We start from the raw sequence: 288,358 nt of genomic DNA, 5'->3' as shown, positions 1-288,358 counted from the left end.
TCCTAATTCCTTTCACTGTATCATTTGATTAAACTTCAACTCTTTTTGTGGCTGTATGTCGCTCTTGCTCTTTCTTGCCTCTCCCCAACCTTTTATTTTTTTAACTCTGACATGAAGAAGGTCAATTATTTATTTGCTCTTATATTAAAAACATAAACCTCATGACTCACAGGGCATGAACAAATGTCAACCAGTGTGGCTTCCATGGCAGATTCCCAAAGCAATATGTGCACTTACTTTTACAAATATATAAGCAGTCCAGGAGGAGAGGGGGGAGAAATCACACCTGAGCATGGTAACAACCCGTGTCCTAAGACACACCTCAGCTCCTTTAATGTAGAAGTCAGAAGTCATATAGTGTAACATATTTGCTTTCAATCAGTACTGCCTCTGGCCAAAGTGAGGATGTAAGCAGACTCTGGTATGAGTCTAATATTATATTTTGACCTTTGAGGGTCACAACTTTAAATTTTAACTCACATTTGACTTTTTGAATTCATGATTTCAAATTTGATCTCACAATTTGAGCTTTTCATCTCCGACCTTTGACTTGTAAGCCCATATTTTGACCATTTTGACATACAAGTTGAAATTCTAACTCATATTTTGACCTTTAAAACATGATTGGGATTTTCTATTTGATATATTTGCCTTTAAAAGATATTTGACATCTTATTTTGTGTTTTTTTGTTTTGATTTTTTTTTTACTTTTTGAACTAATAAATGCTATGTTTCTTCCCAGATTCTGACCCTTCAAACTTATCATTCTGACTTTTTTAATCATCAGTGCTACGTTTTCCCCCATTATTTATTACTGATCAAAATGAAGTTAACAGTCTATGACTAAATGTTGACTCTGTTAGACCTATATTCAGAATTCAGCCCTGCTGTGCTGTGTTTGACGCCCCTGCCCTACATGCTGTGTGTGGTCTTTGTATAGGGAGGAATGACCCACCATCAATACTCAGGATGTCTCATTGTTTTAGTCTGGTTCATACTTGCACATTTTGCTTTTATATCACTCTACTCATTTTCAGAGTGTAATCTTAATCTTTTTCTATAATGTTGTAGAAACATAGACTAACTCATGGGGGTAGTCTCAGTGATGTCAACCATTGGTTTCTGAAGTCAACTTTTAAAGTCTGTCAGTGGCAGCAGCCATGGAAATACTATCTGCAGCTTTCTTTTGTTCAACCTGGCAACAGTGATAATAACTGGCATGTTTTTAGGACATGTGTAACAATATTAAAGATAGGCTTCAAGTTGAGGGAGCATTCTTCTCCTGGTGTTCACGTTCACTTTACTATAAATAGTTTAAATCCAAATTTTTTGAATAAAATAGTAAATGGAGTTTACTGTTTGTTAGAATAAGGAATATTATGATAAGTGCAGTAGTAAGCTTCATCTTTTTGGTTAAAGCTTCTCTCTTTTGTTTAAACATGCACTCTGATGCATCTATGATTTAAACGCATCATTCCTTTTGACTTCCTGCCTGATCAAACTTGATAAAAAAGAAAAAATCTTGAAGCTCCTGTTGCCAAAGAGTTCCTGATACTTTCTCAGGTGTGGTTTAGCTGAGTTTATCACTGGAGAGAAATGACAGATTGACACTGAAACTTTTTTTTCTTTGCAGTTCTGTGGTTTTAGGAAGACTAATGCTGCTGCCACAAAGCAGCTGGGCTTACTATGAGAAAATACTGGACATGAAATTTGACACTGTACAGCACAAAGACATGCAAGTTTGTTCAGTATGACTCCCTGCATCTCTTTCTGTCTTTTGTTGTTCCTTTATTTGGTCAGGTTTGTTTCACTGATAGGTTCACTTATATTAGATTGATTAAAATCAATGTTTTTTGTAGATGTACATCACCCCTGCTTTTTCCTACCTCTTCCCAACCTTATTTTAACTCTTTGACATGAAATTTGTCAAACAATTATTTAATTGGTCGACTATTATAAAAAAAAACTCATGACACACAGGGCAGGAATCAAACAAAAGACCAAAGGAGCCACCTGCAGCAGATTAAAGCTGGTTCCTTTTGGGTATTTTCTAATCCTGGTTTAGGTGTGGCTGAGTCTGGAGGTCTTTCTGTCAGCGAGCCCTGACAGGATGAATTTCTCAACAAAAATCACACACTGAATCTGCTGGGAAATAATGTATTATTTTAAAATCTGAATAGCATTATGCTCCTACATCAATATGAACAGACATTTCTACATGCCATGTTTAAAGAGGGGGCAGAAAATTGACATCTTTTAGAATTATGTGTGGTTTAAAAAGGCACATGGTTAGGTAATGGTTACACAAAGTCTAATATGTCTTCTCTGTGTGACCGAGAAGGCTTTCTTTTACAACACCGGTTCCCAAAAAGTTGGGAAAATAAAAAACAGTATTGTCAGGAAGACAGTGGGACACAGCTGCAGGCCTAGATGTCACGAAGCTTAGCACAAGTTCAAGCAGGAAAAGCTCATTTGAAAATTGTGTTTGCAGCTCAAATTATATCAGGACTTTCAGAATTAATAAATCCCAGGCCAAAGACTTTAAAAAGAAGTGACCGAACTATGGTTTTGTATCACATTACCAGTATCAGTTCTGTTACGTTTTTCTAACAACTTAGATAGGTATCTCAAAAATGTATGTTTTTATGTGTTTAACACTTAAATGGTGATGAGGCAATTTTGTGGCTTTTGTTTTTGATTATTTTGATTATTTTGACCGTATTAATGCTAAAAACGTAGATTCTGGAGGGTAGCTTTTTTTAGTGGCATGTTGAACTTTTCATACCAGATCATTTAGCAGGTCAATAACAATTCCATCCCCAAGCCTCACAGTAAAAAATGCACTTTATAATCTTGTTTTAAAAGATCAATGCAAAAGAAGTATTAATGTATAGTATTTTTTTATGCTGTTTATGTATGCTGACGTTTTTGGACACAAACACCCTGAGTGTAATGATTTCCTCTACACCAACTGACTCTGAGAGTTAAAATTCTTTACAGATTTGTTCACTGTTCAGTGAAAGGATATTCAATAGCCCTCTTATACCACAGGGTGGCGTTAGAGCACCACTCATGAAAGAATCCCTCTCCTTTAACTTGTGTTGACATCTATGGTTGACATGTAATTCCATGTTTCTGACAATGTAAGAATCATGTTCAACAAAGAAATTGGCCCTCCCCAGTTGTGATTTATCGATGTGTGTTGAATCAGTGGCATTGGAGCTAGAGTCCTGGCTGAGAGTTTCCTCATTTTGGAGCTAAAGTGTGTTAAATTATTACTCGGTTTTGATCTTGGAATTCTTTATTTGTGCTACTTTTAAACCCTCTTTCCACATAAGCCAATTTGTGTCAATTTTAACCATTTTTGTTATATTTTGGCCTATTTTTGTCACTATCCATATAAGTTCTTATTCATTAAGGACATGATGGGGGGGGGGGGGGCTCAATCAAGTCCAGTTGCCCTCTTGACGAAGATTTGGCTTTTTGCCACGGTTTATTCATCTTATGCTGTTTTTCACTCATTTATGTCGCTGTTGGTCCCCTTTTCACTTCTTTGAACCCATTTTTGCACCCTTTGTTGCCACTTTTTGCCTGCTGTCTCCACTATCAACCCAGCTTGGCCGCTTTCTTGCCTGTTTTCGCCCATATTTGCCACTTCTTTTTGTCATTTAACCCTTTTTAAAATTATTATTATTTTTTATCTTTTGCCATTTTCCACGATAATATCAGTATTTTCCATTAAAGCTGTCCCAGTCCTCTTTATTTTCTGGCATCCTGAGGCTTGAGGACATCAAAGCTAGCTGCGACGTCCGACGTTACTTTCCAAATGGCTTAGTGCAATGTTCCCATCAGCATAACATCTAACATTAAAAGGTAATTCTGTTTTAAGAGTTTACATTCTGAAATCGGCTATATTGTACTGCAGCACAGATAAAATAAAAGACTACTGGCATATTATTCAGGTTAAAATTTAAATATGGTTATCACAGATAAACGTTACAGTGGGCCATGTTTTATTATGAGCTATGATTGACAGTTCAGTTCTGCTTACTCAGCTTCCTGTAGAGGGAGGGCGGGACGTCTGCGCCTTTTCGGTACAACAACAGAAAGCTCAGAGCGTCATTGTTCAACTGGAGAAAAATTGTCTGCTCGAAATTTTCTCCTCTGCTTTACAAGCAAAACAAGGTCTTTGGGTAAGCAGCTGCTCGTTTAGCCTTAACTCTGCTCAGTGTCTTTGATTATTTTGGCTGCATCCGCAGATAAACTTTCTGTTTCGATCTCTAAATGCTAATAGCACGTGGCTACTTTTTCATCACAGGTGGACAGCTACATGTGAATGTCGATGTAAATATGCTATATTTCTTCATTTTGCTTTATATAATTACAGCATGGTGGGTATCAGTGTAAAATTAGCAGCAATGTGTGGACTTCCTTAGAAGTGTGGATCGGTTGACAGGCGTGATAACTTCCCCTATTGACTGGTAAACAAGTCCTCTGTTTTCTTCATTTTGACCCCCACAGGTGTTAGCTATCCAGATGTTTGCCACAGCTGCCAGAAACTTTGTAGAGGAGGTGGATCATGGAGGTGTACTGATCCCGGTGTCTGGCCTGAATGACACTATTAATCTTCTGACAGTGGTGGTGAAGCGTAAACGTTTCTGGAAGTGGCAGAGGCCCAAGTATCTACCCACGGATTTTAACCTTAATGATCTACTTACAGGAGACACACCTATAACGCCAGGTAAACACCAGACCTTTCTGTGATAGTGTGCATTTATTCTTTTTCTCTTTATAGTTAACTGGTAAAACATGTCACTTTCCACAGTTTCCATCGAGACAGACTTCATAAAATACAATGGGACTTTTGGTGACAACATTCAGGGATCTGTCGATGCAAATATTCTTGATTATTCCAGTTTTAAATTGGAAAGCAAAGACACCTCCAAACTCCAATCATCATTTGGAAACTTGAAGAAAGAGGAAGTGGATGTTCAGAAACTGCTGCGAGACACCAAAGGCAGGTTAGTTTCATCCCCCATTGAAAAAGAATTAAAAACAGTACACATCACCTGACATGAAGGTATGCAAACAGCTGGTGTGATCTTTGTCCAATCATAAAGATCAAGACAGGACACAAAGCTTGGTTGAATATTAACACTCGTTAAACTACAGCTTGTATAGGTTAGGATTAGTTTGAGGGATGTTTTTATAATGCATAATAGTTGTACATGTCATTCATGAAAATATGTTTTCAAGTACATTTTTTTCTGTCTATGTTAAAACTGATTTCCCAGGCTCTTAGACATGTCCCATGATCTGGTTCATCAGACGATGGTGAAGCCCAGGCAGGTGTTTGGGATTGTAAAGGAGAGGATTTTGACCACCCAGCCGAGCTCCGTCATAGAGGAGGTGCAGCAGGGGGGACAGTGTGGAGGAGGACTGAGCTTCTGTGGACCAAAGAGCTCGAAGGCAGCTATGAAAATCTCTTTCTCTGTTATGAAAGCAAATAACAATTCAAGAGTGATGCATTATGACGTGATTTAAGTTTATACAAAAGGTAGTTCTGAACAACTCAATCCTTTTGGTGCCGAGTTTACCACTATATGGAGTTTTTCCCATTTGTATGACTCCTCTTCAGATGTTCTGTGATTGACTGATATAACAGCAAACAGTCCATGTGTAAGATCAAGCTGCTAACTCCGAATCCCCAAGACTAACAAAGAATCTTTAAAAGAAATCAGTTTCATTGTTTCAAGACTAATGGAAATACTGATAACTTCATGTTTCATAAAGTCACTCATTCTAAAGTTTAGACTCACATAAATTAGCAAGAGTACAGGAAAAATATAAATTCATTTCTTGGCAACAGCCCGGTAACAGTCAGGATGAGGAACTGATTGTGCTGATAGAGCAAAAAAAAGGTATGTTAAGAAAAACACTGATCACTCGTTACTTTTTTGCTTATAGAACTGTTCTACAAACAGAGTATTACACCTGAGGTCATGCTTCTGTGCAGGATATCAGCATGGCTGTGATTGTCTTTATCAAATCACAGTTGTGCTGAAGAAACAGCATGACCTCAAAAGGAACCCTGCATATCAGTGTCAGGCATGTTTGCCTTACTGGACTGACATTAGTAGTGTATACATGTATATTGTACAAAGAAATACCCTAGATGTATTCATTCTGAGAACATTTTGAAAAACAAGTTGTAGAAACATCTCAGAAAAGATTGGGAGAAATGGGAGGAACCTGAGATAAATTTCAAGTGTTTTTGCAAATGGGATATTCCAGTTTTTTACAATTTTTTTAAACAATCAGCAAACATTTCTAAAATTCTGCTTTCACTCTGTCATTATGGGGTACATTAATGAGAATAAAAATATTCTTTTTTGCAACTGTAGCATCAGGCTGCAACATAAAAAAAATGAAAAAGTGAAGGGGGTCTGAATACTTCCTTAATGTACTATAAGGGCCACTAGTGTTGTGCTTCCAACATATTTTTTTTCTTTTTTTTTTATTTCTTTCTGCTTTTCAGCATTTTTTTCCATATTGTTATCTTCAAAAGAGTTGTGCTCAGGTTAAATTAAAAAAAATGATTTATGGATGACACTTCAGGGGAAAAGGTGCAGGAAAAAAAACAATGGAATTAAAGCATCATTACCCTCAGTACATTTGTGCAACAATGGAGCCTACATATGATTTTTTTTGTCCTTAAAAATGTATACATTTCTTTTTCTGACATATATAAAAGACACTAATGTCGATCCAAAAAGGTCACCCTGCCATAATATGCAGGGTTGTGTAATTTTAACTCAGTTCAGAGTTAGTTCAGGTAAAGGGAGCTTCCTCAGGTAAGGGGAGGTGAAATTCATGCCCTTACACTGCATTGAACATTTAACCTTTTTTAACTTTTTGAACCAGTTTTTGTATTTTTCAGATTAGATTTACCAGCCACAATGCCTTAAAAAAATCTTAGGTTTATTTATAGAGCTCCACTCATGGTTCACAGAGTCAAAAACATAAAAAGTAATAAAGTAAAATAGAAAATCTTAAAATGTCCTAATATTTGGCTTTACTGATTAGTTATCAGTCCAGTGCTTAGACGACAGAGTTCTACCTTCCCAACAGATACAGGTTCTCTTCACTGGTTTTGCCTTAAAACCAGTGACAGTCCACCTCAGAATGTCTTTCTAAAGGATTTAGGCCAACAGTTCATGCTGCTGCTGTTAGTCAAAGCCCTAAACTGGCCTGAAAACCCCCAACAGAGGTGCTCTGGTGGTGAAACCCTCCACAGTCTTTGAACCTTAACCTGTATCTACTGAGACACTTCAGACACACAATTTATCCTGATTTGAATTAAATTCAGTTTAACATAGTTTCAGTCCAGAGAATGAAGCTGATGCGCCGCATGTACAATAGATTAAATCTAATTTTCAATTGTCCCTCGTTGGGAAAACACTGTAAAAAGATAGTCAACATTCAGTAGCAGAAACAGCACAGTGCTCCACAGTTTAAAGAAGGAATAATACCACATTATAACAATATGTGACTTCAGTGTACACAATTACTTGTGTTGTCTTTTTTAAGAACTATCCAATAATTTCTGCTCTTTTTTTGCTTTTGTTTTTTTTTTTCTACAATTTTGCAGGTTTCCCTGAAGGAGAATGGGAGCTTGAACAAAGACAGTAACATTACAATGGAGATACCCGTCCATACTACCCTCGCCTACGCCCTTATAGAACTAGAAATCAAACATGACGGACGCTTTGGTGAGAAATAATTGTCTAACTCTATCAATATGGATAGTCTATTCTACATATTTCTATATGAATATAATTATTTATGAATATATTCTTCAAGATTATGTTGTCAGATTTAATATCTGAGTATTAGAAGTGTAATATATGTGGTTTATTTGTAGAGCTGTGTCTAATGTCAGACACCAATGGAGGTTTTGAAGTAGACGGCCTGGCTGGAGAAACATTGTTGCTTGTTTCAGAGGCTTCTTTGTGCACCTCTGAAAATAACCACCTAAGAGAAGGTAAATTACTGTTTTTACTCTGCTTTTTTCCTTTCTGCAGCCTAAAAACATTTGACTATAGATGGCTGTTTCAGCTACTGATATGTTTAGAAATGCATGTTGTCTTCAAAGTCTTCCAAAGACATAAGGGCCGGTGCTTAGAGGGGTGGGAAAACAATCAGCAGAAGTGGCCTATCTACAGGGTTTTTTTCTCTTTGTTATTTGTCCATTTTATGCTTCTGCTTTTGTTTGTTTCCTTCTTTTTTTATGAGGCAACTCGACGATCTTTCTAACGTTCACTCATTTTCATCGACCTGCTGTCAGGATGAATGTTACATTTTATTTGTCCTATTTTCTGTTGGCAGAGCTGGAGCAACTGAGAGATCATTTCAATCTTCTTTCCTCTCTTCCTGCCCCCACAAGGTCCTCTCTGCTCCAACACTTAACAAAGGTGATGGAGGACAAAGAGGCAGTCAGTTCACTTCAGCATGTGGTAAGATGGACAGGAAGGGGTTGTGTAAACTCAAAGAAACTCTCATAGAGCAGTATGTCCTTCTCATTAGCTGCTAAACCTTGGTGTCTTCCTCTCCCGCAGTTGGAATGGATGCGCCTTAATGAGAAACCTTCACTGGATGAAGTCAGGGCCACAGACCCTTATAAGCAGAACATCAAAGCTATCGTGGACCTTTTGGAGCAGGCAAAATCAGCTCAGGAAAACAAGCCCACATCTGTCCTCAGCGCTCTTCACCTCATTACCAGTGCCATAGATGGTGAGAAAGTTTATTTTCTTTGAAGAGTGGCAAAAGTCCTCTGTAGGGAAAAAAAAAAACTTTGTTTAAGGTCAGGATTTGCCTTCACAGTGTCCTGAAAACCTCATTCCTTGTATCTGGGTCTTTGTCTTTCAGAGATGTCACATGAATGTCATGCTATCTTGGGAGTGTGCTGCAATCTCACAGGGTTACAGACTTTGGAGCGACTGGTTAGTAAAAAACGATTTTAGAAAGACGTCTTCAACCCAGACCATGTGTTTTATCTATCATTTTTACTTATCATCACCTCCTTTCATGCCATCTGTTTCAGGTTCACTGTGTATCAGGGAATGGAGAGTTACCTGTTGGCAGTGCAGGTGTAGCTGCATCAACAGAAGACATCTTTGAAAAGATTAAACATCTGTTTGCCTCTTCAGAAGTGTCCCTGAAGAGAGACGGGGACGAATTGAAGACAGAAATACACACCCAGGCAGGAAACCATCCTCTCGTTCTGTGTATCGCTGTCAAAGGTCTTGCATCATTGGCCAAAGAAGGTTAAACGAAATATTCTATCGCTGGGATGGAAAAGTGTTTTTAAGTGTTTTCTATTTTTTTACATAATGGAAGGTTCTCTAAAATCCTGATTTGTACTGCTGCTTAGTCTCTGGTCAATCAACAAGCAAACATGGACCAATGACATTCATCAAAAGTTTTGACAATCATTTAAGGCTGTGGTCACGACCCCCAATGATGGCACTTTTGCTGGGGCAACCTTTGTGAATACCATTAAGTCTTAAGATGACACACTGCCTGCCTACAAGAGCCTCCTAGCAGGATCCTGACTGCCCTATAAGACAAATGATGTTGTATAATAGGAGGGGGTTCTGAACCATGAGCTCGGGACCCTAAGGATGAGAACTCACTTAGTTACAAAGGTATGAATTTTGGACTGTTTGCTTAGTAAAACAGGCATCTTGAAGAAATCAACCCATGTTTTTCTATAAGTAATTTAATGTCCCTTTTATATAGAAACTAATAGGGATGTGCTGATTCATCAGTTTGACTTCAGAAAAACAGACTCATTTACAAAGCAATCACTAAATACGTTCAACATGCATGTGTAAAAAAACACTAACAGCTCTGATTTCCCCAACAAGTGCATGTCTCTAAACAAGTCATTATAAATGTGAATGTAAAGGTTTTGATTAAGATTTAGGTTTATAAACCTGTACACTGTACACTGATTATATTAATCCACACCCAAGAGCCAATCAAATGTGGACATGTTACGTGTAACTAACTGGGGATAAATATGCCAACAACTGATGTCGGCTTCTTGAGCACAGTCTTCAATCTGAAGATTTTTTGGTGGGCTTCACTGCCTTTATTTGAAAGATAGACAGTAGATAGAGCTGGAGATAATGACGAGAGAGTGAGGGATGACATGCAATACAGAGCCACAGGCTTGAACCTGGGCCGCCCACGTACATGGGGCAACACCTAACCACGAAGCCAGAGGTTCTCAACTGGTCTGTCTTCAGAACCCACCAGTCTGTCTTACAACAGATCGCGACCCAGGTTTCCAAAAAACTTCTAACAACACATGTTTAATTAATTGAATATGTTGCTGTTTTGGGCTAACCTGACACACCAGATGGATTTCTTTCACACATCCATCTGGTTAACCTTCCATAGACAGTGTTTGGGAAAGGGAAGAGCCTTTGAAAAAGAACTTGGAGGGTGATTGGATGTATGTTCTGTCATGTATTTACGGGCCAATCAGAGCGACAAAAAAACGTGACGTAGCCACTACTGCTACAAGGGGTAAACTCAATATAGAACTGCATAACACAGACAATGGTAACTGTAGACATGTCAATACACGACTTTTGTCATTTTTGAAAAGAAAACAGCTCAATGCTGTTCTTTGTTCTTTTAACGATGAAATGTCAAGTTCTGTTAAAACTAGCGCTTTAACAGCATCCACGCTAATGTCTTCCATCATAATTACATCGGCCTCTTCTCGCTGCTTGCATACCTCACGACTCTCTGTCACGCCCAAAAGTACTGCCCCTCAACGCTGATTGGTCCTGTCACTTTATAACCAGGCCTAAACGGTTCAGACGGTAGCTCTGCAAGATGGATTTGGCAGCAAGAAACACGGAAACGGGCAAATCCATCTGCTTTGCAAGGTTAGTCTGGAGCATGATTGGACCAAAACACCTGATATAAAAAAGAAAAGGGACAAAACTGACAAGTTTTATACCCTCTCCCTCATTATGTGTCATTTTTTGCCAGTTCTCAAGAGAACTTTTTAATATATTTCATTATCATGGGAAAAGTAGCTGTTCATTGCAAGACGAGGAGATAAATTAGTTGGAATATTGACCAAACATTTAAATTTCCCCAATTTCATAGTAAAACAGGGTAAAATAAAAGGTATAAATGCATGTCCAATAAGGACTTCAGAACTTTTGCCACTTTTTTATTCAGGCACCTAGTTGCGACCCACTGAAAACAGCTCCGCATCCCACTTTTGGGTCCCGACCCACCAGTTGAGAACCACTGCAGTAGGCCATCTGTGCCCCCTAATCTTCGTTTAAAACACTGTTGGGCTGCAACAACAGACAAGCTGTCAAATGTTAATTAAGATTAATTTTTGCTTGTGTAACATTCAAGTAATTTCTGTTTAGTTTGTTTTTAACCTTCAATACTCAAATGAACACTTTGGGTCCCAGACAGAAAAAGATATTTAATGACAGTCTTAGAGTTTGAGATGAATTTCATATTTTCCCCATCATCTTGCCTTTATGCCTCAAGCAGCTTCTTGATAACTGAAGAAAATATCTTGTGAACAGAGAATTTCAGCATGAATGCTTTGTTTTCAGAGACATTGACACTACTCAGAAAGTGTTTGTTTTCTTTTCTGAAATTCTTCTCTGTAAATGTACATTGTGGACCAGCAAACTCTTCCCTGGTATCATTAATATCTATGAAGACACTGATAAATTTTTAAAATCATGAAGCAAGTGGCATAGTAGAATGTATAATAGTGTCACTAGTTAACCTAACAACACTCAAATAATGCAATCAAGTATTTTATGGTCACTTAAAACACAACTTGATTTTTATTTAAATATTAGTTTTTGTAAATGAAGTATCCTGGCCCACCTACAGTCCCTTCGGGGCCCGCATTTTTCTGAAGCACTGTACTAGATAAATGCAGAACTGAATAGTTTTTGGCTTAAGTGTTAAAATTGGACCAAATTTGACCTACATCAGACTTGATAACTTTGGCACAAAAAGATGCCAGAGAAGATACAAAGGCATCTTTGTTTTTAATACATGTGATTTTTTTAAATGTAATTTTCTTGTAATTGTCAAAGTCTTGAACCTGAACAAGGCCTTCTACATTAAAAAAAAAACACACCCTATAATTTAGTGTAGGGACCAAAGTTTAAAGCCAACTCTCAAGCCAGTAATTATCAAACATTTTCTGTAAAACCAAATATTCTGTTGTTACTTGTGTTTTGACACAAAACCAAAAGTGCCTGCAAAGAAACTGACCTTTGCAGCTTTTAAGTATTCAAACCACAAACCTCATTTTGGAAAAACTTGACTTTAACTGTTCATGCTGTAAATATGTGTCTTTAGGTTTTGGTGTGCCTTTAATCCTGGGGGTTTCTTCCTGGTTTTGTATTTTAGGAATCTGGGAAACAAAGTTGGTTACGTTTAACTCTGTACCTTTTGTCTGTATCTGTTATGTTTTGTTTTCTCCATGGTTTTAAAAAGTAAAAATTTTCCCTATGGTTGACTTTCTCACCAGTCTGCAATCACATACGACACATCCGTGATTAAAACAAATCAAGTCCATAGGAGATCATTAGAAAACACCAGTTATTTATTTGACATTTGAAAATACATCTTTTAAAATATATCTTTATTAAGTCAACTCTTTAAAACAGTTAAGTCTTAGTTTTATCACATCAAAAAGGGATGGTTCACTGAGATGCAGTACCCTGTTTTAGAGTCCTGTGGAAAGTTTTTTTATTTTCCCAAACACAAACGCAGCACCACAGCGGGTTGAACAGTCAGAAACACTCACAGGATTCTAATGTCTGACAAATAACATTATAAATGTCATTTAATGTGCTTAAGTGAGACGGAGATAATGGGTTAACTCTAAACTATGACTTTTTCTTCTGTACAACAGTTAGCTGTAACTGGCCATTTCCCATTAATGAGGTTGAACTGCAACGATGCCGGGGCGTTAATAAAGCCATGAGGAGAAAGAAGTCAATATTATGACACTATTCTATATGAATGAGTTTATAGATTGAAATGAAAGCTTGTATGTTAATGACAAAATGAGATGAATTACTGGAGGCATATGCACTGTAAACTGTGACTCTGAGGTATTGTTCTTTTCAATGAGCAAGCCCTCCACATATTTGCAGAATAAATACACTTTACCTATCTTACAGACAGATTGAAACACGGGACATGACAAAAATTGCATTTTAAAATAAACTGACATAAGGGCCAGTATTTTCATCCAATCCACATGAGAGAACGTACTCTTTAAAAAACTCTTGCCAATAAATAAGTACACTTCCTGTGTGTTTTGTGTTGCATAGTGTGCTTTTAAAAATCTGACAATTCAGATCAAGGTGACTTAGCTTTGACGGAGCTTTGTGCAAGACTCAAAATCACACAGGGCTGATGTCCGACACTTTTCCGTGTGTGAAGTACAGTGTTGAATCCTCCCTTCAGGCGTCCTGCAGGAGCAACGGGACAGCGGTGTCGGTCCGGTGAAACATCAGTAGACCCAGCTAACTGGGACCCACTGTGGCTCTATGAATAATCGCTCCACCGCCTCCTGCAGCGTGTCAAAGGCCTTGTCCAGATTGTCATTGACAATAGTGAGGTCAAAATAGTGGCTGTACGCCCGGCGGATCCTGGCACTCTCATCCACGGTCTTCTTCAAATCATTCTCCTGTTACAGAAAGAGATGCAGCCCAGTGAGTCTGGCACACATTAAAAGATTTTCATCATGTTATAAATGAACCCTACACATGATGACAAAACATGACAGGTTTTCCGAAAGTGTAAAAAGTAATAATAGTTACCTTTTTCAGCTAATATCTGCCAATACCAATATGCCAATAATATCATGCCTCCCCACTTTAAAATTTAAGGATGAACAAAAACACACTTTAAAATTAAGGGAAACAGGATGAACAAAGACTTGACAAAGGACTGTTGGTCCTTTCAAAAACTTAATTTAATTTTCCATATGGCTGAATTTTTACAGCCAATATAGGCTGATATATCAGTTACAAATATTGGCAGAAATTCACATCTATGCTAGTATTGGCATTGTGTTTAGTAGATCATTTCTTTGTTGTAACAATGCAATAAATCGTATATTGTTGTACTGTTTATTACCTTTTTAAATGGTGCCAAATTTGTAAGGAACATGCATTTGTGGGATGATCAGCAGAGCTGAGTATGTGGGTTGCACCCATGAAAAATGCGCTAACTCTTCCCTGCCAATGCCAAACAGCTTCTGGTACCCCCTGTGAGCATGGGCCCCGCTACAGTCGTCTGTAGGTGTGTGCGTCAGGAATCAGCATGCCACGTTTGACTGATCTGGATAGTGTCTGTGTGATGGAGTGAGCCCTAGTAGCATATCCAAACTGAGGCCTTGTCCACACAGAGATGAAAATGATATATTTCTGTTTCATTTTGAAAAAGTTTTCTGTAAATACGGGATTGTTTCAGAAAATGTCCACATAAGCACGGAATCACTGAAAACGCTGTAGAACAGGTACATCTCAAAAAATCAGAATATCATGGAAAAGTTAAATGTTAATGAGCTGACCGACTCTGCCCCTGACTACACCCCTCTCAGGAAATGGATGTGGCTCTCCTGATCCTCCTCTCAGCTGAAGATCAGAAAGAAGGGTGGAACTTTGTTCCAAGTGGGGAGGGCAAACCAAACCTGGAAGTGTCACTAACTCCCCATATAACATCATGAGGAGAAAATCTAGCTGCAAATGCGCAAAATCTAAATAGCACAATAAAAAACTGGTAATGGAAACACCTGAATTTCGAAAAACCTCTCAAATATCGCTCAAAATTTTTTAAGCTCTCATGAGGTGTTTTTTCCAATGTTTTGATATAATATGTCGCAAAAAGTGCAATGGAAACACTTTCTCCACATTTACACATCACAGGACGTAACATAGTGTCACATGACCAGTTAACTCCAAGACAACATGGTACGTGTGGACAGAAGAGGAGACCAAGAATTTTCTTTACATCATACTTACTACCTTTATACTTGGCCTTTGCCATAGATACGGACTTTGCCTCTGAACTAGCATACGTTGCTAACATGCAACAGGTTTTGAGCATCCATCTGTTTGTCAGAAGGCTCAATGACCACCTCAGCTCCATCTCTTTATCTGTCAAAGGGTGATCTACAGATAGTTTGAAACCATGTTTTCAACTGCTATGGATTGGCTTGAAAAGCTACCTTCAGTAACCAAATGCTGATTCTTAGACTTTGTCAAACATTTTTTTACAGTCTAAAGTAATGACCTATGAAAGGTCCAGCATAATTAACAAGGAGGCATTACTTGTCTTCCACTTACTGTGAGTAGTTTGGTAGTTAGTCCAGCATCAACCACAGCTTTGTGCATAGCTCTAAGTGTGTCCAGCTCTGGAGCAGCAATAAACACCACAAATGGCATAAACTCAGCAGTCTTCAACACTTTGAGGGCCTAGGCAGAGGAAAAAAATGTCACAATTAAACCTCACACTAAAAAACACCTTTTCACACTCAAAGCACATGCCTTTGACTAACCTGAGGATTGACATCCAGGATGCAGGTCCGGCCCGCCTCCACCACTTCATGGATGGAGTCAATCTTGGTGCCATAAAGGTTCCCGTCATACTCGCCATGCTCCAGGTAACGGCTCTCCTTGATGTCTTTCTCCATCACCTCCCGCGTCACAAAGCAGTAGTTCTGCCCGTCTCTCTCCTCTTCTCTCGGAGGACGTGAAGTGACTGAAGGCATAAGGGTAGGACAGGGGTGTCAGCTACCAGTTGGACGCAATGTAAATACCTATGCTTCCTCACATAGAAAAACTCACAGGGTACAGTGGTTCCATATCGGAAAGGGTTCACAACGATGAGTCTGTTCTTCAGGCTCCGCCTCCCAACTCCCTGAGCTCCAATCAGAATCAGTGTTTTCCTCTGGAAAGGAGGCATCTTAGCAACCTCCTCGTAGATCTGCAGCTCATAACGGTCAAATTCTGTTTACAGCAACACACATATTGGATGAGTATTCAAGAGAAACAGTTAATTTCTTGCATAAAAACTGATTTAAACCAAGACTAATAAACACCTGCATTCTTTGATGTAAGGTACATCATCTTCTTCTTTTTTTTCTTTGCAGTTCTTGTTCCACAGAGCATACCTGAGATGAAAAACAGGAAATTACCACAAAGTGGTGCTAGGTAAAAAGAGTTTCCTGACTAAACAAGAGCTGCCAGGAGCATGTTTGAGATTGACTGGATGTGTAACACAGACCTGAACCAGAATTATCCAAGTCTTTTCTGACAAAAGCTTTCCTCTTCTCCTCCAGGAACTGGCTAGGAATGAGACCAGTGGCTCCACCAACAACTTTGCATGCCTATGTGGAAATCAGAGTAATTCAGAGATGCTGAAAAAAAATACATAAAAATACACCATTTACTAGCAAGTACTCATGAAAATTTTTAGACAATCTAAGGACAGCTTTCCTATGAAATTTTCCTTAAAAGACAGGGGGGGTTCCAGGGGAATTGTTTATAAGATGTCAAAGGACATGGAAAAAGCAGACAAGTCTTACTATGACTGCTATTTTGCCCTTAAATCAATGCTATGTTTACTTTAACATATGAGGTATGGCTATTAGATAATGAGACTTCACTTATGAGGAGAAAACCAAATGGTTCACAGTCAAACCGAGTGTTACAGGTTTGGTATTCTCACAGGACTGCTGTACGGATTTCAATAAGTGACATCTTAATTTCACTGCTAGCTACTGACTGAAGTGCGCGTGTTTTTGCAAGGGTGTAGGAAAATGATTAGCTTAAAAGTTGAGCAAAGCTTCAACTTGAAATTTTTGGTGAAATTGAACAAAACAGCAGCTGAAATTTTTCATACATTAACTGAGGTGTATGGGGAACACTGGATGTCACGTGTGTTTGAATGGCACAAAAGATTTAGTGAAGGCAGAGGACATCCAAGACGATTAACGTTCTGGGCGTCCATACTCATCAAAAACTTCAGTCAATGCATTAGAAAACACTATCGTCACCATGGATGAAGAAAGCAGGACAAAGCAAGTCTAAATTCAAGGCCATGCTGATTCTTTTCCTAACATCAAGGGTATCATTTTGGAGGAGTGGGTTCCAGAAGGGTCAACGGTGAATCAACACAATCACAAACAGATTTTAGAAAAACTGCAAAAAGCAGTCAGAAGACAGAGACCACAGTTGTGGAAAAATTATTTCATTCCTCATCAAGACAACGCGCCAGCTCACACTGTGCTCTCGGTGAAGCAGTTTCTGACCCTGCAAAAAATTCACACTGCTTGATCATCCTCTCTATTCACCTGAGCTAGCAACATGTAACTTTTTCCTTTTTCCTAAGATCAAATCTGTGCTCAGAAGCACATGTTTAGAGTCTGTGTCAGAAGTGAAGAAATGAAAGACCGAAGTTCTGAGAGAGCTGTCCGAAAAAGACCTACTGCACTGCTTTGATTAGTGGAAGACCTGAATGCAGCGTGGTGTAGATGCAGAAGGGGAGTATACTGAAGGAAAAATACATTGAAAAATATTTGTGATAACTAAAATTGTAATACAGCATTAGTCTGAGAGTGCAAATAGAAAGAACTGTGTTTGCTAGCAGAGAAGCATATGAAGCTGTTTCCTTAGATGAATAAAGCGTAAACCAGTTATCCACTGGCAACTTGATATAGAGGTCATCGACTTTCCCAACTTGAATTATTATCCGCAGAGTTTGTACATCAGCTCCCCCAGGTTTCGTGCTTAAATCTGAGTGAGAAAAATGTTTGTGGTCACACATGCAGCTTACTATAAAAACTCTGGGACATATGGTGGTCCGCTTGTGGCTTCTTTCCTGCATGTCTCCCTCTCACTTTCTCATCCCCAGTTCTATCCACTGTCCTGCTCTATCAATAAAGGCATCAAAGCCTGATATCTTTAAAAAGGAGACAATTCTAGGACATTTTCAGGAGTTTTTTTTTTTTTTTTTTTGCATGAGTGGCAAAATTATAAATGATTAAACAAGTCCTTGGTATCGGTCATAAACATCCTCCTCTTCACTCTTTTGCCACCCTCTGGCTAAAGCAGCTGTTGCAATTACTAACATGGCCTTCTCACCTGCCACCAGTTTGGGTCCTCCTTGTTGACTACATGAAGTATTTCTCCCTTGGAAAAGGCAAGGCCGGCGTCTTTACAGGGGATCAAGTTGTCTGTGGCTGGATTATAGTTGAAGTGTGGCTTTAGATAAATCTACAGGAAAGAATGACAACAAGATTTCAGTAAAATTATACAGAGCAACAAACTAATGTGTCTGTGAGCTCTTTCAACATATCATTTTTTCTACACGTGTCGTATGAGAATAGGCAAAAAAAACTTTAAATTTTCAAGTTACCTGGCTCTACATTGTGTGCTTCTTTCTGCATTTTTGGACATTTCTTTCAGTTTCAGTTTTTTTTTTTTTTTTTTTTAATACAGTCTAGGAAAACTAGCCTCTACTAGGAAAACCACATATGTAATGACATGATCATAAAGTTATTCTTGGTCCAAGAATGAGATTTATTTCACTAGCTTGAAGCGTGATTCAGTTAAAACGTCCTTACATGTTAGCCAACATGCACAAAAACCAAACAGTAGAATGAGATCAGTGGATCCACCCCAGCACAAAGGTCAGAATCTGACATAACCCTACAAACTGCTCCTCCTCAGTGTCAGCTGCTGTGTGTGCCTGTTACTGTAAGAAGGCGGGTGTGTGTATGTGTGTGGGGGGGTCTGGTGAATCTAGTGGTGGATGTCCCAGATAGTGTGTGAAGTGTATTTATAGAGCTTCCTTGAGCTCAATTTTCAGAAGGCTGGCATTCTGAGATCATACAGGTCAGGCAGCTCTTGTCCAATCCCTGACAAGTACAGTAGGACTCCAAACAGCATGTGCACTGTGCAAGTAACACATTAATGCATCCCGTTTATTTCACTGAAAACAGAACGATAGATTTTTTAGTGGGTAAAAACCTTCTCTTTTCCTTACCCGTGGAGGTGCCGGCGTGTCTCTGTAGCTTGGCAGGACCTTGAGTGTGACACTCCCGCTGCAGTCCCTCAGCAGCTCCTGGAGTTCACCGGGGTTGCTACCAACCTCACGACCGTTCACCTCGCGGATTATGTCCCCCGTGTGCAGCATGCCCTGCCTGTCAATTGAGCTGCCGTGCAGGATCCGTGCAATCACCATCTCTCCCTGCTCCACACGGAACGTCACCCCCTGAAAGAGGGTAAGAGTCGTTTGGGATCATGCATCTACACTTCATAAATCAAACAGGAGCTCTATTTCATGAGGTTGTGGTGCAAGAAGCAACTCATGTCAAGTTGCAAAGCAACAGAGTCATCGCTCTTCAAACAGATGGTCAGTCAAAGAAGGCATGTGTAAAACAATTATCAGCCTATCACAAGTTACGTTTCCTCTGAGGTGCTGTGGTTCATGTAAATACTTGGATAGCTCACCAGTGGTTCGCCTGCCTTCTTCTGAATGCCTATCATCCGCACAGCATCAGCAGGCATGAGGGAACTCTTCAACAAGGCATCACTGTTCACTGAGGTGTTGGGCATTTCATAGCACTTTGCAGCCACTTTGTCGTGAGCCTCTATCAAAGACTGAAGCAGAAAAATGAGGGGGAAAACAGATTAACACAGAGGTAAATAAGGCAAAAGCTGGTCATCAATTATATGTTAAGACATGTTAAAAGCACAATTCCAGGATGTTTTCAAACTACAATCTAATCATCATCTGTCTAACAGTGACTGCTGCTTCAATGGCATGCATTTAATCTATCACTGTGAAAGAGTAAAGACATAATTCCTCTTACTACTCACATTCCTTTATAAGAAGACAACTTAACATCTGCACTGATAGATGATTGATATAGAGAAGAAACATTAGTGCTGTTCTTACCCACAACAAAGACTTAGCATTGGTCAGAGACTACAGCAATTGTGGGTATTAACTGAAACACAAGTTGACACAGTACTCTCTCCCTAACTTTACCCGCATAACTCAGCCTGCTATTGGCCAAAGAAAATACACCCCTTCCCCCTCCAATGCTGAGGCCTGCAAGTGGTTCAGGAATATACAGGGTGACATGGTAGCAGAGCTGCCTGACCTCCTGAGCTCAGGAGAATATCAGGCATGGTTGTAATAAAAGGCTTTGACATCCATTCAACAAAGCTTGACAGCTTATTCTACACATGTCTAGTCTCTCCACCTAGATTAAATCCAAAAAAGGCTCACAGACAGATGAAGTGGTTTGAGATACCTTAAAGTGAGGCTCCTGAAGGATTCTGGCGAGCTCTGTAGAGGCAGCATCCTTTTGTGGCAGGTTATTGAGGGAATCCAGGATCTCTGTAACCAGCTGAACGTTATCATCCCGCACAGCCTGCAACTTCACTTCTTCTAGGCGCTCATGGGCCTACACAGAAACACAAAATAAGAAATGTCACTTTATGAAAAGCTAAAAAAGAAACAACTCTTCTGCATAATGAAGATATTCAGAGTTCTAGCCAGAAATAGGGACCTTGTATTCAGATTATTAACTATTGGCTGATCCTACCGGTCTTACCACAGTCTTGTTAGGCCTGGATGTTGACTGATTGCCAGAGGCTCTGGCTGGACTCAGTGCATTTTTGGGTATCATTGGCAAGAACGCATGTCTAATGCTGACATGCTCAAGAGAGTTGGGATGGAATGGGTCAGCTGCCTGATACAGGAACGGCAGCTGCGCCTTTACAGGCACCTAGGCTTTTACAGGCACCTGGTGTGCTTTCCCAGGTCTGATCCAGCTGCATACTGGGTGCCCAGGACCTGGTAGGCTGGTCCAGACACCAGGGGTGACTGCTTAGTTGTGGTGGACCAGGGATATGTGGAGAGATGGGGCCTGGGCCTGTACAATGGCATCAGGAGGCCAGAGCAGTACAGGACCAAGGTTGACACGGTGAAGTTTATTCCATAATCAAAAGCAGGTGAGCTGTGTGTTTACAGGCTTATTGTTGATGAGGTACCATATCACAACCATTATCCTAGAATGAATGAGTACAGGAAAATATCAGCAGCAAGACGCTTCAAAAATGTTGAAACTATGGCATATAAAGCTTAGATTTTAACATGTGACTTCAGTCTGTGCATTTATAGGAGGGAAGCATTAGTGGTTGTCTCTCTCACACGAGCAGATGGTGATCATCTTTGAGTTAAAAAACTAACAGTGGTCATCAAATATACTTGGTTAACACTGACTACATCCTGCTTTCAGGGTTGGACTTTAGCTTCAAACACACCTCTAGCAGATACAACAGTTGCAGTTGAGAATTACTCTCATATGATCCTGAGTCAAACCATCCCAGCACACATCTGCCTGTAAACATTTGACTGCAGCTCTGACACAGGGCAGAGAAGGAGGTTCCACTCAGCTTTGCTCATAAAGTCAGTAGGAGCAAGTAGAAAAAATGAGTTTAATTTATGCTGTTTACTGTAAAAAAAATCACTCTGTAAGGTTGGGCTACTTATTTCCCTGTCCAAATGGCAGGCGAGTTGAGCAAATTTACCTGACATTGCTCAAAAATACCTGCATTTGGCTGGTGCGAAATTCCCACCCTGGTGTGTAGTATGACTCTCCAGCTGCTCAACATTCTGGAGTATACTAGCCCTGCTTAGCTGGTTTCTGGTCTTAGAAAACAAAAGAAAACAGTGGCTCACATTGCTTAAGTGTGGCATCCACATATGGTCTTGAAAAAAATCACAAGTGACTCATTTTGATTTTCACAATTTTCAGAGATGAGCATTTACCTATAAGTTGTGCAGCGTCTATGAAACAACTCAGAAGAAGTAAATTAATCAGCATTTTATTCACATAAATGTAATAGAGTTAAAGCTCATGCCAATAACACAGTAGCAGATTAAAAATAATTCATACATTAAAAACAAATAGCTGAAATATAACATTGACATAAGTATTCAGACTCTTTGCAAAAAACATGTTCCTCCCATTTCTCTCAGTCTTTACTGAGATGTTTCCACAACTTGATTAGAGTCCAGCTGTGGTTATTTATTTATTTATTTATTTATTTTTTGAATGGACATGATTTGGAAAGGCTCACACCTCTTTATAGAAGGCCTCACAGCTGACAATGCATATCAGAGCAAAAAAAAAAACAAAAAACAAGCCAAGAGGTCAAAGGTTACTGTCTGTGGGGAGCATGAAAAGGATACCATGTTATATCAAAATAATTTTGGTCTTTCAAATTTATTTATACAGAGACTGTTTATTTTTGGAAGCTTGGTTGAGAAATGGTCGAGCCACTTGAGGAGTTTACCATCCTGCTGTAGGTTAAGCCTTATCACATGAGGAAGACAGATCATACAGTTAATCCTCATTCTTAACTCTACATAGAGGTGCTGCTCTAGGGCTTTACACACTGCATACAGAATTAAAGAATTTTCATTTTATTGAGGCTTTTATGTAAAAAAATGAATAAATAAATGCACAATAACTCTTTGATACACTTGAACCAAATGGAACAAACAGTTTGATTTACAGAATACGTTGAATCAGTTCTTCCTAAAGCAGTCTTATGAATCAGGGGCAAGTAATACCTAGAAAGCAGCGCTCTACTTGTTGGAAATGAGGTCAAGAGTCGGCCTTTGACAGGTTTTCTAGAGCCATCTTTTCATAGATATAAAGAATGACTGTTATGACCTGAATCTGCATGGTTTCTCTTCTATATAAGTCATTTATACATTATATTGCTACCCTCTTTAAGCTATGTGAGGATTGATTAAACTCATGTAAATATGAAAGTTTCCTGACTACACAAGCTTGAACCAATATACTCTATTTTAAAAGAAAGGATACTTTACAGCCCTAAATATATCCTATCACCATGCACAGTCTGATGTTTCTCTCTGTCTTTTAACAACAACTGTGCCTCAAATTCGTCTAGAGTCAAGATATTAAACCTCCATGTCCAAACAATTGCAAAATTACTGAGATCAGAACATGCACGAGAGAAATCTGCCTTTATTTCCTCTCCACCATACAAAAACAAATGCACGTCTGTCCTCTTCCTAACATGTCGAAATCTGTGATGACCCTCCTAGGTAAAAAGGAAGATTTTTGCCACCTTCTTCTACATGTGGTGGCATGTGACACTTGTAACACCCAACGCTGATCAAATGGCATCAGTCCAGGTGCCATTTGATCAGCATTGGATAACCATGACCTGGATGACTGAGAACCTACACAGACATTGACACTTGTTACACCTTCAATTCCATAGGCTTACTTGCTCCTCCCTACTGCTACGGCCAAAGGTTGATGGCCAGCTAATGAGCTTACAACTCTGTCTGTGTCTCTGTGTGAGTGTGTTTGTGTGTGTGCGTACAACAGAATGCAGGAGTGTTAAAATTGTGTGTTACCTTTGCAAGGGAGCGGACGATGGGGCTCTCCATGATGCCTCTGAGGAAAATCAGGTCTATATCTTTGGCTCCCGTGCCTGATGGCAGGTCCTTCAGGTTGTCGAGTACCTGCTGCATGGCTGAGGAGTACAAAATACGCTGTCAAAGACTGAGCCAGGAGATCTTCGATATCTCTTTACCTCTAATGACCTCCTGAATCACTGCTCTGTGATTGTGGGCAGAAATGTTGGTGAAAAATAAAACTAATAATGAAAAAAACAAATACTAGCCAAAGAAAAAAAGGTGAAACAACAAGAGCTTGCAAGGCATGACAACAAGATGACAGACAGTCAATCAATGGGCCAATTCAAAGAAAAAAAAAAACATGTATTCCTATTGCAGTTGCTACAAACGAAGAGACTCAAGGAAAAAGATTAAACTAACAAATCTGTATTGTAGCGAGTGAAAGTTAACAGCAAAAAGCTGGAGCATTAATACTCGAAAAGACAAGTTAGGTTAATTAGCCAGCTCAAAACAACAGAATTAAAATTATATAGTACTTTTCTGTACTTTTCTGTATATTCAGACTATTGGCCTATTTTCCTGCAGCAGACAAAGCTGAGATCAAACAGGGTGATTTACAGAAATGATGCTGCCATGGTGAAAGGGGAAAGACAGGCAGCAGAAAACACACCCACGCAAATTTCTCCAGACAGTGAGGCCGTTCAAATGGTAATGAAACAGCAAATATCAGATTACTTCAGACCCAGCAAAAGCCTCTGACACAAAGAAACTCAATTTTAAACAGCTTACCTGTACCAGACTTTGCATTGGCCACCGTCATATTTGAAATTCCTCAGCTTTCAGCGCAGTGAATTTCTCCTAACACGGTCAAAAGCCACCCAACTGCCAGCTTTCAGAAACCAGAGCAACTGGAGGGCTGGAGAAGGTAGGGAACCCACAGAAGTCAGCTTACAAATGCTCCGATCTTCATATTGTATAAGCAGAATTTGTCAGACTAATCAAGATGTTATATAGTTTCAACAAACACAGACACATAATGAAGGCATAGGACAGAAAACATTTGTCTGTCTTGAGGTTTTAGGAGCATTAGCACAGAGGGCTCTTATGAAATGAGGGAATGACAAAGAGGGCCATTGAGAGACAAAGGATGAGTCTCCCATCTTTCTGGCTAACGGTTGTGCCAGCCACATACAGGGAGGCCCTTGGGGACTCAGGGCAAGCACGATCTCCACACAGAGGGGGCAAAGACACTTCTACAAATGCCTTCCTGGATGGAATAACGCACATTTTTGATTACAGGTGGCTCTTCTAACACGTGATAATAAATAATAAAGATGAAAACATCAGACTTCATCGACACTATGTCCAAAGAGACAGCAACATTGCTGACAATCATTTAGAGGAAAAATAACAAGGAAGACAACAACTCACCTAAAACTGTGTTCAAATCATCAGTGCAGCACTCCAACATGGAGCCCCACGTTTTCTACAGAACACTCATCTGGTACTGCTACACTAAACAGAAAACAAAAAAAATTAAAACGGATCATTTTTTGGCAGGTTGTCACACTACCAAAACTTGAATTCTACAATGACACCAATAAAAGTCAAACATAAAGATACCTGTTTTGATACAGCCAATATTGTCTGATTTCTTGTTTGTTATTAGGGCTGAACAATTTGGGAAAATAATCTAATTGCAATTTGTTATGTGATTACTTCTGAACTTCCTTATATTATGTTTTTTTACCAACAAACACAAGCAATAGATTATTCTTTATTATAACCAACACAATATAAGATAACACTAGAGCAAAAGAATTTTGAAAAATATCTAATTGTGATGATTTTGACTCATTGCAAATTGGATAAGAACTGTTGTATTGCAGGAGTTATAATTTTTATGTCATTCTCATATTTAATAAGCAAAGAGTATAAAAAGTCAGATTTTTGTAGACTATTCTAAAAAAAATTGCCTGTGGATGATTGCATGATATATAATGCATAGCATCTCTGCTGCAAAAAAGTTGTAAACTGGTATTTTGACACAAATTTCAGGTTAAAGAAACCACCTTCACATTGCACCTTCTGTGGCTTGAAAATTGCAGCAGGCCATATTGTGATTTAATCTTATTTCCGAATAATTGTCCGGCCCTATTTATTATCAAAAATTGCAGACATGGGCTATTCCTGCACATAGTCTTAAATACGGTGGCTTGGAAATGCAATACAAATTACAAAGTCTGAAACATTTTTACAAAGCTTTAAACAAATTTATATCAACCAAAATAAATTGACATTTAACAAAAAAATAAAAAATGTGATATATAATAATAAAGCCAAAAACACTTTGATCAAAAAACATCTTTACATTTCATAAAACAAATTTTAAATAGAAGAAAAAAAATGAAATTTTACAATAAGTAGTACTAAACAAATATACAAAACTTAAATCATGTTTAAATGAGCTGCGAGAAATGTATAAGTTGTTCAACACTTTCACACCTTCTGAAAGAAATTTACAAACCATATTTTAGGGAATAGGAATGTACCAAATGCCAGAAGTGACCCAAGTTTCAAGTTTGGCAAAAGTGTTTCAGACTTTGTATAATTGTATTGCATTTACAGGCCACCATACTTAAATGAGCAGAAATGCGCACAAAATTTCAGTTCTGAAACATTGCAAATATTGTTTTGTGAAATTTGGTTGGTCTTGGTTGGTTTGTTGGTATAATAGAAGAGTGGATCCAGGTATTTTTTTCCTTTAAAAGGCTGTTTTACATGAATGACTTTCTTTAAGCTATATGTTCTCTTTTATACATTCTTTCCTCTTATGTGCACCTGTTTTATGCAGTAGATATAGTTTTTCTTCAAGTTTTAGTTCTTTTGGATAAAATTAATCATAAAAATCACAGAATTGGTATCATTTCTAGAATTTGTTATTAAAAAATTAGTTCAGTTAGCTCATCTGTAACTCAACCTGCCTTTTTACTGAGACATTTCCTGTCCATTCAGTGTTACTGGAGTGCTATTTTAATACCGCCCCAGTCTATCATATGACCACATTTAAAAATACTCACTACTACCATTAAGTCAGATATAACTCAGCTATGATACACTGAGACTGTGGCGTATTTGTCTTGTAAGGATTTAAAAAATAAAAAGTTCCAGGACATTATCACTTGATTTTCCATGAATGTTTTCTGTTGTCATCAAGAATAGCTCTAACTCTCGGCAAATTTCCAAAACTGAGCTTTAATTAATATATAAATATAGCTTAATAATATCAAACACTTAAAATTTTGATTATTCCATCAGCTACATAATGTATCATCATGTATATTTCAGCATAGTTTACACCTGTGCACTGTTGCTTTTTTTTAATTTGTAGGTTTGTATACTTTACTCTTATATTGAATTTCTGAATGCATTTACAAATTTAATGTAGTCAACTAGAGTCAGATTCCTTGCATGCATACTCATTATAGACTGTAGGTATACACCCACCGGCCACTTCATTAGGTACACCTGTTCAATTACTTGTTAACACAAATAGGTAATCAGCCAATCACATGGCAGCAACTCAACGCATTTAGGCATGTAGATGTAGATGTGATCTAGGCAACCTGCTGAAGTTCAAACTGAGCATCAGAATAGGGAAGAAAATGGATTCAAGTGACTCTGAATATGGCATAGTTGTTGGTGCCAGACAGGCTGGTCTGAGTATTTCAGAAACTGCTGATCTACAGGGATTTTCACACACAACCATCTCTTGGGTTTACAGAGAATGGTCTGAAAAAGGGAAAATATCCAGTGAGAGACAGATGTGTGGAAAAAAAATGCCTTGATGTCAGAGGAGAATCGGCAGACTGGTTCGTGATGATAGAGAGGCAACATTAATCCAAATAACCACTTGTTACAACCAAGGTATGCACAATACCATCACTGAGTGTACAACACGTTGAACCTTTAAGTAGATGGGCTACAGCAGCAGAGGACCACACCAGGTGCCACTCCTGTAAATGAGGAACAGGAAACTAAGGCTACAATATAAACATGCTCACCAAAGCTGGACAATAGAAAATTTGAAAAATGTTGCCTGGTCTGATGAGTCTGGATTTCAGCTGCGACATTTAAGTGGTAGGGTCAGAATTTGGCATAAACAACATGAAAGCATAGATCCAGCCTGCCTTGTATCAATGGTTCAGGCTGGTAATGGTGGTGTAATGTTGTGGGAGGTATTTTTTGGCACACTTTAGTACCAAGACAGCATTGTTTAAATGCCACAGCTTACCTGAGTTTCGTTGCTGATATGACCACAGTGTACAAATCTTCTGATGACTACTTCCAGAAGCATAATGCACCATGTTACAAATCTTACATCATCTCAAACTGGTTTCTTGAACATGACAATGAGTTCACTGGAGTTCACTGGAGTTCACTGGACTCCAATGGCCTCCACAGTCACCATATTTCAATCCAATAGATCACCTTTGGGATGTGGTGGAACATGACATTCCCATGATGGATGTGCAGCCGACAAATCTGTAGCAACTGCGAGACGCTTTTATGTCAATATGGACCAAAACCTCTGAGGGGTGCTCCCTACACTTTGTTGAAACTAAGCCTCAAAGAATAAAGGCAGTTCTGAAAGCAAAACAGGGTCCAACCTGGCACAGGTGCACCTAATAAAGTGGCTGATAAGTGTATGTGTCATTTAGATGTGCTGTCTAAGTTAGACAATAAATAAAACCATTTTTAAAGTGATACCACTGGGGAACAGAGAATTAGCAGTGTAATGCGGTGGAGGTATTTTTAAGCTATGGTGTGCAAATGTTTAAAAAAAATAAATAAATAAAAATTAAGAAAAAATAAAGAAGAGTGTTTTAATTTTATAATACTGGCATTTCAGAAAGATTATTTCTCTATTTTCTTCGTGACACGCACCTGTTTACACTTCTGTTTAATTATTTGCTAGTCTTGAATAACGTGGCTCGGTTCAGTGAGAGGCATAGACTCTGGAGACAGTCACACCGCCTTCATTCCTCCTTCATCAAACACACGAGCAGCAGCCAGGTATGGAGGGATTGCTCGGTCCTCGTGGTGGCAGATAAGTTGCCAACGGCTGGGTCTTTTATAAACGTTTGTGAAACCACAATGAGCATATAATAAATGTTTTCGCTTCAGCTGTTTGAACTGACTGTCGGAGTACACGCGCACAGGGCACGTGTGGCTAGAATTGATCACTAGCCGTTGGCGTGTTATTAGCTTCAGTAAACCTTCATTAGAGCCTTAATGCACCACGATGCGACTTGTTTCAGAAATGTAAACCTGCAGATACATGTAGTTGGGTTGTCAATGATGTTTATTTCACAAGTGCTCATTCGGTGTCAAGTTGGTGTTAGGCAGTTCTACTTCGTGGTACATAGGCACGCAAGTTAGCAAAGCTAATTATTGCTAGTGTGCGCTACACTGACATCGTAACGGTATCAGCTAGCCAGGACATTACCACTGATAAATCCAAACAAGTAAGGCAAATCAGGACAACACGCCCAGCTTAATGCTGCTCTTATATGTAGAGGAAGGGGTGATGTAAAATTAGCTGCGAGACAAGTAATTAGCAACTAGCTAATGGTAAAATAATGCGGCTCAGACTAGCAAGTTGCAGCTAGCTACTGGGACAGCGGTAGCCGAGAAACCAGAGGGTCCCATGATGGGATCGCTGGTGAAGTATATGTTTGAAAAAATGAATGATTCTTTACCTGATTTTTTAAACGACACTCCGTCACGCTTTCGTTGTCGTCCTCATTTCAAAAATCCGCCTATTCGCTTAATACTTGGGCAATACTAACTTCTGAGAGCATTTTCAATGTGCTTCCCTGCGCCCCTTCCCCTCAGCTCCCCGTTCAGACGGTGCTATGCTAATGACACCCAGTGCCCTTTAAGTTACATCTGTCCCAGTGAAGTCCTGAACAACCCATCCACATGCTGCTATTCAAATTTACCCTATACATTTAGTATAAATTATTTAGCCTGACATAGTTTTCTTATTAAACCCAATGACCTCTAAACACTTAAAATACCCTCCTCTTTATTTTACATGTCAGCTGTTCCCATCTAGAGTAATATTCAGAATAAATCTGCCTGTAAAGACTTTAACTTAATCTGTTTGAGTTTTTAAGTGTGCCATGTGGATTGACAAAACACTACTACTTGTCAGAGTAGTACAGAGCACCAGTGAAATTATTTTCTTTCTTTTCCAAAACACAAACTGCATAAATAGCTTTATTGTAACACAATGGCTACCTAATAACCTATTTGATCTTAAAGCTTTGAGGTCACACTTACCCCCTGATGAAAAATATACCGGTAATCTTGCGGTTTCAAACACCACCAAGCAATACTCCATCCCCGCATCTGGCCACAAAAATCTAAATATCACCTATTAGCTGCTGAGGCTTCTTCATCGAAAAGCAGATTGAACACATGCATGGTTAAATAGAGCAAGTAGCTTGGACAAAGTATCAAAAGAGCATTTACCAAATTCTCAGCGTTGCGTGATTCGCTTTTGATGTTTCCAGGTCAGTTGATAGGATTAGACTGGTAATCTTTGCAGGCAGGCTGCAGGTATTTCTCAGTTGAATTTTTGTAAAAAAAAATTAACAACTATAACACGAAAGCAAAGCCAAATTACAGCCAATTTCCATTTTACCCTTCGCCATGTGAAAAAATAATTTCAGACATGATTTTTTTAGAGATGTATTTGTCCCACTTTAAATTCTAAATGCTGCTTGTTCACCACCAGAGAGCACTATCACTCCATTAGTGGATCCCACGGTTAAACAGGCTGCATTTACTTAACAACAAGTAAGGAAGTGATTGATAGAACTTGTGAAAAATATAGCAAGAGAATGGCTCATTAGAATTGTGCTTGTACTGAAATTGTCCCTGTCTTTGCAAAGTCAAAATGGAAAATGTAATCAAGTGGACTTAATTTATTACTTGATTATTTCCAGATTTTGCTCAACTTCATTGAACTCTAAAGCTACACCCAGCAATATATCTGCAAGCTCACCTGTCTTTCATGTAAAAATTGGCAAATTTTGTAATAGAAATATGCAAGAAAAATAATGTTCAAACAGTTAACATCAGACGTGAAAGAGGGTAAATACCCCTGGAAATGAAGATAGATGACTGACAGATTTTTTCAGCTTCACACAGGCCACGCAGCTTAAAACTATTTATTTCTTTGCATAGCAGCATAAAACCTGAAAAGGGACAATCAAAGTGTTGTATATTTTATTATACTACCTTTTAAATAAAAATAAAATGGAAAAAAAGTACATCACAGTCTAAAGAATTTGCATTACAGACATTTTATTCCATGCAGCACGAGTAAATGTCATGTAATTTACAGACATGTAAAAATCACTGTAGATATGACAGCTCCAGATGCATCACCACAATGGCAGTTCATCAAACCTATAATATAAGAAACTGACATGTTACATCAATTGTACAACCGTATCATCATCACAATAATATCTGTACTTGATTCAAAGAGGCTTGTAGTGGTTTAGACACATCTCTTAACATGCAGGCTAATCAAATACCAGCACAAGCTACAATCTTTCCAAGCACTACATCTGTGCTAACGCACAATAACATTCCCAGATGATCACCGCTGGTCATATAAAGCTTCTGTAGACAATAAGAGATCATTTTATTGTTGTTAAAGGGGGAATTAACTAGATTGTTGACAAGTTTATGGGTTCTTCATGAAGTATGCATAAACATAACACAGAATCATAAAATGGATTTTAAGAAAAGGGGGAAAAACATTTTTGTCCAAATGTTTTACCTGACATAGTTTGATCCTGGAATACTTTCTGTGCTTTCCCTCATCAACACATCTGAAAACACAGTATCTGGGGTGTCTCTTTTCCCATACCTTAACACATAAAAAAAAGTCAAACAACCATGTCAGTACATACTCCTGTTTTTTCTGGACTTACAGTAATTTACAAAAACACAAGAACTCACCTCTGTCTTGTGATGAGGTTGATGTAGTGTCTTAGTGCAGAATAATATTTGGCGAGCTCCTCAGGTGGTGCTCCTTCCCGGGGACCAGCAGGCTTGACTGGGTATGCGTTTATGCCAGAGTGAATACAAGCCAGCAGGCAGAGAGCCACAATACTCAGCGACATCACAGAGTTTGAGGGAAACCTGGATCATAGGGAATATTATAAGTCAAAATGCATCATAAAAAACCATAATCCAACAAAGACAAAATCAGGAATTGAATCTCCATGTTGGGGAACTCCATCATAAAAGCTGCCAGATCCAACAAAATTTACTTTTTTTTTTTTTTTTTATAATTTGCCTTATAGTATCAAGATGAGAAATAAAAGAGCTTACATTATCACAAAATACCGCCGTGGTTGGTTTACTCTCTGCTGAAGGCGACTCGGTGCCCAACATTGGCTGTGTTTTTATACAGCAAGTGTCAGATGGGGAGGGAGGGTGGTTTCATTCACTTTAAGGGCACTCCTGAGAAATATCCCCTGCCTCATTAGTTCAGTAATCCCTGAATGTGTCAGCACTGAAACAAATGGACGTACTCCATTACATTATCATGAAAAGATCAAAATATGATAAATGTTAAGGCTTCAGATTAAATCAGTTGTTCTTAATTTAATTCAATTTTGCATTTATTAGAGTTGTGTGTATTTTAATCAGTTAAATGAAGTGTAACACCAATTTATCCCTGAAGGTGAATGTGATTTAATTATTCCTAAATCTGATTACCCAACTAGTTTTTACAACATGAACAGCCCCTTTGCAGTTAGACTGAGTCTATTTACACAAAAAATCCACCAAGGTGCATCTCGCTGATTCACATCCAAGTGCAATATTTGAATTTTTTTTTTGTATACTTTAGTTACAATGGTAATATATACAGTTGAAACCAGAAGTTTACATACACTATATAAAAAGGCACATGAACTTTTTTTTCTCACTGTCTGACATTAAATCAGATTAAACTTTTCCTGTTTTTGGTCAATTAGGATTACCAAAATTATTTCTATTTGCTAAATGCCAGAATAATGAGAAAAGGATTTTTTTTAAGACAATTTTTATTATTTTCTTTAAAGTCAGAAGTTTACATACACTAAGATTACTATGCCTTTAAACAATTTGGGAAAGCCCAGATGATGATGTCATGTCTTTGGAAGCCTCTGATAGGTTTATTGACAACATTTGAGTTAATTAGAGACACACCTGTGGATGTATTTTAAGGCACACCTGAAACACACTGCTTCTTTGTGTAACATCATGGGAAAATCAAAAGAAATCAGCCAAGATATCAGGAAGAGAATTGTGGACTTACACAAGTCTGGTTCATCCTTGGGTGCAATTTCCAGATGCCTGAAGGTGCCACATTCATCTGTTCAAACAATTATACGCAAGAATAAACACCATGGGAATGTCCAGCCATCATACCGCTCAGGAAGGAGACGGGTTCTGTGTCCCAGAGATGAATGTGCTTTGGTCTGAAAGGTGCATCACAACCCAAGAACAAAAGCAAAAGACCTTGTGAAGATGCTGGCTGAAGCTGGAAAGAGTGTGTCATTATCAACAGTCAAATGAGTCCTGTACCGACATGGGCTGAAAGGCCACTCTCCCAGGAAGAAGCCATTACTCCAAAAGAAACATAAAAAAGCCAGACTACAGTTTGCAAATGCACACAGGGACAAAGACCTTAATTTTTGGAGACATGTTCTGTGGTCTGACGAAACTAAAATTGAACTTTTTGGCCATAATGACCGTCATTACATTTGGAGAAAAAAGAGGGAAGCTTGCAAGCCTGAGAACACCATCCCAGTTGTGAAACATGGGGGTGGCAGCATCATGTTGTGGGGTTGTGTTGCTGCAGGAGGGACTGGTGCACTTCACAAAATAGATGGCATCATGAGGAAAGAACATCATGTGGAAATACTGAAGCAACATCTCAGGACATCAGCCAGGAAGTTAAAGCTTGGGCGTAAATGGGTTTTCCAAATGGACAATGACCCTAAGCATACTGCCAAACTGGTTACAAAGTGGCTTAAGGATAACAAAGTCAATGTTTTGGAGTGGCCATCACAAAGCCCTGATCTCAATCCCACTGAAAATTTATGGGCAGAGCTGAAAAGGCATGTGTGAGCAAGGCGGCCTACAAACTTGGCTCAGTTACACCAGTTCTGCCAGGAGGAATGGGCCAAAATTCCTGCAAACTATTGTGAGAAGCTTGTAGAAGCATATCCAAAATGTGTGACCCGTCATATAGTTTAAAAGCAATGCTACCCAATACTAATGAAATGTATGTAAACTTCTGACTCTCAGGAAAATAATAAAAATTGTCTAAAAAATGATCTCTCTCATTACTCTGGCATTTAGCAAGTAGAAATAATTTTGGTAATCCTAATTGACCAAAAACAGGAAAAGTTTAATCTGATTTAATGTTAGACAGTGAGAAAAAAAGTTTGTGCCTTTTTATATAGTGTATGTAAACTTCTGGTTTCAACTGTATTATTCCATGGTGTCTACAGGGTCTTACAAGTATAACAAGTTGATTGATCAGTTTTGTGAAAATCAAAGCTTTTTAAAAGTATTTTAAATTTTAAAGTCATGTACAATACTGTTAGGTCTTAAATTTGGTAGCTTTAAAAAAAAATCATATTCATCAAAAAAATGCTGTTATTAGTTTTATGCTTGTGATTTATAGTTTAAAATCAGACAGTTTCTTCTTTTGGACTTTTGCTAGATTTGACATTTATCAGTGCACTTATAGCTTGTCAGCAACAACAGCAAAATGATCATGGACACCGTAATGCTTTAAAATCATCAATAATATCATAGATATCTTAAAATGGGGACTACTGTGTCTTGTCATTTTTCTTAAAACCTATGCTACTTAGATTTAACCGAAGTGCTACACTTGTGAAAAGTAGTGTGGCTACTTCAGGTTGTTCAGCTACAATCAGATCTTTCACTGTCAGCTGCCTTCTGGTAACTGAGGTCTTTCTCTCATATTCTAATCTCAAAATGCTTCAAGAAAGCTTGGTTTGCATATTGTAGTAATAAACACATTTTTCTTTTTGTGTTGTCACACTTTTTATTCATTTTGCCAGTGTAATGAGTTAGAAATTAAAGATGCAATCGGGTCCTAAAATATGTGAAGGGGGTCTTGAAAATTGTGTTAAATTTGATATCAGATAACTTAATATACCCTTCATCATGGTAAATGGACTTGAGCTTCTGTACCATTTTACTTATCTTACTACTCAAAGTGCTATACAGTGCAGGAACCATTCATTCATTACTTTATCTTTCATACCATTCCTACAATTTCTTCATTTGGACTCTTTATTCAGACACTATGTTTGGCAGACATCAATCACTGCACATCACCACAAACACACCATCCCCAATGTGAAGCACAGTGGTGGCAACATCATGCTGTGGGGATGCTTTTTTGGCAGCCGGCCCCAGAAGGCTCATAAAGGTAGAGGGTAAAATGAATAAAGCAAAAGATCAGAAAATCCTGGAGTACAATCTTATTCAGTCTGCAAGTGAACAACGCCTTAGGAGAAGATTTATGATTTATCACGACAATGATCCAAAGTGTACAGAGAAAGCTACACAGAAATGGTTTAAAAACAACAAGATGAATGTTCTGGAGTGGCAGAGACAAAGCCCAGACCTAAATGCAATAGAGAATTTGTGGCTGGACTTGAAAAGGGCTGTTCATGACCAATCCCTGTGCAACCTGACAGAGCTTGAGCAGTTTTGCAAAGAAGAATGGAGTAAAATTTCAGTGTCCAGGTGTGCAAGCCTGACTGAGACCTATCCCAGACTCGGTGCTACTAAATGCTGATTTGAAGGGGATGAATATTTTTGCAATCACTTATTTTATTCGTCATCACTTTGTAGAAATCTGTTTTTACTTTGACATTAATTTTGTCATTTTTTTAATGACAAAAGTCTTATTATATTGACCATGACTGTTTTATAAAATCAATTATAAGGTAAAAAAAAATCCAAGGGGATGAATACTTTTTATAGGCACTAAATCACAGGCCACTTATGCTTAATGGATTGGCCACTTTAAAAATGTTTGGTATAAATTGAGACAATTGAGACGAGATCTTCTGCAGACATCACTGCACCACTGTCCGACACCTACCAGCAGTTTCAGGCATTAATTAAAACCATATAGAAACAATCAGTCTTGTTCCTGATTGTCATTTTTGCTTTTATTGGCCTTAAAATGACATCCTTACTCATTCTAGTCTATTCCATAAAGAGCTTAAACTCTTTAAATGAGCTTTGAATTGTTAGAGCCTTATAAAATAAATTAATGTTCCTGTTTTTCTTATGCGGATGCACTAATTCCAAACATAATCTGTGCAACTCGAACATATTTTAACTTAATGTGAAAACAGCAGACTGTCATCAGACATTACAAGTTACACATCATCAGTTTTATTGAGATGTACCGTGCTGGAAGTCACTCCAAAGTGGAAACTCTAAATTCATGAAAGGTTTTTCTCTGCTTGCCATCAAAAGACAAATTATAAATTTCATTTTGCTGTAGACCTTGTTTTCAAATGATGATACAAGGAGCCTGTTCTGCACCATTTTATTACAATGCCTGTAACATTAATATGAAAGAAATGTTTGTTAAGATCAGTGACTGTTAGCATGAGGGGAAAGTCTTCAAAAATCTTAAGTGCACTGATGAGTTACGGGAGTTTAAATGTTTATTTTGCTTTCTTTCAGACTAAGCTCCTCATGTATCACATCAACACAACATCACTCTTCATTTAAACATCTCTGACCTGTACATGTCTTAATGCGGTGTTGATTTGGGCCAAACCATTTAACAAAGCTACAAATTACTCCAAAGCATATGAGACAGCACAGTAAATTGCTCAAACCTATACATTTTCAATTCTAGTTGACAGAGAGCACAAAAAGCTTTCAGCCTCCAAAAGGTAACTGACTTTAATGGCATCAATTTCTGTGAAGAGCACTCTGCTCTTGACAGTAGATTAGGGCTGTTGTTTCCTTTGACAGTCTCATAAGAACTCCACTTTACAGCAACAGCTTTCACAGGGAAAAGCACACACAATCAAAGAACTATCACACTAGATAGCAAAAAGGCAAAAAGGCAGTCAGCAAAAATGTTTACATACTACAATTATTTCAACAGACAGCGCTATTTAAAATTTCTTCTCCAAGCTACAGTGGTGATAGTCAATACAAATCTTTTCTAATCTTATTTAAAAGGATGCCTGAACATGTAACTGAGTACTCTGCCATACAGGATGTCATTTCTTGATATCCACGCTTTTCATGGGCAGTGGTTGATAACACATGCCTGATTTGAACACTCGGTTGAAAAGGCGTGCACAGTGCCTTGCTGACAAATGAAAGCCAGGTGGATAAAGCACAGAGTCCTTACAGTGCCATCTCTGATAATGTTGATGGACTCTCTAGTGATACTTGTCACCAACACCCTCCTCTGAGACAGCAACACGAACTGCAGCCAAGTGTCGACCCACCTGCAGGACCTTCGCTGATATCAAAAACCCAAAGACTCACTACTCGATAACACACTAAAAGGCTCATTGCATTGAAGCTCTTTCATAAGGCGTTTTTTTTACTTTATAACGTCGTAGAGAATATTAAAGCCATCACTGTTAAAGGCCACACCACAGTTGGTGAAATGGCTGAGTGCATAATGAGAACATTAGCCCCAGTCGTGACTTTGGAGTCAAACACAAAATTGGTTTATTTTGTCAGTTTTGAGTCTCTTTGTTATTCCTCTATAAAGACACAGTTTGAGACAGAGGGTTAAAAGATTAGAAAAGATTAAACCATTTTGTGCAGTGTCAGTCTTGTAAATAACTATTATTCAAACAAAAATGGTGCGGTTTGGTTATTTAACATACCTGAAGTGACTGTGACAACTTTACATTTGAGTTGGTTTAGGTGCCCTCTGTGGACAAAGTGCTGTATCTAATCTCTGTAAAGTTTTCTTGTACATGTGTAAGCATTTTTATTTTTCTAAAGAAAAATCTCGACTTGTTTTATTTTAACATTTACATATTACTTATAGTGATGGGCCGTTTGTGAACGAGCCGGTTCAAAGAGCTGACTCTTTTATGTGAATGATAAGATCCGGATCCTGTTAGAGAGCCGTTTTATATTTTTATAATTATTTAAGTGTATTTATGATGTATTTTCCAAAATTAGAGATGCACCATTAAAAACCAGGGCTAATGCCAAACTAGTGATTTTCCGAGGCATAAAAATTCCCATCCAATTAAATGCAAAATATAATCCTGTTTAGTCAACTAGTCTAAAGTAAAAAAAAAAAAAAAAATTGTAAAAAAACGTTCACACTTTAACTGTAACAACTTTAAACTTTAGCATTGCAAAGTTGGTTTGCAGAATTTGACTAACATTTGTCTTTGATCCTCTTTGCAGGTTAACATCCACATTCCTGTTCTGGATAGCCTCACTCAGTTCCAGTTGGAAGTGTCACACAGGAAACCAACAATCACTGCCAAAAAACAACCTAAAAAGTAAATCCAACCTTTTGTGGCAGCAATATGATAGTAACAGCCCAACTACCATCATGATGGTTACTGGAAATGGTCATTCTTTCAATTTATCTGTCATCTACTTTGACTGAGTTTTGTCACGTATAATCATGTGACCTCTATGGCAGTTCTTTTCACTGGTTCTTATCTTTCATTTAGCTTCAACATTTGACATTTTCTTGCTCTTCTTTAATGCAGTTGAACAAAAATGATCTTAAGGTGACAGAATCCATTACAACCCTTGAAAGCCATGAACATGTGCCGTTGTAATGAGTGCTAAGTTCACCGTCATTATTATTATGCTATGGCTTTTTCACACGAGCTCATAGCTCGTGTACATACATACAAAAAAATCTTGTCCCAGAAAAGGCATCCTCAAGTCTCGAGCCCTGATTTAGCGGCATCAATATTCATTTCAATCTACCATGACCAGTTTAAAGCTCCTCACTGAAGCTTTCAGTTCTGTATATTATTGAATGAATAACTATTTTAAGTCAGTGTAGATGTGTGTTAGTAGTAAGCTGAAGCTGTTTAAATTGAAACTTAGCTTAGTGTTTGTCATCTTCATTTTTTTATTAAGTATAAACAACAAAATTGGGAGGGAGAAATGAGGTACTCTCGGGCATCATGCAGGCATCACATGCTTCATTACTTTTTTCATTTAGATAATGTTTTATCCAGCTGGACATCGACAGTTTGATGAAGGCAAATGGTCACTTGCTTAGAAGTTGTGAGGCTATAAAATGTGTTCATGTGTTTGTGTACTATTGTTGTAATTGAACCTCTGTCAGTGCATTTGGCTCTCATACTTGAAAAATACAGGTTTTTATTCTTTAAATGATTAAGTATTTTAAATTCAACACCATGACAAAGTTTTGTAGAGGCAACAGCTCTGATAAAGGATAAATCTGAATTTTTCAGCATTTAAGTCATGTTGTTATCAAAATGTACAGTACGTCAGTACGTTTCAGAGCAGTTCACATGGTGTCCTGAATGCTGTTTATCTGCCTAATACTACAGTTTGTTGAAGCTCTTTGAGCAGCACAACTATTGAACCCCCACACATTTTACCAATTCACTAAGCAGTTTTCCAGCACACCTAAGTGCTGAGTGAATCCATCTCCTGCCTTCTATTCTGACCTACAACTTGCCCTACAACTTTAATTTCTTTGAGCACACTAACAGGAGTCGTCTGTTTAGATGACCGAGCATGGTCATCAGAAAGTTCATGGTCTTCACAAACTCATTGCTCAATGAATTGCAGCATTAGGTGGAAGGGGAGAAAATTCTGCTGTACAATAACCTTGAAATTCTCATACTTTCTCAAGTAAGTCCTTTTTAAGAGCCTTAACCTTGTGAACCCTGAGGTCCCCTGACTGGGGGACTTTGAGAGGCACTGGCAAACACAGTGTGAAATAATGCACTAATCATGAAAGAATACAGTGATGTTGCACATCAGATTAAACAGCAGAACCTGGGCTACAAGACTATATAAACCTTTTATACATGCCCCAAACAACTCAAATAACTAAATGAATTATGACATATCAAACTCTGCACTCATATGTTGTACTGTGGTCTGATAAAGGTTTAGAGCTGCAGCCGCATCATTTTTAAAGGGATATTCATCCTGAAATTTTTTTTTTCTTTGGGCGAACCTAAATATTTTAAATTTTTGCTGTGTGCCATCTTCATTTACTCTTCACCAGTATCACATATACTCATTAACACATCTCAACAAATCTCCCAAGTGTTCCTTTTACTGACACCAAAATTATTCAAATAGACCTTGTGGTTGCAGAGATATACCCATTTTATTATGGGTATGCAATTTTTGAGCAGAAACCTAAAAAATAGAAAAATAGGCTCAGGGTTCAAAGAGTTAAGGTTCTGCCTCCAAAGTATCCTTCATAATTTATCATACAAAGGATGTCTTAAAATTCACAAAAGGACAAAAAATCAAATCAAAAAATCATAAATGCCTGTTTTATGACCATACAGACTGAAATGTGCTATATCAGTGTGAATGCAAACTTCTACCCTGGGGTTTGAGCTGTCATTGGTAAGTGCTTTGCTAAAATGATAAATGGCTCCAGTTAATAGTTAAGCTTTAAAATAATAAATTAATAATGCTGTGTATTTATAACTCATACATGGCTGAGTAAAAACACACTTAACATATAACTTGATCTCTGCAGATGAATAAAATATCTATGACTGTATAAAAACGATTTATTCCAAACAATCAAAATTTGATAAATCAGCAGACTCAAAAATATTAAACATAATTTAGAAACAAAAAAAGTCTTTCTGCCCAGATATTGATCATCTTAAATATTTCCACTTAATCAGATAGCAAAGAAAGCTACCAGAGCTACAAAGCTGTATGTAGTTCTGGGGTGGTCTGTCCTGTGTTTTCACTTTGTGATTTCAGCATCATAAATAAAGTCTTCTGGAAGCTTCTCCTCTGGGATGCTCTTCAGCTGCTCATCATAGTTGCGGAGAGTCCAGAGTTTTTCCAGCTCGAACACTTCTCTGCTTTCTGGTAGCATGAAGTGACAAACCATGCTTCCTGAAACAGAGGCAGCAGGAAAGTGAGTAGAAACAGTAAGTCAGCTAACTATGAGTTTGCATCGACTGTTTTAACTGAAAAATAGACAATAGGAATTTTAACTTTTACACACCAAAGTCAATACACATCCAGTCTTCTGCATCCTTTCCCTCAATCTTGACATTTGGATTTCCGTCTTTCTTCAGAAACTTGTACTGTAGACAAATCATGCTTTGTATAAGTTCAACACTTGTTGAACATGCTGTTATCAAACAATAAGAGAAACAATGCAAATTACCACTTTGATAGCATAAAGTGCCATCGCTCTGAGATGTCTCTGTGATACACCGCTGACAACAATAAAGTACTCTGCATATTTGATGTGCTCTGGTACTTTAATAACACAGATGTCCACTGCATTTTCCTGACGAAGTAAAGACACCAGCACATCAAGAGAAAAGGATTCATGAGATCCTGGAGAGAGACAAAGGGAAAAACATTTTTGCTCAACAAGATTTCAGACATAAATGTATCTCAGTCATTACCTCCTTTATTGATACTGGTATATAAATGTAGTTCAGACCTAGAACTTCAGTCCTTACACTTTAAAGTTTAAGGAAAGAGGACAAACAAAGGTAGACTTCAGCTGATGTAGGTCTTTTGGTCCTACCTGAAACTCCACAAACTTATTTGTAGATACAGCTGACGTTTTAAGTCAACATATCGGTCACAGACACCGGCAGAAATTTTCATATCTGCTGATACTCAAACTTTTTAAGCTATTATCTGTCAATACTGATATGCCAGTAATATCACGCATTCCTAATTTACAGTTCACCTATGACTATAAGAATGGCTCACCCACTTAAAAGTTTTAAATAATTGCTCAAGGTTCTTCCTTTTGTGTTGGCAATGGGATTGACATCTGTAGTTCTTTTTTAATGCAAAGATATATTTAATGATATTTTAATTGAGCTATTGTTTTTATTGTTGTTTTTACTCTTATTTTAAAGGATAATGGGTTTTTAAAAGAGCATTTTGGCATTTGCAAGTCAATTAGTCAAACAAAGATACTTCAAAACTCTTGTGATAATCAATTACATGTTGAGACTTCATTATTTATTTTTTAGGGTCTTAACATTTGATGTCTCCATCTACACTAATGTGAGAAACTACTGCTTGTCTTTCTTGCATTACAGTTATCTTGGTACTTTGGGTGTTTGACCACAGATTGGTTATTTAAAGGTTACAATGGATATATTTAGAGCTGTCAAGATCAATTGCTTGATTTGCAATTAACTATGATCTACAATTACTGATTTTTTTTTTTTTAACATGCTTTTTCATTTCTTTCACCACACTCTTAAATCACATCAGTGTCCCCCTTAGGGCTGGGCAATTAATCAAAAATTAAATTAAATTGCAATATGGCCTGCTGCAATTTTCAAATCACAGAACATGCAATATTTTTTCACCTGAAATTTGTGTCAATATTCCTGTTTAAAACTTTTTTGTTGCAGCAGAGATGTTAAACATTTCATAATATGCAATCATCCACATTCAATGACAGACGATGACATACAAATTAAATTATAACTCCCCTTAGTACATGAATTTCTATCCAATTTACAAAATGAGTCAAAATAATCAGAATTAGATATTTTTTCAAAATTGTTTAGCCCTAGTTTTTATCTAATACTGTGTTGGTTTTAATATAAAATGATTTATTGCTTGTGTTTGTTGGTAAAAAAAACAACAACAACAACACCACAATATAAGGAACTTAAGAAATAATCACATTGCAACACTGGGGGGGGTTGCATTTACATTGTTTTTCCAAATTATTCAGCCCCAGTCCCCCTGCAGCCACAGTGATGAGACCCTAAATGTCTTATTTCACTTTTAAAAAGCTCACAGCTTAGTTAAAAATCATCTGAACCTGGTGTTAATGAACATTTACCTTTTTACCGTTTATTCCTTTCCTTTAAAATCCATAACAAATACCCTTAAACGTGGTTATATTCATGTTTTAATCTACCTACAGAAGCAGGCCACTAACTCTTAGAAAGACGGCAAACATGCTAAAAAAGTGGAATTATAAAATGCGATCAAAAGAGTGCAATTAATTACAAATAACTGCAATAGTCATTGGATTAATTACTAACATAATTTTTAATCTTTGACAGACCTTATATTTCTACTCTATGCATACTTTTGCTCTGATTTTTTTTTCAGGATAAGAAAACTTTTAGAACCATCAAAGTTCAAATAAGCTGATCTATAATTCAAAAACATAGATTATTTGCTGTAATTTAGAGGGAGATTTTATCAATCATCACGCGTGAGATTGTATAAAAAGTTGTCAAAGCTTATTGAAAATAATTCAAGAAAATAAAACTATCAGTTCGGATTGACTAAATAACTGAAGACTTTGTGCAGTTAACTGAAATCTTACAGGACAAAAACATTAGAAATAAAATGCATACAGGTCCATTTAAGTACCCGCAAAATAATAAGAGGTATTAATCGATTAATCGTATCCGTTCGCGCATGTGCTACTTACTTTGGTCCTGGTCTCCGTCGTCACTCTCCACCTTCGCTGACTCCTCTTGTGTCAGACTGATTCCTTTAACTGAATTAGTTTGATTCTCTGAATATAATCTTTTGGTGAAGGCATGACGCCCATGCTGACATGAGGATAAATATGGTGCTAAACTTCGAGCCGTATATAAACTGTTATAACGAGCTTTAGGGACCGAAACGAAGCTTCTAGAAAGGACGATGCGCTCCACCATGAAGGGAGTTTTAAATGCGGATAGTAGCAGTTTCTTTGAGTGATGAAAAATACTCATGATTTTAACCTGGAACCACTATCAGTGGTACCCACGAGTAGCCTACATTTGCCTAGACCTATAATCAGGAAGTAACATTCGTCCTTGACCTATGATTGGTTGGTACAGCTTCTTCATTGGTTTCAGGGCTAAAATGAACCAAGAGCGCCACTTATGGACTACAAACGATATGGACCTCAGATCCCAAGCTGCCAACCTTAAAATACGCAGAATTTACAAGATTAGAGTTTGCTTTGTAGATAAGACTTTGCCACAGCCTTGTGATACTGCTTTATCTTAACTTCATAGTCAGTGTTTTTACATATTGGCTGATAATATACTTCAAAATATTCAACGCTCTTGAGTCATCTGGAAATACTTGCTCATCCTGTTCAAAATTTTTTACAGTCTTTCTCATAACAGATAATGGTTGTGACCATTGCTTTAAGGCTGTTTGAAGACTTCTGTGCAACTATGTTAAAATGGTACATTCATATAATGATTCAAAACTGATAGCAAATGAAAAAGCAAGAGACGTAACATAAAATTAACTCTTTAAAATTTATTTCTGTAGGAAAAAAATGTTATGAAAAGCCTACAAACATATATTTTACAAAATCAGTACCCTTGTCAGAAACACACCTCTATGTATAAAATTGTAAACTTTATAAAACTGGAATAAAATTATACTTGAGGTATCATATCATTGTTCAATACATTATCACTGATCACAAATTCAAGTCTGTAAGTAGACACATCGATGATAGATCAGAGCAGTGTACATTTCTGTTCCCTTATGATCCCTGTTCATTTTAGCCCTTTATTCAGCAACACTCTCACTGTCCATTGTTACATTCAGTCTCAAGCCCACAGGAATATGGTCTGTGAGGCCAGCCAACTGCGTAATAAAGGTCACCTCTTCAATTTCCTGTAAGGAAACAGAGAAAATGTGAGTTTATTGAATGTTTTATGCTGCTGTAATGGGAATTACAAGTATGTGAAGACTGTGAAGGATCATGTCACTACTTTGACCAAGTGCACATATTTCATACATAATTTGTGCTTTACTAAATTAACTGTCACTTAAAACAGTTGAAGAAGGAAGAAGCTGGAAGTTAAGCCACAAAAGAGTACATACCGTTCTACAGTGCTTTGAGATGGAGTTTTCACGGTACAGAATGTAGTCGATCCGGCGTCCGATCCATGGCTGGTCAGCCTCAGGGTAAACCAATGGACAGCCTGCTGCAGGAACAGGAGGGCAGATATACTGCTTTCTCAGCTCCTCTCTCTCTAGAGCTCTACATAGAGAAGACAGTAGATGTCTGCATCAGCATCAGTGAATAAATAAGACTAATAACGATAGGTTATATAAGCTACACACTTAAGACTGGAACCGAGGATACCTCTGTAGTCTTTCTGGAGTGTTTACTTCATCTTCATAGAGTGTTGGCTGCTCCAGCAGAGTGCCTACAGAAGTAAAAGCATGATAGATACAGAGAACTGTCCATATTTGTCTTGTACATACAAAGGACGGACTAAGGTAGAATAGTTAAAAGAAGTACCTATGACCCAGGGTTTCTCTTTTCCAGGCCCTGCCCTGCATGGGTCTCTGTATTCCTCAAACAAACAGTGATTCTGTTCCAGGGTATCATCTAGACAAACAGAAAAAAGGAAATATATCTATTAAAACGGCCTGTTGGGCAAGTTAATTTTATTAAAGGTGAATATATTATAATATGTTTTATATAATACACAAAAAATAAATTTATCAAAAACACACCAGGCGAGCAGTTGTCAAAGTTGAAATCTCCACACAGCACATCAAAAGCAACTTCCTCATCAGGCAGTCTGTTTGCTGCTTGAAAATCCCCAATCCATTTCATAACCATGTTTAACTGCTCACAGCGAACTTCTCCTTCACCTGATTTAAGGAAATAAAAAACAGCTGTTGCAGACCTTGAAGCATATTCTGAGTTAGTTTGAGAAGACTGAGATATTCTAACTTGCCTTCTGGTGCATGAAGATGTGTGCAGTTAAAATAGCCAACCACTCTCTTCTGTTTCTGATTTTTCCCAATTAGCACCTGAGAATTTGAAAAAAAATCAATAAATATATAACAATGTACTAAAACAAAATATCTTCCTTAATTGACAGCAGCTCAATACAAAATGTTAAGCGCGTCACCTTAGTACACAGGACGCCCTTGGCAGCCAGTGCGTCTTCCCCGAGGCTGTTGGGAAACCAGTTGTACTCGGCCTCAAGCACAGGGAATCGGCTTGCTACAAACAGGCCGCTATTGAAGAACTTGAAGTGGGAACAGCTGCATGGTGGCTGGCAGGCGTAAACACCTACATCATACAGTATGTGCCCAAAAACAGGTTTTAATGCTTTCATGAGCTTCTGTGCTGCCCGCTTATCAAACACTTCCTCTAGGCACAGAATGTCCATGTTGGCAGGAAACAATGATGACACCTCCCAAGGTGCATTTCCCTGCTGGCGGAGACCCTGAGAAAGCAGAGCTCGAGGGGCACTGCGGTGACCTGCTCGGCCCTGCTGGTTTGAGTTCTGATTGGAATTACAAAGGGGGGAAGGCGGCTCTGTGGAGGGCTCCTCTGTATCATCACAGGGTTCACAAACCACATGACTGTTGGTCTTCGGGGTTGAAAAGTGTCCCTCCGTTGAGTCTCCATGGTTACCTGCAGGGGGCTGTGACTGTCTATCCACAGCTCCATATGTGGATGGGTTAACAATGGGGAATATGCTGTTGGAGGGGCTGAGGGTCCCACAACTGCTGGGGGAGTCAACAAAGATGCGAATATGAGGTCTGCACACTCCCTGCACAATGTGCTGACCAATGGCTGTTGCTCTTTGCTGGGTATGCCCCAAATTGTTGAAGCGAGCAAGACTGTCAGGCAGGAGACACAAGTTGGCGGTGGCAAATCCAAATGATGCTTTTCCAACCAATTCAAAGCCTTTGTGTATCTCTCTCTCTGGTGTGGAGGGTATCTCTTTATGGTAGCAAAAGGGCCTACGGAAGGCCTGCAGTGGTGCCCAGAGTAGAAAGCCTAGGAAGGCAAAGGGCGCTGAAACAAGGAAAAGAATGAAGAAAAGAAGGAATCCAAAGACGACCTTGAGAGGGTGGAGGTAGCATTCTTCCTCCACCCGCTGGGCTTGCTCGAGGGTGGTGGACTTGCACAAGGCAATGAGGCGATCGAGAAACCAGAAACATGGCTGGATGAAAGCCCATCCCACTGCGTGAAGGCATTCAACAAATGCATTAGGAAATGGAGACTCCTGCAGGGCCATTCCTCTGCCCCTTTTCTATGCAACAATCAGGAAGAAACACATCAAGACCTGGTGGTCAAGCCTCCACCCTGTCCAAAGACCTTACTTCATTGGCTCCAATGGACACTAAGAAACAAAAACAAAAGGTCATGAAATCACCAGTGTCGCAGCCTACACAAACATTTTATACTGCAGGTTCTCATGACTTACTGGCTTTTAGTCTCACATTGTTTTCATGCCCATACAAGCCCGGGTAGAAAAACATGAAGCAAACTGCAACTGAACTGATAGTGCAGTCAAATAAAGAGGGAAGATCAGGCTTACTGCAAGATTATGCAATCCAGCATGTTGACTTTTAAGGAGGCAAGGAGAAAACATGATGTAAACAGCCTATAATCCCGCTGTCAACATGTGCACAGTGTTCCTTACCACAGTAAGTATGGGACTGGGGTAAACAATCAGTCTCAACACTTTTGTGTCTTCTTGTATTCATAAGTAAAGCAATTTAACATCTTAAAGTTGCAGAAGTTAAAACCTCCAATATTTTTCCAAACTTGTACTGAATAATTTTACTTCAAATAACTAAAATTACTATAAAATACTTCTAAAATATATATAAAACTTTGAAATCATTACAGAACTGTAATAAGTACACATATTATACCATTAAATTGCAAATTTGCCCTTTAAAGTCAGTCAGTTGCACGCAGGTTATTGAAATAAATCTGGACAAAAGGAGACGCCATTCAAAACACACAACCAGGAAGTCGAAGACGTCGAGAGCCCCATTCATAATAGACCACTAAGCTATGAAATACACGTTGGTGTAGTTGATGAATAATAATGCAAGTTTTCTGCGCCGTCGTGTCTATTCAGGCGACAGTCATACATGTAAGTGAGATGGATGTCAGTACTGACGTTATCACCGCCGCCAGGTATGCTGAGCTAACAGTTAAACTTCATAAACGATTTAGAAAAACTTTAAAACCCAGAACTGATTTACAGGATATTTGAGTTTAGGAAACAGGACCTCACTATATCACTATGCCACGTGGCTACTACAGCATTACGCTTAATAAATGCTTAATACACATTTTTGTTTTGCAACAGGGAGCTGTCACCTGTCCTGTTGCATTGCTAGCTTAAACATGTAGCTAACGTGGCAGTCCAAAGTCTTACCTTAGCACGGGAAACCGGGACAGTCCTTCTGGTGAGTCCATGCCGCTAGCATCCTGCCCGGGTATTCATCATAGTAGTACATAATTGTTGTCCGTCACATGTTAATATACAATGCATGAAACGAGCAGAGGATTCATTGAAAGGGCTCCATTGAACATTAGACCACCCAGCTCTGAGCAGCTCATGCCATTACTAAGCAACGCCCTCTGTGACGTCATCACAGTGTCGGGCTCGTCCGGGTCCGGGCACATTATCTTACCTGAGTCGACCTGTTTGGCCAGTAGGTCACATGACAATCAAGGAAAAAGATGTCTGGCAGTAAGCCGTGTAAGTACTTGCGTTATGACTGTTATAACAAATTCAGTTTATAACTTCTATACATCCTAATGGTTGGAGACAAAAACACGTATAAGTTTTTTGTTTTTGTTATGACTCTTAAACCAGGTAAATTAATTACATAAACACCTTTATAAGCTTTAGTATGTCAACATTTTCCCCTTCACTTCTGCTGCTTCCCCAGAGTAAGGATCATGATGAAACTGGCAACCAAAGAAGAGGAGCAGTTTATCATCACCACTAGCCCACAGACAGCTACAACACTGGGCATTTTGAATTAACTATTCCATACTCCCAGGCATTAATAGGGATTCTTTATTTATACTGTGGTATCTACCACAAAATAAGAGGCCTCCAATCCATGTTGGCAATCTCGTGGAGGCAGCTGAGCAAAATCAGAAGGCCCTTGTGAAGTGTCTCAGGTGCTGTGGTCAATATCACCCTCTTCAGAAACTCTGGGTTATAGTAGTTCATCGATTGAATGTTTTGCTCATTCGGCTTATGACTGAGGATCCCACAAGAGTTCACAAGTTCTGAGAAAGCAGGATGAATTTCTGGTTTGAATCCGAGCTGGCTCAACTTCCCCACGAGGTCCTCATACCTCTGACTGAGATGAAGCTGATAGCCCTCACCTACCTTCCCTGTTAGGTGGGTGCTGACCTGCAAGAGTTCTTTCCTTGTGAGTCAGGAAAATTGATGATTCTTGTCAGTATCATTTATATAAATTAACTTATGAACAGGAAAAATTCATTTTTTTAATCCTTGACTGATCACAACAGTTGATTTTCTCCTTTACCTCTGTGATCATATGGCCTTGGAAAATATACGAGAGAATCCAGTTGGAAAGCTATTTCTCCCAACAGCTTGTTAGCGTCTTTGATTTTGAAAAACTGAAGAAATCAGCCATGCAGATTCTGTTGTATAAATATCATCTGATTATTAATTACCTTTGGCTGCAACATATCTTCCTGGCAGTTCTGAAACTCTGACATCTCACTTCTGTCTGTGTAGATCGAGCTCTGGAGAAAAGATGATGGGTTAATGAGGTTCAGGGCTGATGTTTGACTTTTGTGGACTGCAAGTCTTTTCTGGAGTTTCTCTTATCACAGGTGCTTTGCCACATGCAGGATTGCCTTCTGCCTGAAGCTGAGTTGAAACATCAAAGTATATTTGTTATTAGTAGTGAAAAGTAACTAAGACACTTAAAAAAACAGAAACACACATATTGATATAAAACTTCACTTTTCACATTTAAATCTCTGAAGACTCAGAGTCATAGGAATAAGTATTGACTACTTCTATATTTTTAAAAAGATAAAATAATACTTGATTGATTTATTGAAGGTAAGTTAAATAAAAGCTATCTACACTTACTGCCCCATCATCAAAGTGAAAACAGAATTTTAGATTTTTTTGCAAATCTATTAAAAAAGAAAAACTGAAAAATCACATTGACATAAGTGTTCAGAACCTTTGCATGAGCACTTAAAAATAGGCTCAGGCTCCTCCCATCACTCTGGATTGTTGCTGAAATGTTTCTACACCTTGATTGGAATACATTTGTGGTAGAATAAATTGATCAAACATGATATGGAAAGGCACACACCTCTCTCTATAGAAGGCCTCACAGCTGATCATGCATATCAGAGCAAAAACCAAGCCATGATGTCAAAGTAACTGCCTGCAGAGCTCAGACAGGATTGTTGCAAAGCACAGATTCAGGGAAGGATACAAAAAAAAACTGCTGCACTGAAGTTTTCTAAGAGCACAGTGACCTCCCTTATTCTCACATACAGTAGTCAACATCTGAAGTGGATCATAACAGTTCATCAAAGTTGTCCTTAGACAAAAATGGGTACTGCTCAAAATTAATGTATAACATGTAAGTCTGCGAATAATCAATGTTTTCATCAATGGAATTTCATGCGTCATCACTTTTAATGGTTCCCAGACATGATTGTTTGTCGCAAGGTGTGAAGTTGCTTGTCACACATTCACAAAGACAAGAGTGCAACTAAAAATTGTTGGTTGTTCAGAACTTCTGTGATTTATCTGAAGTCACAATGGGCTGGAAATGCCTCTTAAACATTATCGGCTGCAGTGCAGCAATATAGTGCCTTTGAGGTACCTCAAGGAGCCAAGACAGTGGTCATAATGGTGATGAAGTGGTTTTGGATAATCTGTTGAGGTGCGGCTTGGCATTCCTCCAGCAATGCTGTTTGCAACTCCACATTGGTTCTTGGAGGGACCTGGCGTTCTTGGAATCTTGACTGTAGCTGCTCCAAAATGTGTTCAGTGGGGTTGACTGTGCTGGCCACTCCATCCTTCAGATGCCCTCTTCCTCCAAGAATACAGTCACCAGCCTTGCTCGATACCTTGTCATCCATAAGCACGAAATCTTGCGACATTGCACCAGCATGTGGTTGCATAACTGGTCTCAGGATTTCATCCCTATACCTTTGGCCTGTCAGGCTGCCATTTTCGATGATGACAAGCTCTGTCCTTCCACCCATGGAGATGCCTTCCTAGACCATGACCACTGATCCGCCAAAACTGTCATGCTGCACAACATTTTGTGGCAAATTTCTCTTCCCAGGGCAATGTCTCCTACGCCTGTCCTGGATGTTCACCAGAAACTGGAATCAACTGTGAAGAGCACTGTACCCTACTCATTCAGTGTCCACCTGTGGTATACTGTGGTCCACTGCAGATATGCCAGTTTGTGTGCTCTGGAAAGAGGCACCCTCACAGCTGGTCTTCTGTCTCCCAAGCCAACTTCATGAAGTCATCTCCTAATAGTCTCAGTGGACACTCGCATCCCTGTTGCCTCCTGAAGGTCATTTGTAGGCTGACTGCAGGCATGAAACGATTTCTGCGGGCATGCAAGGTCAAGTATTGGTCTTTATTCAGGGTTGTGACCCGTTGTCTGCCTCCACCATGCCTTCTACTCACTATACCAGACCTTCCAAACCTGTTCCAGGCTCTGGAAATGACACTTTGAGAGGTCCCACTGCGTCAGCAACTTCATTCTGATTCATGCCTCTTTGCAGCATTCAAATGGCCCTGTTGAGGTCAACATCCTGCATTCTCGCTACACGTGGCATTTTTAATGCTTTCTGACTTCAAGTAAAGGTTTAAGAGAATTAGTGACCAGTTCTCAGTGAAGGTCACCACTGTTTGACTCTGTGACAGGTCAATGGGTACCTATTGACAAACAATTGTCTGGAGATCATCAAAAGCCAAAATATTACAAGAAAGAAACTCTGCCGGGGTGCCGCCTCCATTAAAATGAGCAATGTTGAGCATCTTGTGCAGCTATACTTTAGTATCGCTTTCACAAATAAGGAATACTTCATCTTTTGGCACATCAGCATCAAATTATTATCAGAATCAGGACAATACTCCGTCATAGATTCGCAGCAGACTGTCTTTCTTGTAATAGTTTATTCTCATAATATTACAACTTTTTCGTAATATTACGACTTTATTCTCGTAATATAAAAAAAAAAAAAGAAAAATTTTTCTCTTCGTGTGGCCCTAATACTCTGTCATACTTTTTTAAAGTCACATATTTGCATCTATATAAACAGAGTTATACTCAATTTTTGTGGCCCTTTTTTAAGAGCCTGAGCTAGCACCTGGCTGCCATCTAGTGGTGCAGAGAAATCCGTGCAGTACCTGGTATTTCCTCAGAATCGTCATGGTTGACGCTTTGCATCCTGGCTCTCTCTTGCTTCAGCGGATTATTTTCCTGCTCCAGTTGTTTGTATTTTAACAGCACGGAAGCAAAGGTTTGCTCCAGGTCCATGATGAGGCTCCCAGTTTAACAGCTGAGCAACAAAAAGCAGCCACAAAATCTCATTTCAAATCACAACAACAGATTCGTTTTTCAAAGATCAAAACAAAAAACAAAAAAAACACAGGGATCCAGTTTAGAAAAGAAACATTTATAGGTAATCAGAAAGACTATTTTTCAACTTGAAAATTGCAGTTTGACAAAAAATCCCCAAAAGTTTCACTTAAAATCTTTGTCTAAAGCTTTCAAACACATCTTGCTGTCTTCACCAGCTGATGTTGTTTACTCTGTTGTCATGAAGATTGGCTTGTTTACATGCAAGGGCAGCAGCTGTTTCAGTTTCATTTGATGTCCTTTTTAGCTCTGCTCATTACTAATAGCTTACAGGTGAAGTTTTGTCAATTTTGAAGTTGTAAATAGTTCTTTTGAAAAAAGAATCCTCACTCATGGCCTACTTCCTGTTTTCTTTTGTAGTTTAGGCCCATAAAAGGTGCTAAAATGCAACAGACCAAAACACAACTGCTGTTGAGCTCAGTATACTGAGATTAACCCGGACATAGCACATACTTTTCTAAACCAAAACATTTGTACAATAGTCATACACCTCATAAAACTTCAATAACAAGCCCCCCCAAACTCCAAACACAGCATAGAACATCTATTTATATTATTATAGAAAAGAAAATTTACAAAGAGAAGAAAAAAAAAATCATCAAACTATGTGATCAGTGTACACTACAGAACAGGATAGAAATCAGGAATATGGAAACTACTTCTAAGCATGAACTTAAACATTTTTGCCTTCAAATGTTGCATCTTGTTCCTCCTGTTTAACTTCCCCTAGCTCTTCCAATGATGGCGAGAATGTAGAGGAAGATGTTGATGATGTCTGTGTACAGGTTAAGAGCAGCAAAGACGTATTCCTCTGGACTCAGAGCCAGTTCCTTGTTGCCAAGCAGCAGCTGGGTGTCCACTGCCAAGAACTGTAAAGCAGAGGAATGCACAATGGATCTTACATTAGTCTGCTCCAAAAAAATGCTCAGATACAAACCTCTTGTTCTCTAAATAAACAAACAGTTTGATTTTATTTGTCTGAGTCTGGAGATTCTGTCTGGATCAGTTGAGAGAGAGGGGAAACATGAAAATGGAGAGGAGAAGCATTGAAGGTCTCCCAGGTTAAGCATCAAAGGAATGACCATTTTCCCTACTCTGACGCTGGTTGGCTGTCAGGGTCCAAGCACACCAGATGGACTCTTAACTCATTCAACATGTGCACTCCACAAAACCCGCCTGAGCACTACAGATTATTAAACAGGTGGTTTGTTCCTGTCATTGTTGGACATTTCAGAAGTTGTGCATACATGAAGCTCTTGCTAAACTAATTACAACCCAAGATATGTGGCCTGCTTATGTAACCTGAATAGAGGCTCCAAAGCATCTGCCCTCATCTGACATCAACATTCCATGACTGATCGAGAAGGAGTTTGTTTTTCCTATGGCTTCTTCTCTGAATGGCAAATACGCAACAACTCTAGATCAATCAACACCTGAAAAGGGAGGCGCTGCTTAGAGAGGACTGAGTTTTCTCTCTGTTCCCATCAGAGTAAGTCAAAGGAGAGAAACTTATTTCTCACGTGTGTTTTTAGTTTAAATTTCACTCAAAGTTTGTAAATGTTTGTGATGCTTACGGGCTGAAAGTGTTTAAGTCTGAGCAGTCTGGTAGATTTGGTTTATAAAAGAAATTAACAAAACGACACAATCAACACTTAACCACAGCTGAAGTCTCACCGCCACATTTCCCTGGATGTCTAAAAAGGAAATTGAAACAAAGAAGTAGTCTGATCTCACAAGGCCAAATTGTCAGTTATTAACCCACAAGTGGCATTTCCCTCAATGTGATTTAGCAAGTTTCTTTTTTCTTGTGTCTGAAATCACACACTCATTCCTGGTTTACCATTACGTGAGCTGTCTATAGTGGACTATGCCTATTAAATAATGAGACTGCGCTTATGAGGCTAAAACGACGTGGTTCACAGACACACTGACTGTTATAAAAATGTTATCTAAGTTTCCAATAAGTGACGTCTTTAGTTCACTGCCAGTTACTGATTGAAGTGCACAGGTTTTTGCTAAGGCGCCAGGAAATGATTAGCTTAGAAGTTGAGCAACGCATTAACTTGTAGGGCTGGGTATTGCCACTGATTTCCTGAATCAATTCGATTTTGATTCACAAGGTCCTGATTCGATTCAATACCGATTCGATTTGATTCAATTCAATATCGATCCATTGAGGGATATTTCAGCTACAGTACCTGTTTTGCTTGTATATGCAAGGGGGTCTTAGAGAACTGATGGCAGAAATTATACTTTCAGTTGAATTATTAATAAGAAACCTTCTCACTAGGCCCAGTATTTAAAATATTAAAGTTCACACTAAAAACTGACCCCAAACTTGTTTCCTGAAAATATTTTTCATTGACCAACACATTTGATCAATCAACATAATAAAGTGCAACATAGACTTAACAGTCAGTAATAAAAGATCGATCTGAATTGGAAAATCGATTTTTTGAACCCAGCCCTGTTATTTTGACATTTTTGGTAAAATTGAACAAAAAAGCAGCTGAATCCTTTCCTACATTAACTGAAGTTTATCGGGAACACTGAAAAATAGATTCAAAACAGGTTTTAGAAAAACTGCGAGAAAAAGTCCAAAGGACAAAATCCACAGTTGTGGAAAAAATGATTTAATTCTTCATCAAGACAACGCACCAGCTTCAACTGTGCACTCCGTAAAGCTGGCCCAAAAACAAATCAAAGTGCCTGATGCTAGTTTGTATTTATAGTTTTTCCTGCTGGGTTGCAAGTTTAGTTTAGTTTTTATTTTGCAAAAATGCTTCATTTTAGTTTAGTTTTTATTGGTTTTAGTGTTATCTTTATTTATTTATTTTTTAAATATTGGATACCTGTCAGGGGCAACATCCAAAAGGGCTTATCACTTTTTATTTCATTATTTCAAGTTTGATGCTTGTATACAACCTCAAACCAAAAATTACCATTGTGTGAAGTCTCCTCCAGTCAAATCAGGGGATTTTACTCTCTCCAGGCTTGGGCATACATGCCAGTCCCTATGCTGCTGTCAAAAGACTAAAACTAAGAAGATTTTGCCATTCATTTTATTTTAGTTAGTTTCCTAAGCACAGAATTTAGTTTCAGTTGGTTTGGGGTTTTTTAAGCTTATTTTTTATTTAGTTTCAGTTAACTAAAATGATTTTTACATTTTAGTTTGTCATTTTTGTTAGTTTTAGTTAACTATAATAACCTTGGTATTGGATGGTAGGGGTGTAACGGTATTTGTATTCGTCCCGTACCATCACAGTACGGTCGTCACGGTTCGGTGCACACAGTAATACGAAGAATACGACTGAGTATTAAAAAAATGTAAAGTTCTCACTTCAATCCAGGTGACCACAATGAGCCTAAAAGCTGCCAGCAACCGTCATTACAGAAGAAGGAGCAGTTACAAAAACAAACGAAGAAGAGTGATGGTGCATGTGGAGTTAGAAGAGCCACCGGCTTCATTTAAATCACCAACATAGCAATGGTGCTCTGGCTCTGTGAATCATATTAACTTTACCTTCAGCCTCGGAGGAGTGAGAGAGGGACTCTAAAGCTGCGTCATCAGTAAAGTTATCCTCCGATTTCACACGACTTTAACCTCTTTATCCTCCAAGATGGGCTGTGAAAAGTTTTTCCAAACTTTGTAGTAGGTCCCATTGGTTAAAAACGTAGTCCAGCGCTGAAGTCCGTGTTGAAATTGGCAAAAAAAAGATGCTAATTTCCATACTTAACAAGCTAACTTGCGGTTGTGTGATGATGCGTTCAAGTTAGCTGGGAAATGTAAGCGTTTAAGGAATGGGTATAAATATGTCAATATATCAATGAAAATAACCTAGTTATTCAAAAATGTATTTATTTATTAATATTTTTAATCACTGATGAACTTTTGGAGGGAGGTCGCAGCGTTATTTATAATTTAAATGTAATTTATTCAGCCTATTTATTTTAATACAATTTAATTAAAGAATTAAAATTAAATCTTATTTATCCGCTTCAATCACTGCACTGAAAACATGCCGAACCGTGACTTCAAGACCGAGGTACATACCAAACCGAAATTTTTCTGTACCGTTACACCCCTACCTGATGTCCCTCCCTATTCATCTGATCTAGCACGTTGTGACCAATTTCTTTTTCCCCAAGATCAAATCTGTGCCCAGAGGGGCACGTTTTGAGTCTGCCTCAGAAGTTAAAGAAGAAAAGTGAAACGGTGTGTGCAAGAAGAGAACAACAGAGGTTCTGTGATGACTTTCCTACTGTGCTGCTTTGATCAGCATTGAAATTGTAAATATTAGCGCATTTCTTTCAAGAAATCAAGATAATAATGAGTACTACGAAAATGTGAACAATGATGGGTGGAACACTTTGGTTTTTACTGTTGCTATTACTGTTACGAAAATAACAGAAAATGTGCTACATCAAATAAACTTTTATTTCTTGCTTAGTTGTTTCTGTACTTATGTACCTCTTTTTGTTGTACATGATTCAGGCTTGTTCAGAGAGGTCAAACTTTGAAGATTCAATCTGAAAATGTAACTATTCCTGCTGCATTTAATATCCTTTCAACTTCCAGTCATCTCTCCCTCTTCACACTATCAATCACATGAGGTGATTCTGTATACATTTAAAGAGGAAAAACAGTGACACAGTGCATCATCCCAGTGTAGGTAAATCATTTCAAATTTGCAATGACCATCATAAAAACAAATGACTGTCTACTTACGCAGGTGAAGAGTAAAGCTCCCAGCCCACCATACACAATGTCCAAGATTCTGTTGCGGATGAAGATGCAGAGGATGCCGAAGAGGAGCAGGACGATTAAACAGACGAAAAGCACGCCATGACAGGAAGTGAAGTCGTACTTTGTCTGTGGAAGGAGGGAGAGTATCACAAAGGTTGCTGTCATATCATGAGTGTGATGGACGTACAGTGATGTGAAAAAGCATTTGCCCCCTTCCTGATTTCTCATTTTTGGCTGATTTGTCACACATAAATGTTTCAGATCTAACAAATTTAACTGGCTGTACCACCGCTAGCAGCAACATCTACAACCAAGAGTTTGCGGTAACTGGCAGCAAGTCTGTCACATCGGTGTGGAATTGTTTTAATTCTGCCACATTCAAGGGTTTCAAGGATAAACGGACAGTTTAAGGTCATGCCACAGTTTCTCAACCGGATTAAAGTCCAGACTTTGACTAGGCCATTCCAAAACCTTCATTGTTTAAGCCATTCAGTGGTGGACTTGCCAACATGTTAGTAATTGTTGTCCTGCTGCATAACCCATGAGATTGAGGTCATGAACTGAGGGCTGCACATTTGCTTTAAGGATTTTCAGGTACAGAGAGCAGAATTCATGGGTCCATCAATTACAGCAGGCCCTCCAGGTCCTGAATCAGCAAAGCAGCCCCATAATCTTAAGACATAACAGGACATACACATACCAAAACGTTCAACTGTTGCCTCCTCGGTCTACAGAATATTTTCCTAAAAGTCTCAGGGATAATCAAAATGTTTTTCGTCAACTGTGAGACAAGCTTTTGTGTTCTTTTTTGTCAGCATTGTCTGGCCTTGGAATTCTCCCATGGATGCCATTTCTGTCCAGTCTCTTTCTTATTGTTGAATCATGGACACTGACCTTAACTGAGTCAACCGAGGTCTAACTTCGGTTGTGTTTCTTGGCTCTTTTGTGGACTCCTGGATGAGTTGTCCATGCTCCCTTGGAGTCATTTTGGTAGGCCAGCCACTCCGGGGAAGGTTTAGCACTATTTCAAGTTTTCTCCATTTGTGGATAATGGCTTCCACTGTGGTTCACTGGAGTCCCAAAGCCTTAGAAATGGTTTAGTAACCCTTTCCAGACTGAAAGATCTCAATGACTTTGTTTCTAATCTGTTCTTGAATTTCTTTAGATTGTGGCATGATGTGTCGCTTTCAAGATCGTCCAGTCTACCTCTCTCTGTCAGTCTGGTTCTATCCAAGAAATTTTTTTTATTCAACGGATCTGGCAGTAATCAAGTCTGGCTCGTAAAATTGAACTCAGCTTTCCAAAAAGATGTTGTTAATCACAGTTAATTCCCAATTTAACAAGAGTGGGGGTTACTTTTCTCACAGGGCCAGGTGGGTTTGGCTGGATTTTTTTTCCCTTGAAAATAAAATAATCATTTTAAAACTGCATTTTGTACTTACTCAGGTTTTCTTTGTCCAATTCTACAACTAGCTTGATGATCTGAAACACTTACATGTGGAAAAAACGCAAGAAAAAAAACAAAAACAAAAACAAAAAACAAAGCAGGAAGGAGGCAAATATTTTCCCCAGAACTGTACACAAAAGGGCAGGAAGGTGACAGACACAAACCTGCAGAGAGAAGATCACCACTGTGAAGCACACAATTGCTGTGATGCCCACGGCCATGATAACACTGTCTGTCTGATGGAAGCTGGCGATCATTCCCACCATGTAGGACATGCTCAGAGTCAGGACAGACTGGAAACATAAAACACAAATACTTATAACAGAGAATCATCATGACATGGGTAAAAATGACACCTTTTTATGTAGGTAGATTGATAAGTATGGCTAAATCTGGATTTAATCTTAAAGAACAAAGGAGAGCTTGTATTATACACCATTTTTCAACACATTTATAGAAAAGGAAGGGTAATATGAAAAAGGAAAACAACCAAAATTCATAACTGATAAGACCAACACAATGTCGTACAGTCCAGATCAGATAAACACATAACTTCCTCTGCTGTAACTCCTCCCTATTCTGTTACCTGTTATAAGGGAAAAAAGTCAGAGCATGCTTACGAGTGCGATCAGGTTCCAAGGATGTCTTCGGCGAACACTTCCACAGCAGCTGATAACGCAAACTGAAACAAAGAATATCCCGTAGGACAGCAGATAAGTCCAGGTGTTCACCCGAACAAAGACCTTGACTTCTTCCACAAAGGTGAAGACGGCCACAAAGGCAAATGTCACCAAGAGCTGAGCGGTCAACACTAAGAACACCTGCAGAGAAGAAGAGAGGGCTGTAAGGCAGCATTTTTGATAGGATTTTTTTTACATTACTTGACTATGACTTTTTTAAAATAAATAAAATCATTTTTTTATTGAAAACTACACCTACAGGACTTCTTACATCTGCTTGTTAGTAGGAGGGCTGAAAATCACAGGTTAAACCATGACAGAATACACAATTCATGGCCCATGATAATAATAACACAACAGTGAATCTGCAGTAACTGATAGTTATATATTTAATCCATAACTGATTTACAGAATACGTGATTTAATTCTATCAGGAGCTAAAAAGACTTTTAAAAAATCTGATGAATGATCCTCAGTTCTATAGAACCAATGATTTTATTTTACTGCTCTGAACTAGAATAAGACATTCTTGGCGTGCGTGTTTGTAATGGATTGTTCGCTTTAATTGTGCTATGTGTGACATTGCCCAGATCTTTGTTTTGTTACTTTTGTCTTTAAATCTACCAGTAATACAATCTTTTTCCAAGTTATCAACATGAGATTAATAGTGATTAATAAATAACAAATAATCAGATAAATATTTTTTAATTGACTGACAGCGCTAATTATAATAAGCTCTAAACCACTGGTTCCCAACCTAAGGCCCAGGACTCCAAAGATCTCAAGGGGGCGGAATGAGGCTCTGTCTATTCTTTTTTCTTTCTTTCCAATTTAGATTTTATCATTTCCTTTAAAAACAGAAACACTGTAAAACTTTTTTTACAAGAGTCACTCATTTGATCCAAGTAAAACAAAAGAAGTTGATACACCTATACTTAGACACACTGGTAAGTTAATCATTTCTGTATTATATACAGTCATGGATGAAGGTTGAGTAAACTTTTATACATTCTAACTGCCTTCAGGTGTGATTTCTAGATTGCCAGCACCTGTTACTTGCCACAGGTGAGTTTAAATGAGCATCACATGCTTGAAATAGAATGATTTACCCACAGTTTGAAAATGGTGCCGATAATTTTGTCTGGCCCAATTTTTTGAATTCTGGGGAAAACTATGTAAATTTTGGCTTTTTTCTTCTTCTTTTTTGTGTTGTATCAATGCACATAAAGGAAATGAACATGTGCATACCAAAAACTTTTTTAATTGCAACAATTTCTGGGAGAAATGGTGTATTTTCTGGAAAAATTTCAAGGGGTGCCAATACATTCGTCCATGACTGTACCTTGCATTGAGCCCATCGTCCTGCAAATTTACAAAATAAGGTAATAAAAGATTATGAAAACAACATAAGGACAAAAAAGAGAATAAAGTATCCAGGAAGCCGTACATAATAATAATGATATGATAACGAAAACATATATTAACTGTCTATTCTTAAGTAGTCAAATTAGATTTGATATATTTTCTTACGGTTTCAAGAATAAATGAGTTACAATTTATGTTGATTTTTGACATCGATGTATTAACTTTTTGTGTGGGTCTGGAAGAGCTCAGATTTTCTTAGATACAAGTGGAGAGGTCATAGGAAAGAAAAGGTTGGGAACCACTGCTGTGAACAACTTAGGATTTTCTCACTTGTTTACACAGATTCAAAGGCCGGCATAACACTTATTAGAAATTATATTATCAAGGTCTATTGTGCTCTCTCCACACAGGGCAGCAGACTGGGATAGATCAACCAACTTATGAAATATGATCAAATTAGTTACTTTTCATTTAATTTCTTTATTATTACAATCATTTCTGCATCACTAAATGTTCTGTCTGGGCAATTATTCAGAATTTAGATCTTATCACAAACGCATATGTCCTACTGCAAATTCAAACCACAGAAGGTGCAATATTTCTTTAACCTGAAATGTGTTTGAAAACACCAGTTTAAAACGTGTTTTTTTAAGGCAGAGATGCTATAATGGGCACATCAGCCAAAACACTTACGTGTCAATTTCTTTCGATAATTATTTGCAAAAACTCCTTTCCTTGTTTTTGTTAGTGTTTGTCTTATTACAAAAAGAGAAAGACATAAAATCATCATTCCCTTCAATACAATTCAAATCAAATTTGCAATGAGTCAAAATAATCACAATAAGATTTTTTTTTTTTTTCAAAATTGTTCAGCCCTAGTGTAGTCTACTTATATAGTGTTTTTTATTGTATAAAATGATATATTGCCTTTTTAATGAGAAATACATAACATGAGGAACTTAGAAAATAGCTGCATTTTAAATAAATGCAATCAAAATATTGGGTTAAAAACATCATAATTAGATTATTTTCCCAAATCATTCAGCCCTAATCTAGCATAAAAGTGCACTTTTATAGTGCTTCTGAAAATAACTGAAGGCCCATCCAATACTGACAGATGAGAGGTTAAAGTAAATAAAAGCCTGGGCTATTAATTGAAGAGTTGAAGGATGTGATATTTTCATTTGTGATGTGCTCTATTTGACCATTTTATTTTTTAATCTAATATTTTGGATTATATAGCCTGTATCACATGGTTTTAATTGCAAAGCGCCTCATACACCTCTGCAAACATCCAGCCATACATGCTTGCTCTGTCTTCAAACAAAATGCCCCCTTACTTTTCGAATAAAGGCTCTTCTAATGCTCTTGTTATCTAGTCCAAAATCAAAGTCTTGGTTCTCATGAAACGGTGGTGGTTCCTCCTCGTGATGGTAAATGTCATCTGAGTGGCACAAACCAGAAACACAATGATTATTTTTCATCACACTTGTCACTGGACATTATATGCCACAATTCCACAAATACATACCACTGAAGTTTCCAACCCCACCCTGGCCTGGTGGAGAATAAGGTGAAGAGGGTTTTGGTCCATACCCTGGGTCGCTTTGGGGGTTCATCCCGAAAGCTCCAGGAGGAATGTGTCCAAAGGCAGTAGGTGGAGGATAAGGCAGGCCACCGGGACCAGGGAGACCACCAGGGACAGCAGGGCCTCCGTACATGTTTGAGCCTGGCATGTTCATGTTGTCAAAGCCGATGGGAAAGGCAGGCTGTCCGGGGAGCGATGGTGCAGAGGGTGTCCCCTGAACGGGAGTGTACTCATTCTTGTCGGTTACCATCTCTTCCTCTGATCAGCAGCAGCTAGACTGTGGGATAACACGAATGTAAAGGCGTAAACTCGTAGGTTAGACAAAGTCGTCGATAAATGAGAGGTTAATAAGCTAAAAAGATTAAACAGCACTGTTTAAGGGGATGACAGCTGACAGATGTCTAGAGACAGTAAAAAATGACAAACGCTGCAACGTCCATAGCAACGTCACGCATTCCACCACAAAATGACTTCTGCTATCACATGCTTGATAAAAGACTGGCAGCAGAATTACAACATAACTTGCCTAATCCCATGTATTGTTTAATTTTGGACGCTACACTCTGAGCATTGCAGGCTCGGTCTCTTGGTTTGAGGCCAGAGATCGACATTTGACTGCGTCCGAGTTGTCACGTAACCGAGCTTTAGCATTAGCTGAACGCTACAATTCAGGCCACAAATTTCAGTTTCAGACAAGAAACGGTTTTTTTAGCCCACACAATCTACATTCGACGTCTAATCTGTGGTCAACGAACTGAGATTACAGTTAAAGCAATGAGGAACGAGATATCAGAGATGAGACAGTACCACGCAACACAGCCATGTTTTTACACCAAACAATAACGTTGGAATGGAAAACGGAAATGCTGGAAAGATCAAAAGAAATATGTCAGAAAGTCTTTTCTAACTACTTACATTGCCCTCGGTCGACGTCTCAACCACTGCAGCTGGGCTGGACCCTCGATAAAGAAAATATTTGTGGTGTTTTTTTTTTTTTATAACAGGTCTTGGTTCTGTCCCACTTTGACCATTTTTTTTGCTCTCACTCTGACTTCCAGTAAACTGCGTTAACTCCAGCGTCACCGCCCCGAGGTTGCGTGAGGATGCATTCACGGGCTCCTCGTTAAAGATAGGACAAATACCTTACTACTTTCCAAAGTTACCACTTGCGTGATTACATTTAAAATAAATATTGTGTGAAAAATGGGCACATCAAAAACTAAATACTAGAATTATGAGCTGAATATATCACCTTTATTCGGAGGAATTATTTTATTTTTAATAAAGCATTTTAATTGTGAACAATAGTCGTAGTAGGAATTACTCCGATATTATTGAACGTCCCATGAAAATTACCGTTATTCGATCGACTTTGCGGGAAGGTTTATGTGAAATGTGTCACAACTAAAAATGAACTTGAAATAATTGAAATTTATTACGAAAAATAGCCACAAAATGTTGGCAAAGCCAGAGCATTAGCTTATAAACGCATGTCAAGGAGAAGTTAACCTGTTAAGCCAGCAGGTGTCAGAAGAAAGCTTTGGAAGGCCACTAGGAAGGGTCCCGAGACAACCCAAGTTTCATTGGACCACACTAAAGGTACCCATATGCCCATCTTTCATGCCCCAGAGGTCACAACACATGCTTTTTCACAGCTGCACAGACACAAACGTCGTTAAAGCTTATCAACAGGTGTACAAAGACAGGAATTGACTGTGGGGGCTGACGCACTGGTCATTCACATACAGGGGAGCCAAAAATACTCGTCTATTAAATTGAATTTCCTTGCCATTTAAATTGGGAGGGCTTTAGATTAATATTGTACAAATGTGCAACATTGTATGAGTCTCACAGACAGCTACTCTCAATGGAAAGACTAATTTGACTTAGAATTACAGCAAGCTGCATATGTTTCGAACACATCTGTCAAATTGTCATAAAGAAAAAGCAACTGTTGGACTTTAAAGCAGTGTTTGAAAGGGACAGGCTGCACAGATGCTGCTTGAAAACATTTGCTAAACTACATGCTGCTCTGCTGTAAGATAACGGAAGTAAAATGCATTAAATGACTAAATGCATTGAATAACATTTAGGCAGAATTTAAATTTGTACATACTTCATTCTTCCATCTGTTTATGTTTTGTGTTCTGTATTCACAAAAGTGACAATCATGTAAATTAATTTCAAGCAAGTTCAAAAGCTTAGAGAAACACATTATCACCCAGTGAAGAAGCAGATGTTAAATTTCCTTTTATTTCACATATTAAATGTTTGCATTATTTTAAGTCATGCATCAGAAAGTGCAAGGTGAAACAGGTGACACCCTTGCATTAGGAAACATTTAATGTCTAACGACACCAAATGTACAAAACTTTAAAAACTGTCCATTATCAAATAGGTCAAGTATAAAAAGCCACATTAAGAATTAAATCTAGACAAAAAAAAACATTTAATCTACAGAAAACAGAGACTCAGTGGACTTATTGCTTCCTTTCCACTCCTAGTTTGTTCTTCAAACACAGTGTTTGCTTTGTTGTGAGTAAATATCCTTCATTAGCTCTTGATCAGAATGCAGCAGCACATGTGGACATGTCCTATAGAAATTTTATACTAAAATTAACACTAAATAAAGGGTATAAGGCTCCATGATAAATACATAAATAGCATAATTTAAAAGGCACATTATGAAACATTTTGTCAAATGAAAATGAGATTCACATTCAACAATGATTCTCCCCTTTTGCTGAGCTTGCTTGAGGTACAGTTTAAAGGGGAAGAAAGGGAGTGCTTTGCTTCAGTGTTTTGTCATACATACAAATAAAAAATATAACCAGGGTGTCCAATCTTTCTCACTCCAAATAGTTATAAAAATAGGGAAGGATCTGAACAAAACACTGACATCTTTATATCAACATCTGCATAGCTGTTCGAAAACTATGAAATACTGAGACCCGCGTGATGGTTGAGCATGCTTGTGTTTGTTTTTGAAAGGTAAGGAAGAAACTGGATTATAAGACATAAATATACTGGGGAATTTTGTTCAAATTCCACCACAACATATATACAGCATTCAGTAATGGTTGACGTGAGGATAAGTAATCCTCCCTAAATTAACATTAAATATTCTACTGCTGAATAAATATTAAATATTGATAAATATTCAATAGTGCCAAAATACTGATCTCACTTGAATAAAGTTAACAGTAATTCCTTATTTATCTCCACATGTTTTGGGGATTTTCTTCAGGCTCTTTGGTAGAAGGACTGCTAAGTTAAAACCTGTGAGTGACAATCATTCAGCCTCTTCAGTCTCCCTGCCTCATGTTGCCCTTTTATGGTAGAGGTGTGACCTCCTGGGTTTTCCTCCTTAAGGTAGTTTTCATGGTTTACTGCATGCGGTCTGTCTGCAGCTGCTGAGGCTGATACTGGCTGAAGGCTGCTGCAGCAGCAGCTGCTCCTGGAGTAGCAGCAGTGGCTAATGGCTGCTGAACAGTGTATCCATACCCTGCCGTGGTCATGTAGCTTGTCGGTGCTGGTGAAGCAGCATACGGATACTGCTCATATGCAGCAGCAGCTGCAGCAGCGGTGGCCGCAGCAGCTGCAGAGTACTGAGCGTACGCTGCTCCTGTATAGTCAAGGTACGGAGAAGTGGCAGCAGCAGCTGTTGCTGCAGTAGCAGCTGAAGGTTGCACATGAGGGATCACCACACTGGGTTGGACAAAGGCCTGTGGGTACACGTAGTGGGCAGGGACTCTGTAGGACACAAGAACAAACAGGGTCAGAGCGGAGAAGCAGGTCGTCACTTTTCCAACGCTGAAAATGAATGACAGGCGCCACAAATACATCAATCCAGTCCTCAGAACACAGCAAATCCATTCATTAACAACTGAAAACCCTACCTAGAAATGAAAAGTTTAGGAAGCAGCAAAACCACAAAGAAACACAAGCGCAGCTTTTCAATTCAAAAAGCACCTGAATCTGAAACACAGTGAGGCATTAAAAGAAGATACAGCCCAGCTCTGCACCCAAAGGTTTCACTGAAAATGGTGTTTGACAAAATGCGAGCTTATCGCACAACACCACAACATATCAAGAAAGAGGTGGACATTCTGTCCACATCTGGTCACAACATCACACATATAAGCATGCCCACACATGTTAATAGGTCCTTAAACACACAAAAATAGAGTACAAAGGCTGTTGGGTCCTTAAAACGGAGCAGCTTAAGATAGTAGTACACAAGGCAATGCAGTGAATTAACCTCACAGTATTCTAATAAATGATGGATTTGTTTGTGAGACCCGGAGTTGGATTAGTTTAAAAAAAAAAAAAGTAAGACAAGATTTAAGAGTGAGAACACTCCACTGAGAAAGAAAAGCTCTGTTTACAGACCAGATTGGATAAATAAAACCCCGGGTATCTGGGTAAGTTTGGCCTTACTTTAAACTTGTGTAGTCACCCTTGGTAAATATACTGAGGAGCAGGTGTGAAACTGTTATATCTGTCCATAGACAAGCGCCCCCTCCCCTCTGACAGACATACACCCCCACACAAACATACACACGCCACTTTGACTGACAGGGGAGGCTGGAAGCATGCTATTTTTGCTCCCCTTGTCATCTCCAAAGGACAAGCTGATCTCCTTCAGTAACACATGGCAGGGCACTCGTCAGCTGTAATGGCGGCGCACGCCACTCCAATGTCTCAGTGACTTTCCTGCATTTACTTCTTTATTGTCAGACAAGAGGTGTCTTGTCTTTTCAAAAAGTTGTGCCCTTGTTACAGAAGATTACTAGAGCCACTGCTGTCGGGAAAAGCAACTCTAGTTACATCATGAACACAGAAAAAGCTACAGGTCTTGTTTTAAACATGATAACACTAAAACATGAATAATTTAACACTTGAAAGAGTAGAAGCCAACCTGCTGGTCAACTTCCTTTGTGCTAGGACATTCATTGTCTTTTTTCCAATCAACAGCTCCAGTGCTAGAAGGGCACAGCTGACTTAAGCCTCCTCTATTGAAAGAGATGGGATGAACATTTTGTGGTCGAGGGCTAAATAAAGGTGCTTTGTAAATCACCAGGACACATGGGTAATCCCAGCACATATCCAGAGGGTTTCATGGGCACATGGCTCGCTCCACCTGTTGTCCACAGCCGAGCAGCCTCGTCCGTGCCATACATTATTAACAGCGCTGCTGAGTGACTCCTATTTTCCATCTGAATTTGAGAGGCCGTGGAGATCACTGTAGCCGCCAGCTGCTGCCCGAGAGAGCGGCTAAGATCTCTGTCTCCAAACTGAAGCACAGGTTACTTTTTTTTTTAAAATTCCAAGCTACATAAAGTGTAATGCACTTCACAAAACTTTACTTTTTTTTAATATCCACACTAAGACCATCAAATAATTTAAAAACTTCCATACTTTGAAAGAACAGGATCTTAGATGAAAAAAAATCTGTTGTTCTGATGAGTTTTTATCTCAATCATAGTGTCTAAATTGCACAATTATGTTGACACTGTTTCTGTACTGAAATATTGTAGCTGCATCTAGGACTTCACTGCGTAAAGTCTCATATAAAGGTGGCCGGGATCATGACAACCCTATTCCACATATGGCAATTTAATGAATTATCTTTGGTTTTAAAAAGAGATTTAACTTTGTATTTTCTATTTTTATCCTTCCTTCCAATATTTATATATAGCCTATATTTTTCAATAGCCACTGTAGTGATTTTAAGAATTCAATACAGGGGAAATTTGGGCTTTTCAGAGAAATATATGCTCTGAATTGTGAACCTGTAAATGTAAGCCAAAAGTGAAAGCAATGGGTTAATAAAAAAACACAGCATCATGGGTAAGGAAACTGAAAAAGAACTCCAGCATGCAAGCCAATGTTTGTTTTGTTGCAGGGGATAGATTTTGAAATCAACAAACTGAGAAATCATCAGCCCCCTTTTGACAACAAAACATGATCAACGATGTTAACCAGAAACTGGAGTGAATAGAAAAATGAACCACAGGCTAAAGCACAAATCAATCATTAAAGGTGTAAAAGAATCAACACCCCATTACAGAGTTACAGCTCCCTATGAAAAAAAAAACTCACAAAAAACCTCCTCCAACCCCCCACCTCCCCCACTGCAAGTGGAAATAAGCACACAGTTAAGCTGAACACCACATCATACTGAAAAACAAGGCACACACGTCTATGTACTATCGAAAACTGAAAAAATAAAAACCAAAAACAAAAATACTTCCATGCATCTAGTCACCATTTCAGTTCGTTTGTGTATGTCAGAGTTTACAGGTAACACTTTAGCGCTCTGCCCAATGCAGACTCAGCTATTCCTCAAATCATCATGTCCCTTCATCAGCTATTTTAACCGTTATCGAGCCTGTCAGATCAGAGAGAGATAGACAACATCAAGTCAAGTCCTGCAGAGGCTTCTGTTCACTTCCTTCACAGTCAATGCCAAACAGAGAGGCACACATCAGCACTCATGTCCTCATTCAGGTTTAAACAGGTGGAAGAATAATTGTCAATTTTACAAAATAAAACATAGAGAACATAAGGGCAAACAAAGACAGTGGCTTTTATTTCATATTACACAAAAAGTTTTTTTTTTTTAAGAGAAATGATTTAATTAAGCATGACATACCCATAAGGTCGTTGGATGAACGCTGGATGGATCTGAGGTACGCCAAATGCAAATCCTGAAACAAAAACACAAAGTCACAAAGACTGATAAAGGCTGTAGCGTATCAAGAAGCTTTGTTATTCTGAAACTCAACATTTGGTCACTTTCAAGATAACCAAATTTTGTTAATGCTATATCAGCTTTAAAACTCAAGACATCAAGGTGAATATATGAACTCTCAATGCAGAATTAAAGCTTCTGTGAGGAGCTTTTATCTGGCCATAAAACACAGCAGTATTAATAATGATCGCTTTTTATGACCTACTAAAGAAAATGAGAACATAATCAACAAAGGTGATTATTTCTGTACTGTTTTAATTGCCTAAAACTGTTGCTTACTGGGGGTAGGTGTCAGAGTGATGAACACAAGCCAGCAGAAACAGCCTATTTTTACTATTTCCACTATAATATTCTTTTAAAGATTTATTTTGAGGCTTTTTTGCCCTTTTGGAGAGATAAGAGCTGGAAACAGGGATAAGAGAGTAGGGAATGACATGTTCTTGATGAAAGATGTATTTTTCAGTTTAAATCAAGTGAGAATTTAATGTTTAAAAAAGTTTCTACACATAGTCTTACAGTGGAAATTTGACCTTTAATAAAAAAAATCTGTATTGTTTCCTGTAAGTCAGTACTACTTTGGGTTGCCTTGTTTTATAATATGTTTTAGGATTAAATCCATTGTCCAGCTCCTCACCTGGTTGGATGACCCTGGGTTTGGCCCCCAGGTAGGCCAGATTTACGTTGGCTTTTCTGCCATCTATTATAGGGTTGGGGTCCTTGCATGCTCTGTCAGCAGAGGCCCGGTCTGCCATGGTCACCTGAAATAAAAAAACAGCACATTTAGCTAACCTAATGGACATTTCCCTCCTTACAGCTGGTTCAAAGTACCCAAGTGGGACCCACGAATGTAGGTCATATCTTTTTCAGCACATATAGGAGAGGTTTGATAACACTTTAGGTTATTCAAAGGTTCAGGGTCGTGTTTGAGCGATTTCTGTAGCAGTTGCAGCTGACCTACTCAGAGCAGGCTGTCAAACAGAGTAGGAAACAGCCCCCTGTCAGCCCTGACAGTGCACGTGCTCCAGCAACTTTGAAAATGGCAACTGAAACTTATCTCGAGTTACTTACAAATCCATAACCTCTGGATTTCCCCGTCTGCCGATCAGTAATGACAACAGCCTCCTCGATGTCTCCAAACACCTCGAAGTATTTCCTCAGACTGGAGTCGGTCGTGTGATAAGGGAGACCTCCCACAAAGATCTTGGTGAACGTGGTGTCTTTCTGCGCCGAGTGCATCATTTGAGGAGATGAGTTCAAAGTTATTTCCCTGAAAGTTGTAAAGTCGGATGAAGTGGAAACGTGTTCAGATCGGTTGCAAGAGAGAGTGTGCGAGCAGACAGAGTAGCAGCCCCCTGTGATGTGACTGAAGGAGGGGTGGGAGGAGGAGGAGGAGGAGGACACCTGTTGGTTTGCTGCGGGAGATTTCCCAGTTGCCAGTGAGTGACACTGATACTTAACTCCACCCATATCCACTCCAGACCCCCACTCAGTGCTCAGGCTACCTACTGTCGCAGAGCTACTGAGACAACGGCATGGGCACAAATCAAAAGTACAAATAAAAGCCTCTTAACCTCCTAAGCAGAGAAAATACCACTCACACATGGTAGAGTCTAAGTTACATTTTCAGGACTGCAGGTGTGAATGGGGCTTAAGACAAGGCAAAGGGCTGGGTAAGGGGAAAATACCAGGGTGCTAGCAAGAAAAATACAGTGTATGGAATGCAACTGTTTGTGTTCACACATGCAACTCACATTCAAGAAACATTTAGGAGTTTGTGCCAGTGTGAATGAGGGTTAAGGCATACTATAGACTATCAGGGGAAATTCAGTGTAAAGTCTGGGGGGAAAATGCAGCTGCTTGCATTCACACATGCAGCTATCCAAGAAAATTCAGGAAATCTTCAGGAGTTTTGTGTAACTATAAACAGAAACTTCAGTGAACATGAACAGCTGAAGTGACCACAAGGGCTACAGCAGGATTGGGCCTATTCACAGCTGCACTCTGGATAGTTGTTACACATTGCTTCAATTGTTGTGAGTGTCCTTTGTGTCAATAAAAACGGCTGAATATTCAATTTTCATTAATCAGTATTTGACGGTTTTCTGAGCCTAGACATTGCTGTAAAATAAGTGGTCCAACAGTTCTAACACAATATATTTATTTCATAATAATGCACAAGTTTTGAATGTATAAAAAATTCTATTTAAAAGGAACCCCTCACATGTTCACTTTATTAAATTTAGATGCACAAAGAAACGTTTGATTCCTACACTTTAAGAAAATCTCAATACATAGATTAAAATGTAGGCTGGTATTTTTGTCCAATGCACTCTGGGAAGAGATGTCAGGTAGTCGCATTGTCCTTCCTTTGCAGTGAAATCCTTAAAGCCTTTTAAAATGTAACCTGAGTGCATCCACTGTACCAGTTACTGAAATGTAGATTGAGTTGGTGCAGTTCAAAAGATGCTGGAAGAACCATTTGACCTTACTACCCAGAGTGCATTACACAACAATGCCAGCCCACAAGTGATTCTACTTTTTTAATTTCTCCAAAATGTAAAAATCACAACTTACATACAGTGCTTAACTAATTTATTAGACCACCTGCCATATTTGTCTCAAAGACCATCCAGCATCATGAAGTGCTTTAATGTGGACTCTTTCATGTTCAGTGCACTCTCCACGTTTTACCATTTTGAACAGGAATGAGGGATTTCAAACTGAATTCACCCAAATTTGAGCCGGCTCACTGGGCTACAGTTTTTTTGTAAATCAGTAACTTTGAAAATTCATGGGTAACAATAATAATTATATTTTAGCATTAAAAATATCATTTGGGTTAAAGAGCTTCTACAAGTGTAAGTGTATTAACCATTGCAGAAACATAAAATTACCAATGCTGTTAATTTAGGGCAGCTGTGGCATAAACCTTACTTTGGTTAGGGTTAGGGTGGTCTAATACATTTGTTAAGCACTGTATAAAAGAAGATAAATGCATCATTATGCATATTTCCCTTTAAAGCTCCAGTGAGGAACTTTTGCTTGCGTAAATTCTGGCACCCCCCTGTGGACAAAGTGGTGCACGTAGCTATTTTCTGTGGCTCATGTTCTCCCCCTGCTTCAAATCACTCAAATATATCACTCAGTGTAAATATTTGCTGTGGTTAATATAAAAAATGCTGAAAGCTACCCCCCGTAGCAGTTAAATTCGTTAAAAATGCACAATTGTAACAGTAAGTCCTGTCAGTATTGGCCATCTTTGCAATAGGTCACACTGCTAATCCAGGCCGAACCAATTCATTCTCAGAATCAAAGCCATTTTTTATTTTTGGTTATGTTTTCTATATTTTTGTTTACAATTTAGTTTTGAACTTCATTTTTTTAAATATAAAAAAAAATTATTTGATATATATTTCTGGATGTGTATCTTGTGTGTTGTGTTTTTGATTTTACCTAAGTTATGCTGAATTGTTTTTTACTTCTTTACTTGAGCCAAATATAGACCTGAGTAAGTATCTTTTATCCTAACAGCATGGAAGGGCCATACAGTTTACATTTATCCAACACTAACACTAAAAATAGCAACTTAATATGAGTAGCAGAGGCACTGACCCAGTGCATTGTATGATTTGCTGACGGATGCCTGCATCATTTGCAGAGCAGAGAATGCTGACATCTTTGTGTCATCTTTATGCCATCAGAAATGTTTCATTGGACCATTAATATCAGTTATCAGAGACACAGGAATGTTAAACCACAGTGAGAAACCAGAAAACTAGAAGGTAACATCACTGTTGACGTCAATGTCAAGAGATGTAGCAAAGAATAAAGATCCAGTGATGTTGTGCATACAATGTATGGCTAGCGCAAGACTATATATAAATCTGAATCCATCATAATGTAATTTAACCTGACACGCTAGATAGATTTGTTTTATACATCTATCTGGGAAAGCTTTAAAAGGTCCTGTCACTTTCTAACCGGGCCCAAAAACAGTTCAGATGGGAGCTTTGTAAGATGGATTCGCCGGTGAGAAACAAGGAAACGGGTGTATCCATCTGCTTTGCAAGGTTAAATGTAATTTACATGAGGCTTATTTTGATTTAAATATACAAATTAGTGTGAGAGTAACATATGATCCAATTTTAGCATCAGGAAGTGCACTGTGCCGCTCTTCCTTGTTTCTTCAGTAATTGATATAACTCCTGTTTTAGCTGGTTATGAAGCCAAATGAAAGTAAGCGAACATATGGAGTCATTACTGTAGCAAAACTTGAGAGTGCTTTTTTTTACATTTTGAGGGTACAACTCATTAGTTTTGGGCTCAGATGCCTTTGTGCTCAAAACTGCCTCTTGTGCATAGATTTTTCTATTTGTGCTCCTTATTTATAAATTGCTCAAATTTTGTGTGCTTGAGCTCAAATCATTCTTCTGTCATTCAGGTTGTTCCTGCTTGTTTGTGCCATGCTCCAGTTTTTGTCTCTGTGTATGGACTCAAAACTGTCCTAGCACACTCAAACATTCTGTGCATGATTGGAACTTTTTCTGTGTGCCTGAAACAGATTTCTGCTCTTGGATTTTTTCATGAACCAACCAAAGATACAGGTAAAGGGTCAACCAACCATGTTTGTTCTTCCTGTTGTTGCTGTGCTGCCCTCCAGGAGACATTTGCTGTGACCTTATTATGAGAGTCCTAACATTCTATCACAGACCAACACATCATCTCAGTCAACTTTCAAGCCTTTTAACTCCAACTCAGTTCCTCCTATAGACTTAAAAACTAGACAAAAATCGTATCTACATATACTAGGTTCACTTTGTACCATCTTTTATAGATTTATAATGATTCCTTTGGAATTACTGTTTTTATCATTCTGAAGAGCCCAGTGACTTCAAACGTGGCACTGTGATAGGAAACCTTTTTTTGCAATAAGATATTTCACAGTCAACTGTAAGTGCTATTATTAGAAAGAGGAAGAATTTAGGAATAACAGCAACTCAGCAAAGAATCAGAAGACCACATAAATTCACAGAGCAGGGTCAATGACTGCTAAGGTGCATTCATGTGTAAAAGCCATCACTGGAATGTGGAGCAGTGCAAATGTGTTCTGTGGAGTGACAAATCTTGATTCTCCATATGGCAGCCAGATGGGCTAGTCTTGGATTGGCGGATTCCAGGAGAATGTTACCTGCCTGGCGTCACTGTGCTAACTGTGAAGTTTGGTGGAGGAGGATTAACGGTATGAGGCTGTTTTTTAGAGTTTGGGCTAGGCCCCTTATCTCCAGATGCTTCAGCATACCAAGACATTTTGGACAATGCTATGCTTCCAACTTTGTTGCAAGAGTTTGGGGAAGGCCATTTTTCTATTCCAATGTGACTGTGCCCCAGTGCGCAAAGTAAAAGTCAAGTCATGGTTTGATGAGCTTGGTGTAGAAGAACTTGACTGGCCCGTACAGAGCCCTGACATCGACCCCATCAAGGGTCTGGAACGCAGACTGCAAGCCAGACCTTCTTGTCCAACATCAGTGCCTGACCTCATAAATGCTCTACAGAATGAATGGGCACAAATTCCCACAAAAACACTCAGCTTGAACAAGCCAAATAAAGAGCCAACACACCACATTGATTGTAAATGTTCTATTCTAGAACATTTTGTACCAATTAAAACAGTTTGAGATACATTATAAATACAATTCTGTACATTATTATAGTGTAAATACTATATTCAAATACATTTCTATTTACAGCTCCTTATGAGGGAGAGCAGCTTTGTTCTCTTCTTTAAAGTAAGGTCTTGGGTTTGTTTTATTTACTTGACAGCTTGGATATGTAACTATTCATAGTCAGTTCCACAGTTCACCACATCAACTAAAACACAAGTTTAACTCTCTTTCAACCACTAAACTACTTGTGCCTCATCTCCTGTAACCTGATACTGTCCATCACCCATTCATCCAATCCTCCATGTGAAAAAATGCATTATTGAGTACCTCGAAACGTGGTGTTACATATCACTCTGTTTACATCAACTATAGATGGAAAGACAGGTAAAAGATGGTCTATTGGATGGCATTTTGAATGCCTATGGGTGTCATGATATGCACACAGGCTTAGGTCCATAGTTTAAAACTCGGCGAACTAATACTGAAGTTCAATGAGTGCGTATGTGCCTCTCTTTATGAAAACAAGGCATTAAGGCATCAGTGTATCCAGGCCTTGGACTTGTTCCTCAGGTTAAAGTGATCATTAATGGTTTTTCAGTCACTTGAGATGGAAAATATTTCATCAGTCCAATGTGGAAAACGGTCGATGAACCCTCAAAAAAACCTTTCCAGTGCAAGCGTTCAAACAGCAACAGTCTCATGCTGGATGGGGATTATTTCCTCCACAGTGTTACAGTACTTCAACAGGATAATAAAACATCATAACTGCAGTCAAACACTGAGAGAGCAGCTCAAATTTGCCCTCAGTTTCGGGTATGTGGCATTACTCCTAAAGATATGGCACTAAGCTTTACTTTTACACAGATGTATATATAATATTTATCTCCACATATGTACGTTAGAAAAATAACATACTTATAACAGCAGATATGGAACCGTAGTTCTTTGGTTACCCCTGACATATCATATTGATGTAGATATCAATGTTTAATAATAACAGTAGTACATTCTTTTCTTCATATCCCAGATTTCTCCACTATGAGCCTCAGGGGAGGATGCATTGTCTTACAAAAATAATACATATAATGCTCAGAAACTTATGTAAGAAAATGTGGGTAATATTTCCATATGAGCTCCCAGTTAAAAGTTCTCTATCAAAAATATTATGATGTAGAAAACCAGATATGTGCATAGTGAATCTTTAGTGGACTGTAAATCAGATATACCTTCATTAAACGCACGGGTCAGATATGCTTTATGGAAAGCAGAGACAGATAGGATACATCAACATAGAGACTTGTCTGGGTAAAGGAGACGTTAAAGTCAGCCTGCAGTTTTAGGCACTAGATGTGAGGACCAACCCTCACTCTCCTGGTCCCTGTCCTTCTTAAGAAAGCTGGTCCATCTTTGGGTCCTATCTGATCAGAGTCTGGGGTTCTGTGTCCATGTTGGGCGGCCCTCTGGTGAGGCGAGACGGCTTCACGAACACACCATGGCCTGGGGGACAGCGGAAGTACACTCTACCCTGGACAGTCCCATTGTGCTTACCTAAAAAAAAAAAAAAACAAAAAACATAATGCTGTGTCAGAATGAGCATTTGCTATATGAGGGACTAAAGCATGCAACATACCCTCTTCATCAAACATTCAAGTTTAGAGCTAGTAGACTGAGGCCAAGGCTGGAATCACCAAACATGGATTGCAACGATACCAGATTTTAAGACTTTGATGAAATTCTAATGAAATAAAATAAAATAAATACCAGGGCAACCAAACAGATAGTGCAAATCTCCACTTTGGAAACCCTCATTGGTCCTGAATATCCCATATGTACAGTATTTTTTGGGTTTGGTTTGTGTGATGTGATTAAGTGCAAATTTCCTTGTAAAGAACCAAAGAGCAGTATGTTGACTTAACACGACAAATTCATTGACGAATGGAGCTTTCTTTCTAGAATCAATCATTACTTTTGTGTAAAATAAGTGTAAAATAATCATGTAGCCAATTGCTAATAGCAATGCCACCATTTTATTTTTCACCAGCACTTCTTCTGGTGTAACACTCCAACAATGGGAACATTTTCTCTTTCTCTCAGTTTGACCATAAAAACAGATCAGCTTGTCCATCAGTTCCCACCTTCTGCACATTAATAAATCTCTTCTCCAAATTTGCCATAAGTTGTGCTAAATGCCAGCGTTAAACTGATGTGACACAGCAGATAGACAGCTGATACATGGGTTCATGCCCATTAACATTTGCTGATGGCAAATGAGAGAACCTTTGTGAAAATGTGAACGTTTTGTGTTATATGATATTAATAGATTGGTCAAAAAGCACTCCAACAGCATTCTGACTGTTCGAATGATCATTTTTTAGGTCTTTTGAATAGTTATTAAGAGTCCAATATGGAGAATTTTCTGTTCTGTTTGTGTGTCTCAATGATATTTTTGTGCTGCCTACTTGTGATGGACCATGGTTATTCTCTGCATTTTGTTGCCAAAACTCCCCACATAATCCCAAAAAATGGTTTTGTGATGTGAGCAATCCCTGAATCCTGCAAGCCAGGAAGGCCACAGCTTTTCTTCCACATTATTTGAAATTCATCCATGACACGAAAACTGTAGTTTACTGTTCAGAAAGTACACATTATGGCATGTAGCTTTTGTTGAGTACAACCCTCAATTAAACAGACAGGTAAGCAGCGATGTAAGGCTGAGGTAAGCAGCATGTCTTTACTTGTCATCTCTTATTGTTTTGAGTCTTCTGGTGGGGGAATTTTCATACCATGTGTTCAAGTGTTAGCACAGTCCCCGCCTATAAACACATAACTGCTGTGCTACTATTCAGCATAACAACACGTTCTCTTCTTACATGGCTGAATGTCCTTATATTAAACCAATAACTGCCATCAGGGGGTAAATAGAGCTCCACAACCATTTTATAATCCAGGGCTCTTAAATTGAGTTTGAGAGGCCATGAATGTATTAACATCTATATTTAGCATTAAATAAGCCAGAGAGTATTTACATCCTATTTTTGTCCACTTAGAAACATTTCATAAACATTGGTAGACAAATAAAGTGATGGGGACATTATTTCATGTTCATCCTAATACAGTGCTGTGAAAACATATGTTGCTCTCTTCCTGATACTGCCAGACCTGTTGACTCAAGAAATCTCTTAAATAGAACCCGTCTGACAAAAGGACGTAGACTAAAATATCTCAAAAAGCAACATATCCTGAAATCTAAAGAAATTCAAGAACAGATGACAAAATTATGGACATCTTTCGGTCTAAAAAAGGGTTACAAAGCCATTTCTAAGACTATGGGACTCCAGCCAACCACAGTGAGAGCCATTATCCACATATGGAGAAAACTGACAGTGGTGAACCTTCCCAGGAGTGAACAGTCTACCAAAAATGACTCCAAGAGCTCATCGACGATTCATCTAATAGGTCACAAAAGAACCCAGAACAACATCTAAGACCTGCAGACCTCACTTGACTCAGTTAAGGTCAGTGTTCATGACTCAACAATAAGAAAGAGACTGGGTGAAAATGGCATCTACTGGGGAATCCCAAGGCCAATAACCACTGCTGACCAAGAACTCAAAAGCCTGTCTGGCATATGATGAAATACATCTTGATGATCCTCAAGACTTTTGGGAAAATATTCATAGACTGGTGAGACAAAGCTGAGATTTTTGGAAGGTGTGTGTCACGTTACATCTGGTGTGTAAGTAACGCAACATCTCATAAAGAGAACTTCATACTAACAGTAAAACATGGTGGTAGTAGTGGTATGGTCTGGGGCTGCTTTTTTTCTTCAGGACCTGAACCATTTGTCATAATTGTTTCGTAATTGATAGAACCGAGGATTCTGCTCTCTAACAGCAAATCCTGAAGGAGAATGTGCGGCCATGAATTTGTGACCTTAAGTTCAAGTGCACTTGGGTTAAGCAGCAGGACAATGAGCTAAAACACACCAGCAACTCCACCTCTAAATGGCTTAAAAAAGAAGGTTTAGGAGTGACCTGTTAAAAATCTGGACTTATATCTGTTGAGATGCTGTGGCATGACTTTAAACAGGTTGTTCATGCTTGAAAAACCCTCCTGTGTGGCTGAATTGAAACAATTCTCCAAAGAGGAGTGAGCCAAAATTCCTCCACAGTGATGTGACAGACAAATGCTTGTGTGCAGATGTTACATTTCTACATAGGTCCAGGCAGGTTTGGACCATTTTTCCCTTTATAAAGAAAATCATAATTTAAAACAGTATTTTGGATTTACTCTGGTTTTCTTTGTCTAATATCAAAGTTTGTTTGATGATCTAAAACATTTAAGTATGACAAATACAAATTAAGAAATCAGGAAGAGGGCAAAAATGCCTTTTCAAGCACTGAAAGTATGGTATGTCAGCCTACATTTGCACCTTTACATACACCTGTCTTTCAAACTTTTCTTGCACAAAGATATTTGCAAACTAAACTCACCCACTGCCATGTCAAGCTTCACACCAATCCAGATCCCCTTGGCAAACTCCACCCCTCCAACGTAATGGACTGTCCCTCTCCTCTTCCCTACCCACACCTGCTCCCCAGGTGCCATCCAGTCAGGAAGCTGAGCCACAGGGGTGCTCTCATCTCCGCTGGAATCACCTGAGGGCTCCGCACTGCTGGGGTTTGGGCTGGGACAGGGACTCCCATGGGGCAGATCTCCTTGGGCCGGCTCCTGAATGGGAGGTTCTCCTCCTGCCCGTGGAGGAGTTGGAGCAGAGGGCGGGGCTGTAGGTGAAATTGTGAGTGGGGCTGATGGAGCTGGGACTTTATCGGGCACAAGCACTGGGGTAGAGTTTGTAATATTTGGACATTTTAATAAAGTAGTGTTTTCAGGAGTAGATGCATGTTTAATACCAGAGATATCAGAGGAGATCTCAGTGTTTGTATCATAAGTTTCTACACTAACTGGCTCCTTTAGTTGGTTTCTAGAAAACTCCAAACCTTCCTGCTCCCATCCTTCTGTGAAATGTGCTAAATCTCCCTCTCCAATACTGTCATCAGCACCTTTAAAGTCTGTGAACTCTTGGCTGGCACTGAGAACACAGTTGTGAGGGAATGTTTGCAGCTTGTCTGTGCAGTTAGAGATACTGATAGGTGAGTAGGCAGGCTGGTTGAGCAGATCCTGAAGCCCACCTGCTGAGAGAGGTGGTTGTTGAGTGTCAGACCCTGCTGTAACACTTTTGGTTTGGGTGGAGCCTCGTCCAGCAGGACAGCCGAGGGGGTCCTGAGTGTCTCTAGAGGTGCAACTGAGATGGTCGGAGCTCTCACTGGCACTGAACGGCATGTCGGACAGCGTGGCGTTGGAGGCACTGTGTGAAAAGTAGCCACTGGTGCAGCTGCTGGCTGTGGGACTTCGAGGCACTTCCCTCTCCCCACTCCCACCTCCACAGCGGCTTCCCTTGCAGTCGGGGCGGGAGGACAGAAAGCCCTCCTGGCTCTCTAGAGTGGCGTTGTAGATCTCAAAGTTTGCAAAGTCCTCTGGGATATAGGGCTGAAAGCTGCCATGGTCCTGAGCGGCCCGATGCATATTCAGGGTCATGTCAACGTCTGGCTCCTCGTCATCAGAGTCCTGCTGATTAAATGACAGCAGCAGGACAAAAGAAACATCCCACATCACATAAAGTCACATCAAACTTGTATGAAGCTTCAGTCTACATATTTTTTTAAAAAGAGAATGAAGTAAATGAAAAAAAACAACATAAAATGTGATGATGGATAATATAGTGTATGAATGATTGTTGAGCCATCAAATTAACAGTGCAATGTTACCAGCAACAAGGTAGAGTGAGAGCGTTTGAGAGGCCATAGCTCTTTAATCCTCAGTATTGTATAGTTAACTATTTTTAATGATAATGTAAAAGTTACCTGACACTCTGGCAATGTTGACATTGAGGACTAGTTCACAATATAAGGAAACTGCAGCAAAGAAATGAAAAAAAAAACCCATTGTAACGTGTCTGCTATTTTTAACTTCTAGGTTTGAGGTACAATATTTCGAATCTTTGTATTAAAATGTCTGCATGAACTAAAAATGACCTCATACCGTACTTATTTTCTGGTTAATTATTTGCCTTACCTCAAATATTTCCAACACTTTTTAAAGCCAGAGAAATTCTTCATTGTTAAAGTTGTAACAGTCCCACCTTGAACGACACAGTGTGTTTGTCATCGCTGTGATGTTACATGAAACACTGCTATGTAAAAGAGCATGAGCTGCTACTGGAAGCTGCTGTTCTGTTACTGTATCTTAATGGTGTTTTGTGCTGCCACGATTATTCTCTGTCATTAGCTGCACATTTTATCCACCAAGCTCATAGCAATGTGCTAAGCATTTTAATATCACTGGCAGCATTAACCAGGGAGGCCATTTTTACCTCCCTTATTACGTTTTTTTCTTCCTTGAAACAAAAATGGTGGTTTACTCTTTAGAATATGGGCACATCTTTTTAAACAGAATCCTTCATACAAATAAAGCAAAAGAGGTGGGCAGAGCTGAGAAGTGTAACTTTACTTTTCATCTTTTGTTATTGTTTGATTGAGACCCCCCCCCATATTGTGTTTTACAATAAGTTAAGTTGATTTCTATTAGAGGAAGAAAATTCTTACATATTTGAAACAACAGAAGGCTGATTTAGCATTTATTCAGGAAACGCATCTCAGTGATGAGGAAGCTGTTAAACTTGAGAGAGAATGGATGGGTCAGGAATATCACAGCACATATTCTTCAAGAAAAAGAGGAGTTAGTACTCTAATAAGAAAAAATGTGGATTGCCAGGTTCATAAATGTGTACCATGTACAGAAGGTAGGTGGGTGATTTTTTGATGTTACACTGAAAGGACAAAAAAAGACCATTGCAAACATATATGCCCCTAATTTTGTGGAGCCAGACTTTTTTCCTGAAGTTTATAATGTAATTAATATCCCTTCTTGGGTCAAAATTGAGCAGCAGTTGGTACATCCCTTTTCTATTGAGACATTCCTGTCACAGACAGACAGGCGGCTCCAATTAAAGATCCAGTGCTAGTCTTTGCTAGAGAATCCTGGCAAAGAGCACACCAAATAACAAAATATGATCCATCATTAACAGCTAGATCCTCCTTATGGTATAATAAAAAGCTCTTACTAGATAAAAGAGTATTGTTTGGCATTAATGGATCAGAGCTGGCATTCACATTATTAGAGGTGTGATGGATGAGGCAGGATTCAGTTCATTTGAGGAAATTAAAAACAAATATAAGCTGGGCAACTCTGAATTTTGGAAATAAAAACGATATGCTCCAAGGGAACACAGGCATTCAGAAGATTTCACTTAAGATAGAACAGAAAACTAAGGGAGCATCTACATTTCATGAATATATTAGAAGCACACCAGTGCCAAAACTGGATGGACTGAAGTGGTGTTGGGAGAGGGACCTGGATCAGGAGATCTCAGATGATAACTGGAAACAAATATTTGCATCAAGGTTTTGCCGTTTACGTGATGCAAAGTCACAACTAATTTTTTATAAGATTTTAAACAGATCTTATTGGTCTCCCTCTAAATTAGCATGGCTTAAACTTAGGAACAGTGAGCCATGCTGGAGATGTGAAAAAGAGGTGGGAACCCCGGTACATATGCTATATCACTGTGACAGAACAGAAATAATGTGGGTTAAAATCATTTCTTTCCTGAATTAATTGATGGATATTCATTTGATTAAAAATCCCACTTTATGTTTTTTGGGAATACTATCAGATACTGTTGAAATGTCAAAACGTAAAAAATTGTGGCGCCATCTAGCTCTGTTGTCAGGCTGTAGAGTTATCTTGCACCAGTGGAAATCATCCAATATGTCTTCTTTTAAAGAATAGGTAGAGTTGTTGAGCACAATGGCAAGCTATGAGCGGGTAATTCATAGAGTGGCTGGAAAGGAAGACCTCTTTCTTGATGTGTGGGGCCCTTTTCTAACTCATTTGACAGGTACTAAGGACTGATGCTGTTAAATCTATTTAACATCAAGAATATATTGTATTGTCTGCTTGGATTTCCCAGGGTGTATGTTTTGTTCCTGTTCATGTTTACGTTTCTTTTCCATTCTGGCGTAAGTTGAGCATTATTGCTAGAAGATGGAATTTCTTTTGTGTTGGTAAAAAAAAAAAAAAAAAAAGACATAACTCAGCAAGATGTGAAGTAATGTATATTTCATGACATGTTGTAATGAGATAATTGATGTCTTGCTGTAAATGTGTTTACAAAAACACCTCTGTGACCCACTGATCTTCCCATGGCCTTTTGCTTGTGCCACAGGATGAGATGTGATGCTGATATAGTGATGATTTACTGTCTGGATTTTGTACATTGTGCTGTATCTTGAAGTTGACCGTATACTTTGCACATATTCCCAGCTGCATGGATCGATCTGCTCTAGGCAGATTGATGCAGTTTGGTGGCAGCAGGTGCTGAAAGTGTGCTCCTGTGAAGCAGAGTGGAATGGCACTTCTGGATCGCGCCAGAGCTGAACCGCAGCATGGGCAGTGTAACTACTCTGATTTTCTGAGGTTTGCTCCGCAATGTGCTTCGTGAGTGGATCACAGCATAGCCGGTGTACATGTTACTTAAATGCAGTGTGTGTGAATTCCACCGCAAAGAGGCTCTCGATCAAAACAATACCAAAGATGACGAGTAGAGAGACCTGCCGCTCAGCTCTGCCCACCTCCTTTGCTCAATTTTAATTTAGAATTCTTTTTAATAAGAATAATTAACATTGCTATAGTTTTAACAAATATTTTTAACATAATTTCTAAAAGAATCTAAAGTCCCTGGAAGCCCAAGTTCAGTAAAAAAACATTTCATGTAACTATTGTTTGTACAATATATCATAATATATAATATTAATATATCTTAAGTCAATTTTTCTGTTCTGTTAATTCAAGATATAATAAGATCTAAATAAATATAGCATTAGATGATAATATTAAATGTACTGAATTTTATAAAACTATAATTTTTCTCATTTCTTTTTCATGATAGATCTATGTGAATGTGGGTTATCAGGTTTATAGAGCAATAAGAGATTAATTCTGTTGTTTGTGCTGCATAGAATGCAAATCTACAATCAATAAAGTGGCAGGACATTGTGCCATTTGAGTGTGTGTTTTCTTTTTAGATATTATTTTGGCCTTTTGTGAGGAAGAGAGACAAAAAATGTGAGGGTGAAACTGGAGTAGAACTGTGCCAAGAGACCAAGGTTTGGAGTTTAACCTATGACTTCTTTAGACTGTAGCCTCTGTAGATTTGCCACCTGATTTACCAAATGAGTGAATTCTGACCTCTTGCTTGGTTGAGCAGGATACCTGTTCATAAAAGCTACAGTCCTCATCGCACTGGTGGCAGGTTAAACTCCCAGTCCTAAGGCTCTTTGGTGCATGTCATCCCCCACTCATCAGTATATCATGGATTGCATTTGTGTTAAAGCTCTCACATTGACCCTCACAGAGGTGTGTGCTGGAGTGTGTAACACTTACAGCAGTGTGTGGCAGTGTGTGGCTGAGCTGTCTGCTGGTGGGAGTGGAGGTGGAGGTGAGGGTGGAGGTGGAAGGCTTGCAGTGGCCCTCGCTGCCTGCCCTGGGCCGGTGCCAGGAGCAGGGAGGGGGGAGCAGTGCAGGGCTGTCCACACATGAGCGCATGCTCTGCGAATGGGTCAGAACAACAGCACACACTTCACACACACACAACATGCTTGGAGCTGGGCAGGCCAGTTACACAGTTAGTGCCATGCAGTTTAATATATTACAATACTGTGCTTGAAGTAGTTTAAAAGCCAGTAAATGTGCTTTTCATTGCACAATTCTTTGTTTTTGCTGGACCTTGATGTAACTTTAAAACTGATAGAATTGTTAATATGAGAGGGGGAAATCTCAGATTACAGATACCATTGGTGTTGTAGTGAATAATAGACCTTCTATATTCTAAATCTGCAGTGATGGGGTGCAGATAGCCTAGTCTTTAGTTGTATGGAATTTGGTCCTCCAACCTGTACTCTCTTCTGGCATGTCATTTCCTACCCTCTCCCCCTGAATTCCTACTTTGTTGTACTCCCCAAATAAAGGAAACAAATATAAATCTTACATTTGCAATGATGCTGCATGGTTTGAAACTATGCAAAAGCACTTAAAGGGCTGCTTTTTAAACTAATAACTTCATTAAAGCTCCTGTAAAGGACTTTAAGTGGTTTTGTAGGGTTAGGGTTAGGGTAAAAAAAAACAAAGAAGCCTGTCTTTGACTTACAGCCTCTTTATACAGGGTTCCTAGATTGACTTTTTAAGACCTTTGTTAAGACCTACAATGGGAAAAAGAAAAATTAAACCATATTTGTGTGGCAAATGATCAAACAGAGCTGAATTATCTGGTTTAATTGGCTGTAAATAAAATGTCAAGTGATATAGAATACAGAGAAATCATCAACACCCAAATTGATGATTTTTGGCACATTAAATTCCGCTATTCTACCAATAAACAGCATAGTGGTGTTACATATGCAACAAGAATATACTCAAAAATGTTTAAAATTAAATAACTAGAGGTAGAAAAGAAAGACTGGATGAAGACATTGTTAGTCAATGTGCCTTCAAACATTTAAGGCCACTCACTAGTAAAAAATAAGACATTTTTAGATTTTCAATTGCCTTACATTTATTAAGTCTAATTTAAGAGTTTCTGAGGATCTGCAGGTACCCTGTTTATGATAAATAATATCAGTTTGAGAGCCCGTATTTGCTGCCACAGGGTAGGTGTCAGAACAGGATAATTAGCAGCATGCTCATCAAAGTCCTTATTTAATTTATTTCAAAGGTTCCCAGTGAGTGCTGCATGCGACTTTTTAAGGATTATTGAGGTATTTGTTGGGAAACAGAACCTACAGGTGAAGCTCTGCAATGAGATAAAAGCTACTTCTTTGCCCACAAGGGGGTGCCAAAATTGGCACAAACAGAAAACTCCTCTATTGTTCAGTGAAGACTGATTCTACTGGAGGTAACGTCTGTAAAATTGCTATCTGATATATGATGCAGGCAGCACTGAAAGTATTTTTAACAGAATAAGAGGGCATCCTTCAGCTAAAATTATGTCATGAAAGTTTATCAAAATGACTCTTAGCAGTGTTCTTTATCATATATGCTGATGCATGCATCCTCTATACATGCATGCATCCTCTCAATGCCTTAAATCTGGGGTCATCAACTACGTTAATACAAGGGCCGGTTTTTGACTTGACAGGCTAAATCTTTTAAATAAATTAAAATAAATATTTCGGTCCAATTAATGTATTAATGTATTAGTATTTGTATTTTTCAAAATATCTTAGCTACATATTTCTAGGACTGCCATGTTGTCTATCATTATGTTTGATGCTGATATGCTGCATCCTGATTAGTAAAAAAACAAATGGAGGTCTTTTGTTTTGATTCTCAGGTAGAAACATCATACTCTTCAAGAGCCTGGAGTGAAAAGTTGACACAGAAATCAGCAGATCTAATCAGGGCTGGACTGACAACTATGTGTTTATCATGCTTCATATTTGCTTATATTTGCTGAAAGGTGGATTTCTGTAAAAAAACAGATCAAACATGAAGTCACTTCTGAAGCTACTGTTGCAATCTTGATCATTTTGAGGGTTGATTTTATAGCTGTAGAAATTTCAAGATAAAGGATACCCTTAAAATCACAATGCATTTTATTCCTTCTCACATTTCTTAGTTTAATCATCTTTTGGGGGCCAAATGGGACGCTCTGGGGGGCCTGATATGGCCCTCTAGCCGCCAGTTACTGATCACTGCTCTTAACTCTTTAGATACTTTGTACCATGGGGCACTGACGTTCATTACCAATCTTAGGTCCTTAACTCATCATTGCATTCTGTAAGATCGAGTAGTGTGGCCCTCATTATCAAAGCATTGGCTAAATCATTTGTCCTTATTTATAAGGCTATATATAATCTTCTTCCCTCATACCTGTCTGATTTTATTCAGGTGAAAAGTGCTGGAAGCTACTGTCTTTGCTCCCTGACTCAGTCACAAGATTCACTTTTGCTATCTGGACCCAAAGTGTGTCTTGAAATGGGTAAAATTAGTTTGAGGTATGCTGCTCCTGCAGCCTGGAATCTGCTACAGGAACCTCTATGTCCTGGGGAGCCAATCTCTTTAAATATTTTAAATAGCAGATTGATGGCACTGGAGGAAGAGGCTTCAGGCTGTAGATGTTTTGATCAATGACTTTGTGGCTCAGGATTGGTTGATCTGTATTTGTAACTGCTCTGATTTATGTCTGTAACTCTGTTAATTGTGCTGCTGCCCATCTTTGCCAGAAAATTCTTATAAATTAGTTTGTTGATCTCACTGAGGTTTTGCTGTTTAAATAAATTTAAATACATAACATAAAAAACATAATATTGGCACATAAGGGTCAAAAGTTGTTAACCAGAAAAGAGATACCTTTTGTTGGTATGGCCAAATTATTTTATTCAAATAGCTGTTCTTTGTGTACGACCACAGATATAACCTGTGAACTTCCCCCCTCTCTCTTTCACTCTAAATTTCTGCTTAGTGCACCATTTTTTAATAAGATAGGACTGATTTCTAAAGTGCACTTCCTTGAATCCACTTCAAACACAGTTAAAGACAAAAATGCAAGGTTAGTTTCAATGGTTTTAACAGCCACAAATAATCACAAAAATCCAATGATCACAAATTACAACATGAGACTTTGCAGCAATGCTCCGTCTCATTTTGTTTTAGTTTTCTGCAGAGGAAGTCATGCTTCTGTGAATCATGCTCTTTCACTGACATAAACACAATAGATGGGAACATCAGGGGTTTTTGTTTCTGTGTGGCCAAACAGACTTATTTCATTTAAGTCTGGACATCTTGGGACAAGCATGTTTCTAATAATATGTGTGTTCACCATGTTGTTGCAATCTAACAGGAAAGTGACATGATAAAATGTGAAATGTATTTTTGATGGGTGACATGTACAAAAATGTAAAAAAATTCCTCCTTTGAGAATGAGGGGAGTCACTCTTTCCTGCTTACCTCTTGTCCGAGCAGCGGCCGAGCCTCCAGAGCTTTCTTTGCTTTGTTCTCTTCTTTGACGGGCAGCAGAGCTTTGAGGAACTTGGGGGGCTGAGGGGAGAGGACTTTGAAGGGACTGGAGTTGAAAAATGTCGGGCTCTCTGGAACTGAACCTGTGTAAGAACATAAAAGTAACCCAGTTAAAAAACAAATCCTTTCTCAAACAAACAAACAAAAAAAAAAACAGAGAAAGATTTGACTCCAGCTGGGTTTACCTTGGTTATCCCTGCTTTTGACAGGCGTGTTGCAAAGTGAGCCCTCTGAAGGATTGCAGATGGTGCTGTCCCCATGTTCATAGTGGTCCTTAACATTATTGCGCAGGTTAGACAGGAAATTAAAAAAGATTCAAGTGGCATTGCATCTAAAAGTCTCTTTATGCTTTAACTTTAACAAGGTTAAGTAAAAATCCTTTGGGATATCCCTTATAAAGGCTGCCTACCTTACACTCTTCATCATCACAACCTGTCAGATCTGTTTTGCTACATGAAGACTGGAAAGAGAAAACAACAGACAATCAGAGTCACGTATTGTTATATTATCATTGTATGGTTCAGTGGACAGTGCAGATGAGTGACTTTTTCATTACATGCTGTACATTTGGTGTGCTGATACTCCTTTTGAGGTGTCTCCCCTTGGCAGTGAGTGCTTCCTTCACTGTCACAGCCTTCAGGGAAAAATGATGAGATATTTATCATCAATAATTCACACATCCATTAAAACATCATGTTCACATTGTTTGTCTTAGAACATACCTGTCGTAGCTTCTCCAGACTGAGGATGTTCTCCACCTCCAGAACTCCGCGTGTGTATTTCTCAATGTACGTTTCTCCATCCTGAGTCTCCTCACTGTCCCCGCGAGCAGCCATTAGGGCCAAGGTTTCCCTTTCCTCTGGTTCCTCTGAGGCCTGGAGAGAAAAGAGATCAAAACAGAAAAAGCTGGTGAGGTTAAGGAATTTCTTGCAGAAAACATTTTAAATTGCAAAATCAGAGAAATTGACTTTACCTTTGGTATGTTGGAAACAATGTCATAGGTCACACCACAGGCATAAAGTGAGTTTTTTAGAGACATTCTCCTCTTTAGACTCTGAGTGAAGCTCTGTAGTACACAAATCAAAACAATGTTAGACTTTCAACACAAAACCTGTCTGAGTAATTCCCCATATCGGCCCAATATAACAGGGTTTTTCTGGAAAAACATCAGAAAATACTGGGGCTTTCTTATAATCGGACTTTAGACTTTTAATATCAACCGATGTTCACAGAGCTGCTTATCTGTACAGCGAGTGGACCGCCCATGACTGAGGCCAGCTGTCATTCACAGCTGCAGTGCCAAAGGGAGGCTCTACGATCATCCGTAACAAAGAGGCTGAAAATTAGTTCAAATTAATCAGCAACTGAGGTGGAGTGAAGATGCTGATTTTAAGATAATAGTTGGCAATGCATCGTTTCATCTATATCTGATTCTATCTCAGATAGTTATCTTGTTCCCGCTCCCTAGCGTCCTCTGCAGACACAGGTAATTAGAGAGAACGCAAGATCCACTGTTAAGTTTTTCCTTGACCCCTACAACAAAAACATAGTATTTCTCCCATCTGAATTTGTATTGTGAGATAGAGGCATGTAGATGACTGTAACTGGGAGGTATTAGCTGGAAAACTCCACTGGACCAAAGCATGGAGACTTAGCTGGTTTAGGTTCAAAGCTGATATCAACAGAAGAGAAAACTAGTATTCTAAACCTGTTTATATAAGAAGAAGACCGGGCATTTTCAAACTGAAGACCCCAAAAAGGATCAAGTTTTGCAGACTTTTTTCTATAACGCATTGATAATAATTGCCTGGAAAAAGCCATTACTACTAGGGGTCAACTGATTATTGGCCCTATATGATTACTGATGCCTATATGTGGCATTTTGCCAATTAGCTGTATCAGCATTTTATTTTATCAAAAATCAATTATTAAACAAAAGATGCACTATTTTAGTACCACTGCAAAGTGTGTCTTCTCTTCTGGCTTTATTTTCACTCTCAAAAGTCTCAACAAATGTCCTGTAAACAACAAAATCTGATTGGCTGGATAATACATGAATGCTAGCCAATCAACACTAAATCTTGGGTACCACTGACAGGGTGCATACAGCATCACTTCCTGTTCTCCTGCTTCTACTGTGTTACTTTGTGCTCATGCTGATGGAGCTGGGGCTAAATTTTCCTAAATTTTTCAATTTGACTTTTAATATCGGCCCTCAGTCTCAGGAACGACTAATAATTGGTATTCGTCTTGAAAATCGAATATCAGTCAACCCACAATTACTAGGGCAAATAGAGTGGACTATTGAGAACAACAACAGTAAATTTGAAATTATACAAACCAGTCCATGGATCTTTGAGGATGTAAAGCTGTTGTTGGACTAAAATGTGGTTGGATTTAGATTGTGGGTGTTCTTTCTGATACAGCAGGAAGGTTTTTTATGATAAAGTATAGGAAAGCTTCAACTTCACACTTTTATTATTGTTTGTAGCTTGATAAATGCATTAATTGTGTCTTATGTGGTTTACTTATGAACAGCCAACCTGCCAGTGGGCCCTTGGATTTTTATTAAATGCATAAAATCTGGTGCAACACAACGGTGAGTGAATCCTTTTGCGTTGGTACAGATAGGAAAAGAGAGAAGAGCGGGATGCTCTGAATATTTCAAAAAGACGGACCATAAGCAGGATACAATTTGATAGTTACATATATATGATATTGGAATGACTATTCTGAATTAGTATATGCTTAACGTCTTACTGACATTGGTTAATAGGGGATCTGCTGTAGCTCCCAGGCAGGACGAACCCCCTTAGGGTCCGATAGGTAGGAGTATGCATAGAAATTAATCAAAAGAAGTTGGATGAAAGGGTTTAGAAGGTGAAAAATTTAAGAAGAGGAGATGATCAGGTATAAATATATAGAAAAGTTTTAATTCTGCTCCTAAAGCTCTGCAATAAGCATCTCTTAGATGTGTATTTGGCTATGGAAACTCCATCAGAGGGTCATCTCTTAGTCGTCTTATATTTGGGCTGATGCAATAATCAGATATCTCTTGTATTAACCTGTTTGTTGTAGATGTTGACAGCAATTCTCTTGCGGAGCACCAGCTCCATGGAGGCTGGGTGGCTGAGCTGCACTGTGGCTTTAATTATCAGGTAAATACGTTCATTAGGAGACGTGATACGGTTGAGGTGCACAGAATCATGGATGGATGAGTCCCAGGAGCACACAGCAGACACCTGATGAATAAGAGGAGAGATTTTTTCATTTAGATTTTATCTACAGACAGAGCACACACATGGATTATGGTCATGTAAGTGGGTCGCACTTTTGGTTTTTGCAAGAGTTGGCCAGGAAGCAAAAAAATGAATGTCATGACACGTCAGCACAATTAGGAGCCATAAAGAGGGCAGTGGTTACTGTGTGGTTACTGCATTAAAAGAAGATCAAATAGAAATGAAGATGACTCTTCTTTCCAATACTTTCTTCAAGGCATGACACTATATAATTACAAGACTGTGTGATGGTTAAATTGCACACATAATTGCAGGAAAATAAGTTGCTCTGGTGGGCAGTTATCTGAGAAAAAAGAACTTACAAATAAAATCTGTCAAATGAAACAAAGAGCATTAGAGAAACAGCATAAGAACATGACATGTGGGCTTCTTAAAAAAAAAAAAAGTCTAATTTACATTAGAAAATAACAGTTTAGTTTTTATGGAAGTCACAGAGTTCCCTTTATGGTCATAGGAGGGCAGTAATGTCAAGCCCACAGCTCACCTCTTCATCACTGTGTCTGATGATGGGCAGATAGAAGAACTGGCTCCCATGCTCTTTGGGTAGGATAGAGTTAACGCCTGCGGCATGTGGGCCGGTCAGCTGCTCATTTACTGTCAGATTATCAGCTGGTGGCATAAAAAACAGTTTAGTGCTCATGCAACGTAAAAAAGAAGCAGTGAAACCTCAGTTGTACAAAAGATCATCATCCTCACCGTTTAAATCTAAGAAGAGAACGGGGATATGAGCTTCCATTCCTGCTGGAGGGGTCCTGAATGGAGTTCAATATGAGGTTAATAGTGGAGAAAGCCAAACGTAGTATATAAACCGAGTCTGACGTGTGCATAGGAGGAAGTTTGTTTTTTTACCAGTCTGCAGGAGCTCCAGGGATGCCGCTGCCTGGTGTAGGAACCAACACTGCGTTTCTCTCCTCTGTCAGGCCGACCCACTGCTCCACCAGCCGAGCTTCACGCTCAACATCCTCCTCTGACTTCTCTGCATACAAAAGAGCAAGGAGACTTCAGCACATACAGAAGTCTGGTAATACTATGTAGATACAACAAATCTGAACATGTTTTTTTTTATTTTATCATTTATTGTTTGTAATTATCATTATTACTTTCTTCTTTTTATCTGTCTATTTAATCTTTGATTTTCAATTTACATACTCATTTATTCAATCATTGTATGAATCTATTTATTTTGATGGACTATATTTTACAATAGTTTTGAATGTATACCCTGTTATTTGCCTACTGAAGGGTGAGGATGGGGGATGGGCCACTCATGACCTTCATTTTATCAGCATGTTGTTTTGTATATGTTAAAAAATAACAATAAATAAAGTAAAAAAAAAATCACAGATGGCTGAGGACAAGTCGAAGTAATCTGAACCCTTTTTAATGTTCTCTTATTTTCTTTTTAATCCATAAAAAGTTCCCTTTCCTGCTGTTAAGTTCATGTTAACACCTCCGATCTACTAATATAAGTAGGTCAGTATCTAAACAGGAAGTAAATTACCCCTAGTCTAAGACAGTAGAAAAACAAAGAATTATATAAAAACAATTTAAAATGCAAAGTAGTGGAATTCCAAAATGCAATAAAAGGGTGTGATTAATTGCGATTAACCACAGAAATTCCTAGATTAATTGCAATTAAAAATTTCAATCTTTTGATAGCCTAAACAATCTGCCATTAAAATTGCCCAGCATGTTGCAGCTGTAGAACAGGCTCACAGACCCACCATGTTTGTTGATAATTTTCTTAATTTGCTCATCAAGGTACTCCCGACGTTTGATGAGGGCCTCTGACCAACGCTCTCTGACACAGTTGAGATCCTCTTCCTGTAACCAGAAGAAAAACAAAATAACAGAAAAGAAATCTGCTGCAAGTTAAAGTTAGGTGTTTATGGGACGAATGAGGGTGCACAAGACTGAAGTAGTAAAATAGTGACTCCTTAACACCTCAGCTTTTCATAAATGAGCTAAGCTAAATTAGAACTAATCCTGTGACTCCCAATCCTGAGGTGTTAAAAATGAAAGCCCTCAAGCTGTGCTTTGGCTCAAAGAGAACAAAAAATGGTTTAATATTCTTGAAACTTTCTTGACCACTTTCCAGATTTCACCCACATGCACTCACCAACACACATCTACGGTTTGCATGAACACACAAACATGTTCTCACATGCAGCAACAGCCACCCAGTGTCCTACCTTGATGCACAGCAGACCACTTATTTTGGGGGAAACCCACCAAGCAGATTCCTTTTTGCAAAATATCCAAAATAACCACCAAAGCCAAACACATTAGGCTTTTGATTTCAGCACACTCCCATCATGCAAAGTAAATCATGCAGCCATGCAATGCCAATGTGATTACGTGAGGCTTTATCATTCCTGCAGCTCTTCAGTAGTGACAAGCATAGTAGCATTAGTGTGTGCAACCTGAGGGGGAAAGCAAAAAAGAGCAGGACTCGAACCCTGGCAGCCAGGATGGGAGCTCATCCACGGGTGTGACAGTGTTTTTTTCTCAAAAAGATGCAAAAACCAGAGGGTGTTTTTGATCAATACAGCTTCATAAATCATCCAAATGTGCAGCAGCTGTTCATTAATACACTAGTTTAGTTGGTAAAGACTGGCCCTTTGCCTCCAGCGACAGGCCAAGTCGCAAACATACAACTAGCTTTTTCCTTCATGCTGCAGAATGAACTAGAGGGTGAGAGCAGCAGCAGGAGGAGACTGAGAGGGTACCTGATAACTATCCACATCTTCTTCCACCTCTCTCTGGCAGGAGAGAACACACGCAGTCAAACAAGGGGAACAAGGATCCTAGCTTTACAGCACTTCAATTTTATCTGCTTTTGAGAATACATTCCTTTAAAAACCATAACAAATCCAAGAAGTTGCTCTTTTAATGAGAACAAATGGGGAAAAGGTTTCCGTGACTACTTCTAGTTTATCAAAACGTCGCCTCCTTTCTGAATTAGGTCAAATCAGAGCATGAACAAACAAACACAGCGCTAATGAGTTTGTACATTCCTTAGTCTTCTTTAGACTCACTGCCAGCTCTCCAGATGAACCAGTAATGGCACGAAACCAGGGATGGACTAAACATACTTCAGCTGAATCAGCATAATAATGTTGGGCATGAAACAAGCATACTGTTCTCTAATAACTGCTCAGTTTTGATGTAAAATCAGCTCCTAATCCTACTTCTGTCAACACAACAGCATAAGTTATGTGTAAATGTGTGAAAAAAGAGTGTTTGACAAACCTGGTAGCTGTCGAGAGGTCTCTGTAGTTTGGTGGAGCGAGCGGACACACAGCCGATAGAGACAGACAGCAATGCCTCCACCAGCAGAGGCAGCGTTCCTGAGTTTTGGACCGGCTTCACACACACCTGCAGCCTCCTGGAGTGACCCTGCAAGGACAAATCCCCACAATTCAGCTCTCAAATTACCACACACACAAAGCTGCTAATAGTTACATAATCGCTTTTGATCCTCTTAAATGTGAGTTTGATGTAGGGCAGTCAGTCTGACCTGGAGGGAAACAATTCAGTTTTTCTCTGACCTGTCGGAGCTGGAAGACTCCTCCTGTGCTGATGTCTTTTCCAGGATGCAGCTCCACAGACGAGTACTCCCCTTGCTCGTTCAGCTCCTGGATGGACGTCCAAAGCTCAATCCTGCGAGACACCTCATTCCACCTTAAACACACAGCAGCCGTGATAAGTGAGGCATAAAACGTCAGTGTCTGTGAGTGTAAATGTCAGACATTTGAGTGGCAAATATACCGGTCTCGTAAAGTCTGGGTCTTAGCCTCCAGAGCATCCAGCTCCCAGAGTGAGCGACCGTTCCCCGCACAGCGGTGGCCCCACACCTCTATAGCCAAAGCTCCATCTGATATAAACTCCAAAAACTCATCTGTCACATGCACAACGTAGTCCTGAATGAAAGAAAAGAGGTTGGGTTTGAACCAAACTGAGTAATTCTCACAGTAGTGATAGGAATTTACATATTTTCAGGTAAATAATTTAAAACCAGACATTTTTTGTACATTGAAATGAGGTTTAAAAGGTAAAGTAAAGGTAATAAAAGGGACTTTTTTCTCAACATTCATATAGTTCCATAATATCCCCTTTTTACCTCCTGGTATATGCACGTTTCATGCCCTAAGAAGAAAATGTGTTGCAACATTAATTTACATTGGCTTAATGGGACCTGGTGCCTATTTAAGTAGAGTGTTGAGTGTAGTGACTATAAGTATTCACCCTCTTTGATGTTTTACTTTTTATTGATTTTTAAAATCAGTCATGGTCGTTATAATTTGGCTTTTTGTCAAAAAAAAGTGCAGTGAATGTGTCTCAAATGATTGCAGTATAAAGACACCTGTGTCTGGAAGGTCTAGCCACTGGTTAATCAGTATTCATGGCTACCATTACACCATGAAGACAAAAGAATACTCCAAGCAACTCCGAGAAGAGGTTATAATATTGACCATGATTGATTTACAAAATCAATAAAAGAGTAGAACATCCAAGGGGTTGAATACATTCATAGTCAATTAATGTTTAATCCAAATACATTTACTAAGATAACTTGTACAGTGCTAAAGAGGTCCTAGCCTCATGTTTCACCCTGTTTGTAATCAAATATCAGCCTTGAAATCAGTACATGTTCATAGGAATTACTTATTTCCCTTTATGCGTACCTTGCAGTGATCAAATTGGACAGTAAACTGAGCATCTGGGCTTCGAGGGGAGGGTCTGTCTGGGCTGACCATAGGAGGGGCCACAGTGGGCTCGCTTTGCTCCCAGAAGGTGTACTGACAGAACACAAAGTTCGACAAGTTGAGGGGCAAACCTGTAGCCTCCCTGATCCGGACCTGAAGCAAAGAAACGGAATAAAGTTGAGTCATTTGGTGCTAAAATACTTCAGTTTTTCATAGAGCAAAATCAGAGTGAACATTGAAATCAAAACAATGGCAACAATCTAGGGGACACCATCAAAGTATCTTTGTTGAAATCCATTGATAAGTAGCTTTTACCCTGCAGGTTAGCCTCTTGGTCATGTGGACAATCTCTCCATTGGTGTCCATCACTTCATAGCAGCTGCTCTCACTGGAGTTCTCAGATGAGTCGTCTCCTCCACACAGTCGCTCTGGTACGGCTCCACTCACTCGTGTCAACTCAATGTGCAACCTGCCTGCTACCTAAAAGAGCAAGGCAAGATCATCTCTGACAATCATTACAACTCAATCTGTGATTGTCTGCTGCATCTAAACTAGCATTTACCTCACATATCTGACAGTGAACTATTTTTCAAACCTATCCTATTATGTATTTTAAGTCATGCATTATAGATTTCATTAACTGAGTTCTGTGCATCATCTTTCATATTGATCTGATGTCTTAAGAATAGAGAAAGCTGCAGCATAAATAATTTATCTGCACATTTATCTGTTTATGCAAGAGCAGCCTTACCTCTCCCTGTTGGCTGATGATGGGGACAGCATATTGCAGTTTGACATCATGGAAAAGGCACTCCAAAAAAATGTTGGCTACTCCTATGAGATTGTGGTTCTCTTGTGCCTCATAGAACGGGTCACAGTGATGACTGTTTGTCTTATTATTCTGGGAAAAATAAAACACAGGAAAACATGAACAACCCATTTTATTATCAGACATTTTACAATTTTTTTTTACTCTCTTTCTCAGCATGTTTCTTACCAGCTCCTCGGCGCCTTCCCTCCAGTCCCTGTAGTGGTCTCTCATATCCACCAGCTTGTTTTCTAGCTTCTCAATGGTCCAAACTTGAGTACCCTTCCCTTTTCTTCTCACCTGAATGGCTGGCTCGCTCACTATTGCTCCACGCTGTATCGAAGAAAGGTTTAACAGATTCAGTTCACTCTGATATGTCAGTAGATTTCTCACCTTTAAAATAAAGCCTCAAAGCTAAAACAAACAATAATGAAGTCTGTTTAACATTAGCATGTATTACATTCTCTAGTATGGTGGTGGTATGTGTCTGTGAGGAGGTATGACCTTGCGGTTGGCGCTAAGGTTGGCTGCAGGGATCTGAAGGGTGACCTGATAGTCGGTCTGTTTGTTCATCTCCTCGGCCAAAAAGTTGGCTTCTCGCACCAAAGTGTTGGCTTTCACAACCTGCTCCCTGAGCCGAGACAGGCTCTGACGGAAGAGCTCATCCCTGGCACACACACAAAAACACAAACACACCAGAGCACAGAGAGACAACAGAACACAGAGATCATTCATGACCATGAGGATGAAGACATACCAAGTTGTAAGGGAGCAAGCAGCAGCACACAGGAACAGCTATTGTATACAAGTTATTCACTACTGACTTGAAAAATATCACATCCAAGATTCAACAAACGATTCACTGATACCTGCATTATCAATCCAAATACTTGCACCAACCACAGCTGTCAGAGTTTACAAAAAGTGATAAAATCCTTAAGAACCATGAGAAGATACTTAACCAAAGGATCACTGTTAACGCTACCTAACACCACAGCAAACACACGTAAAGCTCTAGAGACAATTTTAATCTGGCTCTGAAACATACTTGTAGTAATATTAATATCTCTCTATGACCTTCAATATGAAAGAAGACAATAACTGACAAGTTTGACTTCATTATTGTTGTTAATTATGTCTAAATTGCTGCTGGGAGAAGATGTCGGACAGAGTCAAAACAGCATCTCTCAAAACAGCCTTTTATCTAACTTTTTTCCCACAGCAACGACTTTCAATAAGTGTACAGACTGAGTGTAGGGGTGCAGATATTTGACTATTTTAAAAAAACGGTGGAATTTTTTGGTGCATACATATGTGCAGAAGTGCTGCAAAATAATCTTAATTGCAATTATGCTGTGCAATTACATAATCACATAAAAGGCTGCACTGATTTTTGTGTTAGGTAGTTCATTAGAAAGGTTTACCAAAATGCCTTGCTTTTAAGTATGCAACCGGGCCACTGTTGCACTTTGGTGCTTCTTCATATTTGATGTTTTGAGTTGAGAAATACAAACATCAAAACTATCATTACTCTGCAATTTTCTTTATAAGTAAGCCAGATGGCTCATGGTACAATCTATGTATTATACCCAATCATAATATTATTCAGCATAATCGCACATTAATGACAATTCATGAAGCACTGATGTGCAGCACAAAATCAGTGAAGAGATTAAAGTTCACACTTTGTCCACAGGGGGCACCAAATTCAACACAAACGCTGAGGAATCCAGAGTTTCTCACAGAAGATTTAAGTATCAGAAAAGCGTCGTACCCCCCTGCACACAGCACGACAAACTATGCATGATCCGACTAAAAGTCGGCCCATCTTCAAAGTGAGTTGTGCAACTCAAAATTTTTGGCTGAATCGGATGAAAATCGCACAGTGTATGCTCGGCTTAAAGGTCAGCCTAGTAACAGACAAAGAGGCAGGTCTTCAGCCTGCTGATAATAAACTACTGCTGGCTTACTAATTATGCGTAACTTGCATCCTACAACAAACCAAAAAGACAGCCTATTAATCCCCTATGCACTATGTGCCTATAAAGACATGAACTATGAAAAAAAAGATGAAATTGTTCTTTAAACCAGGGGTGATATGTTTGTCTACTGTAATTACAGATGCACAATATTATCAGTATGATATTGGCATTGGCAGATAGTAGTTTAAAAAGTTAATTTAATATATCAGCAGACATGAAAAACTCTGCAGATATTTACGGTTGACCCGGCAGATTATTGATTAATCAATTAATTCATAGGTGTGCTACTTTGGCTCCACTGCAGGGTGTGTCTTCCCCTCTGGCTTTGTTTTCACTCTGAGTAGTCTCACCTAATGTCCTGTTCACAACACTAAATAACTGGCCTAATGTCACACTACCAGCTAATCAACAGTAAGACTTTGGCAGAATTGACACAGGGAGTTTACGGCATCACTTCCTGTTTCCTGCTGCTACTGTGCTGCTCTGTGCTGTTTCTCATATTGAGAGAGCTTCTGCTAAACTGTTTAACTTCTTTCATTTGTTAACATGCAGAGTTATTTTTGCCACATTAAGTACAATTTCTTTGTCATAACAAATGCATATCGGTTCCAAATATCGTTTACCTGTCACATGCAATCCTGATAATCATATCAATATCTGCCCTGAAAACCCAACATCAGTTGACCCTTGATACATATCCGCAGGAAGGAGGATGCATTTGAAAGATAATTACTATTGATCAGTCAGTTACAAAAATGCGAAGATTCTAGGAGATGGAAAGGGATTTACATCATTTACAAAGTTTTGCAAAAACTTCATCACATCATCTCTCTCTGATGGACATGTGGTAATGGACACAAGCTGAGTCAACATTTATTGCAGCAATCATATCACTATCTGTACCTACAGGGTTAATGTAACTGATATTTCCCATCACTTTGGTAAAAGTAGGACACATAAATCTAAAAATCATACAGGTGATATACAAAGTCAGGCCCTTGCAGTGTACACTTGGTGCTTTGGCGTGTTTTTGTTTGTATGCGTTGCCACCAACCTCTCCTCTGTCCATAGCCTCAGTTTGCTGTGTGGTGTGTGTGTCGGGAATGTGAGGCGCTCGCTGCTGCTTCGGTGGTGTTGCGGCATCTTCTCAGGAGATAGCTGTTGCCGTAGAGACTCCAGCTCCCGTTCATACATCATCCTCTGCTCCTCAAGAGCCGTCCGCTTTTCCTCCAGGTATTGCTTCTCCAGCACCTGGACCACATTCTGCATGGGGTCTGATCCCACAAGAAACAAGGGGAGGGTATACCAACAGAACCATCACATGAAGAGGGATTTTCAGAAAGTGAAGAAGGAGAGTAAAAAATACATCTTAAAATAAATTCATTTTAAAATAAATTAAAATGTTTTTTGATAAAGTGGCTTTTCAATCTTGATTGTAAATACTTTTTCCTTAGTATTGTTGTAATTTTTTCAGTAATTTCACCCCCAAAAAAGTTGAGCGTATATCATTAGTTCAGGCAAGCCACTGAGTCAAGCACTGCCTTAAATGAAATCAGCTGATCTCGTGCAAGCCCTCATCAGCTGAGGACCAGATGATTGCTCTAAGAACACTATTGGCTAATCACTCTCATGCTGTCATAATTAAACTGCTCTTGCCTGGCTATGCTCTGCTGCTCTCTGTGACAGCTGCTCTTGCAACCCTCCTCCACCCCAGCTTCTCCTTCACTCTAGTTCTGACTTAATCGATGTCATTCAGCTTTCAGTGATGCCTGCTTAACTCTGGTTAGTGCGAACTAATAACTGCAAATAAGGAAATATTTATGGCTGCAAATCAAGAGGTCCTGACCGAAATAAGCCATTTGGAATTAAGGAAAATAATGCCATAATAATATAACTTCATGTTGTCAGATTTGAGGGTTCACAGCCATTTTCCGTTGGCACCATAGTGAGTTATCTTGTTAACTGAATATCTGAAAATTTCAGACAATCCCAAACTAATCTGTCTACTACCCATAGAAAAATTGTAATCTGTTGTTATTTACCTCACTGATTGTATCTTGCCAGTGCTTTTAGTCCTGTTAGCATGCTACAAACATGTGAATTTGATTTGACACTGAAAAATTTGGCAGGTGATTGTCACAGATGACACTACAATGGTGCTTTTTGGCATTTACAAAATAAGAAAGTTTAAGTTATTTGATCGGAATAAACCTGAGTTAAGTACATACAGTATACAGTTATAACCTTAAAGATAAAAGAATAAAGATTAAATCGGGCAGATTATTTTAATCTAACCATTGTTTCCCAAAGTCTTCATGATGACCTCCATCTGGGCAAACTCATAGCTGTAGTCCTGCTCAGAGGAGGCCTCGCTGGCCGTCTCCACATCTGCATCGATGAAGCTCTCTCTGGGAGATGCTCTCTCCAGCTCCTTTAAACGGTCCCGCCGCTTTCGTTTAGGCAGATTAATCCTATGAGAAAACAATTTCCATACAGTAAATCTTAGTTTTATTACTCCCTTTAAACATCAGATCTTATCAAAACAAGTCTGATACCTGAAGAAGTGGTTGTTGCCCCATAAGATTCGATCTCCATGCCACAGGTGGGACAAGGAATCAATCATTGTTCCATTCACACAGGTCCTGTGGAAAACAGAGTGATTAACTTCTAAAAAAGAAGAAGATGTCTGATGGTGTTTTCATTCAATTTTTAAACATGTAAAACCAATTAAAATATGAGGATATATCTTCAGTGGGTGGGAGACAGGGCTCTGATATCAAAGCGTGGTGCTAAGATCATGGATTCCTGCACAGTGAGGTCATGTGAAACCCTGAGGTCCAGTCATCCATTAAGGAGACAGCACCGAGATACACAGAGTTAGATAGAGGTAAATTTATAGAAGCTCACCTGGCATTCCCGATGGGCATTAGAGTGATGTCACCGTCCGGGCAGATCTCCAGGACACAATGCTCTGGCTGGATACCAATCCCAAACAACTGGATGTCCTGAGACGTGTCAGCACCCACACGCGTGTGCTCCTACACACAGGTGGGGGACAGATCAAGGAAACTATTATCACAGATCCGACTGACTTTATGTTTGAAAGCCTTAAGTTAATAACTGTTTAGTAGGCCAAGAAAATTGCTGCAAAAATCTACAACTGAATGAAAAAATAAGTGTCTCTCTCACTGCAGAGTGGGCGTTGTTAAACAAACATCCCAGCTTCTAGATGATGTCCGACCCTGCAGAGAGCTAACCCACTTCACTCATTCCACACTGATACGCCAGGCTGGACTGCAGATCCAGACAAAGGCTTGTTGTTCTGAAGGCTGCACTCTCACATGCCTCTGCTCTTACAGATCCAGATATTTTGTGGGAAGTTTCAGTTCAATGATTATCAAATCCCTGACCTGCTCTTCCTGGACTCCTCTCTGCTCTGGACTCATCAAAATCATACAGTATGTGCGATTTGTTTGAGGGCTTCAGTAGATCATTCACATCACGGCTGTTGTGTATGGGGGGTCAACGTCATGAGTCTATAACATCCTCCAAGAACATGAATGTAATATTAATCTCTAATTAGAGAGAGTAGAGAAATAGAGAAAATAGCGACCCATTTTCCATGGATATCATCTTAAAACTTTAGCTGCACACTTGCTTGGGTTGTCTATCCACAGTGATTCTATTTTAATCTTTGTCTAATCTCACACAATGTTTTGATTTTGTGATTTAACTGCATGCATGCACTGATTATCCGTCCAGCATTGTTTTGTATCATGTACCTGCATGTGCATGTCCTACTTTAGCTTTTTATCCTGATCATTTACTTTTTTCCCTTTTTTTACATGTTGTGTTTCATTGTTTTCTTAATGGCTAATTTAACACCTGGCAAAGGGACAAGGGTTAAAAACGCTGTGCTTTAGACATTAGGGATCCATTTGCATCATCCCTGAAAAGATCTGAAACATTTCCATTTTATTTAGAATTATTTGCACATAAATGAAATGTAAGGATGATATAACACATACAAATCTTAATGACTTTTAATGATTCAATTAAATAAAAATATCTTTTCCAATATCTAATTCCAATGAATTATATAGATGTTTGAAATCTGGCATTTTAACATGTTTGATATTTGTCCTTTTTTTTGTTCTGTGTTATGTCTTTTGATAACCAGTCTATCTGCCATGTCAGGGTAAGTTTTGATGCTGTTGATGTTATAAATGCATTGTCTTTGTCCTTTAAAGAACTTTAAATTTCTGCATTTATGAGCTATTCTCTATTCATCAAGCTGCCAAGCTTTATATTTCCATGCCTGGACTAAGATAATTAAACATAACCATGCAGTGTATACGATTTTGAGATTTATCTCTGTTTTTTAAAACAGGAAACGAGAGTCTCATTAGTGAACAGACATATTTAAATGAATTGGACATGTATATTTACACTGCAAAGGTATCTGGTGATGTTTTTTGTAATGTTTTTATAATGTGCTCACCCAGGACCGTGCCACCCAATATAAAAGAATGAATCTTAATGTATTGATAGAAAAACTAAAAAGGTAGAAGACTGATTATGTTAGTATCTACACTTAGAAATCAGGCAGTATTGCATAATCACTGTTCAAGCCAAAGAAAAATAGTCAATTTTCCACACTGTACCTTATTACCTCTGCCAAGGAGGTTATGTGATTGGCAGGGTTTTTTAGTTTGTTAGTTAGTTTGTTTGTTAGCAACATAACTCAAAAATTATGGACGGATTTTGATGAAATGTTAAGGAAGTGTCAGGAATAAGAAAGAACTGATTAGAATTTGGGACTGATTCGGATCACTGTCTGGATCCAGGAATGTTTTAAAGGATTCTTTACTATTGGGAGATAGGGCTAATGGTGGAGGTCTGCGCTCTCCGAGTGCTTTTCTAGTTAGAATTATATTTTAGTTAGAAAAGATTTTCTTCTTTACATTTATTTTTAGTGCACACTCATATTTTACCAGTATCTTTCATGTGGTAAATTTCCATGTGTTCACCATTTGGCATACACTATGGAGATAAGGCATCCAACCAAGTCATTTTTTCTGCTCCTTGCCTAGCTTGCAGTTATTTTATTTTTGTTAAGACTTGTGATAAAAAGAAAAGTTTGAGTTTAAAAATGTTTAATTTTTTTAGTTGCTTCTCTATGTGTAAAAAAACATTGGGTTTGTTTCATTGTACACCTGCCCTATTTCCAATCCAATCCAATCCAACTTTATTTGTATAAATAGTAAATTTTAGTGATAAAAACTGGATTTAACCACAGCATTTATCTGCTTGTCAAGCTTAAATTCCTCATTCCTCAAGTATGACTTGCAATGCAAAAATCTAACCAAGACTATTGGTCTTATTTCTAGTCATGTTTCCAATTACACTTCATTTAAGCCACATTCACCTGGCCTCAATTGCTCTGATTAATCTTATGGTTTTACTTAAAACCATCTGCCAGTAGGGAAAGCCTTGAAATAATGTGTTTTCACTAACTTAGTAACTTCATCTCAAGTTGCAGCCTCAATTATGTTGTCAAACTGATTTACCTTCAGATAGTAGACCAGCAGCTCATTAAGGGCAGGATCAGCATTCAGATTGACCAGGAAACACTTGTCTTCTTTCACTTTGATCCCTGATGTTTCCAGTGAGATGCCCATACTCTCCAGCTGCCTCTGACGTTCCTAAAGACACAGAAAACAACCCCGCTACTGTACCTAAAAAAACAGAAAGTTTGAACTGAGGACTTGGAGTCTGTTTATGACAAATGTGCGTACAGTGGCTATTTCCTCTGTCTTCCTCAGTTTCTCCTCCCAGGTGACAGTCATCTCCTGAATGAGTTTCTCAGATTCATGCAGTTTCTCCTTCAGCTCAGGAGCCTTCATGGACTGATGGGAAGAAAAGACAAAACCAATCTGTTCAGTCTGCATCCTCATGTGATGGATGACAAATCAGGCATAAATTCATTCGTTACTTCGACACAATCCCGTCCTCTCACCTCAGCCTGAGAGAGCTGAACTTTGAGTTTCTCCACCTCCTCCCTGAGCTCTCTGATGATGCGAGCGTTGGGGTCTTCATTCACCACAGCGTGGTTGACAATTCTCTTGGCTCTGTCCGCGTAACGCAGCGTGGACAAAGTCTCCTCATAGTTATCGGCTGCTGGACTCACTGTGGCTATCATGGCTGTTTTGCTGTTGCCACCAAGGTTATCCTGAAGACGACAAAAAATTAAAGCTGATCAATATTTCATTTCATTTCTTTCTGTATTCAGACCCTCCTAGAAAAAATTTCACATTATTAAAGAAACTAGAAAATACAGCTGTTAAAGATATGAGTCATTTGTGGGTCAAACCTTTAGCAGCCAGGTGAGGACTGAGTCTCTGTATGGGACAAATTTGGCCTTTCCTTTTCCAGCAGATTGATCAGCCAGAGCAGAAATCACACAGCCTAATGTGGTGAGAGACCTACAACCAAACAAAATGTCATTACCCCTTCAGAGGTAAAATACTTGTGGAAACCCGTGTGGACAAAGTTGTACCTCTAATCTCTTTGCTAATTGTCTCCTGAACATGCTTGAATCATATTTCCTGACAAGATCTCATCCAACTGTCTACAAAAATCAAACATATCAATAACTGTTACTATTTTCTGTGGAAAATGTTTCAAAAGGTGGTTTTTCGAAGGTTTTGTTATTCTTTTTATCTAATGCACACCCCACAGTTGCATAGACAGAGTGTTAGGGGCAACAAAACCCCAGAGTTTCAGCTGAGGTACATCCACCCTAGAAGTTAAAAAAAGATGCCTTTAGAACATCATGGAAAGGCCTGGAAAGGAGAGGGGATTAAGACAAGCCCTTTTCTTCTTCCTACCTCCTTGTCTGTCACAACATCAGTCAGTCTGTGCTGCTTTTTAAATTCAATTATTAGCCATAATGTTAGAATCATTCAAGTCAGACATACCACAAGCTACCTCAGTCTAAAGGGTCATGTAGAAGACATACGTTTGTTATCAATTCTGTTTTAAGAAAAAATGTGCTTTCTTCCAATCTTGGTCAAAAGCACCACATTACACATGATCCTACAGTGTTACAGTGACACCTTTGCTTTTAAAATGTCTGTCTTTTGTCCTGTTCTGTTGCTACTGGAAAATGTAACAGTGGTTCTTCAGCAACAGACGGTTTAAATAGTATAACAAAGACATAGGTATGATTATGCTGAAAAGTGGTCCCCAACATTTCATTTCAGTCCCCCATACTTGGATCATAGAGACAACCAGGGGTTTGACAATATGTGTACTGCAGTAACATCACATGAATTTTAGAAAGTTATGGGACTATAAAGATAAAAGAAAAACTTGTTCTCCTATCTCTTAGGGACTGATGAGTTAAAAAATAATCATTCTGAGACAAGAATAGTCTTCAACATGTTCACATATTAAAACAAGTTTCTATGCTTCTTTTCACTGACTCTATTTGAGCCGTTTTTCAAAGCACTTCCTGTCTGCAGGTACACAGAGGACACATCTCAGGCTCTCTTTCTCTCCTGTCATCCATTATGAGCTATTCAGGTAATTTCCTGCGTGATCTGAGAGTAAAGCCATGCACAGTTTGGCAAAACATGACGGGAAGACAGAACAGCCCACCACTGGTTGTCACAGCCCATGTGACAAAACAATATGATGGATAGCATTAGCCACTAGCAAAATGAATAAAAAATAATAATAAAAAAGGCGTTCAGTGTCTGAGTCACTGGTGTGGATTTAATCTTTTAAGACTCCAGAAAGTCACCCAAATTTCAGGCTCAATAGAAAAGCACTCCATAAGAACCACAGAGGCGTGGATAGTGTTATTGAAAGGCACAATGGCAGGCTGCAAGGGGGGGAAAAGGAAGTGGCTATAATTTATTGTTCAAAAGTTATTTGTAATAACCCATATCTCTACTTGTAGCTTATGTCAGTCTAAGAGGGTTAATTGTTAAATCAATAAAACCCCAAGAAAATGGCTCTACACATGTTTTTCTTACCCAAATACCATACTTAACTGTTTATTAAGTGTCTTATGATTTTACTTGTTATGTGCAGATCTATTTTTGACAACCTCAAAGCAGACCACCTCAGCCCCACTTGGATCTTTGGTGCCCTGTGGTGGTCCCTGACCCCAGGTTGGGAACTACTGATGTAGAAGGCACAGGGGAGTGTATTATTACCCTTGTTTTTAAGAAAGACATGGTTAATTTGAAATTTCAGTCAATAGCACCGCATTACCCACAATCCTACACTGTCACAGCGACAGCTCTGATTTGTGGAGCTGAGATTTTCCGCTATCAGCTGTGACAAGTGAAGTTTATGGTTGTGGAAAAAAGTGGTCTGAGGGATTGGTTACTCTTTAGAAACAACTAGTAATGGTAAAAATGTAGTTCCCTCTGTCAGGATTGATGCCAGTCTGTTTCAAAAGCACTTAAAAACTCCCCTTTATTTTAGAAAAATAATAATACCCACTTGTTAATATTGCTGCCTTCTTTAAGCCTCTCTCCAGCAGCTCCAGTTTTGGAAACTCGCTCACTTCCTGCCAGATCAACCAGACTCATCTTGCTCACTTTCTCCCCTGAATTCTGGTAAATGATATGAAATGAATGCACAGTAAGCCATGTTTATGGGAAAAACACATGACGTCACAGATTTCTTTGTCAGAGGAAATACCAACCCCAGACTGTAGATCATAAAGTGTTTGAGTGACAATGATACTGAATACGGCATGTGATCGACTGCTTTCCTCGTTCATGTTGGTGGCTGCAACTGTGCGAGATTTGTTACCCTCTGACATCAGCACCTCAATGTCCTTAAAAACAGAAAGTGAGGATGTTAAGATAGTAAGAAGCATTGACGAGGTTGAAAAAAACAGAACAAAATTTACATTACTTGTTTGTATGTTGTTATGGTGAGAGTTGTGTTGAACTGTATTCACTTCTGGCTGTGTGCCAGGAGAATTAGCTCCGCATAAAAGGCAGTGCGCTAAAGTTGTGGACACTCTTCTGGACTAATATCAGGCAGGGAAGAGCACAGAGGAACAGGGTGGAGATGTTTAAACTTAATTAAGGAAAGTCCTGCCAAAGCTTGGCACATGAACTACACAAAACCTCATGATTGCTTTCCCACATCAGGAACATGCGTCACTGGAGTTTCTACATGTAAATCAGGAGCTTAAAAACTGTGGATAAGATAAAAAGGCATTGCTGTTGCATGGTTTCAATTGTATGCATGCAAAATTGGAAATATCTGGTGTTTGGCCAGTGATAGTGGGTAGTCAGATTCACTTTTGGTCAGTGTGTGAATAGAATACCTCAAAGCTGGTCACAGCAAGCTGAGAAAGACCGTCCACATATGGACCCAGCACTTTGTGTTCCCGAACTTTCAGGGACTGTCGGCTCCTGCAGAAGGACAAAAAACAACAAACTGAGTAAAAGAAAGAAGATGTGTCATCTAAAAATAAGGGACATAGGTTCAAAAATAAAATAGAATGAAATATCAGAGTTTTTAAATTGAACATACATTTTATTTTCCATGAAGTCCTTTCTTATGATACTCTGCAGCACTAATGGCTGATCATCATTGTTTCTTTCTTTGGAGAAGCTAAAAGCATCTTCTCAGATTTTGAGTGCTCAAGCAGAATGACTGATAAATGGATCTGTAATGGCTTTCAGAAGTTCATGGTTTTTCGTTTTCTTCGAAAGATGAAATGTATTTCTGGGTAAACAGAAACAGCCTTTGGATTTTGAGAACAGAATAACTTCTACTGCATAAATGCATCTGGCAATACATCAAGTTCTCCTTAGTATACTTTTATGACACTTCTTGTGGAAATGAACAGCATGTCTACAGTGCTGAAAGATTAAGTCTCCATGAACATTCAGACAACAGCAGTAAAATGTTTACAGGAGTTTGAAGCCAAGTTGTCACTTGGAAAAAAGTCACTCCCATGAAAACTTGTGGAATTTCTCAGAGGACCATGCTAGAGCTTTTTATTTAGTCATTTTAACAAATACTTTTACAAAGTGTCACTCTATGTCATGTGACTCTGACTTCTACAGCCTTCAGTTAATATTTCATACAGAGAATAAACCTGAGAATGTTCAAAATGCTTTGCACTTTATTTGAATCTATTTCACACAAAATAAAAAAAATACTGTTAATTGCAGCTCCTTCTTTTAACATGAAGTTCCATTTAACTGTGACCTTTTCAGTGTTTCCTGCTAGACAACTGTTGATCACATTAAACTGCGGCTGGCAGGAAAATTGCAGGATTCCAAACAAATTTCCAAACAAGAAGGGAAAAGAGGTATATGTAGTTTCTAACCCCACATGCTTCAGGAATTTTACTAAATTTAAAAAAAGTATCTGATTTATAATTACATAAAAAATAGCTGCACACTGTTTACTTTCAGGAAGCTCAAAAATTGTAGGAAATCCTTAAGAGTTTTGTAAATGTGCTTGTTCACCGCGTTCCAAATTATTATGCATACTGGAATTTAGTGTCATAAACATTCAGTTTTTGCTTTTCAATTAAACTCATGGATGGTATTGTGTCTCAGGGCTCTTTGGATCACTGAAATCAATCTCACACACCTGTGATAATTAGTTTGCCAGGTGAGCCCAATTAAAGGAAAACTACTTAAGAAGGATGTTCTACATTATTAAGCAGGCCAATGGTTTCAAGCAATATGGGAAAGAGAAAGGTTTCTTTCTGCTGCTGAAAAGCGTTAAATGGTGCGATGCCTTGGACAAGGTATGAAAATATTAGATATTTCATGAAAACTTAAGCGTGATAATCGTACTGTGAAGAAATTTGTGGCTGATTCAGAGCACAGACGGATTCGTGCAGATAAAGGCAAAATGAGGAAGGTTTCTGACAGACAAATTCATTGGATTTAGACAGCAGCTGCTAAAATGCCATTACAAAGCAAGAAAACAGGTATTTGAAGCTGCTGGTGCCTCTGGAGTCCCACCAACCTCAAGGTGTAGGATCCTCCAGAGGCTTGCAGTCATGTATAAACCTACTATTCCGCCACCCCTAACCAATGCTCACAAGCAGAAACCGTTGCAGTGGGCCCAGAAATACATGAAGACTCATTTTCAAACATTCTTTTTTACTGATGAGTGCTGTGCAACCCTGGATGGTCCAGATGGATGGAGTAGTGGATGGTTGGTGGATGGCCACCATGTCCTAACAAGGCTGCGAAGTCAGCAAGGGGGTGGCGGAGTCATGTTTTGCACCGGAATCATGGGGAGAAAGCTGGTAGGCCCCTTAGGGTCCCTGAAAGTGTGAAAATGACCTCAGCAAAGCATATAGAGTTTCTGACTGACCACTTTCTTCCATGGTACAAAAAGAAGAACCATGCCTTCCATAGCAAAATTGTCTTCATGCATGAGAATGCATCATCTCATGTTGCAAAGAATCCCTCTGTGTCATTGGCTGCTATGAGCATAAACGGAGAGAAACTCATGTTGCTGCCCCATTCTCCCCTGGCCTCAACCCTACTGAGAACCTCTGGAGCATCCTAAAGCAAAAGATCTATGAGGGTGGGAGGCAGTTCACATCAAAATTGCAGCTCTGGGAGGCTATTCTGTAATCTTGCAAAGAAATTCAAACAGAAACTCTACAAAAACTCACAAGTTCAATGGATGCAAGAATTGTGAAGGTGATATCAAAGAAGGGGTCTTTATGTTAACATGGAACTTGGCCTGTTCAGATGTTTTTGATTGAAATGGCTTTTGATTTCAGTAAATATGACCTCCTAATTCTGCAATTTCAACAACTGACCAGTTTTTTACAGCCAATAAAATGTTTTGAAACTCTATTGTGCATAATAATTTGAAACAGTGCATTTTGAGTTTTTTTATTTTTGAAAAATAGTTATCACTGGGAGGTTTGTTCAATGAAATTTGAATTATGCTCCAACGGTTGATGACTTGAAAATTATACTGACAACCATTTGCATTGACTATTTAGGAAAATCAGAGAAAAATATAATTTACATCATAATTTGGAACGCGGTGTGTATGTAGCTTGTATAGTCATTAAATTCCTCTCCATGGCTGGTGACAGTGTAAGATTGGCAGATGCAACCTCCCCTACTTCCACTCAAGCAATCAACCAAGCACATCAGCAAAAAGAAGATGCATCCATGAGAAAGACCAGCTCAAACAGTGACAGAGAATCTATTTACACTAGACTCTATATAGCGTGCTAATAACAAAGCCAACCCTAAAAAGAGGCCAGAAGAGCCAGGAGAGTGTCAGGCTTGTTTTAGAAGCAACAGGAAGTTGAAATAAAAATGAGTCTGGCTGAATCTTCAGACATCTGCAGCACACAGAGATCTTCTCTGTACTCCCTCTGTGGGGCTGCTCTGATCGCTCTCCTGCTAACAGATGTCCCTCAAACACACACTCTTTCACAGCTGACTCTCCCCTGCAGTCTGTCTGCCAACCCACATCAGACCACAGAGGCGAGGAATGCAGCCGTTTCCGAGCATGACGCTGGACACTCTTCTGCAGGAAATGACCAGGTTTGTTGTCTTACTCTCTGTCGCTGACGTCCTACAGAGCTAAAAACGGAAAGGTAAACTGACAACGCAGACTTCACGCTCACCCTTTGGGATCCAGCAGGTCACGGACTTTCTCATTGTAGATCTCCATGTAGGACACCTCCACCTTAAACGTGTGGGCCTCGTTCTCCTCCCTGTGGACCCTCTCAAACAACGAGCAGCAGAGTCGAGGGATCAAACCCGGCTGCTCCCCGTTTCCCATCATGGAAAAGGACTTGCCTGAACCTGGAGGAGAGTTGCAGACCACAATTTTATATCACAATCTGATTAAGTTTACAACTAATTTCATTCGTTCTTTATTCTTAAACTCAAGAAAAAATTCTACCACACATGATACTAAAACATTCTTTAGACTATGAATTTATAATAGAGACAGTAAAGTGTGTCAAGCACTGGAGTCATCGACAAAGTTCCCCAATGGGACAATACATCATATCACATCGTAATGTATCTTATCGTATAATATCACAAAAATGTATTAGACCTACAGCAGAGTAAGTAGTTCTGTATGTTTTTGATTTCCTAGATAATATTAATATTATTATTAATCAAATAATATCTAACTTTCTTTCAATAGTCAAATTTATCACTATTAGTGAATATTTGCTGGTGAAAATGCGAATACTTCTCTTTACACGTACGCCGCTGCAGCAGTTACAGGCATTCTTAATGATTTAATATTGAAATGATTAGTCTTGACACCAAGGTTCTTGTTTGCTTTTGGGGGTCATTAAGGGGCATTACTGTTCTGTCAGCCCTTTTACAAACATACTTACTTTGTCTTGTTCGTGTACGAATGAGCAGATGGTAATGTCTGTACAGTGCCTATAAAAAGTATTTATCCCCTGGATGTTTTACCCTTTTTATGATTTTGTAAATCAATTATGGTCAATTCAATAAAAAAAACTCTTTAGTGTCAAAGTGAAAGCAAATTTATTTAAAGTAATGCCAATTATATAAAAAATTGTAATGTAAAATAAGAGACTGCATAAATACAGTATTCACCCCCTTAAAAGTGACTGACCTAATTCAACAGGGGTCAGTCAAATAGTGCTAGTAGTCTCACAATTAGTGAAATGGAGATCACCTGAGTGCACTGAATGCATCTCAAGTGACTGTAGTATAAAGACACCTGTGTCTGGAAGGTCCAGTCACTGGTTACTCAGTATTCTTAGCTACCATTACACCATGAAGACAAAAGAACATTTGAAGTAAGTCATAGAAAAGGTCACTAAAAAGTATAAGTCAGGGGATGGACACAAAAGATATCCAAGGCACTGAACATCCCCCAGAGTTTAGTTAAATCCATCATTAATAAATGGAACGAATACGGCCCATGTGTAAATCTGCCAAGATCAGGCCGTCCTCAAAAACAGAGTGACCTTAAAGGAGGGGACTAGTGAGAAAGGGCACCATGATACCTGTGACTACTCTGAAGAAGTTCAAGCTTCAGCAGCTGAGATGGGAAGATATTAAATCTTTCACAAAAAAGCAAAAAAAGAAGCACCCTCCAAGCACAAAAACTATTTTACAGGTGCAGACAAAAGACTTACTAGAGTTAGAGAAGTGTCAGCACTCAAAATGTCCTTTATTGTAGTTTTATTCAAGACAGCAAGGCACGACGGACGCGTTTCAATTTAGTCTTTCTCAGCGTTGTCCACTATAAAGGACATTTTGAGTGCTGACACTTCTCTAACTCAAGATATTAAATCTTGACTAGAGTTCACCAAAAGTCATGCGGGAGACTCCACAGTCAAGTGGAAGAAAGTTTTTTGCTCTGAATAGACCAAAATGGTGCTTTTTTGGCTAACAGACCAGATGCTTTCTACAGCATTTACATCTTTTTGTTCACGTTCAGTCAGATTTTTTGTTCTGGACTTTTTAATGCCTTTACTAGGGAGACAGGACAGTGGGTAGAGTAGGAAATCAGGGAGTGAGAGGGGAAAGATGGGAATGACATGCAGGAAAGAAACCACAGGATGGATTTGAAACTCAGCGGTCCATTGTGGGACTAAATCCTCGAAACATGAGGCTTGACCTAACCATATATGTTCCTGAAAAATAAGAAGAATTAGAAATCAAGCAAAAAATTGTAGTTTTGTTTGTCTTAATCTTCTGCTTAAAATAAAATGTTTTGTTGTTGACTTCATTATGTTGAAAATAATAATAGTAAAGTTTATTTATATTTTTAAAATATTTGATTTGTGTCCTGCACAGTTTTAATTCTCCCACCATGGTGCTAAATTATGTTTTTTTAAGTACATTTGATACAGCTGAAAGTTTGCCTTGGACTTTAGGAGGAGTAGCTGTGTTCTTGGGTATAGCTAAAGGGATCCCATCAAATAAATAAACAGTCGCATATGAGCCCCCCTTACTCACATTATGTCATATATGCCACTTTAAGCATTCAGGAAACTTTTGTTTTAAAATTTATTGAGAGACACTAAAATGTTTTGCTGTCTTTACTTTCCCATAGGTGTGTCTCTTTACCAAGTGTTCCCCTCTTGGACAGGAAGTGGTATAAATGAGCTAACCTGATTCAGAATGAGGAAGGAAACACGTTAAGTGATTCACCAGAGTGATCGGAAAAGCGCGTCTTCCTGTTCTTTAAACTTTCTAAGGACACATCTTGAGACAACTTCATCTGCAAATACACTATAACACATTATTCAAACACATATCTGTAACCACCTGAAGCAAAGAGAAAAAACAAAATAAATGAAGATATATATATTATTTGCATTTTTATTACCTGTTTGTCCATAGGCAAATATGCAGGCATTATATCCCTGGAATGCATTTTCAAGTATTCCCTCTCCAAGGCACTTGAACACCACCTCTTGACCTTTCAGACAAAAGAATTGGTTACCATGGAGATTATGGTAAACAGAGGAAACATTCAGTTATGTAAGAGCTCGTGTAAGAGTCTGGTTTGCATCCAAAACTAACAAAATAAAATGAGTACAGAAAAATATCTCAACAAGTGCGGCCACAGCGGAAAAATATTTGTGAAAGGTGAAGGATTCTTTTCTGGTTGGCTGGAAAATGCTAGAGCATGAAGAGAAATGTCTTGTTTTGCTCACTGTCGTGCTCCTGCTGAATGGGACAGCTGTTTAATGAGCTAAATAAAGACTTGGCCCGGGCCCTTGAGGCAGCCCTTCAGTGCATAGACCGCCTTGTCTGTTCAGCACAAAGCAGCAAGAGAACTACATTTCCATCAAAATATGAGGCCAATATGATGAGAGAGATATCTACAATGGCTATGTTAATGTGCCAATAATAACATTTCTTTACACTGTAAAGAGAAACTGTGTGTGCAGCTTTGTTTTGTTTTATCACTCATAAAAAAGAATAGATAAAGAGGATGAATGGATGCAGAAGAAACTGAATTTATACTTGAACTGGTAGATTATCATATATGAACAATATGACAGGAAAAGCAACTGCCAGTGTGTCTAGTGTTTTGAATTAAAAGGACATGATGATTTTGTTGCTTTGAGACTAGCTAAATTTTGTCTTTTTCACATGTTCACTTAAAATGCAAATCACCCTGTGCAACCACACTGTTTGCTTTGCTTTGCATGTTGCAAATTAAGCTTTCCATGGAGCAGGGAGTTTCCCTGTTTCACAGAGCTCAGCACGTCTTTAAACGGGACATGACTTGAGTTCTTTGGTGGTGATACAAGGATCAGTTTCAGCATTAAGCATGACTCACCAGCATATTTGGGAACATTGGACTCATCCATGGACCAGAAACAGTGGTCAAAAGCAAACACCTGCAGAAGAGACAGCACAGCGAGTGTAAATACACACACCTGTCCAAGCATGCACACCACAACACAACCTCCTCTTTCTCACTGTAACCTTTCCCTTTTCTTTTTTTGGCTTATTGTGCTGTACTGTTGCATGCCACCCTGCAGTAAATCAGCAGGACTGCGCCTGTGTGCGAGAGGAAAATGAAGCCTAACCGAGTATTGTTTGAAATTAATGCTTGTTAAAACCGTGCCATGACTGTCTGCACAAATCCGCTGTTATCTGCAGCGTGTTTTGTCATAGCAGCTGGACTTAAATGAATTCATAAATCAGGGTCAGCGCTTCCCAGAAGGAATTCCAGCACCCAGTGACCCTAGTCTCCAAGGAAACGGGGCCATAGCTGTTTTTCCCCCTGGTGGTGATGCGGACTGGCTCTAAGCCCTCGGTGCTGGGTCTCGCAACACAGACTCCAGCAGCAGAGACCCCGTTATTGTCCCCAAGGCACCTGCATGAGCTCTGGGTGGATTACACACAGAAAAGATGCTCTCTTTGGGAGAAGCAGTACTCAGTACACTCATTAACCTAAAACACAGACAGCAGCTCACTTTACTGGATTTACACAGGCTCAATCCCATCTGTCTTCTTTCCCCAGAGATATTCTTATACCATTTTTCTTACCCAATTCAGATACCCTAACTTTTGACATTTTTTAGAAATTATTCATCTTGGACATCAGTTTTATAATATAAAATTAAGTGTTGAGATTCCTGACACTTTTATAGCTCTGACTAGCATATCATTCTCTGCTAGCAACACACTATCATGATCTTTTATTGTTGGATAATAATTAACCTGAAACCTATTGGTTTTGGAGAGTCATTGTTTTTTAGTTCAATCACTGACTGACACTCAGTTCCTATGGATAGTATTTGAGTCCTGTATCACCTAGGGATGAGCATAGTAACACTACACCCTCCCAGCTGGCTTTGGCACCAGAAGCTAGTTAAACTGATCATTTGTATTTTCAAATGTAGGCCTCCAGTGTTAGTCACATTTTCTGCCTAAGCTATAGTGAATCTTCCTTTAGTTAGCAGGGTTAGTTAGCTCAGGTTATTAGCTCTGTTCTACTTACTGAATGTAAACCCCACACTGAGATGAACTGAGATGTTTATTTAATTGCCATAATATTTCACATAAAAATTTTTGTATCACATTTGATGCATTAGACATTTCTGGCAATGGATAATCCACTGGAGGGCATTTTTATTATTTATCAGATTGTATAGAAAAGGTTTTTAAGGAAATTATTGCTCATGTTGATTAGACAGAGGTCTCACAAAATCATGTATCAAATATGATGAAATCGGCTTTAAAGGGTTTATCAATTTGAAATATTCAGGTTCATACAAAACACAATTTCATTTTGTTGTATTTTAGGAACACTTTTATACTTCTTCCACAGATGGGCTGTTATTTATGTCAGTTTTCATTGCACGATACTGGATTTTTGCTGATATCAGATATACCAATTTTTACCAAATACTTTTAGCTGATATCAATGTAAAACCAATAGCTAAGTGTGGTACAGGCCTAAAACTTCAGTCTTTAAAATACCTAAAGGCCCCTTAAAGCCTGAGGATGAATAAATAAGCACATTTCAGTTCTTGATGAAGAAAGAGAAAGACTCCAGCTGAAGTAGATCTGTTGGTCCAGTCTCTCAGCTAACTTATTTGTTCATGCATCCAATTTTTACAGCTGATTTAAGCATTTTTAGCCAGAATATGGGTTGTAAATATCAGCAGAAATGTTCATATCTGCCGATGCCAATATTTCACTTTTCTTCGTATTTACATGTAAATCTAAACACAAAGACACTGAAATAAATCACTTGCATTTTAAAGTATTTCACTCAATAGTCCATAATCATAGCAGGTAAGTTATATGGGCAGAAAGAAGCTGTAGAACAATGTTATCACAACTAGATATGAAGCTTTATTTGAACGAGACACTGCCCCTACAATTCTGCACATACAGGAGGGATGAAGTGGGGGATGTCTCTCTCTCTCTCTCTCAAGTGCACATGGTGACTGTATACAGATTTTTATAAACGGATAAAATGGTCTGCAAATACACTTGGGTGAATTTAAATATACTGTGGCAACTACCCAATTAGAGTAATTTTGTGGGCAACACTGCATGTTGCAGCTGGCTATTGACACAAGTGCCTTTGTGGCATGTAGCCCGTTTGGATTTGACAAAGAACTGACCTTTTTTTGTTTCTTTACATAATAAAATATGGAGATATGATTTGGGGGTTTTAGTGCACGTCACCCAGACTTATTTTGCATAGTAATATCATTCTTTCCTGGTTAAATACAGGCTCATAGTTTTATCCTAGCTCAGCCACTTTTGCCCTTAGAGTGTATTCTGAGATGTGGAAACAATTGCTGCTGCTGCAGCGTCATCCTGCAGCACAAGCACACCACTGCAGCATGTCACTACTCACTGCACTGCTGCAGCATTTTCCCATCTACAAATACCCCAAATAATTGAAGTCTCTTCTAATCATAATAAGGGCTATTGGCCAGGGGAAAGCACTGCTTGCACAGTCAGCATGGGAAGCTCTGAGATCACTGAATGCTTTGAAAGCAGGACCTCCTCTTGTGACTTCACACAAGTGAGTGGATGCCATTCAAAGGAACAAAAGTGCCATCATTCTCAATTAGGGCAACTCTGGTAAGTAGGACTCCAATCTCCTCTGGTCTGTCTCTGCTCAGCCTGAGGGTGTGACTGCACACTAAATTGTTCCTGATTGGACAATTACTATTAATCAGCAGGACAAATAATGATGAAGCACAGTCGTTTCTGTCATTTCTAGGATGAAAATTGGTCAAACGTAACCTGTGTATAACCTTTAGAGCCCAGGGAAACTAATTAGAGTGCCACTTTTACTTAGCAGACAGCCACGTGCTCGTCTAGTGGATGGTATCACAGGGTAACTCAGGTTCACGGGTCCCAGAGAACACGCTCGCTAGCGCTGTCCGGTTCTGTCAGCTGCTGAGTGAACCCAGCACAAAGCCCGTCCCTGATGTGTGTGTGTGTGTGTGTGAAACATCTCTGAGCTAGTCACCAGCGTGTTGTCAAGGGGGGAAGTGGGGGTGCACTCCAACAATGCAGCTTTGAATGCACACACACACAGCCCCAGTGTCCGCGCTCATCCCTCTCTCATTGTGGAGCCTTTGTGGGTGTTCACGAGATCTTAGAGCGCTGACACATTCACACGGACATCTATCCGGCTCCTGCTGACCAACCAAACTACTGAATCACCCTCAATCATGTCCCTGGAAACTACGACACAACAGTACATCAACTTGTCCAGGATGCTTCTCTAGGGAACAGTGTTTCTGTGCTGCCTCTAATCTATCTGTTACAGCAGGAGACTCAAAGAAAAGTCACTACAGTCAGTGAATTACTCTGAAAATAACTGTTTCTGCTAACACTGTGTCAACTCAGATGGATTAATCAGATGAAAATTACATACCTTGGATTGTTTCCTAGACGGTGGGAGGTAAATCCATCACAAACAGCAGAACCCAAAGGAAAAAAAGGAGACAGAAAATTTGGTTAGCATGGTTTGATTTAAAATCAGAGCATGTTCACAGTAGATGTAGCTGCAGCTCTCACAGTAGGAAACTTCTCATTGTTTTGACACAAGCAGCTTTTATTCACTACAATGTGTGCCAACAAAACCAACACAACTTGATATTTATGAAGCTTTTGTATCCTTTTTGAATTTCTGCATTTTCTGAATTCCTGTCGTGACTTTTTCATTCACCTCTTCACTCATTTATTCACTCATTCATTCACTTCCACACAGTGGCGTTTCCTGGTGGTAGGTGCTGCTGTGACGGGCTTCATAATTGGGCCAGTGGAGCGTGAGGAAGGGAAGAGATTTAGGATTCAATGTCCCACTGACTCTGTTGAGTAAATAGCTCTTATGCCTGTGGACTTAACAGAGAGGCCAGGTTGGGGAAGCTGCAGTCAGCACTAGCAGCTGCCGGAACTCGAAACAAAAGAGTAAAATATATGGAACAAAGTTATGTAGGATTTTCTCTCTTAACTGGAGAGGGAATCCCCACAGCAGCACTTGAAGATTAATATAAGACCTAAAGTATCAAGAAAGCATGATGATTGGATATGCAGAGTTACTCGATTACACTAACGGGGATAGTGTGCTTCTTGGCTTTATATCATTTATGTATAGATAAGTAAAAAAAACTGAGCTAAAGAGACAAACACACTTTACAGAACAAGGTTTTAAACATGTAAATGTTGCCTTTATATTAAAACATGTACTTTTAGGAATGATGTCTTCATTTGGAGAGGACAGGACAGTGGATAGCATGGGAAATCAGGGAGAGAAATTGGGGAATGACACACAGGAAAGGAGCCACAGATTGGGTTCAAATCAGTGCTGCCCATTTGGAAGACTGGCTTCTGTGCATGTAGTAGAACCTAACTGCTAGGCACCCCCTAATTGAGACCATTTGAGTTTGGACCCTAATGGGGAATCCTTGAATTTAGAAGCCAGTCTCAAGTTGACCCCCAAAGAAACTGATAATCATTTAGCGTGACTTCAGGCAGGGCATGGAATCGAGCGCCGCCACGTAACCTGAGATCAGCTGATTTAGCCCTCATCAGCCATGTTTAGCTGATTTGCTTCCCAGCACAATGTCGGCCAACCCCCCTCAGGCTATGTTATTTAAACTGCAATAGCCTGGCTCTCTTTGCTGCTGCCTCTGCAAGCCACTTTTTGCAACCCTCCTCCACCCCAGCTCCTCCATTATTCTTCCCTGATTTAATCAATGTTATTCTGTTGTCATTTGGGGCTTTTCCATTGCAAGGGGCGACTTGGTTCGACTTGGTTTGACTTGGCACGGCAGCCCAGTATTTTTTTTGTACTTTTGGCTACGTGTTTGCAATGTATTTGATTTTGCAGACTGAATTCCCAAAAGACAAAAAAAATCCTCTCTCCTTGACGGCCAGCAGCACCTTATAACACAGGACAGAAAGGCCATTTTTAACATGTGTTCCAATATGCTGCAGAGTAATAAACACACCAAGTGACTATAAATCTGCCTGAGCCCGATATCCGACAGTCAGCAGATCTGTCCTGCATTCATCTCCTGGCACAGTCACAGAGGTGGACATCACCTTCACTTGGTAACTAATACAGAGCAGAAAGCTTTAGGAGCACTGAAACACTGCACCAAAGCATCTCACACAGACTGAGCTGAGTCACCAGCAACATGCCTGAAGATCTTTATGTCAACTCTGATAAAAAATACTCTTGATGAATTTCCCTTTTTATGAAAAGTATTAAAAATTAGAATAGCAAGACAGGAAATCTGACTGAATTTCCTTTAACCCATTAACTGAGCTGGAGCTGATTATAATTAGGGACAGAGAGAGAGAGTGAGAGAGTGAGTGGGCAGAGGAGTAAAAAAAGGAAGAGGGCCTTGTTTGGATTCATACCGAATCTGTATCTGGGCCACTGTCAGCCACTGTGACTCAGTTTTAATCAGAGCAGACAAAGACTGTAGCAGGGCCCCATCCTCTCATAGGGCTGAGCTGAAGCAGAAGGAGCTAAATAGAGACATTTATATGAAGCAGACAGTAAGAGTTGAGGACTTCTGGCCACATTCTCATGCATGTAAACATCTGACCCTTTACATGCTGCAAAGTTGAAATGCCAAAGATGAAAGGAACACGTGGGAGAGTTACGATAACAAACAGAGATGTAGTGGCTTCAGCCTTGTGAAGCATGAGAAGTGGACAAAGACAGAGAACAGATGTAGCCTTACAGAGAACAAAAGGACAACAGACACAAGACCGGAAAGAGAGAGACGGACATGTTAAATATGGAGACAATAGACATACAGTGATGCAATGCATGCAGTCTGGACTCTTTACCAGGAGAAACAAGGCTTTTGCTTATTGTTTCATCAACTGTATACAGTATGTCACCAAATCTGGTATGCTTGGTATGAAGAACAAGACAATGGAGGGAACAGTTCAAACTAGCTATATTTAGCATTGTAGAAAGCTCCTATTTTCTAACAGTCACATAAAAAGTTCACGATTTTATATAAACTGTTAATGTCCCTCCTTGTGCCGCCACCTCTATCACAATGTTAAGACAATCCCCCTCCAACACCAAGCACATAAATGCTCCAGTTCTCCCACTCTGCTTTAGACATAATCTCTTTAATCCCTCCAGAAATCTACATCCTTCTCTGCAAATATGTAGGAACCATGTAAGCTCTACCTCCTTTACTGTGATTTCAACATACTAGGGTTACAGCTGATTTAAAGATGTGATGTTATTATTGACATTTGTGATAACTAGTTATTCAAAAAAGAGTATTTTACAATGTAAAGGGTATCGTTTATTCTTGCTTTAAACTTGCTTATTCAAGTGAAAAAAGAAACTTTCATCAGAGTAACATGTAATACACCACACAATGTATTATTTTGGCCCACAATAATAAAATTATCATGATACAGTGATTCTAAGATAACAGATAGAGTATAAGACATTCATATTATAAAACCTCAGGATATCCGATTGACTGAAGAGTATAAAATAAAACTCTCCTGCTGCCTTCTGCTTCTTCTTTTATCACACTGTCCTTGATGGGGGTAATTCCCCATCAAGACCAGTGATGTCATGGGCTCATATATTTGCCCTGTTCAAATAAAACAAGCCAGGAAAGAGGAGAAAAACTTTCTAACGGTGTAAATGAAAAATTCTGTCACATGAAGTTCTCTGTGTTTTCTCATGTTTACAGTAGGAATGTCACGATTACAGATTTTCTTGGTGTGATTATTGTCAGAGAAATAATTGCAATTTTACGATTATCCCGATTATTTTTGCATTAATTAATTTCACACTACCATGAACAAGTAAAATCACATCAACACTCCTTATAGGTCTTGTATTTTAATTTATTTCCATCCTAGGATGCTCTCATAACAAAATAATATATCAACAATGTAAAGTAACCAATAATTACAAGAAAAATGATAATAATCCCATTTGGATGGACCACTCGAGTGGTCTTAGCTGAGAAGTGTTTGAGTTAAAAAGCTATAATTCAGTCAGTCACATCTGTTTCATATCCCTCAAATATAAACACATTCTTCATATTCACAACTGTATTTATTAAATGTTCTCTTCAAAACTAAATTTTCTCATTTTTATGTGGCATTTGAACACATCTAACATATATAACATATATAATACAATTGTCTAATTTACTGAGGTTACCTTAATGCATCATATTTTCCGTCTTCAGCTCCTAAAGTTCGCTAATTAACTTCAATTCTGCCGATTCCACCGCAGATTTCTACACTGGATTAATATTGTTAACAAACAGGACTAGCTCAAAGTTTTGGAGCATTTATCAGCATTTATCTGAGCAGCTAAAGAAGAAAACTGTCCTGGAGCAGCTGAAGAGAGGGATTTGAGCCCTTAACTGCCAGTACTCACTCACAGGCAGCGTCTTTTTTCCTCAAGCCGACAGTTTAAGGTACATTCTTGTTTGATGTGATGCATGACACTTCTAGTTTATGTTCCCCTTGAAACTGATGTATGATTTGACACCAGTCTTATCTTAAAATGAGGTTACTCCACAGAGCCTGTGAGACTCGATAGTATCAATAAGCTAAAACGTTATTGATTTCGGGTATTTCAAAAACACAGAACCAGGTTCTTATGGACCTGGGTTTTGATCCCCATCCCTAACATTGACATGACTTAACCCAGTTACTATTTACCTTTACTTTGGCATACAACGCCAAATGGTTATCCCACAGGTGCTGAAGTATTGCCTGATTTCACGGCAACTTTTTTGTGGCATGTTTTACATTTAGGATGGCCGTCTTCCACAGTGACACTCTGGTCATGTTTTTTGTATCCAAAACAGCTCTTCCTGGGTGGGACTGTGAAACACCTCTGCCTGCAACTGCATGAAGCAACAGGAGGCGGTGACACGCGGATGTTGTGTAACTTTGTTTTAGTTGCTGCGCTGTTGCATCAATATGGTTCCCAGCATAATCTTTTCTGGAAACTGACGGTATTTAGGAAACGTCAGGATTAACTAATCGTAAAGTTTAATACCGCAATTACTTGTGAAAATAGGTAATTGTGCCATCCCTAGTTTACAGCAACATTATTCCAACATAACTAGTGTGTTTAGACACAAGAAGTTTGGATTTCATTTTACTGGGACTTTAAGGGATGCACCAATGTTTGACATCCACATCAGCCCATATCTGCCTGTTTGCAAAAATTGACCATGTTGCACATAATGTGGCATGCACACTGGTACCAGTTGCCAGATTTTATCTGATGTGCCAAATAATTTGTGGTTGGCATGTGGTACACCAAACTGCTGACTAAAATAAGAGGGTTTTTTGGAGGCCAGAAGTCACCAATGGGACAAAAGCGAATATATTTTTGTGGTCAAACACAAGAGAAATGTTGGCACAGTTGCAGTCCAACACCAAAAGAAGTAATGAAAAAACATAGATATTGGCTAAACTGTCATTAATGTTAGTATTAGGGCAAAATGATATATTGTATTTCTATTACAATTGCAATGTATGCATGCGCATTAGTCACATTTATGGCCATACTATAGTCAGGTGACCTAGTGTACATTAATCAACCAGTTCTGTGTTTTTGGATTTAAGCCAAATTAGCACATTTTCTCGTTTTCTTTATAAACATGCTTTAAAGTCTGCTTGAAATCCTAATCAGAAGCTAGGGAAGTGAGATCAGTGCAGTGGAGTCTGTGTCTTCTCCTAACATTAGGCCAGAGGCTACAGGTGCCGCTGCCGCTGTCACTACACCTTTTAGGCAGATGCTAAGTTACGCAAGGCCAATTCTACGTGCGTCTATTCACACTACTATTGACACCTTGTCCCGGTGCTCGGTTTATAAACAGTTCATTAACGGTGCAGACATGCCAATTCTTTATTTCACAGCTTCAAAAGTACGCAGAAGCGTGACAGTCATGGCAGCTTGACCCTTTGAGCATATGGTTAACCATCAGTAGCTCTTGGGCCTTTTTATGTCAGCCAAAGTGTAACTGAATGTTGTTAGAAATGATTTATGACATTTAGGAACACAGCTGTGAGTTTATTTGTAGAGCTGATGAAGAAACAAGTCACTCCATCCAACTGCTCTGTCTCTTCTCATCTTCATTCTTGTCTGTCAGAGAGCTGCCCAGTTAGTTCCTGAATTCAAGAATTTGGAAAGAAATCTAATTGCATTTTTTGATTGTGGAGATTGGAGGTTCCCTTTGACTTAAGCAATTAGGGAAAATGGAAACAGCAATAAACTTAAAATACTGTTTAAACTGTTTTAAAAATATAATTACATGAAGCAAAATATTTACACATGGTTAAATCAATCAAGATATTTCTGATGATATCTTAACTCACTGTTAAGGGGTAAAGCTATAGCAACAGCTCAGTCAGAGATATTATTCAGTGCAGCCCCAAACAATTCATGCATGAAGCCCACGAGCTATTTGTGTAATAATCAGTGGGCATGTCAAGTTGTGGCCAGAGGAGGTATGAATGCCTGCGGTTAAACAAGTGTGTGGCACACATGTATGGCACAGAAGTGCCAGATAGCATCAGATTGTGCCCCCCTCAGAGGCAGATGCAGGCAGACACGGCAGAGCCGTCAGGGCATGGCTAAAATCAGGGGGGAGGAAGGGAGCTGCTGCTTCTGTGTGCTTTAAAGTGTGTGTCATGAAGGGTGCGCTCATGCTCCCACGCCTCCAGCTACCTGATGCCAAGGCACCCATGAATGATTTTAAGTTGGCTGAGGGGAGAAATTGGCCTCTCACACTACAACAACAGTGTGATTCTCCTCATCTGAACTGATCCTGTGTCCTGGCAGAATGGAGGTGCACACTTTGATCACCTGTATAAAATCCTTATTGGTAACACTCTAGTGACAGATACAATGTCAAAGTCAAATTGTGGTACTTTTTCACAGTGTCAGAAAAATGGCCTCTCTCATTGTGCTGAAGCTCAAACACATGAACACTGCTGATGCCCAAAGGAAGGTATAGAGTGGGAGGGCTGCGCTGGAATCCCCCTGCGGTTATAGAGCCGGATTAAGGCCACTGGGTTATTATGCCACCAAAAAACTGCACTCTTCTAGCCCAGCAGGCAACACACCAGATTAATATTGTAACATCCACCCACAGGAGTAGCCACCCACCCTTAAAGAATTGCAATGCATGCTCATACTCATGAAAGACTGGCAAACGCATACACGAACCTTTCACCTGACGGATAAAGAGCATGCTGTTTCCAATTAGCTGCAAGAAATATTTCTAAATCTCTGAAATCAGCCCAGAGAACAAGTTTCAAAAATACATAAATCTTGAAATGTTGCGGTTCCCTTTTTTCAATGCATGACAAATAAACCACCAGATTTGTCAATGTGGTTTAGCAGGCTTTGCAAGACTTTCTGATGATATAATCCGTATGCTGACATGGAATATGTAAATCACAAGGATGAGGTTCAACCCCCCCCACTGAGTTCACAACACTCATCTGTACCTCAACACACGCACAAAAATGGTTTGTTTCAGGCTTTTCTCCTGTGCGTTCAAATTCCTCTTCTTGATTTTTTTCTGTTCAACTACTCCTCCCCCACCCTATTGACCTCCATTAAACCACACTTATGACTCTTTCCCTGTTTAGCTGTCGAGCTGCTGCAGACAATCACATTTCAACAAGCTCCAGAGCCAAACACAACCTTCAGAGCTTTAGTGTGTACATGGATGACAGTGTGTGCAAGTGTTGGGTTACAGCTCGCTGTGCTCTCGCGGGCAACCAGCTAACATTTCAGATGGTCTTCCAGTATGTTTAGAACAGAACACGCCGGTCCCCACCCACTCAGAGCAAAGCATAGGTCACCCTGCTGCACAGACACACAGCAATGAGAGAGGGGGAAATGCAAAGCAAACTAACAGTAAGGGCAAGAGGCTTTCTTTTCTGACCAAGAAAGCTTCACATGATTTCTAGGAGGCCTAAAGTTAGAGCAACTGGTAACTTTTATCAGTGTAAGTGATTTTAAATTCAACATAATTGCTGGAAATTGAGAAATATTTCTAAAAATGCTCTAAAAGAAGCTCACTGTTGACAGAAACAGATCTGCAGCATTAAAGCTACTGAGACAGCTAACTTCTGCCCTACCAACTATATCATGAATGTCTCTATTTTCGTTATGTAACAAAACTGCATACAGAGAATTTTAATTTCAGACAAAGCCTATTAAATCAATAGATTAAGCCCTTTTCACAAAACTCCAGAAAAGTTCCTGTAAGTGTCCAGGTAAGGTGGATGTATGATAAACAGTACCTGACCCATGACCATTTTTACATGCCTTGCCTCTTATTTCTGAGAACAAAAGTCCACTGCTTTGAGGAATGTTTAAAAGGCCAATTCAAAATTTCTGTCTTTAATTTTTTCATAAGTGCTTATAAAATGGACTTTAAGGTATTTCTAGCAGGAAAAAGCCCCTTGGCTGCATGATGGCATTCTGGGCATGCAGTGCTTTGCAGCGACGCCATTGCCCACTGGAGCGCAGTCGAGCACGGCCCTGAGCAACTGGACACTCAAGATCACAAGATCACAGGAGAACTACGAATTCATGAGGGGAAAGTGTGCAAACAACATATTATTTTTGTCTTTCTGGGGTTGATTTGTCATTCATTTCAATGTTATTCCATCTTTTGCTTTTGCAGTGACTGAGTACATTAGGGAAAAAAAGATTTGTGCTTTCTCCAAAAAATGTAGGGCCTCATGTAAAATTCTGTGGTTTTTCACCTCAAATGAACTTTTCTTTGTTAGGGGTGTCTTCGAAGCTCTGTGACCCACTGAGTTTGTTCTTTTTCTCATCCATCATCATCTTGTTGATTATTTGGTGAGTTTCAGTTTAACTTATTCATAGATGCAAAACCTGGAAAGTAGAAATCTCAGTGTTTAAGATTTCAGAGCTGATTTTAACTCACAAAGTGTAATTTTAACTTTATTCAGAGTTAAATGGTCTTTAGTGCTGGAGTTATGTTGTTAGTTCAACAACTCTGTAGAGAATCAGTGATAGTCAATTTCAAACCTGGGGTCGGAGTATTCCCATCATGCCCTTGTTCAGAGTACTTAGATATGTTTAGGCATCTATATGTCTTTAGACGTATTTATATGATGCCTGTTGTACAGGGATCAGTCCTCCTTTGCTCATGTTTCTGGGGAATTATTGTTGTTTTGATGTTTAACACTTCTGCATCATGAGTAAAGTTATCCTCTGCGCTGGTCCTTGACTAATCTACAGTAAAAGTCTGTCTGATACCACTAGAAGTCAGAGAACTGACCCCTGCAGACTGTGTGTTTCCCGCATGTATAAAGGTTAGAGGTGACACTGCTGCTGTCACAGACATGACAGATGCGTGGTTATGCTTAGCCGATCTTAGGTGAGTGTAATCCCAGAACCACTAGCACATCATCCCGGTACTCAGTAATATTGTGGCCATATATGGCCATACTTTTATTTCATACTGACCATGTTTACACTGTGTTTGCAAGTCTCACTGTACAAGCACTGGCAGGAAAAAATGTTCAGCTTCTCTACACAGTAGAGTTAGAAAAAAAGTAAATTGTTACAGATTGGCTCACCTCCTGGAAGAGTGATGGAAATTTTGTTAATAAATTGGCCGTGCTTAAGATTTTAGCCCTCCGTACCCTGCTGGTACGGTGATTATCCAAAGCAGTAGCGCATATGTTGTTTACAATATCTCAGGAACTGTAAGGCAAATTTCTATGGAGTGAATTTTGATCGAAAGCTGATCTTTTTGCTGATAAACACACAGCTCCTGGCTGTTATATCCTATCCAGAACATCTTTAATCCAGGTGCAAAATGCTGTGTTTATCCAGAGCTTTGATATTACAACACCACATTGCCAAATCCATGATAATATAACTTTTTATTATGTTTTCGCGATGAGAAACTCCATTTTGACACCTTAAGTATAAGAAAGCAACTTTCTGTTATCCTTCTGGCCAATCACAATGCTCCAGTTTTTTCTTCTATTGTTATTTAAGCAATAGCCACCACTCAAGGCCAGCCAAAGATCAATGAGACGCAAGATAGTTATCTGCCAGTTTGTAAAGGTGAGAAAAAAGAGTCCTCTATGGCCCAAATAATGAAGAGGACATTTGTGCTCCTATAATAGGATTCATGCATATTTAGCACACTGGAATGCAGAGTGAAAAATGTGAATTGGTTCTGTGGAGAAAAATGACAGTGACAGTTTCCGTTTTGTTTCGCAAGTTATTTTTTCTCCACATAGACAAGGCCTGTAGGAACAAAATTTAGATGTGAAAAGGCTTGTTCATAGCTGATCTGTGTGTGATTTGTATAGTGCTATAAAATTTAATATCTGTTTTGTTCTTTAACTTGGTCTTTCTGGGCATTTAATTATTGATGCATTTATCTGACATTCTTGCAGCACATATATTCTGATAGACCAGATTGTGCTGAAAGAATACACAGTGCTGAACAAATTTATTAGACCACCTGTCATACTTGTCTCAGAGACCATCCAGCATCTTGAAGTGCTTTAATGCAGACTCCTTCATTTTCAGTGAGCTCTCCACGTGTTACCATTTTGAACAGGAATGAGGAATTTCAAATTGAATTCACCCTTTTATACCCAAATTTGAGCCGGTTCACTGGGCTTCTCTGAGAAGTCAGAAATCAATCAATCACAACATTCAACCGCTAACACTAATTTTTCTGTTCAGGAATGCAAGTAAATAACTATAATTTGACATATTAATCAAGAAATATTAATGTGCTTTACTATTTTTTCAGTTTTTTTGTAAATCAGTAAACATGAAAATTCAAAGATAATAGCAATAATTATATTTTAGCATTAAAAATATCATTTGGGTTAATGAGCTTCTACATATTGGTGTATTAACCATTGCAGAAACATAAAAAATGATTTTGGTAATTACAATGCTGTTAATTTAGGGCAGCTGTGGCATAAACCTTACTTTGGGTGGTGGTCTAATAAATTTGTTAAGCACTGTATGTCTGTAACTTGACTGTGCTTGAAAGGGTTGGGATTCAACAGACATTTTCTTCAGAAAAATATGGATGTACAAAAAAAACAGGAACTGGACACTTAATAGTGTGTTATTTATTTGCTATTAAAGTAAATATAAGGGCTTGCCATTATTTCTATAGCATGGAAAGTCAAAGCTAAGTGAAGTATTAGTACATCAAAGAATAAGAATAACTATAATTGTGCTTTTCTGTATCCCACCACTGAATAACTCTGTGGTTGATTGTCCTAAATGCTAAAATTAGCTTCCTGTAAAAATATTTGGGGGTGGTTCAGGGGTATCACTCATTAGATCATCCACATAATTTCAGAAAGTTTCTGTGTCTTGGGAATGATGGTTGCTAAGCAACATGGGTAAACATTGAGTTGAGACAACCTCCCAACATCATGAGTCAAAGTTATTCCAAAAAGAAAGCCAAGCTTGGGATCTCCAAAACAGTCTTAATGAAAAGCACCGCCATCATAAAACTCATCCTGACTTCTGTGTGGACTGCAAAGTTTCCATTACAAATGTTCACAACAAAACATGTGATGAAGGCCAGGTTTAATTTAATCCTCTCTGGCATTTCTGACACCACTGTGACAGGCTGGGTCAGCAGGCTGTGGACACAGTGTGTATGTGTGGGCGCGACAACACAAACCACATCTGCTCTGAAACCTTAAATCTGCTTCATTTCACTAAGAACAAACAAGCCAGAAAGAGGTGAAGTTCATTAAGTTGTTCAATATGTTAAAGCTTTCTTTACAATAGGAAACAGAGTGACACGTTTACTACCGGGACACACCTCTTTTGACCCAGTCTGCTTGTGCAATGTCACTTATTTCAATACACATGCCATGTGGCTGCGTAGGACTCAAGACAACAAAAGCTAGAGCAAGCATGCCAGTGATGTCTGAAACACATCATAAAAGTTGTCGCCCGCAAACAGAAACATGCAGAATAGTTTCTTTTTAAGCAATTACTCTACTAGAGTTGAACATCTCATGAACAAAATACTTTTTCCAGAACAGGATGGTTGTCATTTTTGTTGCGTTTGGAAACTTCAATTAGTGGAATAAAAAAAGGAGCACTCTCTTTTTACACCTACCCCATGTCAGCTGCAATAGCCATTAAAAACAGCAATGTTTTTCATGATGGTCTCATTTTCTTGAACAGGCCATAGTGGGATATCTTCATTAATACTAGTATATTTCATAACCAAATCAAAACTTTTCACTGGGGCTTTTAGTTACACCAAGCTTAAAATGAGTCCCTTCCCCACCATGAAATTAAATTCATGCAAGCCTCTATACTTCAAAAAGGCCTCATCTAAAAGAAACAAAAGCGGGGAGATTGGGATCATTATGGGGGAAATGTCTGAGTGGATTTTTCAGGCTGCTCTCAGAATAAGAAGCCACATCTGAGATTAATGAGGTGCAGGCTTGACAAAGGGGAGGACACCATTTTTTCTCAACTCTGGTTCAAGATGTAAACAATGTCCCACCCTCTAAACAAACAGGGCACAGCCCTCCAGAGAATACAATCGTTTCATCAGCGACACGCAACACTCTCTCTTAATAGCATGCATAAATGAAGCCTTACGTGTTTATTTTAGGCCAACTGACTCTGAGGATGACATGGAAAGGTTGATAATCGGCACTTTGGGAGCAAAAGGGAGAAACAAAGGGAACATTCCTGAGGGCGACCACCGGACAAGACAGCATTATCATTCAGGGAAGGATTGTTTAGGAAAGCATGATGACTCTTGTTCATGTGTGTCCTAGGAGAAAATGTGACCAGCCTCCAAAACTTCAAGAAGGGTAAATGTCAAGTATACTCAACATCTTTTTGATGTTTTTGTCATCTGTGTGTCATAAAGGTTAACAGACAGACAGCATAAGAGGTTATCTGTAAAGGCTTTTATAAGACACATGTTGACCACAGTGGGACAACAGAAAAGAGTCAAAATGCAACTGTCATTGCATTGTGATAGAGAGAAACAAAGTTAGACATGCACAACAGTAAACAGGTGCTGGATGTAAAAAATGAATGCAGAAAAAAATCCAAGATATCCGCAAACAAGGAAGCTCTCGTTTCAAGTATTGGTGAAGTTTCAAACTAACAGACTTAGAAGAACACAAAGCTACCAGTAGCATTTGGTTAGCATGGCTTAGTAAAAATAACTGAAAATCAAGGAAACATTTAGCCTTGTTCTGCTAAAGCTTGAGCTTAATCTGTTCACCTTATGTAGCCATGCCCACTTTACCCACTGCAAAATTCTTCCACTTTTCACTCTGGCATCTTTTCCTCTAGTCCTCTCACAGAACAAATAACAACTGACAATATTATTAGAAAACTTAATGTGAATGATATACCTTTAGATAAACTGCACAAAGTCACCTCTAATAACTTCTAACTTACACAGAGACTTAGACTTTTGACTACTGCCAAACTACTGGCAGCCACTGAAGTCCAAAGACCATCAGGAAGTACCAGTCCCATGCTCATATGAAACAAAAGGCGAATAAAGACATTTTTAAAAAATGCTGTTCCATGGGGGGGTTTTCAACTTAAACTAAACTAAAACTTTCCGGAGTGAAAATGACAAAAATGTGACTAAAACTAAAAGGCATTATAAAAATAGAGATTAAAGCTGGTTCAAAATAGCTGCCAAAACTAGCTCTGAGTTGCAGCTTAGATGGAGCTTTCAGGATTGTGGGCCTGAATTGATAAAAAAAAATACTGAGAACTAATTGAACCAGCCCACAATACTGATGCCAACTACCAGGGATGAATGATTTACAGAGATAGTCCAAACGCATTTTTTTTCCAATATTGCAATTGCAGTTTAATATGTGATTATTTTGACGTTTCTCATCCTATGTACTTTTCAACTAACACAAGCAAAAATATCAGTCTATATTTCAACCAGCACCATAATAGATTAAATTTACTAGGGATGAATGGGTTTGAAAAAAATAGCTAATTTGTATTATTTTGACTCATATTGCAAATTTGATATCAATTACTATTTTGATGACAGTGACCATTTCTTTGCCATTCTTGTTTTGATTGAGAAAAAATACGCAAGAAAAGTAGGATTTCTGAAAACTACTCTAAACAAGTTACTTGAATATTTGCATGATATGTAGAGCATAGCTAACATCTTTGCTGTATAAAAATGCATCGAACTGGGATTTTGAAAAATATTAGGTTAAAGCAATATGGCACTGTCTGCAATTTTAAAGTGCAGCAAGTAAAATTGTGATTTAATGCGATTTTTGATTAACTGCGCAGCCCTAACAACTACCAATGGATCCAGATTTAACAGTTTAGCCAGCTAATCAGGGAAATCCCCAGTTGTTAATTTAAAACAAATTTACAAACAGTTGGACAGGGTTTGGCGTGTTGTTTTGCCTTATTTTCTGATAAATGAGCTAAGCTGAGACACTAGCTATTAGCCAAGGAAACCAGAGCAGTATGAATCTCCTCATGGAATAGTTTGACTAAATGGGACTTAAAAATATTTCCAAAAATGTCTTACTATTTTCTTCAAATTGGTCCCAGCTATTTTCCAGCTGGGTTGTGAGAAAAATGTGACATGGAGGACCTAACCACATCCTCCAATCAATATTCTTCACACAGGAATGCATCTCTACGGCTTTCTATGCACAAGTATCCTTGTGTGAAATATTCAAAGTTAGTCAAATCGGTTAAGATAATGTTAAAGCTGGCGAGCACAGTGTAAGTGTGGATCCCAAAGTATGGATGGCTTCTAACTCAGATCCTTTTTACATGATTAAATCCCTATATCTGTCATGTCTGCTGTCTGTCACTTGGTGCTCTCTTTCTGTCTGGTCACTCTCTCCGTCTTCCTCTGCTTTCTTTAATTTCTGTCACTTTCTGCACACTTACATCTCGGTTTCAGTACTTCCGGTTTTATTTTGGTGATCACGCACCCCTTTGTCTGCACGTCAGTTTTGCTTCCTCTGTCACATATCACCACAGCTGTTTACCATTAGCACTCATTAGCCACAGTATGTTAGCACCCGGTTTTCACCTGTTCTCTGCTAGTTCGTTGCACTTCATAGTCCTCGTCCCAGCGCTTTGTTTTCATTATCTTAGCTTTCTCATCTCGACCTTGTTTTTGTTCTTTGGACCTTTGCCTTAGCCTGCCGATTTTTGTACCTCTGCTGGAGTTTAACTGCCTACCCGTGTAACGACCCTGTTTTTCCCATTAAAACTCTGATTTTGCCTGAACCTTGCCGTGTCCTGCAGTTGTGTCCAGCATTCTGTGTCTCGTTCCTTGATAATATCCAGAAGACAAGAGTAAAGGGGAGATAGAGTTGACTCAGCTCTTGAAACATCTGTGATGAGGAAGAACAACATTACAAGCTTGGTAACAGACATCATCAGATAAACTAGAACTTCCACTAAATATTTTGAATCGCTCACCAGCAGAGCCACAGCTACGTGGACAACAAGAAAATACAGTTTTGTATTTTAAACTCCATATCTTAAACTCAAGATTCGATGGACCTGTGCATTGACTGACATGCTGGGGCATGATGGAGGTAATATGGCCCCATTGTGTGAGAGGAAGGGTATTTTCTTGTCATGATGCTCCACCACTCATCCCCAGTGCAGACAGCAGCCTCAGGTATTTCTGTGTCTCTCCACCCCCACTGTCTTTGTCCATAAACCCCAAAGGAGCGCAGACTGGCGCATGAAAACAAAAACTACTTTCCCAGATTCCTGTTACAAATATGCAGTTTGTGCCAACTTAACAGGCAGATGAAAGATAAAGCTTGGGAAACTTAACCTGTTGCCCTGAAGTCACAATCCAGGTGTCATTTGCCCTCCACTGGGATTATTGTTCATTTCTCAAGAAAACAGGAGGGGAGGGGGTGATGGTCACGAGTGTTGCTATAATGCATGGAGGTGCAGAGAACAAGGCTAAGCCATCAAAGGAAATCCATTTTACTTCTTCAAATTCTTTAAGCCATCTGCATGTTTTCAGAGTGCTGTGTGGTCTTTAAATGGGCTGATTTAAAGCGAGACTCAGTCAGTAGAGTATGCTGAAATCACAGGTGACTCACAACAAAATACTGAAAGATAAGATATGATACAGTACAATAATAGGAATAAGATACTTTGTTCACAATAATATTATACTGATTTTGTCATAGAGATGGCCAAAAGTTTATCCCACTAATAAAGACATGACTTCAGTTCTTCTTGGTGAAGTCACATTATTATATCAAAGAGCTGGGCAGACAACTAGAAAAAAAGAGTTTCAATGAATCCTGACAATGTGTGTGACAAAGTGTCACAATGAAAATATCTCTCTCTGCTGTTTCGACTGACGCAGGGCCTGAGCGTTCCCATGAGAGACAAAAAGTTCCCATGGTCTTGGCCCTGCAGCCATATTTGGCGTGCTAATACCCACTAAATCTGACACATTTCCAACACACAGGAACAGGTGTCTTCAAAACAAGGCTTGGTCTTAGTGAACAGGGTATCCCTTTCTGCGGCTCCACAAGCTGCAGAGAGGAAAATTATATGGTTTAAGAAAACCATGGCAGCCTAAACACACAGACCCAAAACACACACACACACACACAGAACCAGTACTGAAATGTTAACAAGTAATTATACGCCTGGGCTACTTTAAAGAAAAGAATTGTGACATAATAAAACCAAACCGAATCATAACTGTTGAAGGCCAAAGTCAGGGTACAGCTAGAGCAAAACTACCTTAAAAATCAACATTGATCTTTAGTGGACTAATGTTAGGTCACAGTAATCAGCAGGTAAAGACATCCTCTGTATATAATGTTATGGGATAACTATTGTGTGTTATATCAATAAAAAAAGATTGATTAACTTATTAAAGGATCCATGGGAATTAAAAACATTTCATCCTACGTTCATGAAACAAGTTTTGAGACAAGTTAATGATACATCCATACACTGTCATTCTGACTAATACGACACCAAAGAATCTGTGTGCATTTTATTCATCATGCCTCTACTTTATAACACCAGTTGCACCACAAAGGTGTTTAAAGGAGCTATGTAGCATTTGGCACACATATTTGGGTATCTGGGATATCAGCCTGCCCACAAAATGTGAAAAAAAGGCAACCCAGTCCTTTGTTTGTGGTCTACCTATGCTTGGTAAAACAAAGTTTGGCGCTCTGTCCAGTCTGCACTCATTTGAGAGGGGTCTGGCAGCAGACTACACATTTCTAAAGGCTACTTTCACAGACAGTTCAGCTGAGACTTTGTTTATCACAATTTGACAGTTTAATGGATTTCCATTTTGCAATTTTTTCTAACTCAACTTTATTTGTACACAACGTTTGACAATTAGATTCATGAAATAACCACCACTGAAAACATTACAGACTAAGAAACATTTCATAAAAAGGAGAGAGATTTAATCTGACATTAAATTATGTTTAAATCATTTTCAGAAGTAATAACATTAACGGTGGCATGCTTTAGCTTTGTTGGCTTTAGCTAAAGCTAACATGGCTACACTAGCTACATCATTAATGTTACTAGATGAGCTAATGTAGCTAATATGCTTTAGCAACGTGAGCTTTTGCAACTTGAGCTTTGGCTAAAGTAGCTCTGTAGCCAACATAGTTATGTAGATAACGTATCTACATAGTTGCTTTGTGAATTTAACTTTAGCTACATAGCTATGTCAGCTACATAGCTCCTTTATCTATAGCTAAGTTAGCTTGATCAATGTGAGCTTTAGCAAATGTAGCCTAATCTTATTTAGCTGTGTGGATAATGCAGCTTACATTGCTGCTGTGTAAGCTTAGCTTAGCTTTAGCTAAGTTAGCTTCATAGATATGTTATCTGCGTAGCTCTTTTATCTATTTAGCTCAGCTAATAGAGCTACTTAAGCTTTGGTTACTATGGAAAGCCTGTTTTATGCTTGACACATACTCTGAGTCGCAAGTTTCCGCACATCAAACATGGCGTAGAATCTTCAGACACATCCCTTTGTGGTGTTGCCATGCAGCATATTTTCGCTTGGACATGTACAGGCCAGACATCAAACTATGCTACAGTACAGATGTGATGTTTGAAGACGATGCACCCCCCTAGCTTTTGGGAGAATACTGGTTTGCAGTGATGAGGCAGCCATCACTAGGTAATAATACATCAGATGCGTCACTATTTGACGTCAGTTTGAGGCAGTACTGCCTTCCATGCAGAAAGCATAAATGAGCCTTTAAAGTGTTTTCATGGAGGGCAAGCTTTTTTCCTGAAAAGAGGGGTGGAACAAGAAAGACCTTATTTGCATTTTAAAGACGCACACTCCAGAACTGAGCGTTCTGAGAAAGGTTCTTTAGAGCTGGTTTATACAGGGTCAAAAACCTCCTCTGGTGCCTGATCCATTGCATATTTTGACCTGAGCACAGCAGAGACGTTTCATTTAGACCACAGGGGACTGTGTTCTAGGTGGAAAAAGGGTGTTTGTCCACTTAAATATAAATAGATGTCAACTAGCCAAAGAGGAATGACAATATAGTGACAAGAAATAAATGGAGGAAACATAATAGGTGAAACTGACATTAAATATCAGAGAATGAATGCATACATCCTGCACAGTTTTTTGTATTCTTCAGTTAATCTCAATTATTTATAAGATCATCGCAGATATTAAGCACCATGATATGATGATTATCATGCGGCACATACTGAATCATTTCAATGCCCACTCCCTACTACACTCAATCCCCTCAGCAAAGAAAAGTTCTCCTAAATAGAAATATTTAATGTGTCTCATTGGAAATATCTGGAGTTGAACTTATGACTTAACATTAAATACTGCAGACGTTGTCTCTTCATCTCTGTCCTCTGACCCATGACAGCTTTTTTGTTCTGCTGTTCAGCATCCTGTCCCACAAATGTTGGCTTTGAGCAAGATTTGTTAAATTGCCTGGAACGTGGCCATTGTGTGGCCATTCCTGTTCTGATAATTGCCTTAAATACAGGTTAATGTGCGGAGCTGGGCGAGCTCATTACCATTTAATGCTGACTGCTGGTTACTAGAACAGCAGAGAAAGTGTTACACTTTAACAAGGCTGGAAGCCAGCCATGAGAAAAGCCTTGACTGTGGTATGTCTTCATTTCAGCACTCACACTGGGGTCCTTTACAGTCGCCAGAAGGGTTTTTTTGTTAATCTGAAATAAACAAAATTAACCTTATTTGAGTGATAAATTCAGTGGGAAAAACAAACGCGTCTTGGATATGTTCCAAATGAACATCTTTTCCATGTATTTACGCCTGTGGGTAATCAGGTCAGCTGTTCAATCATGTGTGACACCAACATGTGAGGAGAAAAAAACAGGCAGAAAAGCACAAAATTGTAAAAGTAAGTCAGCTGTGATGGATGAAATGTTACATCTCTAACAGGCATGACGTCTCGGTGACTCCACAAGCTTACAGCCATCATTAGCCTACATGTTCTGTCACTACAGACAACTCCTCACTGCAGCCTGATCAGCCAGCAAAAACTGCAGCTTTTCCCCCCCTTTTTGTGTTGAACTTCCACTGCAAGCTCCTTGACAGTCAGCAGCAACCTGGCATATTTAGAGAGACGGTGTGGTCTAATAGCACTTTGAACACTACATAAGTTAAATTACTTCTGACAACGGAGATTTACAGCAGTACCCTGAGGCTCAGCGTTAATCTGCAGCATCTGAAAGGCATCTCCATGTGAGAGACATGCTCTTGCCTTGAAACTGAACAAATGTATGCTAATACAAGGTGATTCTACGATATAGAGTACATAACCTATCTAATATTATGCTGAAGTGATTAGTATTGAAGTTTCATATGAATTACATAACACAATATCATGTTGCTAGCAGGTGGGTGGCAGTCCTCAGCAACAGCAGCAGTGCAGTATTTCTGTTTAGAGTTGCTTACTGCCCTTGATTTAAAGCAAAAGTTTAGTCAAATTTAAATGAATGGTTGTCGTGATACAATGATTTTCTGTTTTAATAAAACAAAGGCTTTTCGTGCGTGATAGGGGAACTTTTTTGTTTTCAATTATCAAAAACTGCACAAATCTGTTGCAAACATCTCAGTAGGAAAACACTGCCAACATTATGTGCAGTTTAGACACTGTGTAGAAGTTTGCTTTCAGTTTGATGGATTAAATCCTCTTATAAGCACCTGTCATAAAATGTGTGTTGGTTTTTTGGAGGTTTGTCCTTTTTTAATACTATGTTAAAGAAATAATGGAGAATGTATCAATAAAAACATGACATATAATACTTCATAGTTGGTCACACAGCTCATGTGTGCACTGGAAAATATGCTATCAGACATTTAGCTAAAGTTGTGGTGCAGTAGCCCTTTTGATGACAGGCAGTTTATATGCTAACCCTGGATGCTATTGTTACTGTATTACAACCAGAGTGGGATAGAGTCATTACACTGAGGGTGCAGCCTGCATTTTTTGCTCTTTCACTTCTGAAACACCCACTGAAAACCTTTTTTTTTTTTTGCTAAAGCTAACGACATAACAGCAAAAATTGCTGTGGCCACATCATGCTCGCTGCTTATGAAAGCTTGCTACATTTGAAAATGCACAGTGTTGGCAGTTGCTCAGCTTTGTTTACCTGTTCTCTCCTTTTGCATTTGAAGGTGGTGGGTGTAGAACTGTTTGGTTGTCCTCCATATCCACGACACATTTTGTGTTCAGTTCAATTTCTGTAGAGAGAAGTTTGTTGGGAAAGTGAAGCAAAAAATGCGGGGGGGTGTGAAAGTAAAATAGCTTTCTATCGTCTTCAAACTAAACTCAAGTCTGGCCCCAGGCTCGTAACTCAAGCTGAAGGCAGAAATGGCGAAGAAATCAAAACTTTATGATAACGTAGCATGACTGCGAGGAGACAGAGACGAGGGTTAGCGAACAGAAATTACAGTTTTTGTCACACTTACCCCTGCGGTTCATGGGCCGAACTCTCACTGCAACTTTTACCTTTGTATCCGACATTTTCGTCCACTTTTCACTCCCACCCTGTCTCTATGTATAGTCTGTGAATCCCCGACAAGGAGCCCGGATTTATGCCAGAAAAAAAGGGCAGCAGGTTCTAGTTGAAAAATCCCGAGACAGTCCACAGCTCAAGGAAAAGACATGGGGATATGTTCATTTTGTCCTTTATATCCATCTGGGTTCGCTTCTTGTGTAAATCCAGCACTGTGCTCCAGCCCCAGACAGCATCCCCACCGCCATCTTCCACTGGGAGCACGACTGCTCTCCTCTGGCAGACTGGAGACGGCGGAGCCGGAGAGGGGGAAAGGATTTACGCACCGCGCCGCTTATCGGGGGGTGGAGGGGGGACCAGTGGACGAAGAGTGAGGCTGTCTGACAAGTTCATTCACATGCAGCCACGATAAGAATCCGTTTAGACATTTAAACATCATATGGGTGTATTTCAGAAATGTTAAGATCAAAACTGACGATTGATCATGATTAAAGGCGAACATTTGTATTGCGGTAGCAGCAAGGGCGTAGTCATCTTCTCGGCAGGACTAAGGGCAAGTGATTAAGAGGGCCCCACTACCAAAGCTGTGCTATTAACAAAAGTTACCCAGTTTTATTTCCTTTTTAAAAAAAATAATGTGTCAGATTCAGTGCTGCCAACTCATCAGAAAGTAAAGTAGCTATTGAAAAGTCTAATTTGCATGATTGGACATGTAGGTGTAATTGTAGTGCTGTAGGAGGGAGGAATAATGTCACGGGAGAGATAAAGAGTGTGTAAAAAACACCCTAAATATGTTTAGAACTACAAATGGACTTTCATCTGTTGATTCTTGTTTTTCTTTATGTCACAATTCCACACCCCCCCCCCCCCCATCTGGGCGTGGGACTGCCAAAAGTGACCCCATAAAACAAATCTAGTGGAGTTACTAAGGCTTCTTTTTTCTTTTTCTTTTTTAATGATTCTTTTTAAGTTTAGTTTTCTTAAGTTGGTTTTGGTTTATAACCCTTATGGTCTACTTAGTCACTAGAAAACATGAACATTTCTAACCAAGACATTTTTAACATTTTTTGCATGCAATCTACAATGACTATCTAAATAGACCAAAAGAGACAATAGAAAAAAACTGTCAAGGCCGCTTTGTGGCACAATTTATTTGTATTCTGGATGCAGAGGGGTGAACATCTCCTGCTCTGACTGCAGAAAGTATTTAATTTTTTTTTTTACTCAAGATTTTTCTTTTTTTTTTTTTGTAATTTTTCATAGTATAACAAAAGTGCAGTGCTGGACGATTGTTACAAAAACAAGACATTAGTTTACAGTAGAGCAGCTGACACCTATATCTCAATTAAACATGAATTCAACAAGTATAAGAGTGATATTAGCATTAAAAAAAACTATAATCTTACAGAAACACAAAGTAAAAAACAACCCCTGCCCATTCACTTCCAGCACAACACACACATCATAAAAGCACTGTCACACCAACAGCCTGTCCAAAGTAATCCAGTAGTTTACAGTTGGAGATGTTAAATAGCACCTATTGGTCAAGCCACTGTAGAGTCTGGAATGCATTCAAAAATGAACCCCATGTTTTCTCATATTTTCCATTAGAATGCTGGAGTGAATATCTAATTTTCTCTCATTTTAAGCAAGTCATGATGTCCTCAAGCCATTGTGCATGAGTGGGTAGTAAAGTGTCCCTCCACCTCAGCAGAACCACTCTCCGAGTGAGCAGAGAAGCAAAGGATGAAGTGTGTCGCTTTTGTGCAGTTAGTCGCATCTCCCTGCCAGTGACCCCAAAAAAAGCAGTCAAAGGACTTGGGTCTAGTTTGATATTAAATATTTTAGAAAGTGTTTTAAAAATGTCTCTCCAGTATTTGTTAAGACTAGAACAGGACCAGTACATATGGATAAGAGAAGCTTAAGCAGATTTACATTTGACACATAATGGGTCTATCTCAGGGCACATAGAGGACAATTTTGCTTTCGAGATATGAGCTCTGTGCACCACTTTGAACTGAATTAAGCATTGACAGGCACATAAAGAGGTAGAGTTAACCAGTTTGAGTATGGAAGTCCAGGTATCTTCTGACAGGGACAGACCTAGATCCTCCTCCCATGCTGCTCTCAGCTTATCTGTGGGGGCACACTTAAGGTCTAGAATCATGGCATATAAAGTTGAAATTAGTCTTTTTTTTCAATGGATTTAGAGAAAGGACTGTATCAACTATGGACGACTGCTTGAGCTGGAGACTCAGACAACTGAGCAAGGACAAAATGTCTTGCGTGAAGGTACCTAAAAAAGTTTGATTTAGACAGACTGAATTTTTCACTTAACTGTTCAAATGATGCCATGGTATTACCAATGTATAAATCTTTAAAGTGTATAATACTCTTATTATGCCATTCTTGAAAAGCAGAGTTGTGAGAGGATGGTTTGAAGAGATGTTCTGATTACGCATTCAGGTACAGCTTTGGAGGCAGAGTAAATTATATCAAACAGTCGTGTTATGTTAAAATAGTACTGCCTATTTTTAATAAAGCCAGTTTGGTCTTTGGAAATGATTGTGGGGAGGGCATTCTCTAGTCGATGGGCTAGGATTTCTGCGTTTTCTGTGTTTAAAAGGGAGATAGGCCTGTAGGAGGCACATTCAGCTGGGTCTTACCTTTTTTAGCAATGAGAGTTATACAGGCCTCCATAAATGAGGGTGGAAGGGGATCTATTTTGCAGGATTCTGAAAGAACTGAACACAAAAAGTTGAAAGCAGTGCAGAAAACTTCTTAAAAAATTCCGCCAGAAACCCATCGGGCCCCAGGACTTGCTTGACTGCAAGTGCTTGGGTGATAGGTTCCTCTAGACTCCTTCTAAAATCTAATGAAAGTGTGGGAATGTTAAGGCCATATAAAAAAATTGTTTGGCAATCGAATCTTAGGAATATTTTGTTTGGCCTTAGCACCTTTGAGCTGATTAGCTAATAACTTGTCAGATTTGTCTAAGTATACTTAAAATATAGTAATATTCTTTAACAGCAACTGTTGAATTGAATGAGCGGCAAGCAAGTCAAATTTGGTTTTACGTTCCAATCGTTTTTTTATAGAGATCCGAAGACTTCGTTTGAGCATACTGTGTCAGTCTCTCTGATTTGATATGCAAGGTCTGATTGCTCTCTGTAAGAGTCTCGTTTCATTTGAGCTGTGTATGCTATGATCTGCCCTTGAAGATAGGCCTTAAGGGCATCCCATACCATTAGATTAGAGGTGTCATTAGGTATATTAGAAGTGAGAAAAAAGGTGATTTCTTTTTCTATGAATTTGACAAAGTTATCTTCTGACAACAGAGTTGAATCGCCACTGCCTGTTCCTCTGAGGAAGGCCAGAAAGGGACAATGTCATGACAATAGGTGTGTGGTCAGAAATTACGATACTCTGATAAGCACGAGAATGAACTTGGGGAAGGAGTTGGTTATTAATGAAGAAATAATCAATTCTAGAGTAAGTGTCATGGATGTGTGAGAAAAAATAAGTATTTAATTTTTAATGCACATCTAAATTTTTTTTACAAATAGTATGGCAAAAGTTTAGTGATGCCATCACTCTACAGTATGAACCTTGTCCACTTCTGGGCCCATTCTACATGAACTATGGGATAGGCCAATCAGCAGACTGAGCAGAATAAATCTTCACTGTGTGGTCTTCACTGTCCAAAATGACCAAATTATTTTTCAGTGACACCAGCCTAGTTGGTCTGATAAGTTGGCCTCCAGTAAGAGGAGTCAAGACTGGGCTTTGGTGCACCTTTCCCAAACTCCAACTCATCCCTTGATTGGAGTCAACCACAATCACTCCTCCATCTCTGCCAAAGGCCAGGCCTGACATGTTGATCCTCACTGTGGACTTTAGGGCAAGGCTGAAAGTGTCTGTCTGATACAGGATTTGGAAGTCTTTTGAATACACTCTTAATCTTGTGTGTTGGTGGATCTTTGGAGGATACTTCTCATCAGGTAAATGCTCCAGCACTGCTGTGTTCCCAGTCAGCCTACAGCAGGCCACTGCTTTCGGACTCTGTAGGTCGAAGATAACATGTTGATGCTCCAGAATGAGTCCATGAGTGTAGTCCATTTTTACTTGGGACATTGTGCCAGCCAGGGTGTCAGTGACCAGGATGCGCCCATAGTTATCTGTGTCCACACCCCAGGGCATCAAGAAAGACTCTTTGACAGTCAACACGTGGTTTCCCCTGGAAGTAAAAACCTTCACAGCTTGGTCTCCAGCATCAGTCACCACAATACATCCACAGGGAGTCACAGCCACATCCACCGGGTAACAGATCTCCCCACTGGCTTGTCCTCTTGGCCCAAAGGTGTGCAGCTTCTTCCCTTGTGGGCTGAACACAACCACCCTCTTCTCCCCATCATGCACCACCACTATTGTCCCCGAGGATCCAAAAACGGCAATCCCAGTGGGGTTGATAAGTTCCCCCCAGCCACCAAAAGCCGCCACGAGGTGCAGAGATGGATTTGTCCGACCTGTTGCAAGGCCAAGACCTCTCTTTGAAGATGGTCTCCTGGATAACAACAGCTCCTGTAGGTCTGAGAGAACCTGGCAGTTGGAGGGGCTGTCGATGCTGCACAGCTGTCTGCAGAACGGGCACTCCAGCTTCCTCAGGACAGGGTGTGACAGGGCTGTGATGCATTCTTTACAGAGGACATGGCCACAGGAGAGGTTCTGCGGTCTGCGCTCCCTCTGTTGCGTGTTGAACTTCTCAAAGCACACTTTACACTCCAGCAAGTTGATCTGGATCTCTCTAAGAATTCCCTCAGGAGACCTCAGATAAGGACTCATAGCCATGGATGAAATATCCTTAAGTCCTTTACGCCTGCTGAGATGGTTCAGAAAGACAGCAGAAGTTGCAGGAACCAGAATCAGTGGTCATCTAAAGTAGAGAATAATCAAGACTAAGGGATATGAAGGCAAAAGACTGCACCATTTTTGTCAACACGTCCTCTGCTTGAGGCCCGTATGTTCACGTCACATTTTGTACACAGCTGAGGCTCTCTGCTGCCTTCCTCTGGACATAGAGTTTAACACAAGTTGGAAATGTTGGGTTGGTGTAGTTCCTCTTGTGCTCTCATAAAAGCAGAACAAGCAGAAAAAATGTCTTTAAGGTTGAAAGACAAGTAGCAGAATTCAAAACTAAGAGGTCCAACAAGATGTTGGTGCCTGTACACATAATATCTGCTGAAATTCAGTCTTAGATTAAAAAATCCAAGACTTTCTTGCTTTCTCTTCAAGGAAAGACAAGCCATACCTACAAAAACATGTTGTTATAGGTCAGCACGAGGCAGCTATTTCCGTCTGCGTTTCAGGGTGTGCAGACTGAGTGAAATCTGATCCGAGACGGGCAGTTCTTGAGTCAGCCAATCCGGCACTCCTTTGCTGCAGCAGGCTGCTCTTTAGGGGTCGAGCAAGGTCATTCATGGCTTCTTATTGTGAAGTATTATAACAGCCTCCTTCTAGCTTCAAGAACATATTTTCTAATCACTAATAAAGGCATGTATTAATGAAATTAGAGTGTAAGAGTCAGGCTGTTTGTCTATTATAAAGCAAATACCTTAAAAACACTCAGATTTTAAGAGGAAATGTAAAACATTTTAATATGTTTCATTATTTCACAGTGAAAAAGAACAGCACAGGTTAATTTCAACAGAATGCTTTTTGGCAAATGACATCTACACCCAGAGACAATGTACCATTTATAGTGTCTACTGGAGCACTGGAGACTGGTCCATTCAACAGAGTTCAACGTCTGGATTGTCAAGGATTACTGGGGATATATCTGCACTGAGATGATGCTGACAGAGCAATGAAAATAAATCTTCAATACAGCACTCAAAAGCACAGAAAAAGCAAACATCTAAAGATCAAACTCAAGTAAAAAAAAAAAAAAAAAAAAAGAAAAGTTGGGGATTAAAAAAAAGAATATGCAAACAGGCACAAGGGGTAAAATAAAATGTTACGACAGTGAAAGACATAAAAATGACAATACTGGCATCCTGGTGAGTGATGTAATATACTCTTGTAACATTTTTCTACAAAACACTTGATTTGATTTGACACAGCCATGCAAATGCAAAAAAAGCCTCCTGCACACCACGCAGGTTCTTCACAACACATGCAGGAATTTGAATAGATGCCCTCAGTTATCAGTACAATAATTATAAAAAAAAATATGATAGCAGCCACAGGTGGACAGGAGAGTAAAATCATTCAAAGTCACAATGATTCACAGAACACCCAAACATTACAAAATGTACAGTATTTGCAAGAAAACATTCTGAAAAGTGCTTAAACTGTGTGCTTTGCTGTTTGAGGTCAAACTAAATCTTCAGTCAACAATCCTACCCAGCTAAAGCTTTCTTGCATTAAAATCCTGCCCACATTCAAACTCACCAAACAAGTGTGAACATCTATGATGTACATAGACAATCATGACGGATGCTAATAAAAGCCTGTCAGTGCAATGAACACGCAGGCATTCTTTTATGTGATAAATTCTACATAATGGCTTTTGAATATTGAAATGTGTTGAACCAACATACTGGAGTTAAGGCTGGCCGAAACCAGTCAAATGTACAATAACGATCAAAGATATACTGTATCGTAGGATAAATGTTTCTAAATTAGACTTCATCAGCTACTTTGATCATGCAGTCACATCTAGAAATCAGCAGTCTTAATCACCACCTCTTTCCTTCACGCACACAATAACACACTCTTAACACACACACACATAAGAAACCTGTGATGAATGGTTTTAGGATTGTTCTACGACTTCAGCACACATTAAAGTGTGCATCTTTGTAGTTCAAACCTCTGTGCACTCCTTAAAACACTACATGGCCCTGCATCCCTCCTGTCTCATCTCCCTCTACTGTATGTGGGGGCTTTCTTCAATTACACCAGGAAGAGGTTGTATCCTCGCCCCTTTTTTAACATGATCCTTCACACTGGGTTTCTTGGAGTGAGTTCAGGAGTCAACATCCAATCTTGAGCTCCAGCTCCTACTGGCTGTCCAGGCCATTAAGTGAACTGGTCTTTCCCAAGCTCCTCCCTCTATGTCTGGTTGTTGGGCTGTCGTCATCAACCTCTTTCTCTCCTAAAAGGTCAAATAAAATCCACAGTTTGAGTAAACACTAACACTACAGCTCAGTCGTTCACAGATGAGCATTTTGATGCGCTAGCTAAAGTCACTGTACCTTTAAATCCCTCTGACACATGGTCAGCAGATTCTGTGTAATTACTGTCTTCACATTCTGAGAGGCTCTGTGAAAGGAGAAGAGGGTCAGATGCATAACACACATACCATCAACTGGACAGGAGACATACAGCTGCTAACTGATCCTGATCAAGTAACATGGTACAAAAAGTCAAAGTTAATATTTACTCTGGGTCCTAAAGAAAGGGGATATTAAAAATGAACATTTCCACCTAGTTTTTGTGCTACGTAACGTTTGGTGGCAGCTTTTTTTTTTTAGACATGACATGGCCTTTAGATTGACTTCAGTCTTCAGACTTTTTATTGCAGGACATTTCAGCTGCTTCTGTTCTGCTGTCCAACAGCGTACAACCACAGACTAATGAGACAAAAAATAGCATAGCCTTGGCCATTTCTGGACTCACGTGGGACCCACATGTTTTCCCATGATTATAAGTTTAAAAAAGCTTTTTGGTACATCTTGCAAGTTGCATCATAAATGTTGCCAAATGCTGTGAGTAGGGACAACTGATCAGGCAATTTTTTTGCATCTTTATATTTCTAAAATTAAACTTGTCATTTTAAGACTTTCTAAACATTCACAGGAACCTTGTCTGACAACCTTAATCATTACAATTAGTAAACAATGGCAGTTTCCATGGGTGAAATACTTGTAATGCTCTTAAAGCTTTTGCAACTTATTTAAATAGTTTTGTAAATTCTCTTAAAATCCTGACCACATTCATTTAATACTCCCCCATTATATAAAAAAGAATACATCGGCCAAAAGAAGGTTCAAAGTCAGTCCAATCATGTCGTCTGACTATGTAAAATGTTGCTCTCCTAATCAATACTTGCATTAGGGTAACAGTGAATTTACCGCTCAAATCCAAAATGACTGTTTTCGTAACTTTTACATAATGTTGACTCAAGAGCTTACTGTGAAATGCCACCATGTGCAATCCATCGTTTCCTTAAGGCTGCTATAGGAGACATGTGGTAATCGACTACAGGATTAAAAATCACCACCATCAATAGTCAACACCATAATAAAAACTTGTTTTTAACTTTTTTTCATTCATTCAGGCCCACAATGCTCATTAATTGGTGTTTGACAGCTGCGTTAGGCTGTAGCTCTAGTTAAAGGCTATTGACATTATGCTGGACCAAAGGGATTTAACCAGCACGATGGACAAACGGCATCTTGTGGAGCAGAGTGATTTGGCAGTATTTTGATCTATATACTGTAAGAGATAATGTTTTGTTGTTTTTATCATCTCATATATATTTAAATTATGCTTACGCAAAAACAGAGCTCAATAGAGGAGAAACACACATTACATGATAATGTTTTCAAAGCCATGTTGCTCGATTTTGAATGTTTCATTTAATTTTAGTCTGAATTGTCATTTACATTCAATCTACAAGTCACCTAGGGACATCCATATTTAGAAACACCTCAAACTTAGTTACAAAAATGAGATTCCAGTTAAATAAACTTAGCACAAAAAGTAAGGAAATTTGTGTTTGGTAGATTATTTTTTTGTTATATTAATGCTTCTCGGCAATAAATCTTATACCATTGGAAAGCCTGTTTATTTCCACTTAAAATACTGCCACATTTGTAAGAAACATGCATTTGTGGGATAGGCAGCAGAGCTGAGTATGTGGGTTATGCCAATGAAGAATTTGCCAAATCTTCTCTGTCAATGCCAAAGATCTTGTTATGCTGTTGCTCTTAACTCTTGTTTTGAGCTTCTGGTACCCCAGGTGCTGCCAATCAGGTGCCTGATTGGCACCTGTTATGTTCAGATACAGATTCTTCCAATGGCAGTTGGATCAAAGGGTCAAAGTGTGGAGAAGACGTGGAAAATGCTATGCTATACTGCTGTTCTGCAGTCCCTTGGCAGGTCACAATTAAAACATCACTCATAAAACGTCATATAGAAAGCTAAGAAAGACAAAACAACAGCTCAAAACTGTACACCCACACAGGCACATTCACACAGTCAGGTTGAAAGCAGTGGTATAAAATCAGTGGTGACAGAGTTTAGCCAAACACAAATTTCCTTACTTTTTGTGCTAAGTTTATATACTTGCACTGAAATTTACATAAGAACATTTTGTATTGACAATTTCACAAATTTAACAGGAAACTTAAAATTAACTTAAAATAACAAACATACCTTTTCTCTCGGCCCATAATTTTCAGCGAACCACACCATTCCATAGAGGCACAGGAATGTAATGAAGGCCTAAACCAATCAAATGTAGAAACACACTTTAATGATGCATGCAATATCCACACTCTGTAACTCTAAGCATGCAAAGCTTTTTTACATGTGGAAAAAGAAAGGCATGTGTGAAAAATGGCAGTCAGTTAAAGATGCCTCATGATTTCACATATTTTAAAGCAGCAGAGGGACATAATAATCCACTTAAAAAAAGACACAACACTATTGGTGTGTTTTTAATAAGATTCTTGGTTTGTTTCAATGCAGTTGTGTACAGTTAGGTATGATAAACCCTGATCTAGCTGGCATTTCCACAGCCAATATCAATCCAGCGTTGATCATCGTGATGGGAATTCTGGCTCTAACATTTGGTTCACCTCAGTATTGAGAGCTACTCTTTCAGCTCTTCATTTGATGGCATTTTGTCTTTTTAATATCTATCGAACAACAAAAAAGAAGAAAAAAAAGGTGCACAGTTGTTCCCATAAAGAGCTGCCTCTTAGAGCCTGCTTACTCACACACATCACATCAAAACTTACTCATTGCTTGTCATTTTGAATCAAGGCATCACTTTATCTAATCAGTACTCCACAAGATATTTTTTTACTTTTAACATTTTCCTTTTAAAGAATGTTTATGAAAAAGTTGGGGAGTAAATTTGTTCAGCTCAGCACAAAAAGATGTTTTTTTGTTTCTAGAAGTGAAGATTCAAACAATTCATGAGTCTAATTCCACTCTTTAGGGTAAGGTATTCTTGGTGCCCTAACAGAAATGGAGCCAAACAGATCTGTCATTTCAGTACCCTTACTTTTGACAGTGGACAAACAAATAACAGCATAACATACCATATCAGGTCAAAATGGACCACCTGGTTGAAACGCAGCTTATAATAACACTAAATCTTACCAGACACAGCAGCCAGAGGATCACATAGAGGATCTGTGTTTTGGAGAACAAGTCTTGTCCAAACTTAATACATGCCAGGGCCTCCAAGAAGGCTATTGCCCTGTGAATGGGGAGGGGGGCACAAAAAATGAACCTCTGACCTGCAGTAAACTCTCAAGTTGACAAAAACACAAGCTCAAAGCATGCATGACCATATGTAACCTTTATCTTCTCTCTGAGCTCAAAGTGTTTACATTTGCACAACGTTCATCTACACCTACTGCATGTAGCTGTCAGATATTAGTTTACATATAAATAAAAGGTGTAATACAACTGATAGTGGGTGTATTGGTTTAAAACACGAGTTTTAGTGAGGGCTACACTTACCCAAACACCCAGCACTGAGTCCCAACTCTCTTACACTGCGTGTCTGTTAGGTACGCATAATACTGCCTAGAGACATAAAAACAATGTAAATGTTCCCCTGCAGGTGGAGTCGGTTGCTGCCGTTACTACAAACATGTTTATCAAACTGTCAAATCAAAAAACGTGCCATTTACATTACAAGATATTTACATTATTCAAAAAAACTCGCATAATCAGTGAGTATGAATTAATTTTGAACTGTATTTTGTGTATTTACCTGACTGTGGGAGCTGTGATGATACCAATGAACAGGATACGACACCAGCTGAGTGCATGGCTTGCAGGAAAGACAAAAATGTGCTTTAGGAAGAATGTGTTCAGCTCTGTTAGCTATGGAAAAACAGAAACAAGAGAAGAATACTTTAATGTACAAAGATGATGTATGGAAAAGAGACATTCTGTTGTTGTTTACCAAAATTAGCATTTGTTCTTATGATGTAAACTATGATAAATACAGAGATGAATAGATATCCTACAATGTCCTTAAAGCAGCATGTTTAATTACAAAACCAACACAAAAATAATGTTAAAGCTGGTCTACTTTGGAGTTTGATTTACTTTAACTCATTAGAAACAGAAGCAGCAAACTAAGAGTGAGCCATCATTAATTTTATCACTCATAGCAGTGCTTTTCTGATGATTACATAAACAGATCAGCCACAACTGTATGACCACCTAATACTTTACTTTTTTATTGAAATTGTAGGGGTTGGAGTACAGCAGTGGTGGACAGTAAGGGTAATTCCAATTGAGTACTATCCTTAAATTTTGACAATTTGTACTTTACTTGAATTAAATGTTTTGGGGAAACTTACTACTTTTACTACCTTCCATTTGAAAGACAAATATTGGACTGATAATTTTTTTTCTTATCTAAAGTCTGATCTCAGAGACAGTAAACTGTGTTAGCGTAGTTCTGTGTGTGGTTTGTCTATGTCAGGGGAGTCAAACTCAAGGCCCAGGGGCAAAATCCGGCCCGTGGCACAGTTATACCCGGCCCACCAGATCATTTGACATTTTTATCACAACTAGCCCACCAGTATGAGGTCTGCAGATTTACTCCAGAATAACAATGTAAACTTAGCCTTGATGATTGACAATATCCTTAAGTCATAAAACTTAGAAAGAGTAAAGATTGAACATAATTTGATAAAAAGTCAGGAATGTGGTAAAAGAAATTTGTGTTTTCATTGAGTATTTTCTAATCTGCATCTCACAATTATGACCTAAAGTTACGGCTTTGATTTATTACATCATATTCTGACCTTTTCAAATCATAATTTTGACTTTTATCTCATATTTTGACCATTAAATTCACGCTTTTAATTTTCTAGCCATATTTTGAGATTTTAGATTCATGATTTTGAATTTAATCTTATCTTTTGACATTTTCAACTCCTAACTTTGAATTTAATCCCAAATATTAACCTTTTTGATTTAAAATCTTAAATTCTGATCTCATCTTTGGACATTTATAATTTGGTATTTTTAATTTTATCTCATATTTTGACCTTTTAAACTCATGATTTTGAATTTTATTTAGTAACTGTTAAAAGTCATGATTTTAACTTTTGTCTTTTTTTATTTTTAAGTCAGAATCATTTATCATTAATGTTAAATTTTTTTCCCTATAATTTGTCACCGGTGAAGATGAGGTTGACAGTCTGTGGGAAATTTTGACCGTTAGGCCCTCAGCTTAGACCAACTTCAAAATTCGGCCCCTGCTGTGACTGAGTCTGACATCCTTAGTCTACGTGGTGTTTCGCAGCACCTGTACGCTGCACTTCTCCTTGTAGTTTATAAAAAAGATTTATACCCTATATGGGCTTTTACGCTTTTAATATAGAGATGGGACAGTCAGAGTAGGAGGCCGGGGGAGACAGAGTGGGGAGTGACATGCAGGAGAGGGGAGATGGATCAGATCCGAACCCGGGATGCCTGCTTCCTGGACAACATCCCCTGCACATGTGGCACTGGCCACAGGATCTAACCAACCATCTGCTCCATGGTTGAACATAGAGAAAATGTCACTCAGATCACTGTGATAATAACTTAAGTAGAGAAGGATAACCATTCTCCACCCGTGGCCATATCTTTTTGCCATGAAGACTGAATTGTATTTCAAATGTTCACTGTGTTTACATCACACAAATTTCATCATGGAATAAAAAAAGAACAAGGCCTCAAATACAACAACGTTTTTAGCTATTTTTTAAAAAGTAGTTTGAATACTTAGGTATTTTTTGAGAGCAAATATTCCATTACTTTAACTTGAGCAATAATTTGACTGTGCTGCTTCCACATGTATTGGAGTAATATTTGACCGGAAGTATCTATACTTTGACTAAAGTAATGAAGTTACAAAGGGGGTCATAATGCCAATGCTGATCAATGAAACAATGTTACAAAGGTATGTAGAGTATTATAAACCTAGGAAAGGCTGACATTTTTAATTAAAAATAATTCTTAAAACTCCCTGATTCTACAACAGTGATGCACACTTAACAGTATTTCTTCAGTTTCCATGAGGCCTTTGAATGTTTAAGCTTCATCATATTGATAGTCTTACTTAACATTTGCCTGGCAATTTACCAGCAAGTTCCTCATACAGAAAATCTGTTTAATGGTTTTATCTCATCTTCGTGTCTTATGCACATTGTTTTATAACTGTTTTAGACCTTGTTACCAATCAAAAAGTTGTATCTGTGTAATTTTATTTTTTGTGTGTATAACCTGACTGTTTTCATATCCCACTGTTAAAGCTCAGCTCTTTTGCTCATTTATTTTAACTATTTTGTTAATGTTGTTTTAATATGTGCATTTTTATTTTATGATGTAAAGCACTTTCTAACTATGTCAACTATTTCAGACCTTAATAAGCTAACTTTTTTCTCATATAATTGCTTTAAAATCAAGCTCACTGAGGCGACTTCTCTGGATTTACCTTCCCCACTTTTTATTAACGGGCTTAGTAAATTTATATCGCTAAGAAGAAGAAAAGAAACTCTTTTATCTCATATGAAATCAATTTCTAAGCAATGAAATCAGGGCAAATCTCTGAAAAATAATCTAAGGTAGTGCCGAATGATATGAAAATTACATTGTGATTATTTTGACTCATACAGCAAATTCACTTTGAATTGTTAAAATGGAGGGAATGAGCATTTTTTATGTCACTCATTTTATTGAAGGAAAACATAAAGTTTGGAAATAAGGAATTGTTGCAATTTTTCCTTAAACAAATTGACACTTGAATTTTGCATGATGTGTATAACATTTCGTCTTGAGTAAATGTCCAACCTTAATCTATTGTAATCACTTTAAAGCCTATTTAGTCTTTTGACTGCAAGTGAATTGAATGAGGATTGTTCATATTTGTTTCACAATCCATGCACTGTAGTCAGACTGTTTTACAAACGTGTCACTCGAACTGAAGCCACTTTGGGTTGACATTAGGACACCAACAAACAAAGACTCTTTTACAATACAAGTTACAGTTGGTTTGACAAATTGGAAACAATACTTGCAGTTTATTCGAGGGGACACTCTGTCTAAGCCCCTCGAATTGGAGCACGAACATAATGAGATGGAGCCCTGCTGCAGAGTTATTCACTCATTTGGCCTGGAGCCTGTGTGGCTGAACCCAGCAAAGAGCTGCTAAAATGTCACTACGCTGAGCAGAGCTGAGCTGTCCCTATCTCTATGTTTAATTCTCAAAGACTGGTAATTACAATTTAAAGCCTTAAGAGAGCTGAGAGGTTCCTTAGTGAAGAAGGAGTGGTGATTATGGTGTTACATGGCTACATAAAAACTGGAGAAACAGCAGCTTTCAACGACCAAAGCAGCTAGCTACTAAAAATCTGGCATTGATAGACTCTCTACTGTAAATAAAGCCTGCCCTCTCAGACCAGAGTTTTCTTATTACAATAATTTGCGCCACTCTAATCCATGCTGTCTTGGACTCTTATTGGATTAGATGGACAGCAGGACACTTGTGCTTTACATGAATGCATGCGAGACAGGTTTTAGATTTCAACAATAGGGGAGCCAATTAGATAAGCCTAGGCTTAGAACACAGTGAATACAGGATGATCCCAGACTAGTCAGCACTTAGTCACCATGAGCTGATAAAAGAGGATTTCTTGCTGACCCACCTGCCAGATGATCATGAACAGATACACGCCCATCACTCGCTGCAGGGAAGACTTCGGGTCCAGCCAGCGTACATAAGTCCAGCTTGCAGGAGTGAACTGTAGCACGGCTCGCTTGATCTTCCCTGTGGTGGTGTGGATGTCTCTGGATGAGAAGCACAGGAGAAGGTTAACAATGACTTTCAGATAGATTTACAGTAGGTATTATACTAGATGAGAGTAATGCCATGCCATTAATCATTCAAATCTAATCCACCATGAAAACTTCTCAGATCAGATTTCACATAATTTGTTCATAATAGGAGCTAAAAAAGGGCCACTTTGATGCATTGTCTACCCTACTCTCTCCTTTCTACATTTTCTGTCTTTCCTCAGCTGCCCTGTTGATAAATCCTGAAAGGCATAAAGATAGCCTTAAAAAAGGAAAAAGATTTTATGTGACTAATGCCAAAATGATTGCAGCTTTCTGACAATATCAACCACATCTCCCTTTCAAAAGCTTTGAATAATTTGAAAATCTTCTGAAAAGACCAGCTATGTTTCTGTTGGTAATGATCAAAACTGAATAAAAGCAGCTATAGCTCAATCTTCTGATCATACTTTATACTCGCCCAGTGGTAGGTCCTCATCTCCAAAAAGCGGCAAACCGTCATGCCGAGCCAGATGCCTCCTCCGTTGCACAGCAGAATGTCCAGAATCACCTGATCCCACCAGCACTCGGCAAAGTTAGGCAGGAGATGCATGAAGAACAGCTGCAAGAGGAGAAGATTAAGAGACAACGGAGTCGACTTACCCTCTGGATGAAGCAATTACATTACTAGATGAGATAATAATAAATCCTGGAGACTGAGGGATAGGTAGGTGCTAAGATGCTAATAAACCTCACCTCGTGTGCTTTCTTACCTCAGTAAGCTCCCAGGTAATACTGATGGTCCAGCAGAGGCCATAGCTTCGAATAAGCAGGGCCTTCATGCCCCAGCCCCAAAAATGACTGAATGCAAAAATGTCAAAATGGCTCAGGATTCTTTCCCAGGTGATGACATGGCAGTTCACAGCATATTCCTGCAGAGAGGAGCACAGACAGACTCATTATTGTGATTGATAATCTCTTGGTAGGGAAAGCAGGTGCATGGAAAAAAAACCCTACATCTTTTATGTAAGCCTCCATCACTCACCATTATGTCTGCCTCTCTCTTGGCATAACGCAGGTTTGGGTCCAACCAGTACATTAGCTGCTTCACTTGCTGCCAGTTGAGGAAGATAATGAAAACCAGGAAGAGGAAGTAGAGGACGCTCAGACCTGAATGGCAGATAGAAATGACATTAACTAGTAAAATCAAAGGTCCAAATAATACCATTTAACTCCCTGGCTGGGCTAAAAGCTTCACTCACCAAAAACTATTCGCCATATTGCTGGATGTGGTCTGGTAAATGGACCTGTAGAGAGGGACATGAAGACATCATATTAAAATTTAAATGTAAAAAAAGTGATGAAATGGACAAATGTCTTTTGAAATAAATCTTTGAACATGGCGACAAAAACTGGACATGTATAAGTTTGTAAAAGTAAAATTTATAATGAAGTTGCTGCATTTGATTGCATTAGATTACAAAGGGGGTCATGATTTTTCTAATTTCTCTTTTTCTTGGTTAAATAGTCTCTGCACAGCTTTGAAGTATACTTGGGGTCATTGTCTTGTTGGTATATGAACCCACAACCAATCAGATTCAGTCCAGACGGGATTCCATGATGTACTAAGATGTTCTTGTTCATGATACCATCAAATTTCACTGATTTGCTCGCACCATTTCCCTAAATGGAATCCCTTTACCATGATGGAATTTCCTCTGTGTTTCACCGTGGGCTCAACGCATCTGACATTAAAATGTTCTCCAGCTTCTCTGGTCAGGAATTCTCTGGACGGACGAGTCCAGGTCAAACCTGGACTCGTCCATCCAGAGAACCTTTATCCAGTCATCAACAGTAATGTGCTCCCTGGCAAATCTGAGGTATTTCTGGATATTTGCAGGCCTTAATTAATGGTTTCTTCACAGCTATTCTTCCCGTTAAAGGGTACATATTGTGCAAAAATCACTTTTCAGGCTTTTCTAACAAAGATATGTGCCTCTGGCCTGTCCACAATCCCCTCAAGTACCAGAAAAATCCATTCCCTGCCACCCTCTCTTTCTCCACCTTTCAGAAAATGTGTACTGAAACAAGCCGTTCTCAGATTTTCCCCTCATGACGTCATGTGGACAGCAAGCACCCGCCCCAGGGTTTGGTTGGCCCTCCCCGCTTGGAAGAAAGTTCCGCCCTCCTCTCCTGATCTTCCTCAGATGCTGGATAGCTCAGTGGGTTACTCTGCTGACTTTGATCTTGAATATTGATGGTTTGAATCCCAGTCAGGTCCTTAACTTTGGATAAAAGTGTCTGTAACATCAGGAGTGCCACATCCATTTCTTGGGAGGGGCATGGCCAGGGGCGGAGTCAGACAGCTCATTCAAGCCACAGACACAGAAACAGCTTGTTCTGAGCAGGACTGAAACAGAGGGGCTTTTAGACATGCAAAAATCTAATACTAGAGTGTTTTTTTCAGCAACAAACTTCACAGGAGTGTTTTTGGGACCTCTGAGAACAATATAAACTTGTCTCAAAAGGGTATAAAACATCCCCTTTAAGCTAAGGTCATTATGGAGACTTTTTCAGACTGATCTAGAAGCATTCATCTCTGCTTGAAGATCAGCAGTGGTCTTCTTTCTGTCTTTAGTACTTAAAAACTTTTAGGTGTCTGACATCTGCTTCAGTTAGCTTTTGTTTCCTGCCTCTTCCTTGGCGCATTTTGTAAGTACCAGTCTCGGCAATTGACTCCACAGCACACCTGACCACAATGTTATGAACACTTTATGTCCTTTCCTATTTATCTCAGAGACCATCCAGCATCATGAAGCGCTTTAACATGGACTCTTTCCAGTGAGCTCTCGATGTTTTAGCTTTTTGAGCAGGAATGAGGAATTCCAAGCTGAATTCATCTTCTAATACCCAAATTTGAGCCAGCTAAATGGGCTTCTCTAAAAAGTCAGAAATCAATGGAGCATAACATTGAACCACTACAACTATTTTTTCTGTTCAGGCTGTCAAGTAAATAACTATAATGTGACATCGTAATCAAGAAATAATAATGTGCTTTACTATTTTTCTGTGCTTTTTTGTAAAACATTAAATTTGAAAATTCATGGATAAGTATAATAAATATAACTAATTAATATATAAATAATGTATAGATATTATATCTAATAATTATATCTAAGCATTAAAATTATCATTTTGGTTAAAGAGCTTCTACTGATGTATAAACCATGTATTACATAAACATTCAGATATGATTTTGGTAATTACTAATTTCCAGGAGCCCTTTGAATGCTTAAGCCATATTGCATTGTTATTTCAACTTAACATTTTCCAAGCAAATTACCAGCAAGTGCATACTTAGTATCTCACACTTCCATTCATAAGTTTCAGACCTTAATAAGTTCACTTTACCTCATATAATGGCTTTTAATAGTGTAGTATTTAACAGTGATTTATTCTTGTTTTATGTTCTGCCTTTATACTGAGAAGCACTTTGGTCAACCGTGGTTGTTTTAAATGTGCTACATAAATAAAGCTGAATTGAATTGACTTGAATTTTAAGATCTAGCTCGCTAGCTCAATTCACCTTCAACAGTTTAAATTAAGACACTGAGGCATGAAGTAAAGCAAAAAAATGCAAAAGAAACAACTATTACTTTCCAGGTAATAAAATCAGTATATATCCCTAAAATAATCTAAGGTAGGGGGACCGTTAAAAAAAAAAAAAAAAAAAAAAAAAAAAAAAAAAAAAATATATATATATATATATATATATATATATATATATATATATATATTGCAATTATTTTGACTCATATCACAAATTCTTTCAAATTCAAATTTTGGGCCTTTATTTCAACAGGGGATAGCAGGGGATAGAGTCGGAAACAGGGGTGGGTTAAATATTCTTTGAACCTTAGATTTTTCTATTTAATATCACTTTTCTGTTTGCCTTCTGCTGGGTTGGATTTATAGCCTTAGGAAGGAGATTAAAATCCATGTGATGGACTCACAAAAGCAGCCAAAGCCAGCTCCTGTTACATTAAGTTAAATACTGTTGTTTCTTACTGGATTCAAATTTTCTTGGACAGCCAATGTTGAAATTGTTACACATACTAGATCATTACTTATTCAAATTTCACTGTAAAGACAGTACTAATCCCCAAAGCACCTTCAGACTGAATGCAAATAAAGCCGATGCTTGTAAAACTAAAAATAATAGTAACTTCAGTGTAATTTTGTACCCACCATTTGGAAATGCTAAAACACTGATGACAAGGAAGAAGGAGATGACCAGGATGAGGCCCACCCAGACATTACTGTCAGGATTTCCATCATCTCTGCAAACACAATAAATAGAAATAAAGTCAATAATATGATTAATTAATAAGCTACGATTAACATTTTACACCTTCATACTTCAAACAACTATTGTGAAATTATGCCCTCTATTTCCTTTAACACTTGTGGGGCAAATAATGATTTGATATGTTGAAAATCACTTTGCATGTCACCTTTATCATGTCCCCTTGCTAGAAACACTGTTGCAGCTAATGTCAGCATAGATAACAATGGCCATCCCTAAAATGCCTTCATATATATATCAACATTTCGTTTTATGAGCTACCTTAAATAAAGACAGTTAGTCCAATGCTTTCATGTGGATCTAAAGTTAATTTTTGGAGATTAGATGCATTAAGGGGAAGCTAAACGCTTGCTAACCTCTCTATGTGAACCTGGCTCTGTCAGAGCATCACTGCTCACTTAGCACCCAGCTAACTAAGCTAGCCCCCAGTGCTAACGTTAGCTATGAGCGGCACTTACCTCGTAAAGGCGAAATACATCAAACTAAGCACCGTGCATGTCAGCAGTGTTATCGTGTGTGGCCTGTAGAAAAACTCTATAGTGATATCTTCAACCTGCTGCTCGTTTATCATTCGGAAATGCATCCTGTAGTTCACATCATCCTTGCTCAAGGTATGAGATCCGCTGTACACGGACGCCATGGATGGACGCAGCAGCAGCTCCTCACATTAGCATGAGAAAGTGATCCAGGCAGCAGCAACCCCCACCAAAACAGTTACAACACACGGGGAAATAAATATTAAGTGTCACATAGTTAGCTAGCAGCGTGCAAGGCAGAGGTGGCACCTGAACAGAGAGCCACAGGGGGTTAAAAAGGGGGTATGCTGTTATAGAGAAATTGTTCACTTCTGATTATGATTGGTGTTCATGACTTTAGGGAGTGTCCCAAAGCGGAAGAGTTCACGTGCCCTCCTTCATCATGTGCCGCTATGATTGTTTTTAACGTGACCTCCGTGCAAGGACTTCAGAGGCTGGTAAACGGACCGAAACTGACCTTTAAAACTACCCAGTTAATTAAATATGGCCTGCGAGAGAGCGAACTTTCCCATCAGTGCCAACGGTGTTTTTACATGGTCAGTTATAATGGTATGGTAATGGTATAATTTGTGACAGGACTTTTTGCCCCTCAGTAGCCGTGTCTGACTGCGTCGCGAAGCTGGTGTTTCAGTTAAACGAGTTACCATGTTAACTGGACACTTTCAATTAATGTGTCTTTGGTTGCGTTTACATTTTCTGCGAAGGATTTTTTACATTATAATGCAAAATATGAAAGAGACGACAGCGAGCCATCATCTTTGTGTTTCAAAATAGCTGTTGTGACATTTGAATGCCACTAGTCAAAAAAGATTTAGGTTGAAGGAGTGACCCTGCTTACTGGCGCCTCTCTGCCGAACGCGTTGAAATCTGCGAGTCATCGCGGAATTTTGTTTAAGTCTTTTGTTATAAAAAATAAACCGTACCAGATATGCAGCCTACTTTATAATAGAGCAATAGAGTAAATACAGAAAATCTGCGTGAACTCTTAACTTTTTAACATCCGTTGTAACCACGACAACCACGGAAAAGGCATCAGTTAATACTGTCACGAAAGCATCCGGAACACCTATCTGTGGATCTCATTAATCGGAGGGGTTATAGTCTATTCAAAAGTCAAAACGCTGCGTGACACGACACAAAAGTCACACAACACATTAAGTAGGACGGAATAACAATTTAAAGCTGAATGAATAGAGAAATAGGCCGCCAGGTAGAGCTCCGACACCAAATGTAATTCTGTCATAAGACAAAGTCAATATTTGAATAGACACAGGAATCCTCTTTTCCACAGATGGACCCCCATGTTGTAATGGATATTTTAAAAGTAGGTCTACATATAAGCTTACAGAACTGGGAGGAATAGTGAAGTGTACTTAAGATAGACTATTTAAATAGATAACAAATGAAAGTGTTTCCTAGAATACACCCCTCTCGTAAAGGTAAATTTACTTGGTACATTTTGTTTGTGTTCATCCCCCCCTTGTGGCTGCACATGGCTTTTCAAGAAGCACCCTCAGCTCCCAGCAGGGGTCTCTATCGTTTAGAGCAACAGAAGTTCCCCTTTGGGACACACCGTTGGTGCTACTGACAGTGAGGGAAGTCCTTTGACTCTTATTTTCAGTAAACTGAGGGGATGCATTAACAGACAAAACAGGACTGTAGAGGTTGTAGGCTTACAGGAAACAATACATAAAAGATATTTTAAAAAGTTTCCAAAAATTGTATTTCCATAAAGATTTAAGTTTTCTCTTCTATCAGCTTCACTGGTGCAGAAAAGAAGCTAAAAAGTAAGTTGAATTTTGCATGGCGTTTATTTTCTCTGTAGGTGTAATGTTAGTGTTGTCTTGTTTTCCAAATGTGATTGCAATCATTCTTCCCTCAGTTTACCCTATTGCACTAATTATATACTGTACAGTTTAAGGTGCTTGGTATAATTTTAATTGTAGTGTGAATTTCAAATTAATAATGATTTACTTCGTTGCCTTTATTTGTATATTAATACGTAATTAAATCACAAAGGAAACAAAAAACATCTTGAGAGGACATTTGCTTTTCACCTAAGGCCACTGTTTCAAAAAAATTGTACATAAAAGAAGAAATAAAACATGTAAATAAATTAAATAATATCGTTGATAATTTAAATAAAATGTAACCATAATGGTACAAGAATGATAACCAAGTTACTCAGTAACTGGTATCCATCATCTCAAAAAGACAAGCACTTTAAACTGTAACTGGGCAGTCATATATTTCATCCTGTAAACATGCTTTAGCCTCTGCAACCATTGGGCAGTTGTGGGAGGGTAAGGCTTCATCCATTTAATAGTAATCACTGTTCTTGCAAAAAACAAAACATGCAATATAGACTCTCTAACACTGATCTATGGTAAACCAGTGGTTGGGAAACGCATCTAATACAGATAACAGAGAGTCCATGGAGAGGGCTGAGGCCAAAATTTTTTCCAGTTTTTCTTTGGCGTTTTTCCATCATACCCCAGTTCCTCCAAGGTTTATTGCTGGGGTTGTTTTTGGAGACAAAAGTTGACAATGGCATCTTGAAGAACCACGCTTTACCCATCCAGTCAAATTTTTTTCGAGAGTTGGCTTACAGCCTCTTTGTGACATCTGGAACATATGTTTTCCCAAGCTTCATAATGTATTACTGTATTTAGCTCCATTTGTCATTGTTGTTTGATGTGTAATATGCACTCTGACATTTCCAGTATCAGTTTCTTGTAAATATAGGATATCTATTTTATTGTCAGTGGGTGGTGATCAGACAGGTGTAAAAGTGGCCCTCTAGAAGTGTAGGATCCTTTGATATTTATCAGAAAATGTATATTTTTTATGACATAGTGTCTTATTTGCAAAAATCAATATAAATCAGTTGAGGGTAATGTAAACTCCTCCCTTTGTTGTGAGAAAGACTCGAATTCATATTTACTATTTTGGGTCAAATGCTTATGATTGTTTTTACAAGTCAATACCTCCACCTTTTATTCCATAATTCAACAGAGTTTTTATGAGTATGGAAGAGGACAAACAGGACATAGATGTGATAAAAACTTTTTTTTTAAAGAATACAATTTTATGAGGCAGTGACACTTCTCATAATTAAAACTAAATATGCAGCTTTTATGTACAGTGCTTAACAAATTTATTAGACCACCACCCAAAGTAAGATTTATGCCACAGCTGCCCTAAATTAACAGTATTGGTGATTACCAAAATCATTTTTTATGTTTCTGCAATGGTTAATACACTAATATGTAGAAGCTCTTTAACCCAAATGATATTTTTAATGCTAAAATATAATTATTATTGTTATCCATGAATTTTAAATCTACTGATTTACAAAAAAACTGAAAAAATAGTAAAGCACATTAATATTTCTAGATTTATATATCAAACTATAGTTATTTACTCGCATTCCTGAACAGAAAATGAGTTTTAGTGGTTGAATGTTATGCTTGATTAATTTCTGACTTCTCAGAGAAGCCCAGTGATCCGGCTCAAATTTGGGTATAAAAAGGTGAATTCAGTTTAAAATTCCTCATTCTTGTTCGAAATGGTAAAATGTCGAGAGCTCACTGAAAATGAAAGAGTAAGCATTAAAGTGCGTCATGATGCTGGAAGGTCTCTGAGACAAATATGACAGGTGGTCTAATAAATTTGTTAAGCACTGTATCTACAAAATAACTATTTTTTTTCTTCAGTCCATACACATATGATTTGCTGTTTACATTAAGCTAATAAATGCTTAAACAGTCTTTGTATACTATATTTTTAGGGATCAATTACTGACATGTAAAAGTAGATGATCAGGGCACCCATCAATTATCATCTGGTGATGGCATTCAATGGCAGAATCCATTGTTTCATCAGGCTTTAAATTCACTCTCCCTGTTTCAGCAGTACAATGGGCTGCATGAAAAAAGAGTTAGTTATAAATAATCCTTGAACAGAATGTGTCGTTAATGTATGTGAACAGAGAACAGCCTACCAAAGTGTTGAAGTGTTCTCTGCACACAGCTTTACTCAACCAGTAGATCAAGAAAATAGCCATACACTTCTCAACAACAAGCAGAGCCATGATCAGGATGTCGACTCCAGTGAGGAGCTGTGTGAGAAGTGGAGACATGTGGAGATGAATATGCTTTTGCTTTATATTTAAACGAGCCAAAGGAGGTTAATTGTAAAGTAGAAAGACTGCATTATTTTTCTTTTACCTTGACACATGATGGTTCTTCAAAGAGTTGAATGGCAAGAGATACAATACAGAAAATAATTGCTGGAATGGACCAGCAGAGGCTTATGATGTTCAGAGAGAACGACAGCTTTGCCTGAAAGGTGACAAGTGCAGATGGAGTTAGTCATCAAAATCCTTCTGAAGACATACGTATCTTTTCCCTAATGACTGATAACTTTTCAACATGAATAACAAAAAATATTCAAATCATATGAAGACAAAAAACAACTTTGAAAACTCCTAAAATTGAAAACATTAATTTGAAATCACAGTTGAATCTTACCACATGCATGTTTGGAGATAGTCCAGCAGCAAAGGACAACAGACCAGACAGCACATACTGACATGTTGATAAAACATAAACACCATTAGACACAGGAGTGTAACACTGATATCACATCATTGATAGGAGAGAACAAAACCAAATGTGAAAGAAGATATTCATGGACCTCATTTCAGGAAATTGAGTTATCAGTAATAGTTATGTGTACTCAAAACTAAAACAGAGGTAAAATTAATGGTTGCTATTTTCATGAAATGTTTATATTTGCTATTTGTCTAAGGAAATAAATAATTTTGGCAATGGGTTGAAATTTCTTAAATCTGTTTTTTTACCACAACACTGGGCAGAGTGCAGATCAGGATAAAGCGGTTGCAGAAGTCTGAGAAACCAAAAATCAGCCCCAGAGTGACAATGAACACACCAGTGATTGCTTGAGCTGCCTAACAGAGAAGACAAACAGAAAAAATCTTCACAAATGTACTTCACAAGGCTGTCCAATAATGTGTAAATGATCAGACTTACTCCCAGAGGTTTGGGTTTCCCTTTGATGGTGAACACCTTGTAGGAATCCTTGTACACACACTGAAACTTCTCAGGCATCAGCTCACCCTGGTTGGCGTCCTTCAGACACCCGATGGGAATGGTGATGATCATGGTTTCATCACACACGAATGTCTTCCTCATCCTGCTGTTGAAGAGATCAGATGTTAGAGCAGCTCTGAGGTGATCTGTCCTTCAGGATTCCCTCTAACAGCCACGTACCTTTGTTTTTATTCTTTTTCTAATCTCAGTAAAGACCTGAATGTCTGTCTCTGCTGAAAGGCTCTGACAAGGAAATGACCCAGCACGACAGCTGTCAACCACTCTTTATCTCTTTCTCTGCTCCCCACCCCCCAACCCACTTAAACTCATAATAGGCTAGCATGCAAGCTTTAAACTTTTTGTTAAACTTTTATCACTTGGCAATTATATTTACAACTTATGTAACTGTATTGTATAAAGAATGAAGGTTTCAGTTGAATTTGATTATTTTCTATTATTATTAAATAGTCACCTGTGGGTTGAACATGGTGATATTGAAGTCGGAGGAAGTTGTGAGATGACCTCAAAGAAACCTTCAAAGAAATAACAAGGAAGGAAACATGATGTCTAAAGAGTGAAGAACATGTTTGAGACAGGTCGTGAGTGTGATAAAGATTCTCCTCAGGCCACACATGGTAAGAATTACAATTCAACATTTTTACTAAACAGAGGAAGAAAAAGATAGGAGTTGCAAATATGCTACAGGACCTATGAATATAAAATGATGCCAAGAGCCGACTTTTGCATTTGTCAAAAACATAAGTTTTTGTGTGAATGTGTTGTGCCTGAGACACTGTAAGATGTAAGAATAAAGTATGCATTGAAACAGTTTAACTGTCCGTTTCTTTTATTGCTTAATAATTTCTAACTTATCTGAAGTGGTCAAAATGTTAACCTTTGATAAAATAAAAACATGAATCATTTTCGTGTCAATTCAGATATTCTTAGTTATACTTCAGGGTTGATTTACACAAATTTACACTTCTTGAGTCATTAATGCTGAAATACATGTACATTCTTGAGCCCTGGTTTAAATGGGTCTTGTCTCAGGATCCACCATCACACTGAAAAAAAGTAACACAAAGCTGTTGCTCATTTATGTATTTTTCTCTCATTTGTATAGTTAATTTTTTAGTTTGACTGTTTATTCACTTAGTTCTTATTTGTGATTTGTTGTAACCTAATATATTTTACATCAAAGGTATTTGAACAATGGTAGAAGGATGCTAAACTGGAATCGTTTACTTTGTTAGATTGAGCATCGTTTGCATGTAGATCACTGAGTAGATGGAGGAGAAAGAGGACTGCTGTTAGACAACACAGTTTGCAAGTTCACTGCCCAGAGTGAGCCTGCTGCCTTTTTCAGCTCATTTAACACTGGTAAGTTACAAAAAATGTGTATTATCTGACTGTGAGATGATTCAGTTCTCTACATTCGTCTTGTTTTTGAACCCTTCAGTGATGTTACTCCTTGCAGAACTAGCCCATTTACCAACCCAAAATTAGCATTAGCCGACTTGCTAGGTTGACTGAAGCTGTTGTCTCATATAAGGGCATTTTTGTCTCCAAACAAAATACTTCAAATGCCCAAAGTGTCTTCATTTTGTCGACTCAGGCATAGCACACTAACTTGGCCTAAAAAGCAAAGAGTGCCACACAGAAGTCATCGCTGCGGCTGCTTGGCTTCACTCCAAACTGCTGCAAGTTTTTTCAGCCTCACCTGTAGCGGTGTACGGCAGGAACAGATGTGTCTATTTGGTGTTTATACAAGGTTAGAGCAGACACCCTGACCATTGTGTCACTCAGAGACTAAGTTTATTACATTATGTCTGTTAGTTCGTGTATTCTATCGAGAAAAGTCTGTGGTTTTCAGCATTAACAGGCCTGAACGTGCTCTGTCGACAGTCCAAAAACACTGAAGCATCCAAGCAGCACTTTGAGAGAGGGTGCTCCACCCTCTCTTGTTGCTTACTTGCTTTTTGGCTAATCACTGTAGTCAGCTCTACACATGTCTGTCTTCGACTGAATGACTGAGTGACTACTTTCAGAGCCGTACATACACAGTTGCGCTGTAGGCAGGTTTGTTGTGCTGAGAGCCATTGGTAATGGCTGCTTCCACAGTGGTGATTGCCTCAGATGTAGCTTTGGTAATGGGTCAGTTTTACTAGAACTGGGCTACATTTCTGTATGAAATAAACAATAAAAACAAAGCTTGAAACTTTTTATAATGAGAAAGATGTTTTCACTCTTCTTTTTTTTTTTATAACTTTATTTTTAGTTTTTAAGAAGAAAGAATACAAAACAACTCTGTCGGAGACAGATTTAAACAGGGAAGAAAAGAAAATACAACTGAATATCAAGCCACACAAATCTGTTAAGCTTACAAACACATTATGCACACAAATTTTTCAGCGAAACAGTAGGAACTATAGAACTTAAGGGGACACGAGTGGGTCAGTCCAAATTTTCCCATTATCAGCATTGTTTCAGTTGAAAAATGTGTTTTAAAATTAGCATAGGTTATCACCGCTTTGTGATAGGTATGTTTCCCATTTCTTCCAGAGAGCATCATATTTTTCTTTCTGCAGTCTTAGAGAAAAGGTCAGACTTTCCATGCACTGGATATTTTTTACTATACCTGTCCACTGACTAATCGTGGGTGGATCCCTACAGAGCCAACGCCTTGTTACGGCCTTTTTGCTTGCTACCATAAATATTCTGAGGAGGTATCTGTCATTACTAGAGAGTTTTGTGTCTATATTTCCTAAATAAAAAAATAAACAAGTAAATTCAAAACCAAAGCAGAGGACCTTTCTAACAACAGTGTAAACATTTTCCAAAAAGGGTTTGAGAACAGGGCAGTGCCAGAATATGTGTGAATGATCTGCCAAAGAATGACCACATTCTCTCCAACAGCTGAATCGAGGACTGGATTGTCTGGATTTTTGTTTTGGTGTTATAAAGTATCTGATAAGGTTCTTCCATGAAAAATCCCTCCATGACTGTGAGGCTGTGGTGGTAATTTGTGTGTTAATCATATTTGTCCAGTCCTCAGGGGGAATAGCCACCCCCAGTTCCTTTTCCCATCTGGCTTTTACATATTCTGTAGAGTTCCCTCTTAGTTCATTTATATACCTGTATAATTCACCTATAACCTTTCTTGAACCTTTTGTTTTGTAGGCTTTAATGAAGGTTTGTGTAATACCTGTGAAATTCCTTGGTATGGACCCTTTAACACTCTTGTCAAAATAATGCCGGAGTTGGAGGTATCTATAAAAGTCCTGTCGAATTAGGCCGTATTTTCCTGACATAGTTTGAAAATCCAGTAACTCCTGATCCTCAACCAACAGACACAGGGCTGTGACTCCCTGTCTCTCCCACTGACTGAACCCTCCATCCTTGGCAGCAGATATGAAACCTGGATCATGGATTGGCCATGTCAAGATTTTAATTTCTTTTTGAATGTTAAGTTGCTTCACTAAACTAGACCAAGTATCTAACGAAAAGCCAGTCCACTGACTCTGGATATCATATTGTTTGATTGCAGATGGCTGTCCTAGCAAACTCTGTAGTGGTCTATCTGACAATGACAACTCCATGATTTTCCATTTTGCGATATATGTTTGGTCACACCAGAGAACCAGCGGTCTTATCTGTCCTGCCAGATAATAGTCTTTAAGGCAAGGCAAGGCAACCCCTCCGCTACCTCTTGGCAGCTGAAGGGTTTTATATCTTACCCGAGGGGGCTTACCGTTCCAAATGAATCGGGATATCACCTTATCCCAGTCTCCAAATTGATTATCAGGAACCTGAATAGGTAAGGACTGAAACAGGTAGAGTAATCTAGGTAAAATATTAGTTTTTATCACCATTGTTCTATTTCCAAAATCCAGAGGTAAAGATGTCCATCTATTCAGGTCCTGTTTTATTTTTGTTGATATTTGTAAATAATTTTCAGAATAAAGTTGGGATAAATCCTTTGTTAATTTCACACCTAAGTATTTCATACATGTAGAGTCCCAGCTGAACTTATACATATTTTTAAGTTCCGGTGACGGGATAAAATGGAACACCAGTGCTTGTGTTTTATCAATATTTAGCGTGTAGCCTGACAGGGCTCCATATTCCTGCAACATATTCATCAGTATAGGAATACCACTCTCTGGATTCTTTAGACTGACCAAAACATCATCCGCATAAAGGCATATTTTGTACTCTGTGTCTTTTATGGTAACACCTTCTAAGTTTGTATTTTGTCTTATGGCCTGGGCAAGTGGCTCAATAAATAAGTTAAAGAGTCCAGGACTGGCTGGGCAGCCTTGACGGCAGCCTCGCTGTAAATTTATAGTCCTGGACAAGCTTCCATTAACCTTAATTCTGGCAGTAGGGAATGTATATAGTGTTTTGATGCTATTAATAAATTTCTCATGAAACCCAAACCTCTCCATTACCTTAAAGAGAAACATCCACCCCACAGAGTCAAACGCTTTTTCTGCGTCCAAGCTCAACAAAATGGCTCCAAATTTTCCTCTTTTTATATATTCGATGGTGTGGAGAGTACGTCTTATGTTATCCTGGGTCTGCCTTCCACGAATAAAGCCTGACTGATCTTCATCTATCAGTAAGGGCATAATTTCTTCCAATCGCTTAGCTAAAATGGCTGCAAAGATTTTATAGTCTTGATTTAGGATACTGATAGGCCTATACGCACCACATTCCCTAAGGTCCTTTCCCTCTTTTGGAATTACAGAGATGATTGCCTCCCTCCAGGATGGAGGAAGGATACCCTCCCTAAGTGTATAATTGAAACTCCTATATAGAATTGGTAGCAATTCCTCCTTCAGTGCTTTATACCACTCTCCTGGAAATCCGTCAGACCCCGGGGACTTGCAGGATTTTAGGGAGGAAATTGTCCTAGCAATTTCTTCAACTGATTTTCACTCTTCTTCTGACCTGCTTCAGCATGAGTATGTGACAATTACGGAGGATAGGGTTAGTGGTTGTGTGCAATGGCTGCTACAAGAGCGATTAGCTTGGAATTAGCCACAGCAGCACTTATGTCATAACTGGACATTTCTTTATTAAAACAAGGGCAGGGGGCAACACTGAAAGCTTTCTGTGACATAAAAGGTGTTTTCGCTCTTCTGCCGACCTGCTACTGCCTGAATATGTACAGAAGAGGATTTGGGACTTGGGTGAAAAAATAATTATGGGCGAGTCTAGATGAAAATCAAAATGACGAGAATAAAGGTGAAGTACAATTTCAAGACTTAAGTTGAAATGACGAGAATAAAGGTGAAATACAATTTCAAGACTTAAGTTAAGATGACTAGAAAAGAGTCAATATGTTGAGAATAAAGTTGAAATTTTGAGAATAAAGTTGAAATACAGTTTTGAGAAAAAAGTCGAAACTTGCTATCACAAACAGTGGACCTTAACAACAATCTCTTTGTTGTTAAATCTGATAATGAGATATAGTTTCACATTGATATCAGGCATACAGCATACAGAGACAGTCAAGATACATTGTTTATTTTCTTAAATACTCATACATTAGCAGGAGGGACATAACAGCGCTTGTCTCCCTCTTCCTCTTCTTTTCTGTCTGATCACCTGTAGAGACGCACATGTGACACTCAACCTCGATACGTAGTGGGAGAACGAAGGCAGATTGATCATTCCTTTTTTGATCATGGACAGCTTGCTGCAAATGACAAAATGTAAAAAAAAGCAAAATAGGAAAATTGGCAATTGTTTTCTATTGGATACTCTTGTTAAGAGTAATGTGTACGATAAATAAAGAAAATGCCACCTGCAAAATGTGTTGTACACCACATTGCATTTTTGTATGGAATTTAGAAATAAAAATAACATGTATCACATATGTTTTCATTGCTGCTGTCATGCAGCGTCTCCATGCTTCCCTTCAGGAATGGCAGTAAATTTGTTTACATTGACGTTGTTTATCCCATCACAACACCGATCAATAAATGAGTGATCAATCTCCCTTCACTCTCCCATCACTGAGATCGAGTCTGTCACCAGTGCATCTCTACGGGTGATCAGACGGAGAAGAAGAGAAAAAAAGATAAGTGCTGTTATGTCCCTCCTGTTAATGTATGAGTATTTAAGACAATAGCAGAGAATCTTGACTGTCTTTATGACTTATGCCTTCTATCTATGAACATGTGAAACTCCACCTCATTATCAGATCTGACAGCAAAGAGATTCTATTTAGCTCATAAAAACAGAGTCTAAGATCCACTGTTTGTAACAGCAAGTTTTGACTTTTTTCTTGAAATTGTATTTCAACTTTAATCTCGAAATTTCGACTTCATTCTAAACATTTTGACTTTTTTTGACATTTAGACTTTAATCTCGACTTGCCCAAAATTATTTTTCCTTCACTGTTTCCCTAATCCTCTTCTGTAAATTTGTGATAGTTATGGGGAAAATGGTTAGTTGATGCAAGTGGTTGTATACAGTGGCTGTTAGTGGAGTGACTGTCTCAGACTTAGCCACAGCGCCGGCTTTATCAGAACTGGACAGTGTGTCTTTATTAGAACAGGGGCAGAGAGCAACACTGAAAGCTTTTTGCGATGGAGAAGATGTTTTTGCTCTTCTCCTGGTCTGCTACAGCATAGGTTTGCAGTCAGTACGGATGGGGCCTGCCAGTGTATCAAAGGTCTGCTGTAGCAGTAGCCGTTAGCTCAGCTGTAGCTGTAGGAAAGCACCACAGAAATAAGGGGCAGCACAATTACAAACCCCAAAAAACTAATCACTCTGCCAGAACACACAATTCAGTCAGGCATTTCAACAAGCATCCCAGATAGTTGCAGTCAGCCATAAACTAGGTTTTAACCTGGTCTTGTTAATTCGGCTAACTTGAAATAATTATTTGCTTCAATCCCAAAAAATGAGTTGTAAGGAGTAAAAGCTCAAGGTTGCATTTAGTAAAATAATGACATTAAATCAATGAAAGCAACTTAAATTTTTCAAAGTTCATCCAATGTTTTTATTTTGTTTTTCAGGTCACCTTCATAATATGAAATCATAACAAAATGTCAGAAAATATTCAACCACTCACATTTAAAGAATGAAAAAACATTGCAATTCAACCTTACATTAAACAAAACATGACTAAATAAAGACACAGTACAGAACATACATTTTAAAAGTACATCATTACAGAAGCCCTGTTAGTCAGAGACTTTGCTTTGTTACACAGTGAAAAATAAAACACAATTCAAACATGAAATCTTCTGAGTGGTGAACCAAATTATTTAATACTGAAAACAAACTTCTGAGTACTGAGACCCAAAATGACAAACATTGCATATAAATACATTGATTCTAATACGGGTCATTTTTGACCCAGCTGTGCAGGAGTGTCCAAACACATGTAATGGTAAATGTATTTACAAACAAACAGGTAGACTGACTCCATACATATGTAATTATATATTGAACATTCTTGTATGTGTATGTTCAGAGATCAATGACATTGATTGGCATGGAAAAGTAGATGATCAGGACCCTGTCAACAATCAGCTGATGATGGCGTTCATCAGCAGAATTTGTTGATTCAGATCCAAAACTAAGACTCTGTCATCTTTGGTTGTTGATTCATTGAGCTCCATTTGGCTTTAAATTCACTCTCCCTGTTTCAGCAGTACAATGGGCTGCAGAAAAAAAGAGTTAGTTATAAATAATCCTTGAACAGAATGTGTTGTTAATGTATGTGAACAGAGAACAGCCTACCAAAGTGTTGAAGTGTTCTCTGCACACAGCTTTACTCAACCAGTAGATCAAGAAAATAGCCATACACTTCTCAACAACCAGCAGAGTCAAGATCAGGATGTTGACTCCAAGGAGGACCTGTGGGAGAAATTGAGATGAATGGAAATACACGTTTGCTTTGTATTTATGTGGGCAAATGGGAATTGATTCTGAAGTAAGAGGTTGAATTGTTCCTACCATTACCTTAGTTGGTCGGTGGTAGAATGACATATGTAGCCATAAAGCACACAAACCAATGGCTGCAATGGACCAGCAGAGGCTGATGATGTTAAAAGAGAAGGACAGCTTTGTCTGAAGGTTGAGAAGTGCAGAAATAACAGTGTTACTTAGACAAACTAACCAAAAGACAACGTGTCAAGTCTGATTTATTGTAGAATGTAACTTTGTGTTATAATCCCTATTTTACTCAAGACATTTTTATTAACAGACTTCATTATAACAGAAGTGCAGTTCTAATATTTCATTACAAAAAGATTAGCCAGACATGAGTTTAAACCCACAGAAGCTCACTCCCATATCTCTACTAAACATGAGCTCAACAATTATTGATGAGAGTGATAATAAGTGTACAATAACTATACCCATAGAAGTTCTATCTAAACATGGCCAGAGATTTGTTCAGACTCATAATCGTGGACTGAGAGTGATCTGCTGTTTTCTTTGCACTATCTGTAATTCTACACTTTTGCTGATCCTTGATCTGCTTTTTGAGAACAGTTTTCTTTCTTCAACACTTTGTACTTAATCTTTTCTATTTTTTGTTTGATATTTTAGTCATATTTTAGACTTTTCCTACAGTGATATTGGTTCACCCATAAAAAGCATATTAACATGCTAAAATAAACTTGAAATCACAGTTGAATCTTACCACATGCATGTTTGGAGATCGTCCAGCAGCAAAGGACAACAGACCAGACAGCACATACTGACATGTTGATAAAACATAAACACCATTAGACACAGGAATGTAACACTGATATCACTTCATTGATGGAAGAGAACAAAACCAAATGTGAAAGCAGATATTTAGGACAAAGATGTTTTAGGAAGAAGATTATTTGTACTAAAGATTAACTTTATATTCATAACTACACTGATGTGAAAGAACTGGTTGTCATATCCCCTGAAATAGTTAGACTTCTTATTTTTGGCAGTAAGTAAATATTTAACATCTTTTTTTACCACAACACTGGGCAGAGAGAACATCAGCATGAATTCGTCGTAGGGGTGGTGGTAGTTTGAGTTGCCAAAAATCAGCCACAGAGTGACAATGAACACACCAGTGATGGCTTGAGCTGCCTAACAGAGAAGATAGAAAAAATCTTCACAAATGTACTTCACAAGGCTGTCCAATAATGTGTAAATGATCAGACTTACTCCCAGAGGTTTGGGTTTCCCTTTGATGGTGAACACCTTGTAGGAATCCTTGTACACACACTGAAACTTCTCAGGCATCAGCTCACCCTGGTTGGCGTCCTTCAGACACCCGATGGGAATGGTGATGATCATGGTTTCATCACACATGAATGTCTTCCTCATCCTGCTGTTGAAGAGATCAGATGTTAGAGCAGCTCTGAGGTGATCTGTCCTTCAGGATTCCCTCTAACAGCCACGTACCTTTGTTTTTATTCTTTTTCTAATCTCAGTAAAGACCTGAATGTCTGTCTGTGCTGAAAGGCTCTGACAAGGAAATGACCCAGCAAGACAGTTGTTAACCACTCTCTCTCTCTCTCTCTCTCTCTCTCTCTCTTGCTCGCTCGCTCTCTCTCTCTCTCTCTCTCACACACACACACAGACACACATAAACCCTCTAAAGGCTTGCATACAAACTTTAAACTTCCTCTTGAATTTTAAACTTTCATCACTGGGCAATTAACCTTAAAATCTGACATGACTGTACTGTCTAAAGAATGAAGGTTTCAGTTGAATTAGAATATTTTCTGTTGTAATAGTTATCTGTGGGTTGAACATGATGATACTGAAGATGGAGGAAGTTAAGGTGTGAGGTGACCTCCTCTTTCAGAGAAAAAACAAGGAAGTGAACATGACATTCAACAAATGAGCTGCATGTTTGAGACAGGTAGTGAGTGTGATAAAGATTCTCCTCAGGCCAAACCAGGTAGAAATCACAATTCAACATTTTTTCTGAACAACAGAAGAAGAAAAAGGAAAAATTTACAAATATGCTCCAGGAAATATGAATATAAAAGAATTTCAGTGTCTGACCTCTCATGTGTTTGTACTCATAACCAGTAGATATCAAACTTTTTGTCCAAGGCTCACCTAAGGTCAAGCCAAAATCTAAAGGCACCTAATTCATATCAAAGCAAAGCAGCTACTTCACCATGTGTCACTGTTTATATTTCAATTTATTACAAATTAATTTGAGCCAATACAGATATTAGAATATACAGTTAAGATGTAAAACTGAAGTCAATATAACACATTTGAAGTTTTAGGAATGATGATGAGCTAACAGAAGAACTTCTCCTGATGTAGGTCTAAAACTCCACAAACTCATTTGGGCATGCAGACAGTATTTATGACCAATGTAGCCTGATACTTACACCAGATACTGGCCATTTTTATAGACTATATAGGCCAAAACTGCTTGTCAATATAGGGTGATGCAGCTAATCTTGCCTCAAGACACACCAGTGTGCCTCGCCTCAACATTTGAAACCCACAGCTCTAGACTGTTGTATCTTTTTGTAGAAGACTGATTGATAGATTAAATTTGATTGTTGTCATGCATAAATAACATGAAAAGCCCAAAAAGGCTTACAGGACATCAGCATTAATACAAGAAATCCAGAAATCAAAGCTGGACACCTGGTGGTATTATACAGAGAAAAGAAACCATCCTGATGTTTAGTCCAGCCTATTGCCACAAAAAGAGACGGACTAATAAACATTGATATTCAACAGATTTAAAAGCACATCATCACTGAAGCCCTGTTAGTCAGAGACTTTGCTTTGTTACACAGTGAAAAATAAAACAGAATTCAAACATGAAATCTTCTGAGTGGTGAACCAAATTATTTAATACTGAAAACAAACTTCTGAGTACTGAGACCCAAAATGACAAACATTGCATATAAACACATTGATTCTAATACGGGTCATTTTTGACCCAGCTGTGCAGGAGTGTCCAAACACATATAATGGTAAATGTATTTACAAACAAACAGGTAGACTGACTCCATACATACATGTGTAAATATAAATTGAACATTCATGTTTGTGTATGTTCAGAGATCAATGACATTGATTGGCATGGAAAAGTAGACAATCAGGACCCTGTCAACAATCATCTGATGATGGCATCCATTTGCAGAATCTGTTGATTCAGATTCAAAACTGAGACTCCGTCATCTTTGGTTGTTGATTCATTGAGCTCCATTTGGCTTTAAATTCACTCCTGTTTCAGCAGTACGATGGGCTGCAGAAAAAAAGAGTTAGTTATAAATAATCCTTGAACAGAATGTGTTGTTAATGTATGTGAACAGAGAACAGCCTACCAAAGTGTTGAAGTGTTCTCTGCACACAGCTTTACTCAACCAGTAGATCAAGAAAATAGCCATACACTTCTCAACAACCAGCAGAGTCAAGATCAGGATGTTGACTCCAAGGAGGAACTGTGGGAGAAGTTGAGACGAGTGGAGATGAATAGACGTTTGCTTTGTATTTATGTGGGCAAATGGGAATTGATTCTGAAGTAAGAGGTTCAATTGTTCCTACCATTGCCTCAGATGGTCGGTAGATGAATGAAATATGTAGCCAAAAAGCACATAAACCGATGGCTGCAATGGACCAGCAGAGGCTGATGATGTTAAAAGAGAAAGACAGCTTTGTCTGAAAGATGAGAAGTGCAGGAATAACAGTGTTACTTAGACAAACTAAACAACACACAATGTGCCAAGTCTGATTCAGTGTAGAATGATTGTGTTACAATCCGTGTTTTACTCAAGACATTTTTCTTAAAGTCTTCATTATAACAGAAGTGCAGATCTGAAATTTCATTACAAAAAGAATTAGCCAGACATGAGTTTACACCCACAGCAGTTCACTCCCATATCTCTACTAAACATACATTGATAAGAGTGATATATATACAGTCCTTAACAAACTTATTAGACCACCTGTCATATTTGTCTCAAAGACCATCCACCATCATGAGGTGTTTTAATGCGGACTCTTTTTCAGTGAGCTCTCCACGTTTTACCATTTTTAACAGGAATGAGGGATTTTCAGGGGGGACTCCAGCTGCACACATAAGTGAAGTGTTGCCAGTCAAGGTATTTTAATAATGTATCAAATCTGCTGGATGTTAATCAGTCCAACTGCAGACCATCAAGATTCCTGATAAAGTTCATAAATCCATCCCAAGTGTTGTGGAAGTTCTGGGGGCCACCATTTACACTATATAAGATCTTTTCCAATTAGAGATTAGAGATAACAGTGATAATAAGTGTACAATAACTATACCCATAGAAGTTCTATCTAAACATGGCCAGAGATTTGTTCAGACTCAAAATCATGGACTGAGAGTGATCTGCTGTTTTCTTTGCACTGTCTGTAATTCTACACTTTTGCTGATCCTTGATCTGCTTTTTCAGAACAGTTTTCTCTCTTCAACACTTTGTACTTAATCTTTTCTATTTTTTGTTTGATATTTTAGTCATATTTTAGACTTTTCCTACAGTGATATTGGTTCACTCATAAAAAGCATGTTAACATGCTAAAATAAACTTGAAATCACAGTTGAATCTTACCACATGCATGTTTGGAGATCGTCCAGTAGCAAAGGACAACAGACCAGACAGCACATACTGACATGTTGATAAAACATAAACACCATTGGACACAGGAATGTAACACTGATATCACTTCATTGATAGGAGAGAACAAAACCAAATGTGAAAGAAGATATTTAGGACAAAGATGTATTAGGAAGAAGATCATATGTGTACTAAAGATTAACTGTATAATCATAACTACATTGATGTGAAAGAACTGGTTGTCATATTCCCTGAAATAGTTAGATTTCTCATTTTTGGCAGTGAGAAAATATTAAACATCTGTTTTTACCACGACACTGGGCAGAGAGAACATCAGCATGAATTCGTCGTAGGGGTGGCGGTTGTCTGAGTGGCCAAAAATCAGCCCCAGAGTGACAATGAACACACCAGTGATGGCTTGAGCTGCCTAACAGAGAAGTTAAACAGAAAAAAAGTTTAGACATTCTTAATGAATCTGTCCAATAATGTATAAATGATCAGACTTACTCCCAGAGGTTTGGGTTTCCCTTTGATGGTGAACACCTTGTAGGAATCCTTGTACACACACTGAAACTTCTCAGGCATCAGCTCACCCTGGTTGGCGTCCCTTAGACACCCGATGGGAATGGTGATGATCATGGTTTCATCACACATGAATGTCTTCTTCATCCTGCTGTTGAAGAGATCAGATGTTAGAGCAGCTCTGAGGTGATCTGTCCTTCAGGATTCCCTCTAACAGCCACATACCTTTGTTTTTATTCTTTTTCTAATCTCAGTTTAGATCTGAATGTCTGTTTGTGCTGAAAGGCTGACAAGGAAATGACCCAGCAAGATGGCTGTTAACCACTCTCTGCCCCTCTGACCTACATAAACCATAATAGGCTTGCATGCAAACTTTAAACTTTCTGTTAAGCTTTCATCACTGGGCAATTAACCTTACAATTTGACATAACTGTACTGTATAAAGAATGAAGGTTTCAGTTGAATTAGAATATTTTCTGTTATAATAGTTTGCTTTGGGTTGAATATGATGATACTGACGATGGAGGAAGTTAAGGTGTGAGGTGACCTCCTCTTTCAGAGAAATAACAGGGAAGTGAACATGATGTCTAAAGAGTGAGGTGCATGTTTGAGACGGTGTGGGTGAAATAGAGTCTCTTCAAGCCAAACCTGGTAAGAAGCACAATTTAACATCTTTGTGAGATTAAACTGAAATTTTATAAATTGCTACAGAAAGTTTAAATATATAAGCATGTCAAAAACTAAACTTGCATGTGTTTGTACTCTGGAGTATTGTACGTTTTTGTGTAAATCTGGTGTGCCTTAAATACTGAAATATTAAATCTAACATGTAAGAAATAATTCAGACATTTTAACTGTGAGTTTCTTGTTTTTATTGCTTTATCAGGTTGCACTTTACTGTAGTGGTCAGATGTTAACCTATGACAACAAAATAAATATGTCAGTTATTTTCATGTCAATTCAAATATGCTTAATGATACTTTAGGGTTTTATTTACTTGAATTTGTACTTGCAGAGTCATTTATACTGAAATACAGGCACATGATTGAGCATTCTGGTCTAATCTCGTGTCACCACCATCTTTTTAATAAGAAGTCACAACAAAATGTCTGAAAATTTTCATTCATTGACTTTTAATTAGAGAAAAATGTTGTAAAGACAGTATAAAGTAAATATTCTCGAAAGTCTGTCATCACAGAAGCCCTGCAAGGGCATAGACAGAGGACCCTGTTTCCTGGTATTACATTTATTTTGAAAAGATATTTAACATGCATACTATTTTTAAGGAAATACGGAGAACTTAGTCATTATCAATACCAGTTTTGTTATTTGAAATAAACAGCATTAACAAGTTGACACCTCTAGCATACATCAACTCATTATAATTTAAAATGACTGTAAGAAATAAAAATATATTACATGTCAGCTTAGGGCTTCCATACCTTTTGCCTTTTTTTCCAGCCACACATTTGTTTCCCACTTTTGAGTCCTGTCCTGCCTTTTGAGAATCTTTGGGTCAATCCCATTTCAACCCCCCAGCCCTTATCTCAGCCCTCAGCACCAGGGGCTACATAGCACTTGAAACGAAGATTTTCCAGGACCACACTTGAAACCAAGGGGCATGATAAATTTCCCACTATGCAATGCATTCATTTGGGAAATGGACTGTGAAGGAGGTGCATTAATGTAAATATTTTCAGCATTTATAAATGAATATAGAAAATACAGCAGTTGTGTTTTCTCATATTCCAGAGTTTTCACCCCTGTTTCAAGGGGAGAGGGTTGAGGGGTACAAATGGGATTGGCCCTTTATTCTGGACGCTTAGATTGAGATTAAGAAGGGTTTAGTTTATGTATTTACCTGTAAACTACTTCAAGTATATAAATTCTTCATTTGAAGCTAATGCTGACGCTCACACCCCAGATTCTGGATGATTTTTTTGGTGTGTGTAGAGAGGTTTTCAATTGGTCAGGCATCAGGACTCCCCTCCTCCTTTAGAGAAATTACAACCCAAATTTTAGGTAGATTTCCAGAAATGAATCAAGCATAACATTCAACCACTAAAACTCATTTTTCTGTTCAGGAACGCCAGTAAATAACTATCATTTGACATATTAATTAAGAAATATTAACATGCTTTACAGTTTTTTTGTAAATCAGTAGATTTGAAAATTCATGGATAACAAAAATAATTATATTTTAGCATTAAAAATATCATTTGGGTTAAAGAGCTTCTACATATTGGTGTATTAACCAATGCAGAAACATAAAAATGATTTTGGTACCAATGCTGTTACTTTAGGGCAGTTGTGGCATAAACCTTACTTTGATTAGGGTTAGGGTGGTCTAATAAATTTGTTAAGCACTGTACATTTTTGTAAGAGAAATCCTTACATAAAGACATGCATGCATTCATCTCATTTTACTCGGTTTACTCCTAAGACATTTGGTTATTTCCTGAGAAATTTCCTCCTAATTTGGGAAAACCAGCTCTGTTATCCAAAGAAAAGGAGATAAAAGAAATCTTGAGATAAGTACTGAAATGTTCTCATCATCACAAAACTTAAAAAAGCATTGATTTACTGTATATCCACTCAGGCTTCTGTACATAGGCTTTGTCGGCAAAGAGAAAGAGCTTCACGACCCACTTTTGGGTCCTGACCCACCAGTTGAAAACCAACAGTTAAAAACAAGCTTTATCAGTGATGATGACGCATTTGTTTTCATCATGATAAAATATATCTATAAAATCTTCTCCTTTAACCGTAATCTCAGCGAGGTTCTCTGATGAGGTTGCTGATAGGAGTTATCTTATCACAAGAATGTTCTATGGAAATGATCCATCATCAGTTAGAGTTTAATGGCTTTCTCTGTGCTGTTTCACACACTGATGTTTCACACACATTCATCCTCAGACAAAGTTTAAAACCATCATTCTTTCAGATCAGAAGTACACCATGGCCTGTGCAGATGTCGATATGGAAATCCAGGGAGAAGAAATGGAGCCCCTCAGAGCTGGGAGGAGAGAGGCACCAATAGTGCGACATTACCAAGCCTCAGAGTTGTTGCCACAACCCAAAGGACCGCTGCATGATCTGCTGAAGAAACAGCCTGCTGTGCTGGGGGTGAGAGGGCACAAACTAATGAAAATATATGACAAAAATCAATCATGTATCAAAACAACAATATGATCTAAAACTACACGCCTCTTATAAAAGTTACTTATCCAAATATAGAAAAGTAGAACCCATGAATTATATCATCTGATTCGAACCAGGTCACATTTGAAAGCTTTCGCAAAAGTACACTATGATGCAACACCTGTTAAAGTCTCAATGTCACAGCTAACTACTTTGAATGTTGTTTTTCTTGTGCAGACTTCAGTCCAAACAGTCGTGATCGCACTGCTCTACTTTACTTCAACATGCAGCACAGAGGTTAACATCTGAACACAGACCAGTGGGTGCCAGATGTTACAAACAGACAAAAAATAGCAGCATAGATAGAGGTGTCCAAAATAAGTTGTACTTATTTTGCAGATATGGGCAGCAGCTACAGGAAATGGTTGGTTAGAGGGGGGTTTTGTGGTTTTCTACTTCATCAAACTGATGTTTCAAGACTATGTGCACAATATACTCAATGTTTCCTTAGACACACAGTTCTCTTTCTTCTTCGTTACTTTTAAAAATAGAGGTGCTTAATTAACCCTCAAAGGGAAAATTCAGTCTAATATTTCTTCACTGGAATCGGGCAAAACCTGTTATCTCCAAGTCATTTTTTTCACTTTTATTCACAAATAAGTGCTATGGTCACCCTTTGCATCTATTGGTGGGTTTTACAATTTTCAAACCAATAAAAAATGTCAAAAGATGCTGACTATGACCATTCAGTGTCAAGATTGTTTTTGTTTTGTTCATTGCCTGAAAAGTGGTGATTTTGGAGATAGGAGGTTTTTCAGTTCTGCAGTTTGTAACAAACATAAAGTGAACAGGTCTGGATTACAATTTTGGGTCATTTTTGATGCTTCAGGTGTAATATTTGTTTAGCACTTTTTAATAATAATAACAAAGGGCTTCATGACAAATAAATAAAATACAGTAAAAGCAGAAAGAAAATAAGCTAACAAGAAAGCAGACAAACAATAAAGTGAAAGATAAGAGACAAAATCTGAATAGTGGAAAAAATAAATTCAGTGTAAAAGCTTTTTTGTTAAAGAATGTAAAATGAGGGACTGACTCTGTAAGTCTGATCTCCTCTGGTAGGCTGTTCCAAAGTCTGGGGGCTCTGGAAGCAAAAGCTCTGTCACCTTTGGTTTTCAGCTTTGACCATGGAAAAGCCAGCAGAGCTCTACCAGAGGATCTCAGACTGCAACCTGTATAATAGGAGGATAAAAGCTAGGGGGATAAAACAGGAATGAGAGCCGAATGACATGCCAGAAGGAGTCACAGGCTGGACTTAATCCTTGGCCACCTACGAATGTACTTGGGTCTACCCACTAGGCCATCCGCGCCCCTATATGATATCTTTGTTGTAAACTTATTTCTGAACAACTAAGAAAGCTTTGCAAAATCCTTCATTTTCATCTAATATTTTTATAACAAGTGTCATGATCCTGGACGAGCCCCCTATTTGTCATGACCCAGCTGAAAAGGCATGACAAAAACAAGGGAGACATACAGTTTAACTAAAAGGTGAAAGGGTTTTATTACAAAATATCAAGAAAATAATTAAAAACATACTGAAATAGGATCTAAACTGATGTAAGCTTTAACAGTGAGGCAAATCCCTTTATTTGAACTTATATATGTTTTGAGTTTAAGTTAAACAAAACTAGAAATAACAAGTTAACAACTACACAGTGAACTATCTACATATTTCATGTTACAAAGTTGTCATTCCAAGTTTTACATGTTAAAATATTTTCTGCAGCATCTAACAAGAGTTATTAGGGTATGTTGAATCTGCCTCTGGAGTTCCCATCATGTTTACTTAGAGTTTAGTCCTTCTGATCTCTGATTTATCAACTGCATGACCAGTAACCAGGAAGTGAGTTGATGTGGAGCAGTGGGAGAGTGGCTGCCATTAAAAACTGATGCTGAGAAAGTTATCCGACTCCATCCTTTATTTATTGAACCCTCACGTTACACTGACATAAAACATAAGTAATTATGTTTTTTCCTGAGGTCAGAGATATTGCCACTTCCATGCTTTTCTTATGAATGTATTCTTTGCATTTATGCTGTTTGTGTTGTTAAAGACATGCAATATTGTCAATTCTGTCTGGTACATTCCTGAAAATGTATTAAGGATTACATTTGCTTTTATACACCGCTTCATGTTAGCACCATGTCTTTATTGTAATCAAGCTTTTAGCATTAGTTCAGGCAGGCCAAGGAGTCAAGCGCTGCCATGTAATTGAGATCAGCTTTTTGCTTGATCATTTCTATACAGGCTCGTGGAAGGGCACAGAAATCCCAGGACAGCCACACAGCTGAACTTTCATAACGGCAATAAGTGCAATTAGTAACTGCTAATGAAGAAAAATATTTATAAATGCAAATCATGTGTGTTTAACAAAGTGGTCCTGGCTAAATTGTGGTTATATACATAAAAACAAAGCTGAGATTTACTCAGAGTATTCCTCTGTGGCTCAGCAAGGTTGAACAAGAACAAAACATGCTGTTTGGCACCGCTGGCAAAGCATGACAGATTTTCTTTCAGGTGAATATAGGATGAATAATGAATCTCCAGCAGACGTACTAAGAACTACGACAAAGACAAGGACGCATGACGAGTCAATACTCGGCCCTTGGCTTCACCTGTACAACGTTGATTATAAAGAGGGAGCTACACTCCTTCCTTTTGCCACATTAAATGGGTTTTTCTGTGTATATTGATTAGGGCTGTCCTCATAAATATATTAACTGAGATTAATTAAGGTTTAAAGTTAAATTTGCTTTTTCAGTCTATAATCCATTAATCCCATAATCTTTGACCTTCTTAAAAATGTCAGTTTAATTTCAAATAAAAGCAGGTCTGTATCCAAACAGGAAGTCAGTTGTTAAGACTTTACAAAAATCTAAAATGAAGCAAAAACAGTTCTAAATACAAAACAGTGAAATTTCAAAATGTGACTAAAAGGGAGAAATTAATCATGATTAACAGAAAAAAAATCTGATGTTAAGTGTTGATGTTCATAGTTATGGTGTAGGGGCTTAAGAAAGGGGTGCCCAGCAGAAAGAAAGTTTGGGACCCACTGCTGTACATGAACATGAAAACATTTAAATCTTAGATTTTACTCTAAAATTGATGTTTTGTATTGCTGTGCTTCTTTGTCAGTCTCTGCAGATGATGAGCGGTCTCCTTAGTGTTGGAGTGGGATTTATTTTTGCCACAACTCAGGATATGAGCCAGTCTCTGTGCACCCTGTTCAGAGTTTCCCACCTGACTGGAGCACTTGTAAGTCTTCTCTCACATCAGTTCAACACACTGAAGTTATACACCAAGCTTAGGTTGTTAAAATGTTTAGAAACCTTTCTATGTCATGTTAAAATCTCTGTCATTTTAATGAATAATAGTATGTAAAACACATTATAAAAATGTAGGATCTTCTGGCATGTTTTAGCTGAAATTTGCTACAAATGAAAAACAAGAGTCAGAACTACCTAAATCATGCCTACCTGTGGAACTGGCTTGGCCCCTGGAAAAACCCCACAGAATAAGCCCACCCCAGATTTATTGATGATATCAATGCATGTGTGTTGGATCACGAGCTTTTGCGCTAGCATCCTGGATAACATTTACTTCATTTTGGAGCTAAAAAGTGCTACTAGCTATTATTGAAGTCTGATGTCCAACTTATTTATTCATGCCAGTTTCAGACACCAGTTTCATCACTGTTTCAACCAATTTCACCACTTTTGGCTGATTCTAACAATTTTTGCATATTTTTGCATATTTTTGCAACTTTTAACCCATTTTTTAAATCTCTTTTCACTGATTTTTCCCACCCATTTTTGGCACTTTTTTCCATTTTTTTTCCACTCTTAACCCATTATTGCCATTTTCAATCAATTTTTCTACTTTTTAACAGTTTTCCACCATTTTCCACCCATTTATGTCCTTTTTGCCTTTCTTCGACCACTTTTTGCAGCTTTTATCCCATATTGCCAATTTTTACCACCCTGTAACCACCTTTTTTAGCAAATTTTTGCCACTTGTACCCCATCTTTTGTTAATTTCATCTTATTTGCCTCTTTTTTAAAATTTCATTCTCTTGCATCCTTACATTTTTACACATCATGCTGAAGTCTTGCATTGATTTCCGCATGGTTTAGTTCAACGTGCCCATCCACATTGTTAACACAACCAAAAAATTAATTCTGTTTAAAGAAAAGGGAATTTAATTTTGAAAAAGACTGTTTTACTACAGCATAAATATAGAATACCATTATTTTTGTTGCTTTGATTATTATTCAGGTTAATTAAAAAAGGGTTATGACAGGAGATTCCTATGATTTTTTGGTAATTGAAATGAGAAACTTGTTTTCTTGTTTTGGTTTTTTCAAACAGGTGGGAAGGCCTGTTGTGGTTGATTTATATGTTAATTTGCATGTTTTCCTCTGCAGTTCATTTTCGCTGGTGTTGTTTCCAGCCTGTTGTCCAGATTCCCAGAACTGCTGCAAGTAAGTGACACAAATCAAACATATATTATACAGCTGCAGTGGATGATTATTGCCTGAATCCTTAAAGAAATAAATAAAAAATATGTTCCAGACATCCCTCAGGGTTAACTGTGGCTGCATTATCGTAGCTGTAACCGCAGCTTGTCTGATCAGCGTCGACCTGGCTCAGTGGAATCAACAAAATGATCAGCACCTCAAGGTAAGACTCCAGAAATTATATCATTATATTCTATAGATATTCATAGAGATTTTTTTAACTAATATGGAACTAGCATTCACTTGATGATGTGTGTATTTTCGACAGATGGAGATGTTGGAGCTGTGTGTGCTGGGCCTTGAGGTTTTGCTCTCTGTCATCCTCTGCTTCTGGTTCTTAAAAGAAAAACGTGCCAAATCTCAATAATCAAACTGTTGACTGAAATATCTGAGAACACTTTTGTGTTTGTATGTACAGTAAAGGATCAGGCAGATGTATGCTACAATGAGTATTTTTTATGCTGTTATGTGTGTAAAATGTGGCTTTCCACTTCATCTAGATTGCCTATATTGATGTCAAAAATACTGCTGCACTGCACAGGCCGTGGTCTGTGTTTAATCTATGACACGGACTTAGAGCAATGGGGACTTGTGGTGAACAAATGTCAGCTTTTCGCATGTGAAAGAAAAACCACTTCTTCTTCCTCCGTTTCTGGTGTCAAACGATAACAGTCACGTAGTGTTGATTAGTGTGCAGAGAGGTAGGGTCTGTGTGTGTGGTTTTACACTCATGAGTGGTTATCAGTGGAAATATCTGAAAATTCTTCTCAGCTGCTTTCACATGCAGCAAGCTTCACTTTAAACCTCACTGACTGGAAATACTTTGAATGTGGAAAAAGAATGAAAGAACATGTTTTGACCATTTTTAATCATCTGTACAAATTTGAAACAACAACGTGCTGACAAAAAACATATAAAGGTACAAGAAGTCTGACTTTATCTGCCTGCTAATGTTTTTTCATGTTTGTTCCGTAAAATACACAATAAAAAACTCATCTACAATATAAACAAAGATTTATACCTACAACAGTTCATTAAAACAAATTTACAGAGCATTGACGTACCATCATGTTTATGTGTACAATTTTAAATGTATAGAAACAAATGTCATGTCTATTGTGCTTCTTCCATTAAATTCTTAGTGCTTGGACACTGGACTCCTTTGTTTCCATCTCTTTGACTGCAACATCACATTGCTTTCAGCTGGTGGTCTTCACAGCTATAGAGAAAATAAGACACAAGAAAGAAGAATAAATACATCTGATATAAACTTAACACAAAACAATTATTCCTTTAATACAGTTTTACATTTTCGATACAATTCTGCACTGTAACTTTTACTTCATCTTTTGTGGGTTTTATTTTCTGTCACTTTTTAATTTTTTTTAATTGTGTTTCTTTTTCTCTATGTCTTTCTATTTTAATGTCCTGTGTGAAGAAGTTTTGAATTGCCTTGTTGCTGAAATGTGCTGTACAAATAAACTTTCCTTGCCCTTAAATGCAGTTAAACCAGCACATTTGTGACAAGGTTCCTAAAGCTTTTCATGCAAACAAAGCCGAGTGATGTTTATAAGATCAGGGCATAAACAGACCCACGGCTAGTACTGTAAAAATATATCCGATCATATTTAAGCACTAGATTTCAATTTTAGATGTCCTTTTATACACTAGCAGCTCTAACAAAATACACTGGAACACCTTATGTGCTAGAATTAGTAGTCCAGAGTATTTTACACCTATGTGTAATGTTTTAAAGGCTCTTAAAGGGCTCATGTCCCTTTTTTTTGCTTAAGTTGTGTCTGTCCTGGCCAAGACACTCTTGTTAATGAAAGTCTTAATATCAAGATTTTTTCCTGGTTTTATTATTGCTATCTGCAGGTATCAGCTTAAAAAATGAAATATTGGTATCGGCAGATACGAAAATTTCTGCCAATATTTACAACCAATATTTTTTCTTAGTCTGGGCAATTAATCCAAATTTAGATTTAATAGCAATATAGCTTGCCGTAATTTTCAAACTGTTTACGGTGCAGTATTTCTTTAACCTCAGTGTGTGTAAAAAGTGATTTTTTTTTAGAATAATTTACAAAACTACTTTCCTTATTTTGGCATTCCTCAATTAAAATGAGTGACAAAAAATGATCATTCTCTTAAATGCAAAAAAATCATATCAAATTTGCAATATGAGTCAAAACATTCACAATTAGATATATATTTTTTAAATTGTTCAGCCCTAGTTTAATCTGCTGAATACTGTGTTAGTTATAGTTTAAAATAATTCATTGTTTGTGTTTAATGGAAAATACATAACTTCCCATCCCACAGTCGAGGTCGCCCCACCGTAGAGGTCTACAGCCAGATGCCTCTACACAGCCTGGTGGACAAGTCAAAAGTCACCTAAACCTTTTTAAAAAATCTCTTATTTAATTTTCTATGTTACAATCTTTGGTCTATAAAGGCAGGTCTGTATCCAAACTGAGTCAGTTACCCTTAAGTTAAGACAGAAAAGTCCAAAATGACTCAAAAAGAGTTTAATTGCACAATAGTGGAATTTTAAAATGCAATTCAAAGGGTGTGATTCATTGCAATTAACTACAGAAATTCTGAGATTAACCACAGCTAAAATTGTTTAATCTTTTGGCAGACCTCGTACTCAGAAATTAAGTTGCTTAGTTTTTCTAGTGATAGGTTTATGTCTTCTTACATGTTAGAAGTCTAATTTTAATTGTCTGTCTCTTTTTTTTTTCAGATATCGCTCATCAGTCTTATGACCTATCAATAATCTGTATCTGCCCTAAAAACCAAAATGAGTAAGCCTCGACTTACCACAAAATTAAAAAAAAGAAAGACTACTTTGTTTTCCATCTGCCTTAAAGTATGTGTCAGAATTAAACATATTCATTTAAGTTCCTACTCCTGTCTCTTTGTTCTGTGCTTTTCAGCCTGTACAGGAGTTGGCTGTGGCTTTTTTAATCACACCCTGCATTCTTTCAGCAATCAAATGTATCTGTCTGTATGGAAATATTTGTTGCGGACAGAGAAAAAAAGCTGCTTTTTTGTTATGCTGTAAGTGATCTCGTATGACACCCCCACCCCTTACACCTGCAGTGGTTAAGACATCAAAATTATTCAACAAGTCAGCATTGCTCATGGTCTTGCATGCATTTGTAGGCCATGCAGAGGCACCAGTGTTTCTTCCCTTTGTTTTATAACCAGCTAAAAACTCCCCACAGTGGCTCTAACTTTTATGAGATATGTAAAAAAGTTAACTTCTTTCTTTTTTTACTTTCTTTGATGAAAAATAAGAATAGTCATATGTTTAAGTGTTTTGCAGTGATTAATTGCAGGTAAATATGCTTTAAAGTTGATCAGTAACAGAAAAATATTTTATTTCAGATTTATGCCCTTTTTATCTTCTAACATAAGACAAAAAATGTTCTTTTTTGTTTTTCATCCATTTAAATCAAATTATGGTGACTACAGATGAGTCTGTTTTCATTATTCTGGGAGAGAATGTGATGCTTCTATTAGCATCTAACACATAAATTATTTTCTTTATCATGCTGTATTTGACACAGTCATCCTTTTTTTTGTTTCTAAATATGAAAAATTCTTATTCTAAAAATACAGACAAGTTGTTTCAAAGTGGAACATTTAAAAAATGCAAAACATGCATAAAAAGCCCAAAACAACACCTGGAACAGAGCATGCTTGCATTCAGACATACATAATTGTCTCAACATCAATTTGCACAAATTGCACCATTATGAAAACTGGATGCACAGACACCGAGAAGACCAAAAGAAAAACACCAAGCCAGAAATTTACAAAACAAACCATCCAGAAGACAAAAAAGACCTCGCCCAAATGAGAAGGACACATTGACCGCCATGCAGAACACAACACAGCCACCAAAAGCACATTTTCACATAGATTAGTATTCAGACCGCAGGCTCGTCACAGTTGTTAAGAAGACTGTAAGGAGGAACGACAAAGACTTCCCCTCTGGTGACACTGGTTACTTACTGAGCTAAAAGCCCTCAGCTCAGAGTCAGACCACTGTAGAGAGGCCGACTGCTATAAGAGACGTGTTGCTCTGGTAAAAACACAACAGTAGAAAGTCGGTGAGTGAAACTTAACCAGTTAGATTCACTGCCTGAAGACCTCAGTCTGATATCAGAATATCTGCAGAGCCAAGTCTTCAACTTTTACACATGAACCTGTTGAATTAACTCTGAACTGGTTTCAGTAAATGTGTTAAAAAAACACCACAGTAAAAAGTCTTTTAGCAGAAGACAGATGAAAAATGTGGTGGGAAGACAAACATATTCAGACAGAATTTCAAAGCTCTGACTGGTTTAGTGCTTTGAAGTTCGTAAAAACCTCCTCACATAAACAGACATATTGCATTCACTTGAAGAAAGTAACATTTTACTCTGTGTTTCTGAGTTGACAAGATAACTATATGAGGACAATGAGATAGGTTTCGGTTAAAAGATAAAAAAAAAATAATGCTCTGAGCTCATCCTGGAGAAACACTGCAGATGAGAACAAGTCGTAAAGGGTTACAGTGCCTGTGTGGAGATGTTTAAATTTTGTAAAATCCATGGAGTTGACCCTCCCTATGTATGAATAAAATGCATATTCTGGGTTAATAAAATAATTGTATACATTCAGGAGGCCTGGACGGGCTTTCTTCTAAATATTATGTTTATTTTTACCAGCTTTTACCAGCAATGTATAAGCTCTTAAAAATGGGGCACAGTTTTATTTAGTCATCTTCGACTCTCACTCTCTGTCAGCAGGTTGTCACAGGGCTCTTTGTAGCTAAGCTTGTTTTTACTGTTATTTTTGTAAATACATTTTGCACATGATGTACAGTGCTTAACAAATTTATTAGACCACCTGTCATATTTGTCTCAAAGACCCTCCAGCATCATGAAGTGCTTTAATGCGGACTCTTTCATTTTCACTGAGCTCTCCACGTTTTACCATTTTGAACAGGAATGAGGAATTTCAAACTGAATTCACCCAAATTTGAGCTGGCTCCCTGAGCTTCTCTGAGAAGTCAGAAATCAATCAAGCATAACATTCAACCACTAAAACTACTTTTTCTGTTCAGGAATGCAAGTAAATAATTATCATTTGACATATTAATCAAGAAATAATACTGTGCTTTACTATTTTTTCAGTATTTTTGTAAATCAGTAAATTTGAAAATTCATGGATAACAATAATCATTATATTTTAGCATTAAAAATATCATTTGGGTTAAAGAGCTTCCACATATTAGTGTTTTAACCATTGCAGAAACATAAAAATTGATTTTGGTAATTACCAATGCTGTTGATTTAGGGCAGCTGTGGCATAAACCTTACTTTGGTTAGGGTTAGGGTGGTCTAATAAATTTGTTAAGCACTGTACATGTAATCAAAGAAATGATCTGATTTTCATTACTGAAAGTCCATGTATAGTGAAATCCAAAATTTGTGTCTAAACATGCTAGATATGTTGGAATAAGGTTGCTGTAAACATGTGAAAACACTGAGGTCTATGTGTGACTGTGTCACTGTGAATTTTGGATTTAGGCCGTTCAAAGGTTTTTCATATCTTTGTGGCTAGATTTAATTTGGGCAGTACTAATGTAGTGCCCAAGGACATAATATTTATGGATTTTTCATTGTTTCTATTTTTATTTAGTTCTTCCTTTTTGTCTTAATTTTCAGTTTAGTTTTAATGAGTTTTTACAGCTGGTTTGTTAGTCTAGTTACATTTTTATTTTGCAAAAAGCCTTTTCTTATGTTTATTTTTTATAAGTTCTAAAGTTAATTTTTTTTGTAATATAGGATACCTGTCAGCGACAAGACCCCCAAAAAACTCTTCATTTTTCATTTTGCTGTAGGTGGAATTCAGTATGATGCTGTCAAAGACTAAAACTGAGGAGATTTTGTCTCTAATTTTATTTTAGTCTTTTTTTTTTAGTTTTGTAAGCACAGAATAACGTTTTAGTTAGTTTTTTGTAAATCTTCATTTTATTTAGATGTAATGAACTTAAATGGTTTTAAAATTTTAGTTTTAGTTATTTAGTTTGAGTTAACTACAGTGATCCTGGTAGCGCCCCATGACATCAGCAGGCACTATAGAGAATCACCCCGCCCCCCCCAACGCTACCAAGACATAAAATCACTTAGAGCTTTATCTAAATTATCTGCTGTTAGTTGACGTTGCTGTCTTAATTGAAAATTACAGCAAGCTACATGCTGCATGGCCTGTCATACATCAAACCTAAAGATTTTTTTCATCTCTTTACAGGACCTAAAAATCTATTTTTTTAAATTTCATTCATCATTTATGATTTTAAAAAATGTTTATCTTAATTTTCTCAATTCTAAATAAGGACAAATAAGTTGTTACATCAGAGGTTTATATATACATATATCAGTGTGGGCATGGATACAATGAGTTTGGAAAAGTCAGCATGTCAGATATTGGCAGCTAACAGCTGGGTCATGTTTGCTTCCTTGAATGATTTGCAGGAAAACTTCTGCTGGGATTTTGAGAGAATTAATTCAGAAAAACAGACCCGGATTTTACTTTGTCACAAAAACATATCTTACAATCGTCAGTTAATGATGTCATTAATTCAGAAAACTGAACAAAATTTCATTTCCTCATGAAAACTCAAAATGGTTCCATAGATACTACTGCAGACAAAGGGAAAATTAAAAAAAAAATCATCCATCATAGCCAGACAGAATGTATAACATCAAAATCATATAATAGAGCTTGTCTCCTGCTTAAGATCCCTTCAGAGCAATATCAACATAATAAAGTATTAATCACCCCACTTCACCTCTAAAATCTTCATGAAAAAAGACAAATGTAAACATGTAAGAGACTAAAGAGAGAAGGAGGCCTTCACACTGATGATATAGTTTCTACAGTGGTATAGTTTAGTTGAGTTCACATCTTCAGAGCCTTTATTATAAGCACACTGAAAAATATCTGATCTAATTAGATCTAATCAAATCTAATCTAGACTTGCACTTATTTTAAGCCACAGTCACCTGACAAATACAAATAAATATCTTCTTACAAGACATAAAAATCAGAAAATAAGGCCTACACTGCACAGTCATCAGTTGTACTGCCTAAAATTGGTTTGTAAAGCTGGTTCAAGGAACTTAGCATTTAAAACAGCCGATGCATGGAGGTAGAAAGTGTTTATAAATGTTGAAAGATGCTGACAAAAGTCCCTATAGTGGTATTCATTCTGGGTATCTGATGATCTCCACCCTGAAAAGCACCAGGTGGACACATTTATCTGTTATTCAGCACCCATACAGCAGTCCTTCATGCATACTGGTTATCAAAGGAACTAGAAGGATCATCCTTGCTTACTTAACAAGTTAAGTTTTCTTGCCCAGATTTTTAGAATTATCATAAGCAAGATGTGTCCTATTTTTCCTTTGTATGTCTTGAAATAAGTTGTTTGTCATCAGGTGAATATGGCTTAATGTGTAATGTGATATTTTTGATGAGAAATTAGACACAGAATTGTGAAGAATAAATAATAATGGATGATGAATCACAATAAATTAACTAATAATCCCCTGATATTATAGGGGGTATACTTGGTCTTCTACTGTGATCTTGTCAGCAGAAAATGATGTCAATAGTCAGACACTCACTGCTGTGATGAACTTGGTGCCCTGCGGCTGAAGCTCCTCTTCTTTCTGAAACATCGAGGCTGATACGATGGAGGAGGGGGGAGTGGAGGAGCACAGGAAGGAAGGAGGGTCATTGTTGTTGAAGGAGTCCATGACGATACCGGGGTGGCCCGGTATGGTGAGGGTACTCAGTCTAGTCACACTGTCACTGGAGGTGCACTGAGAGGACGTCTCTGAGCTCTCAGTGACTGGCACACAACGCAGAGAAAAAACACAGATTAATGTAATAAAAGAGGATGAAACAAAGAACTTTATTTACTTTCTTTTGAAGTAAGAACTTTTAAACAGTCAGACAGGATTTGAGTTTGTTTACTAAAATTATCAGTGATGTACAGGATCTGAAATATTCTTAGATTACAGCAACCCCCAGTGGTAGAAGCAAAAAACCCACTGGGATTGCTGTGACAGTCAATTTTGGTGCCCTATAAAGAATAAAGTGATGCATTTTCTTTTGCTGATTTTGTCCTGTCCACGTGTGAGTTTTGTTTTCAGGAAAACAAAGTTATCTTGAAGTCTTGAAAAGGCAAATGTATCCGTTATTGTAATTATTTCCTTTGGCAATTTTATGTGTTTCATAAATTGAATTTGCAACAAAAAGTAATTTACAAAAGTTAATGTTAGGCTCATTTGCCTTAGCACTTGGGGTAATGGGGAGAGACACGTGGGAATGTAGCCACAGGCAAGACTTGAACATGGGCCACCTGTGTACCTGTGTGAGGGTCTCGGTATTTTTAGATACAAAAGGAGGCCTCTGAGGAAACAGGTTGGGAGCTACTGATGGAGAGGCATCACAATTCATTTCAGCTTGTTACATAACCAGCTAAAAATGAGCTTTAAATCTTACAACTGTCCTCCTTTTAAATGCTAACTAATAGCTTATCCATCCCATTTTTATCAGTGTATTACAGTCATTAAAGATTGAATGAAAGTGGCAGAATTTTTACACAACTAAGTGAATTTTTTTTCATCAATACATTTAGATAATTTAAAGCAGGGTACCCAAACTTTTTCTACTGACGACCAGATACAGAAATATCTAAGGATGGCAGGCCCAGTCTTATGTACCTCACCTTGAGGATGTTAAAGTTACTAAAAAACAGTCTAATGTAGGTCAATAAATGCTTAGTAACTGAGCATGCTCAAACGGTTAGTTAATTGCTGACAAGGCAAATAGCCAATCATTCTATGAATTTTGGGGAGGCCTATCAGACGACAACCACTGGCTCTACCTCTAGAAGACGTTTGGTAATTTTGCTGCCGTAATCAATAAGGGCACCAAAATAAAGATATTTGTGTTATTTTAGCTATCAATATGTTTACCATTTACAGTGATTTTTCAATTTAGTCAAGAAAATAACAACAATAAATTCATGTTAAAAATGTGTTTACAGAATTGTCATAGTTGCACCACCTTGTGCTGAAACTAAGAAGTATATTACAGTCAAGCACAAGGTTCATGCTACAATGTGGGTTGTAATTCATTTTAGTGTTGGAATGGACCGTGGGCCAATCAATTTGATCCCGGGCCATAGTTTGGATATCCCTGTTTTAAAGACACATTTTGACATGACATCTAATTACCTTTATTTGTAATGGGTGTCAAAAAAGCTCCAAATAATTGTCGGAAGACATCCAAAATTTATTTTGTTTTCATGCAGAGTGTCCTGCATACATACTTATAGGCATAATTGAAATGAGTCTCTTCTCTGAGTGCTTATCCTTTCCTTGGGAGCTAGCGTCTTGTGTTTATTTCACATTCAGAAGAAGACAATTAACTGTTACACTGTTAATACTTGAATTATTGACTTCCAGAATCATATTAACACCTATGTTTCTGTATCTAATGTTCAATTGTTTACAGAAATCAGAGAAATTATATTTTCTTTCCTAGACTTCATAGTGAAAAATAGGCATTGTGGGTTCTATGGTAGGAAAAAATCCACTCACTCATGGAGGGCTGGCTCCCGCTGTCTTGCTCCAGTTCGTCCTCCTCTATGCAGTCGTAGGGCCACTGAGCAAAGGAGGGAACGCCGCTCATCGGGTATGGGTGTGCATGGGGGTGAGAGGGTGAAGAATAAAGGTGAAGATTGAGCGACCCCAGCAGGGAGGAGGATGACTGGCTGGAGGAGGAGGATGTGCTGCTGTTGGAGATGGTTGAGTGAGGTCTCTTGAAGGAGGTGACGTGTTCAAGTGAGGGCACCGCGATGGATGCTCTGCTTCTTGATTCTGTTGAAAACACAGGGAAGGGTGAGATCTTGGATGGGGCAAACACTTGTAAAGGTGATAAAAAAGTATATCTACACAGTTATAAGTTGCATGGTGAAAAAATAGGGAAAGGGTCACCCCAAACAGAGCAAGAGAGATGAATAGAATATGGTTGATATAGACAAAAGTACAAGAGGAGCTCACCTGACCCCTTCATGATATAGTCAATGGCTCTGTCGCTGATAGCAGCATCACTTGGCTTGATGTCCATGAAAGGTTTGCTTCCGATCCCCATGGAAACCATCTCCTGCATTCGCAACTCTGGAATCCCATTAAACAATTCTCAATGGCTATTTTCTATGTGTGAAACTAAAAAATACCTTAAAATTAATTAAAATAATTACCTCTGTTTCTGAGTGCCTGCCTCCACAGAATCTTCCCTATGATGGCTGTCCACACTGCCTTGACCTCTGCTGAGCTGGCTTGTAGTATAAAAGTATCCTGTGACTTCCTCCGACGGAACCAAATCTCAAAACGTAAACCGCTGTCCCCAACGCTTTCAGTCATACCAATCTCTGCTGTCTAAAAATTAAAAAAAACATGAATTGTCTTTAAACTAGCAGTGAATAAAAGAAAGTCTGAGAAATTCTTATGATCAACCAGTTCATACTTTGAAGGACTGTTTGTAGATGTAAATGTCATATCCTCCTTCGATCTTCTTGGTCTTGCTGAAGAGGATGAGGTCTTCAAACAAGAAGACATGGCGGAGGTATTTCCTGCGTCCACACCATACGATGAACTCATCCTGGCAGCGGAGTTGACCCTGCTCCTTTAGGTTCACCTGGAGAGGAAACAGGATGGTCACATGCGTCAGTAAGAACAATACAATCTCTGATGGGACTGTGACCTCACTCTACTGTATACAGAACGACATGACCTCAGAGATAAAAATGGCTCTAAAAACACTGTCTCAGCAGATAATCGTATAATTATGCGAGGAGGATTTTACTGTACGCTGACATCTAAGTATTCATTACAGAAGCGTGTGGTTTTGTGCTTTTGGCTTCAGCTTACATCACAGCCACGAATGGCATCCATAGCCAGCAGGTCATTGCCATGGCGGAGCTGAAACTTGACCATCTCCTCTGCAGTGCGGAGGTCACTCAGTTCCTGTTCCTGGGTCTGACTGCACTCCTTGATCAGGTCTTTGAGCAGCAGGGCATATTTGCTCATCCTCTGGATCGGCTTCAGCAGGTACGACGCCAAGTCCATTTTGTCCCCAAGCTCCATCTGCTTATTCTGGTGAGAAACACAGTGAAGATTTTTATTATTGATCAGCATTTCAGGCCTACTTGAGCTAATCTTAAAGCTGTGGTGCCTTAAAAAAAACTGAACCTGTTTTCTTATGTATTGAAAGTCAGAGATTGGGGAGATCCTGTTGATTTCAGTTGACCTTTTGTGTTAGACCCTTTTAACTTCTATTTATCAAATTCTCTACACTGCTCTACTTGGGTGCGATTACAGCAAAGTCAAGGTAAAACAAACAAACAAACAAACAAACCTTTAGGTGGTATTTAATGGTGCATTTCTAATCATACTGAAATGACCAAGGTGGATGAGTGGACGGGTTTGTTCCTCTCTGCAGATGCTCTAAGCTTTCACACTTTGAAACTCAGTGTTAAGAGTATGAGTAAATATCTTAGTCTAATAATTTTATCATAATAGTGCTGATGATCACACAGTGTTGTCCTTGCTTCTGCAAATATTTTCTTAAGAATGAAAATTAAATTCCTCATTGTGATATCATTGTCAGTTGTTTAATTGTTGTCAGTGTGCTGTTGTCTCTGTCTTTTGTTTAATATTGTATGTGTTTAATGATGATATGGATCCATGTATCTGAATTAAGGAAAGTGATTGCTCCTTTTAATCAACAGCTGTGTTAAGTCGTTTCTCTGTGATCCTGTGTGTTTATGATTACATTTTTGTATTTTGTTGGTTTTTTTTGTGAAGAAAGAGGGGATTAGATAACTGTTAAGCAAATAATCTGATTTATTTTCATTCTTTATTGTGTTGATACTGGTGCTTCTTCTAAATGCCTTTAATAGAGAGACAAGATGGGACAGTGGGAAATGAGGGAGACTGGCAGAAAGAAGGACTTGGGAATAACGTGGGAAAGGAGCAACAGGTCTGATTTGAACCCCAGCACATGAACATGAACAGTTACCTAAGCTTCATAAATCTTTTCCATGGTGAAATTCAAGCACTTTTCAAGCACTTCAACGTGTATGTTTTTTCAATATTTTTGAGCATTGTGCTGCGGTAGTAATTTACACTACCACACATACAATATAAACATAAAATATCAAATTCCTTGTCATACAACAGTTATCCATGGATTAATGACAAATTAAAGGAAAACGCAAGAACAACAAAAAAAAGCCTAAACCTACATTTAAAAAATCACATTTGAAAAAATCCTAAAATACTTGATAGCGTATTATTTTAAGTCTCAGAAGTAACAAAACACAGCTGAGGTATAAGTATGAATTCCATTTTGTACTTGCATGGACCCTTCCATATTAGTATTTTGAACCAAATGTTATACATAAAGATATATTTCTATTCTTTAACTCTTTTGTTGTCTTGTATTTGAAAATGAGATTCTCAGCCTCCTTTTTTAAGGAGTGGGGGAGCTTTTTTGCCTTAAATGTGCCAGGTCAGCTGAAGAGAGATGTGGGGGGAGAGAGTGGGGTAAGACACGCATCATATATGTGCCAGGATTGGGATTTAATCCTGCAACTGGTGTGTTGAGGACTATAGTCTTAGTATGTGCGCCTCATCTACCAATTGATTTTAACGAGCACCCAGACAGCTATTTTGATCAAGAGAACTTTCAAGCACTTTATCCAAAATCCCAAGAACACTACAAACATCAAAAATACAACATTAGAATTCTAGCATTTTCAACTTCCAAACATCTGTGCAAACTTGATTTTAAAATGCTTAAATGATAAAAATAAATGCTGTTATTTAGTCTCTGACTTAAATTCATTAAACAAGGCTTTAAGAGTGAATCCATTTCATGTATGCTAAAGATTGTAATTGAAACTATTAACATTAAAAAACATCTTTGCAGCACCCTCTAGTGGACAAATTTACGTACAGGTGACACTACTTCATAAACATCTCTGTCCTCCTCTCTTAATAACAACAGGTTTTATGTTCTACCTAACCACTGGAACTGAGTTCTCCCATCAACTGAGGAAGACCACATGATGTGGATGAAACCATAAAAGATAAGAAATGAGTTTTATTCTGTCAATCTTACATTAAACATCCATATATGTGGTATTTCCGAAAAGTTATGTAAGTCTGATATGAATATCTCTACTGTAAACTTCACACACCGCCTGGAGATATATATAATGTTTCTACTTAGTGTAAGAAAAAGATTTTCTTCCTAAGTTATCCACCCTGAGAGGACTGTGATGTGTTTTGGTTTAACAATGACCCCAGAACCTGCCACCGTGTGAGTGATGTGACCTGTGTGAGTTCCCAGACGCACCTTAAAGAATTCGTTGCCATGGCTACAGAGCAGAGTGTCGGACTGTGGCTTATTCTTGCTGTACAGAGCATACATTCCAAACTGATCCTCCTGCACACAAGATTAACAAGTTAGGACACTGACTACAGTAAAAAGTATGCAGACATTTCAGCTTTGACTGATGAATGATTCAGTACAGCATGAGTTATATTAATTATGCTGCTGACAACAGCAGTGTAAGAACAATAATACAGGAGTGGGGTTTAAAAACAAAACCTTGACATGTACATGGTTTTAAAGGTTGTTGTTTAGAGAGACATTATTAACTTTAGGTCATAAGTTTATTACGGTCACAGCCATTAGGAGACACTAGACAAAAGTGTCATTGTTTCAGTTGTCATGTGCTGCCTCAGGGTTTCCTACTGGCTCTCTGGACTCACATGTCTGAGAAAACAGCTGCTGATGGACAGAGGAGAGTGAGCACACGACTCCAGATCCTTCAGGAAGTACTGACTGTGGAAGTCCCAAAGTTTCTCCACGTTCCCGAAAATTATGCTCCGCTTCCCCCGCAGGTCCTGTGGCAGGTCGAGGCGCTCCATCTCTGGGAAATAGTGCTCAATGATGTAGCTGAGGGAGCGGACATACTCCCTCTCTGTGGAAATCATCTCATCCATGATGTGCTGCACTTTACTAATGAAAAAAGGGACATGATTCTGATAACACATATTCATGATATATACCTCATTATGAATGAATCAGTGTCTCATTTCCTCACCTGCTCTGCTTCTTTCCGTCCCCATCACTGCGTCTGTTGTGAATCCTGGTAGGCGTAGACATGCTGCGGCTGCGTCCTAATGCAGGACTCATCACATCAGGTCTCTGTAGCTTTTTCTCAGCAGATACGTTGTTTACCACCTCCAAACCTTTGATGTAAACACCCGTGTAGCCGTGAATGTGGCTGACATCTGAGTGACCACTGTCTCTCGGGGTCAGCTCGTAGCTCATCGTCTTCTTCATGATTTTCTTCATGGGCTGCTTGCGAAGGCGGGCGGCCCCCGAGTAGACAGGCTCTGAGTGGCAGGAGATAGTGGAGTCTATGGTGCAGTCACTATCTGTGTCCTCAAACATGGACGGACTGTGCCTCAGTTTACTGTCACAGTCATTCGGGAAAGTGAAGCGTGTGGAGGAGCAGATGGAGCTGGAGGGGCTTTTTTGAGGCTTATCGTCCTCAAAACTTAATGGCGTAACTGCACCAGGTAAAAGCACATCAGCTCCATGCTGCTCTTCAGCTGCCATCTGCTTTTTAGGGGTCTTTAGAGGAGCTGTGCTATCAGCATCTGTACAGTGCTTTTCTTCCATCATGGCTCGGGCCAAAGTCTCCTCCAACTGCTGTTTGGTCTGCTGACATTTGTGCCACACTGTGTTCCACTGCTGCAGCTGCTGAGGACTCTCCAGAGACAGCACCATGTCATTGAGGGTACTGAAGTTATCCACAGAGAACTTGGATGCTTCAGTGCAGTAATCCTGCAAGATCTGCACCACAGATGAGGGCAAAGTGACATCTGTACTGTCCAGATTCAGCTGACGGAAATAATCCTGGCAGTGCTCCATCCACTGGTTCACCTATAAATAACAAAGAGTGATTAATCTACTTTGTATCATTATTAAATACCCTGAAAAGTTCATTAGGAATACACATTTCTGTTAAGAATATGTCCCTGTTGTGAAGTCCTGTAATGTCTTCATCAAGCTTAATAGAAATATTAATTTCCGTGTAGGACTATAAGGGTGCACTCACACTAGGCCATCTGTACCGTGCCTGGGCCCGTTTCAGCCTTGACCAGTGTGTGTGCTATCGTTCCGTGCTTCGGCGTGGCACGCTTTGCGGCCCCACCACGGAAGGACAACGTGGGCCTAGGCATGGCACAGATGCAAATGAAGGAGCACAAGCATGGGAATGTGGCGTTATGTGAAGTAACAACAAAAGGAACTGCTTCAGAGAGCAGAGAGCACACCAGGCAGCAGCTACATGCTAGAGACAGCAGGATTTTTTCTAGAAAGATAGCGAGAGCTATGTATTTTGTCTCACTGCATTTCAACAAGTTACGTAGATTTTATGAGCTGAAGAACTTAACTTCGCACAGCTCCACTATGACCTTGTTCCAATGGGTCCCAGCCCAGTCCACATTTCTGACCAGTTTCTAGCAAAGTCAGGCTTTAAACACTGTGAAACGTTTTTTTTTTTTTTTTTTTTTTAAATAAAGCTTCTTCCCTTGTTTGAGCCACAAACAGCAGCTCACAGGATAGCAAACACCTTACATCCTCCGTGTGTAAAGGAGAGTCTGCCAAATACGCTGACAAGTGTGTGCAGGGGTTAATCCCATGGCTGATTTAACCTCTCTTATTATAAAATTATAGTACCATACTATCATCCACTGAATTAATTTACTTTAATTCTATGTCATGTCATCAAGAAGTGAAATTGTGATCTTGATCAATGACGTATGAATGGAACATTGTTTATTAATCCTGTGGCGTATTCACCTCCAGCTCTCATCAGATGGTTAAAATCGCTCTCGTTGCGATAAAAAACTTTTATCTGAACATTTAATCCGGCTCTGGACACAGGCTGTCCTATGACATGAGAGCTTGTTTGGTACAGCACTAAAAGGCATCCAAAATTACGCTGAGAGATGGCACAGTTCATGGCGCATAAAGGAGTGCCTTCAAATAGTATATACACATGCAGAGGAATGACTGCAGGGGCTCAGTTAAAAAGTCAGAGTTTCATTCAGCAGAAGTGCTTGGAACTCTGATCAGGCTCCAGATTGTATGCTGTGAGCGAGAACTCTCCGCTATGAATCGCTTTCTCTGTCTCCTCACAAGGCTCTGTACAGTTAACATAGCCTACTGATCCCAGGTCAGCTGAAATAACTCTGATGTCAGATCAGATATCATATAAATCTGCTGCTATTTTACTGCCAAAAAACAACACTTATTCATACTGAGTCATCAACACGTATGACACGGTCATAAATAGTGGAGGCTTTGTATGATGACGTCTGTGTGTGACGTATCCGGGCCCAGGCCTGGATGCGTTGAGCAGCATGAGTGCGAGCCAAAGGGGGGACAGGGGAGGGGGTCAAATGGGCTTTAGCACAGTTAGAATACAGCATGGTATGGATGGCCTTGTGTGAGTGTGCCCTAAGTCTATTTCTTGGCATGCTGCATCTAATCCCTCTTTTTTTCTGTAATACTTACTATATGACACTCTATGAAAGATATGTTGGTCATGAAATTCTTAAAATAAAGATCCCTTAGCCTTGACCACATGTCCACATTATACTCACAGAGTCATAGAACTCATAAAGGTTGGCTAGGATGTCCAGTTGGGCCTTCCTCCTCTCCACTCTTCCCAAAATGGAGCCAAGATGTTGCTTAAAGTCAAGGAGAGCAGAACCAGGAAGGGACTCTGGAGACTCTTTTACCAGCTGTAAGCCATGTCTCTGCTGGTGCTGTTGAGAGGAGTCACCGGTTTAGCTGTACTTGTGATCATTATTACACAAGGAGGTGGTTCTCAAGAATTATGTTTCAAATAAATTGTGTTATTTACCACAGAGTCCTCCATAAACTGGTTCAGGCTCTCCCTCATCTCCTTGATTTTGGCCAGAGACAGAGTTAGCGACTCAAAAGGTATGAGTTGCTTCTCTCCTTCTCTGCTGAACCAGAGTTTGATCTGGAAAAGAAAGGATTCTGAAGTAGTTAAGAGAAGAAAGGCAGCTGACATGAGCCTGAAATAGTGTAGAGCTATTGATAAGTCTCCATTAAGTTTGCCAAAATTATTTATTCTTTGACACCTTTGATACTACATATTCTTAACTGAAACAGTTTCTATTATTTTCACATTTTATTGCTTCCAAAAGAACCTAAGTTTAAAAAAAAAAAAAAAAACAGAGTCCCAGTCGAACATTTATCCAAAGCTGCGCTGAGTCCAAAAAAGAGAGGGTGCTGTGTTTAAATAACAAAAATACATTGACATGATTTTGGTACTAAAGGAGCTAATACATCTTAAGGACTTTGCCTGAAAATTTTTAGTCAAGAAATCCCCCAACATCTGGGGGCCTTGAATTTGTATTTTTGTTTATGTGGTATTAAAACAGGTATTATATTACATATATTATACAACAACATTGCCTGATTTGCACTGGACACATTGTAACAACAAATAAATAATCTACCAAACAGAAATTTCCTTAGTTTTTGTGCTTTGTTTATATTACCTTTCCTTTGGACTGTGAAAACAAAAAATGCGCACCATACTGAATCTGCACTGGGTTGCTTGGTGGAAATGTAGCTTATGTAAACATGAATCAGATGCAAATCAGAGACTCTGCATCTGTATCTGCCTCAAGATTCAAACATTTGCTGGGTTTTATCAATGGCGCTACAGACACACAAAAGATGAAATCATTTAAGCCCACCTGTTGTGTTTGCTCCTCAAACTTGCGCACCTCCAGCAGACTCTCCAACTCTCTCTGAGACTTGTTGGACAGGATCACAAGCTTATGGACTTCTTCATCTACTTGGTTGTACAGTGCATTCAACATGTCTACAGCATCTCTAAAACGAACAACAAGACAAATTAAGTCAAGCAAAGGTTGCTTTAATATCGGCATCATCATTTTACTCATGCTGTGACTCTCATGTGGTTCAAAGTGTCACTGCAGTACCTGTAGTTTTCATTCTCACAGGCCTCTTCCTTCCTGATGCGGGCCAGGACAGTTCCTCCCTCTAGTCTGAGTCTGTTTAGACGAGAGTCATCTAGCACACACTTCATGAGATGCCTTTGCTGCTCCATCACCTTGGACACCTCCTAAATAAAATACAGATAATGAGAAACAACAACATAATTGATACATTTTCACAAAGGATGTAATAATAAATGTATGCTTTATCTTATAAACAACATGCATGTTTATGAATAGCACTAGTAGGAGACTAGATAATGTAAATATAACAGATAACAGCCAGTGGCTATCTGTTGACCTTGTATGATGTTTTGTGCAGAGACAAGTCACATATCACATAAATAAAACGACAATAAAAACATCGATTGACCTATCAAACATGTCTTATAAAAACAGTATTGCAAATAAAGTGAACAAATAACTCATGCACTGTCAGGGACATTATCTAGTCTCCTTTGACTTAATCCATCTTTTAATCTCTTCCCCTTCTTTTAAATTATACAAACACTTGGATCCCTTAAGCTAACCAAAAATTATCACAAACTTTACTCAGCTCAGAGGAAAAAGGCCAGCAAAGCCTTTTGTGTCAATGAACATAAATAAGACGGCCAGACTGTCTGCAGGAGGTTTGTTCTGACCTCAGAGGTCTTCAGGTCGCCACTGTTGCTCAGCGTGCTTATAGACTCCTGTAATGATGAGATGGCTGCCCTACAACTGCTGGAGAACGGTTCGATTTTCTGTGAGAGACAGAGACAAATAAACATCTCATCAATTAACCCCTGTCCCTGCCTGAAATACAAAGTGAAAGAAGTTGATGGCCTGTTTTACATCATTCACCCACCTGTCTGAAGTGGATCCAGTGGTCATGATCGTAGTGGAAGGTTCCCTCCAGGTCTCGTGTCAGTTGTGTTTGATCAATGTGCTTGAGCAGGGATTTCAGAGAGGACAGTGTCTCAGTCTGTGGAGGAAAATCACAAAAACAGTCAGGTCTATGCATGACTGATTGATCTCTTCTGCTGTATTGCTATTATTATCTGGCTAACACTAATCACAGACTGATTACGGGTTACAATTCAGTCTCAAGAAATCCCTTTCAAAACAATTGCAGAGAGATCAGGCCCAGTGTAATTCAAATAGAGCAGCCAGCCTTTATAAAACTGCACTGTAAAATCAAAGAAGTTGAAGATACTCATAATATTTTTCAAACAGTGGAAATACATTTTTTGAGCATGACTCAAGTTGATATATATTATTTACGTGTTTCTACTCCACTGCAAATTTTATTCATTCCATTCACAGATCTTAATTTTGAATGACTGTGTCACCAAAAGACAGCTGATTTGATTGACTACAAGTGACAAAGACTTAGAGATGCTCTTTGACTCAATGCGCGCTTTATCCTTGTCAGAGTGAAGTTAATTCCCACAGGCAGGACTTGTCCAACTAAGAGGGTAACTTCACTCATGGTGCAAAAGCGTCGAATGCCAAAGGCATTCTGGGAAAACTTTGCAGATCGAGGGATGATTGTCAAATAATCTGAGCACAATGCCAAAAATACTGAAAGTGATTGAGTATTGATTACTTAAACACTAAAAATTTATTTATCAACTCAGAAAAAAGAGTTGAAATCTCTGTTTTGGACTTCACAACTCATTTTTCAAACAAACTTTTAGTGTTCCATCTTACAATGTGATGTGATCTGACTTTTACATTTAAAATACTTGTGAGTTATTCTAGGACAAACTAGCTGAAATATGACATCCCCCCCATAACAGAAGGGTTTTTATCACCGATCCATTGTAAAAAAAAATATTTTTTAGCTGCAAAAGTGAGGATATTATGTAACGTTGCATTAGCTTCAGTGTTTATATTCTGCCTTGGAAGCTCTGAAATCAGAGACAAGTGATCCATTTCTAAATCTTAATGAAATCTATTTTCTATTTCATTTAGTTTTTTCAACAAATACTCCTGCATATTACAACATGACTATAATAAGTGAGTTACAGTATAAATTTCTGTTTTGTATAAGGGAAAAGCGATGGATAAAATCATGTCTGCGACAAGAAGAGGCATAATTTTAAACTGTATGAGCATATTCCTGGCTTTTAATCAACTTTTTTCCACCAGCCACTGTGACTCTGAATTTTCAGTAGCCACAATTTTCTTGTTGATGATGACGTTATATATGACTTAAGTTTACTACGGCATGCTAAAACAAACTTAAACTAGACCTTCTATCCTTTGAAATGAAAACGAACACCGTATTTCCAACTTTAAACTATTTTTTCCTCATACCCCTTGGGAAAACACAAATTTACCAACAGAGTTTATGGTCTAATTTTAACCTGGCACACATTTGTTTGGGGCAAAAAAATTACACCTTTATTTGCAAAACAGCCTGACTGCAATAAGTATCTACCACTGAAACAGTGTTGGCAAACACTGGCACCTACAGATGAGCCCAGTTAGAATAAAGTCCAGGATATGGCTGGTGTTAATGTCAAGCCCTGAGCATAACGATACCTTTTGGAATGGCTCCAAATACTCTGCCATACTCATCATCAATACTCATTGATAATTCCTTCACCCATAAACTAAATCTAACATAAGGCTTGTGCCAGGAATGAAAACATTTGGAGGTTCAGTGCTCACAAAAACCAAAAGTTCTTTTTCCTTCTGTGGTGATTCAATCACCTGTGATAATGAAAGTCTGTAAATAAAGTGTATAGGTTATCATTCACTGTTCTGTACATAAATGTGTTTTTTTTAACCTGACAGATTCCAAGTATGTACAAGTGTTGGACTCATTTCCTTGTTATATAATCATTTTATAAAAGCACACAGCCGAAGTGCTTCACATAGAAACAAACTAAGAAGAGAAATAGAAAACAAAAGATAACATTTTACCTTTAAAATTCAGTCTCAGTACAACCTTTCTCCTAATGTGGGTAAATACAGTGGAATTATGAAGCACAAAGAGGAAAAATGGCATCTTTTCTAAGTGAATTTTTGCTTCTTCAGTGCTATAATCAAACATATGTGCCTAGTTTTATTGTGCTTTCCAACCTCAGTGACTGAATATTGCCAGGATCTCACAAACCCACAAATACGTGTAAGAAATACGCCCTGCTGAACCGCACCTGGTGCTGACAAGTAAAGTGCAGGCAAGAAAAAAAAAAAAGCTCTCAGCATGTAATATAATTGTGAAATGGTCTATTTGTGCTCATGCCTCACACTGAACAAACTCATAGTGAGCTCTCAATAATAAAAGTTCATGATCAGGTAGTAGAAATCCTAAGTCACCTGTACATTGATGTCTCTCTCTGATTTGGCTGCTGCCTCCTTGTCCACCAGAAAGAAAACCGTGTAAAGTGCATTTGGTACTAACATCTGAAAAAAACAAATAGAAACAATGTTGGAAGTCAATAAAAATGAGTAAATCCATTTCATTCTCATGCATAGTGAAACAATGTAAAACATGTTAAAGTGACTTATAATACATGTCTTGTGGTTTGCAGGATTAACATCCTTGCATCAGTAAGAAACTGGTCATTAAAACATGATGATGTGTCTCATGTAAGTCAGCTGCAGACCGCCCTCCTCTCCCAGCATGCGGTTAAAAACAGACAAGTAAGCACAGGCCTCTCCACAGGAGCCCTGAGGCCAGCCTTTTTTCACAAAAATGTCTCAGAAGTGCAGTTACCACACATTCAAAGGTGTGCCTCTTTAAGAAACCAAACTGTGCTGGTGACGGAGAGCAGAACAATAAAAGAAGTGTAAGGAATGCCGTAGTGTAATAACTTTGAGAGAGACACATGACATTAAAGCTCAGAGGACAACAGAGGTCAGGGCAGGGCCTGAAAACACTCAGTGGGTGTGTGTTTGAAGGTAATTACATATTTGCCACAGCGGGCTCACCTGCAATTCAGACAGAGATGACAACAGAGCTGGGACCGGCTGCTGCCTCCTGCTGTCTATGACAACAGACAGACCCTGATCACGCCTTTCTTTCCTGAAACCAAAGCATAGAAATTATGTCATTTTTGAGAATGACACTTAAATGTGTTTAAAGTAATATCACATGTGATTTAAGCTTTAAGACTAGAGGTAAAATTAGCAAAGCCACAGCACATTAACATGTATTTTTTTGTTATGTGCATAGATTGTAGGAAGCATTGGGCACAGTCTGAGTGACATCAGCCATATGGTCACTGAAGAGGGCTTTTGAAGACAAATAGCAGCAGCTGACAAATAAAAAATGTCTCAGACTAACTTTAGATCAACCTAATACAGTGGTTTCTGAATATCTTCTGCCTGGCCACCCACTGGCAGATAAAAGCATTTTCAAGCCCTCCTCCCCATCCCCATTCACATCAACATTTAAACATTTTTCTAGCATGGAGAAACCTCTCACATAGGAAGGATGTGGCAAAAGAAAGGAGAGCGGCTCTCTTCACTGACTACTGTTGTACTGTTGAACACTTTCTTTTCTTTTTCTTAGTACTTGTGATGTTTGGTGCAGATGAAAAATTAAATTACATCAACCCTGAAGTCCTTTTACAAAATGTGCCATGATTTTCTGTTTATGCAAATTGGGGTGCATTGCTTTTATTTGGCCTTGCTGCCCCCCCTGGATTTGGGCCAACCCTCGAGGTTACAGGCCCTAAGACCTAGTGACAGCTGAAGAGTTTTTATAGACTAGTACTTTTACTTGAGTACATTTCAACCAGAGTAACTGTAATTTTGCTTGAGTTCAAGAGTCGTACACTTTTTCCACACCTGCTGGCTTGCAGTGAAATCAATCATGCTACTACATATTCATAACTCATGTCTTTCTTAAAATCTTAAGGGCAGAACCCCCCACCTACAGTGTGTGACCCATAAAGACATGAACTATTCAGACAAAAAAAACATAAACCAGGCTATCATCCTGTTCATTTCTGCTGTATAAATCTGAATTTTAACAATGGGTGTGTATGTGACTTATTGTGCTTCTGTAGCCAGCCTCAAGTGGACACTTGAGGAACAGCAGTTTTTTGGTTCTTCTGCACTGACTCAATTTTTTAGCCGTGGAGGCTGGTTATTTGTAGGACATTTTAAATCTTCATCAATGCAAATAATCTTTTGAAACATTTTTCTTTAAAGCTCCTATGGGGAACTTTTAATTTGCACCAATTTTGGTGCACCCCCCAGGGGACAAAGCTATACTTCTTATCTCTTTAAAGGTTAAAAAAATCCAAAACTCACATTCAATATTTGGAAAGCTACCCCACAGCAGCAGCTTAATGCACTGATTATATAGCTCATAAAGGGACATCAATATCAAACCAGGTAATTAAAAAAAATCTGAATATAAAAATGAAAAAGTGACTCTCATTGATCTGTGAATGATAGCTGCCTGCTTTCTAGACATAAGATGATCTACATTTTTTTAAATAGCCTCATCCACCTCAGGGAAAATGGACAGGTGTGTTATTTACTGGAGCTGCTCTTAAAACAGACAAATAAAAAGTTGTCCTGGCTTACCGCAGTGTTGAGTAGTAGTAGCCCAGTAAACAGGTGAGGTCACTGACCATGCAGCTCTCACCGGCCCACACTTGAGCTCTCGTGCACACCTGCAGCACCGCCCTCCCACTGCGATCTCTGTTTCCTGGAAGAGAGAAAGCGAGCGGGGGTCAACACCTGATATATGCATGATTTACGAATGTTTGAGCTTTAAGCAGCACAGTATGATCATGACAATGTTAATAGATAAAAGTTAATAGAATAGTTAATAGATAAAAAGAGAATTTGTTTGCTAAGTGCAAACAAGTTTTTGTATGCATTAGCTTTTTTTATTTTAAATGCAGTCTTAAAGCACAAGCATAGAGTGTAAGATATCTGTATGTCAAGCTGTTGTGTGAAAATAACAGGTCATCTCAGACTTCCTGTACCTGGTAGAATCACAGCGCCCGATGTCAGCAGCTCTTCATTGACTTCAGACATCAGTTTAGGTAGCACTGTGAAACTCTCATAGGAAGAGCTTGATGCCAGTCTGATGGCTGACCCATTAGCAGCTTTAGGACTGTGTGACTCCTCTCCACTGCGTCTGTGACTCCTTATCTCACTGTTGATGGTGTCTTCCCGCTGGCCTGTAGAAAAATAAAAAATTAGCAAAAAGCAAAATTTAGAGCAAATGTTCTAATAAGGAGCCCGAAGCCTGATGGCATTGTCCTACTTCCTGACCTTATTGTTAGACCTGATGAAATACATGTTTATTAGTGGCTGAAGAGTTGTACTTGAAGAGTGAGTTCACACTGACTCATCATGGAGTCCAGGTGTTTAGTGTGGCTGACTCATGCTAACCTCTGGCATTATTAGACTCTCATTTCTTCACGCCTTCCTCTTCAGTCCTTAAGGCTCTGAATATAGGAATGCTGCTCAAGGCATTTCTGAGTAGTACAACATTTCAGCCATTTGATTCAACAAAACAGTTAGAATATTCAACATGTATTCCTGAATTAATGCTGTATGTCCTTGTTTTATTCTTAATGGTACCTTGACAGAGGGAAAATGTCAACAGGTGGAGGAAAAAAAAACTTTTTAGAGTTTTTTTCTTGTAAAAAAAAAAGAAAAAAAAAGCAAGGATACAAATAATTCTAGCGAATGGTACATTACATGATCATGGAAATGACAGCTATTTGGGTTTAAAGACAAAAAATACAGCTTTAGGTAAGTTATTAGGAGCTATGTGAAAGTGTCATGACCCCTCTGTGCTGGCTGTCATCTTTGCTGCTTGCTGTTTTCCACTTTGCAGTCTTTCAACTTGAAAAAGAGACAGCTGCAGGGTACACATCTGGAGTTACAAGAGTTAAAATAGCCAGGAAAACGCTACACAATCTCCACTATCCACACATGCTTACATTTTGCTTCATTTTATTAGATTTTTGGGGATTTTGCCTCAACAAAAACACACTCTCTCATCCATGTTCTTCCATACCATTGGAGGCTTCACCCATAACAATATTTTAACTAAAATGTAATAAAACATTTATTTATGTGTTGAATATACTTTTATTTTCCTTCGTATAGTCCAATGCTGTAAAACATGTTAACACTTTTTTATGAGAACATTTCAATTATCATATAAGTGTGTCTGCAGCCTTTCTAGCAGCTCTGTGAGCCTGTATTTAGAGCAAATTGATGCTTTGAGCTGCATGCTACTGCCGGCATGCTTACATGCACACAGGGGCGATAATAGAATTTAATGATTATGCAGTTCACTGTTTCAATTTTTGTGTCTTTAGCATGCTGCAACGTACAAAGAGGCACAATGAGGCACATACAACTGAGTCAGAGGTGAATGTTGCAACATTTTTAACACTAACATAGCAGACATCACATATATCCTAACTAAGGGTCGACAGATGCTGGTTTTTCAAGGTCGACATTGATACTGATTATTAGTTATGATTAGATGTGATAACTGGTATTTCGAACCAATAATCAGTGGTTATTAAAAAAAAAACCAAAATATACTTAATCTGGAAAAGTAAAACTGCACGTTTTAAAAATAAGGAAAACAAAAAATTTAGCCTTAGCTCTGTCAACATGAGAAACAGCACAAAAACAGCATCAGGAAACAGGAAGTAGTGCCGCACACTTCCTGTGTCAGTGACACCCTGTCCTCAGTGTTGATTGGCTGGTAGTTGCGTGACATTGTATGAGGCTTTTCAATTACAAGGAGCAGCTTGGCTTGACTTGGTTTGACTTGGCGGGGCAGCCCAGCGCGGCAGGGGATTTGCTTTTCCACCACAACCGAGCTACCCCCTGATTTGATTGACTTAATAGTGTTTTAAAGCAAAAATCCAACTATAGACTGACAGCGCCGCACGCCGCTCTTTCCCCGTTGACTCTCTCTCTCAAACAATAATCTACACTTATCATCAAAAAGAGAATTCCTGCATAGAAGTTAAAGAACTGTCTTCTGATGATTGATTTATGGGTCTCTAGGAAAGCAAAAATAAACACAATCATATTTTGGATTGGGCATTAAGAACTGTATGCTTTCCTAGCGCCAGTTAAAAAATGACTACTCGTTACATGGGAAAGATTGTCACTATCCTGAGCTAAATGCTTCAAACATCTCCAGCATTTAATTTTTAAAGTCAAGATTTTATTTTTCTTTAAAAATTCGGAAAACTTTTGTTTCCTGATTCTCGTCAGTGTGAGAACATCAGTGGAAGGGATGAGGAGCTGATTTTTGTGTTGGTCTGACAGGCCTGTGCTTAAGTACATCATGTATTTGGTTGCATTTGAAAATTTTTAAAGTTTGCAGTTTTTTTACTCCCTTTAAGCATTTGACAAAGACAAACTATGACATGTTGTAATGGACCTGTTAAAAAGATAGTGAACACTTCAATTTTTTTTTCATCTGTACACTGAGGTAATTTACTGAACTATAATAAAACACACCACTGCTGGTGTTACAGCTAAAAAACTGATACAATCTGGAGTTTACAGCTTTTTATTAGCTCAAACGGGCATCTGCCTTGAAAAATCTTTTCTGAAAAGGTGGACTTATGTGACATAGATACTGACTATCGGTAGGTTTCTACGTCACAAACTCTATATAAAAGGTAGAGCGTTACCGCCTCTAACTGACGTTACCATTCAGAGACCACTCCCATCCTCTCCTGCACTGCTTTGGCTCTGAGAGCTCTGGCTGTAGTAACGCCACTGCTGGAGCAAACGACCCGAACAGGTAGTGCTCAGGACCACCACAGCACTACCACCCCACTATGGCCTGCATCAGGGGGACTCTAAAGGGGAAAAGTCCTCCACTTCAAAAGATCGCTATGAGGCAGCGGTGTTGTGGGACTCTGTCTGTGTCTCTCTCTGACAAGGGGACATCACTGTCACTCCCGCCTCAACTGGAAAGCCCCGTCCTTTTCCCCTCCCTCCTCTCAGTACCAAACTGCTCACTTTCTGGGCATTTTTTGAATTACGGAGGTGGGCAGAGTTAGCTCTGAGCCATGGGTTCACTTACACTTTAAGTTTGTGTTATTTATCTTCTTGGGAAAATGAATGTATGATTTTTGCAATTTCTCTGATTTTTTTTTTTTTTACTTCACAAGCTCCACTAAAGTGACTGACAAATGTCAACACTTCTGTCTCTGATCACCTGTTGTGTGTCGTCTTTTCAAACAGTTTGAGGCCTCTTGTGTTGTCCTGTGACAGTAAACCCCCTCAGCTCAGCCTCTTTTGTCCTCAAACAGTCAGTGCTTTTCCTGTGCAACTGTGTGGCTACGCTTGTGTTTGCTGCATGTTTCCTAAAATGCTTTGTTTTCACAGGAAGCGACAAACGTAGAGTTAAACCTCCTGAGTATTGTCCTGTGTCAGTTTAGGTTTATGTGTATTCTGAGTGACATTTTCAAACATCATAGAGGCTCAATCATCACTTGATGTTCAGTCTACTGATTAGATAATGTACTTAAAGAAGTGTATGTTATGATATTTCAGTTTGATGGTGCATATCATGAGTAATTTAATCCTTTAGACATATTTTTCCGATGAGTGTGAGTCAGTGTTGGTAGGGTCTTATGTTTCCGTACTCAATGAACTATTCAAAGACAGCCTGAAAAGCTTTTTTTTGTGGATCCCTGGTGGCTGATTGATTCACAAAAGAAACTTTTGTAAATGAGGCAACCCATCTGGGATCAGTGCAGCCCCCAGTCCTAACAACACTATAGGGTCATCTCATTGTGGGATGTTGGGGTCCCTGTGGTTGTTTTACAGGGTTTACAGGATCCTTTGTTGCCTTTGAAACATTGTTATGGGAAACCTGCTCTGCAACAGCTGAAATATAATCTGCTCTGAGGTAATCTTACAAACATAACACTGATGTAATTTAATGGCGTGCACAAAACACACAAAGAGGAACATTTAGATTACCACCTTGATTTAAATCACAAGTACCAGCAGCCTTGGGTTTTGTGAAAAACTATGCTAGGTTAGGATTCAGACATTAAAATAAACAATTTCACATTGCTTCTCACATCTCAGTTCACGGAAGACTCTGTGTTTGCTAAAAACAGCATGATTCTCCTGCTGGTTCTCTCACATTAACACTTTCCTGAGCCTCCCTGTATGAGCCAACATAACAAACACAGTTAGGAGAGAGTAAAAGACAACATAGGGTATGATCATAACTCTGTTTCCAGGGTAGGGCCATACCTGTCGACTGAACGTGCCAAAGAATACACGGGGGCTTTGTAGAGAAATCTGTCACTGCTGGCAGCATTAAAGCTGCTTTGAGCTGCAGCCATGTGATGAACTGTTGTAACCAGTCCTGCTGCAGGGTATGATTACACACCCTGTGTGAAACCACCATCATCAAGCTATTAGGAGTGAAACTTAGTTTTTTTTTGCGTCCTGAGGTTGTCTTTATTTGATAAGTGGGGATGACAAACCGTGTAGTCATCATGATTCAACCATCACTGGAGAAAACCAAACTTGTCATTACAAAACAAGCTCTGAAAAAGAAAATATCCCTCTAAACAAACGATTTTTTTTACATATTCATGCGGAATAGTTGTCACCAAATATTTAAGGTTTGTTGCTTTGTATCAAAATTATCACTGCATGGTGAGAAAAAGCATGATGATTGACAACCCAATGAAAAAAAAGCATTTTGTTGTTTTATTTTCATCATACATAATTATTATTGCCATTTCTACACATGTTGCCTTGGCCACACAGTCAATAAAACTACCTTACCATCTTCACTTGTTGACTTCTGTGAAGATATTTTTTGCCACTAAAAACTAGTTATTGTCATACTGCACTGAACTAGAAGTCTAAAAAGGTAAAGGTCCTACTTTCAAAATTTATATTGGGAAATATAACTGTGTATTTTAGCAAAGCCTAATTAAAGAAAAAGATTTTTCATGTGACAGTGACAATGTCCATAGAATCAGGTCCTAACATGATCTGGGCTTGCCTTTTCATGCATGTAGCACAAAGGTAGTGTCCGGACATGTCCAGTACACGTGTCTTACATGTGTCAAAGTAGCTTTAGTGTGCAAAACACATGCAAATAGTTTTTATCTATAACAAACAAGCTGTATAAATGGGTAACAGGGGTCTTGAATTATTTTCTAAGCACTATAATTATGATTTTTAGCTGATTGTTTTCATTTTATCACCATGGTTGCATAGCAGGTTAAACTCTATGTTTTTGGTCTATCAATTGAAGAAAGATTTAAATATGAAATCTTGATCTACTACCAATTACTTTTTTGAGTGGTGTGGTGGAGCAAAAAGATATTTTACATGATTTTCAGGTGGATTAGAGGAATAAAAATCACCCTATGTAAGAATCTTGATGTACTTGAATAACCACAGACAAGGTGAACAACATGATGCAGAGCTGCGGTCACATACCTGACTCTTCTTTGCTGCTTCTCCTCTCAGACCCAGGAAAAGCTGCCTCGATATCCAGCTTCCCAAAGCGAAGAGCGTATCCGTTCATTAGTTTTTTGGGTGAGATACTGGTCGAGCCTCCAGAAGAAGACCGTTCTCTGTGAGCTTTAACCTGTCCTGCTTTGTTAGTCCTTTCCAGTGACTTCGAGCGTCTTTCTGCCCGCCTCTCTGCACTCCTTAGCCCCCTCTGTAAGTAAAGTAAAGGTGTGCTGGGCCTGGAGTCGTCACCGCTTAGCCAGCTCCGGCTACCCAGTCTCCAAGATAAGTGATCTCTAGAGGGCGTCCGGGTGTCAGGGCTGCTTCCTGGTGTCACTGTCCTCTCTCTTAGCCCAGCACTGTGCTCTGGGTTTTCCTCCAAAATTGATTCAGAGCTGGAGCCAAGGGTCATTGGGTTCTGCAGGGCCTCCATGTAAGATTTCCTGAAGAGTCTTCTGCTCTCAAATGTTACAGAATCCCGTGGGAGGCGGCGTCTAGGGCCTGGGTTACTGAGATCTGTGCTGAAAGACAGCATTTTGGACCCTCGTTCCCTTTCGCCACTATCCTCACTCCCTTGTGTTATACTCCCCTCTTCAGTGGGTGCTTCAATCTTAATGACAGGTGTAGCATTGTCTGGGGGCGTCGCACTGTGGGTCTCTCTGCCTGTATCCATGTGATGTCTGTTTGGAGAGACAGGCTCAGAGAAGATGGAGTCTCCTTGAGAGTGCAGTGACTCTCTAGAGCTGCGGTGGCTGTCCAGAGTCCCCGTTGATCCACTTGTGCTGCAGGTGCTGAGCTGGCCGCGGAATCCGCCTCTGCTGCATCGCGCTTGCATGATGCCGTCTGACGTGCTGCTGACAAAAAGTGGGTTGACCACGTTCTTCCACGGCGTCCTGTAAACGGCCGTACCAGTGGTGAGCAGACAGTTCTGTAGTGGGTGTAGGTTACGGTCTCGTGTTACATTCTGCAGGAACTCAGCGGTGAAGATGCTGCCATACATGCTCTCTGTGATGGGGATTTCTGTGATGGCCTGCCCACTGGCTGACAAACATTTTATCACAAGCTTAGCGCTCTTGCGGCCTAAAGGAACTACTTGTAGGTAAAAGTCTCCTTGCTTTAGTCGCACTTTGTGCAGAGGACAGATCTGCAGGACGACTTTATCGTGGATGCAGAGAGGCCAGCCCTCATGATAGAGGAGCAATCCTCTGAACCTCACCTAAGAGAAAACAGAAAAGAGTCAAATCTTCTCCCATTAAGAATTATGTTGTTCTATGAGTCATGGCTCAGCTGTGGTACGAGTTGCATCATTACTACTGACACCTGCAAAGCCATGTTCAAACACATGTTTAACTCTAATTCAGAGGTAAGATGTTTTCATAGGACACACTGGATGAATCACTGTCAGCAATTGTTCAAGTACAGGAAAACCTGTCTGATCAGGCCTGGTTTCACAGCAACAACAAAAAATTTTCACTCTGATGTAGTAAAAACAAAACCTAAGAGCAAAGAAACTGTGCTCTAGGGTTGGACTGTTTCATCTCTCACACTGAGGATGTGATCTTCCTCTGAAGCCTCCCATATTCCCTGCAGTACAAAGACTCTCATGCACTGCTAGCTGTTCTCAGAGGCTAGGCTTAGGCGAAACTATTGCTCTATGGCTATCATCACAGTGTAATCACTGCACATGAATACAGAGGAATAAAGTTTCAGAGCTTTGAGTGTAGGCTCCTTACACACAGCAATCAAAGCTTATAGGAGAGAATATTGAATTTCTCTTTGGGCCCAAGAGTCTGTGGCAGCTTTTCAAACAGACGACAGTTTCCCTCTGTTTGCCTTTTCAGAGAAAGATGGACGCTTTTCAGCTTGTTCTCCAAACAATAATCAACTCTGTCTCAGGCCAATGCCCGACCTTCCCACTCAAAATATTCACACTCATCTTTCACACTGTTCTCACATTCTTTAGAAACAAACACACTGGTTTTATCACTTATTGTTCAATGTTTCAGGTGCCTAAAGCAGTATGGCAGTCAACATAAACTGAAACACTGGACTTTGATTTATTCTTACTGTTGTGTTATCAATCTTTTATTACAACAGATTTATGACAAAATTAGAGCAAACATCAAACTGTCCAGCAGGATATCAATAAGTTAGTTCTAAATTGCTGACTATGTTGTAAATCAACATTAACTCACAGAGGTTTCTTGTTGAATAATCTGCAGGATCCTCTTGGCAGGGAGCAAGAAGTCAATGAAGCAGCGGAGGCCGTCTCCTCTGTACTGCCTTTCCACCACGCTGAAGAGCTGCCAGAGGACTGTGGCAGCCGTGGCACTGAAGGGTCGGTACAAGGCTGACAAAGTGCTCTGGATACAGTTGTCCAAAGACTCAGCGTCCTGAGGAAACAAAAGAAATGGATCAGGTTGGATGTCTTTAATCTAGGGAAAGCTTGTGCTAAATATTTCATGGGCACAAGAAGGATCAAGCCACTTCAAAGCCATTTTTCCAAAGACATTCCCAAAACATTAGAACACAAAACCACTAAACGGATTTAGCTTGTGACCCTTTGAAACAGAACAGTTTCAACTTCATCACAGGTTATGGCCTCGGTGTAAACATGGGCTGTGTGCAGGTCAACCAAAGGTGTATTTAGACACCTTGATTCCTAGGGTATTAAGAGACATGAACCACTGAGAGTGTAATATAGATTTATTGGACAAGCACAAATATGACTACAGGTTGTTTGCAGGCATGTGATCCTGATGATGTAGAAATGTCAGATGAAGGAGCACTGCTTAGGAATAAATAAAAGTGTAGAAGGTGAGTTATTCTCCCTTATTTTGTCCTAAACATGCTTTAAATGGAAACAAGAAAACTAGCGAGAAAAATAAACCTTTACGAATAAATGACCAAGTAATCACGTGCCATTTATGAATGAGCCATTTTCTACAAACCTGCTATTTCATATAAACCACAAGAGATGGCTCCTGTTTAAAAGACAGTCTTCTTTCTCACATTTTCGTCTTCATTTAATACACCTTTAAAAAGCCAGACTGGTACTGAATTAAGTTATTTTTGCATCCATTCACCAGAGTAACTGCACTTTTACTGGAGTATAATACTATTGTACTTTTTCCACCTCTGCTGACTACTTGAGACAGATTGAGAGAATGATTTCACATCACAACCAAAAACAGCCGCTGTACACAGCAAAGCCTGCAGTGTTGGTATCTCAGAGTTTAACATTTCTGAATTGATTTTTAACTCTCAGAGTATAATTTTAATGCCATCCTGAGTGAAATTGTACAGTGATGATCCATCAGTGTTAGTTCAACACTGTAAAGAGTCAACTTATTAAAGCTATGCGAACTACAATTTCAAATCTGGAGGGATGTGTTGGAGGAGTTTCCCATCATGCCCTAGGGCAGAGTGTCCAGATGTGTTTAATTACAGGTGTTTAGCTGTGTTTCCCTGCTGGGTTTCTTTTGCTCATGTTTCTGGTTGATTATTCTTGTTTTTGATGTGAGACACATTTGCACCATGAGTGAAGTTGCCAACTGAGTTAGAGGTCATTCACATGGAGAGGAGTTTGAGAGCCCTTAAACACTTCTTTTAGACAGCGGGTCTCAGTGTGATCAAATATGTACATGCCACCCCTTGTGTCTCCATGTATACAACCAAAGCCACCTTAACGCACATGGGCTAATCCCGCCAACAACAACAATAATAGCAGATAACAGGATTGTGTTTGTACAGCAGAAGCTACTTAGCTCATTATTGCTCTGGCAGCAAAACCTATTGCTCCTCTACAAACACCATGAGCAACGAAGGGTTATGGAGAACAGCATACGCCACATGATCTTAGATCACCGTGGAGTACAACCTAAAAGGAAGCCAAGAGAAACTTTTATTTATAGATCAAAACTCACACTTTTACTTAAGTACATTTTAACCAACATAACTGTATTTTTACTTGACTACAATAGTACAGTCCCACCTCTGCTTTTTACTGAGCTGGGCCAAATGCTGTGGATCTCTTAAAAGATAAGAATTTTACATTGCAGACATTAAGACATCCTCTAAAGAAACACAAGCAAGATCAGGATTTACCATGCCAAACCAACCCAAGCTTTACTGAACCATACGAGACCGTTTGGTGGAAATGGATCACATGTGACACTTTACTGACTCTACTCATCCAAAATGCATATGTAGATTTTTAATTCACACCTGTCAAGTTTTGCAGTTTAAATTGTTGGCAGAGCCATAAACAGATCAAAATTTGGCATTTTGATAGTGTTCTCTTGTCAGAAACTACTTGCTGTTCCTCATCTGTTGAGTTCTTTGCTGTGACTTGATGTCACCTGCAAAAAAAAACTTAACTATTTGGAACAGCATTGTTTTTTGCTTTGTTTATTTATGAGCCCTTAAAAGGTCTCAGCCGTTTTGTGGATATCAAAGTTGTTGTCAATTAACTGTTGTCAAGATATTTTTTCTAAAAGTTAAAAAATTTCAACATTTTGATTTGTTCAAGTTGTAGGGTGACAAAATCCAGGGGAGTTCATCCACTAAGATCCATGACTGTCTGCACAAAATGTATAAATGTATGCCGCTAGTTTACTGTTCATTATTTCAAATGGGTTTCATAGGGTTGCATATGTTTATCTTTTGATCATGATTCAACTTATCCAGACAGTCAGGAAGTGTGAACATGACAGGAAATCACCTCCATGATGGTCTTTCCATCAGAGAGAGGGGAAACACCTGGTGAGAGTGACGTGGTCTTGAGTGGACACAAACAGCAGAGCTGGAAAGTCCAAACTGAACTCCAGTTGTTGCTGAGTTTGTACAATGACACCTACAAATAACAACCATGTCATCACTGACTATCGTCCAACCTCTTCATGACCCGGATCACCACCATCTGTCAGCGACAGGACAGATGACATGCTCGACACAGACAGTTACAAACTCGCCTGGAGTGAGACGGGACGTTTGGCTTTAAAGCGGTCCTGGATGAGCTTGACCTTGTGTTGTAGTTTTGCCCACAGTTCAGGCTGTGACCTTCCTCTTACAGTCAGAGCTGAGGCCAAACATCCCTCTGCTATCTGTCCTTCCCGAATGGAACAACAGTGGAATAGAGACATCTGCCTCCAATGATAAACATACACATAGAAAGCAATGCCAAGGAAAGTCCCACACCACAACAACTGTGTACCCTACTGAAGAACGTGGTGGTGGTGGTGGGGGGCACCTCTTCACAAATACTTGAACATCTATGCTGCATTTACATGACAATGCAAGTGTGTAAAACAGGATGCATAGAGAGTGATATTGCCTGATTCCCTCCTGTCACACAGCCCATGGTTCACCCTTTGTAGGATCTGTCCTGTTTATCTAAGCAGCTAAGGACCATCAATTAGAGGAGAGTGAGTACAGTTCAGTGCATTGGTACACATGCCACGACTCTACTACAAGGCACTCATTGTGCACTCCGCCTCTCTAAGTGCTATGTGCTGTACAGTGCTGATGCCCTGAAACAAAACGCCCACCTCCATTAGCAGTCAGTCTGCTTTTAGTCAGACAAAAATGTCTCTGGGCATTAGTCACTGTTACACCCGGGAGGAGAAGAATAACATGGTGTTTTATTGGAGGAAAGCTTACAATGGGAGGAAAGCCCTCGCTACATAGTTCGGACGCAGCAGCAAGTTTTTCTTCAGGTTCCCAAGGAAAAAAAAGTGGTGGTGATATCAGGAGTATTTTGAAGAGCAGTTAAGCAAAGTAGACAAAAATCAACCCTAAGATAAATCAAAATACCAGTCAATCTGTTGCACATGAGAAGCTCTTCAGTGACCATATTCCCACAGCAGCCATTTTCCTGGGATGTCATGTTCATGCTGGGAAGCTCTGAAGCCAAATATCTTCTTTCACTTCCTCTTTCTCCTGAAGGCTAATACTACCAGTTGATAGCACCAAGCATTATTTGGGAAGGTTAAAACCCCTAGCTAATACTAATATCAGCTAATTTATGGCTCATTCACTCCCTTTTACCAACAACTGGGAAGTCTTTGTATGCTTCGATATCAATTTAAGAATTACAAAGCAAGGTAAAGACATACAGCTCACTATGTTAGCAAGTCAAAAGTTCAATCTTACTTTGCAAATGTGCAATCAAATGTGCAAATGTGCAATCAGATTTCTTTAATCAACTTCAGATGTGGCCAAATTTCTCTCCATATTTCTTAAATAAATCCCCTTGCCATCTGCTGATGTGTGGGATGCATTGAAGTGATAATGACAGAGCAGTGTTAATTTTGTTGATTTAAACTATGACTAAAAATATTCATCGGCACCCTTTTTTTTTCCATGACGAAAACTAAAACTAAGACTAGCCAAAGATAGATCTGTGATGACTAAAACTGACAGAAGTAAGTTTAGTTTTTGTCAAGATCACTAAAACAAGACTGAAATGTAATTTATTTTTTGTCAGACATTCAAAATCCATGATATTTCTCCACTGTGGGGAAATCTGTCAAAAAAAACAACGCATTTGTACCTCTTTTGCCTCGCAGCTGTAGAAAGCAGAGACCTCAGGTTTGGCAGGGTGCAGAGAACACACTACCATGATTTGGTATCAGATTTAGCCAAGAAAATAAATCTCTGGACTGACAGTAAAGACTAAAATGTAAGGACTTTTTATTGACTAAAACTAGACTAAAATATTTTGAGTTTTGGTGGACTAAAGCTTGACTTAAACTAAAAAGGGTAGAAATGACAAAAATGTAACTAAAACTTAAAGATGTTTTCAAAAGACAAAAACTAAAATGAAAAATAGCTGTCAAAATTAAAACCGTGACAGTCACTATTTTGTGGGGGTTCTTAATCCTTAATCCACCTGAGAAGAAAACAGTGGATATTAAATTCCTGAGGGGGCAAACTACCGTGCATCGTGTCGTATTATATCACATTGCATCATATTGTATTGTATCCAGGGGCGGAGAGTAACTCATTTAATTTCCTTACGTTACTGAGCTCATTACTCATTGTTTTATGCAGCACTTTTGAAGCCAATTTATGGCGGTGGTTGCCAAATTGGAACTGTTGTCTCAAACTAACTTACCTTGTTAAAAGCAAAAAGATGGAGCTGAGACGGACCTTATGTCAGCTATTACATGGCCACCTGTGATTTAGCTCAGCCACATCCCTCATTATGCATAACGTAACTTCTGAGTCCTTTGCAGCCAGGCTCAAGTGGCCGCTAAAGGAATTGCAATCTTTGGTGCAATTTCTCAACACTAGACTGTTGCTTGCCATGGACAGAAAGTGTCACCTGGCTAGTGGGGGACATATCTACTCGTTTCAGCAAAAATTAAGCTTGGCCACCAGCGCTAAACTCCCCATCCGCTCTAAACCACAGAGGAATGCAGTGTGTATGGTTGTGTATGCGACACCCTCAGACCCTCAGACAGGGCAGGAGCAGACTGGGAAGTCCCACCCTTTCTGATGCCAGGCCTTTGTAATCGGCTGGCTGTGTGATAGAGGGCTGAGGTTGTAATTAATAGCTTCAAACTCCAGGTGGAACGGTTTTGTGTACAATGTAGGTGAAACAGCTGCGCAGAAGGTGCACAGAGCCGGAAAGTAGGCTTAACAACCTGGGATTGGTCTTTCAGTGGGGCAGCTTAAGCGGTTTGATTTTTCTTTTATAGAGATACGAGGAAGTCCTGCTGAGCTTTAGGGCATATTAAGCGCCAGAGAATAATTTGTCAGCTTTTTGACTTTGTGTTTTTGTAATGGTTTATGTAAATACACATATAGGAAAACAGGGGGTAATGTTGCATGAGCTGTTTACATGCATCACACAGCAACAAGAAGGAAAAAGGAAGGGAAAGAAGAGTAAAAGGGGGGGTATGGCAGAGAAAAGAAGAGCGAGTAGATCTACAAAGACAGGGAGAGAGTAAGGGAGAGGTGGTCACTGACACATTTAGTGGGTCAGGGACACAAAAGGCGCTGCCTACCAGGCCTCCAGTGGAGCATGAAGCCACCAGGGGAGTGTAACAGGAGAGCCCTGGAGCCCCCATACAGACTGCTCACTAACCAACCTGCTAACAGCCTCAAAGGCAGCGAGCCTGACAAAGGCCACAGGTTGCTCAGACCTGCATCGCTGCCAGGTGCCAGGACGGCAACAAAAGAGCTAAATGAGAGCTCAGCATTGAACATGCAGTTTGATTCAGCTTTTGATCCCCAGGAATGGAAATCTTATCTTATGAGAAGAGGAAAGTGAGAAGAGGGGGAGGGATACAAAGCCAGTGTCTAAAACCTAACTAAAAACTTACACTACATAGTTAAAAGCAACCTTAACCTTTAACATTTCTCTCATTTATACATAAAAACTTCTATCTTACTGGTCATTTTAATTGCAAGCAACCAACTATATAAAATCTAAACTCTGCCCCTTCAGTGGTGTTTACTGGGAGCTCTTTTTTGCACTTTTTGATGCCACAAAAGACTCTCTTAGCACCTATTTCAGCTTCTTATACATACATATCAAAACTTAGGCAAACTTTTATTAATCACACACAGAATCTGACAGAAAAACACAAATAAGCTGCTTCTTTCTGTGTTTGATCATCACAATCACAATGTACTTGTTTAAAACTGTATGATATTAGAGTATCATTTCTGTACACTTCTGTAGATGCTATGTTATCTCTGCAGATAAACTTTAACCCTTAGAGACCCACACAGATTGTGTTGTCAACATAACAAGGTCTGTGAGGTGATGGATCAACAATCATGGAAGTCTGGTGGTGATAAACTAGCCCACCCACTTGTCTATGGCAATTTCTTCTTCATGTTCTGATTTTCCTCCAAATTTCTAAGATTGGATTGTACCAGCAAAAAGAAATCTGTGAGTCACCAGGGTAAATAATGTAAAGTGTAAGGTGTATATATATTTTTAAGCAACACAAAAACAAACGTTAGACAGTAATACAGCAGACAATCTTCCTTTCAATGCAAGTTAAACAAAACTATCCTGTAAGATTGATACTTAAATGGTTATCAGACACATTTGACTCATGTGGTCACACAGATTCTAATGACTTTGACAGGATGTAAACAACACTGACAGAATATTGTTCCTGAGCAACTCTCATAGACTGCATGCAGTATGTTTACATACCCAGTTACAGCTCCATTAGGATATCTAACTGTCCTCGTAGCATAGGGGGGAAACTGATCCACTGAAAGACATAGCTACTGCATGTCCAAATTCAGCAAACGCCCCCCCTTTCAGCCAATTATAATTGGATCTAGTTCTCTTTGACCTTGCTCATAAGTTAGCACTCAGAATCAGATTTGAGTTTTATGGTCAAGTACATAAGAGGTTAATGGAAATGTCAAGAGCCTAGAAACTTAAATAGATTATAAAAGAAGCCCTTATAAATGTAGCTCTTTAAATTTTTTACATGCACTTGGCTTTATATTTTTGTACTAATAGGATGCATTATATCTCCCTAGTTTAACACAACTTTTGCTACTTTTTGGATTCATGCTGTTCTACAAAGCCCGGCATGGAGGCTGCGGGAGCCTTGTCCAGTTTGGGTTGAAACATGGTGTAAACATGCTAGAGTAAATCAATCTCCAACTAAATTATCAAGGTGTGTTTATGTGCTCAGCTAAGAATTACACTCTTGCATTCAGTTGCATTCTTAAGTCAATTTTTCATCTGACAAGCACATTTTTTGTTACTTTTTTAAATGCATGGTAACATATTGACTGACCCCAGAGTAAGACGTGCTATAAATTACTCACACAAATGTGCATATTCGATGACATCTTTGCATTAAAGAAACTCCTCACAAAAAAAACAAAAACTGAATTGGGGGTCGAGGGGGTGGGGGGTGGGGGGTGATTCCTTCAACTGATCACAGCAGTGACAGAAGACACAAAGGAGACTAACAAAGGGGAGATAGAGTAAATATAGCAACGGTGCATACCAAAACAAGAGAGAGGATGATAAAGGAAACTGTCTTATCAGAGAGGATGCAACCTTGTGTATTTCACTCAGCCTTGAAATGAATAATAGCAGATTATTCTTGTTTACATATTTCTGAGTATTTTGCAGACAAATTCCAACAATGCCTTAGTTGCAAAAAGAGAAAATGTTAAAAACCCAGCATTATTTGTTTGGTATCATTGTAGAGACTAGTTGTGTTGAGCTGAAACTGATTTGTTTATTGAAGGTTATGTTGAGTTGAATTTAAAACTATAAAGTGAACATAGAAAACTACAAACAGGCATGTAGCAGCGAACAGCAGACTACAACAACATTAACTTAGCTTATGTAAGTAGTAGGGATGTCAAAAGATTAAAAATCTTAATCTCAATTAATATGATAACTTCTGTAGTTAATCACGATTAACTGCACCCTTTTGATTCTATTTTGAAACTCCACTATTTTTGGATTTATTAACCGACTTCCTGTCTTGATACGGAAAGGCTTTTATTGGTAGATCCAAGCTTTTAACATGCACTAAACCACAGAAAAATTAACTTATTATGGATCTTAAAGGAAATAAGGATAAAATAAAAAGGTACATTTTTGATAACACAATGTTTTGATAACTTCTGACATGCACACATAGCAGTCTATGAGTTTTTAAGAGTGAAATTAATAAATCTTGACAGCCCTAGTAAGTAGTTATTAGCTGGTAATAAAACTGAGGAAAAGTTATACTATTGACTCTACAGGACATAGAAAAGCAAACCAGACCATCAGCAATAAAACTGATGTTTCGAACAGTAATTTTTAATGCCTGTAAGTGCTGCTTACAGCTCTCAGATAAGTCAATAAACAGCGACTTTGCATTTTACATAAAGACTTTTCACAAAAATGGAAACATTTGGTTGTTGAACGAAAGCACAAAGACATTTCTTATGATAAAACTCTGCCTGTACAGGACAGGATACTGTATGCAAAGATATAGAGGGGACCCAAAGTTGACACAAGGTAGAAAATACAGGAGCTTTAGGTGACAATAAAGGGATGGATTAATCAAAGGTGGACTATGGACATAAAAGAGATGTAGCACTATCTACAACGCTATGTAAAAAGCAATAATATGATGCTAGAACTGCACTTACTGAGCTGCATTCCCTCTCACATAATGCTACCTGCTATGTTTTGTCTACAGAACTTAAAGTCAAAATAGCAGCTGTCTACAAGCTGAGACAAAAACATCCACCCCATGAATGTGCACAATTACACACACAGAGGCGACGCTTAATGTTCCTAGAGGCCAGGTTTACACTCAACACAAAAAAAGGGAAACAAATGTGCAAAAACATCGAAAAGAAAGTGATAAAGTAACACAAAACCTGTTCAGAGCACATAATTGGAGCTCATACCTTAATACTCAGGTAGTTGTCACAACTCCGGGATTTTGCTCTGGAGTGCATTCTGCCCAGTGACAGCATTCAGGCACCAGACAAAACATAAATAAGAGTCATCAACTCCAGGTGTTAAAATCCAGCATACAATCCTTTCTGTAAGTCATGGCTGTGGTATCAACAGGTCCTGTGTGTTTTTCTTTCTCCCTCTCTCTCCCTGTGCTGCAGTGCAGGCAGCTGGAGCAGACTAAACTCCTGTCGAAGCGTGAGAGAGCCACAGCGCTGGCTTCCCCGTCACTCACCCTCCCTCCCTCCCTCCCTCCCTTCAACATAACCTCCCCCGCCCTGCTGCTGCTCTGCTACTGAAGCCTCTTCCAGCTGTGATAATGCACACGGCTGCAGCTTCAGAAAAAAACAAAAACAAAACAAAAAAAACTCTACCTGACCATCGCCTAAAGACCCCCTGACACTACCCTTAGCCAGGGGTTGGACTCTGACTAAGTCCTCTCTGCCCCCCCTGACCTCTTGCACCCCTACCTCCACCCCTCCAGCCACAATGGTCTCTCTTTGTCCTGACAATACAAATGGACTAGGGTTTCAGCTTATTCTGCTGCTTTTCAAAGGGCAAAAAGAAAGGAAGACATCAGCATAGGATTGGTGGCTCAGGTCACTCGCTACAATGGCGTTCCCCTTAAATATTGTCCGGGGAAAACTAATCCTTTAAACCACTGACACATGTGGGACATCCTTTTGTTACATAAGACAGATATGACATCTTCAAAACTTCTGCAAATTGCATTCAAGAACAGGCAAAACAAGTTGTGTGTGAGTAAAATAAACTCATCAGTTAACATTCCTCGATGATGACATGAAAATGCACACGAGACACAAAAACATGGGAGAGGTGAGCGTGTTTATACCCAGAGGAATGCAGCAAAAGTGACACTTTGTGAGCTCCTTCCCATCTCCTTCGAAACACAGGAAATCCTTGTTCAGGAAAGCATGCTCTGCGAGAATGCACGCTTTGTGTGAAAATGTGAAGATCATATTAAGCCGGCCTGTGTAAACAGAGCCAGCAGTGAGGATAGGTAATTGGGTTGGTTTATATTTAGAGGAAGGCAGACATCACAATGGGCTGACAGAGAAGGAAGGGCACACACAGTCTCTGGCTGCAGACAAACACTGCTGGGAAGTTTAAAAATAAAGATCAGAAATCAGTAACGGCACACATTGTAACATATACAGTAGATCTACGTTTAGTCTCTGTATATACCTACTGTATAATCTGCTTTAAAAATAAACACACACATACCTCACATACGCACCATTCAAATATACACTCGTCCCTCTCCAAGTAACGTTTGTGCCATGGCTGAGCCTATAATTTCTGTCCCACTTGGATGGTTTCACTCTAAGAGGAAATATTTTCTTCTTTCATGCCTCTTACTTCCTTCTTTATCCTTCTCTTTAATTCTTGCTTATTCAAGTTAGCTGAAATGATGGCACTTGAGCATCACAATGGTTAAGCTGAGGTCTAGAAATGTATCAGGCTGGCACATCTCCATGATGCAGGATGCCTACTCAAGCAAATTTGACTCAGTGGTGTATAATCTTAGAAGGAAGGCTGCAGCCCAGTCTGTCGAGGCTAAATAGTGAGTAGATACTGTATGTTTTTAGGGTTTGGAATCAAATGCAGAGGAGACATGACGGGAAATGCGGGGGAATGAATTGTAACAGAGGTCCCTTGAGGATCTCTGACATGGGAGGTTGTGCTTCATGACAAATATCCAAATCCCAAAGCTACCACGGGCTCTCAATTTAAAGAAAAGTTACTCAAATAGGTTGCAAGTTGAGTGTCTGTTACTGGATGTCTGTTGTAAACATGTTTTACTCTTTGAGAAGTTTTCATTTTCAGTTCTCACCAGGGAGGTATAATATTTTCAGTATGATATTGGTATAGATCAGCATTTTTCAACCTTCTTTCAGTTAAGGCACTCTTTAATATTTTGAAGTAATTCAGCAAAGTAAAATGTTTTCATATGACTGCAGGGGAATTCATGCAGTAATAGGATTAACAAGATACATTTCTAAAGCAATCTCTTAAAACAGTTAAAATGTTAATACTTTACAGAATGATCAGGTAGACCTTAAAAAGACAATCTGGCACATTTGGCACACCTGCTGAACTGGTAAAAGTCCATGTATTCATAGGCACTGATGTGACTACAGGAAAAAGGGCATGTAAGACCATTTTGACAGTTAACACTGGGATAGCTAATGATGTGAACGTTTGGAGTAATTTTTGGTTCATTCTGAAGCATTTTTGACAATGCCAGAAGGCACTTCAGTTGAGAAAGGTTGGTAAAGACAAATAATAGCTAAAAAAAACCAAGTTACCTGAATCAATTGATATTAAAATTCCTGCTGGTATTTCCAGACTATAAATCGGTCATACATCATCAGAATGAACTACTAGGTTTGTGCAGTTTAAAGCAGAAATCAGTGAGCCTATCTCAGCTGTTTTTTGTAAAAAAGATAAGTTTTTCTCCTTGTTCATCCTCATTCCTCAAACTTTAAAGTAGGCTACTAGGACTGAATTTTAGGTCTGAACTACATCTACTTTCAAGGAGTGTTGATTATCGTGTTACATAAAGCATTTCAGGGGACTGTCTCAAGAAACCACCATGCAAAGCGAGTGTAAGCTAAGCTAAAAGGGTCACGCTTTTATTTATTGCTCTAGTGAGCTTACTGTCTGTCAGCAAGTTGATAGACTTGGTTGTTACAGAGCTGTTGTTAGCTCTCAAATAGGCGGATGATTTCATGTTCTTTACAATAAAAATAGGTGCACATTTATCTTCATTGATATTTGTTTGTCTAAAATGAGTTTGTAAATATTGACATATCATATATCTGCAAAAATCCAGTGTTGTGCATCCCTAGTACTCACCAGAGAGAATGGGTGTAATGTTTTAATGTTTCAAAAATGCCATAGGAGCAGCCAGGTACGAACATGTGCTTATGATAAAAGTATTTACACAAAAAAGGGATATTTAAATTCAAAAACAGGATTTACATTGTAAATGTATGTTTTTGAATGTGGTGTCACAGTCTTAATGTAAATAACAGTATCCTTCAGGTGACTCTAAAAAGCATAGGAGGATTCAAACTAAACACAGAGTCAGTGTGTTTAAGTATGGACGTTTATGAAGCATGTCCATACGTTTTTTTACTCCAGCAAGGCTGTATGAAGATACTGTGAGAGAAGGATCAAATGGTGAAAAAGGACCAAAGCTACATGTGTGTTAATGCTCTTCATTGAAAATTTAAGATGATTATTGGCAGATTATATAAACACAAACGTGGATTTTATTTAATAAGAAGAAAAGTAGTGATCTAAAATATGTACATCAGAAAAAAATACATTTAGAGTATTTCACAAGGGACAAGATGCACTTCATTATGTTTATTATGTTTGTTTATTTGAAAATCTTATGGCTTGAACTGTTAAAAGTCAAACTAATAGCTCTCGGCATGGCTGCTTAGTGTCAGTTTTTGGTCTTACGTCTCATCAGTCAGGAATATTCTTGTCATAGATTTGCTGTGATTTACTTGGTGATAAAGGATACAAGATGCTCCTTGGGTTAGCCAAGCAGCATGGTTTGACTTTCTGGGGAAAGAACTCCCCCATGAGGATGCAACAAAAGCTTTAGCTCTAGAGGGAAAGAGGATGAGATGATGGAGAAAAAGCTTTGCCATTAAAAGTGCAGTGTGATCAACATTGGTGTAGCGGGGACTGGTTAGAAGGAAATCATATTTACAAGTGCCGCCTTGTTGATGGAATGAGCTGTGATTGGTTGAGAGTGATAGGAGGAGATAATTCAATCAGCTGGTGGTCAGCTGATTGCAGCCGGGCATATGACTTCCATGTCATGCCTGAACTAATGCTAAACTTAATTATGATATATCAATACGTTTGATCTTTACATACATTAATCAAAAATGTTGATTTAAACAACATGCACTAGCTTGTACATCTGATAAAAACATAATTTCATATGGTAATTTATCTTATATATACTGTACATAACAATACTTAATTCCTTTTTAATGAATACAAAGTGTGAGAGAATGTTGAAAGAGCACATATAAGTTGAAACTTCTGACATTTTTTGAATACAAGATTTATAAATCTTGTTTGGGACAGTAGACATGCTGTTCCTCTGTGGTCTTATCAGCATGTGTTTGTATTACTGGTGATTTAGCTGAAGAAAACAGTGAACGACAAGTATCCTGGAGCCAAACTCTTGCTGAATTTGAAGTGATTTGCTTCACAGGGCTCATGTGCTAAAGCCAAAAATAAATCTAATTGTGGGCTTCTTGTGCTTCTATCTTCAAAATGTTTGGATTAAAATCAGCTCTGACAGCAGCAGAGTTGTTGACAGTAAACCATCATCTCCATTTAACCTAATATGTTTGTTTAAGTGCAAAAATTTAACTTTTCCTGTTTTTCCATAAGGTTTAAAATAGCCTTGTTTACGCAGGATTGTGGTAAACAATATTTATGTGATCTGAAAAAGCAGATAGGTCAGTCCCTGGGGCTGGACGGCGTCTGATAAAACCATCAGGGGAACAAATTAGTCAGATGATACGAGAGCCACAGCTTGATCATTTTTCATCGTCATATCTGACTGTTACATGCAGATAAAAAATATGGGGCAGATTTAAGGGGAGGATGGTCAGAGTGGTTGTTTGGATTAAGATTCTAAGATTTTTCTGATCTTTTCAGATAGACACAAACACACATCAACACACAACACATGCACACACGCTTTCAACCAAACTCTGACCAAAAAAAAAAACCCAAAATACAAGGAAACTTTACAACCTTACTTTTACACTGATTGAATAAAGTGTGTGCTTTGCTTTCGATACATGGGTGGTCATTTCTCTCTCTCTCTCACAGCACTCACACACCAAACTGTGGAATGTAACACCTTGGTCCTACCTCACTTCATACCAACCTCACAGTGCCACCCAGGCCACACAATACACAGCTGTAATGAAAACTTTTAACTTCACCCTTTCCATACCTCTTTAACTCAAGCTTTGTATTCTGCTCTGCCATACTTGGGGCAACATATTATTAACTATCAAAGTGTCAAAAAATCATTCATGGATTCTTAGAAGAACACTTACATCCATCCAACAGTCATAACATTGTGATGAAGTAGTTCAGGACACCATACAAGCACAGGCTGCAAGGTGTGATCAGTTCAAATACCAGTGAGTCGGCTGATTTCCAGAAACAATTAAAAACACCAAAATAAATCAAGAAGATCTGGCTGCAGATCTCTCTGTTGGGGCAACCTCTATGTTGGGGCGACCTCAACCATGGGGTGGGTAGTGACGTCCATTACCCTATCCAGAACCAGATAGACGTACTGAATCATTAATTTTCAGCTCACTGTCAGAGGTTACAGTAAGTGGCTATTTTTCACAACAGCAGAATTTTATGCATAAAAATTGAAAATTTACTGAGGGGAACAAATTTAAATTCAACACACCACAAACTTATGAAAACCCAAAAAGGGTTAGGGTGGTTAGGATTAGGCACCAGAACCCCAAAGGTTAGATTAAGGGGGAAGGCGATGAAATTAGAAATAACACACCACAAACTAAGGAAAAACCCAACAAGGGCTAGTACGTCACTTCCTGCCCCACCATAGTTGTATGCAGCCAGATGCCTCATGAATAAATAGTGACATCCCCAAGTCCACATGACTGTTCCTGTATAATCAAAGGGACAGCAAAATATCTTGAATGCATTGTTTTCCTAAGAACTAGATTAACACTAAAAAGGACTTTCTACAGTGCAAGAGAAAGGAAAACAGCAAAGCCGTTTGATAACTATCAAATATGTTTGTAGTTTAGTGACAAAAAGGGTATGACTGGCTGCTCAGTGTGGTCAAAGGAGAAGAAATGTAAAACAAATTTATTTAGAAATCAGAGGAAAAATGATAAAAAACACAAACAGAAGAAACCAGATGACTGTCCGTTTGTCTCTAAGCCCTGACGAAGACCTTTACAGTCAAAACACGTTGGCTTTTTAAATGATTCTACCAGCAAAATAAAGACTTTTTTTTATGTTTTGGTGTCTTCTCTTTATGTCATTTAAATCAGTAGTTAGCCTTGTGAAATCACTGAAACTATTTTCTGGATATTGAAATAGGATTTATTAACTATTGATGGAATAATCGATTTATTCTTGCACAATACATTTCATCTAGCTTGCAAAAATGCTCGCTTCTTTGATACTTTTTGGATACCAAGTGTATAAAAAACAATAACATTACTCTGTTATTTTAATGATTGATCGCATAAAATAATACTAACACTTTAAAAACACATCAATTCTATGAGACAGTTATCTTTGAAAGGAATGAGTAAATCAAAAGTTGCAAGGAAAGTCCTACATACTTTCTAAATTAAGAAAAAACAATGTGTTGCCTATATTTGTTTCTATTAGTATTAAGTTCCAGTGGTAAAGCCTAAAGGTCAAATCTCAGAGTATATAAGTTCAGTCCAACATTTTCTTAAATCACTGTCAAAGAAAAATAAGAGCAGATAAATCTGCTAATCCAAATCCTCTGATACGATAAAAGTGTAAAACCAGACTAACTTTTAAAATTGAGATAACATTGAAGGGTTTTCTACTTACAAGTCTGTCAAGAAGCTGAGTCCATACAGAGGACAAAGTGAACCCGTCATCACTCTCACACAGCCACGAGAACTCACATCACATCACATCACCATCCGGACTCACACAGGCTGAGCTACTGCCCCCTCTGCCCCCTTCCCTGCAGTCCCAGTGGGCTGCTCCTGAACTGTTCCTCCTCTCTCAGACAGACACACTTCAGGCTCCAGCACTCTGAATGATTACCCTGCTGCACAAATGCACACAGCTACACAAACACAAACACCCACATAGCACCCCAACCCCCTAACCTTCCTCTGCCATGCAAGACTGCACCCAAAGCTCTGAGCTGTACCCAATCACAGCAAACAAATTCCTCTTATGTGAGATTCAAATGTGCACCTCCTCTTTTTCTCTGATGTCTTTATCAGGATAAAGATTCCCCCTGATCTTCATAGTGGTGGTGGGGCACAGCTGTTCCATCAACAGCCCGGCTACAGTCATGCCCCCTTACTGCTGGGAGAGAACGCCACCTGTCATATAGCTGCCTAATACACCTCAGCCCCCCGCTGTGTGGACGTCTCACTCCAACACAAAAGCCACTGTTTCCTCTGAGCTTGCGAGCACAGGTGGCCGCAAGCGGCAAGGTCGAGTTACGACTGCAGCTCCCACAGACCCCCAACAAGTCATCATGGAGTCAAGAAAAGGACATGATGAGTAAGACGGCATCAACTCAGGGATTTGAGACTTCAACTGGGCATAGAGTTATCTGTTTTGATAGGCAATCTTGCTTGCAAACTGGTCCAATCAAATTAAATCACATCTAATCTGTGCTGTAGGGCAGAGGAGTTGGTAAGTCATGGAAAATATTCCCTATATTACACCCACTGATGTGATATTTCACTATTCCTGCACAGACTTGCCTGATTACCCACGCACCCATATATCTGTTCCAACAAGCATTTCAAACATACATCCTTTAATACTTTGCAAGAACATTGCACTGTTTTATGATATAATATCTCGATCAAGGTAATAGGAAATCTTCCAGTCAAAGAAGACCAGCTTAACACAAGCTGTTTATAAGAAAGCTGCATAATTTCTATTTATAATCTGGCAATGTGACTAGTTTGCAAACCCACCAAAGAAGCCGTTTGTACTGTGCTGTTCTTTTCACTGTAAAAACTCTAAATTAAGCCTTGAATTTCTTGTCAAGTACATCTTATGCTTATTTGAGTCATATTCACCTCACAAGTTCAGATAAACATCCTCAAGATGTAAATAGCAAAAACTAAGGCCTGTATTTCTAGTAGAAAGGTTAAAAAACATCTACCATATGAGATATCTTTGACAAGAAATTAGATGAAAACACTTGCTTATGTTATTTTTTTAGTACATTAGATACACATAATAGAATAGACATTCAGTTCAAAATCTAAACACCCTTACTAGCAAAAATGTCATAAATGGCTGCTATCCTCTACATATAACACAGCAACACTGAGAATAATAACTACTGCTCCTCAGAGTTGCTCGTCAGTCTTGTCCTACATGTGTAAAATCTCACTCTGCTTTCTTTTAACAGTAATCATGTGGAAAAGTCAGAAAAAGGCCACATCTGCGGCACTGTGTAACACACTTTGTCTGACACCTACCCCGCAGCAGTGCACAAGTGCTAATAAATAATCAATCTTTTGGCTGATGGTCTTGCTTTTTAAGGTCACACAGAAGCGTATATTCTTATTCAATATGTTTCAGGCCTGACTTAAACGCATCTCAAAAGCTTCAAAGTAAAAGACAGAGCTATGCCTTAAAGATCTGACCAACTAATACAACCTAGCCGAACAACACAACACATAATTCAAATTAAACCCAGTTAAACGGGCTTAATTGTTAAAAAAAAAAAAAACACCTCTCACCTCTCTCTGCTCTCCAGCTTTAAAGTCTCGCATGCAGTGGTCTCTACCTCTCTGGGCTCTGAGGGGCTGACAGCTGTCTAACCAGAGGAGAGGACCGGCCCCCAAGTCCTAGAGGAACCTGACATGTTCCATCAAACGCACGGCTTTGTTGACTGAGGAGAATCACAATATTAATGGCTAGCCAGGCAGAAAGTTTTCCCGGCCCCCCCAGGCATCCCAATTCCTCAGCAGGGCGTAACCCAGTCGTTTTATCTGCACCCATCTCCCCCTTGTGTGTACACTGTGAGGGGAGCACAGAGCAGTGTAACTCCTCTGGCCCTCTAGTGTCAACAAAGTCTAGACAATTGCCCTTTACCTGTGCTTTATGTCCTTGAGGATCCAAAGCATGGACTCTTCAATAAATGCAAAACTCCTGGAAGAAAGTTGGAGTTTTTGCATATCATCATTCCATTTTCTCCTTATTTAAAAGATGATTTAATCCCCTTGTTCTACAATCAGTGATACAATTAAGGGATTAAAGATACATGTCACAATAAAGAGATCAACAGCATCACTGATCTTCACAGAAAATGCAGCACCTGTCAGGCCAGACTGCCTCTAGTGTTTCTGACAGCAACAGATGTCAGTCTGTATTGTTCTGCAGATTACTAAAGCCACTCAGCAAACACCTCCAGGTGTGCATTCCTCACCAGGCAGAGGAAAGGTGGGAGCCACTCCTCTGAATCAATAAAAAAAAACCCTAACTTTGTTCTTACTTAGAGAATAGACACTATCAGAGCTGGTTTAACCTCTACAGCAGTGCTCATATCTATTCACCTTCACAGGAGCGGAGTGCAGTGCACAGGACGGCCGTTTCTGTGGTCCAAGATGAAGGGAAGGGAAGTGAGATGGGTGGTTAATCTTTGGTCTGAACTCTACACCTGGTCTCTGTAGAGTCTTTAATCTTTGGAGGAAAGAGCAAAAATTAGAGGCTCCTCTAATACTTCCCTCACATTGAGCTGTGAGCGCCAAGGGGATGTACACATTCACTCAAACTAAATCACCAGCAGTCAAAGCCAAGGCATGTGGAAGGAAGATAGAGCAATTAACAAAGTAAAATAACTGTCTTTGTCTTATAAGTGACTACAGTAATGACTGTAAATAGACTTGTATCTTAACATTTGCAACAACATAACATAATAATTAGTCAAAAGATACAATGACCAATGTTTAAAGTATTTCTATTAAAGGAAGATACCACAAAAATGAAGGGCTGATACCTTCCAGAGTTGGCTGGTTGGTTGGTTGATGAGCTCTCATCCGACAAAGATCCTCATGGTCAGTTGGTAGAGTGGAACAATGCAGTGCTGGGCAATCCAGGTAAAGAGGCACAAAAGTGGCACAGAACACACTATTTTCTGATTGTTTCACTGCTGTTGCGCTATAAATGGCTCAACCTCTGCGGCCTGTTTAATTCACATGTCAGCAAATATAGGTATTAAGTCCCTTTATCATCTCATTAAAGTACATGTCAGTGTTAGTGTCTGTTACATACAGACAAACAGCAGAAGAGAGAAAAGTCTTCTGGTCATTAAGTGCCAACTATCTGAATTTTTTTTTCCACTTCACCTTGGTAAATAAACACTACATGCTGTCTGATATATGCTTGTAAATTACACAGCGGGAGCTGGAATAAGTGTTGTTATGAATCAATACAAGCAGTTGTCCGAGGATATTCTGTAGGCTATATGATGCTTAATAGTTATGCCATGATCACGGAAATTGTATGGTCAAAGTCAGGTGCACACTACTCATTTCAGAGCCAGTTGTTATTTTAGTGCAACAAAATGAGGATAAAAATAATTTATATTGCTTCAGAAAGCTTGCTATGTTGATTTTTAAGATCATTAAGACCAGTGGCTCCCAAGGGGGTGGGGGTGAGAAGCTTTATCTGCTCTGAGATGATCAAAATTAGGTTTGCATATATTAACTATAATCAATATAACACACTTACTGGATGGTTCTTAAAAAGGTCTTTTGGTAGTGACAAATGTGTGCGAGATTATACCACTAAAAACAATCAAAGTTGATACCTATCTTTGACAGCAAAGCAATGTTTGTTTCCATGTTGATTCTGGGAGGACTGACCATTTTTCAATATATAAGGGGCTGCTTCAAGGACAAAGGTTGGAAACCATTGATTTAGACTACCAGAAAGGTGCAACAAGGACCCTGTCATAGATCAAACTGATTTTCAAGTAAAAGAACTGTTTTCTCTCCCTCTCTCTGTCTTCTTTTTTAATCCAAACTACCAATCGATTGGTCATTGTGTTGGTGTAATTTTGGTCGACCAAGATCTTCTTTGGTTGACTACAGGCCTACAAAAATGTGAGTTAATGGTAGAGCAACAGCCTAGTTCTGATTTGGTCACCTCAGCTTGGCTCTGTGTTGTGCAACCAATTGGATGAAGCATCAATCTCACTTGACATCCCAGTTGATCTGCAGGTTTTTGCTGCCAATCAGTCAGATGGTTGTCCTGTGGGAGGTGATTAAAAAATGCATAATTGGGTTTAGGGATCTCTTCACTGAACGTGTATCCTTTCATTAGGGAACAAGTTGTGTTTATTTCAAATTCCTTGTTTTACATCTCCATACACTGTCTTTTTTGTTGTAAAATGAGAACTGTCCCTGATAAAGAAAGAAAAAGTTTATTGGTTTTAGTAGTGTGTAAAAAACAAATCAGAATGCTATTTGTATGTAATGTGGGGCAAAATCTTGCAATGTTCACAGATTGAAATCAACTGTTTTCTCACTTGTTTCACACTGGCAGTGACCACATTATGTAACGCTGTTAAGTAATCCCACTCTCCCTGTGATATCTTTTAATTGGAAACTACTTTCTGTTAAAAAAAGGGTTTATTATTCTGCAAGAATCAGGAGCTTGGGTAGCAATAGGAAAACCAAATTTTGAAAAAACAAAAGCTGAAGGATCAGGATTTATGGTCCAACTTTGTTCATGGAAATGCTACGACTGAATCCAAAATAACTGTCAATCTTCTTTCCAGCCAGGGGACAGAGGTAAACGAAAAAGGCTAAAATCTCCGCTGTTTACTAAAAAAATCCAAGGCACGAGTCATGTCCTCATTTCCAGTAAACTGAAGGATGTAAGGCACACTGATAACCATCACAGGGCTCATTACAGGCCTTACTCCATGTCTCTGCACCTGATAATTTGTGCAAAAAATGCACATCTGAACAAGAGAGAAAAAAGCAGGGAGAAACAGAGACAGAGAGATAGGGGAAGAGAGAGAGTAAGCGATAGGGAGGGCGAGGTGTTTCCTGTTTCCATTGCTCTAATTAGACCTGTCTCTGGAGGATAGGGTCATCAGGAAGAGGAATTTGGTCATTGGGGAACCCCTCAACGATTAAAAAACTAATGAGTATTCAAGCTTACTTAAAGCTTATATAGGTTTTTATACTTCTTTTATCCACCTTACTTGTCTGAGGTAAAAGATTATCACAAGTAAGTATATATAAGCTCCGCAACCAATGCAGATCTCAAACAGTAAAATTCATGTGTGGTATCAACATGAATTTTTTTTTTTTTATGTCAATTTTTATAATGTGAAAAATAAGATTTTTTTTTAAGGACAGTTGTCTTAGTAGAAACATTTTTTACAAATTTTAGAAATTTGAAAATTTCTTCTTTTTAACTGTCAAAATGTAAAAACATTTCTCTTATAAAGGGACGAGAAAGTGTGCTTGAATTATCAGGGTATTTCACGACTCAGCCTCTAAGGTAAAGTTTACTCTAGGGTGCTAGAAAGGAGGCTCCAGCTGATTGTCGAACCTCAGATTCAGGAGGAACAACACTGATTCCATCCTGGTTGTGGGACCGTGGACTCTCAACCCATGCAGGGCTCCTTGACAGAGCATGGGAGTTTGCTCATCCAGTCTACATGCGTTTTGTGGGCTTGGAGAAGGCTTCTCCCTAGGGGGTGTCAAGTGGGGGGGTGCTGCGGGAATATGGGGTTGTGGGGTTGCTGTGGTAAGCGATCTGGTCTCTGTATAACCAAAGTGAGAGTTGCATCATCAGCACAAAGTCAGACACATTCCTGGTACATGTTGGCTTCCACCACGACTGCCTCTTTGTCTCTGATACTGCTTGTGATTTTCATGGTAAGGAACCTAAGGTAGGAGGAGGGTTCCCAGCTCAGGGACCTCAGAATTTCATCTCTGATGCTTGCAGATGATGTGGTTCCGCTGGCTTCCTCAGCTGAGGACCTCCAGCAGGCAACGGGGCCATTTGGGGATGAGTGCGAGAATAATGAGAATAAGCTCCTCCAAGTCTGAGGCAATGGTTCTCTGCCAGAAAAACAGTGGATTGCTCACTCTAGGTGGGTTTTGAGTCTTTGCCCCAAGTAAAGGAGTTCAAGTGTTTGGGGTCTTGTTCACAAGTGAGGGTAAAATGGACAGTAAGATTGACAGGCGGATTCATTAGCAGTTTTGCAGGTGCTGTATACTGTTGTGGTGGAGAGGGAGCTGAGCTTAAAGGCAAAGCTTTCAATTTACCAGTCGATCTATGTTCCAACCCTCACCTATGTGTATGAACTCTGGGTAATGACAGAAAGAATGAGATACAAGGGGCCAAAATTAGAGGCTGTCTGGACTCAGCCTTAGAGATAGGGTCAAGAGCTTGAACAGCCAGAGGGATCACAAAGTAGAGCCACTGCTCCTTCACATCAAAAGAAGCCAGTTGAAATGGTTTGGGAATCCGATCAGGATGCCTCCTGGTCGCCTCCCTGAGGTCTTCCAGGCACGTCCAACTAGGAGGAGACCACAGGGCAGACCCAGAACTCATTAGAAGGATCGTACATCCCATCTGGCCTGGGAGCATCTTGGAATCCCTCAGGAGGAGCTGGAAAATGGTGCTGGGGAGAGGGACGTCTGGGTTGACTTACTTCACCTGCTGCCACCACTACCCGACCTCGGATAAGCGAAAGAGGACGGATGGGTGTGTTATATACAGTATGCATGAATTTACCCGCTATTTTAAGGATTTATTCATCTCCTCTCACCTGTTTTTTAAATACATTTTTTAGGATTCATTACTTTTAAAAATTTTCAACACCTAAATGACAGAGATTATATTGTTTAAAGCGCCTAATATCATATGGTATCAAAGTATCAAAAATTCTGACAAATTTATTCTTAAGTCAACTGGTTCGACAAACAGATTTTTAAACCTCCATTCAAAGAGAGAAAAAAAAACTAAAAATGTAACGAAAAATCCAATAATCTTTACACTATTGTTGCATATGTATTGCTTTTATAATGTCTGTCTTTCTTTTGTAGATAAGAATGCCTGTTTTAATATAAATCTGCGTGCTGTTTCCAGACACCATGGAGATCAAGGTTAAGACACTTTGTTGCTTCAAACAGGCATTGAACAAGAGGCAAAATGTCAAAAAGAACCTTGGAGAAAAAAATCTCTTTGACTTTTTGTAGATCTATTCTGCTGGTTCTCATCAGAACTTGAACACTGCCCTCCTCTGGTGGCAACCTAAACATACTTAAAACTTATTTTTCCTGCAGAAAACTACAGAACAAGAATGCACTTGACATTAACTGTAGAGTGCTAGACCCACTGTCGACTGTGTTCAACACACTGAATAAGTGCAGACTATAAATCTAAGAAATAACAATAGTTGAAGTTCCCATAAACCCCTTTCCTTGAACACAGACTATAAAATGAAGAATATTAATAATCAGTTTGACAGGCCTTGTTTTTAATCTGCTTTTGGTCCGTCTATTAGTATGCAGATGAGGAGAGGCAGGCTGAGAGAGAGTGGTGGGGGGTTTACAAGACAGAAAGCGATGGAGAGAGCAAAAGAGCCATCGAACAGCCTTCATCCTGCAGCTCACATTGCCTGGCAACCTCAGCACCAGACAGAGAATGTGTACAGTTGTCTGCGGGCTGCTCTTGCTTACTCACCAATAGACGTAATGAATTACAAATACTGGAAAACTAACAGTGGGAAATAGATCGCAAATTTAAACTGTGTTGTTACACTTTGCAAAATAAATTTAAGCTAAGGGAAGAGAAATCTAGTTTACATACAGCAGTAGGGGGTGACTTAAAGAGGAAGTGTCAGAGCTTGTTTTCCTGACTTGTAAAGTGTTGTCATAAACTGCACTGGTGGTATTCACACCAATCCTTGAAAACCAGTGTATGCATCCAAACAAACAACAGTTTAACATGTGTCTGTTTGGTTTTATGCACGAGACACCAGCATAAAAATGTGTTTAAGATAATACACATCTGGATGTTTCAATGGCATTTCATTGTGTGCACTAGAGATGCATTTACAGTGAAATCAGGGCTGATACAAAACAACTAAGCTGACTTTTTCTGTCCGATGTCAATGAGTTTCACTGTTTGTTTTTTTGCTGCATGCCTTCAGACTGTTGGAGCTACGGGTCTATCAGACAACTTTTACAGAAAGCTGCAATGCGTTTGTGCATCAAATGCATCACCAGGCTGGAAAAATGAAGGAGCGGAATGATAAACTCAAAATGCAATTACAAGGTTTACTGTCAGTTATCAACCTCACTTTCTCCTCCATTTGTCAAACACGATGTTTTTCAGTCATGCAGACAAAACTCTGATTGAATCAGACTGAAATTAGACTGGAGACAACAGTCTTCCTCTTTTGTGTTGGACTTGAGAGTCAGAATTAGTGAACCGTTTTCCCTCCAGATTCAACTCTGCTCAGTTTAGGGCTTAATCAAGTGGAAATTGGGAATAGGGGGATGTGGGGGGCGGTCAGGGTTGGGGTGCAGGGGGAGAATGGAGCAATTGTTCAGATACTGGCCTCATGTTGAGTCAGCTTTGATGTTTCTCTGGGGGGATATGCTGGGATTTTACAGTAGCATTTCACTACACCACTGTTTGCTTACCACTGGCAGGAGTTGCAGGCTGCAGAGCTGGAGTTCAAAGTTGACTGATGTTTGTAGGGGGGGGTTTCAATCTAAACTTTTTTTTTTTTTGCTCTACTTTTATACAGCATTGCTAACTTCACATTTTGCATGCAATATTTCCCCAATCTTGTTTCCCTCACAAGAACACCCAACAATATAAACATTCAAGTGAGATTCCCCTCCGTTTGCCCCTCGCCTATACAAGCAGATAGGCTCCCACTGATCTATTATGTAGCAAAGCCTTTCTCATGCATGTCTTGAATGAAAGCCAGCGTATCGATGGTGTGAGGATAATCACGTTTTCCTGAGGCAGGCTTAGCTGCGCTAAATAAGCCGCATAGACGGACAGGATAACAGGTGGGTCAAACAAAACTTGTATGGAAAAGGCAAGGAGAAAAGTTTTCCCAGAAAGCTTCGCATAGCCACGGAAAGTTGAATGCAAACAGAAGGGGTAAAGTTGGCTATTAACGCAAAAGTCAGCTTAAAGCAGAAACTCGAGGTTGTATTTGTTGGTGTTCAGCTTGTAAATGGATGTTTTACCTTCCTGTTTTGTCCTTACGCAGCAGGTGCACTTCAAAGATGCGGCAGTGTCCAGTCTCCAGAAAGTCCCCTCTTCGGTTTCCCACTTGTTGCTGAATCAATGAATCTCCATGTTAACACCTTACTCCACTATTTTGTTCCAAAACACGGCGACAAAATGCCAAAAAGTAGTTTTCAAGTTAGCGTCTGTAGTTGTTACTCACTTTTCAGGAAGGAAGTTGGTGGTTGCCAGTGTTTGGTGCAGGTTCTCTCTCCAAGGCGCACAAAGTGGATATTTGCATTAGGTTGACCCTCCCCTCGCCTTTCATAGCTGCCATTGTTTGTCCCAGTCGGGGCTCGGATTCAGTCCTTCCCTAAATCCCTGACGACCGAAGCAGGGAATGCTGCTTTCTCTGAGCCGGCAGGGGCAGCCTGGCAATTAACAAAAGCACGTCGACACAAAGAAACTATTGTAACAACAGTATTTTACTTCGAAGACATAAAATTAACTAGGAAAATAGTTGGCAGGTATAGCTGAGAACTAGTTTATATCTTGTGTTGTGGCACGTTGCACGCGGGATCTGACGAACCAGAGCCACGTTCAGGAAAGTGACCTGATGGAAAACACACCTGAAATGGCTAAAAGTCCATGCACTATCTAGTTCTTTACCTTAAACACCCTCAAGGAAGTAACTTAATTTGATGAGGCCTATCGTTGAGGATCAATTGGGACAATTTTAATGAATCATTTTCATAAATATTTTCTAAAGAACTTAGGTGGCCACTACCTACCAATGTAGACAATTAAATAATGCAACCATTGGGATGGAAAAAACAGGTTTTAAAAACAACTAACCATGCATTGATGTAATATATCGTTGTACCCAGTAGCCTACAAGGAAGCAATCCAAACCAAGCACCAAGCTAACCTTAGCTATATTTTCTGAAATCATGGTTAAGCAGGAAATTGTGGAAGAAATGTGGAATTCAACTTAAACGTTTTTAATAAGTTCTTTTCCTGTTTGCTTGTTTTAATTATTATTTTTATTCGTTTTTTTTATAAGCATGTCTAGCTTTTTTGCTAGCTACAGACTGCTAGCTAGCACTGCTCTATTGCTGTTTGCTAATAAGAGTGGAAAGTAACTGATGACATTTACTCAAATTACTGTTATTGAGTAGTTTTTAGGGTACGTGTACTTTTTTATGTACATTTTTAAGTCAGTAGGCTACTCTCACTTCTGCTATAGTACCTTTTAACCAGAGTAACTGTAGCCTACGTTAACTTGAGTACAAAACTCTTATGCTTTTCCCACCTCTGTTGACTACACAGTAGCACAAAGCCTGATGAATGCTTGGAGAATAATTCCACATCAAATCACAAAACAGCTGCAGAATAAAGCAAAAACTGGAGTGAATTCTGAGTGAACTTATCCACCGAGTTAGAGTTCCTGCCTGTGGCTGTAGAAGCTCTAAAGGAGGCATAGTGCATATTCTTCATCAATATGCATTTCCTTGCTATGAGGTTGACTCTGCTTTGAGACCAACTCATATTCAACACTTTAAAGGAGTAGTTTAACTATGTAGTGTGGGCCAACATAGACAATTTTAAAGCATTAAATTTAACTCTATATGAGTTTAATTACAGCCAATTTTGCTGTGTATTTTTCTTCATCATAGAAGTGGGACTTTACCTGAACAACCTGGTTGGAGATTTATTCTCTTGTTGTTTTTGCCAAGAAGGAAAAATCATATTTCACTGTGCAGCTCCTCAGTAGCTACTCAATACTTGTTTATATGAAATAGTTGTGTACTCTCCCATCTCTGTTTGCAATTATAACAAATTACTTAAAAGTTGTTTCTGTTTTCTTTCCTAAAACAACAGTTTCAGAAAGTATTGGTGCAGTGTTGGTTGATTTAAGATGGTCCATTTTTAAGAGACAGCTGGTGGAGATATTCATTTTTTACTTTTAATCCAGTTATTAGCTTTATTTCTGAATTTAAAAAAATGGAACTGCTGCAGAATGAGGGCCCTCACAATACTGTTACTGTTAGGTTGGTGTAGCATTAAAGTATTAATTCATAATTGTAAATAGTTGGTCCTTCTGTCTACCAACAGTCAGCATCTGTTAAGTTTTGGACAAATCATTTTTCACTTCATATTGATAAGGCAGCTGAGCTTACCACTATCTATGGTAAAATATTTACATATCTGGGAAGTCTTAAATGCAGGCCTTTCAGATAAATGGTACTCCATTTTTAAAAACACTGATGGGTATTTGTTGCCATCTAGTGGCTGACTGAAATTTAGACATGGGGACATACTGCTGAACTGATTCCCATCCCAGAGGTACACGGTAGGACAACGGCTTTTGAGTGTAGATGATTGGAAATTTAGGTTATAGCAGAATCTGATTAGCTTAGTTCTTAAGTGAGTGAACATCCATAACAGAGCGGGAAGAGAGGAAGAATGGAGGAATGAATATGAACAAGTTGTGACTAATAAATGAAAGAAACTGTCTTCCTGCTCGAACTTTTGCTGAGCTCCATGTCAAACTTTTAAGCCTTGATGAAAAAGAGCATCAGAAAAAAGTTTCTGCTGCTTCTCAGACAGTTACATGAAAGTACCAGTGAAAACATACATTAACCACACCTGCTTTCAAAAACAATCTCACACCACCTTGTAACTTTAAAAGCACTGCTTTTGACAAATATTTTGCAGCCATTCCTAGTTTCATTGTGTAACTGACTCTAGAAAAAGGGTCAATACTAACTAGCAATGATGTATGATTGTTCATTAAATGCTGGTGATTACTAAAAAACATGAAAGTTGGTTTATCAATAAACTTTTAGATCAAATGAGTTTTATTACTGTGATTTTTAATTTACTGTTTAGTTATATGTTAAATTAACATAAGGTGGTTTTGTGCTGCTGTTGTTCTATTTGTGGCCACAGCATGGCAGCATATACACTGTAATGACGTTTGTTAACAGCAGAAATAAAACATCAATGCAATCATATAAATGAACTATATAACGTTTATTAAAATATATAAAAGACAAAATACATATATGCATAATTATATCCATGATGACATATGCATATACAGTATAATAATTATACAGTAAAATGTGTTTACTTATATAGATTTTTTATACATATAGCAAGATATTTTTGCATTAAAACTGGCAGTGGTGATTTCATATTCCCGCCCCACCCCCCACCCCGAGTAAGGAAACCCCTCAGTCCACATGAGGCTTCTCAGAGGAAGTAGAAGCCTCTGTGAAAGCTTGAGAGCAGCAGCACCTTTACACCTGAGATCCATGTTTTATTTGGAAAGGTCTCATCCAGAACAACACACCGACCGTGAAGTAATAGCTTCAAGAGACTTCAACCAGTTCATCATGAAGAGGAAGAGGGATGTTGTTTTCTCTGAGCTAATTCTTTCTGGAATTCGTAGTCCACATTAACGTTGGTTACAAACGAGCAGTCCCAGCAGAAAATCTACAAAAACTTCTACACTGTGCCACACATCTTTTGCTATTACACAATAACTTCAGAGAAACATCCTTCCTGTCCAAAATCATCCACGATACATCTAATCTCAGGATATGTCTGTATAGCTTAAAAGAGGGGAGTAAAGAAATCCTGGACAGAGTGTGAGAACTCTGGTTGGATGATGTCAAGTCTTTCTGGTTGGTTGTGGTTGGTCCTGTACAGTTTGAGTCACTGCAAGTCGAAGGCGGTCATGTCTGATGGTAATGGTGGTAGTGGTGGTGGTGGTGGTGTTCATGATGGTGGTGGTGCTCGTGACGCTGCACCACAGGAACCACAAACCCAGGGCTGTTGGGTGGACCAGACACCTGCTCTCTCTCCAGACTGGGCAATACAGAGGGCACAGGAGGGTGCTGCTGGGGATGGGACTGAGGGGACAGCGGGGTTTTTGATGGAGACAGGGCCTCTCTGGTTTTCGCCCTAAGGCGTTTGCTGTGACTATATTGCAGAGGGTGCTGGTGGTGACTGGAGGACTGCCCTTGATGTGGCAAGTGGTACACATCCTGACCCCCGTGTCCTGCTGCGCTGCTGCCGTGCAGCACGGTTGGCAGAGGCGGGTGGTAGCCGTGACATTTAGTGGATTTTCCACCTCCACTGCCACTGTTGTTCCCCCCGCCTCCCTTGTAGTTTCCTTTGGGGGATTTGAGGAACTGCGTGCCCTTGCTTCGAGACTCTGTCGGGTTGTAGCTGTCACTGATGATTTGTGAGCGGCGCTGGTGAACGGCATGAGTTTCTGGTTCTTGGGAGCGAGAGCGGCTCTGACTCTGGGAGCTCCGACCATGAGTCTCCTGGGGAGGGAAGGCAGGAGTGGTTCCTAAAGGAAAAGCAGAGCAGAAACACAGGATCAGCACCTTATATGAAAAAGAATAAAACTTAGGTGATAAACAAGAAAGATGCTAATGAAATAAAATTGGACTTACCTTCAAATCTGGAGGTGTAGTTCTCTATACCAGCCAGGTCCAAGTAGTGATTCCTTCTCTCTGTGTTCTCATCCACACAGTAATGTTGACCCTCTGCTGCTGGAGCCTCATTGCTCTGGCCTTTGCTACTAAAATAGAAAATTTATCCTTAATAATCATCCTCTATGCAATTGCTCACAATAAATAAACACATGGTCTGCCTTTAAACAAAGTGCACTGTTTGTTAAGATGTTTACCTGTTGTAGGAGGACAGACGCTTGTCAGCTGAACGCCCCTCCTCCTGATGACAGCGATCTGTAGAGGGAAAACATTACAGCAGTCAAAGCAGGGAAAGGTTTTGAAAAGCATCTATGCCTACACTTCAAATCTTAAGGTGGCTGTTATTTTTAGATTCAATTTACCTGTATTGTGTTTTCACATTTTGTAGTTTTGACACAACCAGTAAGAGTTTAACCTGGTACTTTGCAATATTATGTAAAAGCCAGATATGACAACATGAATTTTTGTCTTTAATAATGGCACCATGTTACACGGTTGTGAACTCATCCCTGTGTCATGGTCAATATAATTAGGCGTCTTTGACAAAAAGAAACCTCTTCAAATAGAGTTTACTTAAAGACATGTGGGAAACTCTATGGTCAAAAGGGAGAAATGTATTTGTTCTGATGAGACCAAAATGGTACGCTATGTTTGGTGGACTCCAAACACTGCACATCATCACAAACACCATCCCCCTGTGGAGCATGGTGGTGGCAGCATCGTGCTGCAGTGATGCTTCTTGGCAGCTGGCCCTTGAAGGCTTGTAGAGGGAAAAATAGAAAAATTCTGAAGACAATTTTATTCAGTCTGCAAGAGAACTATGACTTGGGATAAGATCTATTTTCCAGTAAGACAAGGACCAGAAGCATACACCAAAAGCTGCACAGAAATGGTTCAAAAACAACAAGGTGAATGTTCTGGAGTGGCCGAGTCAAAGTCCAGTCCTCAATCAAAAAGAGAATTTGTGGTTGGACTTGAAAAGGGCTGTTTATGCCCGATCCTTGTGCAACCTGACAGAGCTTGAGCAGTTTTACAAAGAACAATGGAGTAAAATTGCCGTGTCCAGTTGTGCAAGCCTGATTGAGATCTATCTACACAGACTCAGTGTTGTGATTGCAGCCAAGGCGCATCTACTAAATACTAACTTAAGGGGGTGAATATTTATGCAGTTACTTATTTTACATTATACATTTTATTATTCATTAGATGTTACTTTGTAGAAATCTGTCTTCACTTTGTCATTAAAGACTTTTTTTAATTTTTTGATTAAAAAAAAACAAATTATATTGACCATTATTGATTTACAAAATCAATGAAAGTGTAAAACATCCAGGGAGTGAATACTTTTTATAGACACTGTCTTGGTCATTTTAATGCCTGTGATAAAGTGCTGTTTTTGTTGTAATTTACCTGTTCCTGTTTCCCTCCTGTGGCACCTTGGCTCTGGAGTGACGGTCAGTTTGACTCGCAGAGTTTTGCTCTTGTTGTTGCAGGAGTGATTCACAGATGCATCCACCACATCATAGATAGTGTGCATTAGACTGGACATGTCCTATGGTCACAGATAAAACCCAATCAATACATTCTGTTGGCAAAATTACTGAGAGAATAAGACTATTCATGTTAAAGCACATACCTCTTTTGTAACTTTTCCACTGTTGTCAAAGTCATAGAGGGTAAAGATCCACTCCTGACGGTTGTCATCCTCCATAGAAACATCACACTCTAAGTCCTGTGGGGGGGAAAAACCCATTTATTTGACAAAATTTGATTAATTAAATCTGGATTTTTTTAAAAGGACTTTCTTACTGCTACAGCAGATAAAAAATACAGTCTTTATGACAACAGGGGGCAGTAGAGCACATGCGATTGCATCAAATCTTTGAAAATATAAAAAAACATCCTAATTCTGCAAGGAAGTCTTTAATTAGGAAATTGTTTCAAAAATTTCCATGCAGAAAAAAACAGTGTAGACACTTAAAAATGAGAGAACTCTTCTATCCAGTGATCCATTGAGAAATAAAGTGGAAGACAGAAATCTAGCTTTCAAAAATGTAAGCTGATCCCAACTCAGCTGCTGTAACCTTGTTTAAGGAGCAAACAGAAAAAGAGAAATCAGAGTGGTGGGCCCTGCCCCTATGACCTTGTGTTTTTACCTCCATCCAGGAAAAATGAGCACAGTCCCTACCCTCAATTTCAACTTTTTGGCAGCAGCTTTGATTCCCATGTATCTGGTAACATGGTCTTAATTGTAAAAATAAACATTTGGGGTACAGGCCCTGCTGCAGGCATGGAGAGCTGACACTGTGTGAAGGCCAGTGTGCATTTACAAGAGCAGAGACCACAGTAAAGGGATGCAGCACTTTACGGCTCTATATTATCACTTTAGCTCACATTACAAGAGGGATCACAAAGGGCAGATCCAAGCATTTCTTTGAAACTTATAACACTAAACATTACAATCTATTTATTAGTTCCTTTATTCAATCAGGATGTGGTTTAGAGTGAAGGCATTCAATGATGGCTGTGAAAGAAGTTACCCACCATGCATTTGTTTTCAAACCTCTATTTAAAAAGGTTCCCTTTCAACACTCATGGCTCTTGGCAGCAGCTTATAACAGACCTTATTCTGACCCCAGAAATCCTGTGATGTGAAGCAACATTACTTCAGAATTGCATTTACTGATGTAGTTCATTTTCTTTTGCTGCATGTTGCTTGATCTTTCTCCACTACTGTAAGACAACATCAAGGTTCTCTGTAACCACAGCGCTCACAAAAAAGCAAACTTCAACAAAAAAATATAGAAATTTTGAGTCCCAAATGGCCTGTGCTCCATGATTTGGTACAAGAAGCACATGAAAAAGGTAAACTTGAAATTTCTTTCACAACAGCCCTGCGAAAGAAAATCAATCTTGGCCCCAATTTTGATTCGCCACCCTCTTCGTTGGCTACTTATGTTTATAAATTGCATATTATAATGTTATTGGAAACGTTACCACATTTCAACAGTGCTATGTTTCTGAGTCATTCAGCTTCTTACATCCAGACTGATGCGTTTCTTGCCAGCAGCTTTGGTCCCATCTCTGAGTATCACTCGCTCGCCCTCCTCTGAGTGGAGGTACTGCAGGTAGCTTTCACAACCTTCAGCTTTCTCTGGAGGAAGAATCACTGTCAAAACAAGAGGATAAATTTAAGTTGGACACAACACTGTCTGGCACAGTGTTGGCACACCCCCTGCTGATTTGCTGAAGTATAGATCATAAACTCCACCTCCTTCATTCTATTACAGGTGAGACATGGGTCAAAGTATAAAATGCTTGACAAACTAGATGTTGTCAAACTCCACTATTCTGTCATGGTAATTATGCTCTTTACGTCCATAAGACTCGATAGATTGTGAAACTGAATTGCCCTTCTGGGATAAACAAAGTTGTCTGAATCTGAATGAGAATGACTGACAGCTCTTTTGAAAAATTTGGCTCCTTGCAGTGTTCACAACCAGATTATCAAAATAGGATTAAAAAAGAGCAGAGAAAATGTTACAAAAAGCTTTAGTCACTGAACCATGAGAGTGTTTTCTGAATCAAAGGAAAACTCTGTTCTTTGAGGACTGTATTGACCTAGGGAACTGTTTTATCTTATTAACCTTTCAGTGTTAAATCGTTTCAAAAATACAGCCTTTTTTTAAGTCCCTGAGAAGTGGAGATTTTGGAGATTGGAGACATAAACTTTAATTTGCATTTGGTAGATTATTTCTTGGTTGTAACAATGCTGAACAGGAGGAATGTTATGTTCAGCAATGAGTCTAGATTCTGCCTAGAGCAGTTGGATTGTAGGGTTGAGTGTGGAGAAGACACCAAGAATGCTTTGCTGATTGTGGCAATCCCATATCTCCACAGTCTGAGGCCGAACTCTATCCTCAAAGATGACAACGCTCACCCCCACAGAGTGGGGTTTATCAGAAGCTGGGTTTCCATTACAGTTTTTCGCAAACAATTTTAAATTTATTGTGCTCAAATTTTAAACTGTGCTTCTTACCTTTAGACTCATTCATCAATCTGAATTCAATTTTACCCTTGATCAACTACAGTATTAATTACCAAGAAACAGCCCAGTTTGACAATATGCAATATGCCAGTGCCTCTTGCAAGGGTATTTCGCTTCACTTTTGTACATCAGGAAGAGAGAAAGATGTGTTGTCCATATAAAAAAATAATAAATGTGTCAGACTTTGTGACATTTAATAGTTTACTTTATACTTTTAAAGGTGTCTGACCTAAATTGGGAATAATTCAACCTAACAATGATCGGTTAATAATTCTAAATGTCTGCGATGGGCTATGCTTTATAACAGCCAACCACTGAAGACTCTAAAATAATCAAGTTTGTCGATGTTTAATGCACCTATTATCATGCAAATTTTACAACAAAGTATCTTGAAGAAATATAAATGTATGCAGCATTATAACACAGTTCTATATAAATGAGCTTCAAGGTTACATTGTATCTTGGAAACATTCAAGGTCTGCTTATGTATAATGCTTATCAGCAAGTGATAAAATCTTCTCAGCTTACCCTCTAGGGGACAGTGTTGATCTGCGAGTTGTCCCTCCTTCAGCTCACTATTTGCAAACTCCTGGGACAAGGAAAGAAAAAAGAGAGAGAGACATAGGGAGAGGAGGGGTCAGAGATGTAAGTGAATCTACAGTTCAGACCACAGACAGAGAGAAAACAAACAGTTCCAGCTAAAGCATTTCCTACTCAGATGAGAGGGAGCGAGAGGGCTGGAGGCTCCAGAGCGGCCAAACACTTTGAACATCTGCACGCTTATTGTGTTTCACTGTCTGGTACGCAGCGAGGGTGACCATGGCCAAGCTTTTAAGATCTCTCCAAGCTCTTCAAAGTGACCCCTGGTATCCATTAAAATGACCCATAATGCACTTCATCATCTGAGCTCTCTCACTCTCTGTTTCAGCCAATCTGTTTATCCTCATCCTGTTTGACAAGAGAGGAGAAACTCAAAATTTGGAATGCATTTGTTGCATTTCTTATTGAAAACTTGACTCTGGGAAGTTTGGTTTATATAAAACAAGCCTCACAAAGACCTCCAAGCTACAGTACATGTGTGTATTTATTTTGAATGGAGAATAATTGCCAGATGGAAATTTCCACGCACATAGGATGGGACTGATTAAAAACAATTCCAAAGCCATAAAACAAAAGCAGGACAAAGGGATGGAAAGGGGGGTGGGCTTAACTGTCATATGTGAATAATCTATATGTAGCATAAAACAGAACCACAATGTATTCAAAAGCATCCCACATATGTTCTAATGCACATGCATGCTGAAGCAGAGGAACAGGCTCTCTATGCATGCACGCACACACACACGCAGCCTATCTTTAATTACAACTGGATTGTGGAAACAATGAAAATTAAGTGCAGCACAGGCCCTAAACCGCAAGTATTTAAACAACAAATGATTCATCTTATTTACGTCATTCTCAGGGCTCTAAGCTGCTCTGCACACTTTGAAATAAAACCCCACCAGATTGAATCAAGGAGGCCCACCGAAACGAGACAAATAAAAAACAGATAGATGCTAGAAAACAAAAGAACTCCGTGTACCTTCAACAGAGCCCGGGCTCAAGCCAGATTCTGAACATCTGCATGCGTTTAGGTGAACGAAACCCCCCTCACCACCTCCACTCCTCTCCTTTCTTTGCCTTCCCCTTCCCCTCTTTCTTTCTGAGAGTAATGACAGCGCCAGGGCCTGTGGTTCTTTTTAACAATCTCAGAGGCCGTGATTATTCCTCACTTCAGAGGATGATTCCTCCGGTCTGTAATCTAGCACTGACCTTCACCACTGTGGGAGGAGGCAGGGGGCTGCCGGTTGAGTGTCAGGGTCAAGGCTCGGACACTCTTCTGTAAATTGGCCACTGGAGACATTGAGGGAAAACAGTAAGAGAGGGAAAAAAAAAGAATAAGGAGCAAAAAGGGAGAAAATGGGGAGTGAATGATAAGAGCAGAGATGAGAGAGGAGGAGAAGAAGAGGGGAGGAGGATGTGGTTTGTTTAAAGCAAGTGGGAGAGATGGAGGTGTCCCTAGAACTTCTGGGAAGTGGTGGGCAGTAAACCGGTATCACTAGTAGCAGTAAAATTTCTGAATGGATTTCTGCAGCACCGTCATTATCGTTTTAAATGGGCATGTTCAGTTGTAGAGTCCACGCGAGGCATAACTAAAGTTAACGCGAGCTAACAAAGTGATGGAAAACAGCAAAGTCTGAGTGCAGTCAGCTGCAATTTTTGCTCTAGCATTCTGAGCAGCCAGGTAACACTGAACGTCTCCCACTGGTGCCGCTGTACTTAACATGCAGTACAGTAAACATGTAAAACCTGGGTTTTTCCTTTCCAAGTTTGACGTCTGTTATAACAGCAATGTAGCGACTGTGCTATCCCGAGCGTATCTGTAGGTCTGTCTGTGGCTTTAACACAAGCTGGGTCATCTCGGTTTGATTTTAGCTCAGTGCAATAACGGATTAAAAGTCTGTTTAAACTCGCAATTTGCTTTATGCAAGTCCATGTTGAGTCATAGGAGTTGGCTGTGGCATTAAACGAAGTCAGAGATGCAGCTGTTACCTCTCCATCTGCTTTAAGCATAGACTGTAAAAAGAAGTGGACAAAGCCTATGTGATGTCAGCCATTTGATTACAATGGGTGGACTCAAACAGCTTTTGAAGCCAATCCATGGTAGCCTCCATATTGAAATTGCTGTCCCAACCAAACTTTGGATCAACCGAACGGCAGACAAGACCCACCCACTGAGCTCAACTTCTGTCAGCTAAGCTATCACTAAAGCTGGCCTTCTGGATGACAGATAGGTAGCGTCTGTCTGTCAAGCTATCTGTCAATCAAATGAGACAATCTGTGCTAAGTGAGGTTTTTCCTAAATATAATCAAAACGATTGTAGTACAGAAAAATTCATCCCCGGACAGTGTGTGCTCATGAAGACATTAGCTAATGAGACATGTTTCATTTTTCAAACCTGTAAACCAGTTTATTTCTAATGTAAAAAACAGCTTTTATAACATGTGTTCTATACGTGACTTTCAGTATTTCTGCAGGCAGCCTCAAGTGGACACTCGCCGTATTGCAAATTTTTTGCACTTCCGGATCAGCTTCATTTTTCAGGATGAGAGGTTGCTGCTTGGCTTTAAGTCACTGGTACAGCTGTAGAAGCTAAGGTGAGTCAATGATAAACACGCTACTTCTGTCAGTTCCTTCACAATAAAAGTCCTTAAGTGTTATTATCTCTTGAGCGCTTTGATTGTGAACGCTCCCAATAGGAAATAAAGTATAATCAATATCAGCCTGACAAACCCAAGCATTACAGAAGGGAAACTTAAAGCTACTGGAGCAGTTCCAAAGAAGTGTACACAGAGAGACTCAATAAATTATTTCTCTTTGAATTTATGCTTATACATGAGTTCAGTACACCATCACAGGTTTTTCTTAGGATGGGGGTTTGTAGCATCTGAAAATGCATGTTTTTGCAGTTTGATTCTGGAAATCTGCCTAGATCAGGCCGTCCTCACAAATTGAGTGACCGTGCAAGAAGGAGACTAGTAAGAGAGGCCACCAAGACACCTATGACTACTCTGAAGGAGTTAGCTTCAGCAGCTGAGATGGGAGAGACTCTGCATACAACAACTGCTACCCAGGTTCTCCACCAATCAAAGCTTTATGGGAGAGTGGCAAACAGAAAGCCACTGTTGAAAAAAAGAAAAAGAAAAAAACTCATTACATCTCAACTAGAGTTTGCCAAAAAAGCATGTGGGAGACTTAGTGGTCAAGTGGAAGAAAGTTATTTTGTATGATGAAACCAAAATGCTGCTTTTTGGCCATCAGACAAAACGCTATGTTTGGTGGACACTAGAAACTTCCCATCACCGCAAAAAACAAAGTTCCCTGAAGCACAGTGGTGGCAGCATCATGCTGTGGGGATACTTAATGGCAGCCGGTCCTAAAAGGCTTGTAAAGGTAGAGGGAAAAATGAATGTGGCAAAGTATAGAAAAATCCTGAAAGACAATTTTATTCAGTCTGCAAGAAAACTCTGACTTGGAATAAGATCTGTCTTCCAGCAAGACAATGACCCGCAGCATACAGCAAAAGCTACACAGAAATTGCTTGAAGGCAACAAGGTGAATGGTCTGGAGTGGCCGAGTCAAAGTCCAGACCTCAATCCAAGAGAGAATTTGTGGCTGGACATTAAAAGGGTTGTTCATGCCAGAGCCTCATGCAGCCTAACATGCCTGAAGCAGCTTTGCAAAGAAGAATGGAGTGAAATTTCAGTGTCCAGATGTGCAAGCCTGATTGAGACCTGACCACACAGACTCAGTACTGTGACTGCAGCCAAAGGTGCATCTACTAAATACTGACTTGAAGGGGCTGAATATTTATGCACTTATTTTACATGGCATTTTTAGTTAATTGGCATTACTTTGTAGGGCTCTGTTTTCACTCTGACATTAAAGAGGTTTGAAAAAATAGACAAAAAGGCAAATTATATTAATTTATGCTGTCAAAAATCTATTTAGATGGGTGTGGCCGCCATTATTCAAAATATCCAAAAAATCCTGAAGAAGACCTCATTGTGAGTTATTAAACGTTTTGTGGCATTTCACAAGTACGTGGACATATCAAAATCAAGAATGGATGAAAGATTAAACTAAACTGACTAATCTTTTTGAAGGTTTCAGGTCCAGAGCTGCTGCTTATGTCAGAGCAGAAATCTTTCACATTATTTTTATTTGTTTTTTTAATTTCTATTCATCAAATCAACTATAAAGCATATTGAGCAATTCAGAAAAGATCTAATGGTCACTACAAAGGGAAGAGGTAGTGGCATAAGACAACTTTTTTTTTTTTTTTTTTAACCTGGCAACAGTAGGCACTGGTAATAAGTGCTCTGAAATTGATGATGTTTCCACTGCCAGTGTAAGGAAAGGCTTTAATAGACAGGCCCCTACACAATATCCACCTTCTCTCCTGTTTGACAGGAATAATCTCTGACTGTGAGACAGCTTGGGAAGATTTAAACGGCAGCATGTCATGTGTGAAAAAGTTCTTGAGGGAGCTTTCAGTTTGACCAGGACATCAACTCATTGTTCTTTTGCTGTCTTGCAAGAGAAGGGGGACAGAAGTTGTGCAACTGGCCTTCTCTGTTTAAGGTCCCATTTTTTTTCATCCCCCCATCAGCCCCCTCCTCTCATCTCTCCCTCTCTCCTCCTCTGTAGAACTGCTCACATCTGGTTTTGAGTCAAGGCCAGGTTGGTTTCTTTTGGAATGGAGGGCTTTTATTTCTCAATGGCCCCACTCCCTCTCCAGTTTCATGCTGCGGTGAAGAGTATGCAGTTTGTTTACGATTTGGTGTCCATTTACTTTGTATTGATATGACTCCGTCTTCATTTTCATTGCTTGAGAGCCAGACAATCATCCCTGATTAGTGTCCAGGAGAAGTAGCTGGTAGTTGTCAAGGCTTTACTGTGTCACCTTCCTAAGTTTCAGTTCTCAGTGACTTCTTACTTCTAGTTTACACTAGCAACACTTCGTTTTTTATGTTAGTGGCTTATTTTTTTCCCTCCCAAGATACCTAGCAAACTAGGGTAGTATGTCTGTTTTGGAGAAGGACATGACATTACAACCAACTGGTATCTCCATTTTGAAAAAAACAAACAAAAAAAAAAAAAAAAACAAGAGGACACAAACTTCAACTTGAATGCATGACTATGGAGTCTACTAAACTGTAAGAGACTTTAAACTCATTCCAACTTTATCTAAAACAGAAGCTTTAAGAAATCCTTTTAAATTATATGAGGAAGCCTCCAAACAATATCCTGTTTTTTCCCAGCATATGTTTGTAATCGGATACGTATCCAGACATCCGATCAAGTCGCTGTATTCATACCCAGAGGGAAGAGGAAGGAACTGAGTAAACAATTGCAATGTTCACCTCATCTGCTATTGAAAAAGTTTTTTTTTTAACCTTTTGAAATTTTATATTTGACATGTAATCTTAAAGCTACTGCCAGAGGTTTGTGCCGGTTATGAAACATGTTTACACTGATTTTCTTTGTGAATAACAATGGCAAACAAGGTCATCAGCAAAAAGTCTATGCACAGAAAGTAGGGCTGTCAGCACTGATGTGTTAGTAGCCATGAGATTAAGGTCAGAAATAAATGTATTTTAATTGCATTCATTTCATGCTCTTGTAATTTAAAGCGTAGTTAAACTACCACAATGGGGCAGCAGCTAGATGCTACTCACTTTAGTGTCTCCCTGATTTCCCAATGATAGGAAATAAGGACATTGCTGTGCCTTTGAATGTGTCTCATTTCACTTAAAAACCCCAAAAGTTCAGTAGAAGTTATCATCACCTAGTGATATAAAGTATTTAGCTTTTTTCTGGTCCTTTAGCTACTGTAGTTTCTTTTCAATCCATGGCAAGTTCTTTTTTGTGTTAAAGATATAATCCTTACCTACCACAACCATTGTTGTTTTTCAAAATAAAAGCATTTTTTCCATCTGAACAGGAAGTAAAGTCATCTTAGATTAAGACGCTACAAAAGACAAAGTAAAAACATAAAGTGTAGTTTCCTTGAGAAATGTTCAAGCTTAACTGTTAACCTGAACTGGGTTGCTAAGAAAACAACTAAGCTGGAGCTCTTGTATAATTAACTTGGGATCATCAAATTTCAGTGGGTGTTTTATTTTTTAAAGCACTAATTTAATCTAAAGTAAAACAGTGGCAAATACTGCATATCACAGATTAAGCACTTTAAAGCTGTACCCTACTTCAACAAGTCAGTGCAGCACTCATCCAATAAAAAAGCTATACAACAAGATCATAAAGTACATTTCTTTGCATTTATTTTATTCCTAAATCAAGATACTGTAAGAACTGCTTTACATGGTCAAATCATAGCTTTTAGTCACATGACAGATGCGGAGGCCCAGAGGGTGAAAGAAGGTTAGGATGTTAGCCACCGTTGACCACTATGTGGAGCTACAGCACAAGCCTGTTTATTTTTCTTCCCTTTCCAACAACTTTCAAACAACCAATTTACATAATGTGAAAACTGCAAAGAACGAGAGAAATTAAGAGAAACTGAGAGTTTAGGGCACTTTTACCCTTACAAAGCAACCACAACACAACATCAATGATTAATTCTTCACCAGAACTTCCCATCAGCGACATTTACATATATTTAGTGGAGAATTCTTTTTAAATCCAGCTTTGTGTACTTTCAGTTTGGCTGGATCATTAAAACAGTCATTTGGAAAGTGAGGGAAAGACATTCTTCTCACTGAAACTTAGGTGAGGGCTAAAGCTTACATTACCTAGTAAACATTAGCCAGTGATAGTATCGGGATCACTGTCAGCTGTCACTTTCAGTCAGTGCTCCAGTTTAGACATATTTTACTAGAGTTGGCACTAATTTATGACAGGATTAGGAAACTTTTGTTAGGTGCTACTGTCAAGTGTGACTTAAAAAGACAGCAGAATGTCTTAAAGCATTAATCCACTACATGCTTGTCACTGGATTTTCTCTCTCTGGTGAGATTTGGAAGAAGTAAAACACAGGCTTATACCCTTGTCAGTTGGTGCATCCAACGAAACAACAAGGAATGTTTAAGCCCTTTTATTGATTTTATTAATCAATCATCGTAAATATAATTTGGCTTGATTTTAAAACAGATTTCTATAATGTCAATTAAAAAACATGTGATGTAAAGAAAGTAATTGGATAAATATTCACCCCCTTCAAGTCAGTATTTATTTAGATGCACCTTTGGCTGTAATCACAGCACTTAGTCTGTTTGGATAAGTCTCATTCAGGCTTGCACATCTGGACACTGCAATTTTACTCCATTATTCTTTGCAAAATTGCTCTCTGTCAGGATGCACTGGGATTGGGCTTGAAGTCAAGTCCAGCCGCAAATTCTCTGTTGGATTGAGGTCTGTGCTTTGCCTCGGCCACTCCAGAACATTCACCTTGTTGTTTTTAAACCATTTCTGTGAGAAGCATCACAATAACATGATGCTGCCACCACCGTGCTTCACATTGGGGATGGTGTATTCGTGTTGCAGTGTTTTGCGTCTTGTCTGATGGCCAAAAGGCAACAATTTGGGCTCATCAGACCAAAAAATTTTCTCCCACTACACCATGGAGTCTTCCACATGCCTTTTTCTCTTTGGCATTCTCCCATAAATCTTAGACTTGTATTCAGAGTCTCTCAACTCAGCTGCTGAAGCTTGTAACCTTGTCAGAGTAGTCAAAGGTGTCTTGGTGGCCTTGCACGGTCACTCAGTTTACGACGATGGCCTGATCTAGGCAGATTTACACATGTGCCTTATTCCTTCTGTTTCTCAATGATGGATTTTACTGAACTCCAAGGGGTGTTCAGTACCTTGGAAATGTTGCTGTATACACCCTGTGACTGATACTTTCCCATAACCTTTCCTCTGAGATGCCTGGAGTGTTCTTTTGTGTTCATGGTGTAATGGTAGTCAGGAATACTGATTAACTAGTGACTGGGCCCTCAGGGCACAGGTGTCTTTTTAAAACAGATAGATTTACTGCACTCAGGTAATCCCTATTTCAAAAACTGTGAGATTACTAGCACCAAATAGGCTGGACCTCTGTTGATAAGGCCAGCCACTATAAAGGGGGTGAATAGTTATGCAGTCACTTATTTTAACTCATATATTTTATTCATACCTTTTCATAGGCACTGTATATTTCAAGATCTTGAAAACCAGACCATGAGAAATGTGTGGATGCATGTCCTCTTTGGGCTTCTGTAGACTTTTCCACAGAGGGTGCAAAAATCAACACAGATGGTTAGTTTCTTGCTTGAGCTTTACAATAAAAAATAGATATTAAAAAGAAGCAAGAAAAAGGTTTTGCTTTGAGAAAAAAGTTTCCAAACTTTAAAAGCAGCCACAAAGAATCATCCTGGCACCTCCATGGTTTATTCAGCTACCTATAATAAAGATGTGTTTTAAAAAAATCACTTGTAGATGGTATGGTTTGAAGAATGGACTAAAAGAAGCATGTGTGCGTATATTTAGGAGGTGAGCTTGAAGGGGGGATGTGAGAACAAAGATGTGCAGTGTTTTCCAGTGGGAGGATGGGTGGCAGGCAGGCAGAGGGAGTGAGAGAGAGAGACTGCTGGGGGATGTCTGATGTCACCTGGTAGGGAGCTATGAAAGCTTCCCCTGGTTACCCTATCCCACATAAAAGTCTGGCAGTAGGCTGAGGCTTTAGGGAAGCTTGGCAGAACTGCTGCATTAAACAGGAACAAACATCACACACCTCTCTGTGTGTCTCTAATGTCGGGGCGTCTCGGAGACAGAATCTGTTTACATGGAATGCTGTCAGCGCACATTTCAAATGCACAGTTTTTTAAGACGAGTATCTGGTGTCACATGCGGTTTTCTGTCTTTCTTCCCTGTTCCTAACAACACCTTTTTATCTGTATCATAGGTTTCAGGTGTTTTTCACTGGTGGAAAACAAGGCCCACTTTGCTCTAAAATGCTAACACATTTGCAGACAGAGCAGTTGTGATCTGATAGTGAAAGAATGAGAGCTGTGAGATGCCAGAACGCTCTTAATTACACATGTGGTGGGCAGATTTGAGCCCGACACCGTTGGCGATATGAATGGAGATGCCATGTGTTTAGACATTAAAACTGCAGACTGCGGTCAGACCCAGGCTGCTCTCTCATTAGCTCCCCCAAAGGATTTAATGAGCATGGAGGTGGCGGTGGTGCTGCTGCTGGTGGTGGTGGAGTTAAGAAGCCATGTGTTCAACACAACCCTCTCTGGTCCCCTCCTTGTGCACACAGCAAGACGTCTGCTCATATCTGAGATTTTAATTAGAGACATTTTTTGGCAGCTGCTTGATTGATTTGTTTCGTTCTGTTTAACGCAGAATGCCATCTTTTCTTTCATTTGGAGGTGCTCGTACCTTGCTCGGTCGCCTCGTGGGGATGAGGATGAGAAGAATCAATGTGTGTCTTTGATGTTCCTCTGAGCTGCAGAACAGTGTGTGAACCTCCTCTTCCTTACATACTGCCCTTCATTAAGGGACTGCGGTACAAAGCGAGGGAGATAAAAGCATGCAGTGGAGAAAGGAAACAACAACTTGGCTGCAGAAACCACAAAAGATGGAAAATGTGTGTGCCTTTTTTGTGAAAGGATGCACATGCGCTTGTCTGCTTTCCAGTGTGAGTGTGTTTTGTGATTAAAGACTGCTGCTTGTCTGGGGTCCAGGGAGTGGTACCAGTTGTCCCTGTGAGCATCATCGTGATCCTTGTCATCACAATATAAACACAAGCTGAATTTTTTAAAGTCTCTAATCTATGAGCATAGCGACCATGAAGATCTGAAGCATTTTCAAGTCTAAACTGAAAAACCACAACCTCAGCGTTTTAATCCTTTTCATTACTTGACAGCTAAACCTGCCTCTGTCTGATTAGGGTGTTTTGTCTAAATGTCAGTTTGCAGTGACATGTCTCTCTATGAATGGGAATGAGATCAGAGCAGGATGCCATCCTGTCATCTGGACTGACCCCATGTGGCTGAGATGGCCCAGATACGGCCCTTTTCAGGGTAGCAGGACTCGGTGTATGAGGTCAAACAGGAGGCAAGACTTCTCCCTTGGCAGGACATGAATCATCGGGGTGAAGCCTCTTCAGTCCTAGTAGAACAACAGCTGTGTGGAGAGATGAGCATGCCTGCCTGTCTATGTAAGAGCAGCATGTAAAGCACTGAAAGTCAGCCGCTCCTCTTCAATCAGAAGCGACTATCTGCTAAACTCTGCACGCCCCCCCCCCAAGTCCTGTCCTCACTTTGATTCTGACCTGCTGGATGGCATAAACAAAGATTAGCATCACTGGCTGACCAGCCCGCATCTGTCATCAATGCTGTAATCAGCTTGCCTTCAATAACATGGGCTTTGATAGGAGTCTGATGTAACGGAGCGCCGTCCTCTCAGCTGTCACATAGAGAGCTACTGTAGAGACTATGAGACCATGTGCTTCATACCAGTGACGGCAATCACCCTCATGAATCTGGGTTAGGCAAATGTATGAAATTATAGAGGTAGGTGATCATAACACAGTTTTGAATTTTATTAGCTACTAAAAGAGAAACACAAAAGGGCCTGTTATAGAGTGGGATATGATAACAGAAAAAAAAAATTAATTAGAGCATAAAAAATGTGATTACAGCTCAGAGAGTAAACTGCTTTAATCAGAGGTCACCAGAATCGGTTGTGTGATGCAATTCTTTCTTTATGGACTTTTATACCACCAAAGCCATGTTATATCTACTCAAACATGAAAAAGTTTAGTAAAATGGTTCCTACTAACACTCAGAAAAGATGTTCTCTTTAGATAGTATTTTCAGGTAAAACATAAAACCAATAAATATTTTTACATACATTTTTCAACTTGATTGTAAACTTTAGAGATCCAGTCCGTGTTGCTCTTGTACATGTCTCATGATAGTGTTGGCATGTCATCTGTGATTAGTTTGTTTAAGCTCATGCGATGAATTTTTAGTTGTTTACAAAAAAGTTTGTAATTAACACTGACTTACAAAATAAAAAAAATAAAAAAAGACAATCAGTAGCAGTTATTTCCGAATAGCTATCATATATGCCTGAAAAGGGATATCTGGCATTGGGGATGTTGTGATTGATCTCCTGTGTTGTGGGGAGGGTACCAGCACTGGTAGTCTCAGCTGCAGCTGTGACTGTCAGTGCTCCTGCCCTTCCCAACCAGCCTGCAGTATGAGGAAAAAAACACAGAGCCTCCTCTCCAACACAAAAAAACACTCTGAACACAAAATCCAAAAAACACAGGAGATCAACCTGTTGGGCAAAGTGATGATCTATTTTTTATATTTTCCATGGCAACAATGTTTTTACGTGTACATGTCATTGTTAAAAGAAAGCAGGATATGCTTTTTGTCATTAAATATCATTTATACATGTACAAGAAAAGATTTATGGATCACTTTGCCCCCAGAGGGCGCCAAAATCAACATCCTCACAGAAGCTTTGAGTAACTGAAAATTAGCTGCTTTTTTCAGAGTTTTTATGGATGTAAGATGATTGAAATTCAAAATCACAATTAATCAGGAAATTTCTTTAGTTAACTACTATCAATCTCCTTTTTGTCACATTTTGAAATTCAAATTTTTTGCATTTAAAACCGTTTTTGTTTCAATTTGGATTTTTATATGGTCTTAAACTAGAGTAATTGACTTCCTATTTGCATAAAAACCTGCTTTTATTTTGAAAGATATTGAGGGGCTTCTGGTAGATTGAATATTATGACATGAGGAAAAGGATTTTGTTATGGAATGAAAAGGAAAGTTTGGAAAACCAGAATGTGCAGATACATTTTTACTTGTCCAAGGAGCTGTATGTGATTTTTTTTAAAGAAATGAGACATTAAGTAGCAGTGGTTGGCTGTGGCTGCAGGGAGACTTTTCAGTGGCTTCACCAAAGTGCGCTGAAAGGGAAAATAAAGCATGTGATTAATGCAATCTAATTAATGAACTCACTAATTATGGACCTTAATCGCATTATGATTAACGCATGGCCCGAGTGCTTCAACTTTATATTTATATCTTTTGGCAGATTTTCAGGTACTAATTTCCCAAGGGGATATCTATTGTTTTTTTGTTTTTTTTGGTAAATATGAGTCAGAAAATCCAAAAATATGTAACAGTGATGTCATACATTAAAGCAGGGGTGTCAAACTCAAGGCCCAGGGGCCAAATGTGGCCTGTGGTACAGTAATATCCAGCCCACAAGATCATAGCATATTTCCATTATAACTGGCCCTCCGATATGAGGACTGCAGATTTTCTCCAGTAGGAAAATGTAAACTTAAAATTTATGATTTAAAACATCCTTGTTAAAGTCATCAAAATCTGATAAAGTGCAAAAACAAGAGATAAAAAAACAGAAATGTTGGAAAAGAAAAGCTGTGTTTTCATTTAGTGTTTCTCAAAATTAGGACTCAGATTTATAATTTTTATTTTTTATTCCTTACTTCGACCTATTCAATTCATGATTTTTATTTTTTTTTGTTAAATTTTGATTTTTTTAAAAAGTTTAAAATTCCAAGTCATATTTTGACCTTTTTAACTCATTATTTCATTTTTTTCCCTCATATTTTGACCATTTCAGGCCCTAACTTGGCTGTGTAATCCCATATTTTTACCCTTTAGACTCAAAATTTAAAATTTAAAACTCATAATTTGGCTTTAAACTCATGATTTTGAATTTTACCTCACATTTGACTTTTGAAACTCATGTATTTTACTTAAAAATGAAATTACTCTATTTTAATTTGTGTTTTGAACTTTTATCTCACTTTTTTTAAATCCCTTTCTTGAACTTATTGTTTTGACATTTTAAAATTTCAAAATGTTTTATTATCAGTGCATTTCTTATATTTTACAGTGGGTGAAAATGTGGTTGACAGTTTATGGTTAAATGTTGACTCTGTTAAGCTCTCGGGTTAGACCTAAATCCAGAATCTGGCCCCTGCTGTGTTTGAGTTTGACAACCCTGGATTGAAGGACGGACATTTGATTCACACAGTCATTATTTTTCAAACTTTTTTCTTCATTGGCTGACTGTGATTTTTAAGCAATAAACTAAGTGCTGTATGAACTTTACATGGGAACACCAGGTGTAAAAGAAAAAGTGGTCTTTAACATGCACACACACCCTGACAAACAAGAAAGAAGCAAGAGCACAGGTCGACGGCATATCAAAGCCGGTGTGAGACATATCAAAGCCGGTGTGAGACAGGCGCTTAGACTCAAACAGGATGTTCCTCTGTTTCTGGCCTCTATGTGAAATTCTGTAAGCTCCCGCGCAGACCCCTGGCTCTTAAGCCTGGCCAATGGGGAGCGCGCCCAGGCTGATAAAGCTGAGGGGATTTGTTCCACATTCCTCAGGCCCTTTAAACAACAGAGGATCTCAGGATGCCAGGTTGTGGGTGAGGTGGCTGCTACGCCAATCCCATTATGGTCCAAAGCTTCTCCACCTTTCATACAGGCATGTTCTCTCTAAAAGTGTCCAGCTTACCGGTACTGGAGAGCTGTGATGATCTAATATGGCCAGGCGTTCAGTATAAATTATCTCTTCAAACTATTTGTCTGTCAGTTAGAGTCATGATGGTTTTGTAAACACTTCCCCGCCTTGTCTGAAAACCATTTCAACACAAACACTCTCACTTGTAAGGGCTCTTTTTGTGTACTGTAGTCAGTGTCGGGTTCCCAGCTGTCTGTCTAGCATTGAGATGTCAGTTATAATTGCTTTCACCTGTGAGATAACCACCAACACCACTGTTTTCACTGATCGTTTTGTTAAGCTGCGAGGGATTTGAGTCACAGCTTTGAAAATCCGGCCTGGCAGTTCATAGGGGCGAGGCTCTGCGGTTGGAGGCTGGTGGAGCTACAGGCGTTACAGTGCTCCTGTGGGTGACTGAGAAATGTAAACAAACCATGCTGGGGAAGGACAGCTGCGCGACAGCCTGGAAGAGCAACAACATCGCCAAAGCTTTAAATGACGAGCGTTTTTTACAACTCAAAGCCCAATAAGATAAGCTCTAATACCTCCTCATCTGTCATGTTTAAAGTATTCTTTTCATTGGATTATAAAGTAGATTTTATGTGATTATTACCAAAATAATAATAGATTATGGTGTGGCTCTTTGTTCTTGTTTAATAAAGAAATATGGGCCAGTTTTGAAAAAACTGCTTTTCATACAACATCCCAGATAATCGCTGCACAAGTAGCAGCCATACTGCTACTAGCTAGTTAGAGCCTGACCGATATGGGATTTTTGGGGCCAATGCCGATACCGATATTGGGAGCTAAAAAAAGCCGATGTCTGATATATCAGCCGATAACCGATGTATTGGCCGATATATGAAATAAGAACATTGGTATACACAGGATATATACTAATTTAACAGTTGCATTTATCATTGTTTATTTCACAAAGATGCAACTTGCACAATTTTAAAATGCTGTATCTCTTTTATTAGATAATGGTGGGCATGTGAATTAACAGTTGCATTTATCCATATTTCACAAAGATGCAACTTAAACGACTGAAAACCCTGAAGTGCATATGCCAAGCCTGTACGTGGCGCTGTATTGCTGCCACGGATATGCACAAAAAGAGAAGAAGAAGCTCTCAGAAAACTGAAACAAACTTTCTTCTAGTTGCCCTTCTGGTTGTTCTCCGCTTTGGATTTAAGAACATGTGGTGTATGTATTTCGCGGTGGTGGTAAAGGAGCATCAGATTTTGCTGTAAAAGCCATAAAAAGCTCAGTAGCTTCTGCAGCACAAACACAACCCAGTAGTCTGCCATGTTTGTTTTGGTCAGACCCACGGAGGCATCTTCAGAGAGCTACATGTTTCAAGAAAGACGCGGGTAGCCGTCCACACAGAGAAGAAACGGTAGTCGTTTATGGATTTATGCACTCTGGGACCCATTTTCAAAAAGTATTGTTTACAGTCACCCGAAACGCCGTTTCCATGTGGATGAAACGCTGATACGACAAAAAACTTTTGTGTATACTCCTGAATTCGTCTCCGTGTGGACGGGGCCTGAGTGGGGGAGAGAGAGCTGCTTGTGTGTGAGGGGGAGGGGCCAGGCACTTGGGCTGAGTTCAGCAGAGACGCGCAGGAGCAGAGCGACAAAATCCCTGTGCAGCAAAAAAGTTAATATATGGGCTACATATTGGCCGATGCTGATTAATCTGTGATAAGCTATAATCAGCCTGATTAATCGGCCTGCTATTCAATCAGTCAGGCTCTACTTATAGTATCACTAAACCTCTACTGAAAGTATGGCAAACTCATGTCATAACAGGTTGAGAGAAGAGTGAAAACATTTTCCGTCATGAAAAAGCTTTTAGTTCCGTTCCTTTCTCTGCGGTCCAGTTCTGATACAAACTGCCATTACACTATAGCTACATCCGAGGTTATGCTACACTGGTGGCAACCATTGCTACCCTCTCCCAGTGCCACTAAACCTGCCTGTAGCTATGTCCTTGTTCTCCTCAGATTACACTGATTGGTGAGGTCCATTCTTAAACATATTGAAGTTCACTGTATTTTTCTCTTACAATGACAATAAGATAATCTAATCCAGCTGAAACAGCTGTTTTGAAATCAACACATCAAATTTTTTCTACTGTCTTCAACTTTCCAGTCTTACATTAAAAGACTGAAAGGTGCACTTTGATCCAGAAAACCCACTTCCGCATTGTTCAGTACATCTTCCTGAATAAACTGTTCCCCACAGGTGTGACTTCTGTAATATAGTCAATAACTTCACTCATGATGCAAAAGAGTCTGATTCCCAAAGGCATTCTGGGAAAGCCCTGCAGATTACAGCTGACTGTCAAATAATTTGGGTACAATGACAAAAAAATACTTAGAATTATTGAGGACTGTTCACCTAAAAGAAAAAATGTATTCTATAAACTCAAACATAGAGCTGAAATAGCTAGTTTGGATTTTTAAGTTGACACACTACTAATTTCTATTGAACAACCATCAACGGGTCGATCTTACAGTGTACCCTTATAGCATGCTAGTTTGCTAGCTAATGTTAGCATCTGCTAGCATATTTCAATCAAGCATATGGTGCTTCTGGAGAAAAATTTGTATTTTCTCTGAGGGGACAATGTTAAAATGAAATAAAACAAATTAAACATTTGGTAAATAGCTGCCAAATTTTGAAGATAATCTCCTAATGTCTGTTAGCAATTAGCTGTTAAAAAAAGAGGTAGAAGAAGAAAAGAGGTGGTTAAACCAGTCACTTTCAGTAAGACTAAGACAGTGGTATGTGATTTGGGACCACACTACCCTGTCGAGATTAGTGGTGTTGTAGTGCATTGAAGTAAACTGCAGTAAAGTTAACTAACGGATGTATGTGATTTGGAACACAGTATTAGTTTCCTGTTCTGTGCACTTTCCTGCTAACTGGATGTTACTGATAGGCACCTTCTAGACTAAATTCCCCAAGTGGCTGCACAACTATGGGCCATATGGATTTTTATTAAAAAAAGGTCAACTTCGTTAAGTGAACTGTGGTTTCTTGCTTCCTAAAAGTGCTTGGCCTCTGTTGTATAGGTCCCCCTGTTGGTATTAAGGGTAATAATATGCAGTTGAATGATGCTGTGTCTCTAATCCAAAATGACTTTTGGCATCTCATTTAAATCTGAGTAACTGTCAAGGACTTGTGGTTTGGTAAAAGTGCTGCCAGATGGTTTCCTGACCAATTCTTCCGGCAGGATAAGAGCAGGTTCAGGGTCAAAACCAAAACTCCACAGTCCACTAGTAACAGCCCCCTCTGGGCAGCTAACTCAGAGAAGAACAGATCCAAATGACTGATCACGATAAGAGGTGCTTTTGCGCCTGTGACCAATCAGCCAGTAATGTAGCATGAACTCTCCACACATCCATCTGTGAGGCATGTTGGGCAAACAGACTGCTGTTGTTCTGTACTATTACTGCATTTAGCCCACAGGAGGAATCAGGCTCACTGGTCAAACAGCAAAAATACAGAGTGCACTGCTCTCGGATGCAACAAATAAGCAAGGTTGACAGGCAGAGCCCCTAATAACTCATCTCCCACAGCCTAACTATTCTCAGTGACTCTTGCCAAACCTCAGGTCCTAGGAGACACCACTCGTTTGCATAATTGTAGCTGTTCCTCCTTACTAGGAAATATTTAAGGCTTTAGGCCATGCTGCCAACATTGTTTGGGTGAAAAAATGTCTTGGCTTTGCAGACTGCTGCACAGTTTTTGACACACTCTTAAATCTAACACAAAAAAGAGCTGCTGCATATTCAAAGTGTCTGAACCTCTTTTATCTCCTGTCTCCGTCTGTGTTGTTGTGTAACTCCCTCTTGCTCTGCGGTACTCGCTGTCTCGTCCGGGCGGTAGGGATTGCCAGTCTCAAAGACCACGAGAATTCTTGACACTGCAAGAACAGGCTTATTTCCAAGCTGTGAAGTTCCTCACAGACCTGGAACCAGACAGGGGGTCATACCAGGGTCAACACCAAGTGTTTTCCCGAGGATTCCTAAAAATACACTCCTGCTGGGTGCAGGAAGCGGTGGAGACTCCGGGATCTTCGGATGATGTGAAGGAAGCCTGGGCATGTCAAATGGACCATTGCCAGGAGGGCCACTAGCTGTAATATTCTGGCATATGAGGTGCAACATACCACTAAAAACAAGACTAGAAATGAAGAAAAAAAGCAGCACAAGCCAAATATTGATGCACCAACAATAATGCACAGCTCATTCATGTTTCTGTGGAATTACAAGAATGATATGAAAGTCTGATGAGTTCTGAAAGCAAAGCTATTGAAAAAAAAAAACAAGTCTCATGGTGCAATGGACACATGCCAGATAAAGACTCTGAGGCCACAGACATGGAGACAGCAACATCTGTACTTCCTCCTTTTGGACTGGGGCTGCCATGTGTGCACTTTAGTGACCTGACAGACTAGCTGTGTGTGTCTGAAACACTGTTCCCCAGTGTGAAATTCTGCAACGTAATTCATCCATGGCACAAGCAGAGATCAAAAGGCTACGGTGCAGAGGGCAGCTCAGCAGAGCGCACACAGAGTTACTGCTTTCACAGCCATAATTACTGGAAACCAGGGCTGTGAGGCTGTATGAACGAGTACTTAAACATGAGCTTTGGCAGCTTAGACAGGCTTGCTTGTATATTCTTATCTTATCTCAGGTGTAAAGCTACAAGTCTGATGGAGTTTTGCTCTTTATCACAAAGCAAGTCTAGAGGCAGTCCACTTTGTGTGACACTTAAAAGTTCGATAAAAGTTCTTCAAAGATGACTGATGCTTCAAAAAGCAGAGACGGCCGATGTGCAATAGCTCTTTAAAGGCTCTGAGATAATCAGGTGCTGCCAGGATAGAGAAGTTCTCAAAGCAGTGCAGGTCAGAGTTCAGATATTTGGATTCAGAGGAATTCTTAAAGTGATAGGATCAGTAAGCCCCTATCAGGTTGAAGAACAAGGTACCTGTTATAATGAAAGACCATGAAGAACATATATCTGAGAGCTTTTCAGATATTTGGATAAAGAGAAATCTATTTCTCAACATTTTAAACTCTCAAAAACAGATTTTCTTGGAACTTAAGATTCTTTATCTTGCATTTTAACCATAGATAGTAGAAAGAGGCACATATAAGTTCAGGGTTTCAAAAGGGAAGCTAATGTGGGCACTGGTTTGGCTCGGTTGGTAGCATGTGCCCAATTATTGGTTGCGGGTTGGAAATCAGACACAATCAATAAGTATCATGAAAAAGCTATTTTTTGCTGTGATTTGATAAAAAGAAAACTTCCATATATATTCTAGATTCATATCATACAAAGTGAAACACTTCAAGACTTTTCGTCTTAATCTTGATAATGTGTCATGGAGCCATCTGTGGCACGGCTGGGGTGTAGGGAAGCCCAGGCTGCTTGTGACAATACCTCAGAGATTCTCTACGGGGTTTCAGGTCAGGCTGGTTTGCTGGCCTGAGCACAGTAATACTACAGGCAGCAAACCAGTTTATGGAAGTTCTGGCTTCACTATGGGGAGGTAAAAAGGAAAGCAGAATCTCCTGGTAGACGGCTGGCGGCGTTGAGTCTCAGTTTATAAAGCATCGCTAAATGTGAAAACTGAAAACACTGGACCTTCAACCACCTTGGATTCTGTACCTCTCTGATTTTCTTCCAGACTCTGGGACCTTGATTTCTAAATGAAACTAAAAATGTACTTTCATCTGAAAAGGGGACTTTGAGCCACTGAGCAACAGTCTAGTTCTTTTTCTCCTTAACCCAGGTGAGATGCTGATGATTTTGTTCATGGTTCAGGAGTGGCTCCACACAAGAAACATGACACATGTGGTCCATTTCCTGGACACGCCTGTGTGTGGTGGCTCTAGATCCACTGATTCCAGCCTCAGCCTTTTCTTATGAAGCTCTTACAAAGTTCTTGAATTTAGTTTGTTTGACAACTCCCTGCAGGCTGAGCTCATCCCTGTTGTTTCTGCACCTTTTCGTACGCTTTTCCCTTCCAGTCAACTTTCCATGAATATGCTTTGATACAGCCTCTGACAACAGCCTGCCCTTACAGTGGTGACCCTCTGTGGCTTACCCTCCTTGTGAAGGGTGTCAGTGATTGTCTTCTGTCAAGCCAGCAGTCTTCCACATGACTGTGATTGTGTGAACTGAACCAGAGTGAGAGAAATAACAGGCAAGAAGTTAGACTTTTAAGCCATATTCTAATATTTTGAGATAGTGGATTTTTTATATTTATAAGCTGTAATCATCAAGATTAAAACAAATAACATATTTGCAATTTTCACTTATTTTCCACCGCAAAAAATGAACTTTTTCATGATAATTTCTGTAGATGCACTTATATGTCTTGGTCCTATTAACACTTTTGTTTTGCATTGAAACATTGGAGGAATCCGTCATATGAATTGGCACTGGGATTTAAAAAGTTGTATTTTCTCTCTTTAAGTGTTTCAAGTCCTTATCAACACAGTTTGATGCTCATTTTGTGCCCCTGTAGACCAGGGGTGTCCAGACTTTTTTTCACTGTTTCCTTGGTCATCCTCAAACTATGGCTGGGCGATATATCGAGTATACTCAATGTATCATGGCTTTTGCCATGCACGATGTATAAAATGACTATAATGCAAACATCGAGTATAAATAATGTGGAAGTTTTGAGCCGTCAGCATGAATTTCTCGCTGGAGTTTCGCTTCTCCCATTGTCCCTGAACGCATCTCTCACAGCAGAGCGCTCTCTCTCCCCCAGCCAATCCAGAAAACTCCTCTGCATGTGCGTTTTTGTATCAGTGGTGAGAGAAGCAAGAGAGAGGAAGGTAAACAGAGCAGCGTGGCAAGTTAGTGGAGAGTAAGCTGCGTTCAGAGACGGACAATGTGAAACAGCGCTGGATCTGCAGTGTTGAGCAGTCGTTCAACTTTAAAAGGAAGAGGTCAAGCTCACACGGTATTCCTTAAAATACGCCACAAGATGACTCAGAGATAACAGCAGAAGTAACACAACATGCCGCTAAAGACATGAGCCCAGTGTTGTTGAAAAGCCAGGACTTAAAAATCTCACAAAGACATTTCACCCAGAATACATGATTTGCCTGGGTGCAAGCATTTTGCTGAAAACTCCCTGCAAGAGTCGTACATGTCAGAGAGAAGATGGCCCAGCAACGGACAAATGTGATCCACTTCTCTACAACTATGGAGCCTTGTGAAGGTTTGCTTCACACTTAATGAGGAAAATAATCATTTTATAATCAGCAATAGTAAACATAACACAGAAAACATTTCAGAGTATTTCATGATTTATGTATTTTTGATTTATTAGTAAAAGACTGATAGAGTCCTTTTCAAATCAAAACTGCTAAATTTGACTTAATATTGATTTTTACCCTTTCTGCATACAATTTTATTAAAAATCCAATAGAATTGTCTATTTTAATCACCAAACTAGTGTCATTTGGGGCTGAATTAAACATTATACAGCTGCTGAGAGGACATTTCAAAATATCGTGAAATATATTGTGTATTAGAATATAACGAAAATATATCTGGATATCAATTTTAGGCCTTTTCCCCCAGCTCTACCTCAAACCTTAAATTTGTCCAAAAGGATGGAAATTTCTTGTCTGAAAAGCACATTAAAATATTTGTATCGATAGCAGTATTGTCTAAAATGAATCTAAATATTGGCAAATCGGATATCGGAAAAAAATCCACTATTGTGCATCCTAATTTCTATATTGAAAGAGGAGCAAAGAACCACACTGGAAGCTTTTCTCTGCAGGGACGTTGTTTTTGCACTTCTCGCGACGGCCCTCGGCATGAGTTTTAGCCATCAACAAGCTCCGCTGTTACTACGACAGTGTCTGTTTGCCAAGCTCACATTACTGACCGGTGTTGCGCATGCCTACTTACTCATTCTGTCATGTCGATCTGATTGGCCCATAATGAATTTGACAGACAGAATGTTCACCCAATCATCTCTCAAGATCTTTTTTTAAAGTCCTGCCCTTCCCAAACGCTTTGTATTTATATTTTAAGAGGGGTTTTTTGTGCCAAATAAATACGGGCGACAGTTAACTCTAGGCTGTAGTTTGGACACCCCTGAAATAAAGCAAGTGTGGCTGCTGGTGATTGACAAGTGGCTTCAATAGCAGGATAGAGACATCCTAAGGTGTTGTCAACCAAACCCAGAAACTTCTACTTCCAAAACACAAGATAACAACGGAAATATAAAGACTCAAGGACTCAAAAAAGCAACACATAAAGCCACTAGAGACCTGGTGGGGCTACATTTCTCTTTTATACATACAAAAACTGTTTAGAAAGTTTTCCAGCCAAGCATGTTTATGAATACTTGTTTTGTAAAGCTACAACAAAGCACCACAGCAGCAACATAAAGAAATAAAATCCTGGTTTAGAAGTGTGTGTTTTCTTTGTGAAGCACCTCCTTTGAGCAGATGGTGTCTCTGAAAGACTCTCATGGAGGGGGGCAGGCACCTCAAGGAGAACTGCTGTTTATTTGAAGTGAGCCTTTAGGTAAACATGTTACACTGCACACAGGGCCAGGTCAGCTTTTGAAGTGGACAGGCTCAGGAAAGAAATGGGTGGGGGAAAGAAAAGAAGGCTGCCTTTAGAGGAAATGAGAACAGAGGGCTCTTTCAGCGCTGTTTCATCCTCTCCCTCCCTCCCTGTCACATATAGAAGCACAAAAGGTGTTTAGGTATATAAATACACAACGTGAGAACCACTGAATCCTTACTTCTTCCCAACACATACGAAGAACCACTCTGTAATCATTCTTCTCCAAATAAAAGTCCCCCTGAAAATGTACCACCCCTGACAAAAATAAACCATTTCCTTTTTAATGGAGACCCACTGAGGGTTCTGATGACAGGAACAGGTTTGTGTAACAAAAGCAAGTTTGCAGCCATTCCCCATCACAGAGGAATGTGATGTGCAGAAGAAGGGGGCCAAGCCTATGCTGTCTGCAGAGCCTGGATCCAGGCTTTTGAAGCCACGAGTGTGTTTCAACAGCTAACCACTTTCAGATGGGACTGTGGCGTTTTATGAGCTGAGTAATAGCGATACCTACACATGTGCAGGCTTGGGGTCCCAAAGAGGGAAAATAAGCTCAGAGCAGGGAGAAAGATGCCTTACTCCTCAGGGGTCTGGGTTTGGGTGTGGGTTTGATAAAACTTGGTCTCTGGCAGCCTTCATTAAAATCTGGAATGCAGGCAGATGGATACGACGCGGAGTCTTTTCCCATCTAAACTCAGTCAAAGCTCCTGAGAGGAGCTTTGGGTTTGTGGGGCTTTAGACATCCATGTGGACAGACACACACGTCTTATCTCTTTGCTGATTTTGTACAGTACATTTTAAAGTAGTTTACTACTACCTACTGCCTTTTGACTAATATTTGCTGTGAGAAAATGGTGATAGAAAATTATGTATATGGGGCGCAAATCATCCAGCAGTTAGGTTGTGCCTCATGTAAGTTGGCGGACAAAGAGGGGTCTGGCTGTACACCAAAGCTCTCAAGAAATACATGCTTAAACTTTCAAATGAAAATCAGATAAAATTCTCGGCTAGACTAGGGTCAGGGTCAGGGTCAGGGTTAGGATACCAGAAGTGAAAAGTTAAAAACCTGACCAGCAAAACTTATAACGAAACCTTTAACACAGCTGAATAAAAAGTCTGCTTACAGGAAACAAAGCTCATCCTCCATGAAAACATTGTAACATAGCAAACGTAGCTGACGTAGCTCCTTTAGCTGCGTAAGCAACGTAAATAACAGAGATAGGTAGCTAACATGGACAAAGATTAGGCTCACAAAGCTCATGTTTATCAACACAACTACTGTTAGCAAAGCAGCTATGCAGCTACATTTGCTAAAGTTAACTTAGCTAGATTGGCTTAGGTAGTAAGGTTAACTATGTAACTAGTGTTAGCTGTTAGCTTAAACTAAAGTTGCTTAGCTATGTAGCTAACATAGCGAAAGCTGAGCCCACAAAGCGGCTATGTAAGTAACGAAGGTACATTCTTTACATAGCTACATTACCTAAATTAGTTGCATGTGCTAATGTAATAACATAAATTATTAAAGCTAGTGTAGCTAAATTAGCTTTAGCTAAAGCTAACAAAACTAAAGCGAGCCACCAATCGTGTCTGGGTTAGACCTCTGAACTTTTTCTCGGTTTTATTTATGGAACTTGTTTTAGTCTGTACTGTTTACAATGTGGTTATTCAATGAATATAAAATCCAAACTTTGTTAAAAATAAAGTTTAATTCATTATTATGTTGCATTGACAAATTACAGCACTTCTGTTCTGACAGAGTAATAGTCTGAGATCTAAGGTCTGCAGCCAGACTGTCTTGTGGGACAGCCTGTCTTCAAGTCTAGTCTGTGGCTCCTTCCCCACTTGACATTCCCTACCCTTTCATTCCTGTTTCTCACTCAAACTGACTTTTTTGATATCTACTCAGAGTTCTTTTACCACGCAGGTCAAACCTACCCATTCACACCCTTTAACTCCATTCACTCCAAATTCACACACTGATGGCAGAGGTTGCTATGGAGAATTGGCCATCAGTATTAGCTAATCCCATTCAAATACATCTATACCCATTTACACACCACTGAAGAAGCAGTGGGGGCAAATTGGGGTTAAGAATCCTGCCAGAGGACACGTCAACATGTGACTACAGCAGCTGGGATTGAACCCACAACCTTCCGGTTGCAGGACATACCGTCATACTCTACCTACTGAGCCACAGTCACCAGTTGACCATTGTCCTATGCCTATCAATAAAGGCATGAAACGCTCAAAATTAAATCTTAAAAACTGGCTTTTACCCTACTAGTGGCATCAGGGGTTCATAAAACCACCACAGAAAGGATCATGCTTGTCACTAAGATATTCCTTTATTAGTCCCATAAGGGGAAATTCCAAATAGGAAAAACTCTGGAGTCCTCAGAGCTGCTGTAAAAGGCAGCGGTCAATCGGCGCCATCTTTAACTCCAACACTAATGATCTTCTTTGGTTTTACAAATCATACAGAGGCAATGAGGCATTAGTATTGGTTTCAGTCTGCTTTACAAACATTAATTTCCAAAACGGGCTTAAAATTTCAATTTCAAACCATGAATTTATTAATTGTTCAATAAATTAAAGCTCCTGCAAGGAGCATTTAACTTGTAATGCAACAGATTGAAATTAATATTATGACCCTACAGGAACTAATAGGGGAAACAAAAACAATCATCTACGAGACTGATGTGTTTTAAGTGTTATTTTTATTGTCCCTAATGGCAGCTAGGGGGCTTTTCTCAGACAAGACAATCTACAGAACACTGAAAAAAACTCATTTTTTTGACAACACAAAATCCACAAAGAGACAAGATATATGGCTTTGCCCACAGGGGTGCCAAAATCAACACAGACTCAAAGTTCCCCACAGGAGCTTTACACTAAAGGTTATTTGTTTAAATCATAAATAACACTCAAAACAATGGCAGCTTATCTCACAGGGACATGCGCAGTGTATAAGCATAACCCCAAAGCAGAGTGTTTCATCCTTCTATGTGAAAAACAACGCAAGGCTTCCAACAGCAAAGCATCATAACAATGAGCTACATGCCAGCAGCTCTGAGTGCCATCAGCATGCCTCTTTTTTTTCAGGCATGCAGGAAGCCAGGGTTTGTGGTGTGTGGTGTTTCATTCTCCAGTCTCAAACCTAGCAGGGCGTCAGGTTCAGGAATGTGGAGCAAGGATGGAGTTTCGAAGGGTTTAGGGGGTTACTCTGAAGTGTTTTTTTTTTTTTAAGAGCAACACAAAAAGTGGATAGAATCTACCAGAAAACCAAAAAAAAGAAGAACGTGGTATCAGAAGGTGAAAAGTGTTGATGAAGAGTGCCAAAAAGACAAAAAATAACCTTTTTTTTTAAGAAAAACACATGTGTTTCTACCTGTTTTGCCCAAGTTTTTGAAAAATTTTCTCAGCAAAAGCAGGAACCAAAGATTTACATGCTAGTCATTCATAGCTATCAGTTCATTGTGCTTCAAACTGCTATTTAGTTTCCCCTGTGCTTCTATGTTAAATATATGTCGGGTCAATACCTGACCTTTGTGGAGACAATCTCAAGTTTCCACTCACTCTGATCAAAAGATAACGAACTTGTGTTGAATGGAGAATCACCTGTCCTCTTCAAGTAAACGAGCAAAAACTCATCTCATCAATCTAGAAATTCAAAGCAAGAAAAGGATGGGGAAAGCTTCCTCCTGTGATGTTTATGTTATACCTTGAGTCTGCGGCTTCCTCTCTTCTTCTGCACTCCTCAAATGCACCATACTTAGTGAAGGTATAATTTAAACAATGTAATTAATTAAGAATGCCTAAAATGTCAGAATAAAATAACACCACTAACAACCATAACTGAAAAAATATGATATTCCCTTGGCTGCCCTACAGCTTGCGAAATGAAGTCCACTTGGAAAGAGCTAAAGCTTTCTAAGGGGGGAACAGGGGTTTATGTGGAAACATACCTTACACACTAAAATGTAATAACCTTTGAGTCTCCCGGTGTTTTACTTGGCTGGGAGAAGCATAAGATCAAACACAGACTAGGATCCAGCAGCCTTTGCCAAAAATGTCAGTGCTAAGCGCACTGGGCTCCAGCGTCAGGTATTTTCTTTCCCCTGGCAGGGAGCGAGAGCAAAGACACAGACCAGCCTTCGTTAACCCTCGGCTGGGCTGCCCCCAAACATCCAGCAGCACCCTAACGCAGAGGGGGGGAAGTGAGGTCTCCCCTGCTGTCATCAGCGGCCATGCCCGTCTAGGTCATGAAGTATCACTGAAAACCTGAGCTCCGTTCAGGAAGTGGGGATAATTACGCACAGCTTTCTGATTGATGAATCGCTGCAATCACGTCCTGTGAAGAGACACGGATCTCTGTGAAGTTCACATATAGAAATCTCATGAATATCATGAGAAGCAGTGACAAGAAGTGAGTGACTTCAAAACAGCAATGATGGGACAGAGATGGGTCCAACAGATAAGAGCTTCATTCTATATGTGTGCACATAAAAGCTCTAATTATAAAGGAAGCGGAGCGACTGCCATTTCTTATATCTAAATATATAGGCCTCAATGCAATATTTAAATTATTATTCATGCCATCAGATATGTAGGAGACACGCTTTCCCTCTATCACAACACACCCAATGTTGTCAAGTGTCTTTACTTATCAACTCATTGTGATAGCATTGCTATATTTATAATAAAAAATAATTAAATGGGAGTATGCTACTGAGATGTTTATATCATTCATTTATGAACGTCAGTGTGCAGTTGATAAAAAGCTGCAGCCATGAAAATAAAAATTCTTCCAAGGAATGGCTCAGCTCATGATTACAATGCCCTGCTCTGCCTCTGATTGGCTAGTAAAGGTTTCTGTTATTGTTTTAGTTGGTTTGTAAAAGGTTTTAACTACCCTCAAGACTGAACAGTTAAAGGTTATTAAAATGAGTTGTGTTCACTTAAAAATTCAAAATAGCTATTTCAGCTCTATATTTCTGAGTTAATACAACATAGAGGTGTAGGGGTTTTGGGCGCGCCCCATATGCATGGTTGGCCCGTGTTCGAATCCAGCCTGTGGCCCTTTACCGCATGTCTCTCCCCAGCTCTCTCTTCCCTATTTTCGATTCTGTTCATTCTCCTCCTCTATTAATAAAAGCATCAAAAGCCACATTAAAAAAAAAGAAAACACTCGAAAACGTCAAACCAGAGAACAGTTGTCCTTGACGTTATTTGGCTTGCAGAGAATGGCTAAAAAGTGCGAGCTAGCTAGCTGCACGTCATACAGGTTACTGTCAACACGTCTGTGATTTTGTTTTGCATTTGTCCAGTTGATAAGCCTGTTAAACCTGTCACAGTCTACATATACTATTATCTCAATTTCTCAATAAAATATAGACAGATGATTGTTTACATCGAGGCAGAAGAGCCAGAGGAAAAGGCCCACTGGCTACAGCTAGTCTACGGGTACAGCCATTGCTAGTGGTGGGCATATCTGTCAAAGTTGTGTGCAGGCGTAATAAACCTGTATGTGCACTCATTTAAAGTAAATACAGGATTTAGTTAGCACTTGCTTGTGTCAAAATGAGTTTTTTTTTTTTTTTGCGGGGGATACACACCTACAACAAAACCCTCCAAATAGGCTAATATGTCTATGACTAACATCTTTGACAGCCACTCTCACAAGCTCATCTGCGGCGCTGTTTTTATTCAACTTTATTTATAAGTAAACTCTGGCAGTTACATACATGAAATAAAAACCGAATTACAGACTAAGCAACATTTCATAAATAAAACAGAGAAAAAGGTCAGTGGTCAACCCTGGTTTGAATTATAGACATATTTTATAAGTACACGAAAAGTGGCCCACTTTAGCTTCGTTAGCTTTAGCTAAAGCTAATCTAGCAATTCTAGCTGCATAATTTACGTTACTGCATAAGGCAGGGCAGCTAAGTTAGCTTTAGCAAACATAGCTGAAGGTAATATAGCCAAGTTGAGAATTTACCTACATAGCTACTTTGTGAGCTTTAGCTATATAGCTACATAGCTACATTAGCTTATGCGGCTAGCAGAGCTATGTGGTTTACGCTTTTATAATGTTTTCATGGAGGATAAGCTTTTTTTCCTGGACTGTTTGCTCTGGTGTATTAAATATTTTGTGGGTCAGGTTTGTAGCTTTTGGCATCCTAACCCTTACCTAACCTTACCTTCACCGTAAATGGAAGTTTAATCCAGTTTCTTTCAAAAAATTTTAGCATGTATTTTTGTTCTGAAAGAGATGCCGTCTAAGATGAGTGGTTTGTGCGAGTGGCCATTAGAAATGTTCGGTCTGGCCAGATTCCTCTCATGATTAGTTTGAATGATCATTGGTAAACAATATCAATCTTTTTTTTTATTTGGTCTGTGTCTAGAGACAGGCTCTCTCACTCCATAAGTGCAGGTCACAGGGAAGAAGGATGAAAGTATGCAAAGCTCTTCAAACTACTTGATATAAATGTCCTCAGACAAGTAAACATTTAATGTGCCTGCAGTGTTGTAATGTTTTTATTCCACTAAACCTGGTTCACACAACCACTCTTGCTCAGTCATTCAGTCACAAGAACAACTAAAGAGTGATGAAGCCATGTGGTGATGCACACTTTACACTCCACCATGAAAGAGGGAATAAAACAAACATGTCGCACTTGGAATGAGTGTTGAAGCCAACAAGGTGATGATGTTTGTACTGAGTTTGTACTAGTGAGAGGTGAATGTTTGCTCTGGACAAAAGATGGCAAATGTAGAAAAAAATGAAGTTTATATTTTTGACAGCTGCTAATATGGAAGGTGAGATCAATGGTCAGCTTCCTCCACCCCAAACAAAGTAGTAGACAAGGCGGATGAAGCTCACCGTTACGCCCCTTCCCCCACAACCCCTTAAAAAAAAACACCCCCCCCTTCTCCTCTTTTCCTCTTCCCCCCGCCACCCTCTCCCTCTCCCACCCAATTTCCACCACAGCCCCTCTCCTCCCTGCTCCAGGATTTTGCTGTACAAACCAGGAACAGATGTCTGCCGGGGCCGTGCTGAAAGACCCCGCTGTTCTGGATGCCAGCCACATGCTTTTCATTCAGAGATGAAGGCTCACAGCTCGCCTTCTTGTGAAGCCAATTTCAAAAAAAGGGGAGAGAGAGAGAGAGAGAGAGAAGAAGGGAAAGAGGTGGAAAAAACAAACTCTTCAAGTCTCTTGAAAAGCAGTACATACATGAGCACACCTTTTTGTGTCTTCTCTTGGAAATGTTTTGCTCCCTGGAAGTGAACAAGAGATTTTCTCATGGAGGTTCACCATTACGAGATGTTGCTGAGAACCTCCGTTAAAAATATGTAAAAAAAATGTCATTTAGGGTCACAGCCTTAAGATTACGCAGATATCCCAGCCTGAAATCCAAATCAAATAACTCACTCAAAATGAACATGGCGGCTAGAAGATATATCCAAATGTGCAGCAGCAAAAATGGTCCAAACATAACATCCATTCTGAGCGGGGTTTGCCAAATGAGGATTTTTATATAAGGGGAAAGTCTTATTCACAGATTCCAAATGAATGCTAAAAAAACATGAGCCTACAATTAGCGTAGTGAGCTGCTTGGGAACTCCACTCTTAAACCAAATTTATTATTGAGGCCTGAGTGCTATGTAACTCTCTGTAAGTCAAAATAAATTTACGTCTTAGGGCTTTTGGCACATCCAGTTGAATCCCTAAACGAGCTCTTTTCTTTCATTTCTTTTTTGACTTCAAGTGTGATGTTATGAAGCTTTTCAAGTGGAATAATAAAAGTCTTTGTTGTGGAGTTTAAAATGCTGACATGCTCCTTCTTCGCAGGCCAACTTTGCGGGAAGTTTGGAGACAAAAGATGGTGCTGAAAGGTTGAATTAGCCTGTCATTATTTGTGCATCTGAGCATGTCTGTTTGAAGCTCCGAAATGAAGCGCTGTGGTTGCGTGTTTGAGTGTGAGAGGGGGTTCGGACTGTTGATATGTTGATGTTTCCAGAGGTGAAACAGTGAACCTTCACAGAGCTCTTCCATTTTTTGGATATGTACAGGGAAAGGAGTTTTCTGCATTGCATATTCACTAACTACAGACTAGTTCTAGGGTGGGGTGGGTGACTACACCTTGGACTGCTACTTTGATCTCACCTGTAACATTTCTGCATCACACTAGCTGGAAGACGTCCCTGGAACACCTGCAGCCATGTGTCAAAACCCTCTGCCGGGATGAGCCAAGTCTCTCCGCTGAATCACGCTCTCTTTAGCCACACAACCCACACTTTACAGAGCCTATAGGATTACAAACTAAGGGCAAACTGCCAGCTGTAATCTTGAATCATGGTCTGCAGCAATATCAATATTTAAACATGTCTGCACATCCTTTGATCCTTTGTTGTTTCTTGTTAAAGCACAGCAAAGCATACACAAGTCGCTGAATAGAAACGGCTGCTTTATCCAGAAGATTTATAGAGGATTCTTGGACTATGTAAGCCCTGGTTGTATTCCTTCCCCTAGCCCCTCCCCCTAAAGGACAGGCCAGGGTGAGGGGGGATAGAAGGGTGAGGGTTCGGAGGCTCTGCTGATATCAGAGCCCTTTTATAACTCCCAGCTCTGCGCTTTGAAGTCACAGCCAGACAGCTCAGGAATCTTACTCCCCCGTCTGACAATAAGGAGGGGGATGGTCAGGGCTAAACACTCTGTTTGTGAGAAATCATAAGAAAATTTCATCATTATCATCATCATCATCATCCAGGACTGAGCAGTGAAATAACCATCACTACTTCTACTATTTCCTTCACATAAGATCCCACTCTTCAATAACTACAGTGCATTCAAAAAGTATGATGCAGCCTAATGCTACAGTTGAAAAAAAAATTATTCTCATTCATCTACACTCAGTACCCCATCATGCCAAAGTGAAAACAGAATCTTATACATTCTTTTTATTAAAAATAAAAACCTGAAATCTCACACCTCTCTATAAAAGGCGTCACAGCTGACAAAAGCTCAAAGTTTTTTTTATGTGTGACACACTGTATACAATGTCTATGACTTTTTTGCACAAACTCGTTATCCCATCTCTTGAGGACCGAAAAAAGTGAAAAAATAATCATTCTGTGACAAAAAGCCCTTCAAAGTATTCACATAAGTACAAAAAATTCCTTGTACTTCTTTGTGTTAGTTCTATTTGTGCCATTATTCAAAGCAGTTCCTGTCTGCAGCGACACAGAGGGCCACATCACAGGCTCTCTTTCTCCTTTTCTCTCAATTATGAGCTCTTAAGGTCATCTCTGCTATTATCTGCCCAGACATGTGCGGTTTGACAAAGTATGATGTGACGACATAACACACTGCTGTTGGTTGTCACAGCCTATGTGACAAAACAATATGGTGGCTAATGCTAAGCTAGCAGCAAAAACAATCAAAAAAGGATTTTTAAAAAAGTTTAACACTGGAGTTACTGGTATAGATTTAATCTTTTAATGCCCCGGAAAGTCACCCAGGTTCCAGGCTCTTTAAGGGCTGCGAAGGCATGGATAGTGTTATTTCAACGACACAACGGCAGGCTGCAAGAGGAAAACAGTAGGTAGCTACAACGTATGGTTCAAAAGTTATTTAACCTTTTCTAACCTACGTTTTATTGTCGTATACAACAACGTTAGTCTTAAGGGATTGATATGATATCTCAAGAGCCCTCTGGGGATTTTCTTCAAACTTTGCACTAATGTCCACTCTAACTTAGTAATGATTTGATTTTGTAGATAAAAAGTCAAAAGTCACAGTCATTAAGCCACATGCTCCTCCCATGCTTGCAAATGCAATGTCTCAAGAACACTCTGAAGGTCTCTATCAGAATGTCACGGCTGAAATCGAGACTCATCAGACCAGACAACATTTTTTTCAATCCTCTATCGTCTAATTTTGGTGAGCCCATGCGAATCATCGTCTAAGTTTCCTGTTCTTAGCTAACAGGAGAGGCACCAAGAGAGTTCTTCTGCTGCTGTAGCCAATCTATTTCAAGGTTTAATGTGTTTTGTGTTCAGGTTCATGGTATTCTGCATACCTTGGTTGTAACAAGTGATCATTTGGATTACCAGTCTACCCATTCTCCTCTGACCTCTGTCATCAGCGAGGCATTTTCATTCACGAAACTGCAACTCACTGGATATTTTCCCTTTCTAGGACCATTCTCTGTAAACCCTAGAGATGGTTGTGTGTGAAAATCCCAGTGGATCAGCAATTTCACCTTAATTCCCATTCTGATGCTCAGTTTGACCTTCAGCACGTCATCTTTAACACGCCTACATGCCAAAATGTACTGAGCTTCTGCCATGGATTGGCTGATTAGCTATTTGTGTTGACAAGCAATTCAACAGGTGTACCTAATAAAGTGGCCAGTGAGTGTATTTCCAATTTAATTCAAGGATGAACAAATATGATTTTAGAGGTTCAACATCAAGATCAAAAACACCCCAGCCTTTCCCCATTTTCCACCACTGTACTTTTGCAATTTATACCTTGTGAAATGATATTATGGTCAGAAGGTTGTTGTTAATTATCAAGAAATTAAGGCAAATTCCTTCAAAGTAAATTGCACAAAAATATTGCCAACGTTTCATGCTCTCCATCTTTTGCTCATGACAGGGTTTGGTTCAAAATATGAAAGAAGAACCTAAGGGTTTTTTTTTTTAAGATTTTAGTATTTTTCAACAGTTAGTTACTAAACTAATTGATTCTATCATTTTAAAACACCTGGCATCAAAAGATATGGAAAATATGAAGCCTCTATGCTAAACACTGCACCTAAAATGGTGTAATATTGGTGCCTCAGAGTGGGATTTTACAGTGTCACAGTGTTGCAAGAAATAGAGGACATGTGAACAAAGCCCATGCACTCTTTCCAGCTCTAGTGTTGAACATTATACATTGTTACGCCTTTTATACTACCTTTGTGTTTCAGCAACCCCACCACTCTGCCTTTGTGCACTTTACATAGAAGATGAGGTTAGCAGAGGCATAACAACCCTATACTTTACAATGAATCATGTATACAGGAATCAAACACCTGTCTTTGATAGAAGTTATAACCTGGGAAACATTGCAATGACACAAGAGTAAAAGAAAACAAAGTATTTGCTGCTCCATAAAGCAAACAGGTGTTATTATTTTGCCATGAAAGCCTTTCAAGAGAAGTATAAGGTGTAACAGATGCAGTGAAAGAAAAAGTAAAGAGGCTGCCTAGTTAAAGTCTGATAGTTTCCCAGTTCTGTTCTGTGAACAAGCCTCTAATGAAACCAGCTAATGACACCGAATAAATCAGGATGCTGACTTTGATGGAAGTGAGGGAGGGACCCACCTACTAATAAGTGTCGAGCTCTTGCCTTTGGTGGTTTCCCTTCAGGGGAGTGTGAAGTCAGACTCCTCTGAAGCCGAGTAAAGTTCTCTTTTAATTTGCCACAAGTGGGTGTTTTTACGACCCTGATATAATCTATAACTCTTCCACAATTACAGCCACCCACCTCACACATCTTCAGCACCTCTCAGTGAACTTCCAGCACATTCTAAGAGTTTTAGACTCTTCTTTTACCCTCAAAAGTGGGAGCTAATTGACATGATGTAATGTTATGCCACAGAGGGAGCCATACTAGAATGGGAGGCTTTGAGGAAAAAGACACAGCCCTTAGTCATGTTGCCAGCAGCCACAGGAGCAAACTTTATATCCCGTACAGTCTGAGAAACGACTCCTTTCCATCCACTCTGAGTCTCTGTCTGTGTGTGTGCTCCTTTGCCAAGCCGCCCCACACACACATAAGGGGCTCATAGCTGTCATAACCCATCCAGCGATGCTGGCAGGGGAATAACCGCCGCAGTGTTGTGCCGGAGCCAGACATGACAGAAAAAACAACAAGCTACAACTCTGCAAAGACATCAGCATGTCCTCACACACGCCTGTGAATACAGCCTGCTTCCTCTGAAGTGAAGAGGCTCTCAGCTCATCTTTCAGAAGGAGGGGATGTAACAGCTTCAAACAGACACTCTCTGAAGTGCTTGACAGACTAATCACATCAGCAAACATACACATATACACAGCATGTAAATTTCTTTGTTAAAAGATCACTTTTGTACATGCAAAACTCAAACATAAGAGGAGAAGACAGCACTTCATTTCCAAAAACAGGCAGGGTAAAAGAACTTCTCTTGTGGAAATCATGCTCTCTTTGGCAGCTACTTGAATAAATAACTTCTAAAGATACTTTACAGGTAATTTCAGGGAAACGTCATTTACCTGCATGTTCTTGAGCTTGTGATCCGTTGCGTTGTACCTCTCACATTCCTCCATCCCTCTCCGGAGGAAGGCGTTCACAACAAAACTGTCTCCTGAGACAAGCAGAAAACAAACCGATAAGCAGGAATTTATGCTGTAAATGTCAGCCAACCTTACAGTAAATCAGAAGATCAATATTTCAGGCCTTTATTATGTTAAATGATCTGTACTGGTCCTCACCTTCAGGGTTTTCTCTGCGCTTACACGCTTCGGATGGTCAGACACAGGGATGCAGAACAGACACTCGTTAGTTTATGAGCGACGGAAATCAAAACACTTAAAATCAATGAACAGTTCTTGCAATAAAAACGCGTCTTACCATGTTTCGACTGAAGTTTGCCCATTCTTAAGCCCCTCTCTCTTTCCTGGATCGATACAAGTACTCCGAAATCGGACAAGGAGAACAGTCACAGCCTCAGCATGGTCACATTGTGTTTGCTCTGCAGGAACAAAACTCCAACTTCATCCAGAGGCAGCGCGTCAAACCGAGACTTCATTGAAGCGCCTGAGATGTGTAACAGTGCGGAAATAAAAGATCAGTCCATAAACAGAGAGGAGATGTGCAGGAGCTAAGGAGCAGACTCTCTTCCGTCTATCTCCACACTTTCCTCCAGTCCGACTGAGAGAAAGCGCTTTGAACTCGGGAGAAACCACATAGTGTCAAACCAAACATGACGCAAGCGGTTCTACCGGCAGGTACCCTTTCAAAATAAAACGATTCCACTAATATGCATTTAAACTGTTTTTGTGTCATTTGGGGGTTTTCTGCTGTCTTAAACGAAGTGTAACTGACTAGACCTGCTCTTATAGGTATATTGAAGACTATGACATGACCATAACCTGTTAAAGCCTGATTCATCAAATAAAATTCAGAAAAGACTAATTCTTTATGGCAATCATAAGAAATTACTAATCACGTTTATTGAACAAAGGTTCACAAAACCCTGTATCAAAATTGATGTAATAGACTTTCAAGGGTTGTCCACGCAAAAGGGAATTTGTTGGATTGAAAAGGAGATAAGGGGGCAGTTAATAATAATAATAATTGTGCAGCACATGGCTTAGCTATGAAGTCTGATATCACTTTCTAAATGGTTTAGTCAATGTGCTTATCCACATTTCTAGAAAAAAGAAACTCTGTTCCTAGGAAAGGGCTTTACTTCTTAAGAAATTGTATATTTTACCATAGTATAAATAAATAAAATTATTTTCTGTTGCTTTGAAAAGAGTGGTTATTCTTCAAGATAAATATAAAATATGGTGTTCACAGATAAACTTTACAATGGACCCTGATTTTCCAGAGATCATGGGCCCCCATTTGGTTGGGCCACAGAAAGCTTATGTGTGGCTTAGCCAATGAGCAACATTTTGTTTAAACAGATGACAACAATAAAAACTGTTGAGTTCACACAAGAACCAAGAAAATTGTTTTATTTGATATTCTTACCCCAGCCTTTCTTTCTCATGTGTAATCGCTCTCGCTCCCTCTTTTTTACTTTAACTGAAATAAGCTGCATTTTATTGATGGAGCAATTCTATTAAAGCCTCTTGTTTAATTGCTTTTTTAAATTCACTTGTATTTATTCACACTATTATTTGCGGACCTTCTGTCTTGTCTAGTTTAAGTTCTAAAGCACTTTTCATAAACAAGTCACAACCTGTTTATGAAAAGAAAAGCTGTTGAAAATACTCCTTTTTTTTGACTGAACTGTTTAATCCCTTGGGCGGTGTCAGTTTGAAGTTCCTCCCAGTAAAAATATGCGTTTGCTTCAAGTCAGCGTTCATGTGAGTACTTGTCTAACGGTCCTTTTATCTCGAAAAACTTGTTTGTTCCGTTTCCGGTTGTAGGTTTCGTTCAGCTCGACACACGTAGCTTTGCAGCTCGTGTCGCTGAAGGTGAAATCGCGTCCTCTGTCGGTGTAGCTCAAAGTTAAGACCCATTCATCGTCTAGAGAATGATTTTTTTTTTATTTATGTCGAGTAAAATTGAAATATTTCATTTGGTATTTTTATAATTTCAGTGGTTAAACGGTTTGTTGGCATAAATGTGTCAGACAAATGTCCACCAAAGAGCAAATCACACAACAGCTAACTAGTTGAAGTCTTATTATAGGACAAAGGCCGTGATCAGAGTAACATACTGTAGCATATAAACCTGTGTTTCACTTGTGTTTGGTAGATTATTTCTTTGTTGTAACAATGCTTCTTGGGAATAAATCATAGACCTTTGGAAAGCATGTTTATTACCCTTTTAAATGGCCATATTTGTAAAGAACATGCATTTGTGGGATGAGCAGCAGAGCTGAGTATGTGGGTTGCACCAATGAAAAATTTGCTAAATTTTCTCTGTCAATGTCAAACAGCTTATTCTGCTATTGACTCTTGTTTGGTGTTTGGTGGATTGGATAATTGAAATTTGAAGACACTGGCAACACACTGGCAATTTAACAATTTATCCATTTAACAAACAGGAGCCTCAGTAGCGTGTGGAAGAAC

General features: G+C 39.0%; 14 protein-coding genes and 1 long non-coding RNA gene across 33 annotated transcripts; 2 read left to right on the top strand and 13 right to left on the bottom strand.

Annotated features, from left to right (window-relative positions):
- Positions 1-4,065: 4,065 nt before the first annotated feature.
- LOC121512999 (gasdermin-E-like) lies at positions 4,066-10,724 on the top strand. Its single transcript, XM_041792455.1, has 10 exons — positions 4,066-4,193; positions 4,522-4,741; positions 4,826-5,021; positions 5,295-5,469; positions 7,652-7,772; positions 7,925-8,044; positions 8,389-8,516; positions 8,619-8,793; positions 8,929-9,002; positions 9,104-10,724. Exons 2-10 carry the CDS (start codon positions 4,537-4,539, stop codon positions 9,329-9,331), a joined length of 1,422 nt encoding a protein of 473 aa, XP_041648389.1. The 5' UTR covers positions 4,066-4,193; positions 4,522-4,536; the 3' UTR covers positions 9,332-10,724.
- A 517-nt stretch (positions 10,725-11,241) lies between these two features.
- LOC121513354 (MAGUK p55 subfamily member 6-like) lies at positions 11,242-29,468 on the bottom strand. 9 transcript variants are annotated; one of them, XM_041793057.1, is made up of 15 exons: positions 27,860-27,999; positions 27,506-27,581; positions 24,997-25,075; positions 24,355-24,481; positions 23,563-23,681; positions 20,411-20,563; positions 19,602-19,751; positions 19,135-19,362; positions 18,231-18,362; positions 16,372-16,474; positions 16,187-16,258; positions 15,933-16,094; positions 15,644-15,846; positions 15,432-15,560; positions 11,242-13,768 (listed from the first exon to the last, which is right to left on the bottom strand). In XM_041793057.1, the coding sequence occupies exons 4-15, from the start codon at positions 24,383-24,385 to the stop codon at positions 13,592-13,594; spliced, it is 1,659 nt and encodes a 552-aa protein (XP_041648991.1). In that variant the 5' UTR covers positions 24,386-24,481; positions 24,997-25,075; positions 27,506-27,581; positions 27,860-27,999; the 3' UTR covers positions 11,242-13,591. The 9 variants fall into 9 exon arrangements, with proteins under 9 accessions (XP_041648991.1, XP_041648988.1, XP_041648989.1 ...); XM_041793054.1 differs by lacking the exons at positions 27,506-27,581; positions 27,860-27,999 and adding an exon at positions 29,328-29,468 and having other exon boundaries at positions 24,997-25,080; XM_041793055.1 differs by lacking the exons at positions 27,506-27,581; positions 27,860-27,999 and adding an exon at positions 29,328-29,468.
- A 1,554-nt stretch (positions 29,469-31,022) lies between these two features.
- Positions 31,023-31,778, bottom strand: LOC121513356 (peptide YY-like). The gene is made up of 3 exons (XM_041793065.1): positions 31,609-31,778; positions 31,427-31,516; positions 31,023-31,047 (listed from the first exon to the last, which is right to left on the bottom strand). The coding sequence occupies exons 1-3, from the start codon at positions 31,770-31,772 to the stop codon at positions 31,023-31,025; spliced, it is 279 nt and encodes a 92-aa protein (XP_041648999.1). The 5' UTR covers positions 31,773-31,778.
- Positions 31,779-40,437: 8,659 nt separating this feature from the next.
- On the bottom strand, positions 40,438-43,685 carry malsu1 (mitochondrial assembly of ribosomal large subunit 1). The gene is made up of 4 exons (XM_041793064.1): positions 43,334-43,685; positions 41,069-41,244; positions 40,904-40,985; positions 40,438-40,791 (listed from the first exon to the last, which is right to left on the bottom strand). Exons 1-4 carry the CDS (start codon positions 43,620-43,622, stop codon positions 40,637-40,639), a joined length of 702 nt encoding a protein of 233 aa, XP_041648998.1. The 5' UTR covers positions 43,623-43,685; the 3' UTR covers positions 40,438-40,636.
- A 458-nt stretch (positions 43,686-44,143) lies between these two features.
- smpd5 (sphingomyelin phosphodiesterase 5) lies at positions 44,144-48,421 on the bottom strand. 2 transcript variants are annotated; one of them, XM_041792695.1, is made up of 8 exons: positions 48,066-48,421; positions 45,786-47,012; positions 45,609-45,684; positions 45,382-45,522; positions 45,164-45,253; positions 45,005-45,068; positions 44,740-44,899; positions 44,144-44,529 (listed from the first exon to the last, which is right to left on the bottom strand). In XM_041792695.1, exons 2-8 carry the CDS (start codon positions 46,905-46,907, stop codon positions 44,422-44,424), a joined length of 1,761 nt encoding a protein of 586 aa, XP_041648629.1. In that variant the 5' UTR covers positions 46,908-47,012; positions 48,066-48,421; the 3' UTR covers positions 44,144-44,421. The 2 variants fall into 2 exon arrangements, with proteins under 2 accessions (XP_041648629.1, XP_041648630.1); XM_041792696.1 differs by lacking the exon at positions 48,066-48,421 and adding an exon at positions 47,097-47,965.
- A 3,906-nt stretch (positions 48,422-52,327) lies between these two features.
- Positions 52,328-63,215, bottom strand: grinab (glutamate receptor, ionotropic, N-methyl D-aspartate-associated protein 1b (glutamate binding)). The gene is made up of 7 exons (XM_041793982.1): positions 63,054-63,215; positions 62,082-62,415; positions 61,891-61,994; positions 59,126-59,326; positions 58,670-58,798; positions 57,041-57,184; positions 52,328-53,180 (listed from the first exon to the last, which is right to left on the bottom strand). Exons 2-7 carry the CDS (start codon positions 62,386-62,388, stop codon positions 53,028-53,030), a joined length of 1,038 nt encoding a protein of 345 aa, XP_041649916.1. The 5' UTR covers positions 62,389-62,415; positions 63,054-63,215; the 3' UTR covers positions 52,328-53,027.
- A 1,148-nt stretch (positions 63,216-64,363) lies between these two features.
- On the bottom strand, positions 64,364-70,268 carry rbm24b (RNA binding motif protein 24b). Its single transcript, XM_041792392.1, has 4 exons — positions 69,964-70,268; positions 69,530-69,653; positions 68,797-68,851; positions 64,364-65,891 (listed from the first exon to the last, which is right to left on the bottom strand). The coding sequence occupies exons 1-4, from the start codon at positions 70,132-70,134 to the stop codon at positions 65,525-65,527; spliced, it is 717 nt and encodes a 238-aa protein (XP_041648326.1). The 5' UTR covers positions 70,135-70,268; the 3' UTR covers positions 64,364-65,524.
- Positions 70,269-74,517: 4,249 nt separating this feature from the next.
- Positions 74,518-139,447, bottom strand: kif13a (kinesin family member 13A). Of its 7 annotated transcripts, none has more exons than XM_041792778.1 (40): positions 139,097-139,447; positions 138,778-138,868; positions 118,465-118,477; positions 114,886-114,946; positions 113,923-114,015; positions 111,215-111,395; positions 107,909-107,996; positions 107,273-107,407; positions 107,068-107,180; positions 104,924-105,035; positions 104,570-104,782; positions 104,349-104,459; positions 104,121-104,255; positions 101,458-101,588; positions 101,106-101,192; positions 100,846-101,021; positions 99,605-99,824; positions 97,073-97,235; positions 96,758-96,901; positions 96,512-96,661; positions 96,076-96,240; positions 95,740-95,913; positions 94,823-94,974; positions 94,603-94,735; positions 94,304-94,450; positions 93,781-93,813; positions 92,776-92,875; positions 91,901-92,027; positions 91,748-91,803; positions 91,536-91,660; positions 90,818-90,994; positions 88,726-88,818; positions 88,475-88,627; positions 88,309-88,386; positions 88,162-88,212; positions 87,938-88,025; positions 87,684-87,835; positions 84,123-84,287; positions 79,052-80,189; positions 74,518-76,106 (listed from the first exon to the last, which is right to left on the bottom strand). In XM_041792778.1, the coding sequence occupies exons 1-40, from the start codon at positions 139,149-139,151 to the stop codon at positions 75,973-75,975; spliced, it is 5,913 nt and encodes a 1,970-aa protein (XP_041648712.1). In that variant the 5' UTR covers positions 139,152-139,447; the 3' UTR covers positions 74,518-75,972. The 7 variants fall into 7 exon arrangements, with proteins under 7 accessions (XP_041648712.1, XP_041648713.1, XP_041648714.1 ...); XM_041792779.1 differs by having other exon boundaries at positions 79,052-80,186; XM_041792780.1 differs by having other exon boundaries at positions 88,318-88,386.
- Positions 139,448-140,284: 837 nt separating this feature from the next.
- Positions 140,285-144,129, bottom strand: LOC121513240 (E3 ubiquitin-protein ligase NHLRC1-like). The gene has a single exon (XM_041792847.1). It carries the CDS (start codon positions 143,989-143,991, stop codon positions 142,783-142,785), a length of 1,209 nt encoding a protein of 402 aa, XP_041648781.1. The 5' UTR covers positions 143,992-144,129; the 3' UTR covers positions 140,285-142,782.
- A 680-nt stretch (positions 144,130-144,809) lies between these two features.
- ptdss1a (phosphatidylserine synthase 1a) lies at positions 144,810-159,423 on the bottom strand. 2 transcript variants are annotated; one of them, XM_041794484.1, is made up of 13 exons: positions 159,049-159,423; positions 158,473-158,564; positions 155,487-155,531; positions 155,270-155,394; positions 154,998-155,156; positions 154,695-154,846; positions 154,098-154,239; positions 150,161-150,273; positions 149,905-149,970; positions 149,539-149,638; positions 148,585-148,653; positions 146,400-146,466; positions 144,810-146,299 (listed from the first exon to the last, which is right to left on the bottom strand). In XM_041794484.1, the coding sequence occupies exons 1-13, from the start codon at positions 159,228-159,230 to the stop codon at positions 146,205-146,207; spliced, it is 1,407 nt and encodes a 468-aa protein (XP_041650418.1). In that variant the 5' UTR covers positions 159,231-159,423; the 3' UTR covers positions 144,810-146,204. The 2 variants fall into 2 exon arrangements, with proteins under 2 accessions (XP_041650418.1, XP_041650419.1); XM_041794485.1 differs by lacking the exon at positions 149,905-149,970.
- A 3,050-nt stretch (positions 159,424-162,473) lies between these two features.
- LOC121513556 lies at positions 162,474-173,714 on the bottom strand. The gene is made up of 12 exons (XM_041793366.1): positions 173,418-173,714; positions 173,223-173,339; positions 172,909-172,965; positions 172,218-172,331; positions 172,002-172,118; positions 171,897-171,922; positions 164,181-164,346; positions 163,991-164,098; positions 163,659-163,715; positions 163,356-163,469; positions 163,130-163,246; positions 162,474-163,050 (listed from the first exon to the last, which is right to left on the bottom strand). Exons 1-12 carry the CDS (start codon positions 173,577-173,579, stop codon positions 163,021-163,023), a joined length of 1,185 nt encoding a protein of 394 aa, XP_041649300.1. The 5' UTR covers positions 173,580-173,714; the 3' UTR covers positions 162,474-163,020.
- Positions 173,715-177,922: 4,208 nt separating this feature from the next.
- si:ch211-269k10.4 (uncharacterized protein LOC100150242 homolog) lies at positions 177,923-186,232 on the top strand. The gene is made up of 6 exons (XM_041794078.1): positions 177,923-177,994; positions 180,288-180,469; positions 183,684-183,803; positions 184,973-185,029; positions 185,121-185,228; positions 185,334-186,232. Exons 2-6 carry the CDS (start codon positions 180,302-180,304, stop codon positions 185,430-185,432), a joined length of 552 nt encoding a protein of 183 aa, XP_041650012.1. The 5' UTR covers positions 177,923-177,994; positions 180,288-180,301; the 3' UTR covers positions 185,433-186,232.
- On the bottom strand, positions 186,149-226,336 carry zgc:158766 (uncharacterized protein LOC100009641 homolog). 2 transcript variants are annotated; one of them, XM_041794076.1, is made up of 24 exons: positions 226,138-226,336; positions 216,927-217,124; positions 214,717-215,947; positions 209,226-209,423; positions 208,819-208,942; positions 207,211-207,304; positions 206,596-206,682; positions 204,134-204,250; positions 203,931-204,029; positions 203,275-203,417; positions 203,026-203,164; positions 202,158-202,280; positions 201,895-202,059; positions 199,320-200,167; positions 198,985-199,234; positions 198,566-198,655; positions 196,075-196,299; positions 195,671-195,841; positions 195,405-195,582; positions 195,205-195,321; positions 194,743-195,021; positions 192,757-192,983; positions 189,092-189,161; positions 186,156-186,284 (listed from the first exon to the last, which is right to left on the bottom strand). In XM_041794076.1, the coding sequence occupies exons 1-23, from the start codon at positions 226,204-226,206 to the stop codon at positions 189,117-189,119; spliced, it is 5,217 nt and encodes a 1,738-aa protein (XP_041650010.1). In that variant the 5' UTR covers positions 226,207-226,336; the 3' UTR covers positions 186,156-186,284; positions 189,092-189,116. The 2 variants fall into 2 exon arrangements, with proteins under 2 accessions (XP_041650011.1, XP_041650010.1); XM_041794077.1 differs by lacking the exon at positions 189,092-189,161 and having other exon boundaries at positions 186,149-186,284.
- A 9,243-nt stretch (positions 226,337-235,579) lies between these two features.
- On the bottom strand, positions 235,580-237,239 carry LOC121514019. The gene is made up of 3 exons (XR_005992243.1): positions 237,143-237,239; positions 235,992-236,078; positions 235,580-235,675 (listed from the first exon to the last, which is right to left on the bottom strand). It is a non-coding gene; the product is annotated as an uncharacterized LOC121514019 (long non-coding RNA).
- Positions 237,240-245,304: 8,065 nt separating this feature from the next.
- Positions 245,305-286,470, bottom strand: nkd2b (NKD inhibitor of WNT signaling pathway 2b). 2 transcript variants are annotated; one of them, XM_041792592.1, is made up of 10 exons: positions 286,182-286,470; positions 286,043-286,069; positions 285,824-285,915; positions 251,300-251,360; positions 249,765-249,892; positions 248,360-248,455; positions 248,134-248,275; positions 246,921-246,978; positions 246,685-246,812; positions 245,305-246,578 (listed from the first exon to the last, which is right to left on the bottom strand). In XM_041792592.1, the coding sequence occupies exons 1-10, from the start codon at positions 286,204-286,206 to the stop codon at positions 245,956-245,958; spliced, it is 1,380 nt and encodes a 459-aa protein (XP_041648526.1). In that variant the 5' UTR covers positions 286,207-286,470; the 3' UTR covers positions 245,305-245,955. The 2 variants fall into 2 exon arrangements, with proteins under 2 accessions (XP_041648526.1, XP_041648527.1); XM_041792593.1 differs by having other exon boundaries at positions 246,685-246,809.
- Positions 286,471-288,358: the final 1,888 nt, after the last annotated feature.

This window comes from Cheilinus undulatus, linkage group 8 (genome assembly GCF_018320785.1).
Source record: "Cheilinus undulatus linkage group 8, ASM1832078v1, whole genome shotgun sequence".
In the NCBI taxonomy this organism is placed as follows: Eukaryota; Metazoa; Chordata; class Actinopteri; order Labriformes; family Labridae; genus Cheilinus; species Cheilinus undulatus.
The sequence above is the reverse complement of the archived record's forward strand: the minus strand, read 5'-3'. Positions and strand labels throughout refer to the sequence as shown.

Coding starts and splice junctions, on each gene's coding strand:
- grinab (XM_041793982.1), bottom strand. CDS start 62,388: ATGGTAACCGACAAGAATGAGTACACTCCCGTTCAGGGGACACCCTCT. Junction 58,799..59,125: donor CTTGGAACCTGATCGCACTC/GTAAGCATGCTC, acceptor TTATGTTTCCAG/TCTGTCCTGACTCTGAGCAT. Junction 57,185..58,669: donor TGGTGATCTTCTCTCTGCAG/GTTTGTGTCTGT, acceptor CTCCTTCCACAG/ACAAAGTACGACTTCACTTC.
- zgc:158766 (XM_041794076.1), bottom strand. CDS start 226,206: ATGCTGTCACTGGGCAGAATGCACTCCAGAGCAAAATCCCGGAGTTGT. Junction 215,948..216,926: donor TTATTCAACAAGAAACCTCT/GTGAGTTAATGT, acceptor GTTTTCTCTTAG/GTGAGGTTCAGAGGATTGCT. Junction 204,251..206,595: donor AGAGAGACATCAATGTACAG/GTGACTTAGGAT, acceptor TTTCCTCCACAG/ACTGAGACACTGTCCTCTCT.
- kif13a (XM_041792778.1), bottom strand. CDS start 139,151: ATGTCGGATACAAAGGTAAAAGTTGCAGTGAGAGTTCGGCCCATGAAC. Junction 138,869..139,096: donor TCGGCCCATGAACCGCAGGG/GTAAGTGTGACA, acceptor TTCTCTCTACAG/AAATTGAACTGAACACAAAA. Junction 92,028..92,775: donor GAAAATTATCAACAAACATG/GTGGGTCTGTGA, acceptor TTTTGTATGCAG/AGAAGTCAGAGGAGGATGTT.
- malsu1 (XM_041793064.1), bottom strand. CDS start 43,622: ATGAGTATTTTTCATCACTCAAAGAAACTGCTACTATCCGCATTTAAA. Junction 40,986..41,068: donor CACTTTATGCTATCAAAGTG/GTAATTTGCATT, acceptor ATTTGTCTACAG/TACAAGTTTCTGAAGAAAGA. Junction 40,792..40,903: donor CTGGATGTGTATTGACTTTG/GTGTGTAAAAGT, acceptor CCTCTGTTTCAG/GAAGCATGGTTTGTCACTTC.
- LOC121512999 (XM_041792455.1), top strand. CDS start 4,537: ATGTTTGCCACAGCTGCCAGAAACTTTGTAGAGGAGGTGGATCATGGA. Junction 5,022..5,294: donor CTGCGAGACACCAAAGGCAG/GTTAGTTTCATC, acceptor CTGATTTCCCAG/GCTCTTAGACATGTCCCATG. Junction 8,517..8,618: donor TCAGTTCACTTCAGCATGTG/GTAAGATGGACA, acceptor CCTCTCCCGCAG/TTGGAATGGATGCGCCTTAA.
- LOC121513556 (XM_041793366.1), bottom strand. CDS start 173,579: ATGAGGAAGACATTCATGTGTGATGAAACCATGATCATCACCATTCCC. Junction 164,347..171,896: donor GTACTGCTGAAACAGGGAGA/GTGAATTTAAAG, acceptor TCTCTTCAACAG/CAGGATGAGGAAGACATTCG. Junction 163,470..163,658: donor TATCTCCAAACATGCATGTG/GTAAGATTCAAC, acceptor GTCACCTTTCAG/GCAAAGCTGTCGTTCTCTCT.
- rbm24b (XM_041792392.1), bottom strand. CDS start 70,134: ATGATGCACTCGGCGCAGAAAGACACCACGTTCACCAAGATCTTTGTG. Junction 69,654..69,963: donor AATCCAGAGGTTATGGATTT/GTAAGTAACTCG, acceptor TTTTTATTTCAG/GTGACCATGGCAGACCGGGC. Junction 65,892..68,796: donor TTCATCCAACGACCTTATGG/GTATGTCATGCT, acceptor TGTGTCCTACAG/AGTCCCTGCCCACTACGTGT.
- ptdss1a (XM_041794484.1), bottom strand. CDS start 159,230: ATGGCGTCCGTGTACAGCGGATCTCATACCTTGAGCAAGGATGATGTG. Junction 154,240..154,694: donor TACCACTGGGCGAGTATAAA/GTATGATCAGAA, acceptor CTTCTCATCCAG/AGACATCCACACCACCACAG. Junction 149,639..149,904: donor ACTCAGTGCTGGGTGTTTGG/GTAAGTGTAGCC, acceptor CCCCATTCACAG/GGCAATAGCCTTCTTGGAGG.
- si:ch211-269k10.4 (XM_041794078.1), top strand. CDS start 180,302: ATGGCCTGTGCAGATGTCGATATGGAAATCCAGGGAGAAGAAATGGAG. Junction 180,470..183,683: donor AACAGCCTGCTGTGCTGGGG/GTGAGAGGGCAC, acceptor CTTCTTTGTCAG/TCTCTGCAGATGATGAGCGG. Junction 183,804..184,972: donor CCCACCTGACTGGAGCACTT/GTAAGTCTTCTC, acceptor TTTCCTCTGCAG/TTCATTTTCGCTGGTGTTGT.
- smpd5 (XM_041792695.1), bottom strand. CDS start 46,907: ATGGCCCTGCAGGAGTCTCCATTTCCTAATGCATTTGTTGAATGCCTT. Junction 45,685..45,785: donor AGGGCGTCCTGTGTACTAAG/GTGACGCGCTTA, acceptor TCAAATTCTCAG/GTGCTAATTGGGAAAAATCA. Junction 44,530..44,739: donor TCTCAAAGCACTGTAGAACG/GTATGTACTCTT, acceptor GTTTCCTTACAG/GAAATTGAAGAGGTGACCTT.
- LOC121513356 (XM_041793065.1), bottom strand. CDS start 31,772: ATGTCGCTGAGTATTGTGGCTCTCTGCCTGCTGGCTTGTATTCACTCT. Junction 31,517..31,608: donor AACCTCATCACAAGACAGAG/GTGAGTTCTTGT, acceptor TTATGTGTTAAG/GTATGGGAAAAGAGACACCC. Junction 31,048..31,426: donor CCAGGATCAAACTATGTCAG/GTAAAACATTTG, acceptor CTTATATTATAG/GTTTGATGAACTGCCATTGT.
- LOC121513240 (XM_041792847.1), bottom strand. CDS start 143,991: ATGGCTATGAGTCCTTATCTGAGGTCTCCTGAGGGAATTCTTAGAGAG.
- nkd2b (XM_041792592.1), bottom strand. CDS start 286,206: ATGGGCAAACTTCAGTCGAAACATG. Junction 248,276..248,359: donor GTGGAAAAGTTACAAAAGAG/GTATGTGCTTTA, acceptor CTGTGACCATAG/GACATGTCCAGTCTAATGCA. Junction 246,979..248,133: donor CAGGAGGGAAACAGGAACAG/GTAAATTACAAC, acceptor TTCCCTCTACAG/ATCGCTGTCATCAGGAGGAG.
- LOC121513354 (XM_041793054.1), bottom strand. CDS start 24,385: ATGACGGTGGCCAATGCAAAGTCTGGTACAG. Junction 16,259..16,371: donor CTTGGATAATTCTGGTTCAG/GTCTGTGTTACA, acceptor TTTTCATCTCAG/GTATGCTCTGTGGAACAAGA. Junction 15,561..15,643: donor TCCTGGATGTCAATCCTCAG/GTTAGTCAAAGG, acceptor TCCTCTGCCTAG/GCCCTCAAAGTGTTGAAGAC.